Below are 288,358 nucleotides of genomic sequence, written 5' to 3' on the forward strand. Positions count from 1 at the left end.
AGATCAGTGGGTTGGAATTGAGTGGAGTGTGGGGCGATCAGTGGGACCAGAGTTGAGTGGAGTGGAGGGGAGATGAATGGGACAGGAGTTGAGCGGGGTGTGGGGAGATCAGTGGGACAGGAGTTGATTGGAGTTGAGGGAGATCAGTGGATCGGGAGTTTAGTTGAGTACAGGGGAGATCAGTGGGACGGGTGTTGGGTATCTTGGCCGGGGAGATCCGTGGGACAGGAGTTGAGTGCAGTCGGGGGGGGAGATCAGTGGCACTGGAGTTGCGGGGAGATCAGTGGGACGGGAGGTGGGTGGGAGAACAGTGCAGTGGGTGTTGAGCACGGTGGGGGCTAGATCAGTGGGACAGGAGTTGAGTGGGGTTGGGTGTGTTAATGGTAGTGGAGTGGAGTGGGGTGGGGGGAGGAGACGACTGGGACAGGAGTGGTGTGGCAGAGATCAGTGGGACAGGAGTTTAATAGAATTGATGGGGAGATCAATGGGACAGGAGTTGAGTGGGGTTGGGGGGAGATCAGTGGGATGGGGGTTGAGTGGAGCCGGGTAGAGATCAGTGGGATGGGGGGTTGAGTGGAGCTGGGTGGAGATCAGTGGGATGGGGGTTGAGTGGAGCTGGGTGGAGATCAGTGGGATTAGGATTGAGTGGGATGGGGGGAGATTAGTTGGACAGGAGTTGAGTAGATTGGTGAGATCAGTGGGTTGGAATTGAGAGGGGTGCGGGGAGATCGCTGGGACCAGAGTTGAGTGGAGTGGAGTGGGAGATGAATGGGACAGGAGTTGAGTTGGGTGCGGGGAGATCAGTGGGTCGGGAATTTAGTTGAGTACGGGGTGAGATCAGTGGGACGGGTGTTGGGTACCTTGGCCGGGGAGATCCGTGGGACAGGAGTTGAGTGGAGTTGGGGGGAGATCAGTGGGACGGGGTTGAGTGGGGTCGGGGGGAGGTCAGTGGGACTGGAGTTGGGGGGAGATCAGTGGGACAGGAGTTGTGTGAGGTGGGTGGGAGAACCATGGGGCGGGTGTTGAGCATGGTGGGGGATCAATGGGACAGGAGTTGAGTGGAGTTGGGGGTGATCACTGGGACTGGAGTTGAGAGTGATGGAGGGGAGATCAGTAGGGTAGGAGTTGAGTGGAATGGAGGGGGAGATAAATGGGGCAGGAGTTGAGGCATTCCAGACTGTCACCACCCTCTGGGTAAAAACGTTTTTCCTCACATCCCCCCTAAACCTCCTGCCCCTCACCTTGAACATGTGCCCCCTTGTGACTGACACTTCAACCAAGGGGAACAGCTACTCCCTATCCACCCTGTCCATGCCCCTCAGAATCTTGTACACCTCAAGCAAGTCGCCCCTCAGTCTTCTCTGCTCTAATGAAAACAACCCAAGCCTATCCAACCTCTCTTCATAACTTAAATGTTTCATCCCAGGCAACATCCAGGTGAATCTCCTCTGCACCCCTCCAGTGCAATCACATCCTTCCTATAATGTGGTGAACAGAACTGCACACATTACTCCAGGAGTTGAGTGGAGTTGGGGAGAGATCAGTGGAACAGCAATTTATTGGAGTTGGAGGGAGATCAGTGGGTTGGGAGTTGAGTGGGGTGGGGAGCAGATCAGCGGTACAGGAATTGAGAGGTGTGGGCGGGAGATCAGTGGGACTCAAGTTGATTGGAGTCGGGGGAGATCAGTAGGACAGGAGCTGAATGGAGTTTGAGTGGGGAGATCAGTGGGATGGGAGTTGAGTGGAGAAAGTGGGTAGATGAGTGGAACAGGATTTGAGTGGGGTAGGAGGGAGATTTGTGGGACAGGAGTTGAGTGGAGATGGGAGGAGAACAGTGGGGAAGGAGTTAAGTGGATTTGCGGGGAGATCAGTGGGACAGGAGTTGAGTGGGATGGAGGGGGAGATCAAGAGTTGAGTGGAGTCGGGGGGAGATCACTGGGGCTGGAGTTGAATGGGGTGGGGGCAAGATCAGTGGGATGGGAGTTGAGTGCACTGGGAGGTAGATCAATGGGACAGGTGTCGAATGAAGTAAGATGGTGATCAGTGGGACAGAAATTGAGTAGGGTGGGGCATTGATCAGTGGGGCAGGAGTTGAGTGGAGTTGGGGGCAGATCATTGGGATGGGTGGGAGTTGGTTGGGTTGGGGATGAATTCAGTGCAATGGGAGTTGAGTGGAGTGGGGGGAGATCAGTGGGATGGAAGATGAGTAGCTTTGTGGGGAGCTCACTGGGACAGGAATGGAGTGGAGCTGGTGGGGTCAGATGAGTGGAACAATGGGAAGGGAGTTGAATGAAGTAAGGTGGAGGTGAGTTGGATGGGAGTTGACTGGGGTTACGGGGAGATCAGTGGGACTGGTGTTGAGCAGGATGGCGGTGGAGATCAGTGGAGCAGGAGCTGAGTGGAGTTGGGGTGAGAGCAGTGGGACAGGAGTTGATTGGATTTGGAGGGGAGATGAGTGGAATGGGAGTTGAGTGGAGTGCAGGGGAGATCAGTGGGACAAGAGTTCATTGGGGTGGGTGGGAGATCAGTGGCACAAAGTTGAATGGAGTTGTTAGGAGTTCAGTGGGATGTGAGTTGAGTGAAGATGGGGAAGATCAATGGGGCAAGAATTGAGTGGTGTAGGGGCAAGATTAGTGGGATGGGAGTTGAGTGGAGTGAGGGCGAGAGATCAATGGGGCAGGTGTTGAGTGAAGTAGGGTGGCGATCAGTGGGGCAGGAGTTGAGTGGGGTGGGGGGGTGCGTGATCAGTGGGGCAGGAATTGAGTGGGGTAGGGAAGATCAATGGGACAGGGATTGACTGGGGTGTGGGGGAGATCGATGGAACAAGAGTTGAATGGTGTTGGAGGGGGAGATGAGTGGATCAGGAGTTGATTCAAGTTAGGGGGAGATCAGTGGGACGGGAGTTGAGTGGGGTCAGGGGGAAGATCAATGAGACAGGAGTTGAGTGGAGTTAGGGGATAGATGAGTGGAACAGTAGTTGATTGCAGTTAGGTGGAGATCAATGGGAAGAGAGTTGAGTGAAGTAAGGTGGAGATGAGTGGGACAGGAGTTGACTGGAATTCAGGGGAAATCAATGGGACAAGAGTTGAGTGGAGTTGGGAGGAGATCAATGGGACAGGAGTGAGTTGAGTGTGAGGAGATCAGTGGGACTGGTGTTGAGTGGAATAGGGGTGGAGATCAGTGGGGCTGGAGCTGAGTGGAGTTGGAATGAGATCAGTGGGACAGGAGATGATTGAAGTGGAGGGAGATCAGTGGGCTGGGAGTTTAGTAGAGTAGGGGGGAGATGAATGGGACACGAGTTTACTGGCGTGGGTGGGAGGTCAGTGGGACAGGAATTGAGTGGAGTCGGGGGCAGATCGGTGTGACAGGAGTTGAGTGGAGTGGCGAGGAGATCAGTTGGACAGGAATTGAGTGGAAATGAGGGGGAGATCAGTGGGACGGGAGTTGATGGGGCTGAGGGGAGATCAGTGGGATAGGAGTTGAATGGTGTTGGGCGAGATCAGTGGGACTGGAGTTGAGGGTAGATCAGTGGGATGGGTTGTGTGGGGTGGGGGTGGATCAGTGGGACAGGAGTTCAGTGGAGTAGGTGGAGTTCAGTGAGTGGGGTGGAGATCAGTGGGTTGGGAGTTTATTGGAGTTTGGGGACATCAATGGGACAGGAGTTGAGTGGGCTGGGGGTGAGATCAGTGGAACGGGCGTTGAGTGGAATAGTGGGGAGATCATGGGATGGGAGTTGAGTGTGGTGCAGAGGAGTTGAGTGGAACGGGAGTTGAATGGAGTGCAGGGGAGATCAGTGGGACCGGTGTTGAGTGGAGTGGCGGCAGTGGATCATTGGGACATGAGTTGAGTGGGGTGGAAGGGAGATCAAAGGGACAAAAGTTGAGTGGAGTTGGGGGAGATTAATGGGACGGAAGTTAAGTGCGTGGGGAGATCAGTTGGGCAGGAGTTGTGTTGAGTGGGATTGGGGGGTGATCAGTCGAACAGGAGATGAGAGGAATAGGAAGGGAGATAAGTGGGACGGGAATTGAGTGGGATGGGGCCGTGATCAGTGGGATGGGTGTTGAGCGGAGCTGGGAGTTGGAAATCTGTGGGACAGGAGTTGACCGGGTTCTGGGGAGATCAGTGGGATTGGAGTTGACTGGGCTGTTGGGGAGTTCAGTGGTCCAGGATTTCAGTGGAGTCGGGGGGAGGTCTGTGGTACAAGGGTTGACTGGGTTGCGGGGGGCGGGAGTTGAGTGGGTTTGTGGGGAGATCAGTGGGACATGAGTTGAATAGAATGGGTGGGTCGATCTGTGAGACAGGAGCTGAGTGGGGTGCGGGGGAGATCAATGGGACAGGAGTTGAGTGAGGCAGGGGTGAGATCACTGGGGCATGAGTTGAGTGAAGTAGGGTCGAGATCAATGGGATGGGAGTTGATTGGTGTGGGTGGGAGATCAGTGGTCTCAAGTTGAGTGGAGTTGCGGGGAGGTCTGTGGGGTGAGAGTTGTGTGGAGTTAGCGGGGAGATCAGTTGGACAGGAGTTGAGTGGGGTCAGGGAGAGATCAGTGGGATGGGAGTTGAGTGCAGTGCTGGATGTGATCATTGGGACAGGAGTTGAATGGGGTGGTGGGGAGATCAATGGGAAGGAGCTGAGTGGGATGGGGGGGAGATCAGTGGGATGGGAGTTGAATGGACTGGTGGTGAGGTTATTGGGACAGGATTTAAGTGGAGTTGGGGGGTGGAGATCAGTAGGACACAGGTTGAGCAGGGTGTGGGGGAGATCAGTGGGATGGGAATTGAGTGGAGTGAGGGGGGATAAATGGGACATATTTTGAGTGTAGTTGGGGGGAGATCACTGGGACAGGAGTTGAGTAGAGTGGGGGGAGGTTAGCGGGACAGGAAATGAGTGGGATGGGGGGAGATGAGTGAGGCAGGAGTTGAGTGGGGTGAGCGGGACATCAATGGGACAGGAGTTGAATGGAGTGGGGAGGAGATAAGTGGGACAGGAGTTGAGTGGATTGGGGGGGAGATTTTTTTAAATTCATTTACGAGATGTGGGCTTCACTGGTTAGGCCAGCATTTTTTGCCCATCCCTACTTTCCCTTGAGAAGGTGGTGGTGAGCTGCCTTCTTGAACTGCTGCTGCCCATGTGATGTAAGTACTTCCACAGTGCTGTTAGGGAGAGAGTTTCAGGATTTTGACCCAGTGACTCTGAAGGAATGGCGATATATTTCCAAGTCAATACAGTGAGTGGCTTGGAGGGGAACTTGCAGGCGGTGGTGTTCCCATCTATCTGCTGCCCTTGCCCTTCTAGATGATGGTGGTCGTGGGTTTGGAGGGTGCTGTCAAAGGAGCCTTGGTGAATTCCTGCAGTGCATCTTGTAGATAGTACACATTGCCGCTATTGTGTGTTGGTGGTGGAGGGAGTGAATATTTGTGGATGTGGTGCCAATCAAGTGGGCTGCTTTGTCCTGGATGGTGTTCAGCCTCTTGTGTGTTGTGGGAGCTGAGTTGCTAGTTGCTGTTTGAAATCTGTCCCATTTAGTGTGGCGGTAGTGCCACACAATATGATGGAGGGTATCCTCAGTCTGAAGGCAGGACGTCATCTCCACAACAACTGAGCAGTGGTAACTCCTACTGATACTGTTACGGACAGATGTATCTGTGGCAGGCAGTTTGGTTAGAATGAGGTCAAGTATGTTTTTCCCTCTTATTGGTTCCCTCACCACCTGCAGCAGCCCCAGTCTAGCAGTTATATCATTTAGGACTTGGCCAGCTTGATCAGTAGTGGTGTTACCGAGCCACTCTTGGTGATGGACATTGAAGTCCCCCATCCAGAGTACATTCTGTGCCCTTGCCACCCTCAGTGCTCCCCCCAAGTGGTGTCTAGCATGGAGGAGCACTGATTCATCAGCTGAGGGAGATTAGTATGTGGTAATTAACATGAGGTTTCCTTGCCCATGTTTGACTTGATGCCATGAGACTTCATGGGGTCTGAAGTCGATGTTGAGGACTCCCAGGGAAACTCCCTCCTGACTGTATACCGCTGTGCTGCCACCTCTGTTGGGACAGGACATACTCAGGGATGGTGATGGTGGTGTCTGGGACATTATCTATAAGAAATTATTCTGTGAGGATGACTATGTCAGGCTGTTGCTTGCCTGATCTGTGAGACAGCTCTCCCAATTTTGACACTAGCCTCCAGATGTTAGTAAGGAGGACTTTTGCAGGGTCGATAGAGCTGAGATTGCTGTTGTCATTTCCTTTGCCTTAGGTAGATGCCTGGTGGTCCATCCAGTTTCATTCCTTTTTTGTGACTTTGTAGTGGTTTGATACAACTGAGTGATTGCCAGGCCATTTCAGAGGGCAATTAAGAGTCAGCCAAATTCCCATGGGTCTGGAGTCACATGTAGGCTGGACCAGGATGGCAGATTTCCTTCCCTGAAGGACATTAGTCAACCAAATGGGTTTTTACAACAATCGACAATGGTTTCATGGTCATGGTCCAGATATTTATTGAATTCAAATTTCACCATTTGCCGTACTGGAATCCAAACCCAGGTCTCCAGAGCATTATCCTGGGTCTCTGGATTACTAGTCCGGAGACAATGTCATTATGTCATCATCTCCCCTGTGGGATAGGAGTTGAGTGGAGTGGGGGTGTTGGATATCAGTGGGACAGGAGGTGAGTGGCGTTGGGGGGAGATCATTGGGACAGCAGTTGATTGGGGTGGGGATGTGGGCGATCAGTGGAACAGAAAGTGAGTGGATTGGGGGGAGACCAGCAGGACAGGAGTTGAGTGGGGTTGCTGGGGTAGATCGGTGGGACAAGAATCCGGTGGGGTGTGGAGGAGATCAGTGGGGCAAGAGTTGGGCCTCAAGGAGAAGATAAGTGCGGAGTGGATATTTGAGTAATTACTGAGTAACGAGTGATTGGGTGGGTGGATGAGATCTGGAGGTCTAAAGTTGGTAATGGCAAAAGTAGCTCGTCGAGGCTGTCAATCTGATAGACAATTCTATGAACTCTTCTCATGTGGTGTTATAGGAGAGCATGGAGTGATTTGGAAAGGTGGGCCATTGGGGCGAACAGGAACTTCAATTGCCCTTGCTTTTCACAGCACTTATGCAGTAATTTGCAATTTGGCAGAGGAGAAGAAGGCATGGTGATATTGATTTACAATGATGACTGGACCACGTACAATAATTATATCATTTATGTAATTGAATTACAGAAAAGCAAACCTTCATAAATCATTGGTTTGGCCTCAGCTGGATAGGCACTGTACTTTAGAAGGATATAAAGATGTGAAGATACTTGTGATGGTGCAGAGAGGATTTACCAGAATGGTTCCAGGGATTGGGGTGGGGTGGGATTTAGTTACATGGTTAGGTTGGAAAGGCTGGGATTGTTCTCCTTGAGCAAAGGAGACTGAGGGAAAATTTTATAGAAGTGTACAAGATTATGATAAGGCTTAGATAAGGGAGACAATGGTAAATCTCTTCCCATTATCAGATGAAAGGACTAGAAGACCAGATTTAAGATTTTGAACAAGAGATGCAGGAGGAATGTGAGGAAGAACATTTTTACAAAGCGAGCGGTAAAGACCTGGAACTCACTGTCACGAGGGTGATGGAACTGGAAACGAACAATGATCTCAAAAGGAAATTGGATGGACACTTAAATGAGATAAACCTGCAGGGATGTGGGGAGAGCATGGGGAGTGGGACTAACTAATGCTTCACAGGGAGCCAGAATAGTCTTGAGGGGCTGAATGTCTGCCTCCTGTGCTGTGAGTGACTGTATAACTTTAAAGCCTTAAAGAGGATGCAGAGGAAATTTACTACTATGGTACCAGCAATGAGGCACTTCAGTTACGTGGAGGGATTGGAGAAGCTGGGATTGTTCTCCTTTGAGCAAAGTAGGTTAAAAGGAAATGTAATAGAAATGTTCAACATCATGAAGGGTCCTGATGGAGTAAGTGAGGAGAAAATGTTTCTAATGGCAAAAGGATCAGTAATCAGAGGACACAGACTTAAAATACAGAAGGGAAATGAGGAGAATATTTATTTTCTATAGTGTGTGGCTGTGATCTAGAATTTGCTGCCTGAAAGGGTGTTGAAAACAAATTCAGTAGTAACTTTCAAAAGGGAATTAGATAAATACTTGGAATGGAAAATTTATAGGCCTATGGGGAAAGAGCAGCAGGAGTGGGATTGATTGGGTAGCTCTTTCAGAGCTGGAAGTTTTGATCTCAAGCCACCATGAACTACAAGAAGGATCTTCTGAAGTTACATTGTTTCATGCCATTGTGAGATTTGAACTCTTGATCTTGGGCTTACAAACCCAGTGCCATAACCACTTGGCTATTTAGGCCAAGCCTTTCAGAGCTGGAACTTGCTTCCTTCTGTGGTGTTGATTAAATAGGGTAATTTTTAGCCTCAAGGCAGGTGGGATGGATTAAAAATTTAGGAGGAAACCTAACCCCAACCCACCATCTAGGTGCCCACTTTCAGATTTAATGGAGGTGGGTTGGGACTCGAGTGACTAATCCACTCTACAAATGCAGATCCTGAATTTATATATTTTAATGACCCTGCCTGCCTCACATTTAGGCTGCTTTAAATTTATTGCTGGCTGGCTGTACTTCCAGGACCTCAGAAAACATGGCAGCTGAAGGGAGGCAAGAGCAGCTGAATGGAACGGTAAGTATGTTTCTAACAATGCTTGTGGGCTAAGAACAGCAGGGCTGCTTCCCTGGCCTAGCAGACTTACATGTATTCTCCATGTGATTGGGCCTGTATGATTATAGCCCTGTGTTTACACTGCCAAATGATCGGACTGTCATCCTCTACCGCCTATATCTACTGCCATACTCATATATAATCCATGGCTGCTATCTGGAGCTACAGGCCTACCTGCTTCACTGATACACTCTGTGAGCTCATTTTCCAGGCTACCTTTGTCAATCTGATTTGCCCAATCTACGTGTAGATTAAAGTTACCCATGATTATTATGATACTTTTTTTACATGCCCCATTTATTTCTTCCTGTATATCTTGTACACCTTATTCCTACCTTATAACTATTTTTAGGAGGGCTATAATCTACTCCCACATGTGACCCCTTACCTGAAGAAATGTCATACGGACGCAAAACATGAACTCTGTTCCTCTCTCCACAGATGCTGCCAACTGCTGAGTTTTTCCAGCATTTTCTGTTTTTATTTCAGATTTCCAGCATCTGCGGTATTTTGCTTTTATCTTGATCTCTTACCTTTCCTATTTCTTATCTCTACCCAAATGATTCTACACCTTTTTCTTTCAAGCTAAGGTCACCTCTCACTACAGTACTAGTGACATCCTTAGTTAACAGAGCTACCCCAACACCTTTTCCTATCTTCCTATGTTTTCAAACTGTCAAATAGCCTTTAATACTCAGGTCACCTTGATCACCTAGCAACTATATCTATGTAATGGCTATCAAGTCATACACATTTATTTCTATCTGTGCTAACAATTGATCCATTTTGTTACGAATGCTGGGTACATTCGGTTACAGAGCCTTTAACTTTGTCTGTTTACCGTTTTTGCAATCTCTGGCACACAAATATACAGTAAGGGGATAGGAAACTATGAATAGATTAACAGTAAAAAGAACCACAACAATGGATATCAGCTCATGTGCTTGTCAGAGCCCAGAAACTCCAAATCCAAAGGGTATTCCCTCACTGAGAAGTTCCAGTTAAGGCAGATTCCTGGCTAAAGGTAGAAGTGAAGGATTATTTTAAAGATGATGGCAATGCAGTGCATTGAGCTTGATATTCGGAAACTTAGGGCAGAATTTTGCCCTTGGCATGCAGGCTGGGCAGGGGCGGTCGGGAAGCCGACTGCCCCCTGCGACCGGGCCCGCAAGGCAATTTCATGTTAGCAGGCCAATTAAGGCACGCTCAGTTTAAAATGTGAGCGGCAGTGCTCAGCGCTGCCTGTGTGGGCGAGGGAGGTGGGCGAGCCAGGCGAGCACGACCTTCGTGCATGTGCGCGAATGTGCGCTACATAATCACCCTGAGGCAGAGAGCTGAAAATATATGAAAAAATATAATTAAAAAAATTAAAATGTTACGAAACATGTCCTCTCATGTGACTCTGTTACATGAGCAGAGACATGTTGTTAATGAGAAAATAAAGGTTTTATTTGATTTTTATTTCCTTTTGGAAACCTCATCCCACCTGTGGATGAGGTTTCCAAAAAAGTGCAAAGGCCACTTGGCCTTTTCGCCTGCCCGTCAACTGTAAGGTTGAACGAGCAGTGAAAATGATCTTTTAATTAACTTTCTAATGGCCTTAATAGGCCTTTTAATTGCCGGTGGGTGCGCTGCCGACTGTGGTGCGTGCCCGCCAACCGAAATATCGCACAAGTGTGTGATGCCGTTGGGATGCACGCCCGACATTATCGCGCATCATTTTATGCTCAGTCGGGTCATACAAGTGCCCGCCCATTGAACTAAAAATTTTACCCTTAGTCTGCTTGGCAGGCATTGGCCAGTGGCTTCCAGCTAAACAGGCTTTGAGGAGGGCTTGTTACTGCTTGGTCAGCCTGGAGTCCTACTGACAGAAGTTTATAGGTTAGAGATAAATCAGCAGGCTAGTCTACAGTTGAGTCCTCAACTGTATATAGAGGTTTCAAAATGGTTACTTGAGTCATGTGACTCCCCTCTGCCACAATGATTTCATAAAGGGATGTTTATCTTGTGCCTGGATTTGGTTACTGTTTTGTAGCTTAAAATGTTGCAGTAATTAGCCTCTGAAAAAGTCATCATCCATATTGATGATCCTGTTCTGGGTAGGTACTGTATTGGTAGACCCTTGGACTCATCTAGAGGGGTAGTCTTATAAAGATGCAAATTACATTAATTTCCTTTCAATAGTTCCTTTTTGAAATGGACCTTGACACCATGTGTGAGATTCCATGAGTAACATGTCAGGGTATGTCTCCAGTGCAATCTATGCCTTAGTAGTCACTTTACAATTCCAGACATCAGGTGACTTGTGGTAGCCATCTTTTGGTTCAGCCAAGTTCATTTTTAAATAAGCAAAAAAGGATTAAGTTTGATTTCCATAGTTTATGATTTCTTTCATGTCTTAGGGACATGTCAAAGGTCATGCCCAGCTTTTCATTAATTCTGCAAAGCATGTGGCAGAAAGGGCCATTAGCAGCGGCAGTGCACTGGGCAAAGGATGATGAAGCTATAAAGAGCCATGCACTGATCCAACACAGTGGGTACCTGCAAGCAGTGAGAATGACCATCCGGTACCAAATCAGAAACATCCATGAGGTGATTGACAAACCAGAAAATGACAATGATGTGCATGACGAGACAGAGCGATGAGCACATGTTTCACACCATGAATCTTATGGAAAACATAGATATCAATGCATCATCCAAAGTGTTTGCCCAGATTCAATTGTCTGCCCTCAAAAAAGTTGGTAACTACTCGTTAGTGGCCAAAATTGACACAGGGCAAGTGCCAGCACATTACCCCTGAAACATCAACATCATCACCAGCAAGTGACAAAACATTGGCAACACCAGAAGCAGCATCTCTATTTATTTATTTTTAACTTATTCATTCAGGGGATGTGGGCTTTGCTGGCCAGGTCAGCATTTATTGTCCACCTCTAATTGCCCTTGATAAATTGCTGGGGAGCTGCCTTCTTGAACTGCTGCAGTCCATGTGGTGTAGGTACACCCACAGTGCTGTTAGGGAGGGAGTTCCAAGATTTTGTCTCAGTGACAGTGAAGAAGCAGTGATATATTTCCAAGTCAGGATGGTGTGTGGCTTGGAGCGGAACTTGCTGATGGTGGTGTTCCTGTGCGTCTGTTGCCCTTGTCCTTTTAGGTGGTAGAGTCGTGGGTTTGGAAGATGCTGTTGAAGGAGCCTTGGTGAGTTGTTGCAGTGATTCTAGATGGTACACACTGCTGCCACTGTGTGCCAGTGGTGGAGGAAGTATATATTTAAGGTGATGGATGGGTTGTCAATCAAGTGGGTTGCTTTGTCCTGAATGGTATCAAGCTTCTTCAGTGTTGTTGGAGCTGCACTCATCCAGGAGAGTATTCCATCACACTCCTGACTTGTGCCTCGTAAATGGTGAGCTTTGGGGAGTCAGGAGCTGATTTACTTGTTGCAGAATTCCCAACCTCTGACCTGCTCTTGTAGCCACAGTATTTATATGGCTGGTCCAGTTCAGTTTCTGGTCAATGGTAATCCCCAGGATGTTGATAGTGGGGGATTCAGTGATGGTAAAGCCATTGAATGTCAAGGGGCAATGGTTAGATTCTCGCTTGTTGGAGATGGTAATTGCCTGGCAAAAATAATACTTGCCACTTGTCAGCCCAAGCCTGAATATTATTCAGGTCTTGCTGCAAATGGATATGGACAGCTCCAATATCTGAGGAGTTGCGAATGGTGCTGAACATTGTGCACTCATCAGTGAACATCTCTACTTCCAACCTTATGATGGAAGGAAGATCATTGATGAAGCAGCTGAAGATGGTTGGGCCTATCACACTACCCTGAGGAACTCCTGCAGCAATGTTCTGGGTCTAAGATAATTGACCTCCAGCCACCACAACCATCTTCCTTTGTGCTAGATATGACTCCAACCAGTGGAGAATTTTTTCCTCTGATTCCAATTGACTGCAGTTTTGCTCGGGCTCCCTGATGCCACAGTCAGTCAAACACTGCCTTGATGTGAAGGGCAGTTGTTTCACCTCACCTTGGGAGTTCAGCTCTTATGTCTGTGTTTGCTAGGCTGTAAAGAGGTCAGGAGCTGAGTGGCACTGGTGGAAGCCAAACTAACTGTCAGTGAGCAGGTTATTGCTTATTAAGTGCCGCTTGATAGCACTGTTGGCGTCACTTTCTATCACTTTGCTGATGATCGAGAGTAGACAGATGGGGTGTTAATTGGCCGGGTTGGATTTGTCCTGCTGTTTATGGACAGTACATACTTAGGCAATTTTCCACATTGCTGGGTAGATGCCAATGTTGTAGCTGAACTGGAACTGCTTGACTAGGGGCACAGCTAGTTATGGAGCATAAGTCTTCAGTTCTATTGTTGGAATGTTGTCAGGGCCCATTGCCTTGTAAGTACCCAGTGCCTTCAACAGTTCCTTAATATCACATAGATGGAATCAAATTGGATGAAGACTGACATCTGTAATACTAGGGCCCTCAGGAGGAGGTTGAGATTCATCATGCGCCTGGCGCTTCTGGCTGAAGATGGTTTGAAATGCTTCAGACTCGTCTTTTGCACTGATCTTCTGGGCTCTCCCACCATTGAGGAAGGGGATATTTATGGAGTCTCCTTCTCCTGTTAGTTGTTTAATTGTCAGCCACCTGGACATGGCAGGATCGCAGAGCTTAGATCTGATCGATTGGTTTTGGGATTGCTCAGCTTTGTCTATCGCATGCTGCTTCTGCTACTTGGCATGCATGTAGTTCTATGTTGTAGCTTCACCAGATACACCTCATTTTTAGGTATGCCTGGTGCTGCTCCTGGCATGCCCTTCTGCGCTCTTCATTGAACCAGGGTTGATCCCTTGGTTTGATGATAATGGTAGAATGGGGAATATGCTGGGCCATGAGGTAACAGATTATTGTTATATACAATTCTGCTGTTGTTGATGGCCCACAGTGCCTCATGGATTGCCTGTTTTGAGTTGCTGGATCTGTTTGAAATCTATCTCATTTAGCACGGTGGAAGTGCCACAGAACACGATGGAGGGCATCCTCAATGTGAAGGCTAATGGCTAGCTGTGCCCCTAGAAGGCTTTTCCACAAGGGTTGTTGTAGTCGTTATTCCTACCAATTCTGTCATGGACAGATGTATCTGCAACAGTAGATTGGTATGGATGAAGTCAAGGAGGTTTTTCCCTCTTGTTGGTTCCCTCAGCATCTGCTGCAGACCCAGTCTATCAGCTATGACCTTTAGGAGTCAGCCAGTTTGATCATTTGTGGTCCACTCTTGGTGATGGACATTGAAGACCTCCACCCAGAGTACATTCTGTGCCTTTGCCACCTTCAATGCTCTTTCCGAATAGTGCACAAAATGGGGGAGTACTGATTCATCAGCTGCGGGGGAACAGTTGGTGGTAAATCAACATGAGGTTTCTTTGTGCATGATGGCATGAGACCTCCTGGGGTCCGGAGTCATTGCTGAGGACTCCCAGGGCAACTCTCTCCTGACTGGGCCACTGTGCCGCCACCTCTGGTGAGTCTTTCCTGCCAGTGAGATAGGACATACCCAGGGATGGTGATGGTGTATCTATAAAGTATGATTCCAAGATTATGAGCATATCAGGCTGTTGCTTGACTAGTCTGTGAGACAGCTCTCCCAATTTTGGCACAAGCTCCAAGATGTTAGTAAGCAGGGTTTTACTGGGTCGACTTGGTTTGTGGTTGTCGTTTCACTGCCTAGGTTGATGCTGGGTTGTCCATCCAGTTTCATTCCTTTTCGACAGCCGATTTCCTTCCCTCAAGGGCATTAGGGAGCCAGATTTGTTTTTAAACATTTTGATGGGCTTTTTAATTCCAGATTTGTTAATTGAAGTTAAATTCCACTAGTTGCCATTGTGAGATTTGTATCCATGCCCCCAGAGCATTAGCCTGGGCTTCTGGATTACTAGACCAGTGACATTACCACTACACCACTGTCACCTGCATAACATGCACAACATCGCCTGTACAGTGTGCTAACTCACCACTGAGAGCGATGAATGCCAAAGATGGAGGCAGAACATCAACTACCTAAGCGATACTGTGAATATTGTTTCTCTGAGAAAAGATAACAAGGTTCAGTTTACTTATAAAAGTTCATTGTTAATCTTCTTTAGTTTACAGAAAAAAGTTAATGATTAGAACAATTATATTGATATAGAGGCATTATATATACTTTTCAAAGAAAGAGAACGTTATTTTGTTACATTATTCATAAAGATAGGAATTAAATGTTATTGTCCCTCCACCACTGACACACAGTGGCAGCATTGTGTACCATCTACAAGATGCACTGCAGGAACTTACCAAGCCTCCTTAGACAGCATTTTCCAAATCCACAACCATCTGGAAGGACAAGGGCAGCAGACAGATAGGAACACCACCACCTGCAAGTTCCCTTCCAAGCCATTCATCATCCTGACGTGAAAATATATTGCCATTCCTTCACTGTTGCTGAGTAAAAATCCTGGAACTGCCTCCCTAACAGCACTGTGGGTATACCTACAGCACTGTGGGTATACCTACACCATGGACTGCAGTGGTTTGAGAAGGCAGCTCACCATCACCTTCTCAAGGGCAATTAGGGATGAGCAATAAATGCTGGCCCAGCCAGCAACGATCCCATGAATGAATAAAATAAATTATGTAAATAGATGTTCTGGGTACCATATTCCACTGTCGCACTGCAGTCATGTGCTGAGCAACAATAGCCAGAATCTTCCGGTCCCTTTGGTGGCGGATGGAGGGACTACAATTCCACAGGTGGGGCAGAAATTGGTTTCATGGTAAAAGGAGAGTGGGATCATCTGATGGAGTTTGCTGCGAATCCCTCTGGAGGCTGGTGAGAACCTGATTTGCATCCTGGTAATGGGATTCAAAGTAAGGCCCGACCAGAATTGTCCTCCCACGCCAGAGTTACTGTTACACCGATTGAAAACAAGCCAGCCCACAACACGTCTGGATAAGTGAGACATGCAGAAGTTGGGACTTACCGTTAGGGCCTTGCTCAGATCGTGGACATCCAAGGAGAAGAAGATGCTGGAGCCCTACAGCTATCAGACCCTAGAGGAACATGTGCTTCGCATGCTGGGTGAATTCTCATGGACATGTCTCTGCCGCGGAGCAACTCATGAAGGTGGGAGGTCTCCACTGATGCTTTGGGTCTGCTTCGGAACATCACCATCTTGGCCATGGGCTGCTCAGATGATCAGTGGTGGAGGGTGGGGTGGAGGGGCGTAGAGGAAGGTCTAGCTGTAAGTAGGAGAGGAAGGAGTATCGGGGCGGTGGGAGAGGGAGGTCTAGGTGTGACTGGGAGAGGAAGGTGTACCAGGGGAATGATGTTGGGAGTTGGGGGGGAAACAAAAGTGTTGGGGGGTGCAAGGTTAAATGTGGGGAAAGTATTGGGGCAGGGCGAGGTTGAGTGTGGGGAGGAGGGAGTATGGGAGGAGGAGGGTTCAATGGGGAGAATGCATCAAGTAGGGAGGTAGGTGTAAGGGGTCAGGAAGGCGTAAGGGAGGGAGTTTGGAGGGGGGATGGAGTTAGGCAGGGAGAAGGTACCCTGGGGGAGGAGGGAGTTTGGAGGGGGGAAGGTGTCCCTTGGGAGGAAAGTGTTGGGGGGTAGGAAAGTGTCTGGGGGGAGGAACATGTCCAGTTGGAGGAGGGACTAAGGGTGGAGGAAGATAAGGGTGGAGGGGGGAGTGAGAGTGGGGGATTTCCAGGTGAACCTGCAAGGATGGGGTCTGTGGAGTCAATGACTGGCTCCTGGGGAGTGAACTGAGGGTGGACATGGTAGGAGGGAATGGTGAGTATGAGAGGGGGAGAGGGAGTCGGAAGGATGGGATGATGTGGATGCAACGGTAGCGGTAGAAGGGACGGCGAGGGTGGTTGGTGGGGACTTAGAGACAAACAGGGCTGTGAGGGTGGGAAGGAGGAGGTTGGGGAGGTCAATATGAATGGGGGTGGGATTCTCTGGAAGGTAGGAAATGTGCACGTTCACCTGGACATCCTGGAATGATAAGGGTTTGCATTGGTAGGTGACGGTGGAGAGCTGGAAGGTGATGCCAGGAGGTTCGATAGTGATAGGGGAAAGGACGAGGAAGCTAACAGTATACTTCACATGGTTGTCAAAATTCAAAGTGAGCGGAGCCTTGTGTTGGACGGGCACATGTGCTGCATGGGAGTGCAATCAGTGGGTGGATGGAGATGCAGGTCGGCTCAGATGGAGGCTGAAATAGACCCCCAGTAGGCAGCATTGAAAACACACGGGTCATTGAGATGAGTGTGATGGATGAAGGCTCTGAGTCCACGGGAGAGTGCTTGCATGAGGCTCCCAAAGGATCTGCTACACACACAAATCTCCTTCCAGAGTCACACGTAGTCTGACTGTGTGCAGCTGAACTGCTAGTGGGTGGTGATGCTGTAGGAGGGCTCGTGAAGGCTGTCAATAAAGCTGAAAGACAACATTACGCACTATTTAGTGAAAGTGAGTATTTTTTCAGATTATAAAGCAAATTTTTTATCTTTTCTAGGCCTACCCCTTCTTCTAGGTGCTGCCCTGACATCCGTAGCAATGGTTGTCCCTGTTGCCTCTGATGACTTCAGTGTGCACCCTCTGGAGAGCTGAGGCCTTGAGGCTTGCTTTGGCTGTCCTCCTGTGGGCCAGCTGCTCCCTCCGTGATGACAGAGGATGAGATTGAGGGGGTCACAGGCAAAGGGGACTTGGAGGGAGAGGACAGTCTCTGAGATTCCTGAGTGGATGACCCAGGAGTGTCCAGTTGCCGCTCTTCGTCCCTTCGGGTGCCTGGGGGCCCTGGCCTTACTCCTTGAGGGGAAGGAGCACCTGGAGGGATGTTGGGGTGCCCTGTTTCCCTCTTGCAATGCCATTGCAGGAGCTCACCCATGGCTCCTGCAATGGAGTGCAGGTCTACACGCATCTCCGCATTCTGCTGGACCAGGGTCTCCATGGTGTCCGCCATCGTTCCCATGGAGACCTCCATGCACACACATGTGGGCACCACTTCATCAGAGAGCAGGCAAATACACTCATCTGACTCACGTGCCACTCTGTTGAAAGCTTCCAACAGCTCTGCGTGATGTTCCCCTTCCTTCTGCTGACTCTCCATGATGAGTTGGAAGGCTGAATCCAGAGGCTCATCATCTGAACTCGGACTTCACAGATGCCTCTTCCCCAGCAGCCCTCGAAGTGCCGGGGATCTCAGCTGAGCCTGCATCTTCCTGCTGCGGACACATGTTTGTGCGGTGACCACCAGATTGTGAACCAAGCCTGCTCTAGACATAGGTCCCACTGATGTGTGTGTTTCTGTGCTGGTGGAGGGTATGGGTAAGCACTGACTTGGATCTTCCAGGCTGCTTATTTCCAGTTCTTCAATGGAGGAGGTGAGTTCCTGGATGGAGCTGAGGGACTGGCTGGCTGAGGGCATCAATCATTTGGCAGAGCTCCCTGTGAACCAAAGTAGAGATAATTAATGCATGGCAGCAGTGTCAAAAGCAGGAGAGGGAGCACTCACTGAGGGGTGATGTGGTGCAGGATCCTCACATGGCATGTCCTCATCAGTCAGCACGGTGGCATGCTCTTCAAAGTGAGTGAGGGGCCTAATACGGGCCACTCTACACCTGGTCCGGAACCTCTCCCTGCTGATGTGAGACAGCTTCTCCTGCATGAAAACAGATGGAGAGAGTGTGAGCAGGACACATGGCACTGTGTGGAATGTTTGTGTGGTGAGTGGAGCCATGAACAGGATGAGGATACCAGCTGCAGAGAATATGAGCCTCATGGAGCTGTGAGGGTGTGTGTGAGAGTTTGTGGTTTTGTCCCTAGAGGTGTGAGATCCCTGTGGATGTGTGATGGGTTTGTGAGTGTGTGAGTTGAGAGCGATGAGGTGGCTGAGTTACTCTGGCAGAATAGATGAGAGCATCTATCCTCTTCCTGCACTGAATGGCTGACCTCCTTTGTGCTCTGGTGGCACTGGCCACCACTGCCACCACCTCCCAGGCCAGATTGCTGACTCTGGTGGACTTGTTGCAACCAGAGTGGGGTACAGGACATTGCGGTGGCCTTCCACTGCATTCAGCAGGTGCCCCAGAGAGGCGTTACTAAATTTGAGGGCTGCCGTCTCCTTTGCTTTCAGGGCCACCTGTCACCTGGAGCAGTCCTTGTCTAAAGACATGAAGTAGGCATGCACTCTGGTGCACTTTAAATATGGCACATGGAGCAAGGAAGCGCTGATGTCACAGTGAGATGGGCAAACCTAAGCCTGCCCGCCAGTGATCCGGAGTGTTTCCTGTGAATATATTATTAATAAGGCATTGTTATGACACAGCAGTTGGTCAAGGCTGAGTTGTTTAAATCCCAGAAGAAAACTTGAACATCTGTCATAATCTATATTTTCAATTGATATATTTGAGATGCAGCTCTTAATTCAGGAATAAAACCACCAAGTCTCAAGAGGTTTTTTATATAAAATTAAATTAAACATTTATTAATTTAACAACACATACACATGTCTACAAATTACTACCATAATAACTTTTAAACAAATCCCCAAATTAATCACTCCCAGGTAAATCTTCACCAAGGCAACAATAACCCATAGACTTTAAACAGATACCAGACAAAGCACACTTGACCTTACAATTCAAAATGAGGTTCCTTGCAATTTGTTTCCTTTGCAGAGACAGTTGTAGGCTTACAGGCTGGTTAGATCTTAAATGCCTCTCACTCACACACAAACTCCTTTCTGTTTAAACACATTGCTTGGCATCTTCTAGCTAGGTGCAAGATTTTACCCATTCTTTTGAATGCTTTATTCAAGAAATGCAAATATACCATTTGGCACCTTCTATTCTCCTTACGTTTATCTAATTAACATCTCAAAGCTACTAAACATCAAAACACCCAGACTAGCTGGCTTTAATCCAATTAAGGCACACATAGACACATACACATACACAGACCCTATTACAAGTCCATTTTAAAAATAATTTCCAATAACATTATAGACATTAATACCTCTTCATGACATCCCCCTCCCTATCGAAAAATGAACCATCATAATTTCAAGAGACAGCATCATTTTTTTAAATAACCCATCTCACACTATCTCCTATACTTATTACACTATTACATTACCAGATGCATGCATTAACATAATATATATATATATATATATATACACACAAGTCCTAGGCATCAATAGAAATCACTCTAATCCAGTGTGCAGGTTTTTTAAAATGCCCAAATTTCCCTTTAAGCTTCAAACTCTTAATTAAGCATTTGCAAACAGATTTTCTCTACCAGCAACATGGATAATCCATAGATTAAGTGGTTGAAATGATAGACTCCACCTGAAAAGTCTTGCACTTTTCTCTTAAAATTTGTCCAAAAATGTCAAAGGATTGTGGTCTGTATAAACAACTGTTTCTGATGATTTGTTTGCAACATAAACTTCAAAATGCTGCAATACGAACAGTAAACCCAAAGTCTCTTTTTCGATCGTTGAATCTGTTGTACATTCAGTTTCTATGAAAAATACCCTATCAGTTTTTCAATTCCAGTATCATCCTCTTGTGATAGTACAGCCCCAATGCTTATATCACTCACAGCAACAGCCAACTTAACTTGCTTGGCATAATTGGGTACTGTCAAAACTGGTGCCATAGTTAATATGGTTTTCAAACTATCAGATGCTTTCTGACACTCCGTTGTCCATTGAAACTTCTTGTTCTTTTTTAATAGCTCAGTCAGTGGAACAACCACACTGCTACAATTTGGTACAAATTTCCAGTAAAACCCACTCATGCCCAGAAATCTCAAAACTTCTCATTTGTTGTAGGCACCGAGAAATCCACACTAGCCTTGACTTCCACATCTCTTGGAGCCACCTTACCATATCCAATGCTTTGGCTTAGATACGTAACTTGCACTTTTGCAAATTCACTTTTAGCTAAGTTCATCACCAAATTAGTTTCTTACAACCTAGAGAATAATTTTTCCAGATGCTGTAAATGTTCCTCCCACGTCTGACTGAGAACTCTCAGATCATCAATATAAACAGCACAATTGCTTAGACCTGCAATTGCTTTGTCAGTCTTTGAAATGTTGCAGGTGCATTCTTCATATCAAATGGCATGATTTTAAACTGATGTAGACCAGTTGGTGTCACAAAAGCTGATATCTCCTTTACTCTCTCCGACAGGTAGTGTGTGTCTGGAATTCGCTGCCCAAGTTGGTGGTTGAGGCAGAAACTCTAAACTCTTTTAAAAAGTACCTGGATCTGCACCTTAAGTGCAGGGTTATGGGCCGGGTGCAGGAAGGGGGGATTAGAAAGGGCACCTGGCTGTCCTCGGGCTGGCATGGACAAGATGGGCCAAATGGCCTCCTCTGTGCTGTAACTTTTCTTTGGTTTTATGGTACCTGCCAATATCCTTTTAGCAAGTCAATCTTTGTGATAAATTTCAATTGTCCAACTTTCTTAATACAATTCTCCAACCGTGGTATAGGAAATGAATCCGCTTCTGTCATTGCATTCACTTTTCAATAGTCCACACACACTCTTTGTGTTCCATCCAGTTTCACTACCAGCACAATAGGCGAACTCCGGTAACTGCAACTAGACTCAGTGATATCAATTTGAAGCATGAAGTCAGTTTCTTTTTGCACTTGTGATAACTTTGCCGGATTTAATCTATAAGGACGTTGCCTTCTTGAATATGAAACTGTACAGACCCATCACGTATAGCAAAATCTGTCTTCCCCAACTTATTCCCACAAATAGGTTTGTGTGACTGCAATAGCTTTTCCAAATCACTTTGACACTTGTTTTGAAGGTAACTCAATATTTCATTTAAATTTTCAAGCACCCCCTCATTATCCAATTTGATTAGGGGAAAATCAATTTCAGAGTCCTCTTTCTCATCATCCACCATCACTAATACCTGCTTTTGTTTCTCTTCCTTGTCAAAGTACTTTTAAAGCATATTTACATGACACACCGTCTGCTTCTTTCTTCTATATGGAGTATTTATTAAATAATTTACTTCACTCAATTTCTTTTCAATCCTGTAAGGCCCACTAAATCTTGCGTTTAATGAATCACCTAGTACTGGTAACAAAACTTGCACATTTTCCCAATAACAAAATTGCGAGCTGTCACTTTCTTGTCTGTCTTCATTTTCGTTACTTGCTGTGACATCTTTAAATGTTCCCTAGCCAACTCACATGCTCTGTTCAATCTTTCCCTGGAATTTGCTATTTAATCCAGGAGAATTGTTCCTAAATTTTGACCCACCAATTTCTCATGAATCAATTTCAGTGGTCCCCTTACTTCATGACCATAAACTAGTTCAAAAGGACTAAATTGAGTCGATGCATTAGGAACGTCCCTAATAGCAAATAACAAGAAGGGAATTCCTGTATCCCAATCCTGTGGATAATCCTGACAGTATGCTCTTATCATAGTTTTTAAAGTTTGATGCCACCTTTCCAAAGTCCCTTGTGACTCCGGATGATAAACGGTTGACTTAAATTGTTTTATCCCCAAACTGTTCATTATTTCCTTAAACAGCTGTGTCATAAAATTTGAACCCTGATCTGATTGTATTTCCTTAGGTAAACCATATCTCAAAAAAAAAATTTAGTTAACTCTGTGGTGGCCTAGACAACTATAGGGAGCCCACTCAGTACTGAAAGGGTTAATGGAGAAATTGAATTAAATGCTTAGGCCTAAGAGAAAAACACTGCAACCTTGAAGAACAATAGCATCTTGTCTGACCAATATAGCAGGATGGGCCTTGAGACATTCCATGTGTCTCTCTCTTGGGCCGAATGTAATCAAAGTTGTGATAGTCAAATTATAAACAACTGCACTTGTGGTGTAGGAATGGAAATTTACTGGAACATGGATTGGTCAGTAAACTTATGCAAATAAGTGGATTGAGATGTACAAAATTTACTGACTGGTTATAAAATGCTTTTTAGCAAGTTTTTGTGTATTCTGCTTAGAGGCGGTACAATAGCTCTCGCTTTATTGTTCTCCCTTGTACACAAGTAATAAATGGGTTTCTACTTACAAAATGATGCCTCAGTGTGATTAATCTCCAACAACTCTTCCACAATCATCTTAGTTGTAATATTTTTTAAAGATATTGCTTCAGGAAATCTAGTAGGCACATCATTATTGTCAGTAAATAGTGTTTTCCACTTTTTGTCTTAGGGAGGGGTCTACACAATCAATCATGACCCTACTAAAAGGTTCTTCAAATGCTGGTATTGGTATTAAAGGCGCCGGCTTAATCACTGCTTGTGGCATGTGACATGTTCTACAGAATTTGACTATATCCCCATGCAATCCTGGCCAAAAAATGCCCCTGTATCTTTTTCTGTGTTTTCCTAATTCCTAAATGTTCCCCCATTGGAATTTCATGAGAAGTCCTCAGCATCTCAGTTCTATACCCTAATGGGATAACAACCTGACGTACCTCCATCCAGCTTTCATTTGCTGAAACATGACCCAGCCTCTATTTTCTCATTAAAATATCACTCAAGGTAAAAACATTCTGGTATACATTTTGCTTCTGTTTCTGAGTAAGCTTTCTGATATAATTGTTTTAATTGCAAATCCTTTTAATGTAACTCTACTAACCTCCTTGAGTTAAACACCTCAGCTGAATTGTGCTGTAGTCTTTCCTCCTGAACAATGTTATCAAACACAGTGTCAGCTAATTGGATTTTGACACCTTCTTCTTGATTTTAAACAGCCTGCCTGTCTTGTTTCTCTCATTTCAACCTATGTGCCTGTGATCTCATTACCACACAACCTGGAAACAGTCCAGGAAGCTCCTTCTATTGAACACATCTGTTGAAACCACTTCTACAAGCTGCTCAAATACCATAGGTATCACCCACATTTGTGATCCAGCTATGTATTTACCCAGAATAAATTGAACCCCTGCAATGGACAATTTTGCACCACCCCAAACAATAACTTCATTTGTGTTCCATTTAATCTTTAAATTTATCTTCCACAATGGAATATGTTTAGCATCTCCTTGAATCCCACCTATTATCACCTGCTCCTGCAATACTCCCTTTGAACAACAAATATCACTATCCCACAACATTAAGGGTTGACTAGCCCCTGTGCCTCTTAAAATTTTAACATCTTTACCTACTCCACCCTGTACATGTGGAAAGACTTTCCCTTCACACATAAAGTCTTTAAATATTTCTGCAACCTGCTCCTCAGAATTCTCCTGGGTAAATTGTGAACACATTCCTACATCTGTGCCTATCACTGATTCTCCCTGTTTTACTTGTACATAAACCACTGGTTTCTCCTGTACTTGAACCTCAGAACCTACAGTACTTTTACTTCTAGAATTTTTCTGCACCCTAATAATTCCAACAGATTTTCCCTGCAATTTCCAACACACTGACTTTGTGTGCCCCACTTTATTACAATGAAAACACTCAACTTTCGAATGTCACTTCTACCCTCAACACCTTCCTTTTTATTCTGAGAAAAAACTTCCTGGCAATTTCCAGCTACTTCTTCTGTTTGCTGGCTACCTATCTTACTTTTACCTTCCCACTTTCTATCCTTTTCTGATTTGAAAGGGTGACAAAAAAATGTTTAGCTCTATGAACTAACTCATAATCATCAGTTATCGCTGATGCTTGTCTTACCATTTGAACCCTGTGTTCCTCAACATGAGTTCTCACTACTAAAGGGATTGAATCTTTAAATTCTTCCAAAAGAATTACCTTTCTAAAAGCTGCATATAATGTCTCTATTTTTAACATCCATATCCACCAGCCAAAATTGTTTTGTTTTACTCTCTCAAATTCAATAAAAGTTTGCCCAGGCTGTTTTCTCATATTCCTAAATTTCTGCCTGTATATCTCAGGAACCAACTCATATGCAATCAAAATAGCCTTTTTCACCACATCATAATTCATTGATACTTCTTGAGACAGTGAAGCATATACCTCATGTGTTCTACCCACCAACTTAGGCTAACAATCATGTCCAGTTTTCCTCTGGCCATTTCATCTGTTTAACTATCTCCTCAAATGGAATACCTTTTTTCTCAAACTTTGGAAGAGCTTGTACAAACCTAAAAATCACCCCACTGGGTTCTACTCTGGAGACAAGTCCTTCAATACCTCCTGGCATCTCTTTTTTAACTGCCAACATTTTCAGTTGAAATTATCATTCACCCTCTTTTTCTCCTTCCTCCTTTTCTATCTTCACAATTTCTAACTCCCTTTGAAATGTCCTTTCTCTTTCCATTGCTTCTAATTCAAGTTTTTTCAGTCCTTTTGATTATTCAAGTTCAAGGGTCTTCATTTTTATCTGAACTCTCACTACCTCCAGCTGTGATTCATTAGTGTCAGGTATCACTTCCAGCTGTAGATGCTCTGCTATACCTTTAATTATATCTGATTTCCTAGCCCCCACAGGTAACCATGATTGTAATTTATCTGCCAACTCTATTAACTTACTCTTGGTTATTTTTTGTAACCCAATCAGAGTTAAATCTTCTACTCCCAGACAAGTCTTAGCAATTGTCAAAGCCATCTTGCAGTCTCACCACCTTAAAGAAACCTCACCAACTCCTGAATTCAAAGTGCATCTCATACTTGTAACCTTAAGATTCACCAATTCCAAACCAATTGAGGAATTAGAAATATTTTTATCCTGGCAAGAGCCTCCAAATGTTATGACACAGCAGTTGGTAAAGGCTGAGTTGTTTAACTCCCAGAGGGAAACTTAAACAACTGTCATAAGCTACATTTTCAATTGGTTTGTTTGAGATACAGCTCTGTATTCAGGAATAAAACTATCAAACCTCAAGAGGTTTTTTTATATAAAACTAAATTAAACATTTATTAATTTAACAACACATACACATGTCTACAAATTACTACCATAATAACTTTTAAACAAATCCCCAAATTAATTACTTCCAGGTAAATCTTCACCAAGGTTACAATAACTCATAGACTTTAAACAGACACCAGGCAAAGCACATTTGACCTTACAATTCAAAATGAGGTTCCTTGCAATTTGTTTCCTTTACAGGCACAGTTGTAGGCTTAGAGGCTAGTTAGATATTAAATGTCTCTGAATTACACACAAATTCCTTTCAGGTTATATCTAGCTTCCCCATTGAATGTAAATTTTCTATTGTACTATTAGGTTTTTTAAAGTTTTACCTCTCCTAACTATAATCCTTTCATTCCATCAATGTTATTAGTAATACAAATACAATGCATGGCGTCTCCTAGCTAGATACAAGATTTTACTCATTCTTTTGAATGCTTTATTCAACAAATGCAAATATACCCCCTTGACACCTTCTATCCTCCTTACGTTTATCTAATTAACATCTCAAAACTACTATAGATCAAAGCACCACACTAGCTGGCTTTAATCTAATTAAGACGCACACAGACACACACATAGACGCAGACTCTACTAAAAGTCCAATTTAAAAATAATTTCCAATTACATTATAGACATTAATATCTTTTTATGAAAGGTGGGATGTACCAGGAATGAGACGATACGATGCGAAATCCATCGTTGAGGCCAGCGGGTCAAACAACTTTTTTTTATACCTGCTACTGCACTTAGGTTGGAATCATCCAGGATTTACACCATGTATCAGGCTATCACTCCACCAGCCACATGGAGAGCAGCAAGAAATACCCTGGATGAAGCTCCAGCATTTTGAGTCGAAAGTGAGAATATTTCTAACTTTTGTAATATTTCTAACAGAAGACATAACAGGCTGCCATGCCAGATATGACTCCTGAGCCACACCAGAGAACGTTTAAACCAGAGTTGACTACCAAGGCACAAACTATTGTCTCACGAGTTGGAAGGCTGCCGAAAGAAAAGTAGTTTATAAACAGAAAAGGTTCACCCAAAAATGTGACAAAGCATAACAGGAGGACAAGTTCTGCAGAGAGGAAAAGCATGGCCAGAGTTTTTAATAAATTGAGTGTCATTCCAAATGATTTATTCAACTCCCATCAAACCCTTCTTCCAATTTCTCTCTCGATCACTCAAAGCCTCAATGAGTGATATTATTAGAAGTTTTCCCATCTAATCCCCTTTTCATTTCCTTTTCCCCCCAAACCATCACACACTCACATGAACTGGAAGCTCAGGGCTGAGTTAACCCGGGACTGGGAGTATATTGCCGGTGTAAAACAACAGCAGCTTGCGGGGCCGAGTCTTACAGCCCGGATTCAAGCTGCTGAACTGGTCGGTCATGATGCCCTGGAACCCAGATCACTTCAAAGCCCCGACACAGCTTCCCATTCACAGCCAGTGATTGACCCAGAGTCTGGATCCATCTTGTGACTAACACTCTTACCTGGAAAGTGCAACTAGAACAGCAGTAGAATGTGATTGGGAAGCTAATCAACAGATGCTGGTGAGTGTGGAAATTTGTGCAACTAGCTAGTATGTGTGGAAATTATTGTAATAGCAGTGAATGAGTGGAAGAATTAATGGTTTTTAAAAATTAATTTATGGAATGTGGGCGCCGCTGGCTAGGCCCGCATTTATTGTCCATTCCTAATTGCCTTTGAGAAGGTGGTGGTGAGTTGTCTCCTAAAACTGCTGCAGTCGCTGTGGTGTGGGTACACTCCCTGTTCGGGAGGGAGTTCCAGGATTTTGACCCAGCAACAGTGATATATTTCCAAGTTAGGATGGTGAGTGGCTTGGCGGGGTACTTGCAGCTGGTGGTGTTCCCATGTATCTGCTGCCCTTGTCCTAGATGGTAGCAGTTGTGGGTCTGGAAGGTGCTGCCTAAGAGCCTATAATTAGCAAGTGAGAATTAGTGTAACTGTAGGCAGTGAATGAGGATTGGTGTGATTGTAGAGTTGTGAGTGGAAGGATATGTGTGACTGTGACCCAGAAGTAACCAGCATCTTTCATTCTGTTAAAAAATATAGATAAAAACAAAAAAATGTGGATGCTGGAAATCCAAAACAAAAACAGAATTACCTGGAAAAACTCAGCAGGTCTGGCAGCTTCGGCAGAGAAGAAAAGAGTTGATGTTTTGAGTCCTCATGACCCTTCAACAGAACTAGATGAATCCAAGGAAGGGGTGAAATATAAGCTGGTTTAACATGTGTGTTTTGGAGGGGGGGTGGTGCGGAGGGAAGTGGAGGGGGGGTGTGGTTGTAGGGACAAGCAAGCAGTAATAGAAGCAGATCATCAAAAGATGTCACAGACAACAGAACAAAAGAACAAAAGTTTGCTCCAACAACTCATCGACACCAACACCCATCTAGGACCCTCCACCCCTGCCTGTCCCTCCGTCCGCACTCCATCTTCCAATCCCAGCCCCAGCCGTGTATTCACTATACCCCCTGACCTTCCCCTCTCCGATGCTGAATGTTCAGTGCTCAGCAAAGGACTTAGTTTCATACCCCTACGCCCTCACCTTAATGAATTTCAGGCTCGGCATGATGCTGAACTCTTCTTCCGCCGTCTTCGTCTCCGGGCTCACTTCTTTGGGCAGGAGTCCTCTCCCCGTTCAATGGATCCTTTCACCCACCTCCAATATTCTCCCTCCACCTGGACCCCTCCCTCTGGATTCTTACCTTCTCTTGATCTTTTCATTGAGAATTGTCGGCGCGACATTAGTCGTCTCAATTTCTCTGCTCCTCTCACCCATTCTAATCTCTCTCTCTCTGAACTTACTGCACTCCATTCTCTCAGGTCCAACCCTGACATCAAACCCGCTGACAAGGGTAGTGCTGTTGTTGTCTGGCGCACTGACCTCTACCTCGCGGAGGCTGAGCGTCAACTCGCAGACACTTCCTCCTACCTCTCCCTGGACCATGACCCCACCACTGAACATCAAGCCATTGTTTCCAGGACTGTCACTGACCTCATCTCCTCTGGGGATCTTCCTCCCACAGCTTCCATCCTGATAGTCGCCCAACCTCGGACGGCCCGCTTCAACCTCCTACCCAAGATCCACAAACAGAACTGTCCCGGTAGACCGATCGTGTCAGCTTGCTCCTGCCCCACAGAATTCATTTCTCATTATCTTGACTCCCTTCTCTCTCCCCTTGTCCAGTCCCTTCCCACCTACATCCATGATTCCTCTGACACCTTACGTCACATCAACAATTTCCAGTTCCCTGGCCCCAACCGCTTCCTCTTCACCATGGACGTCCAATCCCTCTACACCTCCATCCCCCACCAGGAAGATCTGAGGGCTCTTAGCTTCTTCCTCGAACAAAGGCCCGAACAATCCCCATCCACCACTACTCTCCTCCTTCTGGCTGAACTTGTTCTCACACTGAACAATTTCTCCTTCAACTCCTCTCACTTCCTCCAAATAAAAGGTGTGGCTATGGGTACCCGCATGGGCCCCAGCTATGCCTGTCTCTTTATGGAGTATGCGGAACATTCCTTGTTCCAGTCCTACTCCGGCCCCCTTCCACAACTCTTTCTCCGGTACATCGATGATTACTTTGGTGCTGCTTCATGCTCTTGTCGGGACTTGGAAAAATTTATTAATTTTGCTTCCAATCTCCACCCCTCCATCATTTTTATGTGGTCCATCTCTGACACTTCCCTTCCCTTCCTTGACCTCGCTGTCTCAATCTCTGGTGATAGACTGTCTACCAATATCCATTACAAGCCTACCGACTCCCACAGCTACCTTGACTACAGCTCCTCACACCCCGCTTCCTGTAAGGACTCCATCCCATTCTCTCAGTTCCTTCGCCTCCGTTTCATCTGTTCCGATGATGCTACCTTCAAAAACAGTTCCTCTGACATTTCCTCCTTCTTCCTTAACCGAGGTTTTCCACCCACGGTCGTTGACAGGGCCCTCAACCGTGTCCGGCCCATCTCCCGCGCATCCGCCCTCACGCCTTCTCCTCCCTCCCAGAAACATGATAGGGACCCCCTTGTCTGCACTTATCACCCTACCAGCCTCCGCATTCAAAGGATCATCCTCCGCCATTTCCGCCAACTCCAGCATGATGCCACTACCAAACACATCTTCCTTTCACCCCCCCTGTCGGCATTCCGTAGGGATCGTTCCCTCCGGGACACCCTGGTCCACTCCTCCATCACCCCCTACTCCTCAACCCCCACCCATGCCCACGCAAAAGATGTAACACCTGCCCTTTCACTTCCTCTCTCCTCACCGTCCAAGGGCCCAAACACTCCTTTCAAGTGAAGCAACATTTCCCTTGCATTTCCCCCAAATTAGTCTACTGCATCCGTTGCTCCCAATGTGGTCTCCTCTACATTGGAGAGACCAAACGTAAACTGGGCGACCGCTTTGCAGAACACCTGCGGTCTGTCCGCAAGAATGACCCAAACCTCCCTGTCGCTTGCCATTTCAACACTCCACCCTGCTCTCTTGCCCACATGTCTGTCCTTGGCTTGCTGCATTGTTCCAGTGAAGCCCAATGCAAACTGGAGGAACAACACCTCATCTTCCGACTAGGCACTTTACAGCCTTCCGGACTGAATATTGAATTCAACAACTTTAGGTCCTGAACTCCCTCCTCCATCCCCACCCCCTTTCTGTTTCTTCCCCATTCCTTTTGTTTTTTTCCAATAAATTATATAGATTTTTCTTTTTCCCACCTATTTCCATTATTTTTAAATATTTTTAAATCTTTTATGCTCCCTCCACTCCTACTAGAGCTATACCTTGAGTGCCCTACCATCCATTCTTAATTAGCACATTCGTTTAGATATATATCACCAACTTCAACACCTATGTGTTCTTTTGTTCTGTTGTCTGTGACATCTTTTGATGATCTGCTTCTATCACTGCATGCTTGTCCCTACAACCACACCCCCCCCTCCACTTCCCCCCCTCACCCCAACCCACCCGCACCCCCCCACCACACACACACACCTTAAACCAGCTTATATTTCACCCCTTTCCAATTTCTACTTAGTTTTGTCGAAGGGTCATGAGGACGCGAAACGTCAACTCTTTTCTTCTCCGCCGATGCTGCCAGACCTGCTGAGTTTTTCCAGGTAATTCTGTTTTTGTTTTGGATTTCCAGCATCCGCAGTTGTTTGTTTTTATTTTTAGAACAAAAGAACACATAGGTGTTGAAGTTGGTGATAGATATCTAAACAAATGTGCTAATTTAGAATGGATGGTTGGGGAATTAAGGTATAGCTTTAGTGGGGGTGGGGGAGCATAAAAGATTTAAAAATATTTAAAAATAATGGAAATAGGTGGGAAAAGAAAAATCTATATAATTTATTGGAAAAAACAAAAGAAAGGGGGAAGAAACAGAAAGGGGGTGGGGATGGAGGAAGGAGTTCAGGACCTAAAGTTGTTGAATTCAATAATCAGTCCGGAAGGCTGTAAAGTGCCTAGTCGGAAGATGAGGTGTTGTTCCTCCAGTTTGCGTTGGGCTTCACTGGAACAATGCAGCAAGCCAAGGACAGACATGTGGGCAAGAGAGCAGTGTGGAGTATTAAAATGGCAAGCGACAGGGAGGTTTGGGTCATTCTTGCGGACAGACCGCAGGTGTTCTGCAAAGTGGTCGCCCAGTTTACGTTTGGTCTCTCCAATGTAGAGGAGACCACATTGGGAGAACGAATACAGTAGACTAAGTTGGGGGAAATGCAAGTGAAATGCTGCTTCTCTTGAAAGGAGTGTTTGGGCCCTTGGACGGTGAGGAGAGAGGAAGTGAAGGGGCAGGTGTTACATCTTTTGCGGGGGCATGGGGTGGTGCCATAGGTGGGGGTTGAGGAGAAGGGGGTGATGGAGGAGTGGACCAGGGTGTCCCGGAGGGAACGATCCCTATGGAATGCCGACAGGGAGGGTGAAGGGAAGATGTGTTTGTTGGTGGCATCATGCTGGAGTTGGCGGAAATGGCGGAGGATGATCCTTTGAATGCGGAGGCTGGTGGGGTGATAAGTGAGGACAAGGGGGAGGAGAAGGCGTGAGGGTGGATGCGCGGGAGATGGGCCGGACACGGTCGAGGGCCCTGTCAACGACCATGGGTGGAAAACCTCGGTTAAGTTCTTCCCAGAAACATGATGGGGTCCCCCTTGTCCTCACTTATCACCCCACCAGCCTCCGCATTCAAAGAATCATCCTCCGCCATTTCTGCCAACTCCAGCAAGATGCCACCACCAAACACATCTTCCCTTCACCCCCCCTATCGGCATTCCTTAGGGATCGTTCCCTCCGGGGCACCCTGGTCCACTCCTCCATCACCCCCTACTCCTCAACTCTCACCTATGGCACCACCCCATGCCCACGCAAAAGATGTAACACCTGCCCCTTCACTTCCTCTCTCCTCACCGTCCAAGGGCCCAAACATTCCTTTCAAGTGAAGCAGCATTTCACTTGCATTTCCCCCAACTTAGTCTACTGTATTCGTTCTCCCAATGTGGTCTCCTCTACATTGGAGAGACCAAACATAAACTGGGCGACCGCTTTGCAGAACACCTGCGATCTGTCCGCAAGAATGACCCAAACCTCCCTATTGCTTGCCATTTTAACACCACCCTGCTCTCTTGCCCACATGTCTGTCCTTGGCTTGCTGCATTGTTCCAGTGAAGCCCAACGCAAACTGGAGGAACAACACCTCATCTTCCGACTAGGCACTTTACAGCCTTCCGGACTGAATATTGAATTCAACAACTTTAGGTCCTGAACTCCCTCCTCCATCCCCACCCCCTTTCTGTTTCTTCCCCTTTCCTTTTGTTTTTTTCCAATAAATTATATAGATTTTTCTTTTTCCCACCTATTTCCATTATTTTTAAATATTTTTAAATCTTTTATGCTCCCTCCACTCCTACTAGAGCTATACCTTGAGTGCCCTACCATCCATTCTTAATTAGCACATTCGTTTAGATATATATCACCAACTTCAACACCTATGTGTTCTTTTGTTCTGTTGTCTGTGACATCTTTTGATGATCTGCTTCTATCACTGCATGCTTGTCCCTACAACCACACCCCCCCCTCCACTTCCCCCCTCACCCCAACCCACCCGCACCCCCCCACCACACACACACACCTTAAACCAGCTTATATTTCACCCCTTTCCAATTTCTACTTAGTTTTGTCGAAGGGTCATGAGGACGCGAAACGTCAACTCTTTTCTTCTCCGCCGATGTTGCCAGACCTGCTGAGTTTTTCCAGGTAATTCTGTTTTTGTTTTGGATTTCCAGCATCCGCAGTTGTTTGTTTTTATTTTTAGAACAAAAGAACACATAGGTGTTGAAGTTGGTGATAGATATCTAAACAAATGTGCTAATTTAGAATGGATGGTTGGGGAATTAAGGTATAGCTTTAGTGGGGGTGGGGGAGCATAAAAGATTTAAAAATATTTAAAAATAATGGAAATAGGTGGGAAAAGAAAAATCTATATAATTTATTGGAAAAAACAAAAGAAAGGGGGAAGAAACAGAAAGGGGGTGGGGATGGAGGAAGGAGTTCAGGACCTAAAGTTGTTGAATTCAATAATCAGTCCGGAAGGCTGTAAAGTGCCTAGTCGGAAGATGAGGTGTTGTTCCTCCAGTTTGCGTTGGGCTTCACTGGAACAATGCAGCAAGCCAAGGACAGACATGTGGGCAAGAGAGCAGTGTGGAGTATTAAAATGGCAAGCGACAGGGAGGTTTGGGTCATTCTTGCGGACAGACCGCAGGTGTTCTGCAAAGTGGTCGCCCAGTTTACGTTTGGTCTCTCCAATGTAGAGGAGACCACATTGGGAGAACGAATACAGTAGACTAAGTTGGGGGAAATGCAAGTGAAATGCTGCTTCTCTTGAAAGGAGTGTTTGGGCCCTTGGACGGTGAGGAGAGAGGAAGTGAAGGGGCAGGTGTTACATCTTTTGCGGGGGCATGGGGTGGTGCCATAGGTGGGGGTTGAGGAGAAGGGGGTGATGGAGGAGTGGACCAGGGTGTCCCGGAGGGAACGATCCCTATGGAATGCCGACAGGGAGGGTGAAGGGAAGATGTGTTTGTTGGTGGCATCATGCTGGAGTTGGCGGAAATGGCGGAGGATGATCCTTTGAATGCGGAGGCTGGTGGGGTGATAAGTGAGGACAAGGGGGAGGAGAAGGCGTGAGGGTGGATGCGCGGGAGATGGGCCGGACACGGTCGAGGGCCCTGTCAACGACCATGGGTGGAAAACCTCGGTTAAGTTCTTCCCAGAAACATGATGGGGTCCCCCTTGTCCTCACTTATCACCCCACCAGCCTCCGCATTCAAAGAATCATCCTCCGCCATTTCTGCCAACTCCAGCATGATGCCACCACCAAACACATCTTCCCTTCACCCCCCCTATCGGCATTCCTTAGGGATCGTTCCCTCCGGGGCACCCTGGTCCACTCCTCCATCACCCCCTACTCCTCAACTCTCACCTATGGCACCACCCCATGCCCACGCAAAAGATGTAACACCTGCCCCTTCACTTCCTCTCTCCTCACCGTCCAAGGGCCCAAACATTCCTTTCAAGTGAAGCAGCATTTCACTTGCATTTCCCCCAACTTAGTCTACTGTATTCGTTCTCCCAATGTGGTCTCCTCTACATTGGAGAGACCAAACATAAACTGGGCGACCGCTTTGCAGAACACCTGCGATCTGTCCGCAAGAATGACCCAAACCTCCCTATTGCTTGCCATTTTAACACCACCCTGCTCTCTTGCCCACATGTCTGTCCTTGGCTTGCTGCATTGTTCCAGTGAAGCCCAACGCAAACTGGAGGAACAACACCTCATCTTCCGACTAGGCACTTTACAGCCTTCCGGACTGAATATTGAATTCAACAACTTTAGGTCCTGAACTCCCTCCTCCATCCCCACCCCCTTTCTGTTTCTTCCCCTTTCCTTTTGTTTTTTCCAATAAATTATATAGATTTTTCTTTTCCCACCTATTTCCATTATTTTTAAATATTTTTAAATCTTTTATGCTCCCCCAACCCCCACTAGAGCTATACCTTAATTCCCCAACCATCCATTCTTAATTAGCACATTCGTTTAGATATATATCACTAACTTCAACCCCTATGTGTTCTTTTGTTCTGTTGTCTGTGACATCTTTTGATGATCTGCTTCTATTACTGCTTGCTTGTCCCTACAACCACACCCCCCCTCCACTTCTCTCCGCGCCCCCCCCGAAACACACACCTTAAACCAGCTTATATTTCACCCCTTCCTTGGATTCACCTAGTTCTGTTGAAGGATCATGAGGACTCGAAACGTCAACTCTTTTCTTCTCCGCCGATGCTGCCAGACCTGCTGAGTTTTTCCAGGTAATTCTATCTTTCATTCTGTGCTGTCCCTGAGGCTTTTTCTTCAACGTTGCTTAACATGGTTTCTAGCTAAGAGCAATATATTGGCCTTTGTTTGATTAACTTAGCATCGAAGAAGTACCACTCCTAAGTGGTGGATGACTCATGTTGTACAGCTTGTTGCAGCCAGCAACAGGAAGTTGCCCGTACAAGTTGCGGCTGATTGAGAGCCATTTCATACAATCCACATATGGGAGGAGCTTGCAGCCTGAGCAGGGACAGAAAATGCCAGAAATCTGAAGTACAGGTGGAAATTGCAGAGGCACAAGACCTTCCAATCCTATTTTAATACTTGAGTAGTACCAGATGACTGGAGAATCCCTTGTTCAAACCAAAGAACTACAGGCCTGTCAGTTTAACCTGCGCGGTGTGAAAGCTTTTAGAATAGATAATCCAGTGAATTAACAGTAATTTGTACAAATGTGGATTAATTAAGGAAAGCCAACACAGATTGGTTCAAGGCAAATTGTGTTTCAGTAATTTCATTGAGTTTTTCGATGAAGTAACAGAGAGACTTAATGAGCGTACATGGAATTCCAAAAGATGTTTGATAAAATGACACATTAAGGATGTAGGTGAGAATATTGCATATCTCTTAAATATAATCTTTCAAAGTTCTCTTGATTCAGGAACCATTCTTTTAGATTGAAAAATTGTGCATGTTGTAATATAAGGAGTTGATATTTATGGTAATGGTTAGTGATGTGTATCATGATGTAACAGTGACATCAGTAGTCATGTGGTGGAGACTCTGTCGAGCAGAAAGAACAGTCTGTAGTCAAGAAAGGTGTACCTACCTGTGTATAGTGTTATGGACTGAGATAGGAGGAGTGTGCAGTTAATACTAGCCACACTTCTCCACAATTCACAACAATAGTTTAAATGTTCAATTCGCTACAAAACTGGCCAATTGTTTACCTTTGATACTTTTATTCCCAGCATAAAAAGACTCTAACCAGGCTTCTTTCAGTAAACACAAAAAATATTGATTTATTATGAAATAAATTACTTTTTAAGAAGCAAGTTAACATACTGGTTAACATACAAGTTGTAGTTTAGAAGTGTAATGATTTTCTGCTTTTAAAAAAGAAACAGATATTTGAACCCGCATACATTCATACACAAACTCGAAACAGGACAAAACAAACACAGTCCCCTGCAGAGGCTGGAGTATGGGAATGTTTCTTTTAAAAGGAAAAAGTTCAAAAAGATTTTGATGCTGTTGATCAAACAGAATTCTGGTCACAATGGGCGGAATTTTCAATTTATGAGACTAAGTATGGTGTCGGGTGGTTTTGGCAGCGCCCAACCCGCCGACCGGAATGGTAGGAACTTGCCCAGTTCCATGCTTGGAGGGTCATTAATTATGCACAGGCGAGTATCAGCCCGAATCACCTGGCGGGACAGGAGCTGATTCGACTGCCCGCCGTCAGCTGGCGGGGTCGAAGGTCTGAGCACCATATTGATAGACCAGTCCAACACATAATCTCACTGTCTCTAGACCATCTGTCTTGCAGACACGTGCCGAGATGTCTTGCAGCCAGAAGAAGGCAACTGAGAGCCTCAAGCAGAAGGCAGCACCCCACTTCACCCATCAGGCCCTCCAGGCCTTGATCTGAGGAGTGCAGGCGCACTTGCCAGTCCTGTATCCATCTTATAGGTCGTCACCTGCTTTTTCCAGAACACCCAGTTGTAAACAGACATCTCCATTCATTAAAGTTATTGTAGACAACAGAGGGTCTCAAAAATCTGTTGCCCCCTTGTATCAAAGGGTGGTGATTAGCCGACCTTATACTGCAAGATTTGTGCCCCCTAGACCTTGCAGTTTAATATTTGATGCATAAAGAGGTATTATTTTAAATCATTTCAGATGATCAGCTACTATTGTAATGTCAATGTTAAAGCCTTTAACTTCCATGGTAACTGAAAAATAGTCCTGATCATGACCATTTACTTCTCCTAGCTACTCTAATTTTGTGTCTGTTTTTGTGTTTATTTCCAATTTCTTGAATAGCTTGCATTTCGTAAATATTTTCCTGTCTACTTCTCTGAAATTATTAGACTTACAGAAGCGCTTGAAGTGTCCCATCCACCCCAATTGGAAAGACTCTGCAGCCCCTACTGGGCAAACTGGCGCCTGTGCTGCTTCTTTGCACCACAGTGTAATTACCTCAAGATGGCCGCTGTAGGGTTTCCCACCCTTTTGTCCATTTTAGCAGGCTCTTGAGTGGGTGGGGCTGCCGTCTTTGGGCCTACCCAGCTAACGGAGACATCTAAAGCCTTGGAATCACGTCAGATTTTCACCCAATTTAGCTCTGAGTTCAGCCTCCCTAGCGTACTGAACCACTTGATAGAGTGTGAGGTCATCTTTTGTCTGTATGAGGTCTGATGGCTTTTCATCACAGATTCAGATGACAATGTGGTCATGAAATAAATTCATCTTTCAATGCACCATACCCAGGAACTAGCTAGATAAAAACAAAAAAACTGCGGATGCTGGAAATCCAAAACAAAAACAGAATTACCTGGAAAAACTCAGCAGGTCTGGCAGCATCGGCGGAGAAGAAAAGAGTTGACGTTTCGAGTCCTCATGACCCTTCGACAGAACTCAAGTTCTGTCGAAGGGTCATGAGGACTCGAAACGTCAACTCTTTTCTTCTCCGCCGATGCTGCCAGACCTGCTGAGTTTTTACTAGCTAGATAATGTAGGTTAGTAAGAAATAATTTAACGGATTGCCCTTGTCTTTGGGATTTCTTTTCAATCACGAGGTTTCATTTCAGACTGAAATATGTGTCAAATACTTTTAGGACAGTCTCAAAGTCTGCGAAGGTCTCTTCGACTGTTTGTCTCAAGAGGACATTATCAGTGACAGGTCTTCTAGCATAAAGGAATGACCTAACCTGGTGCTTCTGCCCTTAGGCATGCAAACCTAATGCTGCTCGATTCCTTAAGGAGTGTTTCTTCCACAACTCCCAATGTGGGCCTCTCCGCGGGTCCTCGAGATTTTCAAATGGTTGTGGAAGTGGCTGTGACTGTTAGGCTGGTGCTGACAACTCTATTGACTCTCAGTGTGCCTCCCTCATAGGTACGTTTTCAGATTCTTGCTATAAACAGGCCTCCTTCCACTTCCTCTCCGTGGGTGTTCTGTTGATGAGACCAAATCGTTGTTAGATTGGCGTCACCATGTTTAATGTGTTGGTCTCGTGGCCTAATCTATACTGGAGTGGTTTCCCTCTTATCATGAGTAACTCAGATCTGACTAAGATAGATTGCTTCAAAACAACTTTATTAAACACTATACAAGATAGGCCATGTATACTATTGTGAGGAACCTGTTTTTGGAAAATTTGAAGGACATTGAATTTTGGACATTCTTCCTCCCAAGTTATTTTTGAAAGTTTGCAATATTAGTGTGGAGCTGTGACTATGCCATTCTTTAAGAAACCACGGGTCAAAATAGAGGTCCAGTGGGGAACACCTGGAGAGGGAAGAAATATTTTGTATATTTAAGCTGACAAAGAACTGTTGTTAAAAGCAAAAAACTGCGGAAGCTGGAAATCTGAAACAAAAACAGAAAAACTCAGCAGGTCTAACAGCATCTGTGGAAAGAAAGACAGAGTTAATGTTTTGAGAGACAAAGAGGTGGAGGGGGGGGTGGGGGTGTGTGGTTGTAGGGACAAACAAGCAGTGATAGAAGCAGATCATCAAAAGATGTCAACGACAATAGTACAATAGAACACATAGGTGTTAAAATTAAAGTTGGTGATATTATCTAAATGAATGTGCTAATTAAGAATGGATGGTAGGGCACTCAAGGTATAGCTCTAGTGGGTTTTTTTTTATATATGATGGAAATAGGTGGGAAAAGGAAAATCTTTATAATTTATTGGAAAAAAAAGGGAAGGGGGAAACAGAAAGGGGGTGGGGATGGGGGAGGGAGCTTACGACTTAAAGCTGTTGGATTCAATATTCAGTCCAGAAGGCTGTAAAGTCCCTAGTCGGAAGATGAGGTGTTGTTCCTCCAGTTTGCGTTGGGCTTCACTGGAATGATGCAGCAAGCCAAGGACAGACATGTGGGCAAGAGAGCAGGGTGGAGTGTTGAAATGGCAAGCGACAGGGAGGTTTGGGTCATTCTTGCGGACAGACCGCAGGTGTTCTGCAAAGCGGTCGCCAAGTTTACGTTTGGTCTCTCCGATGTAGAGGAGACCACATTGGGAGCAACGGATGCAGTAGACTAAGTTGGGGGAAATGCAAGTGAAATGCTGCTTCACTTGAAAGGAGTGTTTGGGTCCTTGGACGGTGAGGAGAGAGGAAGTGAAGGGGCAGGTGTTGCATCTTTTGCGTGGGCATGGGGTGGTGCCATAGGAGGGGGTTGAGGAGTAGGGGGTGATGGAGGAGTGGACCAGGGTGTCCCGGAGGGAGCGATCCCTACGGAATGCCGATAAGGGGGGTGAAGGGAAGATGTGTTTGGTGGTGGCATCATGCTGGAGTTGGCGGAAATGGCGGAGGATGATCCTTTGAATGCGGAGGCTGGTGGGGTGATAAGTGAGGACAAGGGGGACCCTATCATGTTTCTGGGAGGGAGGAGAAGGCGTGAGGGCGGATGCGCGGGAGATGGGCCGGACACGGTTGAGGGCCCTGTCAACGACCGTGGGTGGAAAACCTCGGTTAAGGAAGAAGGAGGACATGTCAGAGGAACTGTTTTTGAATGTAGCATCATCGGAACAGATGCGACGGAGGCGAAGGAATTGAGAGAATGGGATGGAGTCCTTACAGGAAGCAGGGTGTGAGGAGCTGTAGTCGAGATAGCTGTGGGAGTCGGTGGGTTTGTAATGGATATTGGTGGACAGTCTATCACCAGAGATTGAGACAGAGAGGTCAAGGAAGGGAAGGGAAGTGTCAGAGATGGACCACGTGAAAATGATGGAGGGGTGGAGATTGGAAGCAAAATTAATAAATTTTTCCAAGTCCTGACGAGAGCATGAAGCGGCACCGAAGTAATCATCGATGTACCGGAGAAAGAGTTGTGGAAGGGGGCCGGAGTAGGACTGCAACAAGGAATGTTCCACATATCCCATAAAGAGACAGGCATAGCTGGGGCCCATGCGGGTACCCATAGCCACACCTTTTATTTGGAGGAAGTGAGAGGAGTTGAAGGAGAAATTGTTCAGTGTGAGAACAAGTTCAGCCAGACGGAGGAGAGTAGTGGTGGATGGGGATTGTTCGGGCCTCTGTTTGAGGAAGAAGCTAAGGGCCCTCAGACCATCCTGGTGGGGGATGGAGGTGTAGAGGGATTGGACGTCCATGGTGAAGAGTAAGCGGTTGGGGCCAGGGAACTGGAAATTGTTGATGTGACGTAAGGTGTCAGAGGAATCACGGATGTAGGTGGGAAGGGACTGGACAAGGGGAGAGAGAAGGGAGTCAAGATAACGAGAAATGAGTTCTGTGGGCTTCTCTCGATCTTTTCATTGAGAACTGTCGGCGCGACATTAGTCGTCTCAATTTCTCTGCTCCTCTCACCCATTCTAACCTGTCTCTCTCTGAACTTACTGCACTCCATTCTCTCAGGTCCAACCCTGACATTGTCATCAAACCCGCTGACAAGGGTGGTGCTGTTGTTGTCTGGCGCACTGACCTCTACCTCGCGGAGGCTGAGCGTCAACTCGCAGACACTTCCTCCTACCTCTCCCTGGACCATGACCCCACCACTGAACATCAAGCCATTGTTTCCAGGACTGTCACTGACCTCATCTCCTCTGGGGATCTCCCTCCCACAGCTTCCAACCTGATAGTCGCCCAACCTCAGACGGCCCGCTTCTATCTCCTACCCAAAATCCACAAACAGAACTGCCCCGGTAGACCGATCGTCTCAGCTTGCTCCTGCCCCACAGAACTCATTTCTCGTTATCTTGACTCCCTTCTCTCTCCCCTTGTCCAGTCCCTTCCCACCTACATCCGTGATTCCTCTGACACCTTACGTCACATCAACAATTTCCAGTTCCCTGGCCCCAACCGCTTCCTCTTCACCATGGACGTCCAATCCCTCTACACCTCCATCCCCCACCAGGATGGTCTGAGGGCCCTTAGCTTCTTCCTTGAACAGAGGCCCGAACAATCCCCATCCACCACTACTCTCCTCCTTCTGGCTGAACTTGTTCTCACACTGAACAATTTCTCCTTCAACTCCTCTCACTTCCTCCAAATAAAAGGTGTGGCTATGGGTACCCGCATGGGCCCCAGCTATGCCTGTCTCTTTATGGGGTATGTGGAACATTCCTTGTTGCAGTCCTACTCCGGCCCCCTTCCACAACTCTTTCTCCGGTACATCGATGATTACTTCGGTGCCGCTTCATGCTCTCGTCAGGACTTGGAAAAATTTATTAATTTTGCTTCCAATCTCCACCCCTCCATCATTTTCACGTGGTCCATCTCTGACACTTCCCTTCCCTTCCTTGACCTCTCTGTCTCAATCTCTGGTGATAGACTGTCCACCAATATCCATTACAAACCCACCGACTCCCACAGCTATCTCGACTACAGCTCCTCACACCCTGCTTCTTGTAAGGACTCCATCCCATTCTCTCAATTCCTTCGCCTCCGTCGCATCTGTTCCGATGATGCTACATTCAAAAACAGTTCCTCTGACATGTCCTCCTTCTTCCTTAACCGAGGTTTTCCACCCACGGTCGTTGACAGGGCCCTCAACCGTGTCCGGCCCATCTCCCGCGCATCCGCCCTCACGCCTTCTCCTCCCTCCCAGAAACATGATAGGGTCCCCCTTGTCCTCACTTATCACCCCACCAGCCTCCGCATTCAAAGGATCATCCTCCGCCATTTCCGCCAACTCCAGCATGATGCCACCACCAAACACATCTTCCCTTCACCCCCCTTATTGGCATTCCATAGGGATCGCTCCCTCCGGGACACCCTGGTCCACTCCTCCATCACCCCCTACTCCTCAACCCCCTCCTATGGCACCACCCCATGCCCACGCAAAAGATGCAACACCTGCCCCTTCACTTCCTCTCTCCTCACCGTCCAAGGACCCAAACACTCCTTTCAAGTGAAGCAGCATTTCACTTGCATTTCCCCCAACTTAGTCTACTGCATCCGTTGCTCCCAATGTGGTCTCCTCTACATTGGAGAGACCAAACGTAAACTGGGCGACCGCTTTGCAGAACACCTGCGGTCTGTCCGCAAGAATGACCCAAACCTCCCTGTCGCTTGCCATTTCAACACTCCACCCTGCTCTCTTGCCCACATGTCTGTCCTTGGCTTGCTGCATTGTTCCAGTGAAGCCCAACGCAAACTGGAGGAACAACACCTCATCTTCCGACTAGGGACTTTACAGCCTTCTGGACTGAATATTGAATTCAACAACTTTAAGTCGTAAGCTCCCTCCCCCATCCCCACCCCCTTTCTGTTTCCCCCTTCCCTTTTTTTTCCAATAAATTATAAAGATTTTCCTTTTCCCACCTATTTCCATCATATATAAAAAAAAACCCACTAGAGCTATACCTTGAGTGCCCTACCATCCATTCTTAATTAGCACATTCATTTAGATAATATCACCAACTTTAATTTTAACACCTATGTGTTCTATTGTACTCTTGTCGTTGACATCTTTTGATGATCTGCTTCTATCACTGCTTGTTTGTCCCTACAACCACACACCCCCACCCTCCCCTCCACCTCTTTGTCTCTCTATCTCCCCGCCCCCCACACACACACCTTGAACCAGCTTATATTTCAACTCTTTCTTGGACTCGAACGCAAGTTCTGTCGAAGGGTCATGAGGACTCGAAACGTCAACTCTTTTCTTCTCCGCCGATGCTGCCAGACCTGCTGAGTTTTTCCAGGTAATTCTGTTTTTGTTTTGGATTTCCAGCATCCGCAGTTTTTTTGTTTTTATCTTAATGTTTTGAGTCCACATGACTCTTCTTCAGAGCCCAAAGAACTGCTGTTGCCTGGTTAAAGACTCTTGCTGATTGATTAAAAAATACCTGGTCTAAGAGAAATATTTTTTGAACATCTTAATCTTTAAAACTCTCAGTCAGAGTAAGTGGGGGTGCCTTAGAAGCAAGCTGCAAGGAAAATACTCTCTCTCCCTCTGCCCTACCTTTGTGTTACATGCGATCGATAGTGGTTAAACCTTCCTCAAAAACATCTCATCAGAATAAATCGCCTCTTTTCTTTTGAAAGTGTGCAAAGTTGTGAAAAGTAAGAGTCATCAAGGAGAGTTTCACCAACAGATCCATCTGAAAGAACTTCCAGACCTATTGAGCGGAATTTTCCCATCTTGCCCACAGTGGGTTTCATGGCATACAAAAGTGGAGAATCCAGTGGCAGGCAAAAATCAGAAAACCGTTGGTGTAAAAACAGCTTGTAACTCTCTCAATGGTGGGTAAGTTATCCTGCCGACTAGTGGCATGAATTTCATTTACATTCATTAACATCTCAAGCATGCTCATTAAAACAGCTGCTTACCGAAATCTTGTCACGCCTTCCAATTGTACCAGCAGGAAGTTACGTCAGCCTCAAAACCATTTGAAAAGGTTAAGTCAGATCTCAGCTCACTGGTAATTTTGAGGTGAGTGCAACATACTTAGTCTACCTGCCAAAGTGCTATGCTGGTCTTGTTGTGATGAAGGCCACTCTGCTGGGGCTGTAGGGTTGGTCTGCTCCTGCTCTTTGCCTACATTGTCCCAAAGAACACCATTGTGCTGTGGTACTCATGCAGGCCTCCACTTTCAGAAACTAGCATTCAGAAACTAGCATTTCAACTGGGGATGGGCTATGAGATTGATGAGCATGAGGGGGGCAATGGAGAGGGAAAGCTTTGGAATGGCAGTGAGGGGGAAGGGCAACCATGAGGGGACAATGGGGAGCAAAGGCTTTGGAATGGCAAGGGCAAACATGAGGGGGCCTTTCTGTGGTCACTCTCTTACCTCTTGTTGCCACAGGTGTGAACAGGAGCCTGCTTAGAAAGAAGGGAGGAAGACCTCCTTGCGGTGAAAGCCACTGAAAGCCAATGGCTTTATTAGCACTGTTAGAGGGTACTCAGAGCTCAGTAGCTTCACACCACAGTTGCTGAATCTCAAGAGTAATGTATAGGAATTTAGAATTTGGGAATGCAGGCAATAGTGAATATATGGCATTCCATCAATGAAGACCTGTCACATGTTCACCAGATTTGACACTCCTAACGTGCCAAAGGGCATCCACTTACAGCAGACACATGGGAACACCACCACCTCGAAGTTCCCCTCCAAGCCACTCACCACCCTGACTTGGAAACAGATCTCCATTTCTCTACTGTTGCTGAGCCAAAATCCTGGAACTCCCTCCCTAACAGCACTGTGGGTGCACTTACACCACATGGACTGCAGCGGTTCAAGAAGGCAGCTCACTACCACCTTCTCAAAGGCAACTAGGGATGGACAATAACTGCTGGCCTAGCCAATGACACCCACATCCTGTAAATGAATTTAACAAAAAGTTTGTTTAATATGCCACATCAAAGATTGGAGCACAGAGCTAGGTTGGGTCACTTATCTCAATTAAACTTTAGCATCCCATGCAGGGTTCAAGATGTTTCATATCTTGATGCCATCTTGGTTACCTTGATGTATATGCTCACGTCTCAGGGACAAGGCAGCAGCAGCCACCATGCAAGTAGGGCAGGAAAATCTATAGACCCTCACAGTTTCCATATGTTTCATCTTCTAAGCTTCACTTTCTTGACCCTTGAATCATTTATATCTTCAATGTTTCCTTTCAGAGAGAAAGAAAAAGCACAGATGGATCTAAGGCTCAATGTTGCTTTTGTCAGGGTCCTAATGTAATCAAGGAGGCAAAGGAGGGAGAGGCGACTCCGCGTACAGCTTCTGCAGGAGGGAAATGGTCAAGCGGAGCTACAGCATGAACAGGAAGGTCAGGAGGAGAGACCCAGACAACGGGATGACTTGCCAGATCTAAGGTTTATTGTAGAAGAATCTCCTATTTACAAATAAGCAAGACAATGCCGTGCACGTCTGCGCTTGTCCTGAGCTCTAGTGCATCACATATGCCACATTCTTCGTGAAGACCTGACACCACGTGGAGTTGGAGGGTATCTCCTACCAGTGGCTTTAAAGGTGACCACAGCGCTAAATTTCTTTGCCTCTGGTTCTTTCCAAGGATCAGCAGGTGACCTGTGCAGCATCTCTCAGTCCGCAATAGATCAATACATAAAGGAGGTCACAGATGTCCTTTACAGTTTTGCTCTGGGTGACGATAGCCAGGCTGCGAAATTCACCAGCTTCGCCACCATCTCAGGCTTCCCAAGAGTGCAGGGTGCAACAGGCTCCATAGAAAAGTTACAGCACAGAAGGAGGCCATTTGGCCCATCTTGTCCATGCCAGCCCGAGGACACCCAGGTGCCCTTTCTAATCCCACCTTCATGCACCCTGCCCATAGCCCTGCAGCTTACAGCACTTTAGGTGCAGATCCAGGTACTTTTTTAAAGAGTTTAAAGTTTCTGCCTCTACAACCAACTTGTTGTATTCACTGGAATTACTACCCTCTGCGTAAAAATGTTCTTCCTCATGTCCCCCCTACACCTTCTGCCACTTATCTTGAATCTGTGTCCCCTGGTTCTAGAATTCTCCATGAAGGGAAACAATTTTATCCTGTCCACTCTATCCATTCCCCTCATAATTTTGTATACCTCAATAAAGTCACCTCTCAGCCTTCTTTGTTCCATGGAAAATAACCCCAACCTATCCAATTTCTCCTCGTAGCTACACCTTTCTAACCCTGACAACATTCTTGTAAACCTCCTCTGTACTCTCTCCAGAGCTATTACGTCATTCCTGTAATGTGGTGACTAGAACTGCACACAATAATCCAGTTGTGGCCTCACCAGTGTTTTATACAATTGCAACATTATATCCTTACTTTTATATTCTATACCTCTGCCAATGAAGGAGAGCATTCCATATGCCTTCTTTATAACCTTATCTACTTGAACTGCTGCCTTTAGGGACCTGTGTACTTGTACGCCAAGATCTCTCACTTCATCTAGCTCTCTTAGTATATTCCTATTTATTGTGTAATCCTGTAACTGTTTGACCTCCCTAAATGTCTGACCTTACGCTTCTCTATGTTAAAATCCATCTGCCACTTTACCGCCCACTCGACCAACCATCTATATCGTCTTGGAGATTATGGCTACCCTCTACACAATCCACTACTCGGTCAATCTTTGTGTCATCTGCAAATTTCCCAATCATGCCCCCCATGTTCACGTCCAAATCATTAATATATAACACAAACAACAAAGGTCCCAACACTGAGCCCTGTGTAACACCACTTGAGACAACTTCCCATTCGCAAGGGCATCCATCGACCATAACCGTTTGTTTCCTGTTACAAAGCCAACCTTTTATCCAGTTTGCCACATTACCCTGAATCCCATGGGCTTTTTACTTTCCTGACTGATCTGCCACGTGGGACCTTGTCAAATACCTTGCTAAAATCCATGTACACAACATCCACTGCACTACCTTCATCAACTCTTCTTGTCACTTCCTCAAAGAATTCAATCAAATTTGTGAGGCAAGACCTTCCTTTAATAAATCCATGCTGACCATCCCTGACTAGTCCATGCCTTTCCACATGACAGTTAATCCTATCTCTCAGAATTGATTCTACTAATTTGCTCACCACCGATATAAGACTAACTGGCCTATAATTGTTTGGCATTACCTTTGATCCCTTTTTAAACAATGGAACTACGTTTGCATTTCTCCAGTCCTCCGGTAAGTCCCCTGTATCTAGTGAAGATTGGAAAATCATCCTCAGAGCATCTGCTATCTCCTCCCTGATAGGTCCCACTTTTTCCTTAACTAACCTTTTAGCATTAATGTATTGGTAAAACATCTTTGGATTATCATTAACTTTCCTTGCTAATCTTTTTTCATGCTCTCTCTTTGATTTCCTTATTTACTTTTTTACTCTGCCCCTGCACTTCCTATATTCGTCTAGGCTATCTGCAGTGCTTAGTTCTTTGTGCCCATCGTACACTTTCTTTTTCTGTTTGATCTTCCCCTGTATTCCTCTAGGCAACCAGTGGGGTCTAGATTTGGCAGTACCACTCTTATTTTTGTAGAGGACATGTATACTTTGTACAATTAGGATCTCGCTTTTTAGTGCTTCCCACTGGTTTTCCACTGTTTTATCCTCCAGCAGTGCTGTCCAGTCCACCTCAGCCAAGTCCCTTCTCATTTCTGCGAAATTTGCCTTCCCCCAGTTCAAGACTTTTACTTCTGCCTTATCTCTGTCCTTTTCCATGGTAATGCTAAACGTAACTGAATTGTGATCACTGTCCCCGATATGGTCGCCAACTGTCACTTCACCCACTTGCCCTTCTTCGTTCCCCAAGACTAGGTCTAGAATTGCATCTCCACTCGTTGGGTTTGTGATTAATTGGTTGAAAAAAAATTCCTGGACACACTGCATGAATTTTTCTCCCTCAATGCCCATTATATTGTTTGAATCCCAGTTCATATTAGGATAGTTGAAGTCTCCTACTATTATTGCCCTCTTGTTCTTTCAAGCAGAAATTTGCCTACATGGCCTCTCCCCACTCCTGAGTGGGAGGGAGGAGCTCTGCTCTGACAGTGGGAGGGGAGAGATCATAACCAGATCATTCTAGATCATAACACTCATTGCATAAAAGATTTCCTCCACATTTTCCCTCGCTCCTTCTTGTAAATTATTTTAAATGCGTCCTCCTGCCACTAGAAACAATTTCTGCATATTTCCTTTATCAAAACCCTTCATCCCTCATGATGTTGAAGGCATCTGTTAAGTCTCCTTCTCTCTTCTCCCTGCTCTGAGGAAAATAATTCCATCTTCTCCAACATCTCTACATAATTGAAATGCCTCATCCCCTGTCGCATTCTAGTAAATCTCTTTACTATCCCCTCCAAAGCCTTGACATCCTTCCTAAAGTCCAGAATTGGACTCAACACTCTAGCTGAAGCCTAACAAGTTTGATAAAGGTTTAATATAATATGGCAGAGAAGGAAAGTCACAGCTTTGAGAGCCACAGACAGATAAACAAGATACCGACAGAGACTTGCAGCAAAACAAGAGATTAGAGAGCCAGAGATAGAAAATCGTGTGTATAGAGATTGAAGAGAAACAATTTGATTACAGGGACAGGTTAAAATGAGACAGATGGATTTGAGAGTGAGGCTGAGGCTAGAGAAATTCAGACTGAGAGGGGCCAGAAAGAAATAAGAGACAGGTCATAGAAAAAGATTAGGATAAGAAATACAGAGAATTAGATTAGAGAAAGAACCTGACATTTGATAACCACAGACAGACAAAGTTATGAGAGTGGCAGATAACCAGGTGACATACAGATGAAAACAAATAAAGCACACATTCCTGCAGGTAACCCCGCTAAGACCAAGTTCTGTGAAGCCGTGTTCCCGGCAGGGTATGTCTTTAGGAGACAGGGATCCAACATGCTAGCTTTGATTCCCTAAGCCCTTACTCTCTACTTTGTGGCTGCCACTAAGATTGTTTGAAATCCCTGCGTAGTTTAGTGAATGCTAAACTGCCCAAATGCATTTTTATCATATTTCAAAATAAGAATAGGACAACAGTGAAGTTAAGTTTGGAAACTCATCCAGTTCCCTTAACTGACCATAACTTAGTTAAGGACTCACATTTTCCTCAGATAAAATTTTTTTATCCACTTTTGGGGATATCTTGATAAATGTTCATTTTTATCAAATGATCATAGTTCTTCTCTGGTCCATAATCTCCATAAATAGTTTTTAGTTTATTCTTTGTCATCTTGACTTCCTTATTATCTTCTTCATCATCATCACTATCGTCGTCCTTCTCACACAGCTCAACCAGAGCTTTTAGTTCTTCATGGCAACAGGCCCTAATGTTTATAAACTGGAAGGACTACCATTCCATCAATGTGCAACTGGTATGTGGCCACCGAAAGCACATACTGCACGTTTGTTCACCATACCCAGGGAGCTGCCATGACTCCTTTATCCTGAATCACTCCCAGGTGCTTGAGATTTCAAGGGACCATTACATCTGGAGGGATGGCTGCTTGGGGATAAGGTGTACCCACTGAAACGCTAGCTGATGACACCCATGCGTTGTCCTCAGATTCCCTCCAAGGAGATGTACAACACTGCTCATAGCTCCACACACTCCTTTATAAAGCAGACCATAGGGCTTCTGAAGATGCGCTTCAGATACTTGGTCTGCTCAGGTGGCTCACTACAATACACTTCCAACAGGGTTTCCCGCATCGTTGCAGTGTGTTGTGCCCTTCACAATCTGGCAATGCAACGAGGTGAATCCCTACTAGAGAATGAACTGGAGGAGGATGAAAGCTCATCGGAGGATGAAGATCCAGAGGCCCAGGAACCTCAGGAGGCTGCTGAGGGTCAGTATGAGTGCAATCACGCCATGGAGGAAGGAAGTTGGGGGGAGCCATGCCCATGATACGTTAATTGCTGACAGGTTCCAGGAAGAGTAAAGTTAGTGAGGGAATATGGCCACATCTCTCCTAGCCCTCAATGCCATTTACTGTAATCTCAGGGGATGTCCACCCACTTGCAGTGAGAATGAGCCCTGCATTCACACTTGCATGTTCTGGCCTCATGAATCACCAGGCCATGATCTTTGATTTAGTCTGTAGGACCCTGTGAGTGAGCTCTCTCTGGGAACTGAGAATCCACTTAGGAACAAGTGTGATACAAGAAAAGACTTGAAGCTTTCGCCGCCATCTAATGATGCAAACACTGCTGCAACTGAGATGTGAACATGCCTAGGGATCTCCTCCTCCCGTGCATGTCTTTTCTTCTGCCACTACCACTGAGGAGACAGAAATGCCGCTAGAATGTCAATGCTGTTGAGGTGTTCCTTGAGGAAGAAGGGTTAGAAACGCTTACATCACTTACTTCAAATAAACATTTAAACACATCTCCCTGACAGCGCACAAGGGTGCAGAGACTAATTCAACTGAGGTTGACATTACTGGAATGTGAATCTCACAGTGGGACACTATCACTGAGTGGAAGGATGGCTAAATCTTGAAATAAGAGGATTCCAAAGAACAAAATCACAATGCCTTCAGTTGCCCAAAACATTCACATAAACATCAAATGTATTCACAAAAGTACAATTTTTTTTACAACCGTAGCATACCCGTGACCCAAAAATGGCATCAATTTTTCTTAACTTTCCTAACTCTAACACCACGCCTAGCTGCAGCCCCGACATCCGCAACAGAGGTGGGGGAAACCTGCTGACTGCTACATCCTGATGTGTGTGATTGGCAGACATCCTCAGGTGGCCCAAGGCCTGGAAGGCCCTGGCTTGATAAGGGTCACCTAATCAGGGCAGAAGCGCCCTTGGTGGCCTGAGAAACTGGAATAGATGGGATTACAGGTAGGGGAGACTGCAAGCGGCTGCGCAACCTTGGAGTGTTCCAAGAGGGAGCTCCCGGGGTGTCCGGCTGACACTCGTCCTCCCTGCGGGTGTCTGAGGGCCCCACCCTGAATTCTGCAGGAGATGGTGCACCTGGAGGGAGGTCAAGGTGCTTCGTCCCCATGTTGCCTACATCTTGATGATGCCCACCAGGGTGTGTGACCATGGAGTGCAAATCCAGCAAGACCTGCTGGACCAAGGTCTCCATGGTGGTCGCCAGGTGACCTCAAGGTGCTCACATGTTGGAGCCATGATACCAAACAGAATGCAGATGGACTCCACCATCGTTCGCTCTAGTCTGCTGAGTGACTGTCGAATCTCTGCCTGATGTTCCACTGCCTGTGGTTGCATGCCCAGCATTGAGTTGGCGGCCATTTCCAGAGGCTCATCATCTGACTCAGACTGAGAGAGTGGATAATCTTCAGCAGCCCTCTAAGTGCCGGAGACCTGGGCTGTCCCTGCCTCCGACTACCGCAGAATGATGTCAGTGAGGTGTTCTCCAGAAAGTGAGCACGAGCCTAATCTACAGCTGTGCCCCACTGATGTGTGTGTCTCTGAGCTGGTGGAGGGTGCGTGTCAGTGCCATGACAATTCTTCTAGAGCTTCCTTCTTGGACGTGGTCTCAGCGCTTGCACTGGTGCTTGACTGGCTTGGGGGCCTCGATCTGCTGGAGCCTAGAAAATAGAGTTAATGAGCATAAGCTATATAAGACTGCATGTGACTCACTGTGATTATCAGGATTTGATATGTTTTGGAGCTATGATCCATACTAGGTTGCTGGAAGAGGTCACGCTCTACTTCCCCACAGGAGTGTTCCCTGTCCTTCCCAGCCAGCTTGGCTGCAGCCTCCTCAAACTTACTGAGGGCATAGATGCCAGTGGTCCCTCCCCCAGTCTGTGATCTCTCGTGGCTGTTGTGAGCCAGCTGGCCTGTATGAAGAAGAAAGAAAGGCATGTGATGAGACAGAATAGAGCAGAGGTTGGGTGAGATACATGTCCCCTGTGTGTGGTGAGCCAGAAGGGCCAGAGGGTGGACTGTGAGCAACAGGATGGATAGGGTGGTGGTGATGTGAAAGTCTCCATGAGAGAATGAGTCCCCTATTAATGGTTGTGAGAGATCCCTGAAGAGAGTAGTTCATGATGCGAATTTGGTATTGGAGGGAGTTGAAGGATGACTTACCCTGGGCGAAGCAGATGAGATCATTCATCCTCTTCCTGCACTGGATGGCATTTCAGCCATCTGTGCTGACTTGCTCTATGACAGCCTCCCAGGCTGGAGAGATGAGGCTGCTATGCTTCCTGTGGAAGCCAAACTGAGTGTCAGTGAGCAGGTTATTGCTGCGCAAGTGCTGCTTGATAGCACTGTTGATGACCTCTTCCGTCACTTTACTGATTATGGAGAGTAGACTGATGGGGCGGTAATTGTCCAGGTCGGGCTTGTCCTGCTTTTTGTGTACATGACATACCTGCGCAATTTTCCACATTGCCGGGTAGATGCCAGTGTTGTAGCTGCACTGGAGCAGCTTGGCTAGGGGCACGGCAAGTTCTGGAGCACAAGTCTCCAAGACTCTTGCTAGAATATTGTCAAGACCCATAGCCTTTGCAGTATCCAGTGCCTTCAGCCATTTCTTGATATTGCATGGAGTGAATCTTCTTGCAATAAATGCCAGTATTCCATTTTCTTTCCTTGTGCCCTCCATCAAACCAGTGACACATTTGATCTAAGAGTGCCTTATGATGACAGTGGGAGCCAACGTGTAAGCTAAAAGTTATAAATTTAAATGAGATGTACTGCACATGCTCAGACTGCCCCAATAAAACTTGCAGTACCGGCTGAAAATATAAATGCCAAACACTGGAATTTAGGAAAAACTAAAGCCTTTGAGTAAAAACTTAAACAAATGCACTAAGAGTCAATCCTATGGATGAGTCCCACCATGTTGTTGTGAAATACATGTCCCGTCCAGAAGACAGGAAGGAAATTATATATCTATGTCAACCTGGTTACTTTAAAATTATTATTTTATTTTAAAATGGTCAAAGGCTTTACCTTGAATTGCCTGACTCACCATGACTCATACCAGAGGAATTTCTAACTTTCAGAAACCAGCAGGGCCCTTGTTATGTTTGTAGAAATGCTAATGCTTCTATAACTGCTGAAAATTAAATTCCAAAGAATTGGACCAACACCCTTTTACATTTCTAAGGCAGAGCTGTGGCCAACAGAGACACTATGTCTGCAAGGACAAAAGGGACCCCGACTCTATTAAACTTCAAGATTCCAGATCTGGAAAAATAAATCCTTCACCCAAAACCCAGGAGAAGTGGTGGGAGGTATGTCACATGACCACACCCCCCCTCCCCCCCCCCCCCCCCCCCCACCCCCCCCAAGCTGCTAGAACCTGTAATATTGCAGTGTGGAACTGAACCCAGGGAATCTACCATTTTACCACCTAACAGATACTAGCAGAAAGAGCTTTGTCCAGGTACATTGCCTGACCCTCACCTACACTGTACTATTGGAACATCAGAACTCCTGTATCTCTGCTTATAAGACTCATTCATCTCTACATGCCTTCTTCCATTGTGGAAGTCCTCACTTCTGGAAAGTCAGGTCACCATGCAACCATTTCAGCCTACTAACCTCTGAAGGAATACCCCACTGGACTTTTGATTCTGGCCTCACGTGAAACCATAAGTCTTATTTTTATCGTGGTCTTGCCCTGTACCCCTATTTTCCCTTATTGTATGAATGCAAAAAGGGGCAGATGTTGTAAAACCCCTTTTCCGCATTTTGTGTGTGTGTGTAAAATAACCCAACCCTCTTACTTTACCTTATCTCAAGTTTGTAGTGGGGTTATTAAAAGAGGATTGGATCACTCGAAACTGAGGGTTCCCCTCCCCCCCAACTTATAAAAGCGGGAAATCAGGAATCAAAAACACCTTTCTGTTTACTGATGCATAGTAAGTAGAGAAATCAGGGCTGTTTAAATTAATCCCCCTCCTGCCCGTAACATACAGAATGCTTAAATTCCATTTGGTTAAATCCTTCTTCCATTTATCAGTGATTACAGCTTCTGAGACAGAAATGGCAGATGAAAAAATATCAAAGTATTTTGAGCAACTTGTAGGAATTGGGTGACTAGATGTCCAATGAAAGTTAGGAGTATGTACCGGGGAAGCCTATTCCAAAGATAAAAGCAAAATACTGCGGATGCTGGAAATCTAAGACAAAAACAGAAAATGCTGGAAAAACTCAGCAGGTCTGACAGCATCTGTGGAGAGAGACACAGAGTTAACTTTTCGCGCCTGTACGGACTCGAAATGTTAACTATATTTTTTCTCTCCACAGATGCTGTTAAGGCTATTCCAAACGTGGACAAAGTTCGCCCAAAAATGTGACAACACCTAACAGGAGGAAAAGGTATGTGGAGAGGAAATGCATGGTCGGAGTTTTTAACAACTTGAGTGTCATTCCAAATGATTTATTCAACTCCCATCAAACACCATTCATTTTTTAAACACCCTTCTTCCAATTTCTCTCTCGATCACTCAAAGCCTCAATGAGTGATATTATTAAAAGTCTTTCCATCTTTTTCATTTCCTTTTCCCCCAAACCATCACACATTCGCATGAACTGGGAGCTCAGGGCTGTGTTAACACGGGATTGGGAGTATATTGCCGGTATAAAACAGCAGCAGTTTGCGGGGCCGAGTCTCACAGCCCAGATTCAAGCTGCTGAACGGGTGGCTCACGATGCACCTTCTCATTCACAGCCAGTGATTGGCCCAGAGTCTGGATTCACCACGTGGCACACGCTCATCTGGAAAGTGAAACTAGAACATCAGGAACATGAAACTAGAACATCTGTAGAAAGTGATTGGGAAGCCGATGGACAGATGCTCGTATCTCTAATCTGGTGAGTGTGGAAATTACTGTAATAGCAGTTATGAGTGGAAGAATTAGTGTACTTATAGTTAGCATTTAGTGGGAATTTGTGCAACTGTAGTCAGTGAATGAGGGATTAGTGTGATTGTACCAATAGTGAGATTGTACCGTTGCGAGTTGGAGGACACATGTGACTGCCCCAGGAGTAACCAGCATCTTTCACTCGGTGCCTATCCGTGAGGCTTTTCAATGTTGTTTAACATGGTTTCTAACTAAGATCGACATATTGGTCTGTGTTTGATTAACTCAAAATTGAAGGAGTGCCACTCCTTGTGGCACTGATTCTTGCAGCCAGCAACAGGACTTGCCCGCGCAAGTTGCCGCGGATCGACAGCCATTTTATGCAGTAAAGTGCGGAAGAAGCTAACTTTTGGGTTTTTGGATGGATTCCAGTTGGATTCAACCCAATTCACCGGTAATTCATTTTAATCCTCGGGTTCAGATTCAAACTTTAAACCCACAATGTAAGGTGAGACTCTTCAGAAAGCGAATTCAGAGAAGTTTTATTTTAAAATATATAAATTAGTGCAGAGTTGTATTGTAGAATTATAATGTAGAATTAGTTAAATAAAAATACATAAGAATCATACATCCGTACAGTTAAACCTTCTCATAAGTATCATTCTCTGAGATCCTTCTACACTGAACTAATTTCAAATACATCATTCCACATGGCAGATTGGTCAGAAAAGTAGAAGCCCATGGGATTCAGGGTAATGTGGCAAACTGGATAAAAGGTTGGCTTTGTAACAGGAAACACAGGGTAATGGTCGATGGATGCCCTTGCGAATGGAAAGTTGTCTCAAGTGGTGTTACACAGGGCTCAGTGTTGGGACCCTTGCTGTTTGTGTTATATATTAACGATTTGGACGTGAACGTGAGGGGCACAATTGGAAAATTTGCAGATGACACAAAGATTGGCCGAGTAGTGGATAGTGTAGAGGATAACCATAATCTCCAAATTGATATAGATGGGTTAGTAGAGTGGGCGGTAAAGTGACAGATGGATTTTAACATAGAGAAGTATGAGGTCTTACATTTAGGGAGGTCAAACAGTTACAGGGATTACACAATAAATGGGAATATACTAAGAGAAGTAGATGAAATGAGAGATCTGGGCATACAAGTACACAGGTCCCTGAAGGCAGCAGTTCAAGTAGACAAGGTTGTAAAGAAGGCATATGGAATGCACTCCTTCATTGGCAGAGGTATAGAATATAAAAGTAAGGATATAATGTTGGAATTGTATAAAACACTGGTGAGGCCACAGAGTTCTGGTCACCACATTACAGGAAGGACGTAATAGCTCTGGAGAGAGTGCAGAGGAGGTTTACAAGAATGTTGCCAGGGTTAGAAAGGTGTAGCTACAAGGAGAGATTGGATATGTTGGGGTTATTTTCCTTAGAACAAAGAAGGCTGAGAGGTGAATTGATTGAGATGTACAAAATTATGAGGGGAATGGATAGAATGGACAAGATAAAATTGTTTTCCTTCGTGGAAAATTCTAGAACCGGGGACATAGATTCAAGTTAAATGGCAGAAGGTGTAGGGGGCACAAGAGGAAGAACTTTTTTACGCAGAGGGTAGTGGGTGTCTGGAATTCGCTGCCCAAGTTGGTGGTAGAGGCAGAACCTCTAAATTCTTTTAAAAAGTACCTGGATCTGCACCTAAAGTGCTGTAAGCTGCAGGGCTATGGGTTCGGTGCAGGAAGGTGGGATTAGAAAGGGCACCTGGGTGCCCTTGGGCTGGCATGGACAAGATGGGCCGAATGGCCTCCTTCTGTGCCTTAACTTTTCTATGGTTCTAAGAACTCATAAGCATACTCATCTCTGACTTTCGATGGGTGCTTAGTTCCATGAAAGTGGGCAACTTCTTCCTTTTGGATAAGTATCTTCAGTCAGAATATGGGTAGTATCTTCTCTTCAGTCTGAATGCAGCTTCTAACAGTGTCTCTGGAGATGGGATTTTTAACCCATAGAGAAGGTTCAAGACCTCCCTCTCCACATATTAATGGAGTCTTGTCACCCATTGATTGGTTTCTTTAATTTCTTTAATTTATTTTAATTGGTCTTGGCCTTTGCGCGCAATTAACCTTGATAAGAGAACAATGAACTTGTTCAACGTGTTCGTTCAATCTTATTTCAAACATGAAACTTTATATTTTGATTTCTAAGCTTTCTTTTATTTAAATAGAGTCTTTTGTAGTCATTTTGTGCCTACATTTTAACTTAAGTTTTAGGAGAAGACTTTATATCAAACATAAATTCTCTTTCAGAGCATTCGTATTATTAACCCGTGTAAGTGAAAAAAACAATCTTATGATAAAATTACCAATTAATTAATAGTTATTTAATCATAGCTGAGACTCAATCTTGTTATTCAATCAAAACTGAGACTCGGTCTTAGTTTGTGGGTTGAGATCCAACCATCCATATGAGTTGGTCTCCTCCAGTGTTCCTTATCTGTTGTTTCCATAGCTATGTACATTCTAATAATGCAGATTGTCTTAAACTAAGAAAATAATTCTAGCGAGTTAATTTAAATGTAAAGACAAAAGTGACAGAACACAGCTAAGGCTACATACCTATAAAAAGTGAACTAATAATGCCAGTTCTCTTAATGATCCAGAGTTAAATCTTTGATTGTTATTAAAAGACAAACTGCTTACAATTTTGATATTACTGGCTCATGTTTCTATATGTTTTAATATATTGTATCACTGTAGAGTACAAAAGTTTTCAATTTTGCAATGTCATGTATTTTGTTAAAAGACTTCTTTTAAGAAGTTCTTAATATGATGAAGCCTTTTAAAAATAACAATTGATTCTTTCAAATGTTCTTCAAAATTAAGGTTATCTTAAAATCGTCAGTTGCCGGCTTGTCTAATTCATTGTCAGCATAACAATCTATAAAGTCAAGGAATCACATGTTACTTCTAAGATGGCTTCCTTTGGCCCTGTTAGTTATTCAGTGAGTTTAGTCAGAGAATGATTGATTTTTAATAAAAATCACAATCTAAGTTTACTTACATAACAGTCTGAGCAAGGGTAGAGAATGCCAGAAATCTGAAATTAAAACAGGAAACGTAAGACTCTACGTGGAAAGACCTTCGAGCCTTGGAACCCATGAGAAGTCCATTTGGCTGATCATATCGCTGCTGATCCTTTGCGAGAGCAATCCTAACCTAATCCTGGCTGCTGTCTAAGCAAGTCCTGTATCAATCACAAATGATTGCCAGTGCAGTGACCTCAAGTCCCAGTGTTATGGGGAAAGCCTGGAGAGACTTGAGCTTTTCAGGCTGGAAAGGAGACATCTTAGAGGTGATCTTTGAGAGGGATCCAAGATTGATAATGGGACAGGGAAACAGCTTATATGAGTAAAGTTCAAGACTAATATCAAGAAATTGATGAAACTGCAATTGGATTTTAGCTGACTAGAAACCCTTAAACAATAATTAGATGATGCAATGTTGGGGCAGTTGGATGTTTCTGGATAGGTGAATTAAGATGGTTCAAATGGCCTTGCTCATTTGTAATATTTTGTGATGAGTTGCGCTCAACTGCAATGGAACTTTGAGTGCACAAGCTCTAGATATCAATCTTTACGTGCTGGTTTATTGCTGATTGTCTATTGACCCTCTTTGGTCCATCTTCCCTTTTTTAACAGCTTGAACATGAACGTAGGCTGAGGAATATTTTTCAGTCAATGATCTTGAAAATTTAAATATTCACATCTTAAAATCAACGAGAGCTACCAATGAATTGTATCAACAAAGAAAACCCAATGAGATTCTTGTGTTTAAATTGATTGGTTGACAATTTAAAATCATAACCTCTGCTGACAATTTTTGGACAGCAGCTGTTGGTAATGATTCTGCTGTTGTCACTTAGACCCCCTTTAGACCTATCTTTTATTTCTTTACTTATCCCACTACCATTTCCTTTTGCCGTGCACCCATTTAATTTCTCCTGCCTTGCACCCAGACTTTTCCTTTTGTTCTTTCTTTCTGTCCCTGTTACAACCCCAGCTGAAGTTACCCTTGACCAAACCTGATCCCAGGGTGGAACCCCGCTTGACAGACTTTTCCTTTTGTTCTTTCCTTCTGTCCCTGTTACAACCCAGCTGAAGTTACCCTTGACCAAACCTGATCCCAGGGTGGAACCCCGCTTGATAGATCCTAACTTTTATTTGTTTGTTTAGGTAGGTGGAGAGTAGCTACAGAACAGAGGTACAGGGGTCAGCTGATGAACTTTTAACAAAAGAATAAAACATTTATTTAACAAGAAACGATGAACTATATTACAATACTCCTTCACCCACAGCTATACCTTTACAGATGTACACAGATTCGTAAGGATAACACAAGTTACAAAAGCTATCTTATACTCTAATATCCACAGTAAGTACACAGTCCATGTAAACCTATGACATCCTGTGTTCAGACAGACCATACTCGTAAACCAAATGACAGATGCCACCCCAACCAGATGCTATGGATCTCTCCTCAACTCCCCCCAGATGCTTGTCACACTGTGAGCCAACCAGTCTCACTCAATTCCGTCCTTCACACAAGGGTTTTCAATCTCCACTGTCCAAGACCATGCCTTGGAATCTTCTCCCAAACCAAAGCTTTTTCTCAGACGCCTTTTGCAAAGGTTCACCTCGAAGGTTTCGAACTCTCTTTCCGATGTTTCTCTTCCCTGGGTCACCAGATGCATTCAAGCTGTCTTCCACATACGCTCTCTCACCAACTCAGGTGTCAACAATGCACCACTACTTCACATGTTCATAGCAAAGAGTTACAAACCTTCAGTTGCCTCTTTGGACCTTCTTGCTCTTGCAAGCTGTTCTCACTTTAACTCTGCTTTCTGCAGTTTTTGTCTCTTTTAAATCTGAAGCATGGAGCCTTTCTCTCTGCCCCTCACTCTTAACTTCACTTAACAGGACCTTTTCCCAGGTTCCTGTCCTTCCTGTGGCTAGAAAGTCATCTTTGCACTTTCACCTTTTTCACTCTCTGGATTTCAGGGCTTTTTCTTCAGCTTGGGATTGGCTATCTGTCCCCTTTGCTCCAGTCTCTCCTGGCAGCAACTTTCAGAACCAACTGCATTCAAACAGCTTCCAGAACAACTGCTGTTTCTCTTGTGTGTGTGGATCTGTGGGAGGGAGCTCCCTCTCTGGCCCCCTGTTGCTAGCCAACGTTCCAATCCTTCTACACTTGTAAGTTTACCTTTCCTTTATAGGCATCGTAAAACTCCTCATTAGAAATGCCAAATGATTTTTTAAAGTGAAACTAAAACTTCATTTGGCCCTTCTTAACTTATAGATACAGAAATACAAATCAAACTTAAACTTTAAAGCTAAAAGTCATTCCTAACACCCACAAATACCAATATAACGTACTTAAACTATCTCTATTTTCTAACACTCCCTTTCCCTGCGTCTGTACAATAAGCTCCCATTTAACAATTTAACATTGTTTCGCTTTAACGTTGGTAAGTTAATGTGGCCAGTAATCTTGTTTAGCATTGCACCATTCGTTTTAATGTTGTTTTCTGCGTGACCTGATTGGCACCATTTTGGAGTCGTCTCACTCACTCACTCTCTGATCCTCTGAAATACGGCGTCTATTGGTTCTTGACCCTTTCGCTGAACTTCCCATTCGAGATTCAGCAAGAGAGTGGTTCAAGAAGGGGGAGAGGCTGCAGATTGAAGGTTTCAGGGAGGGGGGAGGCAGCAGGTCGGAGGTTTCAGAGAGGGGGTGAGGCTGCAGGCTGGAGGTTTCAGGGAAGGGGAGAGGCTGCAGGTCAGAGGTTTCAGTGAAGGGGAGAGGCTGCAGGTTAGAGGTTTCAGGGAGGGGGAGTGGCTGCAAGTCGGAGGTTTCAGGGAGGGAGAGAGGCTGTAGGTCAGAGGTTTCAGGGAGGTGGGGAGGCTGCAGGTCGGAGGTTTCAGGGAAGGGGAGAGGCTGCAGGTTGGTGGTTTCATGGAGGGGGTGAGGCTGAAGATCCGAGGTTTTAGGGAGGGGGAGAGGCTGCAGGTCAGAGGTTTCAGGGAGGGGATGAGGCTGCAGGTCGGAGGTTTCAGGGAGGGGGAGAGGCTGAAGGTCCGAGGTTTTAGGGAGGGGGAGAGGCTGCAGGTCGGAGGTTTCAGGGAGGGGGAGAGGGTGCAGGTCGGAGGGTGAGGGAGGAGAAGGATCTGCAGCAACCAAAGGATCAGGGAGAGGGAGGATCAGGAAACAGGATCAGTGCTGAGCAGGAGGTACTGTAAGTAGAATATTACATTTTTCTTTTATAGTTTTAAATTTACTTTATTTTAAATGTTATTTCATTTACCAATGTAGGAATTTAACAATGTAAAGTATTTCAACTTACAGGCTATAATGTAGTAATTTTTTTTCTGATAAGGAAGGTTCTACAGAACCTAACTCCAGTATTAACCTAACTCCAGTTTTAACATTGATTCCTGTGGGAATGTATGTTTCACTTAAAGTTGTTACACTTATAGTCACAATTTTTGGGAATGTAACCACAACTTTAAGTGAGGACTCACTGTGCTTTAAAACCTGTAACGTCTCTAATATTTCCAGTTGTCGTGAAAGGCCATTGACCTGAAGTGTTAACTCTGTTTTTCTACACCCATGTCTAGCCTGCTTGAGTATTTCAAGCATTTTCAGGTTTCTAGTATCTGCAGTATTTTGCTTCCCACAATTGTAATGATGTCAGCCTACAACATGAGGGTTTATTGAAAAGTATAGCCCCCACTAATTTCTAGAGGTTTTGGACTGATTGAAGAACTGAGAAAAGTTCATGTAATAGAAAGAAGATGAATTGCTCCAAGAGTCTACAATCAGGTTTGCTCAGGTGCTGTTAAATCTACAGTCATCTTCATGCTGAACTACACTATTGCCTAATAATAGAAATGCTTTTCTTTCAGATCAGATTTCAGATCGAAACAATGGAGTTGGCTGATTCAGAGAGAGCCACCAGCAATTCCCCAGGTACAGCTCACTGTGTTACAATATTGAGCTTTTTACTTTTTGATGCAGAAAATGATTGGGTCCTAGGTTCATTCAAGAAAGACCACCCTCTGCACTGCCCAGGGGAGCTAAGTGCCAAATACTACTGGAGAGGCTGACGAAAGTGTGAGATCACAGTGGTGGCATGGTCCATTTATCATAGCTTCAGTTTTGTACCGAACTTATATCCATCCAGCATAGAAAACTGCTCCTGGCTGTATCCAGAACCTGCCTCTGACTCCTGGGCTCAGTATAGCTCAATCCTGGGAGGTTAGACTCATTGTCTCTGATGGGCCTGGCACTTGGCATGAGCCAGATTCAACATACAGTAAGTTCTTAAAATAAAAATAAATGAAGATACAGTATTTACTTTTGTACTTATTGGTACATATCAATTGGTGCTTATTTATGTTTAGACTTTAATTTCTGTTGCTACTGATCTCTGATACCTGGTACCTCTTCGATTGAGCCATAGCATCAATATTTGGAGCAAATAACTGTCTTAGATAAAACACGAAAACACATGTCACAAGAACTGTGCTCCAATTACTAACCCTGGAAGTGCATCCTATAGCCTCATCACTATCTGTGTGAAGAGATTTCTCCTACTCTGTAGTGTAAATATCTTAAATTCTTATATTTCATCTTGTTTCTGTGGGTCCGTTTTTCATTCCTTCATGGGATGTCAGTGTCACAGGCAAGGCCAGCATTTGTTGCCGATCCCTAATTGCCGTTGAACTGAGTGGCTTACGAGACCATGTCAGAGGGCAGTTAAGAGTCAACCACATTGTTGTGGGTCTGGAATCATATGTAGGCCATACCAGGTAGGGGCAGCAGATTTCCTTCGCTAAAGGACATTAGTGAACCAGATAGGTTTTCACAACAATCAATGACAGTTTCACGGTCACCATTACTGAGACTAGCTGTAGATTTCAGGTTCATTAATTGAATTTAAATTCCACCAGCTGAACCCATGTCCCCAGAGCATTAGCCTGGGCCTCTGGATTACTATCCAGTGACATTGCCATTGTCCACTCCTCATCACCATTGACTCTTCATCAACTGGAAGCTGTCTGCTTTTATCTACACCATCCCAGCTTTCATAATTTTAGACATTTCAATCATGCCACACCGGAATATGTGTTGAAAATGAGAAGAATAAGAGAGTGAACACAGGATCAGAATGGGCCTGAGACTGAGCCACCTACTATTCTGGTCAGGAATGCTCCCTTTCAGCTTGACCTTGTTTACTCCTGATGTGTTATGAAAACATAACTGGCTGTTTCAGTAATAATTATCTATAAGCTGCAGGTACATAACACTCCCTGCTACACACATCTTCATCTATGCAAGGCCTTTCATCCTCACTAGAACTGTTTTCAGCACCAGGATCATTCCCCAGGTTCTCTGATTCCTGTTTTATAGCCTAAAATGTAAGTGAGTTGGTTTTGCAATGTAAGTGGTTTGAGGATTTAGTCTCAGAGTGGAAACTCATTGTCCTTTGCCCAATCAACTTCACTCACTAGCTTTGGGTCTACTTTTGAACTCTCTCTTTGCAGCCTTAGTATTTTGCCCATTTTAATGTTGGGGAATGTTAGATCTCTCCCCTTTGAGCCACTTCTGCTGCTCCATTTCCTAGATCCACTTTTATGGCCTGACTTTATAATTTGAAAGGGTGTTTTCCTGCAGAGCAGAGGAGCTGAGGCTACAGGTTAATGTGTGAAGGTGACTGAAGGACATACACGAGCTGTGATTCAAACACAACGAGTGGATGGAATGAGAGTGAGAGAAAGTCAAGCTGTGATTGGAGGATCTACAGCACCACTGTGGCGGAGAGAGGGAGGCACTAGGGCTCAGAAAACTGCTTCAAATCCTGGAAAACTGTTCCTATCTGGGGTACTGTGTATATTTTGGTCACTGCACTGCAGGAAAGATGTGAATGCATTAGAGAAGGTACAGAGTAGATTTATGAGGATGTTGCCTGACTGCAGAGTTTTAATTATGAAGAAAGATGGGATATGTTGGGTTCTTTTCTTAGGAACAGAGCAGGCTGAGTGGAGATTTAATTGAAGTGTTTAAAATTGTGAGGTGTTTAGGTAGAGTGAATAGGAAGGTCCTATTTTCCCTGGTCAAGGGCTCCAAACTAAGGGTGTGGGATTTTGGGTAAGAGGCACAAGGTTTAGAGGGGATTCAAGCAGAAATTTTTCATCCGGAGTATGGTGGAGATCTGGAACTCATTGCCTGAAAGGGAGGTAGAGACAAAAACCCTCACTGTATTTAAAAAACATTTGGATATGCGCTTCAAGTATTGTAAGCTCTAATGCAACCGGCCAAGAGCTGGTAAATGGAATAAGGTAGATTGCTCCTTCCTTTCTATTTATTTACTTCCATGAGATCACTGCCAGCCCCAGGAGATCACTGCCAGCCCCGGGAGATCACTGCCAGCCCCGGGAGATCACTGCCAGCCCCGGGAGATCACTGCCAGCCCCGGGAGATCACTGCCATCCCCGGGAGATCACTGCTAGCCATGGGTGATCAATGCCATCCCCAGGAGATCACCCCTGGAATCCTTGGACAGACTGTCTTTAGAAACTCCAGGACTCCAAATTCAGCTGTTAAGGTTTTGTTGGGGGCAAGTTGGTAGCGCTTGGGAAACCAGTTGGCCTCTGAGCAGAGATTTGTGGGCTGGATAAAAATGCGCAACAAGCCAGATCCGATTTGACATAACCCTCCCCTCACCCAAGCATACGGCATAGTCCTGCTGCCACGTGATGTGTTTGGCTGAGTTGCTCGGATTATACTGAGCTCCAAGCGGACATTAACATACATTACAATGCAAGGAGTTATTTGCTTCTGTTTACCTGGAGAAGGATGAACATCACACCATAATCGGTTTCTATGACACTGGTTATTTTCAGGTTACCAGTGAAATATCTAGCCTTGTTTTCATCTGGTAACAGATGACATACAGGGAGCATTGCAAGCACTTGTAGTGGACCCCTCACTTTTCTGAGTAGAAATTTCTGAGTTGCAGATGGTGCCATGTATTGTAAGTTCCCAATTAATGCTCCTTTTAACCACAGTGAAGGGTCGCTTGTACTGTTAGTAATTGAGTTAGTGCAGTTGGAGGTTGAACAGCAGATATAATTATTACAATTTATAATTTAAAAGGGTGTATTCCTGCAGAGCAGAAGAGCTGAGGGTACAGGTTAATTGTGAAGGTGACTGAAGGAAGTACACGAGCTGTGATTCAAACCGAAGAGCAGACGGAATGAGATTGGGAGAAAGTGAAGCTGTGATTGGAGGATCAGTGTGCAGGAGAGAGGGAGGGACTGGGGCTTAGGAAACTGCTCTAAGCCCTGGGAACTTTCTTCCAGTTGCTGCAGTCTCAGGATCCACTGAGACTCTCGGAAGAATAGGGACCGAGGCTGGGCTGTTCTCTTGCCAGCTCTTGTCAGTTCCTTGAACATGCTGCAGTCCTGGTGTGAGAGATGACACTGAAAGGACATTAATCAGCTTGCAAAATGGAGAGATAATTGGCAAATGATGTTCAACACAGATAAATGTGAGGTAGTGCATTTTGGTGGGAAGAATAGGAAGGTCACATTACTTGAAGGTGCAAGTCCATGTGAGGTAGAGGAACAAAGGGATCTTGGAGTACAAATGCATCAATCACTAAACATGCCCCGTGGGTTAACAAGGCCCTTCGAGAAAAAAAACCAAGCCTAGGTTTGATTTCTAGAGGATAGAATTGAAAAGTAGGGAAGTTATACTAAACCTGAACTGAACCTTGGTTAGACCACACTGAGGGCACTGTGTGCAGTTCTGGTCCCCATATTATAAAAAGGATATAGAGGCACTGGAGAGGGTGCAGAGAAAACTTACAAGGATGGTACCAGAAATGTTTGGGTATACGTATCAGGAATGGATTGACAGGCTGGGTCTCTTAAGGGTGACTAAATGGAGGTATGCAAAATTCTGAAAGGTTTTGATAGAGTTGTTACAGAGAGAATGTTTCATCTTGTGGGGAAGAGCAGAACTAGAGGCCATCAACATGAGATAGTCACCAAGAAATCCAATAGGGAATTCAGAAGAAACTTCTTTACCCAGAGAGTGGTGAGGATGTGGAACTTTCTACCACAGGGTGTGGTTGAAGTGAATAGTGGGAGAAGGGAATAGAAGGTTTTGATGATGCAAGATGGGAGGAGGCTTGAGTAAAGCATAAACATCAGCATGGACTGGTTGGGCTGAATGGCCTGTTTCTGTGCCATTTATCCTATGTAATCCTGTGTACATAAGAGTCAATTATATTGCTGTAGGTCTGGCATCACTTATGGGCCAGGCCAGAAAAGGACAGTATATTTTCTAACCTAAGGGACTTTAGCGAACCAAATCAGTTTTTACACCATCCAGCAGTCCCTTCACAGCTACTCTGTACATTATTGGGCTGTGTTTTAATCACTCTCTACATTATCAGTTTATGTATTTAAAAGATTGGTAGTGCTCAAAGTTGAAAAGTCCCCGATCCAGATGGAGTGCATCCTAGGTTGCTGAGGAACGTAGAAGTGTAAATTTCAGTGGCTTGGCCACAATCTTCAGTCTTCCATATATATGAAGGTGCTGCGAGAGGATTGGAGGATTGCAAGTGTTTACAAAAGACGAGAAGACGAGAGACAAAAGAAAAACCCAGCATTGCCAGGCCAGTCAGCCTTCAGAATTGGCTGAGGGAGAGAAAGCAGAGAGTAGTGGTGAATAGTTGTTTATCAGACTAGAAGGCAGTGTCTCCCAGGGATTAGTACTAAGACCACTACTCTTTTTGATACATGGAAGTAACCCAAATTTGATTGTTGTCTTGTCCCAGTATATTATGAACTCTCAGTTAATACTTTGAAAAAACTGGACACAAACAGACTATTAAAATGGCCATTGCAAATCATGTGACCTTTGGCATTTGAGGTTCGGACAGTCTCAAGTCTCAAGCGAATACCTAATTAAATATGGACATTCACAGGCATCTGGGGAATTCACACATTCCTTTTTTTAAGGATGGGTGAACACAAAATAACCATAGAACTCCAGCTGGTCTGTCTCACTCTTTCACCCTGGACAAATGTGTGTAAGACGGATGTGAATGGATCCTATCAACCTTTCATTGTATGGTGATGGTTTTCCTGATCCAAACCAAACTGAGTGAGTCTCAAGTTGTCAACTAACAATACGGGATGATTGGGATCAACATACACACCACTTTTTGTTTGGGAAAAGGACTTTGAACTTGTGGAAGTCACCTGATGAGGGAACCATTTTGTCTGCTTTAAAATCAGCAAGAAGCTGCTTGCATACATAAGTTCAACCAAAAGCCATTGAACTAGTTGCAAGCCATCAAGCAGCCAAGGTAATCGAGCAATACCTCATAAGTGGGAAATCCCAAGAGAAGGACTCCCCCAACCGTTACCAACTTCGAGTTCATCTGAAAACCAACTTCCTAGAAATTCAATTACAAGAAACCTCATGTCACGCTGAGAATCCTTCGTTTTACAAGACCATCACTTCAATTTTAAAGCTGTGTGTGTGTGTGTGTGTGTGTGTGTGTGTGTGTGTGTGTGTGTGTGTGTGTGTGTGTGTGTGTGTGTGTGTGTGTGTGTGTGTGTGTGTGTGTGTGTGTGTGTGTGTGTGTGTGTAACATTGTTTATTTTTTGGGATAAGTGGGTAAGAATAAATAGCTTTTATTTAAAACTCTCAAAATGTTTGCTGCTGGAATTATTTAATTGGGACACTCACTCTGAGGGTAAACACACCCCTCTTACATACAAACACACTGATCAAGTAGAGTAAAAACACAAATTCTTTCCGTAATATTATAAAGGACATAATTTCAGAGTTTGCAAATGACACAAAACTTGGAAATGTGGTAAGCATTGAGAAGAATAGTAACAGTCTTCATGTGGATATAGATAGACTGATGAAATGGGCAGACACGTGGCAGATGAAATTGAATGCAGAGAAATGTGAAATGATAAATTTTGGTAGGAAGAATGAGGAGAGACAATGTAAACTAAATGGTGCAATTTTAGAAGGGGGTGAAGGAATGCTGAATCCTGGGATCGTTTTTACATAAATCTTTGAAAGTGGCAGAAGTTAAGCATAAGACTATTAAAGCATGTGGGATCCTTGGCTTTATGATTTGAGGCATAGAGATAAAGCAAGGAAGGTATACTAAACCTTTCTAAATCCCCAGTTAGGTCTCAGTACTGTGTTCTGTTCTGGGCACTACACTTTGGGAACAATGTCACAGCCTTAGAGAGGGTGCAGAAGAGATCTACCAGAATGGTACCATGGATAAGGGCCTTCAGTTATGTGTCAAGGTGGAAGAATCTGGGGTTATTCTTGAAAGAGAGAAGGCTAAGGGGAGATTTGATAGAGGTTTTCAAAATCATGAAGGGTTTTAATAGGGTAAATAAAGAGAAACTGTTGCCTGTGGCAGAATGCCTGTGGTAACTAGAGGCCATAAGTTCAAAATGATTGGCGAAAAGAATCAGAAGCAACATGAGGAAAACTAAAATTTATGCAGCAGATTATTCTAATCTGCAATGCTCTTTCTGAAAAGATGGTGAACGCTGATTCAGTAATAACTTTCAAAAGGAAATAGGATAAATACTCAAAGAGGAAAACTTGCAAGGCTATGGAGAAACAGCAGGGGAGTGGGATAACGCTATCAAAGAGCCAGCACAGGCCTGATAGGCTGAAAGGCCTGCTGTCCTGTATCATTCTGTGATTAATAGATGATGGTATTGGATGATGACAACAAAGGTTGGTGGAATAGTAAATTTTTAAATATTAATCTTCAAAGGTGCCAAGAGAAAGATGACACCTGAACCATCAGGGAGAAAGAGGTACAGAGGACGCTACATCAACAACCCTTCTATCACAACAGAAGATCAGCAACTGTGGGAAAACTGTGAGTCTACAAATTTGGGCATTTTAGCTGACACATGGGAGAAGGAACTGGGATAGTTATCTTTTCATTGTTATGAGGTGGGGAGTTCTAGTTATTAATGAAACTGTCTAATCATAATATTGGATGTAAGAACATAATAAATAGGAGCAGGAGTGGGCAATAGTGCCCCTCGAACTTGCTCTGCCATCCAGTAAGACCAGGGCTGATCTTCAACCACGACTCTACATTCCTGCTTAATCCCCACATAACCTGATTCCCTGAGAATCCAAAAATTATGTTAAACTTTGCACTGAAAATTCTCAATGATTGAAGATCCACAGCCCTCTGAAATAGATTATGAATGAAAAAAAATTCTCCTCACCTCTGCCCTAAATCCCTTATCCTAAGGCTATGCCCCTTAGTTCTAGACTACCTAGCCAGGAGAAACAGCCTCTTAGCATTTATCTTATCAAGCTCTCTCAAAATCTTATGTTTCGATGAGATGACCTAATTGTTCTAACCCCTAGAGAATGTAGGAAAGTAGAGGCCTGGTGTACCCAATTGCTCATCATAGGACAACACCCCTCAGCCTAAGAATCAATCTAGTGAACTGTCGTCGCACCCCTCTCAGGCAAGAATTTCCTTCCTTGGATAAGGAGACCAAAACTGTACCTGGTGCTCCAGGTGGTCACAGCAAAGCCCTATACAACTGCAACAAAACGTCCTTATTCTTGTACTCGAATCCCCTAAATAAAAGCAAAATACTGCGGATGCTGGAAATCTGAAACAGAAACAAAAAATGCTGGAAAAAAACTCAGCAGGTCTGACAGCATCTGTGGAGAGAAATCCACAGATTTCTGTCTCTCTCCACAGATGCTGTCAGACCTGCTGAGTTTTTCCAGCTATTTTTGTTTTTGCCCCTTGTAATAAAGGCCGACATTCCATTTGCTTTGCATTTACATAACAAAAATAGTAGGCTAATGAGAGAATAATTAAGTATCATTAATATCATTAGAGGAAAAACACTAAGGAAACTAATGGGATTAAAAGCAAATAAACCCCTAAATCTGAGGTTTCTAAAAGAGGTGGTTACAGAGATAGTGCATGTCTTGGTTGTGATGTTCCAAATTTCTCTAACTTTTAGAATGGCGCTGGTGGCTTGGAAGCTGACAAATTAACATCACTATTCAAGAAAGGAGGGAGAGAAAAAAGGGAGAGCCATAGACCAGTTAGCCTAACATCAGTTGTTGGGGAAAATGCTGGAATCCATTATTAAGGAGGTGTGGTAACATACCTTTAAGAAGAATGTTATAATAGAACATCACATGATCTTATCCAGTGACAGGATAGCGTGGGCTACTTTAGTAGTCTGTAGCCTGTAGTTAGTAGTGAGTAGCTTGGAGTAAGAGTCTGTAGTGTAGAGATAAGGGTTTAGTTGTAAGTACACAAGTGTAGCTGCTAAGTTCCTTAGTAAATAAATAGAATGTGTTCTACATAAGAACTGTCTGCTGACCTGCTATGTCTATGGTACCAACTTGGTCATCCCGAAACAAGTGTGCAACCCGGATCCATTATTCCAACTAAACTAGTGACAAGGATCCAACAGGAGGTATATGAATAGTTGCTTGGTAGTACAGAAATAAGAGACATGCTGTTGAAGTTTTTCATCTTGCACTCATCAGGACAAATGCAAGAATGCCAAATTTGAAAGGGAACAACAAATTATACAGTGTGGGAAAAGGGTGTTAATTGGTTGGCAAGTGGACTCTAATTAGTAGAGGCATTGCCATGGAGAATGCAGCAGAGAACTGTTATCCCACAAACTTTTACTTAAATTCAAAAGAGCAAGTTGACTCTGTTGAGGCATTGCCATGGGGAGTGCACCAGCGAACAGTTCTCCCCCATGCTTTTATTTAATTAAAAAAGACACAATTCCTTCTGCTTGCAGAGGACAAGGCCCTGGGTTTGAACATATGTAGCTTCTGGCACGTGTAAGCGAGCACACCGTGGGCTCAATTGATCATTTTAAATTGGCTGTTGGTGTAATTCTTAGCAAACTCGAGATTGTTCAGTCATCATATCTAATGTTGGACACTGTATTCTGAATTTTGCAAGCATGGGCTGGTTGAGTACAATCAATTTTCTACCTGTTGCGAACAGCCAAAGGGACATGATGTTTGATATGATCCACCAGTTATCGAGACATATGGCCTATATACCTGGCATCACACCAACACTGAAATTCATACACCACATTACTCATTTGTGTGGTAGGCACAACGTCTTTTTGGCTTGACAGCAGAATCCTGTTTGTGGAGAATGCCACTCGTGTTGCTACTGCATAGGAGCAGCGTGAAACAGTACCTGTTGGTCAGGTTTTGAGACATCTCATACTTCCAGTGTAATTTGAGGTAAACTGGGCACTTTTCAGGACTGAAAGTGGTGGCCCTATGCCCATTCCCGAGTTTGCACAATATATAATGAGCAGTGATTCAATCAGGGTGGCAATTATCCTGCAGGCTAGCTTTGAAGCACCCTATTTCGGCATCAAGTTTGCATGGTGAGCAAATGCTTTGGGCCCAATTTATGAGGTTGTAGATCAGGCCAGTCATATAGCGCATGGAGCTGTAGGAATCCCAATGAGTATATTGACCAGTGAAGGTAGGCTTGTGGTAGACAGTAGTAGAGATCCCATTAGTGAATTTCTCAACTAGCACATCGAGGAAAGGGAGCTCTTAGGCTGCCCCATTTCAAAGGTGAATTTGAGCATGGGATGGAGCCCATTAAGGTGTGTAAGAAAATTCTTTCATGCAGCTGCAGATTCAAAAATAGCAAATGTATCATCTAAGTATCGTAAAAATGCAAGGGGTACAGAGTTAGGAGTCATTCATCGAAAGCATGTTTCTTGTGGAAACTGATGAAGGTGTCAGTGAGAGCTGGACCTAGAGGAGCTCCCATGGCAACACTATCTATTTGGATATACATGGTGTTGTTAAAGCTGAACTCCACTACATGAGTTGCTGAGTTCATAAGTTCAATGAATACAGATTCAGACACTAGTGGAGCATCTAGATTGCAAATGATATACAGACATGGCGCAAATGTCTACTGCCTTCCATTGGGCTAGCAATGTTGAAAGAGCACATGGACATAGCATTGCTATATGTAGACCATGTATTGCGCTTTTCTCAATTTAAAAAAAAAGCTTGGGATAACTGTTCCCTGGTGTATTCCCCATGGCAGTGCCTCTACCAATCAGAGTCCGCTGGCTGAACACTCAGCACCTCTTTCTTCATACAATATAAATTGCTGTTACTTTTGAAATTTTGTATTCTTGTGTCTGTCCTGATGAATGCAGGATGAAAAGCTTCAACAGCATGTCTCTTTTCTCAGCAATATTATGGAGGTGTTAACTGGGTTCTTTGAAAATCATTGGACGGAGTTTTCTGTGCCCGCTGACAGCGGGTGTGATAGGTGGCATGAGTGGACAATATGGCACGATTGGTTTCACGACAGCAGGAAGGCAGATCATGATTGTTCACTCGGCCCACCAACAGCGGGGCCACGTTTCCCACCATCGGTCATCGGGAACCTCATTTTGATACATCAGCACATCATTATCAGGCCATCCTGCCAGGCTCTTGTACCCCGGCTGGATCATCCATCCATGTCGGTGGGAAAGCACGCTGACGTGTTTCACAACAGAGGTGATGTGCGCTTGGCAGCTTCACTTTGGGGGAACTGGAGGTGACTGAACAGCAACATCCTGCAGAGCTCGCCAGGGTCACCTGTTGCTTTGCAGGTGCCGAGGGGTCAGGGTTCAGTGCCGCCCTGCCTCGGAGGTGACTTTTGAGGGTGATGGGGAGCAGGGGGTAGGTGCAGCCTTGCTGTTGAAGTGTTTTGTGGCGGCGGGGGTGGGGGGGCAAGGCCAGCCCTGCCGTTGAATATAGCGCACAAGCTTTCAGGGTTGGGGGTGGGGTGGTTGGGGGTAGGGTGGGTGAGGGAAGTGGCCACGCATTCGGGAAATCTGTAGAAAGTGACCATTCCTCTCCAACTGAGACAGTTCAGGCACAGCCACAGTGATGTGAATGGGGTCGGGCTCCCAGCTTATCTGCCCCCTCAAGCAATGCAGAGATATCAAAGCGCCACAATGCTCTCTTGAACTTCCCTGCACCCCACACCCCCCTCCCCGGCACAGACTGCAAATTCATGAGCACTTTAGTGGACTGTGGAGCAGCTGGACTGCACGTGCTGTACAATCTCTTCGCTAAAGCTAGCCATGTAGCAGTCACTGCTGGAGGTGCTCACAGCCCCTTGCAATCTTTTTATTCCTGGTTTGGACCAGTCTCCCCCATCGCTCAAACTAACAGGGCTGTCATGCAGCGCACTAGTCCCTGGCCATCCAAGTGTTGGTCAGCACTCTCCAGGAAGCGTTAAGGGGCTATCACACTTAACCAGGAGAGGTTCTTAGTAAACCCAAGCCAACCCACATGTCTCTCTCTTTCATCCTGCAGGAGGAGTACATCAGGATCAGGGAGCCTGGTGAACTAGCTGTAAGCCTGATGGCCTACAGAGCACGAAGAAGATGGAGGAGAGAGTGACTGAGGCTCCTGGCTGTGCAGAGGCAGGATCAGCAACCTCAGGAAGAAGGAGCGGCTGGGGCTTCCGCACACACCACCCAAGAGCCACAGTGAGCTGTTGCAGGCTGACTTCTAGCTAGACCCAGGGTCTATCGAAGCCGCCTTTCATTCCTGCAGATGACCAAGAACCAGTGTCTCCAAGGACTGTGAATGTCTAGGGAACTGGTTGCTCACATCATCCAGTTACTGCAGGACTTGGTGCCAAGGGGACATGGAGGACATCCACTGCCTGTGGCTGTAAAAGTGGCCACGGCGCTCAATTTTTATGCCAGTGGCTTCTTTCAGGGCTCCACAGGTGACCTCTGTGGGGTCTCTCGAGCCTCCACCCACAAATGCATCCATGAGGTCACGGATGCCAATCTTTGTGAGGGTCAACTTTGTGTATTTTGCCCGGGACTAGGAGAGCCAGGATGCAACAGTGACTGGATTCACCTAGATCTCAGGTTTCTCACAGGTGCAGAGTGCCATCAACTGCACTAGTGTGGCGCTCAGATCTCCATCGCAACACACGATGAACTACATCAACCACAAGGCCTTCCATTCGCTGAATGCAGCTGGTGTGCGACCACCAGAAACGCATCCTGCAAGTCTCAACTACTTTCTGTGGTAACGAATTCCACAGGCTCACCACTCTTTGGGTGAAGAAACTTCTCCTCATCTCAGTCCTAAATGGTCTACCCCATATCCTCAGACTGTGACCCCTGGTTCTGGACTCCCCCATCATCGGGAACATCCTTCCCGCATCTACCCTGTCTAGTCTTGTTAGAATTTTATAGGTTTCTATGAGATCCCCCCCTCATTCTTATGAACTCCAGCGAATTTCTCCTCATATGTCAGTCCCACCATCCCAGGAATCAGTCGAGTAAACCTTCGCTGCACTCCCTGTATAGCAAGTACATCCTTCCTCAGGTAAGGAGATCAAAACTGCACACAATATTCCAGGTGTGGTCTCACCAAGGCCCTGTACAATTGCAGCAAGACTCCTGTACTCAAATCCTCTGGCTATGAAGGCCAACATACCATTTGCCTTCTTTACCGCCTGCTGCACCTGCATGCTTACCTTCAGCGACTGGTGTACAAGGGCAAGCAGGTCTCATTGCACATTCCCCTCTCTCAATTTATAGCCATTCAGATAATAATCTGCCTTCCTGTTTTTGCTACCAGAATGGATAACCTCACATTTATCCACATTATACTGCATCTGCCATGAATTTGCCCACTCACTCAGCTTGTCCAAATCACACTGAAGCATCTCTGCATCCTCCTCACAGCTCACCCTCCCACCCAGCTTTGTGTCATCTGTAAATTTGGAGATATTACATTTAATTCCCTCATCTAAATCATTAATATATATTGTGAATAACTGGAATAACTAGTCACTGCGTGCCATTCGGACAAAGACCCGTTTATTCCTACTCTTTGTTTCCTGTCTGCCAACCAGTTTTCTATCCATCTCAATATATTACCCCCAATCCCATGCGCTTTAATTTTACATGCCAATCTCTTATGTGGGACTTTATCGAAAGCCTTCTGAAAGTCCACATCCATTGGCTCCCCTTCATCAACTCTACTAGTTACATCCTCGAAAAATTCCAGTAGATTTGAGATTTGTCAAGCATGATTTCCCTTTTGTAAATCCATGCTGACTCTGTCCGATTTTGCCACTGTTTTCCACGTGCTCAGTTGTTAAATATTTTTTAATGGACTCTAGAATTTTCCCCACTACTGACGTCAGGCTGACTGGTCTATAATTCCCTGTTTTCTCTCTGCCTCCCTTTTTAAATAGTGGGGTTACATTAGCTACCCTCCAATCTGTAGGAACTGTTCCAGAGTCTATAGAATCCCGGAAGATGACCACCATTGCATCCACTATTTCTAGAGCAACTTCCTTAAGTACTCTGGGATGTAGATTATCAGGCCCTGGGGAAATGGTGTTGGGGAAATTGATGGGATTGAAGGCCGGCAAATCAGGCCCTAGGGATTTGTCGGCCTTCAATCCCAACAATTTCCCCAACACCATTTCCCTACTAATACTGATTTCTTTCAGTTCCTCCCTCTCACTAAACCCTGCGTTCAATAACATTTCTTGTATGTTATTAGTGTCCTCCTTTGTGAAGACAGAACTAAAGTATATATTTAGTTGGTCAGCCATTTCTTTGTTCCCCATTATAAATTCCCCTGTTTCTGACTGTAAGGGACCTACATTTGTCTTCACCAATCTTTTTCTCTTCACATACCTATGGAAACTTTCACAGTCAGTTTTTATGTTCCCTGCAAGCCTACTCTCGTACTCTATTTTCCTCTTCTTAATCAACCCCTTGGTCCTCCTTTGCTGAATTCTAAATTGCTCCCAATCCTCAGGTCTGTTGTTTTTTCTGGCCAATTTGTATGCCTCTTCCTTGCATCTAATACTATCTCTAATTTCCATGGTAAACCATGGTTTGGCCACCTTTCCTGTTTTACTTTTGCGTCAGACAGGAATAAACAATTGTTGCAGTTCACCCATGTGCTCTTTGAATGTTTGCCATTGCCTATCCACCATCATCCCTTTAAGTAATGTTTCCCAATCCATTATAGCCAACTCACGCCTCATACCATTGTAGTTTCCTTTATTAAGATTCAGGACCCAAGTCTCTGAATCAACTATGTCACTCCCCATCTTGCTGAAGAATTCTATCTTCTTATGGTCGCTCATCCCCAAGGGGCCTCGCACAACTAGATTGCCAATTATTCCTTTCTCATTATACAATACCCAGTCGAGGATGGCCTGTTCTCTAGTTGGTTCCTCAATGTATTGTTCCAGAAAAACATCCCGTATACACTCCAGGAATTCCTCCTCTCCGGTATTGTTACTAATTTGATTTGCCCAATCTATATGCATATTAAAGTCACCCATAATTACAGATGTTCCTTTATCACATGTGTCTCTAATTTCCTGTTTAATGTCATATCACAGACTCGCAGCCATTAAACTTTAGAAGCAGCTGATCTTTATCTGCCTTCAGCACCTGAGCCCTTCGGGAACTGGAGCACAGCATCAGTGGTCACTGATGCAGGTGTGATGGGAGCCAGCCCCACCTTCAAGGTGCTGGGAGCACACTGGGGGAATAAGACAACTCTGTGGCGCCTGCCCACTACATTCTGGCAGCAATGACCAGCACTGCCGAGGTGCAGGCATCAGTAATGTTTCCAGGGAGTGTAAGGCCAGACCATCACTTTGGTTTGAAGGTTGCAGAGAGCACAGGGAAGAGGCCCTGGACTGAGGCACCTGCCTTTATCTTGTGCAAAAAGGCTTCACATCTGAGTGACACAAACACTGCTCATCAGAACAAGCAGCCAAAGGCAGGGAGACATTCTTCGGAGTTTATTGACAATTGTGAACATTTTGTACAAGTGATTAACACACGTGCCCCGGCTGTGCAACTAATTCTCCCGAACTCCTTAACTTAAGGGGCTGTGCTTATTTTATCCCTCATTTTGTTACTTTAGTTTAATTGGTTGACTCCAAAAGAGTTAATTCTGCTTAACTGTCCTAACTCTGCTGCTACGTCTTGGTGCTCCCTGGACATCCACAGTGGAGGTGGAGGCAGCCTGCTGACTGCGACGGTCTGTCTGTGATGACTTTGGCGGGCGTCCTTTGGAGAGCTGAGACTTAGAGGGCCCAGGCCTGCTCTCAGGGTCCTGCTGTGTGTCAGTGGCACCCTCCTCGGCCTGTGGAGCTAGTGCTGCTGAGGTCACAGGAAGAGGGGAGTCGGATGGGCCGGACACTCTTGGAGTCACCTGGATAGATGGACCTGGAGTGTGCACCTGCGGATCTCCTCCTATGGGTGCCTGAGGGTCCCAGGCTGACTAGCTGAGTAACAGGGGTATCTGGAGTGAGATCATGCTTCCCCACACTCCTCTCGCATACACACTGTTGGAGACCAACAATGGCATCAGCGATGGAGTTCAGCCTGTGCAGCAGTGCAGGAGTGACATCCTGGACCAAGGCCTCCATGGTGGTTGCGGACTCCTCCATCGTGCCTTGCAACCTGAGGAGTGCGGTGGCCATCCCTTCCTGAATCTCCCAAGCTTGCCTTTGCACCTCCAGCAACTGTGACATGGCCAGGTTCAGAGACTCATCATCCGACTTGGACTCAGCAAATTTCTTGCCTCCAGCAGTCCTCCGGGTGCCGGACACCTAGGAAGTCACTGCCACCGCCTGCTGTGGATCAGAAAGTGCGATGTGCTCACCATATTGTGATCCTGGGGCTACTCTAAAGGTAGGTCCCACCGAGGTGTGTGTCTCTGCGCTGGTGGAGGGTGTGGGTGAGCGCTGTGACAGGACTTCAGGGAGGGTGCCTCTAGATTCCCCTTCAGAGGTTTCTTCGGGGCTTGTTTGGAAGCCCTGTGTCATGGACTCTGTCGGCTGTTTGGCAGATGTGCCTGTGAAAACAAGGGGAGATAATTAGTGTATGGCAGTGGCCTGTGAAACAGGACACATCACGCACAACATGGTTGTTTGATGGATGTTGCACTAACGGATCCTCACTTGGTAGAGCAGCACCGACCTCACTGTCAGCCCAGGACCGGTCCAGATCTTCGCTGGCCAGCTGGATGGCTCTGTTTCACGGTCCTTGATTTCGGGCATTCCGCCACCGAACTGCAACCTCTCTCCCTTGTGTGCCAGCTTGTCCTGCATGGATCGAGATGGAGTAAGTGTAAACAGGACCCCTGCTGGGTCATATGATAAGTATGCCTGGCCTGTGCAGGTAGTGAGTGGCCCCATGGACGGGATGAGGACAGTGACAGTGACGGTGACAGAGTGAATGGTGATGTCTCTTACACTGGCAGTGAGTGAGGGCCCTGTGGATGTGTGATGGGTTTGTGAGTGTGTGCGTTGAGCGATGAGAAGAGTGACTTACCCTGGCGGAATGGAGGAGATCATTCATCCTCTTGTGGCACTGGGTTGCTGTCCTCTTCTGAAGGGCGTTGGCACTGACCACCACTGCCACCGCCTCCCAAGCTGGATTGGTCACGTCACTGCCCATCCTGCAGCCTGAGTGGGGGTATAGAACATCCCAGCAGGCCTCCACAGCATCCAGCAGTCGCTCGAGGGACCTGTCATTAAACCAGTGGGTTGCCTTTGAGGGCCATGTCTCCCGGGCAGCCGTGAGGAACTGGACACAATGAGCACTGCGCTTGTGGCTGGCCTTTAAACCTGGCGGCCAGTTGATGCAGTGGTGGGGCGATGGTGGGTGGGTGAATGACGAGCTCACCCACCATGGAAATGGTATGTTTCCTGGGAGTGCATAAGTAATGAGGCAGGTTCGGGATGATACAGCGTGAAAACCCACCATCAATGTCAGCGGGTAAATGTAGTTTTACCCGCTCGCTACCACAATTAGCAAAAATCTGGGAAAATTCTGCCCATTATATGATTAGGCAGAGTCAGCTTAGTTTATGAAAGGGAAGTCATGTCTGTTTTTCTATTCTTTCAACCAACGTGAATAACCTCACACTTCTCCATATTACACTCCACCTGCCACCTTCTTGCCCTCTCACTTAACCTGTCTGTATACCTTTATCTTGCCCTCACAGCTTGCATTCCCACCTAACTCATTAATATAGATTATAAATAAATGAAGCCTCAGCACTGATCCTTGCAGCATCCATTAGTAAAGTCTGCCAATTGACAATGGTGCATATATCCCTACTTTCGGTTTTCTGTTTTATTTTATGTTCTCCATCCATCCTGATATATTATCCTGAAACCCTTTATCTTGTGGAACAACCTTTTGTGCAGCACCTTACTGAACATGGTTTAAAATGTCCAGCCAAGGGAAACAATGTCTCAGTGTCTACTCTGTCAAGCCCCTTCATGACATTGAATGTTTCAATGAGACCACCTCTCATTCCTTTAAACTCCAGAGAATATAGACCCAATTTGCTCAGCCTCTCATTATATGACAACCAATTTAGTAAACCTTCGCCGTATTGCCTCCAATGCAATTATATTCATCCTTAAGTATGGAGACTAAAATTGCAAACAGATTCCAAGTGTGGTCTCACCAAAACCCTGTAAAATGATTGCAAGACTTCTTTATTTTTGTATTCCAACCCTCTTGCAATAAAAGCCAACATGCCATTTGCCTTCCTAAGTACTTGCTGTACTAGAATGATAACTTTTTGTGTTCCCCGTGCGAGTACACGAAGTCTCTGAACATCAACATTTATAAGTTTCAAGCCTTTTTAAAATGGTAGTTTGGGACAAAATGAATAGTCACTTGGACAAATGCAGATTAATCAAGGAAAGCCACCATGGATTTGTTAAGGGCAAATTGTGCTTAACTAAACTGCTAGAGTTTTGTGATGAGGAAACAGCAAGGGTTGATGAGGGTAAAGCTGTTGATGTGTTTACATGGACTTTCAAAGATATTTCATAAAATGCTGCACAATAGACTTGTGAGCAATGTTATTGCTTAAGGAATAAAAGGGACAGTTATAATTGCAGAATCACATCTGACATTAGACAGCACCAGTGTGATGCCAGGTATGTAGGCCGTGCATCCCAGTGATGGGGTGATCGGATCAAACAGCATGTTCCTTTGGTTATTCATAATGGGCAAAATACAGATCACGCTCAACCAGCCAGCATTTTTAAAACCCAAAACAAAACATCTATTGTTAGACATGATTCTGTGATTGGGCAGCACCTGCTGAATAATTCTGAGTGCACTAATAGCTACACTAACAGCCAATTAAAAATAATCAGTCAAGTTTGTAATGCATGGTAGAAGTGACATACGTTCATATGCAGGGACCTGTTCACTGCAAACAAAAGGAATATGTTGAATCCTTGTGGCTTTTTTTAAATTATCCTGGAGCTTGGAGAGGTTGTAGTGCCTTGTTGCTTTCCCCATGGCAACACCTTGGTTCAACTTGCCAACAAATTATCATCCTTTTCTCTTGTAGTATAAATTGTTGTGATCATTTGAAATTTGCCATTCTTGCCTTTGTCCTTATGAGTGCAAAATGAAAGCCTTCGGCAACATATCATTTTTCAGTAATATAAAAGCAAGAAAGTTATGTTAAACCTGTGTAAAAAAACTGGTTTGCCCTCAATTGGAGTTTTGCATTCAGTTCTGGGCACCACACTTTAGGAAGGATGTGAAGGCATTAGAGAGAGTGCGGAAAAGATTCACGAGAGTGGTTCCAGGGACAAGGAACTTAAGCTAGGTAAATAGGTTGGAGAAGTTGGAACTATTTTCCTTGGAGAAGAAAATGTTCAGAGGAGCATTGATAGATGTATTCAAGATCATAAGGATTCTGGACAGAGTAGATAGGGAGAAACTGTTCCTGTTGGTGGAAGGATTGAGAACCAGAGGGCACAGATTAAAGGTAATTGGCAAAAGGAGCAATGGTGACATGAGAAAGTTTTTCATGCAGCGAGTGGTTAGATTCTGGAATGCACTTCTTGAGTGTGTGGCAGAGGCAGGTTCAGTTGAGGCTGGATCATTATCTGAAAAAGAAAAAAAATTTAGTGCTATAGGGAAAAGGTAGAGGAGTTGGCACTCAGTGAATTACTCCTACATTTGCTCCTGTTCTGTGTCTGTTTTCGCTGTAGAAGACTTTGAAAATTTCCCAAAGATACTTGAAAATCAATAGGTGAATGAGAGGGAATAACTTAGAACAATCATCATCATTAGGGAAAAGGTATTGGGAAAATTATTAGACCTAAAAAGCTGACTAGTCCTCTGAACCAGTATTCTAGGGTCTTAAAAGAAGTGGCTGCAGATATGGTAGATGCATTGGTTATAATCTTCCAAAATGCCTTAGATTGGAAAAGTTCCGACAGATTGGAAAATAGCAAACGTAACACCTTTATTCAAGAAAGGATGGAGACAAAAAGCAGGAAACTATAGGCCAGTTAGCGTAACATCTGTCATAGAGAAATTGCTAGAATCCAATATTAAGGAGGTTATAGCAGGATACTTAGAAAATCACAATGTGATCAGGCAGACACAATATGGGTTTGTGAAAGGGAAATTGTGTTTAACTAATTTATTAGAGTTTTTTGAGGAAGTCACAAGCAAGATGATAAAGATGAACTTGTAGATGTGGTGTGCTTGGACTTTCAAAAGACATTTGATAAGGTGCCACATCAAGATAAGAGCATGTGGTTTAGGGAGTAACATATTAGCATGGATAAAGGATTGGTTAGTTAACAGGAAGCAAAACATAAGCATAAATGGGTCTTTTCAGGTTGGCAAGCTGTAACCAGTAGAATGCCACATGATCAATGCTGTGGATTCAACTATTTATAATCTACATCAATAACTTGGATGAAGGGACCAAATATATGGTAGCTAAATTTGCTGATAACACCAGGATAGATAGGAAAGTAAGTTGTCAAGAGGAGGTAAAGAATCTGCAAAGAGATTGAAATAGGCTGAGTGAGTGGGCAAAAATTTGGTAGATGGAGTATAATGTGGGAATATGTGGCCTTGTTCATTTTGGCAGGAAGAATAGAAAAGCACATCGGAGTTTAGCAGAATTGAACATATATCAGAACCTGAGGGGACTTGGTAGGGTGGATACCAGGAAGATGTTTTCTATTGTGGGGAGACTAAAACTAAGAATATGAGATCTCCCATTTAAAAGGGAGATGAGGAGAATTTTTTTCTCTCAGAGGATCATTAGTCTGTGGAAGTCCCTTCCTTAGAAAGCAGTGAGGCTGGGTCACTGAATTTATTCAACATGGAGTTAGGTGAGATGGTGGTGTAGTGGCAATGTCACAATGCTAATAATCTGGATGCCTAGGTTAATTCTCTAGGGGTATAGGTTCAAATCCCCCACCCCCTCCCCCCGCCGTGGCAACTGGTGGCATTCAAATTCAATTAATGTATTCTGGAATTAAAAGCTAGTCTCAGTAATAGGGTCCATGAAATTGTTGCAAAAATCCATCTGTTTCACTCATGCACTTTAGGAAAGGAAATCTGCCATCCTTACCTGATCTGGCCTACATGTGACTCCAGACCCATAGTAGTGTAGCTGACTCATCATTGCCCTCTGAAATGGCCTAGTGAGCCACTCAGTTCAAGGATGACTAGCGATGGACAACAAATGCTGGCCTTGGCAGTGACACCGTATCCTATGATTGAATAAATAAAAAATGTTGGATAGATTTTTGATAGTCAAGGGTTTGGGGGCAGACAGGAAAATGGACTTGAGACCACAATCAGATCAGCCATGATCTTATTGAATGGTAGAGCAGGCTCAAAAGGCTGAATGGTCTCGTCCTGCTCCTAAGTCCCAGGTTCCTACATTCCTACAGAAGGCCAGCACAGACATGACAGGCCGAATAGCCTCCTCCTGCGCTGTAACCATTCTATGATTCTACGAAAGCATTATACATACTCATCTTCTGGTCCTCCTTTGCCAATTTGATTGATCCAGTCCATATAAGGTTTAAAGACCCCCATAATTATTGGATCGCCTTTGTTAAAATCTCCAATAATTTATTGTTTAATGTTTTGTCCATGTACATATTTTGTTTCTGTCTTCACAGTGGATGACATAAAAAGTAGTATGTCATAAATGATCAGCTGTCCTTCTTTACTAACATGCAGCTTGATATTCATTCTTGATCATGCACAACTTAGAATTATCAGAAAGCAAAGCATGATTTTTAGAGGCAAAAGTGAGGGAGGAACTTACAGCAATCACTATCACTAGAGAAAAGCAATTGGACCTAAGGCTGACAAATTCTCCAAACCTGATGGCCTGCATACTGGGCCTTAAAAGGCTGCAGAGATAGCAGATGCATCAGTTGTAATCTTCCAAAATTCGCTAGATTCTGGAAGGGTCCCAGCAGATTGGAAAACTGCAAACGTAACACCTCTATTTCAGAAAGAAGGAGGAATAAAGCCGGAAACTACAGGCCAGTTGGCCTAACATCTTTCATTGGGAAAATGTTGGAATCCTTTATTAAGGAAGTAGGAGCATGACATTTAGAAAATCATAAATAGTAACAGAATCAGTATACTATCAAATATAAAATCAATGTTCAATCAAGCAGAGTCAATACAATTAGGCAGAGTTAACATGGTTTTGTGAAAGGGATATCGTGTTTGACAAATTTGTTCGAGTTCTTTGAGGATGTAACAAGCAGGGTGGATAAAGGGGTTCCTGTCGATGTATTTGGATTTCCAAAAGGCATTCAATAAGTAACCGCATAAAAGTTTACTACACAAGATACGAATTGATGGTATTTGAGGTAATATATTAGCACAGATAGAGGATTGGCTAATTAACGAGAAACAGAAAGATGGGATAAAAGAGTCCTTTTCAGGTTGGCAAACTCTAACTAGTGGAGCGCCGCAAGGATCAATCCTGGGGTCAATACCTCAGCTATTTACAATGTATATTAAAGGCTTGGATGAAGGAACTGAGCGAATTGTTGCCAAATTTGCTGACTGTACAAAAATAGGAAAGCAAATTGTGCGAAGGAGACATCGAGTCTACAAAGGGGTATAGATCGTTTAAGTAAGTGGGCAAAAAACTTGGCAAATGGAGTATAATGTGGGAAAATATGAGGTTGTCCACTTTGGCGGGAAGAATAGAAAGGCAGAATGTTATTTAAATGGAGAGAGACTGCTGAATGCTGCAGTACAAAGGGTGTCTTTGTACATGAATCAAACAAGTTAGCATGCAGGTACAGCAAGTGATTACGATACAATATCTTGAAAATTTTAATTAAATCCCACCTCCACCCTTACCCTTTTAAATTCCAGGGAATACAGCCCTGATTTGTGTAATCTGTCTTCGTAATTCAACGCTTGGAGTCCAGGTATCATTCTGGTAAATCTACGCTGCACCCCCTCCAAGGTCATTCTATCCTTCCTAAGATGTGGTGCCCAGAGCTGCTCCCAGTAACTCCAGATGTGGTTTAGCCAGGGCTTTGTACAGTGAAGCATGACTTCACTTGTGGTGCCATAGCCTCCAGGGCCAAGCACTGGAAAATAGGATTAGTGTAGTCAGATCTTTGTTGATCAGCACAGGCACGATGGGCCGAATGGCCTCCTGTGCTGTAAACGTCTGAGTTCTCCCCCTTGTATTCCAGTCCTTGAGATATAAAGGCCACCATTCCATTAGCCTTTCTGATTATTTTCTGTACTCATTCATGACATTTTAATGATCTGTATACCTGGAGCCCATATTTATTTGCACTTTCACTTTTAAAAAAGATTCATTTATGTGATGAGGACGTCGTTGGCTAGGCCAGCATTTATTGTTCATCCATAAGTGGCAGTGCGAAGGTGATGGTCAGCTGGCATCTTCAACTGCTGCAGTCCATGTGGTTTATGTACACCCACAGTGCTGTAAGGGAGGGAGTCCCACGATTTTGACCCAGTAACAGTGAAGAAACAGCAATATATTTCCAAGTCAGGATGGTGAGTGACTTGGAGGGGAACTTCCACGTGGTGGTGTTCTCAAGTGCCTGCTGCCCTTATCCTTCTAGATAGTAGTGGTTGTGGATTTGGAAGGTGCTATCTAAGGAGCCTTGGTGAGTTCCTGCAGTGCATCACGTAGATGGTACACACTGCTGCCACTGTGCATTGATTGTGGAGGGAGTGAATGTTCGTGGAAGGGGTGCCAATCAAGTGGGCTGCTTTGTCCTGGACGGTGTCAAGCTTCTTGAGTGTTATGGGAGCTGCACTCATCCAGGCAAATAGAGAGTATTTCATCACACTCCTGACTTGTGCCTTGTGGACAGGCTTTGGGGAGCCAGGAGGTGAGTTGGTCACAGGATTCCTAGCCTCTGACCTATGGACTATGGCTAGTGCAGCTCAGTTTCTGGTCAATGGTAACTTCCCCAGGATGTTGATGGTAAGGGATTCAGCAATAGTAATGAATTGAATGTCGAGGGGTGCTGGTTGGATTCTCTCTTGTTGGAGATGGTCATGGCCTGGCACTTGAGTGGCACAAATGTTACTTCCCAATTGTCAGCCCAAACCTGGATATTGTCCAGGTCTTGCTGCATTTGGACATGGACTGCTTCAGTATTTGAGGATTCACGAATGGTGCAGAACATTGTGCAATGATCAGCGAACATCCCCACTTCTGACCTCATGATGGAAGGAAGGTCATTGATGAAGCAGCTGAAGATGGTTGGGCCTAGGACACTACCCTGAGGAACCCCTGGAACTGAGATGATTGACCTCCAACATCATCAATCATCCTCCTTTGTGCTCAGTATGACTCCAACCAGCGGGGAGTTTTCCCCCTGATTCCCATTGACTTCTGTTTTTCTAGGGTGCCTTGACACAGGAGAGAGGTTCACAGGTGAGGGGCTGAGTTTGCAGGCGACACTACCCATGTAACAGGATTTACAGGCAGAAGTTCAGCTTTCTTGACCTCTTGGAACAGTGTTTCCTAAGGCTGAGATTGTTGATTCAGGTGGTCACAGAGTTCTGCAGCCTCCTAGATCAAGAGCTGATCCCTGCTGAACCCAGTGGCCATGCGTTACCCGTGGCTGTGGAAGTCACTACTGACCTCAACCTCTGGTTCTTTCCATGGTGCTACCAGAAAGGCATTGAGGGCCATGAAGTCAGCTACATCTAAATGCATAAGGCAGGTAATGAATGGATTGTTGGTCAGGTCTAGGACTGGAAGTTTTGTGAATTTCTTCTGTGATAATATGCAAAACAAGCAGCCACATGCAGTCGCCTCTCTGGTCGGCTTTCCACTGGTACAGCATGCTATTGATTTGCACATGAGATAATCCAAGCACCAGCACATTAACCAGGAGCTTTTAGATACCACAGGGACATTGATGGAATAACGTGCAGCTGGTGTGCAACCACTAAAGGTGTGAGCCATGGGAGCGGTCATGATGCTTTCACACTGCAGCAGTCCAACATTCCAAACCTTTTTGTTCCAGGAAACAGACTTAAGAGCTGGTTTGTAGGAAACGAAGGATACCCCCATCTTCCTTGCCTCATGTACCTGTGAGGAACCGAGGTGCAAGAGCATGAGAGCTACATGACCACTAGGTATATCATAGAGCAAGCTAATAGAATATTAAAGATGCTGTTTAGGTGCTGAGTTGCACCTGGATGTGTCGTTCAGTACTCACCAGTCAGGGTGTCCAGAATAATAATGGACAGAGAGTCGGAGGATGAGGAGTCTCATCACTCATCCTCGGGTGGGGAGAACATAGAGGAAGTGAAGGAAGATGAAGATGGGGCACCCATCGCCGACCAGCTGCTTATATTGCTGCCCAGGATGACAGGGATGTCCTAATAGCCCAAAGGTTCAGTGGGTGGTTCACACAGGAAGACTTGGAAAATTAAATGCTGCTGTCTGCTACCAAACCCCTCCCCACCCACTCTCTTTGCACTAAATAGTCCTTTAACTACACACCCATTCATCTGTCTAATGGGTCTTGTCTTATATTGACAGTCATTATACAATAAGCAAAGGGGTGAAATAAAAATAGAATATGCTGGAAATAATCAGCAGGTCAGGCAGCGTCTGTGGAGAGGAAAGCAGAGTTAATGTTTCACATTGAAAGGTTCATGTTCAAGTCCCTTTGAAGTGAAAGAGGGAGTTAGTCCTCCAATCCAGAAATGGGCAAGAGGTGGAAGTGGTGCTAATCAGTAAATTTTATTGGCAAAAGGAAACCTAATAACATAACATTTTGTCAAATACACATGTCCATTCCATTGCTGAATTACAATTTTTTTAAACTTATTCTGTTGAGGTCCCTGCACTGACTGCTGAGATGCTCTTAGCCACAACCTCTGGATTATGGAGTACCTGAGGATCTTGCTAAGACTGCTCCACCTGCAGGTGTGTAGGGACAGATTTGGCCATTTGCTAACATATTGGGTACTGACTGAGGGGCACAACCATTAGTTGAGAAGTGTGAACACTTTAAGTGAGCTCCCACTTCCAAGTCAGTTTCGCCATAATCCCACAGCTGGCCAGCACCACATCACTCCTACCTCTCATGAATATGGTATCTGTCATCTTGTGTGAAGTGGCAGACATGTTGGTATCCAGTGTCAGCATGGTCATGGTCATGGCCTGCATGGATTCATTTGTGAACCATGTTTGAAACTCCTCAGAGGCAATACTCTCTTCATGGCAGATATTCACATAACTCCCTAACCGCCAATCCACTACTGTTCACTGTCTTGGAGAGTATGTGTGGCATCTCTGTCAGTATCTTGCTAAGTTGCTGATGCACCTGTAGCTTTCTCCTTCTCCATGATAGCCACAGTGGTTTCAGCATCTGTGCCTAGCTGAGCAGAGCTCAGAGAGGATTGTGCTGCCTGACATGGACTCTCCACAGATATCCCTGCTAACAGTATCTCCCCCCTCTTCACTTGTGAATTGTGAATCGTAAGATGAAAACCCAACTAACTGTCTGCCTGGACCCAGCAAAATGGGAGTACCTGCGCTGATACACGGTTGTACTTCCCATGAATCTGTATCCTCAGGAGGAATGAGGTCCACTGAGGAATTGTCCTCATGCATGTCCTGTAATACTTCCTGTAGGTGTAAAGATCCTGGAAGACACAAAATGGAAATGATTTGTCATGACAAAGCAACATTCTTGACAGTCACCATACTCAGTCTTCTCAAAGTTCAGTCATTGATGAAATAAAGTCAGTATGTGTGTCAGAGAGATTTTATTTCATGTCACCAGCTATCTGTGAGTTTCAGTCTTTCCATCACCAACTGAGAGGGACATGGATGTGGCACTTAATCCCACAGCTGCCTCTCCTGTATCTGAACTAGACAATTTGTCACAGGCCAACTCCTGTCTCTTCCCCCTCCCCTGCATTTCATGCTCTCTTCCCCTCCAAGGGGAGAGAAAACAGACGTGAGAGTGAGTGAAGATAAATACTCAATGGATGCAGTGAGGATGAGTGAGACAGACATCACATTGTATAAGATAAAAGCAAAATATGACAGATGCTGGAAATCTGAAACAAAAGCAAAAATTATTGGAACAACTCAGCAGGTCTGACAGCATCTGTGGAGAGGAAGACAGAGTTAACGCTTCGAGTCTGTATGACTCTTCTTCACACCCCCGGCGGCATTCCGCAGGGATCGTTCCCTCCAGGACACCCTGGTCCACTCTTCCATCACGCCCTACACCTCAACCCCCTCCCACGGCACCTTCCCATGCAACTGTAGAAGGTGCAACACCTGCTCCTTTACTTCCCCTCTCCTCACCGTCCAAGGGCCCAAACATTCCTTTCAAGTGAAGCAGCATTTCACTTGCATTTCCCCCAACTTAGTCTACTGCATTTGCTGCTCCAAATTCGGTTTCCTCTACATTGGAGAGACCAAAGGCAGACTGGGTGACCGCTTTGCGGTCTGTCCGCAAGCATGACCCAGACCTCCCTGTCGCTTGCCATTTCAACACACCACCCTGCTCTCATGCCCACATGTCCGTCCTTGGCCTGCTGCAATGTTCCAGTGAAGCTTAATGCAAACTGAAGGAACAGCACCTCATCTTCTGACTAGGCACTTTACAGCCTTCTGAACTTAACATTGAGTTCAACATCTTCAGACCATGAACTCTCTACTCCATCCTCACCCTTTTTTGATGACCTTTTTTAAAATATTTATTTTTAAATTTTTATATATAGATTTTTTTCCCACCTATTTCTATTATTATTTTTCAAATTTATTTCCATTCATTGTTTTATCCCCCCTTTTAGCCTATTTTGGTCTTTTCTCCCTTTTCTTCTTTAGCCAGTATCACCACCATCAACACCCTTTCGATCTTTTGTTTATGACACCTTTTGCAATCTCTCCTTTGCCTCCACCTATCACTGGCCTTCTCTCCAGCTTCATTTGTCCCACCCACCTTAAACAATATATATTTCATCACATTTCTACTTCTCTTTAGTTCTGAAGAAGAGTCATCTGGACTCGAAATGTTAACTCTGTCTTTCTGTCCACAGATGCTGTCAGACCTGCTGAGTTTTTCCAGCAATTTTTGTTTTTGTTTCACATTGTATAAGGATTGGCTAAGTGAGGAGGTAAGGAATTGTACAGAAAGTGAAGGCTGAGTGCTGCTGAAAGCTGAGTGAGTGTGGGGGGTAATGTGATGATTACACTTGGCAAGACAGGGTGAAAGAGTTGGAGCCTAAAACAAAGGATGTAGATGGATCAGGAAATGTACTCACTTTTCCTGACCCGGTTTCTGTACTGTATCCAAGACTGGGGCGCAATGCTCCACCCACTCACCTCCTCAGCTACCTGTAACCACAGCTCATGGGTACGGACCACATTCGATGCACAGCTTGGAAATCCAAAATTCGGAATCAAAATGTATTCAATTCAGCTGCTGTTGCACATTCCACATTTTAGCTTTCACCCAACATTGACCCCCCCCATCCCCCAGCCCACACCCCACCCCTACACCCCCACACCTACACCTCCAGCTCACCCCTACACCCCTAGCCACTGCTCCGAAGTCAACTTTAGATTAATATTGGTGCCATTGATTGGTGAGATGTTAATAAGTGATCTTGCACCAACCATCTGAACTGCCCATCAACCAGCTCTCAAACATAGAAAGATAGAAAATGTAATACACAGAAAGAGACCATTTGCCCCATTGCGCCAGCTGGGAAACATTTATCCAGCCTAATCCCATTTCCAGCTCTTGACCTATAGGCCTGTAGTTACAGCATGTTAAGTGTATATCCAAATATTTTTAAAATGTGTTGAAGGTTTCTGCCTCTACTATCTTTTCAGGCAGTGAGTTCCAGAGCCCACCACACTCTGGATGAAAACATTTCTTCTAAACTCCCCTCTAATCCTTCCACCAATTACTTTAAATCTGTGATCCCTAATATTGATCTCCCTGCTAACAGAAATAGATCTCTTGTATCCCTTCTATATAGGCCCTTCCTGATTTAATACACCTCAACTAAATGTCCCCTCAGCCTCCTCCGTTCCAAAGAAAACAACCCCAACCTATCTAATCTTTCCTCATAAGCAAAATTCTCCATTCCTGGCAACATCCTCTTAAGTGTTCTCTCTATTTTCTCTAGTATGATCAAATCTTAACTGTAATGCGGTGAGCCCAGAACTGTACACAGTACTCTAGCTGTGGCCTAACTATTGTTTTATACAGTTGTTTTATTCATTATGGGAGGTGAGCATTGCTGCCTAGGCCAGCACTTATTGCCCATCCCTAGCTGCCCTTGAGAAGGTGGTGGTGATGAGCTGCCTTCTTGAACCGCTGTAGTCTATGTGGTGTAGGTACATCCATAGTGCTGTTAGGCAGGGAGTTCCAACATTTTGACCCAGCGATAGTGAAGGAAAGGAGATATATTTCCAAGCCAGGATGGTGAGTGGCTTGGAGGGGATCTTCCAGCTATACATCTTCTGCCCTTGTCCTTCTAGATGGCAGCAATTGTAGGTTTGGAAGGTGCTGCCTTAGGGGCCTTAGTGAGTTTCTGCAGTGCGTCTTTGTAGATGGTACACACTGCTGCCACCGTGCATCGGTGGTGGAGGGAGTGAATGTTTGTGGAAGGAGTGCCAATCAAGCGGGCTGCATCAGTGTTGTTGGAGCTGCACTCATCCAGGCAAGTGGAGAGTATTCCATCACACTCCTGACTTGTGCCTTGTAGATGGTGGACAGGTTTTGGGGAGTCAGGAGGTAAGTTACTCATCACAGGATTCCTAGCCTCTGACCTGCTCTTGTAGCTATAGTGTTTATATGGCTAGTCCAGTTCAGTTTCTGGACAATGGTAATCCCCAGGATATTGATAATGGAAGATTGAACGATGATAATGCCATTGAATGTCAAGGGACGAAGGTTAGATTCTCTCTTGTTGGGTGGTAATTGCCTGGCACTTGTGTGACGCGAATGTTACTTGCCACTTGTTAGCCCAAGCCTGGATATTGTCAAGGTTTTGCTTCATTCGGACATGGACTGCTTCAGTATCTTAAAAGTCACGGATGGTGCTGAGTATTGTCAATCATTAGCAAACATTCCCACTTCTGAACTTATAATGGAAGGAAAGTCATTGATGACCAGCATAATCTTCCAGCTCCTATACTCGAGACCTCAGTCAATAAAGGCAAGTATCTGTGTGCCTTCTTAACCACCTATCTACCTTAGTGGTTCTGTGGACATTCAAAGAACAAAGAAAAGTACAGCACAGGAACAGGCCCTTTGGCCCTCCAAGCCTGCACCAATCATATTGCCTGTCAAACTAAAACATTTTGTACTTGCGGGGTCCGTATTCCTCTATTCCCATCCTATTCATGTATTTGTCAAGCTGCCTCTTAAACACCACTATTGTACCTGCTTCCACCACCTCCTCTGGCAGTGAATTCCAGACACTTACTACCCTCTGCATAAAAAACTTGCCCCGCACATCTCCTCTAAAGTTTTCTCCTCACCTTAAATTTATGTCCCCTAGTAATTGACTCTTCCACCCTGGGAAAAAGCTTCTGACTCTGTCTATGCCACTCATAATTTTGTAAACTTCTGTCAAGTCGCCCCTCAATCTCCGTCGCTCTAGTGAGAACAATCTGAGTTTCTCCAACCTCTCCTCATAGCTAATAACCTCCAAGTCCTTCATTCCAAGTCCCGATGAGCCTTGGGAGTTTCGCACATGCGTGTGCTGGGAGCAGGCGGTTCATACGCAATCTGGCGGTTCAAGAGCTCGGCCACCCTGACAGCGATGCGCCTACGTAAAAATAAAAAAGAAGAAATGACACAAAAATTGGGTCACGTGGCCGGGAGCGGAGTGCCATAACCAGAGAGAGTCCCAGGCAGGGGACGGGGAGAGGGAACAGGGAGAGGTCTCATTTAAGAAGAAAGAGAAACCCAGAAAGAAGCTCCGAGCAGCAAAAGGGCTGCAGTTGGCAGAAGAAGCCGTGGCAAAGAAGACTCAGGAGAAGCCTCAACGATCTAAGGAGGCAGCAGAAGGTTGATGATTTCATGCTGTGGGCCGTTGGGGTAGAGCTATCCCTTTAGAGCAGTAGTGTTCTGCTTGCATGGATGAAGAACTGAGGTTGTGCTTGTGAGTTGTTGCTTGAGTGCATACTTGGGAATCCAAGGAGGGGGCTCTTGGGAGATGAGATTGAAACTCTGTGAGGTGGGCCATTGTTGATGCCATCCGAGTTGGAGCAAATTCCATGTTGGAGAGGATTCCCAGGTTAGATCTTCAAAGATGAAGACTGGAATCCCTTGTGAGAGAGAGAGTTTCAACAAGATTGATTCACAGTGTTTAGTAACATCTGGGTGGTTTGTTGAGAAATCTACCCGATCTATCTTGGTCACATTTGCTAATTCATGTGCAGTGTAGTGTGTTTGACCACAGTTTGCCTGTTAATTCACATGTGCCTCCAACATTCAGGGTTAATATGAGTACAAGGTATTGTAAGTTATCTTTCTGACCTTGTAAAGTTTACTTTGTTATTTTTCAAAACAGTTTTTTCCTTCACTATCAACCACATGGCTAATTCTTGGATTAGCTTCAAACTTCTTAATCATGCCCCTGCATTTAAATCTATATACAATGAAAAGCAGGGGACTTAGTACTGAGCCAAGTGGAATCCCACTGGAAACAACCATTAATTCATAAAAACATCCATTGATCATAAGCTTTTGCTTCTTGCCATAGAACCAATTTTGGATCTAACTTGTCACTTGCCCCTGGATACCATGGGCTTTTATTTTTTTAATCAGTCTGCCATGTGGGACCTTGCCAAAAGCTTGTGAAGACAGATGTAAAGTTAGAACTATATCCACATCCTCCTCCTCCACACCTAGATTACCTTTTTGGTCTCTAACTGTCCCTGCTCTTTCCCCTGTTATTGTCTTGTTCTTAATGTATTTATACAACACCTTGAGTTTTCACTGATTTTACTTGCCATTATTTTTTCTTGGCACTCGTTGCTTTCCTAACTTCCCTCTTAATTGCACCCCTGTGCTTTCTATATACTGCTCAGCTTTCTGTACCTTTGAGCTCTTGGAATCTGACAAAACCTCCCTTTTTTGTCTTATCCTACTGTAAGCTTTTTGACACCCAAAGGATGTTATATTCCAGAAAGCCAGTTGGTGACAGATGGAACTTAGCCAATCTTTACACCCTTTTATATTTATTTACAGAGTTACACTTTACAGGCATCCCAACAGTCACAGTTTTAGCTTGTATCAGTTTATAGGGGGTTTAAGTGAATCCCCAGTTAATACCCATCACTTGCATACAATTAACCATAATTTATATACAATATGAGCGGGTGGGGTGGGGGTGTGTCTACATTTCAATGTTCCACCCTTTTTCTTTGTCAGAGCATGTTTCTTTGAATCCTGTCTATCTCCTCCTTGAGTAGCTCCCACTGCTTAGACACTGGTTTACCCTTATGTGGCTGCTTCCAGTCCACTATTGCTAAAATTTCTCTCAGCTTAGTGAAATTGACCTTTTCTCATTTCAAACTTCTGCACTTTGCCTATCTTTGTCCTTTTCCATAACTATGCTAAATCATCAAAATTCTCTCCCCTTTCCACCTAACCAGCTTCATTCTCCAAAACTAAGTCTAGAACTGCCCTTTTCTTACTAGGTTTGTGTTAGAAAATAGAGATAGTTTAAGTAAGTTATATTGGTATTTGTAGGTTAGGAATGAATTTTAGCTTTAAAGTTTAAGTTTGATTTGTATTTCTGTATCTGTGTGGCAAGAAAGATCAAACTGAGTTTTAGTTTCACTTTAAAAAGCTGCCTGCATTTCTATTGAGGTGTTTTGTGACTGTAAGCTAAAGGTAAAAAAAACAAGGGTTGAAGAATTGAGCAGTTGCCTAACAACAGGGGTCCGAGAGGTAGATCCCTCCCATAGACACACACAGGAATACTAAAGAAACAGCAGTTTTAAGTTCAGTTTGAAGCCAAGACCCCAGAGAGGCTGGGCACTGGGAGAGGGAGCTGCAGATTTCCCAAAAGAACCAAAAGTTCCCAAGGCCAAAGGAGTGAGACAGAAACAGGAGAAAACCCCAAGAAGACCTTCTAGTCAAAAGGAAGGACAGGAACTTGGGAAAAGACCTTACTAAGTGAAGTTAAGAGTGAAGGGCAGAGAGAAAGGCTCCAAGCTTCAGATTTAAAAAGACAAAAGTTGCATAAAGTAAATTTAAAGTGAGAGCAGCTTGTAAGAGGCAGGAAGGTCCAAAGAGATGGCTGAAGGTCTCTAACTCTTTGCTATAAGCATGTGAGGCAGTGTATACTGTTGCTGGTTGACTTGGTGAGAAAGAGTGCATGGAAGGCAGCTTGAATGCATGTGGTGACCCAGGGGAGAGGAACATCAGCAGGAGAGTTCAAAGTGCTGGAGGTGGACCCTTGCAGAAGGTGTCTGTGACAAAGTGTTGGTATGAGAGAAAATTCCAAGGTGAGGTCTTGGAGAGTGGAGACTGGAAACCCTCTCATGAAAGGCAGAGCGCAATGAGACCGGTTGGCTCACAGTGTGACAAGCTTCTGGCGGGGAGTTGAGGAGAGATCCATAGCATTTGGTTGAGGTGACATCTGTCACTTGATTTCAGAGCGTAGTGTGTCTGACCACACAGTGACTATTGATAAATGGACTGTGTACTTATTGTGGACATTAGAGTATAAGATAGCTTTTGTAACTTGTATTATCTTTACAAATCTATATCTGTAAAGGTATAGTTGTGGGTGAAGGAGTATTGTAATATTGTTCATCTTTTCTTGTTTAATAAATGTTTTATTCCTTTGTTAAAAGTTCATTAGCTGACTCTGGTGACTCTGTTCAGTGGCTTCTCTCCACATACCTAAACAAACAACTTAAAAATTAGGATCTATCAAGCTGTGCTCCATTCTGGGATCAGGTTTGTCCAGGGGTAACCTCAGCGGGGATCATAACAGTTTGCTACATATTGACTAAACTATTTCTCCCAAAAGCATTTTAAGGATTTTGTGCTCCCCATACCTTTTACACTGATTTTATCCCAGTTAATATTAGGGTAGTTGAACTTGCCTTATTAATTATGCACTTCCCGGTAATTTTCTTGCATATTTGTTCTTCGATCTTTTGACTGTTGTGAGATATATAGTATACTCTCAGTAGTGTGATTGCTTTTTGTTCCTCAGTTCATCCCATATGGCCTTATTTAATGCTGCTTCAAGAGCACCATCCTTCCTCACAGCAGTAACTGTTTATTGGTTACTATGACCCAAGCCCCTCCACTTTCTATCCCCCTCTCGATCCTGTTTGTAAACCCTGCAACTAGGAATGTTGAGCTGCCATTCCTGCCATTTTTTAAGGCATGTTTCAGTAATAGCAATGATATCATACTTCCAGGAACCTGTTTATGCTCTCTGCTCATCTACTTAATTCAGTAGACTCCTTGGGGTATTGAAGTATATAACGCTAATCACGGAACAACTCCTTTGTCTATGTTCTTTCCTCTGTTTCCTCAATCTTAAATTCTTGCTTACTAATTTCCTGCCTTCTATTTTCATGTTTGCTTCTCTTCCTTCTGAATCTATCCTCAGATTCCCATTCCCCAGCCAAACTATTTTAAACCTTCTTCAACAGCACTAGCAAACCTCCTCAGCAAGATATTGATCCCGACACTGTTGAGGTGCAACCTGTCCAGTTTGTACATATCACACCACCCCATAAACCGGTCCGAGTACTCCAGGAATCTAAAGCCCTCCACCCTGCACCATATTTCTAGCCACACATCCTCTAAGTTCTGCACTCACTAGCACATGGTGCCAGGAATAATGTAAATATTACTACCTTTGAGCTCCTTTTCTTTCCTAGCTACTGAAAATCTTCCTGAAGGACCTTGTCCCCTTTTCTACCCATGCCATTGTTACCAATATGGACCACAACCACCTTCCCTTGGAAAGCTCTGCAGCCACTCAGTAACATCCTGGATCCCTCCACCAGGGAAGCAGTATACCATCTCGGATTCACATTGGCAGCCACAGCAATCCTGAATGATTGAATCACTTATCATTATTGCTTTCCTGACCTTCATCTCCTCCCTGTGTAGCTAAGACACCTGTGGCGTCACAGACTTGGCTCTGACTGCATTCCCCAGAGGCATTATGACTCTAACAATATTCAGAATACTAGTTAGAAAGTGAGATGTCCTGAACCATCTGCCAGACCCTCCATGTCTGTCCGGTAGTCACTCAGTCCACTCTTATGCTTTGGAGTGACAACCTCCTGAAACATGCTAGCAGCCTCAAAGACGTAGCACAATGATATCAGCTGCTTCTCAAGCTCCGAAACCTGGGATCCCAATCTGGTCCGGCTAATAACACTTTCTGTGCATATGGTTATCTAGGAGTTCCCACATGGAACAGGAAGTGCATCCAAAGGAACATAGGAAATAGGAGCAGGAGTAGCTCATTTGGCGCCTTGAGCCTGCTCTGCCAGTCAATAAGGTCATGCTCTTCTACCTAAATGCTATGTTCCTCCACTATCCCCATATCCCTTGATATTAATAACATCTAGAATTCCATGAAACTGAAGTGCCCTACCATATCTCTATTTTTTAGATTTTTACTTAATTGTATCATGAATAAAACTTAAGATTTACTTCTTAGAGGCATACCTCTGAAAGACCTTTGGTCACCAATTCAGACCATCCGCAGCAATGATGTCACTGTTGACTTTCTCAGTGTTTTGCGTTCAGTTTGTGCTCTGAGCCTGACCTGTTTTATCTGTTGGTCTTATGTCCTGTTTCTCCTCAGGCTCACTCCCTTCTGTTTTTACCTCACACCAAGCATCACCCACTAATCAGCTCAAATCTCACACCACCCAGTGACTGACCTAATTTTCTGACAAAGGAAGAATGTTAGAGGGAGCAAAATATTACAAAATAGAGGGAGAGAGACTAGGACTGCAGAGGGTGTAATTACAGTGTGACAAGTTTACATATGCAGTTTCTTTATACCATTGAAACATAGAAAAATTATGGTGCAGGAAGAACCCATCGTGTCTGCACCAGCCAAAAAGAGAAAAAAGAAACTAGCCGCTCATTTTAATTTCACTTTCCAGCACCTTGTCCGTAGCCTTGCAGGGTATAGCACTTCAGATGCAGATCCAGGTACCTTTTAAATGAGTTGACCATTTCAGCCTCAACCACCAACTTAGTGAATTCCAGACGCTCATCACCCTCTGGGTGACAAAGGTTTTCCTCACGTCCCTTCTAATCTTCAACCAATCATCTTAAATCTATGCCCATGGTAATTGACCCCTCAACTAGGGGAAACAAGTCTTTCCTGTCTGGCTCCTCATAATTCTGTACAGCTCAATTAGGTCAATTAGCCTCCTCTGTTCTAAGGAAATCAATCCAATCTCTCCTCGTAGCTGCAATTTTCAAGGCCTAGCAATATTCTTGTAAATCTCCTTTGTACTCTTGCCAGAGCTATTATGTCCTTCCTTTAATGTGGTGGCCAGAACTATACACAAAATTCCATCTGTGGCCTAGCCAGCATTTTATACAGTTCCATCGTTATATCTTTGCTTTTGTATTCAGTAGTTCACCCATTAAAGGAAAACATTCCATATGTTTTCTTGACCACCTTGTCCACCTGTTGTGCCACCTTCAAGGACCTGTGGACATGCAGTCCAAGGTCTCTCACTTCCCTAACACCTCTGTTGACATTGGAATTTATGCTGGGAAATGTTGAGGGAAAGTGTGTATGGAAATAAGATTTCTATCTATATGTATAGCTCAATTGGAAAAGCAATTGACCATCACTTCAAACCCTTTCCTGTCTTGTCAAAATTTCAATTCCTCCTTTACAAAAACACCCCATCTCCGCTCCTTTTGAGCCCTTGCCCCACCCTACACAACCATGAGCAACATCAAGAGAGATCCACCATCGAAAACCATTATCTTCTTAAAGGAAGATTCCTAGCCTAATGATACTGCACTGAGAGATTTTTTATGTCAATTTTTCACCTTCTATTAGAAGATTGCTTCTCATGTCAGTTGCAGTTATTTAGGTTGTCAAATTCTTTATCTTTTCAGGTAATAAATGGGAAGGAGAAACAAAGAAAGTTGTTGAAGCAGTGCTAGAAAAATTGGAGCAGGTCAGCCCCAATGGCTCTGATGAAGAGGAACTGCTCTTTGCCCTCAAGTGAGTATGTAACAAAACAACGTGGCAACAGATAGAATGCATTATTCAGACGGAACACAGTATTCAGACGGAATACAGTATTCAGAACTTCTCAACCTGGTTTTATACGAATAAATCAATTATTTTAATATCCTATCTTTTTACTCAATCAGGTTTGATTTGGTTGATCCAGTTAGGTTCAACATTGGAGTACCCTTGCTGCCTGCCCACTCCTTCCTTTAGGCATTTGTTCAGTCTGTTTTCCTGAGTGTCTGCAGTCAGCATACACCTCCCCTATTAGAGGTGCAGGCTAACTTTAATTAGCATTATGGAATCGCGATATTGCTACCCACCCCAGTCAGCATGTAACCATCATGAATATGGTGTACAGCCTTCATTAATCTTACCATGTGCAGGCAGCAATGTTCCCTCTAAGCTGCATGCCTGCGCAGCCATGCAGCAGCCCATCAAGTGCCACACACTTAGTTATTACAGCTGCACACAGCCTGATATTGAAATAAGGTTTACTGCTATTCTTTCCTGTAGGCAAAGAAATGGTAGACTCCCCCATGACAGTAAATTAACGGATGAGAGCCAAAGCTGATATGATTAATCAGATGGAATTAACACCCGAAATTCACACCTGTCAGCTCCTGGAGCCTGAAGCTATCACTCAGTCTGACTGACGTGCAGCAGCTGATTTCCTGAAATCAAACAGCAAGCAGAAGCCCTCCCAAGGTCTTCAGCTCTCACTCCAGACATTTAGTTGGACTGATCTCGATGCAGAATGCAGTATTCAGACAGAACACACTTTTCAGACAGAACACAGCATTCAGAATGAACGCGGTACTCAGACAACGCAGAATTCACACAAAACGTGATATTCAGACAAAACATGGTATTGATACAGGACCCACTATTCAGACAGAACGCAGTATTCAGATCAAATGCAGTATTCAAACAACGTGAGGTATTCAGACAGAACGCAGTATTCACACAGAACGTGCTATTCAGACCGACACAGAATTCAGACAGAACACGGTATTCAAACAGAACGCAGTATTCACACAGAACATGCTATTCAGACCAACACAGAATTCATACAGAACGCGGTATGCAGACAGAACGCGGTATGCAGACAGAACGCGGTATGCAGACAGAACGCGGTATGCAGACAGAACGCGGTATGCAGACAGAACGCGGTATGCAGACAGAACGCGGTATGCAGACAGAACGCGGTATGCAGACAATATGCTGTATTCGGACTGAATGTGGTTTTGAGACAGAACATGGTATTCAGGCTGAAATGGAAATTCATATCTCACAAAGTATTCAAACAGAACACTGTATTCAGACTGAACATGGTTCTCAGACAGCACGCAGTATTCAGACAGCACGTGGTATTCAGACGGACGCAGTATTCAGACAGCACGTGGTATTCAGACGGACGCAGTATTCAGATGGAACACGGTATGCAGAATGAACGCAGTATTCATTCAGAACGTGGCATTCAGACAGGACACAGTATTCACTCAGAACGTGGCATTCAGACAGGACACAGTATTTAGACAGAACAGGGTATTCAGAAAGAACACGGTATTCAGAAGAACACGCCATTGCGTCCGACACAGTGTTCAGGCAGAACGTGGTATTTGGACAAAATGCGGTACTCAGGCAGAATGCGGTGCTCAGGCAGAATGCGGTGCTCAGGCAGAACGCGGTACTCAGGCAGAACGCGGTACTCAGGCAGAATGCAGTATTCGCACGGAACCCAGTATTCAGACACAATACAGTATTCGGACAGAACACAGTGTTCAGACAGAACATGGTGTTCAGAAAGAATGTGCTATTGAGACAGAACACGGTATTTAGACAGAATGTTGTATGCAGACAGATCAGACAGAATGCGGTATTCAGACAGAATCTGGTATCCAGACAGAACATTGTATTCATACAGAATGCACTATTCAGACAGACAGAAAGAACTCATTGGGCAGAATTTTGATCTCATCGGGCGGGTATACGCCCGACTCGAACGTGCGTAAAATGGCATGCGATGATGTCGGATGAGCGTCCTGACATCATCACGCACTGGCGTGCATGCGCATACATTCACATTTGCATTTGCCCTCCTCCCCTGCCCCCCACCTTGGCAGCAGTGAGCGCTGCAGCACATGATTCGTGCTGGCTGGCCATTAATTAGCCAGCCAGTGTTAAATTGCGGTCAGGCAGTGGTCAGCTTCCCGACTGCTCCAGGGCCCGCCTGCCGAGCCCAACCAATGACCAGAAAATCCTGGCCACTATTCAGACAGACCATAGTGTTCAGACAGAACGCAGTATTCAAATGGAATCCAACATTCAGACTGAACGCAGTATTCAGACGGAATCCAATATTCAGACGGAACGCAATATTCAGACGGAACGCAATATTCAGACGGAACGCAATATTCAGACGGAACGCAATATTCAGACGGAACGCAATATTCAGACGGAATCCAATATTCAGACGGAATCCAATATTCAGGCGGAATCCAATATGCAGGCGGAATCCAATATGCAGGCGGAATCCAATATGCAGGCGGAATCCAATATGCAGGCGGAATCCAATATGCAGGCGGAACGCGGTATGCAGGCGGAACGCGGTATGCAGGCGGAACGCGGTATGCAGGCGGAACGTGGTATGCAGATCTAACCGAGTATTCTGACAGAACACAGAATTCAAACAGAACGTGATGCTCAGACAGGACGCAGTATTTAAACAGAACGTGGTGCTCAGACAGGATGCAGTATTCAAACAGAACGTGGTGCTCAGACAGGACGCAGTATTCAAACAGAACGTGGTGCTCAGACAGGACGCAGTATTCAAACAGAACGTGGTGCTCAGACAGGACGCAGTATTCAAACAGAACGTGGTGCTCAGACAGGACGCAGTATTCAAACAGAACGTGGTGCTCAGACAGGACGCAGTATTCAAACAGAACGTGGTGCTCAGACAGGACGCAGTATTCAAACAGAACGCAGTCTTCAGACAGAATTCAGTATTCAGACAGAACATGGTATTCAAACAGAACGCTCTATACAGACAGAACACAGTACTCAAAAAGAACTCATTGGGTAAAATTTTGATCTCATCAGGCGGGTATACACCCGACTCGAACTTGCGTAAAATGGCATGTGATGATGTCGGGTGAGCGTCCTCACATCATCGTGCACTCGCGCAATATTTTGGTCTGCGGGTGCGCAGGAGATGGCAGCGTGCCCGCTGACAGTTAAGCGGCCTATTAAGGCCCTTAATCAATTAATTGTCTAGATTTTGTCGCTGCCCGTCCAACTGTACATTTGGCGGGCGGGCGAAAAGGCCAAGTGGCCTTTGCATTTTTAGCGAAACCTCATCAATGGGTGGGATGAGGTTTCAGCCAGTGAGTTTAAAAAAAACCTTTTAACACTCCTTGAACATGTCCCTGCTCATGTAATAGAGTCACACAAGGGTCATGTTTTCATTATTTTTAATATCTTTATTTTTTTATTTTAAAAGCCTTCAGCTCCCTGTGGTAGCTCTGTGCCAAAGGGAACTTTTTTTTGCGCGCACTTGCCTGCATGCACGTACTTTTGCACTTGCCCTTGCCGTCCTCTCCCCCCCCCCACCACCCTGGCAGCAGTGAGTGCTGCAGCACGCCGTTAGTTAGCCAGCCAGCGTTAAATCGCGGTCAGGCAGTGGTCGGCTTCCCGACCACTCCAGGGCCCGCCTGCCGAGCCTACCCGACGACCAGGTAATCCTGGCCATTATTCAGACAGACCACAGTGTTCAGACAGTATGCAGTATTCAGATGGAATCCAATATTCAGACAGAATGCAGTACTTAGACCGAATGCAGTGTTCAGACAGAATGCGGTGTTCAGACAGAATGTAGTATTCAGACAGAAAGCTGTAATCAGATGAAACGCAGTATTCAGATCTAACCGAGTATTTAGACAGAACACGGTGTTCAGAAAGAACAAAGTATTCAGACAGAGTGTGGCATTCAAACAGAGCTTGGTTTTCAGACAGAATGCAGTATTCAGACAGAAGGCGGTATTGTCACGACTCACTGGGGATAGTGCACTGTAGTACCACTGCTCCACAAGCCGTGACAAATGTGGGAAGTTTAATCAGACCACCAATTTGCCCCAATTCTACCTAACTGTTTAATTTAGGTTAAAAGAATACAAGCACCAGGTTTGTAAACTTAACAAGTAAATAACTGTTTAGTAAACAAATTCTCAGAAAGAAATATGAACTGCTAGCTTTTAACTCTTTAACAACACACACACGCACACGGGACATACACACACACACACACACACACACACACACACATAAGACACACAAAACATGGACTTTAAGGGTGAGATAAACAGCTCGATAGCACCAATCCAGAGTTTAGGATTAGATGGGTTGACTTCGATTGCTTACTTCCAAATTCCGTGCAGGTTGTTGTGTTCTCCCAGCACTTGCAGTCTGTGGTTTTCTGGTTGAAACTTGCTTTTAATGTCTCTACTGGTGATTTTTCCCCTTTTCCTTCTAACAGGGGTTTCTTAAAAGAAGCAGGATACAGCGATCTGAGGAATAGCCAGCTAGCTACTATGGCAGGATTACTGGAGTCTTACAAAACACAGGAGAGAGAGAGGTTTCAAGTCTTTCCTCTTCTCAGGCTAGGAGCTGATCTACTGCACTATCCTCACACAGAACCTGGCCACTTGGTCAGGAACCAAGCAAAATGCTGTCACTGGGCAGTTCCCTCTTAAACCAAGTCTCCTTTCCAGCACCATTCTGTTCAACTTGGCACACTGTTCCAGGAGATAGCAACATTGTAGATTTTCTTATTCCTGCTCTAGCAAATATCTCTTTTAAACATATGAAATAGGAACAGGAGTAGACCATTCGGCCCCTCAAGCCTGCTCCGCCATTCAATAAGATCGTGGCAGATCTTCTTGTGTTTCGATTTCCACATTCCCATCTAACCCCAATAACCTTTGATTCCCTTGCCTAACAAGAATCTACCTCTGCCTTAAAAGTCTTCAATGACCTCATCAACACCATCTTCTGAGGCAGAGAATTCCAAAGTCACATAGCCCTCTGAGAGAAAAAAATTCTCCTCATCTCTGTCCTAAAAGGCGACCCCTAATTTTAAAACAGTGTCCCCTAGTTCTGACTCACCCACAAGAGGAAACATCCTTTCGATGTCCACCTTGTCAAGGCTGTTCAGGATCTTGTATACTTCAATCAAATCACCCCTCACTCTTCCAAACTCTAGTGGAAACAATCCCAGCCTATACTCCTAAGACAACCCACTCATTCCTGGTATCAATCTAGTAAACCTCCTTTGAACCGCCCGCAATGCATTTACATCCTTCCTTAAATAAGGAGACCAACACTGCACACAGTATTCGAGATGCTGTCTCACCAATGCCCTGTATAATTGAAGCATAACATCCTTACTTTTATGTTCAATCCCTCTCGTAATAAAGAATAGCATTCCATTAGCCTTCTTAATTACTTGCTTTACCTGCATACTAACTTTTTGTGACTCATGTACTAGAACACCTAGATCCCTCTGCACCTCAGAATTATGCAGCTGTTCTCCATTTAAGTAATACTCTGCTTTTTTTGTTCTTCCTGCCAAAGTGAACAAATTCACATTTTCCCACATTAAACTCCATTTGCCAGATCTTTGCCCACTCACTCAATCTATCTATATTCATCTGCAACCTCCTCATGTCCTCTTCACAACATACTTTCCTACCTATCTTTGTGTCATTTGCAAATTTATCTACCAGGTCTTCCACTCCCCTCATCTAAGTTATAGATGTAAACCGTAAAAAGTTGAGGCCCCAGTACAGACTCCTGCGGGACACCACTCATCACATCCTGCCAATCAGAAAAAGACCCTTTTATGCATACTCTCTGCTCTTTGCCAGCCAACCAATCTTCTATCCAAAACATAAACAGAATTACCGTGAAAAACTCAGCAGGTCTGGCAGCATTGGCGGAGAAGAAAAGAATTGACGTTTCGAGTCCTCATGACCCTTCAACAGAAAGTTCTGTTGAAGGGTCATGAGGACTCGAAACGTCAACTCTTCTCCGCCGATGCTGCCAGACCTGCTGAGTTTTTCCAGGTAATTCTGTTGTTGTTTTGGATTTCCAGCATCCGCAGTTTTTTGTTTTTAATCTTCTATCCATGTTAATATGTTACCCACTTCGCCATGCACTTTTATTTTCTGTAATAACCCTTGGTGTGACACCTTATCAAATGCTTTCTGGAAATGCAAGTACAGTACATCTACAGGCTCCCCTTTATCCACTGCGCATGTTACTCCTTCAAAAAACTCCAATAAATTGGTTAAAGATGATTTTCCTTTCACAAAACCATGCCAACTCTTCCCAATTGCCTTGAACTCTTCTAAGTGTCCAGCTATAATCTCCTTAATGATTGATTCTAATAACTTCCCCACAACAGACGTCAAGCTAACTGGCCTATAGTTTCCTGTTTTCTGCCTCCCTTCTTTCTCAAATAGAGGGGTTATATTTGCTACTTTCCAATCTGACGGAACCGTTCCAGAATCAAGTGAATTTTGGAAAATTAACGTCAGTGCATCGACTACCTCAATAGCCACCTCTTTTAAGACCCTAGGGTGAAGTCCATCGGGACCAGACTTGTCAGCCTGCTGCTCCATCAATTTACTCAGTACCGTTTCCCTAGTGATTTCAAGTTCACCAAGTTCCTTTCTCCCGTTCACCTCCTGATTTACAGCTATTATTTGAATGTTTTTTGTATCCTCAATAGTGAATACAGAAGCAAAATATTTGTTCATTTCTTCCGCCATTTCCTTATTATCTACTATTAACTCCCCACTGTCACTCTCTAGAGGACCAACACTCACTTTACTTACTCTTTTCCTTTTTAAATACCTGTAGAAACTCTTCCTATTCGTTTTTACATTTCTAGCTAGCTTCCTCTCATACCCTAATTTCTTTCTCCTGATTAACCTTTTAGTCTGCCATTCTTTATATTCTGTCCAATCACCTGTCCTGCCACTCATCTTTGCAGAGTTTTATATTTTTTCCTTAAGTTTGACGCTTTCCTTAACATTTCTAGTTAACCATGAGGATGGTGGGTCCTCCCCTTAGAATTTTTCTTTATAGTAGGAATGTACTTATTCTGAATACTCTGAAATATCTCCTTAAATGTCTGCCACTGCTTCTGTATTGATCTGTCCTCTAGCCCAGTTTCCCAGTTCACTTCAGCTAGCTCAGCTTTCAGCCCACATAGTTTGCCCTTATTTAATTTTAAGATACTCGTCTTAGACCCACTTTTCTCCCTTTCAAACTGGATGTAAAATTTAATCATATTGTGGTCACTGCTACCTAGGGGTGCCTTTACTCTGAGGTTATTAATTAATCCTGTCACATTACACAATACCAAGTGCTGCTCTAAGAAACTATATCGAAAGCATTCTAAGAACTTCTTATCCAGGCTACTACTGCCAATCTGATTTTTATAGTTTGTGTAGATTAAAATCATCCATGATTATTGTCATCCCTTGATCACAAGCACACAATATTTTCTGTTGACTACTTTGTCCTCCACTGTGGCTACTGTTAGGGGGCCTGTAGACCACTCCCACTAATGACTTTTTTCCCCTACAATTTCCCCTAAAATTTCCTCATCTCCACCTAAACCGATTCTACATCCTGATCTCCTGAACCAAGGTCATCTCTAACTATTGCACCAGTGCCCCCTTTGATTAATAGTGCTACCCCTCCACCTTTACCTAGCTTCCTATTCTTATTGAATATCATGCACCCCTCAATATTAAGGACTCAATCTTTAACATCCTGCAGCCACGTCTCCGTAATTGCTGTCAGATCATATTTATTTACTTCAATGTGGGCCATCAATTCATTTACCTTGCTATGAATGCTATGTGCATTCAGATAGAGAGCCTTCAGTTTTGTCTTTTTGTTACCTTTGTAACATCTAGTCTTGACTGTTGATGTATTCTTAGGATTTTTACCCTCTGTCCCTCCCTGCCATTCTCAGACCCTCATTTCTCATATTATTATTTTGCTCTCCTCTCTTGACTCTACACCTTGAATTGCTACCACTACCCAAATTTGACCCCTCACCTCTTGTTTAGTTTAAAGCCCTCTGTACATCCCTAGTTATACGTTTTGTGAGGACACTCATCCTAGCATGGTTCAGGTGTACACCGTCCCAACGGTACAGCCCCCGCTTTCCCCATTACTGATGCCAGTGCCCCATAAACCGGAACTCACTTCTCCCACACCAGTCTTTGAGCAACGCATTTGTCTTTCTAATCTTATTTGCCCTATGCTAATTTGCACGTGGCTCAGGTAATAATCCAGAGATTATTACCTTTGTGGTCCTGCTTCTTAATTTGGTACCTTACTCCTCATACTGACTTTGCAGAACTTCTTTCCTAGTTCTACTTATGTCATTGGTGCCTACATGGGCTACAACAACTGGATCCTCCCCCTCCCACTGCAAGTTCCTCTCTAGCCCTGAGCAGATGCCCCAAACCCTGGCATTGGGCAGGCAGCACAGCTGTCTGGACTCTCGTTCTTTGCTGCAGAGAACAGTGTTAATCCCCCTCACTATACTATCCTGTACTACCACTACATTCCTTTTTGATCCCACGGCTTGAACGGCTTCCTGTACCACAGTGCCATGGCCAGCCAGCTCATCCACCTTGCAGACTTCGCTTTCATCCACACAGGTTGTGAGCACCTCAAACCTGTTGACAATTGCAAAGCCAGAGGCTCCTCTACTACTGTCTGCTTGGTTCCATTACCTGCTTCACTGACAGTCACATCCTCCTGTCCCTCACTGCTGACCAAAACAGATGACCCTCTTCTTGGAGGTGTGACTGTCTTCTGGAACAATGTATCCAAACTGCAGCCATGGTAGTTTTTAAAGCCACTGTCCAATCTTAAAGCCACATTCCAGGAAAAAATAAGAGTATGTTCTTTACAAGCCTCCACCCTTAAAAAGATGAAACACCATTTAAAAAGTGCATTTCATCACAGGTTATGTAATACATAGACAACAAACACAAGACTTACACTCATTCATCCACCCTGCCCCCTCATACAATCTTAAGTATTAACTGATTTCAGTAATTTACACCCAGGACAATGCATCTGCAATCACATTATCTTTATTGGCAATGTGAACCATCTTTACATTGAATGGTTGAAACAATAGACTCCATCTAAACAGTCTCGTATTTTGAGTTTTAAACTTCTCAATGAATGCCAGCAGATTATGGTCAGTGTAGATTAATGTTTCCTTGTTATCGTCCTTTTTTTTCTGTTCTTTATCTGTGTTCCTTTGACCTTCTTTGCTCTTACTTCTATCCCTTTCCTTGCTTTTGCTCTTGTTTTCTTGATCTTTACTCTTGCCCTGTTCCGCATCATTACTACCGGATTTAAGCCAGCTTTCCTTGTGTTTTTGTTCCCTGCTTCTGCTTCTTGAGTTCTCATGCTTTTCCCTTTCTTTACTTTTTCTTTTACCCTATCTTTACTTCTAGATTTGTCCCTTTTCCCTCTATCTTTGTCTTTACTCTATTCTCTATCGCGGCTTCTAGATTATGATTTGGCCATTTTTTCTCGCTCTCTGCTTTTACTTCAATTTCAACTTTTAGATTTCGATTTGGCCCATTTTGCTCTCTCTTTGCTTTTACTCTCTTTACGATCTCTACTTCTGGATTTCACCTCTTTACTGTTGCTGGATTCTGACTTGACTTCTTTCTCCAACTCTTTTCCATTAGCCTGCTCTCATGCTTCTTTACATGCTCCTGTTTTCGTTTTGGGCAAATGGCCCTACACAATCTACTAATACCTGACTAAATGGTGCTTCAAAGACTGCTTTGGGCATTAAAGGTGCTGGTTTGTCTTGCCATGGGAACCTTGTGTGCTAATCAAAATGTTTCCTACAATATTTGGGCGGCACCACTATCTGATGAACAACTGTCCATTCCATCTGCAGGTCTGTGAAGGTGTCTCCACTTCACTCATCGAACTCTGTTTTTAAGGTAATAGCACTCCGGGACTCCTTCAGCCTCAACTTCGGTGTGAGCTGACTGTGCTAACTTGTTTAACCCTGGATCTGCTTTCCGACCCTCAATTAAAGAACACATGCCAAATGCTTCCTTTGAATTATCCTCATCCTTAAAGAAAGCTTTGGCTACTCTAACATCTGCTCGTAGTATTACTTTGACCTCTAGTCATGGACATTGTTTAGCCATTGCTCTGGTTACCACACACAATGGAAAAATACCAGGGTACCCGTTCTTGTAACTACTTTGTCTCTTTAGCCTCTTTCAGGCATTCTGTGATTATGGGTGAAGCTATAACCTTCACGCTTGCCAAATAATTCCCCAAGAATAGATCCACTCCTTCCACCAGTAATTTCTTGACCACTTCCACAACCACCGATCCAGACAACAAATCACATTCCAATTGCATTTTGTACAATGGAACTGAGATATTCTCTCCACTTATCCTGTTTACCAATACTACAGCTTTCATTGAACTCTATGGAGGTAAAACGAGGTCCTTCTCCAGCAAAAGAGTCTGAGTAGTTGCTGTGTCCCTTAATATAGTTATGGGTTTAGTTGCATTATTTGATGAAAAAGGGGTTGGGTATCTTCCCTTTAGACAAAAACCCTTTATATCTCTCAACTACCTTATTCACTTCACCTGCATTCACAGCAGTGTTTACCTCTAGACCCCTGTTTGTAGTTCACAGAATCACACAGTGTAGAAGAGGCCCTGCGGCCCATCGAGTCTGCACCGACACATGAGAAACACCTGACCCACCTATCTAACCCCATTGACCAGCACATGGCCCATAGCCTTGAATGTTATGACGTGCCAAGTGCTTATCCAGGTACTTTTTAAAGGATGTGAGGCAACCCGCCTCCACCACCCTCCCAGGCAGCGCATTCCAGACTGTCACCACCCTCTGGGTAAAAAAGTTTTTCCTCACATCTCCCCTAAACCTCCTGCCTCTCATCTTGAACTTATCCCTTGTGAACCCTCGTGACTGACCCTTCAGCTAAGGGGAACAGCTGCTCCCTATTCACCCTGTCCATGCCCCTCATAATCTTGTACACCTCAATCAGGTCGCCCTCAGTCTTCTCTGCTCCAACGAAAACAACCCAAGTCTATCCAACCTCTCTTCATAACTTAAATGTTTCATCCCAGGCAACATCCTGGTGAATCTCCTCTGCATCCCCTCCAGTGCAATCACATCCTTCCTATAATGTGGCAACCAGAACTGCACACAGTACTCCAGCTGTGGCCTCACCAAGGTTCTATACAACTCCAACATGACCTCCCTACTTTTGTAATCTATGCCTCATTTGATAAAAGGCAAGTGTCTCAAAAGCCTTTTTCACCACCCTGCTAACATGCCCCTCCGCCTTCAGAGATCTATGCACACACACGCCAATGTCCCTTTATTCCTCAGAACTTCCTAGTGCCATGCCGTTCATTGAATACTTCCTTGTCAAATTACTCCTTCCAAAGTGTATCACCTCACACTTTTCAGGGTTAAATTCCATCTGCCACTTATCTGCCCATCCCATCTATATCTTCCTGTAGCCCAAGACACTCAACCTCACTGTTAACCACCCGGCCAATCTTTGTGTCATCCGCAAACTTACTAATCCTACCCCCCACATAGTCATCTACGTCGTTTATGTAAATGACAAATAATAGGGGACCCAGCACAGATCCCTGTGGTACGCCACTGGACATTGGCTTCCAATCATTAAAGCATCCTTCTGTCATCACCCTCTGTCTCCCACAACTAAGCCAATTTTGAATCCACCATATCAAATTACTCTGTATCCCATGTGCATTTGCCTTCTTTATAAGTCCCCCATGTGGGACCTTGTCAAAGGCTTTGCTGAAATCCATATAAACTACATCAACTGCACTACCCTCATCTACACACCTGGTCACCTCCTCAAAAAATTCAATCAAATTTGTTAGGCATGACCTGCCTCTGACAAAGCCATGCTGACTATCCCTGATCAAACCTTGTCTCTCCAAGTGGAGATAGATTCTCTCCTTCAGAATTTTCTCCAATAGTTTCCCTACCACTGACATGCGACTCATGGCCTGTAGTTCCCTGGCTTATCTCTACAACCTTTCTTAAATAGCGGAACCACATTTGATGTTCTCCAGTCCTCTGGCACCTCCCCCGTGGCCAGAGAGGAATTAAAAATTTGGGTCAGAGCCCCTGCGATCTCCTACCTTGCTTCCCTCAGCAGTTTGGGACACAAATCATTCGGACCTGGAGATTTGTCCACTTTTCAGCCTGCCAACACCCCCAATACCTCGTCACACCCTATATCAATTTGCTCAAGAACCTTGTAGTCTCTGTCCCCGAGTTCAATACCTTCATCCTCATTCTTTTGGGTGAAGACAGATGTGAAGTATTCATTCAACACTCTAGCGATGTCCTTTGGCTCCACCCATAGATTCCCCCCTTGGTCCCTAATGGGCCCTACTCTTTCCCGGGTTATCCTCTTCCCATTGATATACTTATAGAATATCTTTGGATTTTCCCTACTTTTTCCAGCCACAGCTTTCTCATATCCCCTCTTTGCTCTCCTAATTGCTTTCTTAAGCTCCAACCTGTACCTTCTGTACTCCACTAATGCCTCCGCTGATTTGCTTCCCTTTTGCCTGCTAAAAGCCTCTCGTTTCCTTATCATCGTATCCTGAATATCTCTGGTCATCCATGGTTCTCTGGGCTTGTTATTCCTTCCTATCACCCTGGAGGGAACATGTTGAGCCTGTACCCTCCCCATTTCCTTTTTGAATGCCCCCCACTGGTCCTCTGTAGATTTCCCCACAAGTAGCTGTTACCAGTCTACCTTGGCCAGATCCTGCCTTATTTTACTAAAGTTCACTTTCCCCCAATCCAAAACATTTTTTTGCAACTTGTCTATTTCTTTGTCCATAACAAGCTTAAACTGTACCTTGTTGTGGTCGCTATCGCTAAAATGCTCCCCCAACACCACCTCATCCACCTGTCCAGCTTCATTCCCCAAAATTGGGTACAGCACTGCACTGTCCCTTGTTGGACCCTCTACATGTTGACCTAAAAAGTTCTCTTGTACATATTTCCAGAAATCCACTCCATCCAAACACTATGTCTATCCCAATTAATGCTGGGTAAGTTGAAATCACCTAATATAAATATCCTAATGTTATTGCTTTTACACACCTCCACAAACTGTGCACATATTTGCTCCTCAATTTCCTGCTGACTATCTGGGGGTCTATAATAAACACCTAACAATGTGGCTGTCCCTTTTTTATTCCTAAGCTCTACCCACAAAGCTTCGTTCGATGCTGCCTCCGAGATATCCTCTCTCCTTACTGCAGTAACTGACTCCTTAACTAATAATGCAATGCTCCCCCACCCTTTTACCTCCTCCTATGTCTCGCCTGAAGATTCCATATCCCGGAATGTTGAGCTGCCAACCCTGCCCTTCCCTCAACCACGTCTCAGTGATGGCTATTATATCACAATTCCACGTGTCAATCCTCACCCTTAACTCATCCGTTTTACCTGTAATACTCCTGGCATTAAAGTAGAGGCCATTCAGCCTTGCCTTACTCCCTTGAAGCTTATTGCAGCTGTACTCCCTCTGACTTGATTGTTTTACTGTATTATGATGTGTCCCTATTCTGCTAACATTCTGTGTCCCCTCTCCCTGCCGAATTAGTTTAAACTCCTCCCAACATCACTGGCAAACTCGTCCGCAAGGATGTTAGTCCTGCTCTGGTTCAAATGCAGACCGTCCCGCTTGTACAGGTCCTGCGTTCCCCAGAAACGGTCCCAGTGATCCAGGAATCTAAAATCCTCCCTCCTGCACCAACTCTTAAGTCACGTATTCACCTGTGCTATTCTCCTATTTCTGAGCTCGCTAACATGTGGCACTGGGAGTAATCCAGAGATTACATCCCGAGAGGTCTTGATTTTTAGTCTACTGCCTAACTCCCTGAATTCTTGATGCAAGACCTCATCCCTCTTTCTACCTATGTCATTGGTACCAACATGTACCATGACCTCTGCCTTATCACCCTCCCCCTTCAGGATGCCCTGCAGCCGTTCAGTGACATCCTGGCCCCTGGCACCAGGGAGGCAACACACCATCCTGGAGTCACGTTGATGGCCACCGTAGCACCTTTCTGTCCCCGACTGTAGAATCCCTTATTACTATTGCTTTTCCTCACTTCCACCCCTCCTGTACAGACAGGCTGCTTGTGGTGTCAGAAGCTTGGCTCTGTCTGCACTCCCTTGAGGAATCAGCAGCCTCACCCTCCAAAATACTGATTTGCGAGTGGGCCACCAGGGGACTCCTGAACTACCTGCCTGTTTCTCTTGGACTGCCTGGTAGTCACCCATTCCCTTCCTTCCTCAAGTCACTTCAGCTATGGTGTAACCACCTCTCTCAATGTGCTACCCACGATGTTCTCAGACCCGCGGATGCTCTACAGTGTCCCCAGCTGCCGTTCCAGCTCTGAAACCCGAACTTCCAGGAGCTGCAGCTGGACACACTTCCTGCACACATGCTGGTCCCGGGCACTGAAAATGTCCCGGTATCCCACATGGAGCACACCACGGCTTTGAGCTCTCCTGCCATGGCTTATCCCTTTAAATTAAACCTTTTAAATCAATTACTCTAGGGCCCTTCTTTCCTGATTCTCGTTACTACAGAATATATAAACTATAAACCACAAGAGACCTTAAATATAAGTGATTAAAGTAGTAAATACTTTCCCAATCTTACCCACTACTTACCAGTCATTCCTTTCCCTTGTAGCCTTTACTGCTGCAGCAGGGCAAGACCACTCTCTGAAGATTTAAGAAGTTGGATAGCAAAGAAAAAATGAAAAGAGCACCTCTTCCCCTATACACTGAATTCCCACTGTGCACCAAATTTCCAATACCCACACTCACTCTGGCTGTGTCTCACTCAGGATGAGGTCTCTCCCCTGCTCATGTGCAAGCAGAGTGTAGTATGCTTCTAAATAGTCCCTTTCTTAAATAGAGCTGAGGTGAGCTGAGATGCTCACACTAGTTAAGCTTCCATTCGTAATCAACACCTATTCAGGCCCTAATCAGGCTTCAGGTGATTGATAGTTAACTGTCACACAGTCAGCTGAGTCAGCTACCTTACCAACCTTTTAACTAGACTACTGAACTTACAAAAATTAAAGAGAAAGAGAAGGACTTACTAGTTCAATTCCCACTGTGCACCAAATTGCCAATACCCACACTCACTCTGGCTGTGTCCCACTCAGGATGAGCTCTCTCCCCTGTTTGTATGCAAGCAGACTGTGGTTAAAGCTACAATTGTGCCCGTGGCATTTTCATTTTGAGTCCCCCTTTCAGACTCACTCTTACGAACTCCAACAAGTCCCACTGGCTTCCCTCGCAGCTTCCAGCATTCTGAACGAATGTATCCCGCATCATTAAAGTGGTAACATTTTGACATTCAAGTTTCACCCCCTTCCTTATTACCTTTCCTCCTGATCTGGGGAGGAGATCTCAAAGTATTCCCAGATATCCATTTCTTATCCTGGCTCCTTGCCTGCCTTTCACTCTCCCACTTTCTATCCTTTTCAAATTGCTGGGGGTGATGGAAAAAGGTTTGGTTTTATGGATCAGCTTCTATTTGTCAGCCATTATTGCTGTCAGCCTGGCAGTTGCAACCCTTTGGTCTTCCGCATGGGTTCTTTTTACAGAAGGTAGGGAGTTTTTAAATTTTTCCAAGAGAATGGTCTCTCTGAGGACTTCATAGGTAGGTTCAACTCCTAATGCTTTTATCCACCTGTCAAAACTGCTTTGTTTAAGCCTCTCAAATTCAGTGTAAGTTTTCCCAGGCTGTTGTCTTAAAATTCGAAACTTTTGGCTGTAAGCTTCAGGGATCAACTCATATGCACTCATAATGGCCTTTTTCACCACATCATAATCCCTGGAAACCTCCTCTGACAGCGAGGGTTAAATTTCCTGTGCTCTACCTGTCAATTTACTTTGCATGGGCAATGCCCAGTTTTCTTTTTTGCCAATTCATCTGTTTAGCTATCTTCTCAAATTAAATAAAGAATGCTTCGATATCCCTTTCCTAACATTTGGGAAGAACTGGGTTCTGATCTGGAGATAGATCATGCCTCACTTACTGTTGTTTCTTTTTTAACTGCCAGCATTTTAAGCTGGAATCCTCTGCCTCTTTCTTTGTCTCTATCCTTCTTTATCCTGGTTTTTCCTTGTCTTTATCCTTCTTTTATCCTTTTTGTCCTTTTATCCTTCTTTCCTTGTCTTTATCCTTCTCTCTTGCCTGGTATTGTCATTCTCTTTCTGCCTGTTCTCTTTAGAAATCAAGTTTTTGCATTTCCATTTCTTTTGCTTCCAATTCAAGCTTCTTCATTTCTAACTGAAATCTCACTACCTCCAGGTGTGACTTACTCCCTGGAGAACATGGTCTCTCTAGTATTCCTTCCAGTTTTAAATACTAGTTAATCTAACTCCCAGTTACGCTTTCGTTAAGACAACAGTGAGACACGTAGATTTTAAAAGACCCAGGGTAAGAACCGTGCTATCTTGAACAATCAAAGTGAGTTTTCTTAACTTCAGTTCTTTGTAGACAGCAGCTTGAGGTAGATGCTGGAAGCTTTTTCACACTACTTTTAAATCTTAGAATGCCTGCCCTCACACACAACCTTCACTCCTTTATACCTATTTTCCCCTTTGAATGCAAATTCCCATTGTTTCACTATGGGCAGAAATTTACAGCCCCGTTTCGGGCTGGCGGGGCTGTAAAATGCAGCGAGACATTCTAAACCTCATTGGCGTTGGCGGGAACATAAAATCCTGCTGCTTTAAAATTTCGCCCTATGTCTTTGGACTTTTACTTCTCTAGTAATAAAATTTATCGTAGTACCAATTTTACCAGTAACCTTTGAGAAAAATAAACACACTGGGCAGGATTTTCCCCTCCGTTGGGTGGGCGCAGTGGGTGGGCCCAGGAGCGGCCGCGAAATCAACCACAGCCTGCGATCAGGCCCCAACCGTGTTTTCATGCTGGGCGAGCCAATTAAGGCCTGCCCAGCATGAAAGGTGGCTCTGCACTGGCCGAAAGGGCTGAGTGGAGGCAGGGATCTGTTGGCTGCCGGGTCCAATGGCGACCCGGCGGCCGGTTTAAAAACGGTCCAGGCAGCCTCAGAAAGGCTGCCAGGGAAGGACTTCTGTCTGCCATTCTAACATGGACTCGAGTGCGGCTGCAAATGCCAGGCAGGAGGGCAGGTCGGGTGGGCACTCTGCCTCCCGCTTTTGTGATGAGTGCCTCTCTGCCTTTGAGGAGGAGGCTGTTTCCAGAAGGGACACCCTTGTCCTGAGAGATGGGAGGACGAGGCCACTGCACCTCACCAAGAGGGCATGGGAGGAGGTGGAAGCCCAGGTGAGCAGCCATGATGTAGTGTGGCGCACCTGGGTGCAGTGCCAGAAGCGCTTAAGTGACCTGCTGCTCTCAGGAAGAATGAGTACCGTGTTGGCATGGGTCAGTGTGCAGAAGTGTTGAGGTCTGGCGAGCCGCCGAGGATCTCAGGGGTGTTAGAGTCTGAGTGCCAACTATCAGTGATGCCGGAGCTGGCCAAGGGGCTGAGCACTGGCTGCTTGGACTGAGTGCCCTGCAGCTTGAACCCACAGTCTCCATTGATCATTGGAAGACGGCGGCACAGTGATGCTGATTTCCATTGTCCCACCAGGGTACCTGGCATGCATGGTGACAGTGTGATGACTTTAACTAATGACATGTCCTTGTTCTCCCCTTTAGGTTCGCCAGCAGGCGTCCGATCTGCATACCTTGAAGGGCCACCCCTTACACCGGAGGATCACTGGGTGTCATTTTCACTTGCGTCACACCCACTCTGAAGCAGGCGCCAGGGCAGAAACTAGAACCTTGGTGGGCATTAGAGCGGCGGCTAGTACCTTAGGCACTTCACAGTTGCTTGAGGGGCAGGCGATGGCAGAGATTGCCCAGAGCGATGGCAGCCGGAAGACAGCTGGAGACCAGGAAGATGCTGAATTGAAGGCTGATGATGAGCCTCTTGAGGCGTCCATTAGGTGCAGATGCTGGATGTCCAGTGAGATGTGCAGGAGGATCTGGCAGAGATCTATGAGGGTGTGCGTGCCATGGCTTCGGTGATGGAGGAGTCCATGTGGAGCATGAGCACTGCATTGACCATCATGGGGAAGCACACTGCCTCCTCCATTGAGAGAATGGCGACTCTCATGGAGAGGCAGATCCAGGGACAGAATCAGGGGTTCCTGCAAGCCCTCACACAGGCAATGACTTCAGGTGGTCAGTGTCAGTGTGGAAGATGGATGAGGCACCCAGCAGGGAGGTCCAGAGTGACCTCACATTGGCGCACGAGTTGCCTGTCGCCTCTGCGGGCTCCTCAGGGCATTCTGGATGTCAGCAGCAGCTCCCCAGCACCTCTGCCAGTGACCGTTGCATCCGATGAGGCTGCGTGACTGGGGAGATGCCAGCTGTGGCACTGGCCGCTCCCTCCCAGGTGGGGCCAGCACAGCCTCCGCTGGCCAGAGGACGACCACCAAGGTCATCAAGGCCAACACGACAGCACAGTCAGCAGGCTGTCTCCAATGCTGGTGCCAGTGAGGGGAAGCACCTAGATGTAGCACTCGCAAATGTAAGTTAAAGGCACCATGAGCACAAGAGGGACAGTTCACGGGTAATTTTAAGTTTATTTCTGTTTACTATACTGCCCTGGGTTTGAAGACCAGAAACGTTTCTGTAAATAGTTTGGAAGTGTACGAGATAAATTTTGTTTTGTCGTCATGACCTGTGTATGCTTCACCTTTTTATTTTATTGGTGCAGGGAGCGCCAGTATGTAATGCTGGACTGAAGTAGGTCCGAACTTTATTGCACAGGCAATAAAGACAAGTGTTCTTTGTGTTCAAATGAAAGGGTCCTTTCAGACATCCAGGATGGTGGAGGCAGCCCTGGCATGCGTTTGAAGCTAAACTTTGGCAGCCTAGCTGAAGGAGCATTGGATAAATGTGTCGCTGTCTTCCTGCCTCCCTGGAAGTTACCAAGGTCTGGCTCCATACCCTAAGTGTTCTCCTCACCTTCCTCATCTTCTGACTCACTACTGGACTCATCATCTGGGGCCTGTGCAGCGGCATCACGATCCCCTTCCTCCAGTGGGTCACCCTTGCCAGTCTGTTCTTGGGTGGTGGAGAGGCACCATGAGCCACCTTTTCAAGGGGATAGCCCTAATCACCCAGCAGCCATTCATCCACTCGGGCTGGAGCACTGAAAAGCCTCAGCACCTGGGAGTGTCTCAGGATCTATGCGTCATGGGAGTTGCTAGGGTATCTTGCACAGACTTGCAGAATCTACATCCTGTGGTCATTCATGTGCACATTCATGGGGTGGAATCCCTTCCCATTGATGAAGGTACTCGGCTCACCCGCTGGTGCCTTGATGGCCATATGGGTGCAGTCTATAGCACCCTGGAGACAGGGGAACCAGCAATCGCTACAAAGCCTCTGCCTCACTCAGCCTGGCTGACCTCGTCCATACGGTAATGAATAAAGGTCAGTATCCACCTGAACAGAGCTTCTGTCATCAGCTTGATGCAACTGTGGACAGCTGATTGGGAGACTACACAAAGATCCCCCACTCAGCCCTGGAAAGAGCCAGAGGCATAGAGGTTGAGGGCCATTGTGACCTTCAGAACCACTGGCACGGGGTGTCCACCCACACAGTTGGAGCTGATCTCAGGCCCAATCATATGGCAAGTGGAAGTCATGGTCTCACTTGAGAGGCGGAGCCTCCTTTGGCATTGCACCTCGAACATATTGAGGTAGCTGTAAACCCTGGCAGCAGGATAGTGGTGTCTTCTGTGGCAAGTTGGGAACCTTGGACTACCTGCAAGCCCTCTGCCCTTTGTGCCTGTGCCTCTCCTCACACAGGTCCTTCCTCTGGAAGCTGCATTGGGACACCTGGCCTCCTCTCCCTTCTCCCGCTCTCTTCCTCCTCAGAGGAGGTGCCACCAGCAGAGACCACAATCCCCATTACCAGGGTAAGGGAAGGCTGCCTGATACCTGGGAGGGTCCATACGGTCTGAATCCCCAAGGGGCCTGGCAGACAGCAATGAGGCCTGGAAATGCTAAGAATGAAGTCCTGAACAGAGATGAAGCTGCCAAGTACCAATAAGCACAAGCTGAAAACTATCTCCAAAACTTCTCACTAATCACACTGGCAATGCTGCTGACCCCCTTTTATCCCGCCCTTGGATGAGGATTGTGGATTGTGAAAATGTTGGCTGGCCGCCTGCATGTTTTGCCCATGCAACGAGCAGAAAATCGCATGGGCAAGGAAAAATTGCAGTCAGTTGGACTGTTAAGGGCCTTAAGTGGCCCGTGAATTAATAGGGGGGGGGGGGCACCCCTCCAGCACCTGTACATATCCGCCAAGTGAAATATTATGCGAGTCCGCGATGATGTCGGGACGTCATGGTGTGCTGTTTTACTCTTGACCAGGTCAGGCCCGCACCTGCCTGCAGGATGAAAAATTCTGCCCACTGTTCCTTCACTTCTCCTGGCTAGGTGTAATATTTCACTTCCTCTTTTGAATTCAATCTGGTCTGGTTTATTTAGAAATGCAATTGTTCCCTTTATACCTTACATCCTAAAACTTCCCTCATGTTTACCTACTTAACATTTCAAACCTAGCTTATCTTCTGCTATGTCAAACCCTTCAGGCCTTTAATTCAAATTAAGCTCCCCCCTATACACACTCACACACACACAACATTATTATATTTTCCTGACAATAGTTTTTTATTTCTATTGATGGCTCACATTTGCACACTAGATATTGGTGAATGGAACAAAGTTCATTCCACACATGGATGGAAAATATTAGTGGGGACGTTGGTGGGCGGTGCCTTATTTTGGGCATGATCCAATTTCCAGGCCTCTTTCTCTGAATATATTTACATCCCTTGCATTTTTCTTGTATATTCCCTTTTTGTACTTATCATTGTTTCCTTTTGATCCCTTTGTTGATTTTTATGGTTTTCACAGTCTACTGGATTTCTACTTTTCCTTCCATTGGTATAAATTTTTTCTTTTATCTTGGCACTTTTTCTTTACCTCGTTGTTTATCAGGATTGTTTAAGTATACAAGTGGAGCTTTTGCCTTTAGTAGTTTGTACATATTTTGAGTTGCACCAAATATTTCCTTCCTTAAATTTAGATCTTGGTGTGTGACTCTCTTTTCCTCTCAAAACCAATCTCAAATCATACACCAGTCAATATTCACAAGAAGTTCCCTTTGTTTCAGATTGTGAATGAATTCTGCTCTGTTACCCATCACAATATCTAATATGACCTTTCCCTTGTTGGTTCTCTAACATTGTTCCAGAAAACTGTCCTAAAAACAATGTATTGCCATAATTACTTGGCTGTACTGCTCTCCAGCACGTGTGAAAATTAGAATTTCCCATTAGAATCACTGGGCCTTTTTGAGGCAGGAATCGGGACTCGGGCCATTTCCCAACACTGTGACTCTGACTCCTGAGTAGCCATGCCTGCCACTGTATTTCCTCCCATCAGAGTCAGGGACGGACTGGATTCGGGGCCATCGCCTCCCAGTGAAGGAAGGTTGCATGAACGGAGGTGGGCAGATACCAAGGTGGGCAGGCTAGGAGGCCCGCCTTTGTTCACTGGGGCATCAGCCCAGTTTTGTCAATGAGTGAGGCCCACCAACACTCACCCCCTACCTCTCACGCCCATGCCCCTCCATATCCGCTCCATAACCCCCTTTGCCTCTTTGTCCCCCATGCTGACTCACCCATTCCCATATGCTCTCACTCCCCAATGCCGACTTACCCGTCCCTATACCCACTCACCCTCCCCAATGCTGACTCACCCACCTGCATACCCCTCATTCTCCCCACCCATTCACCCAGCTTCCACTACGTACAGAACCTTTGAGCCCTATAATATAAAGTCCTTGATGTGTTCATGAAACTGTCAAAATAAACAAAACTCATTCATAAACTGCTTCAAAAAAACATAATCCTCTTAAGTGGTCATAAACGGTCAAGCTAAATAACTCATACTACCCTTGACAGCTGTGTCAACAACTTCTGCTGAGCTGAATCCATTAGTAGGGTTTAGATCTCAGCCAAGCTGATGGGATTCCGTTGCACAGTTGTGTAAACAGCCTCCAGAGCTGAATGCATTAAGATCTCAGTCATCTGTTGAAACTTAGAAGCAGAGTAGCAAATGTCTGAGCTGTCATTCAATTAAAAGATTAAATCACAGGCAACTGACACAGTCAAATCTAAATATCAATATTGTTCAATGCAGAAGAGCACTTTATCCCTTGGATAATGTACTCTAATGCATTTGAATACTTTTCCACTTTCACAATGCTTTACAATTTAATGGTTACTTACCTTTTAAGGACAAAGCCTAGCAATCACTGTATTAAAACATTTTTAGCTTATCATACGCTAGTACATTATGTCATGTGAAGTTGTCACACTTTTTAAGTATACCTGTCAAAAGGCTGCCGACTCCAGACTAGGGTTCCCCCTTAGTTCACGACACCTCTGAGCTATTGTGAACCACATTGCAATCAGAAGCCGGCCTGACTCTATGAAAATTGCGAAGGACCCAAAACGTCCACCCCCGCAATGGAGTTGGCCAAGGCAGGAGTGCTCCAAGATGGCTCAAGGCTCACCCCCTTTCCTGTGCCAATCAAAATAGCCAGCAACAGGAATAAGGACAAGATGTCCGCATGTGGTACCTGCACACCTCCACTTCCGCCTGCCCAATGTGGGTTTGCCCCTTGTCGGATCAGGAAAATATAGCCCACTTTGTTTCTCTTACATTCTATTTCTTAAGCTGTGTGTATTTGTGCACAGAATTTTTATTTGGGTGATTATTCCCATTCTGTACATCTTTTTCTCATTCTGTTTGACTTGCGCTATGCATTTTCGCATCCTCGTTATGTTAACTAGTTTCAGTCTTTCCCTCATGCCCTATTTACCCTTCCCCACATCTGGAAGGACATGAGTTCTTTTTCTAACCCCAAAAATGAGTAAAGGAAGGAGAGCCAGCATGATTTGGTTCTCTGGGATTTGAAGGGAATGGTTGAAAAATTGTGCTCTGCGGCACTAATAGTTTTGGAGCTACAGGTGCCATTTTGGTGTGTATTTCCAGCATTTCAGGTTTTCAACATCTGCACTATTCTGCTTTTTAATGACTCCTAATTAGATGTACTTCTCATTTTTCGCTCCCATTCAGCTTTTTCAGCTTTCTAGTGTCTGACCTTGGTTTCTCTTGGTTTATCATTATATTCACTGGAGTTCAGAAGAATGAGGGGGGATCTCATAGAAACCTATAAAATTCAAACAGGACTAGACAGGGTAGATGCAGGAAGGATGTTCCCGATGGTGCGGGAATCCAGAACCAGGAGTCACAGTCTGAGGATATGGAGTTGACCATTTAGGACTGAGATGAGAAATTTCTTCACCCAGAGAGTGGTGAGCCTGTGGAATTTGTTACCACAGAAAGTAGTTGAGACCAAAACATTGTATGTTTTCAAGACAGAGTTAGATATAGCTCTTGGGATGAAAAGGATCAAAGGTTATGGGGAGAAAGTGGGAGCAGGCTATTGAGTTGGATGATCAACCATGATCATAATGAATGGCGGAGCAGGCTCGAAGGGCCTATGTTTCTATGATTCTAGCAGCCCTACCTAGCAGACTGTCTGCACAATGTCTCCAAGTGCCTTATTCAGAGTATAATTATTATGTATTAGATATGTCTGGTCTTTGTATAGATGCCTTCAAATTGACCAAACATTCCTCCTTTGTGATTTCTGTATAATGCTAAAGATAATCTTTTTTCAGAAAAAAGACCCAACAGTTAAAGGAGAAATGTCTCCTGGAGAACATTTACATCGGGGTGTTTGGACAGACAGGGGCTGGGAAAAGTTCACTGGTAAACGCAGTTTTAGAGGAGGAGTCTTTGCTGCCCACATCATCGACAGGAGCCTGCACATCAGCCATAACAAAAGTGCAATCTGGCAGAGGTCGCAAGTTTAAAGCAGAGATTGAATTCCTCAAAGAGAAGGTAATGAACATCAGAGACAGCAGGATCCACAGGGACATACTCCTGCTGATTTCTGTTCAGCCTCTATTTCATTTCAGACTACAGTACAATAATCACCATCGAGTTATTTCCCCTCTCCAATGCATTGAGTGGGGTCGGACTGACTGGGGTTGGATGAGAAAGGGCTTGGATACAAAGTAGTGTTGGTAACGTTCATGCCACACAAATGCCAGGCAATGACCATCTCCAACAAGAGAGAATCCAACCATTTCCCCATGACATTCAAAGGCATCCCCGATTATCAATATCATGGGGGCAGCGGGGTGGGGGGGGTTACCATTGACTTGAAGCGGAACTGGATCCGCCTTATAAATACCGTGGCTACAAGAGCAGATCAGAAGCTGGGAATTCTGTGGTGAGTTACTTACCTCCTGACTCCCCAAAGATTGCCCACCATCTACTAGGTGCAAGTTAGGAGTGTGCTGGAATACTCTTCACTCTCCTGGATGAGTGCAGCTCCAGCAACACTCAAGAAGCTCCAAACCATCCAGGACAAAGCAGTCAGCCTGATCAGTATCCCATCCACCAGCTCCAACATCCACTCCATCCACCAATGACGCACAGTAGCAGCAGTGTGTACCATCTGCAGGAACTCACCAAGACCTAAAAGGACAAGGGCAGCAGATGTATGGGAACACCACCTGCAAGTTCCCCTCCAAGCCACACACCATCCTGACCTCCAAGTTTCCTGACATAGAAACATTAATTTACTGTCGCTGGGTCAAAATCCTGGAACTCCCTCCCTAACAGCACTGCTACCTGCATCCTAAGGACTTCAGCAGTTGAAGTAGGCGGCGCACCATCACTTTCTCAATTGTAATTAGGAATGGACAATAATTGCTGGCCTAACCAGTGATGCTCACATCCCATTAATGAATTTTTAGAAAAAGAGTGGAATTGGACTGAGAACAGTGTTGTAGATACTTAGTGAGGTTGTACTGTGTTAAAATGTGAATTTAGGCCACAGTCCTGCTTTTGTCTCAAAAATAAGTTTACTAGACAGTCACAGACGTGTTATTCATTGTGAAATGAACAGACATCAAGTTTATATAAAATGTGGTTGCAGTAAAACAGGTTACAGCCTTACCATGCTGGGGGTGAGATTAGGGACAGGGGGTATGGGGGATCAGGAGTGATTGGGGGCTGGGAGGGAGCTCAGGAGTCAGGGAGAGATTGGGAGTTAGGCGAATGATTGTGGGTTGTGAGTTCAGGTCAGGATTGGGGATCGGGTAGGTGACTTTGTGGGTCAGGGGAAGATTTGGGTTGGGTGGTATAGTTGGTGGAAAGTGCGGTAGGAGGAGTGTTAATTATGGCTCATTAGCTGGGAAGATCACTTCTGTTCCTTTTGCTGGAAGGCACTTACCAGCACTTACCTGCTGCTGCTGGGTTTCCCAAGACCTGAGAAGTCAGGCTCACAGCCGTTAAAGATGTAATACTAGTAAATGTAAGGCACACAACCTCGGTAATATCTTTAACATATTTAAATGACTGGCATGGCTCTAGAGAGCAGATTGATTTTTTAAAGTTAATTTTATTTTGTTAGTCTCCACCCCCAACCTGACTCTGTTAAATAGTACATTGGAGGCTGTTTGGGTTTGGGCACCTGGGTTTTGAAATGTTAGCCCCACCTTCGCCATACCCTTCTCCCACTCATTTTGGGGGCAAAATTCCCACCACTATTTCAGTGCAAAGGCATGAAAAGAGAATGGAGTCTCTAGCTTTGGCGTGAGGTTGCGGGGGGTGGGGGGTAAAGTTAATTTAAAGGAAAACATGGGTCAGCTGGTCTTAGAGAATGCTGTACAGACAATATCACCCTTTATTGCAGTCTTTTAATTCTAAATTTTAACTACAAACCTTAAAATAAATTAAATCTGTAACAATTGTGTGATTGGGTAGGATGGGGTTGGACAGAGCTTGGTTAGATACTACTGTTTGATAATACTGTGAAGTTGCAGGCATTCTTTTGGCGCCAATTACCAGGTTTATGGTCCTGCCTCAAAGGACATTGATTAGAAACATTTTGTATATGAAGGTCAATTGAAATTTGACATCGAAATCTCTCTGAACTGTTTTTATTATAGGAATGGAACGAAGAACTAAAAGTTCTGGTTGAGCTGTGTGAGAAGGACGACGATAGTGACGATGATGATGAAGATAATAAGGAGGTCGAGATGGCAAAGAATAAACTAAAAACTATTTATGGAGATTATGGACCAGAGAAGAACTATGAGGATTTGATAAAAATGAACATTTATCAAGATATCCCCAAAAGTGGAAAAAAAATTTTATCTGAGGAAAATGTGAGTCCTTAACTAAGTTATGGTCAGTTAAGGAAACCGGTTGAGTTTCCAAACTTAACTTCACTGCTGTCCTATTCTTATTTTGAAATATGATAAAAATGCATTTGGGCAGTTTAGCATTCACTAAACTACGCAGGGATTTCAAACAATCTTAGTGGCAGCCACAAAGTAGAGAGTAAGGGCTTAGGGAATCAAAGCTAGCATGTTGGATCCCTGTCTCCTAAAGACATTCCCTGCCGGGAACATAGCTTCACAGAACTTGGCCCTAACAGGGTTACCTGCAGGAATGTGTGCCTTGTTTGTTTTCATCTGTATGTCACCTGGTTATCTGCCACTCTCATAACTTTGTCTGTCTGTGGTTATCAAGTGTCAGGTTCTTTCTCTAATCTAATTCTCTGTATTTCTTATCCTAATCTTTTTCTATGACCTGTCTCTTATTTCTTTCTGATCCCTCTCAGTCTGAATTTCTCTAGCCTCAGCCTCACTCTCTAATCCATCTGTCTCATTTTAACATGTCCCTATAGTCAAATTGTTTCTCTCTAATCTCTTGTTTTGCTGCAAGTCTCTGTCGGTATCTTGTTTATCTGTCTGTGACTCTCTAAGCTGTGACTTTCCTTCTGTGCCATATTATATTAAACCTTTATCAAACTTGTTAGGCTTCAGCTAGAGTGTTGAGTCCAATTCTATACTTTAGGAAGGATGTCAAGGCTTTGGAGGGGATAGTAAAGAGATTTACTAGAATGCGACAGGGGATGAGGCATTTCAATTATGTAGAGATGTTGGAGAAGATGGAATTATTTTCCTCAGAGCAGGGAGAAGAGAGAAGGAGACTTAACAGATGCCTTCAACATCATGAGGGATGAAGGGTTTTGATAAAGGAAATATGCAGAAATTGTTTCTAGTGGCAGGAGGACGCATTTAAAATAATTTACAAGAAGGAGCGAGGGAAAATGTGGAGGAAATCTTTTATGCAATGAGTGTTATGATCTAGATCTGGTTATGATCTCTCCCCTCTCACTGTCAGAGCAGAGCTCCTCCCTCCCACTCAGGAGTGGGGAGAGGCCATGTAGGCAAATTTCTGCTTGTAAGAACAAGAGGGCAATAATAATAGGAGACTTCAACTATCCTAATATGAACTGGGATTCAAACAATATAATGGGCATTGAGGGAGAAAAATTCATGCAGTGTGTCCAGGAATTTTTTTTCAACCAATTAATGACAAACCCAACGAGTGGAGATGCAATTCTAGACCTAGTCTTGGGGAATGAAGAAGGGCAAGTGGGTGAAGTGACAGTTGGCAACCGTATCGGGGACAGTGATCACAATTCAGTTAGATTTAGCATTACCATGGAAAAGGACAGAGATAAGACAGAAGTAAAAGTCTTGAACTGGGGGAAGGCAAATTTTTCAGAAATGAGAAGGGACTTGGCTGAGGTGGACTGGACAGCACTGCTGGAGGATAAAACAGTGGAAAACCAGTGGGAAGTGCAGGGGCAGAGTAAAAAAGGAAATAAGGAAATCAAAGAGAGGGCATGAAAAAAGATTAGCAAGGAAAGTTAATGATAACCCAAAGATGTTTTACCAATACATTAATGCTAAAAGGTTAGTTAAGGAAAAAGTGGGACCTATCAGGGAGGAGATAGCAGATGCTCTGAGGATGATTTTTCAATCTTCACTAGACACAGGGGAGGTACCGGAGGACTGGTGAAATGCAAACGTAGTTCCATTGTTTAAAAAGGGATCAAAGGTAATGCCAAACAATTATAGGCCAGTTAGTCTTACATCGGTGGTGACCAAATTAGTAGAACCAATCCTGAGAGATAGGATTAACTGTCATGTGGAAAGGCATGGACTAGTCAGGGATGGTCAGCATGGATTTATTAAAGGAAGGTCTTGCCTCACAAATTTGATTGAATTCTTTGAGGAAGTGACAAGAAGGGTTGATAAAGGTAGTGTAGTGGATGTACATGGATTTTAGCAAGGTATTTGACAAGGTCCCACGTGGCAGATCAGTCAGGAAAGTAAAAAGCCCATGGGATTCAGGGTAATGTAGCAAACTGGATAAAAGGTTGGCTTTGTAACAGGAAACAAAGGGTAATGGTCGATGGATGCCCTTCCGAATGGAAAGTTGTCTCAAGTGGTGTTCCACAGGGCTCGGTGTTGGGACCCTTGCTGTTTGTGTTATATATTAATGATTTGGACGTGAACATGGGGTGCATAATTGGGAAATTTGCAGCAGACACAAAGATTGGCCGAGTAGTGGATAGCCATAATCTCCAAAATGATATCGATAGGTTGGTGGAGTGGGTGGTAAAGTGACAGATGGATTTTAACATAGAGAAGTGTAAGGTCAGACATTTAGGGAGGTCAAACAGTTACAGGGATTACACAATAAGAGAGCTAGATGAAGTGAGAGATCTTGGCGTACAAGTACACAGGTCCATGAAAGTAGCAGTTCAAGTAGACTAGGTGGTAAAGAAGGCATATGGAATGCTCTCCTTCATTGGCAGAGGTATAGAATATAAAAGTAAAGATATAATGTTGGAATTGTATAAAACACTGGTGAGGCCACAACTGGAGTATTGTGTGCAGTTCTGGTCACCACATTACAGGAAGGACATAATATCTCTGGAGAGAGTGCAGAGGAGGTTTACAAGAATGTTGCCAGGGTTAGAAAAGTGTAGCTACGAGGAGAGATTGGATAGATTTGGGTTATTTTCCCTTGAACAAAGAAGGCTGAGAGGTAACTTGATTGAGGGGAATAGATAGAGTGGACAGGATAAAATTGTTTCCCTTGATGGAGAATTATAGAACCAGGGGACATAGATTCAAGTTAAGTGGCGGAAGGTGTAGGGGGGAGATGAGGAAGAACTTTTTTACGCAGAGGGCAGTGGGTGTCTGAAATTCGCTGCCCAAGTTTGTGGTAAAGGCAGAAACTTTAAACTCTTTTAAAAAGTACCTGGATCTGCACCTAAAGTGCTGTAAGCTGCAGGGCTATGGGCCGGGTGCAGGAAGGTGAGGTTAGAAAGGGCACCTGGGTGTCCTTGGGCTGGCATGGATAAGATGGGCCGAATGGCCTCCTTCTGTGCTGTAACTTTTCTATGGTTCTATGGATTGGGGAAGTTGAATAGGTGAGGGGAGGATGGGAACCAGGTGAGGGGGGATGACTGGGATTGGGCTGGGGGGAGAATGAGGATCGAGGCTGGGGAAAGGATGGGATCAGGAATGTTCTAGGGGTGGGGAGAGGAGGAATATAAGAAATGGGAGCTGGAATAGGCCAGTTGGTCCTTCGAGCCAGCTTCAATATCCAATAAGATCAAGGCTGATCTTGAACCTCAACTCCGCTTTCCCACACTATCTCCATATCCCTTAATTCCCTTAGCACCCAAAAATCTATTTTTTTAAAATTCATTCATGGGATGTGGGCATCACTGGCTAGGCCAGAATTTATTGTCCATCCCGAATTGCCCTTGCGAAGGTGTTGTTGAGCTGCCTTCTTGAACTGCTGCAGTCATGATCTCTGTCTTGAATATACTCAATGACTGAATATCCATGGTTTTCTGAGGTGAACAATTCCAAAGGTCCACAAGTCTTTGAGTGAAGAAATTCTCCTCATCTCAGTCCTAAATTAAGACTCCTTATTCTGAGATTGTGACCTCAGCCAGGGGAAACATTCTCTCAGCATCTATGCTGTCAAGAATTTTATATGTTTCAATGAGATCATCTCTGATTCTTCTAAACTCTGGAGAGCATAGACAATTAGATAGGGTGTAGAAAAGATTCACGTGAATGATTCCTGGGATGAGGAAATTCAGTTATGTGGATAGATTGGAGAAGATGGAACAGTCCTCCTTGGAGAAGAGTGGTTGAGAGGAGATTTGATAGAGGTGTTCAAAATCATGAGGGGCCTGGATAGGTTAGATTGGGACTGTTCCCATTGGGGGATGGGTCGAGAATGGGAGGGCACAGATTTAAGGTAATTGTTAAAAGAAGCCATGACTACATGAGGAAAAACCTTTTGTACAATAAGTGATTAGGGTCTAGAGTGCTCTGCCAGAGAGTGTGATGGAAACAGGATCAATCAAGGCATCTAAGAGGGAATGGGATTATTATCTGAAAATGAAGAATGTGCAGGACTATGGGGAGAAGGCGGGGGAGTGGCACTAGTAAATTGCTCTTTTGGAAAGTTAGACATGACAGGATGATTGCTCTTCTGCTCTGCTGTAACTAGTCTGTGATTCTGCGAAGCCAAATCTCACGCCTCCAGCAGTCACAGCCCTTTCATTTAAGCTGTAACCCCACCACTGCTCTGAACTCTACAGTACATTAGGTTTCTCTCCCGAAATCTGTATATCACCCGATTGTCTGCCATGTTAAATATGCCTGTAACACACACGCCTGTAGTGCATGTTCTACTGCACTTTCACTGTTACCCCTTGTCTTCATGGGTCATTAGCTTAATATTCACAACTGTTTTTGAGCTGTCAGCTTTTGTTAGCTGGGACTACCACCCCATTCTCTGATCCCTGATTGTTGTAGGTTCCCACTGGGAAGGAGCTAGCTAAATCCGCACAGTCACCAGCACAGAATGCTGGTACACCTCTCAGTTCAACTGGGAACTGGCTGGCAGGGATTCTATAGCCAGGTGAGAGAATCTCTACTCACTTGGCTAAAGAATTTTCTTTGGTTCCACCAGTGGGTCCAGCCAGCTGGTAACTCATCATGCCTGGCTCAGATATTGAATCAATTCACTTCTATTCTTAAACTGCCAGACATTGTTAATCATATCCAAAGAAACCCCATTTACACTTCTACCTCCTAGGAGGGTGGTCAGTATTTGGTTATTTCACAGCTAATAGATATGGATTTCAGATCTCAGTGAACAAATGTAAATACAAAGCTGTGAAATGTGTGAGTGCAGTATCCTCATTGACCTGACTGCAATGTGAACATTCGCATTATCCCAGGGAATACTATTCCAGTGCAAGGTTTCAGCAGCAACTGCTTAGAATCATAGAATAGAACCCCAGCCGCCACCTTCAGGAGCGGGGTGGGGTGGGGGTGTTGTGGGGGAGGGTGTAAAATCGGGTGAGATGGAGTGGACACTGTGGCTGATGCCTACTAGCCTCTGCTGGGATTTTACCAGCTGGCAAGACTGCCAGTTGTACCCCAATGGAAGACTCCCCCCCAGGTGAAGGGGTTGCAGTCAGATGGTCACCACCCCCCCACCCCCCCACTCACTGTGTCAAGAAGTTATTCCACATGTCACCTTTGGCTCTTTTGCCAGTTACTTTAAATCTGTGCCTATCAAGATTTGATAATTCATACAATGTATACTTATATAATACATACAAATGATTAGTATATGTTTGCCTATCGAGAGAAGATAGAACCCTGGATATATAAGCTTCTGCTGACATGTCCAGCCTTCAGTGAACACCTTTCTAATCTTGTCCTCACAATGCTCAGAGCTACCTTGTCTGTTTCTCTTGGTTTCTCTTGTTAGGAAAGGTTCAAAATAACCATAATACAGCCTGAAAAGTTCCATTCAACACATTCGGAACACTGGCTGGTTGCATTAGGTGTGAAGGATACTTGTGTACCAGTACAGGAGGCTCTCCATCTCTCTTCATTCCTGTAATAATCATAGAATTCCCATCCATTATTAAACATAACTGCTCACTGAATAGCTAATCAAGAAACTAGCAATTTTTAATATGTGGATGGATGTGTGATTATCCTGTAATTGAGAAATGTTGGGGTGAATTTTAACCCCAAACTATGGGCAACTTTGTATCAGGTGGGGTGGTTAAAGTGTTAAAAGTCTGAACCTGACCCCAACTCTCTTTCAATCTACTCACTTCTAGTTTGAAAGGAGATTTGGGGCATGTGACCAACCCACTCTAAGGAGCCAGATTGACACTTTCAATATTCTAAGAGGTTCCATGCCTTATTTGTATTTATCTTTTGAGATTTACTCTGATTGGTTAGGTTTCCTGAGCCTCGGGTAATTTGCAAACTAAACTGAGGCAGCAGACTACCTCAGGACATAAATATATTTCAACCTATCTGCTGCATTTAGCATGCCGACCTGGTTAACGTTACAAGGCCTCAGCCCTTCCCATTACCTCTGGACACCAGGAATGGCCACACCAACACCTTCCCAATCCCTGGAGTGCACTGCAACCTCACATACCGTGGGATATGGCACAGAGCCACTGGTCCTGTGGTCACCACCCTGCATGGAACAAAGTTGTCAGTCAAGCTGGGATCTGGTGACACCACATCTATGCTGTGGACCTAAAATCCTAACTTTTAGATTCCCCATGCTGGACTTGCCCATCCCTGCCCACTCCCAGCAGTTGAATAAACTAAAATCCCAAGAGCCTGTTGTTTCATTCTATGAGTATTTCTTTGGTTCTTTGTCAGGCAGAAGAGCTGTCCAAGAAGTTGGACCCTTATATTCGGAGCAAGGCCAATCAAACAAACAAAATTTACTGGCCATTTGTGAAATCAGTCTCAGTTTACATCCCCAACTCTCAAATACTACCAGAAGGAATAGCTCTTATCGACTTTCCGGGATCAGGAGACAGCAACAAAGCAAGGGATGAAATGTGGAGAGAGGTAAGCAAACATTACATTTAGCATCACAAACTGTGTAAATGACAAAAATAAATGCAGCTCAATGAAATTAACAAATCCATACTTCACTAGTTGTTGTTCACAGTGATACATTAATGTGAGATTGTTCAGTGATACAGTTAGTGTGAGATCGTTCAGTGATAAGTTACTGTGAGATTGTTCAGTGATACAGTTACTGTGTGAATGTTCACAGCAATACAGTTACTGTGAGATTGTTCAGTGATACAGTTACTGTGTGACTGTTCACAGTGATACAGTTACTGTGAGATTGTTCAGTGATACAGTTACTGTGTGACTGTTCACAGTGATACAGTTACTGTGAGATTGTTCAGTGATACACTTAATGTGTGATTGTTCACGGTGATACAGTTACTATGTGATTGTTCACAGCGATACAGTTAGTATGTGATTGTTCTTTGTGTTATAGTTACTGTAATTGTTCACAGTGATACAGTTACTATGTGACTGTTCACAGCAATACTGTTACTGTGTGACTGTTCACAGTGATACAGATATTGTGTGATTGTTCATGGTGTTACAGTTACTGTAATTGTTCACAGTGATACAGTTACTATGTGTGTGACTGTTCACAGTAATGCAGTTATTGTGAATGTTACAGTGATACAGTTACTGTGTGAATGTTCACAAGGATACAGATACTATGTGATTGTTCACAGCGATACAGTTACTGTGTGACTGTTCACAGTGATACAGATATTGTGTGACTGTTCGCTGTGATACAGATATTGTGTGATTGTTCACAGCAATACAGTTACTGTAATTGTTCACAGTGATACAGATACAGTGTGACTGTTCACATTCTTACCTACTGTGTGATTTTTCATGATGATACAGTTATGGTGTGATTGCTCATGGTGATACAATTACAGTGACTTTTCATACTAATATAATTAGTATATGACTTTTCACATTGATATACTTACTGTGTGTTTGTTCACAGTGATACAGTCACTATGTGATTGTTCCCAGTGAAACAGCTACTGGGTGACTGTTCACATTGATACAGGTACTGTGTGATTGTTCACAGGGATACAGTTACTATGTGATTGTTCACAGTGACACAGTTACTGTGTGATTGCTCATGGTGATACAGTTACAGTGACATTTCATATTAATATAATTACTGTGTGACTGTTCACATTGATACAGTTACTGTGTGATTGTTCACATTGATACAGTTACTGTGTGATTGTTCACGGTGACACAGTTAGTGTGGCCGGAATTTTCCAGCCCCATTAGCATCGCTGGGCATCATTGCGGGCAGGGGGGGCGAGGTACAAATATAGCGAGAAGCCCAAAAATCAGTTTCACGCCTTTGTGGCACCAGTTTGTTGACGTCCACTCCACCCATCAATGGCAGGCTGCGTTTCCCACCGCCTCATGATGGGAACCTAATTTCAGTCCTTTAGCATCTCATTATAAGTCCTGCTCGCTGAAATCATTCATCTGTTTTATGCACTGGATGGCTGATCTCTTGTGTGCAGCATTCGCTCTGACTACTTCTACCATTGCCTCCCAAGGCCAAGTGGTGAGACTGATGGGCATCCTGCGGCCAGTGCTCGGGTAGAGGACATCGCGGCAGGACTGCACAGTGTTCAGGATTGCATCAACGAATTGGAGGGCTGCAATCCTGTTGGCTTTTGTGGCCATGTCTTCACTGGTGCCCTCCTGGGCTGCAAGCATTGAGTAGTGTGCATGCACCTGCAGTTTAAATATGGCTCCCTGCGTGAGGAAGTGGTGGGGTAACAGCGTGCCGGGCATTTCGAGGGCTGCCTGCTAGCAAGACAGCGTGTTTCCTCTGGCTACATAATTAACGAAGTGGGAATGGACAATACAGTGCGAAAACATATCATTGCCCACTAGCGCACTTTTTGCAAATCTGTGAAGATTCCACTCTGTGATTTTTCATGGTGATACAGTTACTGTGTGATTGTTCAGAGTGAAATAGATACAAGGTGCTTGTTCACAGTGATACAGTTACTGTGTGTTTGTTGATGGTGATACAATTACTGTGTTAGTGTTCATGGTGATGCAGTTATTGTGTGGCGGTTCACAGTGATACAGTTGCTGTGTGATTTTTCGTGGTGATAGCATTACCATATGAATGTTTACAGTGATGCAGTTACTGTGTGATTGTTCATGGTGATACAGTTACTGTGTGATTGTTCACAGTGATACAGTTACTGTATGATTGTTCATGATGATACAGCCACTGTGATTGTTCTCAGTGATACAGTTACTGGGTGACTTCACAGTGATGCAGTTAGAGTGTGATTGTTCACAGGGTTACAGATACTGTGTGATTGTTCATGGAAATACAGTTAATGTGTGGTTGTTCAGAGTGATACAGATACCATGTGATTGTACGCTGTGATACAGTTTCTTTGTGACTTTTCGCAGTGACACTGTTACTGTGTGATTGTTCACAAGGATACAGTTACTGTGTGATTGTTCACAGTGATACAGTTATTGCAACAAAATCACAGAATTGTTATGGCACAGAAAGAGGCCATTCAGTCCCTCATGTCTGCACCGGCTCTCCAAATGAGCATTATAACTTAGTGCCTTTCTTCTGCCTTTTCCTCATAACCCTGCACATTGTTTCTATTCAAATAATCATCCAATGCGGTCTTGAATGCCTCAATTGAACCTGCCTCCACCACACTTCCAGGCTGAGCATCCCAGGCTCGAACCACTCGCTGTGTGAAAAAGATTTTTCTCACATCACATTTGCTTCTTTTGCAAATCACTTTAAATCTGTGCCCCCTCATTCTCAAACCTTTTACAAGCAGAAAGTTTCCCCCTCATGATTTTGAACACCTCAATCAAAGCTTGTCTTAGTCTTCTCCTCTCCAAGGAGAGCAGTCCCAACTTCTCCAACCTATCCTCATAGCTGCAGTTTCTCATCGCTGGAACTATTCTTGTAAACCTTTTCTACACTCTCTCCAGTGTGTTCACATCCTTCCTATATTATGGCACCCAAAACTGTACACAATACTCCAGCTGAGGTCTAAATGGTGCCTTATATAAGCTCAGCATAACCTCCTTGCTCTTGTACTCCATGCCCCTATTAATAAAGCCCAGGGTACAGTATTCTTTATTAATTGCTCTGTCCACTTGTCGTGCCACCTTCAATGATCTATGAACATATACACCCAGATCCCTCTGCTCCTGTACACCATTAAGAATTGTACCCCATATTTTATATTTTCTCTCCATGTTCTTACCAAAATGCATCACCTCACACTTCTCCAAATTAAACTTCACTTGCCACCTATCTGCCCACTCCACCAACTTGTCTATGTTCTTTTGAAGTTCTACACCGTCTTCCTCGCAGTTCACAACACTCCCAAGCTTCGTATCACCTGCAAACTTTGAAATTGTCCCCTGCACACCAAGACCTTTTATATATATCAGGAAAAGCAAGGGTCCAAATACTGACCCCTGGGGCACTCCGCTACAAACCTTCCTCTGCCCGAAAAATATCCATTGACCATTACCCCGTGATTCCTATTATTCAGCCAATTTTGTATCCATGTTGATACTATCCCTTTTATTACATGAGCTGTAAATTTTTCCACAAGTCTGTTGTGTGGCACTGTATTGAGTGCCTTTGGAAGTCCATGTACACCACACCAACAGCATTACTCTTATCAACCCTCTCTGTTACCTCTTCGAAAAACTCTGGTAAGTTAGTTAAACACGATTTCCTCTTTAGAAATCCACGCTGCCTCTTCCTTATCATTTCATATTTTTCCATTTGACTACTCATTCTAACCCAATTAATTGTTTCTTGAAGCTTCCCCACCACTGAAGTTAAACTGACTGGTCTGTAATTGCTGGGCTTCCCCTTGCAACCTATTTTGAACAAGGGTGTAATGTTTGCAATTCTCCAGTCCTCTGGCACCTCCCCTGAGTCTAGGGCAGACTGAAAGATTATGGCCGGTGCCCCTGCAATTTCCACTCAAACTCCCTTCAAAATCCTTGGATACACCTCATCCGGTCCTAGTGACTTGTCAACCTTTAGCACCAACAATTTATACAACACTCCCTCCTTATCAATTTTGAACCATTCTAGTGACAGAGTATCCTCCCCTGTCACTGTGGCCTGGGTAGCTGTGGTTTCCTTGGTAAAGACAGATGTAAAGTGTTCATTTAACACCTCAGACATGCTGCCTGCCTCCACATGAAAATTGGTTTTTGGTCCCTTTGGGTGATTGTTCATAGTAATACAGTTACCGTGTGATTGTTCATACTGATATAGTTACTGTGCGATTGTTCACAGTGATACAGTTACTTTTTGACTGTTCATATTGATACAATTATTGTGTGACTGTTCACAGAGATACAATTAATTTGTGACTTTGCATGATACAGTTACGATGTCATTGTCCACAGTGATTTACAGCTGCTGTGAGATTGCCCAAAGTAATACAGTTACTGTGTAATTGTTCACAGTGATACTGATACCAAGGGCAGAATTTTTCTCGCCTGACCCGAATGAATCTAAAATGATGCGCAATGTCGTCTGGCCATCGTGCACTCGTGCGATATTTTGCTCGGAGGGCACATGCAGGAGTTGGAGCCGGCCCACCATTAACTAAGAGGCCAGTTAAGGCCCTTGACAAATCAATTGACAATGATCTAACATTGCCTGTGTGTTTCTTCACTCATTGCATGGGCAAAGCGGGCAGGCAGGCAGCCCAGAATTTGCAAAGCTTCATCCATGGGCGGGATAAGAAGGGTCAGCAGCATTGTCAATGTGAGTAGTGAGGAGCTTTGGAGATAACTTGCTGCTGGTGGCTTATTGGTACTTGTCAGCTTATTCTCTGATCAGGGCTTCATTCTTAGCATTGCCACATATTGTTGTCTTCCAGGCCCCTGAAGGATTCAGCCCATGTGGACCCTTTCAGGCATCAGACAGCCTTTCCTTACCCTAGTAATGGGGATTGTGGTCTCTGCTGGAGGAACTTTCTCTGAGGAAAAAGAGAGGGGCAGAATGGGGAGGAGGCCAGGTGTCCCTGTGCTCCTTCCAGGGGAGGGATCTGTGGGAGGAGAGGCCCAGGCACAAGGGGTGCAGGGACAGCAAGTAGCCCAAGGTGGAAGGGGCTACAGAAGATGCCACTATCCTGCTGCCAATGTTTACAGGCGGTGATGCAGCCACCTCAATATGTTCAACGTGCAATGCCAAAGGTGGCTCTGTCTCTCCAGGAAAATCGTGACCTCCTTTTGTCAGATGATTGGGCCTGAGATCAGCTCTGACTGTGTGGGTGGACACCCCATGCCAGTGGCTCTGAAAGTCATAGTATCACTCAACATCTATGCCTCCGGCTCTTTCCAGGCCTCAGTGGGGCATCTTTGGAGTCTCCCAACCAGCTCTCCACAGTTACGAAAAGCTGGTGACAGAAGCACTGTTCAGGTGGCTATTGACTTTTCTTCATTTCAGGCGATTGCTGGCTTCCACCACATCCAGGGTGCCATCGACTCCACACATGTGGTCATCAAGGTGTTAGCTGGGTGCCTTCATTAATGGGAAGGGGTTCCACCCCTGATCGTGCGGATGTGTGACCACAGGATGCAGATTCTGCAAGTCTGTGCAAGGTGTCCTGGCAGCTCCCATGACTCGTACATCCTGCGACACTGCCAGGTGCCGAGGCTCTTCAGTGCTCCTGCTTGACTGGATGGATGGCTGCTGGGTGACAAGGGCTATCCCTTGAAAATATGGCTGATGATGCCTCTCCACCACCCAAGAACAGAGGCAAAGCAGCGATATAACAGGACCTACAAGGGCAGTGGTAGAGAGAACCATAGATCTTCTCAAGATGCGCTTCTGATGCCTGGACCATTCAGGGGGAGCACTACAATACCCCCCAGAGCAGGTGTCACTGTTAGTAGTTACATGCTGTGCTCTGCACAATCTGGCATTGGCAAGAGGGGACTGGAGGAAGAGGATGTTGGCACAGCTGCACAGGCCACAGATGGTGAATCCAGTGGTGAGTCAGAAGAGGAGCACGGTAAGGAGATCGCTGAGGGCGTGGAGGCAGACCTCGGTAACCTCCAGGGAGGCGGGGACACCTTGATCCAACACTCCTTCAGCTAGGCTGCCAATTAAAAACTACCACCTCATGCCAGGGCTGCCATCTCCATTCTGGATCACAGAAATGACGCTTTCCTTTGCCCCCAAGATACACTCAGTGCCTGTGTAATAAAGTTTTGAGCTACCCAGGTCCAGCATTACATGCTGGCCTACCCGGCACCTACAAAACAAATGAAGCATACTCAGGCCAGTAACACAAAAGCAAATCTGTTTTAATGTTTGAACTTACATAGTATTGAAATGAACAATATTCGGTGTTGATAGTCACACCATTTAAAAAAAGAAAAACAAAATGGGGGAACAAAAGATCACCTGTGACCAGTCTCTCATGTGCTTAAGGTACTTTAAACTTACGTTTGAGAATGCTCTGTCTAGGTGCTTCCCTCTTGCTGGCACCGGCATTGGAGGCAGCTGTTCACCCTGCTGCCTTGTTGGCCTTGATGAGCTTGATGGTCGTCCTCTCGCCAGTGGAGCTTGTGCTGGCCCTGCCTGGGAGGGAACAGCCAGTCCCACGGCTGGCATCTCCCAAGTCACTACAGCCTCATCAGATGCAACGGTCACTAGCAGAGGGGCAGAGGAGCTGCTACCATCATTACATGCCCTGGTGATGCAGTCACTCTGTGATTGTTCACAATGTTACAGTTACTTTGTAATTGCTCATGGTGATACAGTTATGTTGAATGTTCATGGTGATACAGTTACATATTCCTTCATTTATAGCATGTGGGTGTTTCTGGCTGGGCTAGCATTGCCCATCCCTAATTGCCCTTGAGAAAGTGGTGGTGAGCTGCTTTCTTGAACTGTTGCAGTCCATGTGGTGTAGTTACACCAAAGTGTTGTTTGAGAGGGAGTTACAGGATTTTGACCTAGCAACAGTGAAGGAATGGTAATATATTTCCAAGTCATAGAAACTAGGAGCAGGAGTAGGCCATTCAGCCCTTCAAGCCTGCTCCACCATTCATTATGATCATGGCTGATCATCCAACTCAATAGCCTGCTCCCACTTTCTCCCCATACCCTTTGATCCCTTTCGCCCCAAGAGCTATATCTAACTCCTTCTTGAAAAAATACAATGTTTTGGTCTCAACTACTTTCTGTGGTAACGAATTCCACAGGCTCACCACTCTCTGGGTGAAGAAATTTCTCCTCATCTCAGTCCTAAATGGTCTACCCCATATCCTCAGACTGTGACCCTGGTTCTGGACTCCCCCACCATCGGGAACATCTTTCCTGCATCTACCCTGTCTAGTCCTGTTAGAATTTTATAGGTTTCTATGAGATCACCCCTCATTCTTCTGAACTCCAGTGAATATAATCCTAATCGACTCAATCCCTCCTCATATGTCAGTCCCGCCATTCCAGGAATCAGTCAGGTAAACCTTCACTGCACTCCCTCTATAGCAAGAAGATCCTTCCTCAGATAAGGAGACCAAAACTGCACACAATATTCCAGGTGTGGTCTCACCAAGACCCTGTACAATTGCAGCAAGACGTCACTGTTCCTGTACTCGAATGCTCTGGCTATGAAGGCCAACATACCATTTGCCTTCTTTACCACCTGCTGCACCTGCATGCTTACCTTCAGCGACTGGTGTACAAGGACACCCAGATCTTATTGCATATTCCCCTCTCTCAATTTATAGCCATTCAGATAATAATCTGCCTTCCTGTTTTTGTAACCAAAATGGATAACCTTATATTTATCCACATTATACTGCATCGACTATGCATTTGCCCACTCACTCTGCTGAATCACACTGAAGCATCTCTGCATCCTCCTCACAGCTCACCCTCCCACCCAGCTTTGTGTCATCTGCAAATTTGGAGATATTACATTTAATTCCTTCATCTAAATCATTAATATATATTGTGAATAACTGGGGTCTCAGCACCGATCCCTGCGGTGCCCCGCTAGTCACTGCCTGCCATTCGGAAAAAGACCCGTTTATTCCTACTGTTTGTTTCCTTTCTGCCAACCAGTTTTCTATCCATCTCAATACACTATCCCCAATCCCATGCATTTTAATTTTACACGCTAATCTCTTATGTGGGACTTTGTCAAAAGCCTTCTGAAAGTCCAAATAAACCACATCCACTGGCTCCCCCACATCAACTCTACTGGTTACATCCTCGAAAAATTCCAGTAGATTTGTCAAGCATGATTTCCCTTTTGTAAATCCATGCTGACTCTGTCCGATTTTGCGACTGTTTTCCATGTGCTCAGCTATTAAATCTTTTATAATGGACTCCAGAATTTTCCCCACTACCAACGTCAGGCTGACTGGTCTATAATTCCCTGTTTTCTCTCTGCCTCCTTTTTTAAATAGTTACATTAGCTATCCTCCAATCTGTAGGAACTGTTCCAGAGTCTATAGAATCTCGGAAGATGACCACCAATGCATCCACTATTTCTAAGTATTCTAGGATGTCGATTATCAGGCCCTGGGAATTTATCAGCCTTCAATCCCATCAATTTCCCCAACACCATTTCCCTACTAATACTGATTTCTTTCAGTTCCTCCCTCTCACTAAACCCTGTGTTCCTCAACAAGTCAGGATGGTGAGTGGCTTGGAGAGGGACTTCCAGGTGGTGGTGTTCCCTTGTACCTGCTGCCCTTGTCCTTCTAAATGGCAGTGATCATACGTTTGGAAGGTGCTGTCTAAAGAGCCTTGGTGGGTTCCTGCTGTGCATCTTGTACATTTTATGTACTGCTGCCACTGTGCTTTGATGGTGGAGGGAGTCAATATTTGTAGATGGGGTGCCAATAAAGCTGGCTGCTTTGTCTTGGATTGTGTGAAGCTTCGTGAGTGTTGTGGGAGCTGCACTCATCTAGGCAAGTGGAGAATATTTCAACACACTCCTGACTTGTGCCTTGGACAGGCTTTGGAGAATCAGGAGGTGAGTTATGTGTCACAGGATTCTTGTCACTGTTACAGTTACTGTGTGAATGTTCACTATGATACAGTTACTGTGTAATTGTTCACAGTGATACAGTTACTGTGTGATTGTTCACAGTGGTACAGTTGCTGTGTGATTGTTGACAGTGGTACAGTTACTGTGTGATTGTTCACAGTGATACCGTTTGTGTGTGGTTGTTTACAGTGATACAGTTTCTGTGTGATTGTTCACAGTGATACAATTTCTGTTTGATTGTTCACAGTGATACAGTTACTGTGTGAGTTCTCACAGTGATACAGATACCGAGGGATTGTTCATAGTGATACAGGTATGGTGGGATTATTCACAATGATAAAGTTACAGTGTGACTGTTCACATTCTTTCTTACTGTGTGGTTTTTCACAGTGATACAGTTATTGTGTGACTGTTCTCAATGATACAATTACTATGATTGTTCACAGAGATACAGTTACTGTGAGATTGTTCATGGTGATATAGTTATATGTGAATGTTCATGGTGATACATTTTCCTTCATTTATGGGATGTGGGCATTGCTGGCCAGGCCAGCATTTATTGCCCATCCCTAATTGCCCTTGAGAAGGTGGTGGGGAGCTGCCTTCTTGAACTGCTGAATCTATGTGGTGTAGGTACACCCACAGTGCTGTTAGGAAGGGAGTTCCAGGATTTTGACCCAGCGACAGTGAAGGAATGGCGATAAATTTCCAAATCAGGATAGTGAGTGGCTTGGAGGGGAACTTGCAGGCAGTGGTGTTCCCATGTGCCTGCTGCCCTTGTCTTTCTAGATGGTAGTAGTCGTGGATTTGGATGGTGCTATATTAAGAGTCTTGGTGGGTTCCTGCAGTGCTTCATGTAGATTGTATGCTCTGCTACCACTGTGCGTTGGTGGTGGAGGGAGTGAATGTTTGTGGATGGGGTGCCAATCAAGCAGGCTGCTTTGTCCTGGATGGTGTCTAGCTTCTTGAGTGTGGTTGGAGCTCCTCCAGGCAAGTGGGGAGTATTCCATCACACTCCTGACTTGTGCCTTGTAGATGGTGGACAGGCTTTGGGGAGTCCGGAGGTGAGTTACGCGCTATACGATTCCTGTCACTGCTAAAGTTACTGTGTGATTGTTCACAGTGATACGGTTTCTGTGTGATTTTTCACAATGATACAGATACTGTGTGACTGTTCATATTGTTAGTTACTGTGTGATTTTTCACAATGATACAGATACCGTGTGCTTGTGACTGTTCTCAGTGATACTATTACTATGATTGCTCACAGGGATACAGTTACCATGTGACTTGCATGTGTGAGAGTTACTGTGTGCTTGTTCACAATGAAATGGTTACTATGTGACTGTTCAGTGTTACAGTTACTGTGTGCCTGTTCACAGTGTTACAGTTACTGTGCTATCGTTCACAGTGATACAGTTACTGTGCCATTGTTCACTGTGACACAGTTACTGTGGCCGGAATTTTCCGGCTCCCTTGGTGTTGGCTAACATGGCCGGTGGGGGTGACGATGTGGCAAGAAGGCCAAAAATCGGTTTCACACCATCATGAAACCAGTTTGCTATTGTACACTCCATCAGCCAATGTTGGGCCACGTTTCCCAACACCATATGTCGGGATAAAAACAAAAAAACTGCGGATGCTGGAAATCCAAAACAAAAACAGAATTACCTGGAAAAACTCAGCAGGTCTGGCAGCATCGGCGGAGAAGAAAAGAGTTGACGTTTCGAGTCCTCATGACCCTTCGACAGAACTTGAGTTCGAGTCCAGGAAAGAGCTGAAATATAAGCTGGTTTAAGGTGTGTGTGTGGGGGGCGGAGAGATAGAGAGACAGAGAGGTGGAGGGGGTTGGTGTGGTTGTAGCGACAAACAAGCAGTGATAGAAGCAGATCATCAAAAGATGTCAACAACAATAGTACAATAGAACACATAGGTGTTAAAGTTAAAGTTGGTGATATTATCTAAACGAATGTGCTAATTAAGAATGGATGGTAGGGCACTCAAGGTATAGCTCTAGTGGGTTTTTTTTTTTATATAATGGAAATAGGTGGGAAAAGGAAAATCTCTATAATTTATTGGGAAAAAAAAGAAGGGGGAAACAGAAAGGGGGTGGGGATGGGGGAGGGGACTCACGACCTAAAGTTGTTGAATTCAATATTCAGTCCGGAAGGCTGTAAAGTCCCTAGTCGGAAGATGAGGTGTTGTTCCTCCAGTTTGCGTTGGGCTTCACTGGAACAATGCAGCAAGCCAAGGACAGACATGTGGGCAAGAGAGCAGGGTGGAGTGTTAAAATGGCAAGCAACAGGGAGGTTTGGGTCATTCTTGCGGACAGACCGCAGGTGTTCTGCAAAGCGGTCGCCCAGTTTACGTTTGGTCTCTCCAATGTAGAGGAGACCACATTGGGAGCAACGAATGCAGTAGACTAAGTTGGGGGAAATGCAAGTGAAATGCTGCTTCACTTGAAAGGAGTGTTTGGGTCCTTGGACGGTGAGGAGAGAGGAAGTGAAGGGGCAGGTGTTGCATCTTTTGCGTGGGCAAGGGGTTGTGCCATAGGAGGGGGTTGAGGAGTAGGGGGTGATGGAGGAGTGGACCAGGGTGTCCCGGAGTCGGGAACCTAATTTCAATCCTTTAGCATCTCAATATAAGCCCTGCTCACCTAAATCATCCTCCCCCCACCCCCGCACTGGGGGCTCACTGGCAAGTCTCTACCTGCCAGACCAGCCATTAGATGGGGTGGCTTTTTAATGGCTGCAGGGCAAGGGCTTATTTGGGGAAGGAGGAGAAGTGGTCTCAGACAAGGGAAGAGGCTGCAGGATGATGGCAGGGCTGGACAGACTGGATGCAGGGATGATGTTTCCTCTGGCTGGGGGATCTAGAACAAGGGGTTACAGTCTCAGGATATGGGGTCAGCCAGTTAGGACTGAGATGAGGAGAAATTTCTTCACTCAGAGGGTGGTGAACCTGTGGAATTCTATACTACAGAGGGCTGTGGAGACCAAGTCACTGAATATATTTAAGAAGGAAATAGATAGATTTCTCAACTCTAAAGGCATCAAGGGGTATAGGGAGACAGCGGGAGCCTGGCGTTGAGATAGAGGTTCAGCCATGATCATATTGAATGGCAGAGCAGGCTCGAAGGGCTGAAAGACCTGCCCCTGCTGCTATTTTTCTATCTTTCTATGTTCCCCTCTGCTCATCCAGGCACCTCAGTCACTCTCTTCTCTGTCATCTTCGCTCACTTTACGCCATGAGACATACAGCTAGTTCACCAGGCACCATGACCCTGACGTACTCCTCCTGCAGGATGAAAGGGAGAGATGCTTGGGTGTATTAAGAACCTCTCTTGGTTAAATCTGAAGGCCCCCCTTAATGCATTACAGAGAGTGCTGGCCACCACTTGGATGACCAGACTTCAGTCTGCTGCATGGCTGCATGGAACCCCATCCACCTCTGCCCCACTTCACCTGACTGATTGGCAGCAGCTTCGCCCATTGGACTGCATTCTCCTAACATTCTGCTAACCCACACTGCAAGGCTGCTCTGTTAGCTTGAACAATGGGGGAGTCTGGTCCAAACCAGGGTGATGACATTGCAAGGGGCTGTGAGCGCCTCCAGCAGTGATTGCTCCATGGCCAGCTTTAGCGAGGAGATTGTACAACATGCACAGTTGTCCAACTGTTCTACAGGCCACTAAAACGCTCTTTAGTTTGCAGTCTGTGCCTGAGGGGTGAAAAGTTCTGGAGCACTTGGTGGTAATTTCATGCCTCTGTGTTGCTTGAGTGGCAGATAAGCTCAAGACCTGACTCCACTCATATCAATGTGGCTGCATCTGAACTGTCTCAGCAGAGGAATGATCACTTTATACAAGGTTTCCCTAATGCATGGCCGCTTTCCCCACCGTCACCCTGCACGTGCTTCAGCTACAGGGCAGCCCTTGCCCCCCATCCCCCCGTCACCTAAACCTTGATGTCCAACAGGTATCCCTCGTGAGCATTCCACAATATTACTGTGTACTCACTTCCAAGTTCCCTTCAAAGTGGAGCCTGCCAAGTGTGCACTTTTTATGTGTTTTAAACACCTTCGTGTGCAATCACAGCAACGTGGGCGGACGATCCAGCATGGGAGCTGATTCTGGCGGTCTGGCCTTATAACGATATACAGATGGATTGCAGTGAGGTTCCCGATGTTCGATGGTGAGAAAGGCAGCTTACCATCAACGGGCTGAGCGGATGATCGCAAACTGGTTCACACCGTCGTGAAACCAGTTTCTGCCCTTCTCGCCATGTTGTCTGCCCTCACTGCCAAGCATGTCTGATGCCAGCGGGCACAGAAAATTCCACCCACTGTGTCAGTGTTCAGAGACAAAAACTGTTCATCATGGTAGAGATACTGTGAGATTGTTCATAGTGACAAAGGTACTATGTGAAATGCTCCCCACGATACCCTGTGACCATTCACAATGATACTGTGTTACTGTTCACAGTGATACATGTGCTCTGATATATCCTTCTAACCTATTACTGTCGATATTGACACCGTTTATTTTGACATTTCTGCTTCTTTCACCCAATTCTTGCGTGTATTTTTCAGAATCTGATAAACTGCTCATCCGTCTGGATTGTGTCGGCCATTTCCAGGGCTCTTGATGAAAAACTTGCAGATGAAATTTTTGGTACATCAATAAAGTCCGCCACAAATGGGGGAAGATGTCATGACATTGCTTTTATCTGCACAAAGACAGATGATATCCAATGGAAAGAATATGCAAGGTCTGTGCATATTTAGTGAAAGTACATGGATGTTACTGTTACAAACCTTACATTAGAGGACCTCACCCTCTCAGTGCAGCATATAGTGTTTCACACGACTTAATCTTTACTAAAGTTAAAAACTGATTTTGATTTTAATTGCCATGTCAGAGGGGTTTAAAATTTCCTTCTGACACACAGAAATCAAATCATTGACAGGCCCCTGAAAAAAGCAGGTCTTACTAACATTGAAGACTTGCAAACTGATGACATCATAGATGCCTTGGCTTAACTTTAACTTGAAGCGATGGGACGTCTAAGTTGTTGCTTCCCAGCAGCTAATCCGAGGAGGGAACTGCTGTCATCCCAGACCCCAATCCCAATCCTGACTTCAGCCATCCCTCGCCAAGACCCCAATGCCCACTGACACTTCCCTTCCCTTCCTTGACCCCTCTGTCTCAATTTCTGGTGATAGACTGTCCACCAATATTCATTACAAGCCTACCGACTCCCACAGCTACCTCGACTGCAGCTCCTCATACCCCGCTTCCTGTAAGGACTCCATCCCATTCTCTCAGTTCCTTCGACTCCGTCGCATCTGTTCTGATGATACCACTTTCCAAAACACTTTCCTCTGACATGTCTTCCTTCTTCCTTAACCGAGGTTTCCCATCCACTGTGGTTGATAAGGACCCCCTTGTCCTCACTTTTCATCCCACCAGTCTCCGCATTCAAAGGATCATCCTCTGCCATTTCCGCCAACTCCAGCATGATGCCGCCACCAAACACATCTTTCCCTCAGCCCCCTGTGGCATTCCGCAGGGATCGTTCCCTCCGGGACACCCTGGTCCACTCCTCCATCACCCTCTACATCTCAGCCCCCTCCCATGACACCTTCCCATGCAACCGCAGAAGGTGCAACACCTGCCCCTTTACTACCCCCCTCCTCACCGTCCAAAGGACCAAAAACACTCCTTTCAAGTGAAGCAGCGCTTCACTTGCACCTCCTTCAATTTGGTCTACTGAATTCGCTGCTCCCAGTGTGGTCTCCTCTACATTGGAGAGTCCAAACGCAGACTGGATGACCGCTTTGCGGAACACCTTCTGTCTGTCCGCAAGCATGACCCAGACCTGCTTGTCACTTGCCATTTCAACACACCACTCTGCTCTCATGCCCACATGTCCGTCCTTGGCCTGCTGCAATGTTCCAGTGAAGCTCAACGCAAACTGGAGGAACAGCACCTCATCTTCCGATTAGGCACTTTACAGCCTTCTGGACTTAACAATGAGTTCAACAACTTCAGACCATGAACTCTTCCCTCCATCCCCAGCCTTTTTGATCCCCTTTTTTCAAATATTTATTTTTTAATTTAAGTTTTTATATATACATTTTTTCCCTACCCATTTCAACTATTATTTTGTAAATTTATTTCCATTCATTGTTTTATCCCCACTTTTTAGCCTATTTTGACCTTTTCTCCCACACCGTCCCCTCCCCCTAGGGCCATCTGTCACTTGCCCATCCTGCTTTCTACTCTTAATGTCACCATTAGCACCACCTTTATCCAGTATCACCACCATCAACACCCCTTTGACCTTTTGTTTATGACATCTTTTGCAATCGCTCCCTTGCCTCCAGCTATCACTGGCCTTCTATCCGGCTTCACCTGTCTCACCCCCCTTAAACAGTATATATTTCTATTTCTCTTTAGTTCTGAAGAAGAGTCACCTGGACTCGAAATGTTAACTCTGTCCTTACCCCCACAGATGCTGAGTTTTTCCACCAATTTTTGTTTTTGCCCCAATGCCCCACCTTGTGTCCCACGCTCTGATTCCCTCCAGCTCTGATTCCCCATGACTCTGACCCTGATATTCCTTTTGTCTCTAAACCCCAGCCTACCTATCGCTCCCCTACTCTGATATTCAGCCTCCAATCTTACCGTCGGCTTCCAGCTCCTGCCAATTGCCAACCCCTCCCTCTCCCCCTTTCTACCCCTCCTATGTGTTCTCAATCTCTTTCCTGATGTAATTTGGCCTCCATTTCCTCTTTTCATCCCCTACACTTCCCCCTCACCACGGGATTTGAGACCTGAGTCAGGCTGGAGGGAGGTGGTCTTTCTCTTTGTAAATAATTAAAGACTTTGAGGGAATATGCAAATGAGTAATTATCCAGGATGTAAAATCAGCCCATGACCAGCAGCTAGTTGTGTCCAGATCATTAATATATCAAAAAGTGCAGTGTCTTAGTAGTGAGCCCCAGGGAATACCACAGTATACTTCTCACCAATCTGAAATATAACCGTTCACCACTACTTTGCACTTTCTATCCTTTAGCTAGTTTTCTATTCATGCTGCCACTAGCCCTTTAATCTCAGGGATTTCAAATCCTGGTAACCAGATTATTATGTGGTACTTTAATTAACACCTTTTTTTAAGCATGATATTCCTTTAACAAGTCCAGGCTGACATGTAGATAAAAGCAAAAAACTGCAGATGCTGGAAATCCAAAACAAAAAAAATTTTTTTTTATTTTTGTTCCAGGCTGACATGTCATTGATTGCCTGTACAAGTTTCTACACCACTCACATTGGGCTAACCAGACTGTAGTTGCTGCATTTCTCTCTTTTTTTCCAATTTGCAATCCTCCAGTCCTGTGCCACTGATTCCATATCTAAGGAGACTTGGAAGAAAAAAAAAGAGATTTGAATTTCCATACAGCCTTTCACAAGAACACACAAGAAATAGGAGCAGGAGTAGGCCACACAGCCCATCAAGCCTGCTCACCATTCAATACAATCATGACTGATCTTGGGCTTCAATTCCATTTTTACACCCCCCTTCCCATATCCCTTGATTCCCTAAGAGACAAAAATCTGTCTGCCCCAGCCTTAAATATGTTCACGATGAAGCATCCACAAACCTCTGGGGGTAGAAAATTCCAAAGATTCACAATCCTTTAAGTGAAGTAGTTTCTCCTCATCCTAAATGATCAGCCTGAGACTGTGTCCCTGTGTTTTAGATTCTCCGACCGGCAGAAACAATCTCTCAGCGTCCACCCTATCAAACCGCTTCAGAATTTGTAATGTTTCAATGAAACTGCCTCTCATTCTAAGCTCCAGAGAAAATGGGCCCAATTTACTCAGCCTCTCATCAGAGGACAACCCCCTCATCCCAGGGATCAACCTAGTGAACCTTCACTGTACCGCCTCTAATGCAAGTATATCTTTCTTTAAATGCGGAGACCAAAACTTCACACAGTACTCTAGATGTGGTCTCACCAAAACTCTGTACAACTATACCAAGAATTCTTTATCCTTGTCCTCCAATCCCCTTGCAATAAAGGACAACATGCAATTTGCCTTCCTAATTGTTTGTTGCACCTGCATATTAGCTTTCTGCATTCCTTGTATGAGACACCCAGTCTCTTTGAACATCAACACTTACAAGTTTCTCAGCTTTTAAAAAATATTCTGCCTTTCTATTCTTCTAACAAGAGTGAATAACTTCACACTTCCCTATCTTCTGTTCCATTTGCCATTGTGTTGCCCACTCCCTTAACTTGTCTATATTTCTTCGCAGCCTCTCTGTGTCCTCCCCACAGCTTACTTGCTACCTAGCTTAATATCATCAGCAAACTTAGATACGTTACTCTCTGTCTCTTCATCTAAGTCATTAAAATAGATTGTAAATAGCTGAGGCCCCAGCACTGAATCTTGTGACACTCCACTATTCACTGCCTATCAACTTAAACATATCACACCTATGCCCACTCCCTGCTTCCTGTCCATTCAACAATCCACTATCCAAGCTAATGCATTACCCCCCACTCCATGAGCCCTTATTTTGCCTGTTAACCTTCTGAGTAGCACCTTATCGAATGCCTTTTGGAAATCCAGGTATACTACATATACTGGTTCCTCTTGATCTACCCTACTAGTTACATCCTCAAAAAAACTCAAATACATTTAGAACCACTGCAGCCCATGTGGTGTAGGTACACCCACAGTGCTCTTAGGAAAGGAATTCCAGGATTTAGATCCAGCAGCAGTGAAGGAACGGCGATATAAGTCAGGATGATGTGTGACTTGGAGCGGAACTTCCCTAGTGGTAGTGTTCCCATGCATCTGCTACCCTTGTCCTTCCAGGTCTTATAGGTTGCATGTTTGGAAGGTGCTGTTGTAGGAGCTTTGGTGAGTCCCTACAGTGTATCTTGTAGATGGTACATATTGCTGCTACTGTGCATTGATGGTGGAGGGAGTGAATGTTAAAGGTGATGGATGGGTGGCCAATCAAGCAGGCTGCTTTGTCCTGGATGATGTTGAGCGTCTTGAGTATTGTTAGAGTTGCACTCATCCAGGCAAGGGGAGAGTGTTCCATTACACCCCTGACTTGTGCCTTCTACGTGGTGAACAGACTTTGGGGAGGCAGGAGGTGAGTTACTCACTGCAGGATTCCCAGCCTCTGAGCTGCTCTTGTAGCCACGTATTTAAATAGCTGGTCTAGTTCAGTTTCTGGTCAATGGTAACCTCCAGGATGTAGATAGTTGGGGATTCAGTGATGGTAATAACATTGAATGTCGATTTGAGATGATTAGATTCTCTCTTGCTGGAGATGGTCATGGCCTGGCACTTGTGTGGCTCGAATGTGACTTTCCACTTATCAGCCCAAGCCTGGACATTGTCCAGGTCTTGCTGCAGAGCTTACGGACTGCTTCAGTATCTGAGGAGTCACGAATGGTGCTGAACATTGTGCAATCAACAACGAACATCCCTGCTTCTGACATTATGATGGAAGGAAGGTCATTGATGAAGCAGCTGAAGATGCTTGGGCCGAGGAACTCCTGCATTGATGTCCTGGAGATGAGAAGACTGACCTCCAACAACCACAACCATCTTCCTTTGTGCTGGGTATGGCTCTAACCAGCGGAGAGTATTCCCCCTGATTCCCATTGACTCCAGTTTTGCTAGGGCTTCTTGATGCCACACTAGGTCAAATGCGGCCTTGATGTCAAGGGCAGTCACTCTCACCTCACTTACCTGAATTGAAATTCCCTAGTTAAGATGAATAGGAGAAATAAGGAATACTCACGAGCCAATCACCTACCTGCTCCCTTGTGATTTTTGCTTCTCAACACTGCTCTAACAGGCTCCTGGAGCTTGCAGGGCTACCTACTTCACCTCCTGGACCCTCCCTGGTTTGAGTGTCACGCTCTCTCCCACTGTCTCACCTCCCAACAACCTTAGATTCTCCTAAAACAATTCCAGCAAATTAAGTTCTTTTGAAGAGTAGTCACAATCGTAATGTAGGAAATGTGACAGTAAATTTGTGCACAGCAAGCTCCCACAGTTAGCACTGAGGTAATGACAATATAATGGCCCGTAGATTCAGGTGGGTTGGCAATTGAGTTGGATTGCCACTCCGCTCATAGTTACTTACCTGGAGATCCAGCCGATCTTATCTCGCCCAGCCTTCTGACTCAGGTCGGGTGTGATCTGGGTAGCACAGCAGGTTCCTAAGGCCTACAGTCGAGGGCAGGTAAACCACGTCCCTTTTTTGCGACATTAGCTGCAGGGCCTGGGAGTCAGGGGTCTGATCAGGTTGGGTCTAGGGGTGGGAATCTGGTCAGCTTGGGTTGGGCCTGGTGTGGGCTTTTGGGGGGTGGGGGTGGTGCTGTTGGGTTGTGGCAGGGGCTGTGTTGGGCCTGGGGTGGGGGAGTGGATGTCTGGACAAGCTGGGTTGTTGGGGGGAGGGGTCGGGTCAGGTCAGGCCTGGGGAGTGGGTGGTGAGAAAGGGACAGGTCACGTCGGGCCGGGTGGGTGGGGTGTCAGGTCTGGTCGGATTGGGTTGGGTTGGTTCAGGGGTGGGAGGGTAGTAGGGGTGGGGTGGAGGGAGTCCCATGGGGTTCCAGGGGGTAGTTGGGGTGGGGGGAGTCTCATGGGGGGTAGTGAGGGGTTGGAGGAGCTCCCATGAGGTTCAGCGGGGTATTAGGCATGGCAGTGCCCCATGGAGGGTCGGGAAGGGACAGTACAATAGTTATCCGGAAATTCAAAGTAGTTTTAATTCTTCTATCCTTTCCTGGGTAACTATTACTACAAGATAGTAGTGCACTGAACTATCAGGCTAGATATGTTGCTTAATTTTCTGGAGTGGGATTTGGATCCACAACCTCTTGACTCAGGTGAGAGTGTCTCCCACTTAACTACAGTTAACATGTCAGACACATTGTTAATGTCCTGATATTGATATATTTTGATTTACTATTTCAGGGAGCATGCATTCACTGAAGAAGAAATGAACGTACCTGTAAGTAGATATTAGAAAGATGTTTAAAATTATGCACATTCTGAGCATGGAAAGTAGAATTAAATGCTTTTGCTTTCAAATATTGATTCCTTCAAACAGATGAAGGGCCACATAATAGAACCCAGTGAAAAAAAGAAACAATTTTGCATGCTGCATCGAAATGACACTGTAAAGGCGAAAATGATGAAACAGTGTGAAGTGAAGTGGAAGAGACTGATGGTATGTTATAAGATTTCAGGGTTTCAAGGTATAAAAGCCTTCTAATTAAAATCTCTAAGTTCCAAATTCTTAATTTCTAACACTAGGGTCCTCAGTTGTGCTTGACCTAAAAAGATATGAATAACTAGTTTGATGAATCAAGTAACATTTATTAAGCAAGATTTTACATACACGTAACAAGAAACAGTGAAGACAACATAGAAGTTCTTTATCCCTCAAGTTCCTAGAATTCCTTGAGCGTTGCCAGTACCTCAGAAGCCATGGGAACACTGTGCCACAAAAACTCCGATTTTCCAACTTTTAACCCAGTTTCTCATTATCCCGGAATCCCTTATTTGGAAATAGCAATTGGCTTAGGCTGCTAGTCATCTCGTTTCATGTAGACTAAAGACAAATGTTCATTCCTTGTTTCCCTGGGCCCCCAGAGTTTACATTTCGTTGTGAACAAATATCACATTTCCTTTAGATACAGAGCAGTCACTTCCTCTTGTCAATAATATACCTATCATAAACATTCATATGATCATACCGTAACCCATTCCTACAAACATTAAACCATTAAGAACAAATGTTAAAAACATTCCCTATCAGAATGTCAAAAAGAAATAAATGTTTTCCTCCAATACAGATATTCTACCCTACAAATATAGTTAATCAGTTAAATCAACACATGGGTTTTGTTTCAAGATAAAGTCATACAAAGTTCAAATTGCTTTTTAACTATTCCTTCAAAGTTGATTTCAAAACTCTTAATTACAACATTGAACTGCTGAATCCACACTCAAGCAACTTAAAATCGTAAAACAGTTAGGTGTAATTTCTCACAAACAACTGGCTCCTGTTCCCCAACTGTCTTGTCTGCTCATTGTCTCACTAACAGAAATTCAAACAGAACTGTTTAATTAAAAAAGTGGTTAACAATAAAATCCATAGATGTTACATCAGACCAACAACAAACTGTAAAAATTAGCAGAATTATCAAAATCTTACCATGTACAGTCCCTATGACATTTCCAGCCAGTGCTCTCCCTGCTGACCTGGTACAGCTCAGGACCCAAGGAAACAAATTCCAAACAAAACAACAGAGAAGACAGACATGGCAGTGCTCCTGCTGAACACTGCTCAGTTGCAATTAACTTCGCAGCGTTATAGACAAATGCATGAGCAGTGCATGAGCACTGAATATATTGAGCAGAATGTGACACCCTGGGTAGAATTTAATACACTCCTCTGTGGTGAGTGTGGTCTTGGGGAATATTTAATCAGGTGGGAGAGTGGGTGGTGGGTTTAAGTCCGTGGTGGTAAGACCTCTGGATGACCTTCCCTCCCCGCTGCCAATTGAGGCCCTTAAGTGGGCAATTAATGTCACAGCCACTGGTATGAAGCCAGCGGCAGGTGAGGAACTCACCCTGCAACCCCCCTCCTACCATCACCCACCTGTGCCTGGGTCTGTGGCAATCCTAGGCCTCAAGTGGGTGCAGTGCCAGCTGCTACATTATTCATAAAGAGCTAGGAACTAATTGTTATGTACCTCTAGGGCACCACTGAAGTCTGCGACTGAAGTCAGGTGCTGAACAACAATGTATCAGTCCACCAGATACATGGGCCAGAATATTTTGCTGAGCGGGCGGGCTCATGCCCGACCTGTTCCAGCATAAAATAGTGCGTGATGATGTCCGGCGAGCGTCCCGAAGTCATCGCGCACTCGTGTGATATTTCAGTCAGCGGGCACACACTAAACTTGGAAACATGCCCGCCGACAATTAAGAGGGTTATTAAGTCCATTAATGGCGCAATTTACTGGGATTTTTCGCTTCTTATCCAACATTATGGTTGGTGGGTGGGTGAATCAGCCAGGCAGCCTTTGCATTTTTTCAGAAAACCTCATCCAAGGGCGGGAATGGGGTTTCCGTTATTAAATTAAAGAAATAAAAATCTACACTGAGGTGATCGCTTGTGTTGTGTGAACATTTTTTTCTGGATTTAAAAATCTTTATTTGATACTTTTGAAGCCTTCAGCCTCCTGGGGCAGTTCTTTGCCTTCAGGGAGCTTTCTGTGAGCGTTCCCCTGCGCCTGCCCGCGCTGACTTCAGCGCTCGTCCTCGGCCCCCAATCTAAGCAGCGCTGATCTTATCAGAACAAGCGCTTCATGCTGGCTGGCTGTTAATTGGCCAGCCAGCATAAAATTGCGGTCGGGGGCTGATCGTGGGCGGCAGACCATTCCCTGACCACACCCTGACCCACCGATCGCGCCGACATGCCGACCTAAAAACCCTGCCCAATGAGTGTAAGAAATACACTCAATGAACCTCCAGCATTTTGAGTCCAAAAGTGTGATTATTTTAAACTTCTGAGAACTAGAAGACAAAACATAATGACAATGGGTGTCTCTGAGTAAGACTCAAATACTTTAAATGGATTTAATATTGAATTACATTGAGAAAAATCAGTCCAAATTAGCACCAGAGAGAAGAAAATGGAGCGGATGATGGGAAAATGAAATGGCACCTCTGGAGCAGAGAGCACACAGGATGAATTGGGAGGCTGATGATGTTGAAGAGACACTTGAGAATATTTAACAAAAGTGCTGACCTCAGTAGCTTTCTAAGAGGCACCAGTGAAGGGGAAAGGATCAGATACATCCTTTTGTGAGCAAGAGAGAAAGGGTTAAATTTGTTAAATTTGGGAGCTGAGTGAGGACAACAGTACAAACCCAGACGAAATTTTTGAAAAATTCAGTAGGCACCTCCAGCCAAAGTGAAGTTATCAGATCTACTGCTATGAATTTCACAGCCAGTGTCAGGAACCAGGTGAGTCTGTTGACAATTTCTTAAAAAGATTAAAAAATGCAGCAAGAAAAAGTAAGTTCAAGGGACCAGATGGAAGACTGATAGATCCCAAAATACGAAACCATTTGATTGGAAAGGGCAAACTCACAAGATCGCGGGCTGTTGACAATTCCAGAGCACAATTAGACAGATGAAGACACTAATGGCCCAAATGATAGCATTTAGTTAAGTCAAGAGAAGGGTAGCAGGGTTGATGCAGTGAAACAGTAACAAAAGAATGCAGACAGAGAGAAGAACTGCAAGAACTGTAGGCAACCATATGAGTTCACAGACAGAAGGAAATGTCCAACATACAGATCAAGCTGCAGAGCTTGTGGAAAGCCCAATCACTGGGAAAAGATGCACAGAATAAAGAAGATGGGAAGGAATTATCAGACATGGAGTAATAGGCCGAATGAAAAGGAAAATAAACTAAAACACCCATACCCTGGAAGATAACGATGAGCTTGAAGACACAATAGACATAGGAACCATACAGCTGTATGAAATGGCTGGATGTGAGTTCCCAGAGAAAAGAAATTCACACAACCTTTCAGATCAGGAGGAGGGTGAGAAATAAGCCCATAACCATAAATCTGAAGCTTGATACCAGGGCACAGAGGAACATTTTCCTGCTCAGACTATACCAGGAGATTCTTCCTGAAAATTTAAAAGAAAATGAATACCCAAGGAATGATGCTCAAAAACCAAGCAACGGCATGGCAACAACTGAGATTCAACAACTAGGGACTACACAAATCAGAGGGACACACAAAGGAAAAGATACTAACTGTATGTTCTATGTCACTGAAACAGATGGTCCTGCTAGCCTGGAACTGAGCAGTTGTGAAGAGCTGCTGCTTACCTTGATAAAGCATGAGATGAATGAGGCTTGTTTGAGTGTTGAAGGTGGTACATCGATTGAAAAACACCTCCGATTAGAAGCAAGAAAGATCCGGTACAAATGTATCCACAGTGTTTTGATGAGACTGTTGGATATTTTGAAGATTTTAAACATATCAACATATGAATTAGGAGCAGGAGTAAGCCACTCAGCCCCTTGAGCCTGCTCTGTCATTCAATAAGATCATGGCTGATCTGACTGTAACCTCAACTCCATATTCCCACCTACCCCCTATAATCTTTCAACCCATTGCTTATCAAGAATCTATATACCTCTGCCTTCCACCGCCTTTTGAGGAAGAGGATTCCAAAGACTCATGACCCTCAGAGAAAAAATTTCTCCTCATCTCTGTATTAAATGGGCAACTCCTTATTTTTAAACAGTAACCCACGTCACTATTAATCTAGCAAGAAACCAGTGATTCAGCCCCCACATAAAGTATCAATAGAGCTAAAAGGAAAGCTTGAAAGAGAGCTGCAAGAGATGGAAGAAAAGGAGGTATTCACCAGATTCACAGAGGCTACAGATTGGATAAATGCCATCGTGGTGAGAGAGAAGTCAAATGGACAGCTAAGAATTTGTCTGGATCCCAAAGATCTTAATCAAGCAAAAAAGCGGAATCACTACCCTACCCCTGGGAAAGATCACACTGGCAGGGGCAAAAGTTTTCAGCCAGCTTGATGACAGAAATAGCTTATGGAACATGAACCTTGATGAGGAATCTTCACTGCTGACAACATTCAACACACCCCTTGAGGGATACAAATTCCTGCATCTACCATTTTACCTTAAAGTGAGCCAAGATGTGTTCCTAGAGAAAATAGACAAGACATACAGAGGATGTAAAGCAGCTGGAAATAGGCAAGATGTTAAGAGGATGTAAAGCAGCAGTTGCCACAGTTGATGTGTCTACACCATAAATCTGGATACCAAGAAAGATCATGACTATCATTACATGAAGTCATGGAAAGAACCTGGAAAGCTGGGATCAAGCTAAATGCAGACAAATGCATTGTGAAGGTAAGAGAATGCAAGTTCTTCAGAATGATGTACACACCTGGTAGAGTTAAGCTGTGTGCTGAAAAAAATCACAGCTATCTCTGAGATGAAAGCTCCAAAAGACAAAAAGAGTTGAGACATTTTCTTGGCTTGATCCAGTACATGAGTTCTTCTGTACATCATATGTCAGAACATACATCAAACCTACAAGAGCTGATGAGAGAAGTTGTTGAGTACATAGCGGTTAGAGCCACACGAGAGGAGTTCCAACAAACTCAAAGAAGGAGTAGTAAGGAGACAAGTCTGTTAGACTACCTGTCACTCTGCAGGTGGATGCTTCTACAAAAGGACTGGGAGCAGCCCTGATACAAGAGGGAAAGCCAATAACATTTGCATCTAATACTCTAACCTAAACTGAGACCAGGTATGCCAACCTAGAAAGAGCTTTTGGCAGTTGTATGTGGATGTGAGAAATTCCATATATATCTCTATGGGTGAAAGTGCATAGTGGAGAGTGATCATCATCCACTGGCCAGATTACAAGAAAAATCTGTGTAGACCTCCAGCAAGACTGCAGAGTTTATTCTTATGGCTACAGAATTACAATTTCACTTTGAAATACAAGCCAGGTAGAGAAATTATGCTAGCAGATGCCTTATCTCAGTTGTCACCACAGGAGAAACATGAGATAAAAGATCTAGGTATAAAGAACCATCACCTAGTAACTGTAACACTGGCAAATTTGAGTCAAATTAGGGATGATACCAGTAAAGACAGAATTACAGATGTTCTTTCAGCTGGTGATTAAGGGATGGCCTGATAAGACACAGTAAGCACAGCCAGCAATACGGCAAATCTATCCAATGCATTCAAATCTATCCAATTCACTCAAAGCTATCCAATACATTCAAATCTATCCAATTCACTCAAAGCTATCCAATGGACTCAAAGTTGGCAAATGCACTCAACAAACCTGCATTGAAAAGGAAATTAATTATTTAAATAAGACCTGCATTTATTCAGTTTTTTTTTCATTTAGGCCAAAAAATCTTTCCACTATACATGCTTAAGAGCACAATCAGATCCTCATCAATTCTTAACTCATTTTAATCTCAGGGTCTATACTTTCCACCCATCTCACCCCCCTGACCCCGACCTCCCTCCCACGCCCCAGTCTCAGGGTCTAAAGACTCTCCCCAGCTTCCAGCAGTCTGAGTCTCCACCCACCAACTCCCACTTCCCACTTCCCAGTCTCAGGGTCTAAACTCTCTCTTGCTCTTTCTCTCTCCCTCTCTCTCCCCCCACCGATCCCAATATCCCACCTCCCCAGTCTCAGGGTCTAAACTGTTTCTCCTCCCATTCTCAGAATCTAAATACTCCCTCCATCCCTCCCTCCAGACACCGGGGCTTGGGCCCCCCTATTGCCAGTGAACTGCTTGTTGCAGCTGAACTGCCCTCCCACTGACAACTCTCTCTCCCAGTGCCCCCCCTTGCCAATCGCTTCCCAATTTCCCTGACTTCCCTAACTCAATGCCCACCTCATTCCCGGCGCCATCACTGCCCCTACGGTGGCTGGAAACTGCAGTAGGGCTGGCTGCCCCATTACTTCTGGTTCCAGGAAGGAAGGGGAAGAGAGAGGGTGGGGGAGAGAGAGTGAGGGGAGGGGGAGAGAGGGGGGAAGAGAATGGGGGAGGGGAAGATGAGGGGTTGGTTGAAGTAGAGAGGGGGGTAGAGAGAGAGAAAGAGAAAGTGGGAGTGGGTGGGGGGAGGGGGAGAGAGTGGGGAAAGAGACAGGTTGAGAAAGAGGGGAGGGGAAGGGGAGAAAGGGGTGAGAGTGGAGAGAGGTGGAGGAGGAAGGGGGAGAGAAAAGGGAAGTGGGAGGGATGGGAGAAATTTGGGAGAGAGACATGGGGAGAAAGGGGAAGAGGACTGCTGCCAAATGGGGGGAGGGGAAGCAGGGGTGCGGGGCAGGGGGGAAAATTGTTCCTGGGGCGGTGGGGAGGAAAATTGCTGTGGTTGTGTTCATAACTTCAGCTTTAGGATGTTTGAAGCTATCAGATTCAGAAATATGGAAAATAAACTTTGATCATTTTTGGTATCTGAATGCTTAAGTTGTTATGTTGCTAATCGCAAATGTTTGAGAACTGTGGTTTGAGCAATTAATGACATTGATGTCAGTTAGACTATTTGCGATGTTAAATGATAGCTAAATGATTGCTTTTGAGTGCAAATGATGGCTAAGTGATTGCTCATCAGCATATTTGATGTCAAATGAGTGCAAATGAACACTGTTGAATATGAACGATGTCAAATGATGTTAGAATTTTAGGGTGGTTGGGGGTGGGGGTGTTCAACATCATCACATCACCCAAGGGGACACAGCTTTATAGAAAGTTAGTCAAGAAAATCCTTATAAAACCCTGAGAGATAAAGGAAGACCCAAACCTTGCCTTCATTTCACTCTGATCTACGCATCTCAAGGCTGACATGAAATCGCCTGCAGAGCTGTTGAATGGAAGAAAGTATAAGACAACTCTGCTAAGCAAGATGCTTCTTCCAAGTGGTGACTGCAGAATGCGGGAGCTTGTGGATCCCAGTGTGATCCAAGGTAATCATATCTGCACCGTGTCTGCGGATTGTGGAGCTTCGGTTCAGAGTGATTGAAATGAGAGGCTGAGCTGTGGACACTGATACATCAGGGAGGGGGAAAGTTACCAGGACACTTTGTTCCAGGAGGCAGTCACACCACTTAGGCTAGGGTCATCTGGTTTGGTCAGTGGTCAGGAGCAGGAAGGTGTGACTGTGTGTGAGGCAGGTATGGGGACCCAGAAGGTGGAAGTAGAGGAGCCTCAGTCTTTGCAATTGCCCAACAGGTGTCAAATTCTTGCAGCTTGTCTGAATGAGAGCAGGGGCTGCAGTGTGGGTGAGCGAATTGACCATGGCACCATGATACAGGAAGCCATTCAAGTGGGAGGGATTAAATAGGAATATAGTGGTAGTAGGTGACAGTAGAATATAGTCAGGGGGATAGACACAGTTCTCTATTTCCAAGAGCAAGATTCCAGATGGCAATATTGCCTCCCAGTGCCAGGGTTCAGGACATCTGCTCAGGGCTGGAGAAAAACTTGCAGTGGAAAGGGGAGGATCTAGTTGTTGTACTCCAAGTAGGTAACAACGACATTATTGGGCTAGGAAAGAGGTTCTGCGTGGGGAGTATGAGCAGCTAAGAGCTAAATTAAAAACCAGAACCTCAAAGGTAATAATCCCTGGATTATTACCTGAGCCACGAGAAAATTGGCATAGGGTAAATAAGATTAGACAGATGAATGCATGGCTCAAAGATTGGTGTGAGATAAATGGGTTTTGATTCATGGGGCACTAACACCAGTGCAGGGGAAAGTGGGAACTGTACCGTTGGGATGGTCTTCACCTGAACTGTGCTGGGACCAGTGATCTGGTGAGTTGTATAACCAGGGCAGTAGAGGGGCCTTTAAAATAAATAGTGGGGCTGAGGGATCACGAGAGGGAAAATGTGGTAAATTAAAGGAAAAGGAAAAGGCAAAACAGCAAGGTAGCAATAAGGGTAATGACATTCAGAGCTTGGCTGAGAGCAACAGAACATTCAAACCCTGTGCATCCGCAGATAAGACAGAGGTCACAAAAATAGTAGAAGGACAGAACTAAAGGCTCTCCCTGAATACATGTAGCATTCATAACAAAACGGATGAATTGTCAGCTCATATAGAAATAAATATGTCTTTACAGAGATGTGTTAGGACCAGAATATTCAACAGTATTTGACATTCCGGAATGACAGGAAGTTGGAAAAAGGTGATGGGGTTGCGCTGTTAATTAAGGATGACATTAGTACAATTATGAGAGATGACCTTAGTTCTAAAGATCAAGATGTAGATTCAGTTTGAGTGGAGGTACAAATAAGCAAAGTGAAGAAGTTAATTGTGAAGGCCTGCTAACAGTAACCACACTGTAGGACAGGGTAGACTAGAAGAAATAAGGGGGCTTGTGAGAAAGGTATGCAATTATCATGGGTGATTTTAATCTATATATTTTTGGATGAATATCAGAGTGGTATTCCCCACTAACAGGATGCTGCAGTCAAGCCAAAAAGACATTCTGCCTATCTCACAAATGAGTAATGTGGTATGAATTTCAGTGCCAATGTGATGCTAGGTATGCAGGCCGTAGGTCCCAAATATTGGCGGGTTGTATCAAACAGCATGTGCCTTCTGCTGTTTGCAATGGGCAAGCTACAGACCGTACCCAACCAGCTTGTACTTACAAAACTCAAAACACAGTGTCCAACATTTTATGTGATTCCACGATTGGACAGCATTTGCTAAATAATCCTCAGTGCACTAAAAATTACGCTGACAACCAATTCAGGATTGCCAGTTGGGCTTGCAGTGTGGCGCATTTACATGTACTGGAAGCTACATATATTAATACACAGGGCCCTGTTCTTTGCAGACTGAAAGAACCTGTACACACATTGCACCTGCTTCAGCTAAACAAAATAAGTGATAGCCATTCGCTTGTTCATTCCTCAGGGCAATGCCTTGACCAATCAGAGTCAAGCTGCTTGGTTGAAATTTCAAACAATGCTTGGCAGTTAACTGTCATCATTAACTGATGCATTCTCCATGGCAACACCTCTACCAATCAGACTCTACTTGCCAACCAATCAGCACCATCTTCTCATACAGTATAAAGTTGTTGCTTCCCCTGACATTGGTATTCTTGCGATTGTTCTGATGAGGCAAGACAAAAAGCTTTGACAAAATATCTTTTTTCAGCAATGCTCAGGTTCTGTACTACCAAATAACTATTAATATACAATTAACAGATTCCCTTCTCTCTCTTTAAATAAAAATTAGGATTTATCTGTACGACCACAATTTCAAAACAAATTAAACTGAAGACTTCAGAATTCTGTGAAAGTATTACATTGCAAGAAACCCCTCCTCTGGAACCTCTAACAATTTCTTTGTATATGCATTTCTTTTTCTCTGACAAGCTGACAGTTGATCATCACATTCGCCCATTTAATTTTTGAGATTTCCTTTCTCGCCTGAACTTGTTTCAACCAACAAGGTAACATTTTCTCACTCATGATTTTTGTACAGCATACATTATCTCACAATGAACAACTACGTACACAGCATTCAATAGTATATTAACTTTAATATGCCCATTGTACAAGATACAGTTCCATAGCACACGGGCCAGTGTTTCAGCAGGCAGAGTAATTTGGGCAAGCCTTTTTATTTTCTTAGCTTCTCAAGTGAAAGGACAACTTTTCCCATTGTCATCCATAAGAAACATTCTGGTACACACTTTTGTAAGCATTTATTTACATTACAAACAAGCCCACCTTACCCAGCAACCAAAGTCTTTGTACAGGCACAAATGAGTGCTTAGTTAATGCTCACCATCTCCTTAGAATTAATATACAATTAACTGCTTCTCTTCTCTTTAAATAAAAAATAGAATTTCTTTGTACTTGCATTTCTTTTTGTCTGATAGTTGACAGTTGATGATTGAATTTATTTCAAGCCAACAAGATGAATCCATAACATTTTTTCACTCATGGCTTTGTAAAGTGCATTATTCCACTTGAATACCCATCAGGAAGATTAGCAATCTTCACTAAAAATTACTAGCTTCATGTTCTTTGAGTCACCTATGCGTTTTTTTTACTTATTCACAGGATGTGGGCGTCATTGGCTAGGCCAGCCTTTATTGCCCTTCCCTAATTGCCCTTGTTCAGGGGGCATTTTAAGAGTCAACCACATTATTATGGGGCTGGAGTCACATATAGGCCAGCCCAGGTAAGGGCTGCAGATTTCATTCCCTAAAGGGCATTAGTGAACCAGATGGGTTTTTACAACAATCATTTCATGGTCATCATTAGATTTGATTCCAGATTTTTATTGAATTCAAATTTCACTATCTGTCATGGTGGGATTCAAATCCAGGTCCCCAGAGCATCATGCTGGGTCTCTGGATTGCCAGTCCAGTGACAATACCACTTTGCCACTGCCTGCCCCATGCATGGGAACCTAAGTATGCATTTCTCAAAATTCTGCTTTTTAAATGCTTTATTTGCCTATGGATGAGGTTTCCAAAAATGCAAAGGCGCTTCCCTTTTTGCCTGCCCACCAACTGTTAGATTGGACGGGCAGTGAAAACTTTACGCTAATTGATAACTTAATGGCCTTAACGGCCTTTTAATTGTTGGCGGGCACGCTGCCAGCTGCAGCGTCCACCCGCCGACCGAACTATCGCGTGACTGCGTATTGATGCCGGCACCTCGGCCAATGTCAATGCACGTCATTTCACGCTCAAGCGCCTGCCCGCCAAGTGAAAATTTCTGCCCTAAGAGAATTTATCTTCTCTCTGATCCTTATCACATGATGGCAGTAATCTATGCCTAAAACTGATGAAAAGCATCAGGTTTTCTTAAAGAGATACAATAATGCCCTGACTGGTGTTGTGTTTCTATGTCTGCTTTACACAAACTCACCAATCTCGCACCAGGACTGGTAAACTTTACATAGGCTTGGTTTATTTGAAAATACATTACAGGATGGGTCTGTAGACAGATCTACTTTAGAGATTCAGCAACCATTGCTCACAAGTACAGGACAGCTGCAATTCCTACAAACACACTGCTAGCTGCTGGTCACATGCTGCTTTATATCCTGGTAACTTGTCAGTTTACATATTCTCTTCAAATGATTTCACAACAATTAGATGAACTCAGATCAACTGATTTTCCAAAAACTATTACCTTATCATGCTCCAAACCAGCTTCATTTTTTTGCTTTGTGCTTTTTCCCAAAGACATTTTACTCAACAGCATAGGTATCGCACTAGAGAATACATCAGTACTTATAGCTATTTTACATGGAATAAAGAACAGTTTTTAGTTACCTCACTATGTTGTCATCACTAAACCTAAAGTGAGTAATACTTCTATATTGCTTTAAATCCTCTATACTTAGGGAATCAGGATAACATTTCAACCAGTTTGGTCCATATACTCTTGATGTACAAGCACTATCCAGCACTCCTTGTGACCAGAATAATTTGTTCAAAGTCGTAATTATATTCACTTCTTCCTCAAAATTCTGTACAATGTGTTTCATTTCAGGGACCCTGCCTCACTGCTTTGGGCGGTTCATCAGTAATGATACTTTGATTCACACCTGAAGCCCCTATTTATTGTTCCTTAAATACTGTTGGGATTAATTTGCTCTTATTGCTGTTCCAATAGTATCCTCTGCAGTAATAGCCAGACCTGCTAAAGGTGCTTCCATTCTCATTCCACCTGTCTTTAATCCTTCCACATTAATGATAGTCTCTAGTATCTGGACTATTTTGAAATCTGGTAATCATTGACTCCTCAATTTTTGTGTCACCACAGAATGTCTCATTTGTTACATGAGCCTGTCTCCTGGCAGATACCTGATCCAAAAGGGCCTCCTGCTCCTAGAACAGAGCACCAGCTAGAACCAGTAACCCACCCATATGAGACAACTTAGCATAATCCAGTACTTCAAATATTAGTACTGATTCAGGGATCCCCAATTTGAATGTTGTCAATCTTTTATACAATCTGGTATAGTTCATGACATATTCCTTCATGGAATAACCATCTGTTTTCTGAAATCTGTCAAATTCTGACATGCATTGGCATTTAACAGGTCATTTTTCATTTCATTTCATCCAAGACTCTAAAAGAAGATCCAAACCTTCATCACTATCCGTCAACTCACCAAATGTTCACTTCTGGTTTTACTTTTTCTAAGAAGTGACAACACTAAGGCCATACATTATTTTCTCCTTGGTAGGAAAGTCACATATGTCCACATATCTACTTCATTCTTCTACTGGTCATATGGTTCAAGCTCTGAGAATGGAAAATAATCATACCCCAACAATTTACACTTATAGTCATTTGGTGGTATAGAACTTGTGTATTGCTGAAAAAAAGACACATTGTCAAAGTTTTCATCTTGCACTTATCAGAACAATTCACAAGAATACCAAATGCAAAGGGAACAACAATTTATACTGCATGAAAAGAGAGAACTGATTGGTTAGCAAGTGGACTCTGATTGGTAGAGGCATTGTAATGGAGTGAAGATGAACTGATGACTTACAGTTAACTACCAAGCTTTGTTTAAATTCAAACGAAGCAGGTTGACACTGATGGTCGAGGCATTGCCCTGGGGAATGAATCAGAGAATGGCTGTCACCTATCAGTTGGGCTCACATTGTGACTCAGTTACGCGTACTAGAAACTATATATATTAATAAACAGGGCCATGTCCTTTGCAGACAGAAAGAACATGTATATGCATTGCACCTTTTTCAGCTAAACAAAATAGGTGATAGCCATTCTCTGGTTCATCCCGAGGGCAATGTCTTGACCAATCAGAGTCAACCTGCCTGGTTTGAATTTAAACAAAACTGTCAGTCATCAGTTAATTCCCCATGGCAATGCCTCTACCAATCAGAATCTACTTGTCAACCAATCAGCACTCTTTCCTTATGCAATATAAATTGTTGTTCCCTTTACATTTTCATACAAATTGTCTTGATGAGTGCAAAACGAAAGGCCTCACAACATCTTTCAGCAATATTCAATTGACACTTGCTTTTGCCATTTTCCACAATGACTGCTAGGATTTTATCTTTCTGTCTGAATTGTTTTTCTTACTTTTCAATGCTACCTTTAGACAAGCATTATTTGCTACCATGTTCTACTCAGAAAGTTAACTGGTGAAGGATAGCATTACACATTACAAACATGCATCTCCTGTTATGGCACAGCTGATAGTAAATGCTGAGCTGCTCAAATCCCAAACGGAAACTTTAAACAACTGCAACAATTATTTTGCGATTTGTATAACTTTCAAGACATGTGCCTTGAATTCAGTAGTAATAAGACCAACGAGTCTTATAGGCTTCTTACAAAACTAAATTGAACCTTTATTAATAGAAGAAATAATTTTAAGTACAGACATAGATCTACAAATCACTATTGTGATAACTTCTAAATCCCCTAGTTAATCTAACTCCCAGTTACACTTTTGTTAAAGCAACAGTAAGACACATAGATCTTAAAAGACCCAGGCAAAAAAACACGATACGCTGAAGTGAGTTTTCTTAACTTCGGTTCTTTGTAGACAATAGCTGGAGGTATAGATGCTGGAGGCTTTTTCACACTTGTTTTAAATCTTAGAATTCGTGCCCTTACACAAAACCTACACTCCTTTAAATATTTTCCCCTTTGAATGCAAATTCGCATTGTTTCACTATGTCTTTGGACTTTACCTCTCCATTAATAAAAAATCTCTCACGGTATCAATTTTACCAGTAATCTCTGAGAGAAATAAACACACTGGGCAGGATTTTTATCTCATTGAGCAGGTGTGGCGGGCTGGCCCGGGAGTGGTTGTGAAATTGCCTGCTGTCCGCAATCAGCCCCTGATCGTGATTTGGTGCGTCTGGAGCCTAAGTGCTGTCTGGCTGGAGTGGGGGGGAAAGAGGGCAAGCTTGGGCATTTGCGCATGCGCTTGGGTGTGTGCACTGAAAGCTCCCTAAAGGCACAGAACTGCCTCGGGGAGCTGAAGCTTTTAAAAACATAAATAAAGACTTTAAAAATGTTAAAAACATGTTCCCTCATGTAACTCTGCCACATGAGCAGGGACATGTTATAAATGAGATTTTTATTTTACTTTTAATTCATGTTGGAAACCTCATCCCAGCTGTGGATGAGGTTTCATAAAATTTTCAAAAATCCAAAGCCTTTTCGCCCACCTGCCAACCGAATAGTTAGACCGGTAGCGAAATATCAGATTTAATTAATTGATTAAGGGCGTTAATAGGCCACTTAATTGTCAGTGGGCATGCTGCTGCCCCTGGTACGTGTCCGCCGAGCAAAATGTCACGAGAGTGCGCGATGGCGTTGGGACACTCACCCAACGTTATCACGCACTATTCTCGCTCAGGTTGGGCGCATGCCCGCCCGATGAGAGAAAAAGTCTGCCCACTGTTTCTTAACTTCTCCTGGCAAGGTGAAACATTTAACCGCTCCTTTGAAATCAACCCAGTTTGGTTTATTTAAAAATGCAAATGTCCCCTTCACACCTATGTTTACCTTCTTAACATTTCAAACCCAGCTTACCTTCTGTTACATCAAAACCTTCAGACAGCTGCCTTTAATTCAATTAAGTCACACAGCCGCACATACACCCACACACACAGACCCCACTATTACTTTACAATAAATTCCAATAACATTATGAAAATTATTGTATCTTCATGACATTCCTCACCCAACAATCAGAGTTTCTGTCTGTTCCTTTTCACAAGAATGTGAGCGAATCCCCAGTTAATGTCCACCAACTGCATTCAAGTAAATATAATGAATTGACAACTAACACCCTGAGTGTGAACATCAGGGCAGAGGGTGAAAGTCTGAGTGTGCTGGAAGGAGGCTGCTCAGTCCGAGTAGGAAACCTATTGTGATTCCAGCAGTTATGTCAGAAGCATTGCCACTCTACTGATGACCTTACTGAAGTCTGTGGGCTACAGGGATGAGCTTCCAAGGTTTGAGTCCAATGCTCTGAGGCAGCACTTGCAGTGCCCTCTGCCAAGGACTCCAAAAAACTGGGTCAAAGATAGGCAGACCATTGCAGCGCCTGATCTCCTCCTCATGTGGCAGATTGTGGATCCAGTGGACTGGTATGCCAGCTAGTAGACCACTTTGAAAAATATTTAAATGATGTTTCTTTCTCAATCTTCTGAGGTCCATTCCCTGGCCCCTGCTGTGACTCCTTCCTTTGCCGGGGCTCCTGGTGGCCGTTAAGCAATTAAATCCCTGTATCTCACTAGAAATACCAACCTCTAAACTTATACTACATCCCACTGAAATCGAGGAAACAGAGGCTTTGACTGTAGGAAGCCCCCACCACCACTGCCCCCTCCCCACCACCCGCGCCTACCCCTCCCCCTCCGCCCCTGTTCTATGTTAGTGTCTGTGGGGCTGCAAAAGCCCCAATGCCAGGTCCAAATCTCCAGCATGCACAAACTCCAGTACAGGTTGCAACTGTGAATGTGGAATCTTACAGAAGTTATGGTGGGAATATGCAGGCACAGCCAAGCAACCTGAGGGCTACCCTGCTTAAATTGGAAGAAAATTAATTAAGTTTCATTCCAGCTGAAAGAAGATAAGAGATTCTTGACCACTGTGCCTGTCCCTAAATATTGACCTTGGGAGCAGATTAAATTGAAACCATGTTTCCCATTTCAAAATTTTTATTTTTCAGAAAAACAAGTCTGCCCAATTGGAGTTTTCAAAAGATGATCTGTCTGTCTACACAGTGAGCTCCAGGAAATATTGGGATTCAGTTGATGGGGAATCGAGCGGCGTTGTTTCAGAGACAGGTTTGCCTGGCCTTCCTGTACAGATTAATTAAGATTGGGGCAGGTAGGTAAGGTGGTTAAGAAGGCATATGGGATACTTGCCTTTATTAGCCGAGGCACAGAATATTAGAGTAGGCAGGCTGTGCTGGAACCGTATAAAACACTGGTTAGGCCACAGCTAGAGTATTGCGTACAGTTCTGAAATCCGCATTATAGGAAGGATGTAATTGCACTAGAGATAGTGCAGGGGAGATTTACCAGGATGTTGCCTGGACTGGAGAATTTTAGTTATGAGGAGAGATTGGATAGACTGGGGTTATTTTCCCTGGAGCAGAGGAGATTGAGGGGGGACATGATTGAGGTGTATAAACTTATGAGGGGCATAGATAGGGTAGACAGGAAGGAACTTTTCCCCTTGGTGGAGGGATCATTAACCAGGAGGGCATAGATTTAAGGTAAGGGGCAGGAGGTTTAGAGGGGATGTGAGGAACAATTTTTTCATCCAGAGGGTGGTGGGAATCTGGAACTCACTGCCTGAAAGGGTGGTAGAGGCAGATACCGTCATAACATTTAAGAAGTATTTGGATGTGCACTTGCGATGCCATGGCTACAAGGCTATGGGCCTAGTGCTGGAAAATGGGATTAGAATAGTTAGGCACTTGTTTGACCGGCACAGCCTCGATGGGCCGAAGGGTCTTTTTCTGTGCTGTTGACCTCTATGTTTCTATGAGATTGTTTCAGGTTTTGGAGAAACATGTTTGTTGGAAACTTATGGCAATAAATATGTTCCTAGAAAGAAAAATGGTGGGACTCCCAAATTTAGGATATTGGATGTCAAAGCAAAGACAGGTTAGAATAAGACAAAGAGAGACCAAGACTGCAGAAAGCCTAGAGAAGTCTAGAAAGTGCAGTAATTAATTAAAAAGGAAATTAAGAAAGCAAAGAAAGAGCGTGGAAAAAAAATTAGAGAGTAAAATGAAGGAAAATGCAGAGATGTTTTGTAAATACCTAAAGAACAGAAATGATAACTAAAGATAGAGTAGGGCCATTGAGAGACCAAAATGTAACCTGTATGCGGAGGCAGAAGATACTGATATGGCTCCTAATGAATACCCTGTGTGTGTCTTTACAAAAGACGGGAACAAAGCAGACACTATAGCTCAGGGGAAGCAGTGTGAAATATTGGGTGGGATAAACACAGTGAAAGAAGAGATATGAAGGGGTTTAATATCTCTGGGAGTAGATAAATCACCGGGGAAGGTCTTACAGTGCAGTGGGTGGTCTCTGGACCAGAAGTGCTGGGTTTGAGTCCCACTCCAGGACTTGATGGCCAAGGAAAGTGCATTCATAACATGACCAAAACTTGTAAATCCTTGTGATACACGCCAACAGCAGGTGGTAAGTGTGGGAAGGATTCCAGATCAGCCATGTGTTGGAAAGAACATTGGTACCTCCACCATCGCTATCCATAGCTCCAGGCTACAACATGCATGTAAAAGTGTATGTTGCCACAGCAGCTTGGACTCCTTAGGGTTGGGGGGGTGTGAGGGAGCGGGGCGGGGGGCAGGTTGCTTGGCTGAGTTGGCTGGAAGGTCAGAATGGACCTTATTGATGCCAACAGCACAGAGTTTGACCTCTGTTCTGGCTGGGGTGGACTCGAAACCTGCCTCCTTGCCCTCCCCATGATGGAGGTCATGACGCTGTGGGTTGGAATTGCCATCAGGCAGAGAACTCAGGAAGAAGCAGAAATCTCCAGACCTGGATGAGATCTATCTCATGCTACTGAGAGAAGCAAGGAGGAAGTAGCAAAGGCTCTGACCATCATTTTCCAATTCTCACTGGTGACAGTTTGGAGCTGGAGGATTGAGGAATGGTTTACATTATTACTATTGTTTAAAAAGTGAGGAAGGGATAGACTGAGTAATTATAAGCCAGTCATGCTAACCTTGGTAATGGGCAAATTATTGGAAAAATTTTGAGGGACAAATCATTATTTATAAAGGCACAATTAAGTGCAGTCAACGTGGATTTGTTAAGGAAAGGTCATTTCCAACTAATTTTATTGAACTCTTTGAAGAGTCACAAGGAGGGTCGATGAGGGTAGTGTATGTAATGTAGACTACATGAATTTTAACAAGGCTTTAAATACCACATGGCAGACTGGTCAGAAAATTAAAAGCTCATGGGATCCAAGGGACTTTGTAATCTGATAGCTGAAGGCTGTAATGTTATGTGCTTTAAGCTAATTTATTTCATCAGATAAGACAGAAACTCTTGCCTTATATCTACTTAAATGTTGTGGGATGTCCAACTACTTCAAGTTTAGTACTCCAGTATTTATTTTCCATTTCATTTACTTCCCTGGGAAAGTTATTGCCTTTCTCTGCAGGTCTTCTTCTTTATGTGGTTTGGCTTCAATATTTTTCCCTTCTTTTTGAAGGCTGTGTTTTAGATTGGCAGACAATTTTAAAATGTCCTTAGTTCCCACAGTAATGGCATCCTGCTCCCCCAGATATGAATCCTTATCACTTGTGTAGGTTTTTCCCACCACACCGAGAGCATTTCAAGATGGTGGTTGGTGACTTTCCCCCAGTTTCGCGGTCTTCTGCTTTGGTGCACTTTTCTTCTTGTGGTCTACATACTGAACGGCCTCACTCATTCTTTTCCATGGGACCTCGCCCTCTCCACGAACAAGTGCTCTATTTTGTTTTCTGAGCTCAGTTTGTCTCACAATTTGTACTGCCTTGACTGGAGCTAAATCCTCTATTGTCTGCAAGAGATCTGATAGAGCTTCATCTAGGACCCCAAATACTATTTGATCACAAGTCAATTCATCCCTCAATATTCTGTAGTCACAATGTTCTACCAGCCTGTATAGATCGTTGATGAACAAACCCATGCTCTCGCCTGGTCTTTGCTTTCACTTCTTAAGCTCTTTCTTCTCTACAATTTTTGTGAACACTGAATATGAATTAAACTTCCTCGTTGAAGCCTCATTAACTCCCTGCTTTGCTATTATGTCATCAGCAGTAGCTCCAACTGCAGAAAAAAAAGTACCTACCTGATACTTTTGTTCTTTCTTGTGCAAATTAGAAGTGGTTCTATATCTGGAAAATTCTTACCCCAGTGTCCCAGTGCTGAGCCCATGCTGAATCTTCAGCACTCTGGAATGATTCTGGGAGTGGTAGTGTGGCTCCCATGGTAGTACCAAGTCCTGGAATAGTTACTGCTGCACTGGTGTTGCTTGTTGATTCTGGTCTGTGTTCATTGGTGCCCAGACTCCAGGGCCAGAATTTTACGTCTCGTGAGCGGGCAAGCGCCCCACATGAATGGACATGAAATAGCGCGAGATGATGTCAGGCAAATGATCCGACGTCACTCCACATACAAGCAATCTTCAGGTTGGTGGGTGTGCACAGGTATCAGAGCCACATGCATCAACAATTAAAGGGCCACTTAACGCCATTAAAAAGGCAGCCCACTTTTAACAAAACCTCATCCAAGGGTGGGATTAAAGGGTCTGCAGCATTGCCATTGTGAGTAGCAAAGAGTTCAGGAGATTGCTGCTGGTTGCTTATTTTGAACTTGACAGATTCATCTCTGTTCGGAACTTCAGTCTTGGCATTTCTAGGCTTCATTTCAGGACTCATTGGTGTCTCCAAGGCCCCCGTAGGATTTTGACCACGTGGACCTTTCCAGCTATCAGACAGCCTTCTGTTACTCTGGTAATGAGGATTGTGGTCTCTGCTGGTGGCACCTCCTTTGAGGAGGAAGAGAGAGGCAGAAGGGAGAGGAGGCCAGGTGTCCCTATGCAGCTTCTAGGGGAGCAACCTGTGGGAGGAGAAGCGCAGGCACAAGGGGCACAGGTAGCCCAAGGTGGAAGGGGCCGCTGAAGACACCACTATCCTGCTGCCAGGGTTTACAGGTAGCGATGCAGCTACCTCAACATGTCCGAGGTGCAATGCCGAAGGAGGCACTGCCTATCCAGGGAGAGCGTGACCTCCATTTGTCAGATCTTTGGGCCTGAGATCACGTCCAACTGTGTGGGTGGATACCCCAAGCCAGTGGCTCTGAAGGGGTCACAGTGTCCTTCAACTTCTATGCCTTCGGCTCTTTCCAGGGGTTTGTGGAGTGTCCGAATTAGCTGTCCTCAGTTGCGTCAAGCTGGTGACAGAAGCTCTGTTCAGGTGGGTAATGACATTTATTCATTTCCGTATGGATGAAACCAGGGGGTTTGCAATGATTGCTGGGTTCCATCGCATCGACTGCACATGTGTGGCCATCAAGGCACCAGTGGATCAGCTGGGTGCCTTTGTCAACAGGAAGGGATTCATTTTGATGAGCGTCCAGACAGTTTGTGACTGTAAGGCGTAGATTCTGCAAGCCTGTGCAAGGTAACGTGCCATCTCCCATGACACTTACATCCTCAGACACTCACAGGTTCCAAGGCTCTTCACTGCTCCAGCTCAACAGGGTGGATGGCTGCTGGGTGACAAGGACTATCCATTGAAAAGATGGCTTATGACGCCTCTCCCCCATCCAAAAACAGAGGCAGAGAAGCACTGTAATAGCAGTCATACCTCCACAAGGGCAGCGATAAAGAGGACCATAGGTCTTCTGAAGATGCGCTTCCAAATGCCTGGACCGTTCAGGGGGAGCACCACAATACCCTCCAGAGTGGGTGTCACTGATCATGGTTGCATGCTGCACTCTCCACAATCTGGCACTGGCAAGAGGGGACCTACTGGAGGAAGAGGATCTTGAGACAGCTTCACAGGCCACCGAGGCTGAATCCAGTAGTGAGTCTGAAGAGGAGCCTGGTGAGGAGAATGCTGAGGGCATGGAGCCAGACTTCTGTATCCTTCAGGGAGGCAGGGACACCAGGGATGCCTTGATTCAACGGTCCTTCAGCTAGGCTGCCAAATAATTGCTACCAGCTCATGCCAGGGCTGTCGTCTCCAACCTGGATGTCCGAAATGACCCTTTGAACCCAAAGTCCACTCAATGCCAGTGCAATAAAGTTTAGAGCCACTCACGTCCAGCATGAGATACTGGTGTACCGTGCAGCTACAAAACAAGTGAACCATACTCAGGCCATTAAGACAAAAGCAAAAGTTATATCATGTTGGCATTCACATCAAATGAACATCATAACAAATGGTGTTAATGGTCACACCAGTAAACATATTAACAGAACATGGCAGAACAGAAGATCGTCTGCTCATGGTGCCTTAAACTTACGTTTGTGAGTGCTGCCTCTTGTTCCTCCCCTCCCCCCGCTCGCTGGCAGTGGCATTGGAGACAGCCTGCTGACTCTGCTGTCCTGTTGGCCTTGTTGACTTTGGCATTCGTGCTCTGGCCAGCAGAGCCTGTGCTGGCCCCACCCGGGAGGGAGCAGCCGGTCCCATGGCTGGCATCTCCCCAGTCACCGCAGCCTCATCAGATGCTATGGTAACTGGCTGAGGGGCGGAGGAGCTGTTGCCATCATCCAGGGCACTTTGAGAGGAGCCTGCAGAGATGACAAGCAGGCCGTTCCCAACGTGAGGTCGCCATTGATGGACGGGCATCTAACTGAGATACTGGGTACCTCATCCATCTCCCACACTGGACTGACCTCCTGAGGCCATTGCCTGTGTGAGGGCTTGCAGGTCCAAGCACAACCCCAGGAACGCCTGATTCTGCCCCTGGAGTTGCCTTTCCACGAGAGTCGCCACCCTCTGTGGAGGAGGCAGTGCACTTGCCAATGAGGGTCAACGTAGTGCTCATGCTTGGCATGGACTCTTCCACAACAGAGACCATGGCACGCAGACCCTCATGGATCTCCGCCAAATCCTCCCGCACATCCCGCTGGACATCCTGCATCTGCCGCCTAATGGACGTCTCCAAAGGCTCATCATCTGCCGTCGACTCAACATCATCTTGATCTCCAACAGCCCTCTGATTGCCGGTGCCCTGGGCACTCTTTGCCTCTGCCTGCACCTGAAGAGGGAGAAATGCCCTCGCTGCTATGCACCGACCTTCTAGCTGATGATCTAATGCCCACCGAGGTGCTGGTATCTGCACTGGCACCTGGTTCAGAGAGGGGGTGTGATGCAGGTGCATCTAAAGCCCAGTGGCCCTCTGGCATCAGGCGTGGCTTTTCAGGGTCCAGCATTCGAGGGTGAGCTGGTGATACTAGGGGAGAACAACGACATGTCATTAGTTTAAGTCACCACACTGTCACTGTGCATGCCAGGCACCCTGGTGAGACAATGGAGATCTACGTCATGGCTCCATCATTTTTAAATGATCAATGGGGACTCCAGGTTTGAGGCTCCCATTAATGATGAGACTAGACAAGAATGTTTGCACAATCTGACACAACTCTGTGCGCTGCACTCTTACCTTCATCACGACCGGCTGACCGAGGTGGGTAGCGGCACTTGACCTTGTCCAACAGGTACGAGGTACTTGCTCCCTGTGTGGATGAGGAACAGGGCTGTAGGGAGGATGAGCCAGCTGACCATGGCACCGTGGCACAGGAGGCCATTCAAGAGGGGGGAGCAAAAAGACAAGTAGTAGTTGTAGGGGATTCTATAATTAGGGGAATTGACAGCATCCTTTGTAAGCAGGATCGAGAGTCCCGCATGGTATGTTGCCTGCCCGGTGCTAGGGTGAGGGACATCTCTGACCGGCTTGAAAGGATATTGGAGAGGGAGGGGGAAGATCCAGTTGTTGTGGTCCACATCGGGACAAATAACATAGGTAAGACTAGGAAAGAGGACCTGTTTATCAGGAACTAGGAACAAAAAGAACAGGTCCTCAAGCGTTATAATCTCTGGATTACTACCCGAGCCACGTGCAAATTGGCATAGGGACACGAGAATAAGGGAAGTAAACGCGTGGCTAAAGGAGTGGTGTGGGAAAGAGGGATTCCATTTCACGGGGCACTAGCATCAGTATTGGAACAGGAGGGATCTGTAACTTTGGGACGGTCTCCACCTGAACCGATCTGGGACCAATGATCTAGCAAAAAGGGTAAATAGGGTGGTCAACAGGACTTGAAACTAGAAAGTGGGGGTGGAGGGAAGGATAAAGCTCCAAGAAGTATGACTAATGGGAAACAAAGCAGCAGGTTAGTGTGTGGGAGGTGGATTCAACTTCATGGAAAATTATGAAAAAACTGAAAAGAAAGGAGAGCCTAGGAGAGACTATTAAAGTCTCCAGAACACAAAATAGGACAGAGTGTTTGGAAAGGGCTAGGAATCTAACTTCAAGCACATCAGAAAGGCACGACAATGAGAAAAGGGATGGGAAATACAGGACTGAAGGTATTGTATCTGAATGCACGCAGTATACAGAATAAGGTAAATGAGCTTGTGGCGCAGATTGAAATTGGCACGTATGATGTGGTGGGCATCACGGAGACATGGCTGCAAGGGGATCAGGACTGGGAGCTAAATATCCAAGGATATACATCCTATCGAAAAGATAGGCAGGTTTGCAGAGGGGGTGGGGTTGCTTTGTTGGTAAGAATTGAAATTAACTCGATAGCAAGAAACGACATAGGGTCAGATGATGTAGAATCTATGTGGGTAGTTGAGGAACCGCAAAGGTAGAAAAACCATAATGGGAGTTATGTACAGGCCTCCGAACAGTAGTCAGGATGTGAGGCACAAGATACACCAGGAGATAGAAAAGGCGTGTAAGAAAAGCAAGGTTACGGTGACCATGGGAGATTTCAATATGCAGGTAGACTGGGAAAATCAGGTTGGTACTGGATCCCAAGAAAAGGAATTTGTGGAATGTCTACAAGATGGCTTTTTGGAGCAGCTTGTGGTGGAGCCCACTAGGGAACAGGCAATTCTAGATTTAGTGATGTGTAATGAGGCAGATTTGATAAGGGAGCTTAAGGTGAAGGAACCCTTAGGAGGAAGTGACCATAATATGATAGAATTTACCCTGCAATTTGAGAGGAAAAAGCTGGAATCAGATGTAACAGTATTACAGTTGAATAAGGGCAACTACAGAGGCATGAGGGAGGAGCTGGCCAGAATTGACTGGGAGATGAGCCTAGCAGGAAAGACAGTGGAACAGCAATGGCAGGAGTTTCTGGGAGTAATTTGGGAGACACAGCAAAAATTCATCCCTAGGAAGAAGAAGCATACTAAAGGGAGGACGAGGCAACCATGGCTGACAAGAGAAGTCAGGGACAGCATAAAAGCTAAAGAGAAAGCATACAATGCAGCGAAGAGCAGTGGGAAACCAGGGGATTGGGAAGCCTACAAAGACCAACAGAGGACAACTAAAAAAGAAATAAGGAGGGAGAAGATTATATATGAGGGTAAACTAGCCAGTAATATAAAAGAAGATTGCAAGAGTTTTTTTAGATATATAAAGGGTAAGAGAGAGGCAAAAATGGACATTGGGCCACTGGAAAATGACGCTGGAGAAGTAGTAGTGGGGAACAAAGAAATGGTGGAGGAACTGAATAGGTACTTTGCGTCAGTCTTCACGGTGGAAGACACGAGTAACATCCCCAAAGTTCAAGAGAGTCAGGGGAGGCAGAGGTGAGTATGGTGGCCATTACCAAGGAGAAGGTGCTAGGAAAACTGAAAGGTCTGAAGGTGGATAAATCACCTGGACCAGGTGGATTACACCCCAGAGTTCTGAAGGAGATAGCTGAAGAGATAGTGGAGGCGTTAGTGGTGATCTTTCAGGAATCACTGGAGTCAGGGAGGGTCCCAGAGGACTGGAAAATTGCTAATGTAACCCCCCTGTTTAAGAAGGGAGTGATCCAAAAGACGAGAAATTACAGGCCGATTAGCCTGACCTTGGTCTTTGGTAAGATTTTGGAGTCCATTATTAAGAATGAGATTTCAGAATACTTGGAAGTGCGTGGTAAAATCGGGCAAAGTCAGCATGGTTTCATCAAGGGGAGGTCATGCCTGACAAATCTGCTTGAATTCTTTGAGGAGGTAACGAGTGGGTTAGACAAAGGAGAGCCAATGGATGTTATCTACTTGGACTTCCAGAAAGCCTTTGACAAGGTGCCGCACCGAAGGCTGCTCAGGAAGATAATAGCCCATGGTGTTAGAGGCAAGGTACTAGCATGGATAGAAGATTGGCTGTTTGTCAGGAGGCAAAGGGGGTCCTGCTCAGGATGGCGTCCCTTGACTAGTGGAGTTCCGCAGGGGTCAGTGTTGGGACCACAACTTTTCACTTTATACATTAATGATCCAGATGAAGGAACTGAGGGCATCTTGGCTAAGTTTGCAGATGATACAAATATAGGTGGAGGGACAGATAGTATTGAGGAGGCGGGGAGGCTGCAGAAGGATTTGGACAGGTTAGGAGAATGGGCAAAGAAGTGGCAGATGGAATACAACGTGGGCAAGTGTAAGGTCATGCACTTTGGTAGGAAGAATAGAGGCATAGACTTTTCTAAATGGAGAGAGAATTCAGAAATCTGGAGTGCAAAGGTTGGGAGTCCTAGTTCAGGAGTCTCTTAAGGTTAACTTGCAGGTTGAGTCGGTAGTTAGGGAGGCAAATGTTGGCATTTATTTCGAGAGAATTAGAATATAAAAGCTGCTGAGGCTTTATAAGTCAGACCACATTTAGAATATTGTGAGCAATTTTGAGCCCCGTATCTCAGGAAGGATGTTCTGGCCCTGGAGAGGGTCCAGAGGAGGTTCACGAGAACGATCCCAGCAATGAAGGGCTTAACATATGAGGAACATTTGAGGACTCTGGGTCTATACTCGATGGAGTTTAGAAGGATGAGGGGGGATCTGATTGAAACTTACAGAATACTGAAAGGCCTGGATAGAGTGGACATGGGGAGGATGTTTCCGTTAGTAAGAGAGAATTAGGACCCGAGGGCACAGCCTCAGAGTAAAGGGAAGTCCCTTTAGAACAAAGATGAGGAGAAACTTCTTTAGCCAGAGAGTGGTGAATCTATGGAATTCATTGCCACAGAAGGCTGTGGAGGCCAGGTCATTGAGTGGATTTAAGACCGAGATAGATGGGTTCTTCATTGGTAAAGGGATCAAAGGTTACGGGGAGAAGGCGGGAGAATGGGGTTGAGAAACTTATCAGCCATGATTGAATGGCGGAGCAGAGTCGATGGGCCGAATGGCCTAATCTCTGCTCCTATGTCTTATGGTCTTATGGTCACTCCAGCTCTAAGGCATCCATCTCGTACCTCGTCAGAGTGAGGAGATTTGGGGGAGGCCTCCCCCTGTCTTAGTTCTTTCGTTGGTGTTATGGCTTCTCTTGTGAAATGACAGAGGAGCATTGATTTGTCCACTCTCTACATGCAGCGCCATTGCAACCTGGCTAATCTCAGAGCACAATGGTGAGGGCACTTCACACTTGCTGGAGGTGCAGGCGGAGGCAGAGGGTGCCCAGGGCGCCGGCAGTCGGAGACTGCTGAGGACCAGGAACATGCTCAGTCGGTGGCTGATGATCTGCCTCTGGAGTTGCCCCTGAGGTAGCAGATGCTGGAAGTCCAGCAGGGTGTGTGGGAGAATCTGGCAGAGATCGATGAGGGAATGTGTGCCATGGTGTCCATGCGGAGCATGAGCAATGCAGTGACCCTCATGGCCAAGCGCACTGCCTCCTGCATGGAGAGGGTGGTGGCTCTCGTGGAGAGGCTCCTCCAGGAGCTGAATCAGTGATTCCTGGGGATGAAGTTGGACATGCAAGCCCTCACACTGGCAATGGCCTCAGGTGGTCCCTGTTGGTGTGGGAGATGGATTGGGCAGTAATCCAGCTGGGTGCCCATCCATCAATGATGAGCAGGGAGGTCCAAAGCGACCTGGCACCCGAGCTGCTTGTTGTCCCTGCGAGCTCCTCTCAGAACACTCTGGATGAGTGCAGCAGCTCCTCCGCCCCTCTGTCAGTGACCGTGGCACCTGATGAGGCTGCGGAGACTGGGGAGATGCCAGCCGTTGCCCTGACCACTCCCTCCCAGGCGGGACCAGTTCAGGCTTCATGGGCCAGAGGATGTCCGCCAAGATCATCAAGGCCAACAAGACAGCAGAGTGAGCAGCTGTCTCCAATGCTGGTGCCAACGAGGGGGGAGCACCTAGACGTAGCACCGTCAAGCGAAAACTTAAAGCACCTTAAGCACAACACGGGCTTATCACTGGTGATATTCTTTTCCCCCATTATTATTAGGTGTGTTGGAGAACACCTTTCCACTTAATTTGTTTTATGTATGCCAGGCACCACACCATTAAATGTTTTTGTGTTTAACAAGTCTCTGAGTGCTTCATTAGTTCTGCAGGTGCAGGGTAACCCATGATGTTATGACTGACTTATTTGTCATTGAACTTTATTGAAATGGCACATAGTGCATGTTGTTCACCAAGCAAATATTCCTGTCAGGTGTAGAGTATGGAGCCTGGCATGTGATGGTGGTTCTTTGGTAGGCTAGCTGAATGAGCGTTGGATCAAAGCCTCCCAGGTGTCCCTGCCTCCCTGGAGGTTGTCCAGGTCAGCATCTAACCCCTCAGCGTTCTCCTGACTGTGATCGTCCTCGGACTCACTACTGGACTCATCGTGTGCAGCCAGAGCAGCTGCGTCAACGTCTTCCTCCACTGCGTTCCCCCTTTCCAGTGCCAGAATGTGGAGAGCGCAGCTTGCAGCCACTATCAGTGACACACGATCTGGTGGTATTGTAGTCCATCCCCTGAATGGCCCAGGCATCAGAAGCGCATCTTGAGAAGACCGATGGTTCTCTCTACCACAGCCCTTGTGGAGGCATGACTTCTGTTGTACCACTGCTCGGCCTCTGTTCTTGGATGGCAGAGAGGCATCATGAGCTGCCTTTTGAGGGGATAGCCCTTGTCACCCAGCAGCCATCCATCCAGTCGGGCTGGAGCACTGATGAGCCTTGGTACCTGGGAGTGTCTCAGGATCTAAGCGTCATGGGAGCTGCCAGGTACCTTGCACAGACTTTCGGAATCAGCATCCTGTGATCATACACTATCTGCACGTTCATGGAGTGGAAGCCCTTCCTGTTGACGAAGGCACCGGGCTCACCTGCTGGCGCCTTGATGGCCACATGTGTGCAGTCCATAGCATCCTGGACACGGGGGAAACCAGCAATGGTCGCGAAACCTCTGGCACTGCCTTGCTGGCCTCGGCCGTGCGATAGTGAATGAAACTCAATGCACGTCTGAACAGAACGTCTGTCACCAGCTTGACACAACTGTGGACAGCTGTTTGGGAGACTCCACAAAGAACACCCGCCGACCTCTGGAAAGAGCCGGAGGCATAGAAGTTCAGGGCCATTGTGACCTTCAGCGCCACTGGCATGGGGTGTCCACCCACACTGCTGGGCCTGATCATCTGACAGATGGAAGCCACAGTCTCCCATGAGAGGCGGAGCCTCCTTCGGCATTGCACCTCAGACATATTGAGGTAGCTGCATCGCCGCCTGTAAACGCTGGCAACAGGATAGTGGCATCTTCTGCGGCTCCTTCTGCCTTAGACTTCCTGTTAGCCCTGCGCCCCTTGTGCCTGCGCCTATCCACCCACAGGTGGCTCCCCTGGAGGCTGAATAGGGGCAAACGACCTCCTCGCCTTCTGGCCCTCTCTTCCTCCTCAGAGGAAGCGCCTCCAGCAGAGACCACAATCCAGGGTAAGGGAAGGCTGTCTGATACCTGGAAGGCCCCATGAGGTATGACTCCCCTGGAGTCCTGAACTAAAGCCTCTTATCTCTCTGTCAAAAGCAGCTGTGAAGCGAAATGAAATTGTCCTGTTCACACAAGCAAGCAGCAGCAAGTTATAAACTAAAGTACAAACAAGTCGCAAAAGCAAGCCCACTCACCCCTCTTGCCCATGGCTGAGGTTTTTGAAAATGTGGCCTACTTGCCTGCCCTTTGCACCCGTGTGATGCCCTGAAAATCGCACAGGCTATGTAAAATCACAGACACTTGGTGCCTCAAGGGCCTTAACTGGCCCGTTAATTAATGGCGGGTGCACCTCCATCCTCATAGCACACTCGCCTAGCGAAATATCACAATGGTGCTTGATGACGCCGGGACGCACGCCCGACATCATCGCATGTCATTTTATCTTCTGGCGTGTCGTGCGTGCGCCTGCATGCCGAATGTAAAATTCTGCCCCACGAGCTTTTATTTTCCACAATAACCTTTGATGTGGCACTTTATCAAGTGCCTTTTGAAAATCTAAGTACATCACATTCACTGGTTCCCCTTTGTTCACAGCACATGTTACTTCTACAAAGAATCCAATAAGTTGGTTGAACATGATTCCCTTTCACAAAACCAGGTTGACTCTGCCTGATTACCTTGAATTTATCGAATGCCCTGTTATAACATCTTTAATAATAACATTTTCCTTATGATAGTTGTTAAGCTAACTGACCTATAGTTTCTTGATTTCTTTCTCCTTCCTTTTTTGAATAAAGGAGTTACATTTGCTATTTTCCAATCTAATGAAACCTTCCCTGAATTTAGGGGATTTTGGAAAATTAAAACCAACGCATTAACTATCTTAAAAATAAAATACTGCGGATGTTGGAAATCTGAAACAAAAACAAAAATAGCTGGAAAAACTCAGCAGGTCTGACAGCATCTGCGGAGAGGAATATTGTTAACGTTTCGAGTCCTTATGACTCTTCATCAGTACTAATGAATATTAGAAATGAAGTGAAATATAAGCTGGTTGGGGGTGGGACGGGTAGAGCTGGATAGAGGGCCAGTGATGGGTGGAGGCGAAGAAGAGATTGCCAAAGATGTTGTAGACAGAAGGACAAAGCGGTGTTGATGGTGGTGATATTAGCTAAGGAATGTGCTAATAGGTGACATTAAGGGTAGAAAGCAGGACGAGCAAGTGACAGATAGCCTTAGTGGGGGTGGGGTGAATGGATCGAAATAGGCTAAAAGGTGGAGATACAACAATCTTATCAGCATTAACTATCTTCTTTTAAGACACTAGGATGAAGTCCATCTGGACTCGGGGACATGTCAGTCCGCAGCCCCAATATGCTCAGTACTACTTCTTTGGTGATTGTAATTTTCTTGATTTCCTCCCTTCCAATTCCTGATTTATAGCTATTTCTGGGATGTTACTTGTATCCTCTATAGGGAAAACCAATGCAAAATACCTGTTAATTCATCTGCTATCTCCTTATTTTCCATTATTAATTCCTCAGACTCACTTTCTAAAGGACCAATGCTCACTTTGTTAACTCTTTTCCTTTTTAAATATCTGTAGAAACTCTTACTATCTGTCTTTCTATTTCTAGTTAGCTTTCTCACGTACTCTAATTTTTCTCTTTGAGTCATTTTTTTGCTGTTTTTGTATTCTATCCAACCTTCTGACCTGCCACCCATCTTTGTAAAATTATATACTTTTTCTTTTAGTTTGTTACTACCTTTTACTTTTTTAGTTAACCACAGATGGTGGGTTCTGCCCTCAGAATTTTTCATTCTCATTGGAATGTGTATTCCAATTCTGCGTATTCTGAAATATCCCCTTAAATATCTGGCACTGCATCTCTATTGACCTATTCCTTAACCTACATTGCCAGTTCATTTTCGCTAGCTATGCTTTCATGCCCTCATAATTGCCCTTATTTAAGCTTAAAATATTAGTCTTAGATCCATTCTTTTCTCCCTCAAATGAAATGTTAAATTAAATTATACTATGATCGCTGCTACCTAGGGGTGCCTTCACTATGAGGTCATTAATTAACCCTATCTCATTGCACAATACCAGGTCTAGTGTAGCCTGCTCTCTGGTTGGCTCCAGAGCATGCTGTTCTAAGAAACTATTCTGAAAACATTCTATGAGCTCCTCGTCTACGCTACTTTTGCCCCTCTCATTTTTCCAGTCATATGTAGATTAAAATCTTCCATGATTATCGCCGTACCTTTCTGACAAGCTGCCCATGATTTCTTCCATTATACCCCATCCTACCATGTGGTTACTGTTAGGGGGCCTATACACAACTCCCACAAGTGACTTCTTGCCTTCATTGTTTCTCATCTTTACCCAAACCACTCCCACATCCTGGTTTTCTGAACTTAGGTCATCCTTCTTTATTGTTCTAATACCATCACTAATTAACAGAGACACCACTCCACCTTTTCCTAGCTTCTTGTGCTTCCTAAATGACATTTGCCCTTCAATATTCAGGCCCCAATCTATGTCATTCTGCAGCCATGTCTCTGTAATGGCTTTTAGATCGTACTTGATTATCTTAATTTGCACTATCAGTTCATCTGTTTTGTTTTGAGTGTTACGTGCATTCAGATACATAACCTTAAATTTTGTCCTTTTATTATTTTTGAAACTGCTAGCCTTATCTGCAGATTTACTTTTAGCTTTATATGGCTGGTCCAATTCAGTTTCTGGTCAATGGTAACCCCCAGGATGATGAGAGTTAGGCCACAGCTAGAGTAATGCCTGCAGTACTGGTCACCACATTAGATCTGATCACAATAGAGAGGGTGCTATGGCCATGCATGAGGAAATTGCCAGGACTGGAGAATTTTTAGTTATAAAGACAGAATGGATGGGCTGCTGTTGTTTTCTTTGCAATAGGCGAGGCTAAGGGGATTGAAATAGAGTGTTTAGGAAGGACCTTAGCAAGGAGGGCAATAATTGGGGGCTTAAATTTAAAGTAATTGTGATGCGTTGACATCCATCTGTCTCAGGAGATGATGGACTGAGCCCAGGATGCATGTCACTTCTGGACTGAACATCATCTGTTGTGGCTTTGAGGCCGATTCCTGAGTGGCAGTCCCATCCGCGACTGACACAGAAGATTAGCATTGGCCCGAGGTCGACTGATGTTTTTCCTTCTGGCGGGCTCTCTTTTCCACCATCTGGTCATTTCTTTTACACTCTAGTTTTCTCATGCCCCTTCCTGGCTGTTTGACTCCAGGCACTCCAGTCAGCAACGAGGGCTTCCCACCCATCGACTCCGATCCCAGTCAACTTGAGGTCTTGCTTACAGATGTCCTTGTATCGCAGACGTGGACAACTTGTTGGTCTTGTGCCAATAGAAAGCTTGCCATTAAACATGTCTTTGGGGATGCGGCTATCATCCATTCAGTTCACATGACCCAGCCAACGGAGTCACCACTGACTCAAGGGAGCAAAACATGCTGGGAATCCCTGCATGCTGGTTTACTTCCATACTCGGCACTGTCTCAGCGGGAGATGACCAATATTTGTCTGCAGCAGCAAAAGAGGAAGCTGTTCAGCTGCTTTTCTTGGCTTGCATAAGTTGTCCATGCCTCGCTACTGTAAAGTAGGGTGCTGAGAACACAAGCGTGGTACACACGGACCTTTGTATTTTTAGTTAGTTTGCTGTTGATCCACACTCAACCTCTCAACTTTGGCATGACAGCTGTGGCCTTGGCAATCCTTTTTTTTAAATTAATTCATGTAATGTGGGTATTGCTGGCTGGGCCAGTATTTATTGCCCATCCCTAATTTCCCTTGAGAAGGTGGTGGTGAGCTGCCTTCTTGAACCGCTGCAGTCCATGTGATGTAGGTACACCCACAGTGCTCTTAGGGAGGGAGCTCTAGGATTTTGACCCAGCGGCAGTGAAGGAATGGTGATGTATTTACAAGTCAAGATGGTGTGTGGCTTGGAGGGAAATTCCAGGTGGTGGTGTTCCCATCCACCTGTTGCACTTGTCTTTCTAGGTGGTAGTGGTTGTGGGTTTGAAAGGTGCTTTCGAAGGAGCCTTGGTGAGGTCCTGCAGTGTTATCTTGTAGATGGTACACACTGATACTACTGTACATCAGTGGTGGAGGGAGTGAATGTTTGTGGATAGGGTGCCAATCAAGTGGGCTGCTTTGTCCTGGACCGTGTCGCTACTTGAGTGTTGCTGGAGCTGCACTCATCCAGGCAAGTGGGGAGTATTCCATCACACTCCTGGCTTGTGCTTTGAAGATGGTGGACAGGCTTTGGAGAGTCAGGTAGCTGATGCATTAAGGGGCAGGTTGCTGGCAATTGTTGATCCAACATATGTGAAGCTGTTAACAACCTTCAGAGCCAGGTTGTCAGTGTTGATGGAAGGTGGAGTCTCTATATCTTGGCCGATAACTTTGGTCATCAATGCAATATTTCCAGCCAAAGCTCCTTGCAGGCCTGGGAGAACTGATCTACAAGCTGTTGCAAGTGAACATCAGATTGGGATAGACTGGGACACTTTGGTCTTGATGTGTAGATTTGCCAAGTTGAACAGCTTGCCATCTGTTGCAGGAATTGCTGGAAAGCTGCCCGACAGATGACAGGTTACCTTCTACAGGACTCCACTGCGGATATTGTGTCAGGGTTTACTCCCTGAGCCTTCTTCTCTTTGAAATGCCAACAAGGCAGTGGGGCTATTTACCCATAGCTGGGGGTCTGGCTCCTGGGCACCAAGGCATAACCACACACCAGTGGGCCTGTATACCACACATCTGGGGCCCAGGCCTCTTTTGAGTCCCCTGTAGTTTAGCCTGGGTCTGCAAGGTACCCAGTTTACGTATGTCGCCACAGAGAGGCACCACAAGGGGCTTACTGATGAAGGGGCTATGCAGGAGAGGCTTATGCACTCGGCTCTCTTTTCACAATATTTATACTGCTAGCCAGCAGCGAGAGCTGAAAGCAAGAGGTGACAAGCAGACTGGCCACAATGCACCATCCACTGTGGAAACACACTTGATACATTGCATCAACCGGAGACTGAATGAAAATAAAGTAATTGGCAGATTACAATAGAATTGAGGGGCAGTATTTTCATCAAGGTGGTAGTGTGGGTTTGGAACTCACTGAAAAGGTGACAGAAATCCTCATCACATTAAAAAATACTTGGTTATGCACCTGAAGTGCAGTCAACTATGGGGCTACAAACCAAGAACTGGAAAGTGGGATGAGCCTTGATAGCGTCTCCTGCCAGCACAGATACAGTGGGCTGAATAGTCTCCTTTGTGCCATTAATTTTATATCTTTCTGACAGAGTGTTCTTTTAAAAGTCCTAGATGACCATCCACTGAACCTCCATTTTTACAGAGACTAGATGCTGCAGATAATATGGACAGCAGTGTTTCCTTAGTGCAATGAAACACATGTTATTTGTGTGACTGTGGCATTGGCATCACCCTTTCTAATGTAACCAATAGTGAGGAGCTGAAAACCTTCTTTGCAATAGCCTAATTCAGTTCTCAAATTATCCCAATCCATTTCTGTTGATCTATTTTTAATGAGGTGAAGAAAGCCCTTGCCAGTTCAGCCCCATCCAAAACCTGACATAAGTGAAGAACTGAAGCAGCAATTGAAATCCATGGTTTTCGAGTCCTCATCTCCATATTTGTCAATGTGTCATCAGCAAAAATGAGTATAATTTCAACTACAAGGCACTTTGCAGGTTTCTCTCTGTGTGTCTTCACTGAGGAAGATACAAGAAATCTCCCAGAATTAAAGATCCAAGGAACCAGGGGGAATGAGGAATTGAATGAAATTAGTATTAGTAAGAAGGTTATATTGGAGAAATTAATGGAACTGAAAATTGATAAGTCCCCGGGACCTGATGACCTACATCCCAGAGTGTTGAAAGAGGTAGCTATGGAGATGGTGGATGCATTGGTGATTATCTCCCAAAATTCTATAGATTCTGGAATGGCTCCTGCAGATTGGAAGGTAGTAAATGCCACTCCACTATTTAAGAAGGGAGGGAGAGAGAAAACAGGGAACTACAAACCTGTTAGTCTTACATCTGTAGCAGGGGAAATGCTAGAATCTATTCCAAAGGATCTGGCTAAGTGGACATGTTTAAAAATTTGTAAATGGGCCAGCGTTTATTGCCTATCCATGGTTGCCCTTGAGAAGGTGGTGGTGAGCTGTCTTCTTGAACAGCTGCAGTCCCTGTGGTGTAGGTACACCCACAGTGCTGTTAGGAAGGGAGTTCCAGGATTTTGACCCAGCAACAGTGAAGGTACGGCGATATATTTCCAAGTCAGGCTTGTGAGTGACTTGGAAGGGAACTTCCAGGTGGTGGTATTCCCATCTACCTGCAGTCCTTGTCCTAGAAGGTAATGGTTGTGGGTTTGGAAGGAGTCTAAGGAGCCTTGGTGAATTCCTGCAATGCATCTTGTAGACGGTACACACTGCTACTGCTGTACATCGATGGTTGAGGTTGTGAATATAGGTAGATGGGGTGCCAATCAAGTGGGCTACTTTGTCCTGGATGGTGTTAAGCTTCTTGAGTGTTGCTGGAGCTGCACTCATCCAGGCAAGTAGGCAGTATGCCGTCACACTCCTGACTTGTGCTTTGGGGAGTTAGGAGGTGAGGTACTCATCACAGGATTCCTAGTCTGTTCTTGTAGCCACAGTATTTATATGGCTGGTCCAGTTCAGTTTCTGGTCAATGGTAACCCCTCAGGATGTTGGTAGTGGGGTAGTGGTAATGCCATTGAGCATCAGGGGGCGATGGTTAGATTTTCTCTTGTTGGAGATGGTCATTGCCTGGCACTTGTGTGGCGCAAATGTCACTTGCCACTTGTGAGCCAAGCCTGGATATTGTCCAGGTCTTGCTGCATTTGGACATGGACTGCTCCATTATCTGAGGAGTCACGAACGGTGCTGAACATTGTGCAATCAACAGCAAACATCCCCACATCTGACCTTATGATGGAAGGAAGATCATTGATGAAGCAGCTGAAGATGGTTGGGTCAAGGACACTACCCTGAGGAACTCCTGCAGTAATGTCCTGGATTTGAGATGAGTGACCTCCAACAACCACAACCATCTTCCTTTGTGTTATGTATGTCTCCAAGCATTGGAGAGATTTCCCCCTGATTCCCATTGACTCCATTTTTGCTCGGGCTCCTTGATGCCACACTTGGTCAAATGCAGCCTTGATGTCAAGGGCAGTCACTCTCACCCTATAGAAGGAGTGTAATGAAGGTTCACTAGACTTGTTCCCCGGATGGCAGAACTGTCTAATGAAGAGAGATTGGGGAAACTGGGCCTGTATTCTCTAGAGTTTCGAAGAAAGAGTGGTGATCTCATTGAAACCTACAAAATACTTAAAGGAATAGACAGGGGAATTGCAGGTAAGATGTTTCCCCTGGTTGGAGAGTCTAGAACCAGGGGACACAATTTCAAAATAAGGGGGAAGCCACTTAGGACCGAGTTCAGGAGAAATGTTTTTACTCAGAGGGTTGTGAATCTTTGAAATTCTCTACCCCAGAGGGCTGTGGAAGCTCAGTCACTGAGTATGTTTAATGCAGAGATTGACAGATTTTTAAATACCAATGGCATAAAGGGATATGGGGATAGCGTGGGAAAAAGGCATTGAAGTGGATGATCAGCCATGATCGTATTGAATGGAGGAGCAGACTTGATGGACCGAATGAACTATCCCTGCTCCTATGTTCCAAGCTCTCACATGATCTCTCACTGCAGAATCTCTCTTGTGTCATTTTTAGAAATACCAAGTCTGAAAAAACATATCATCAACATGTATTTGAAAGAAAGAAAGAAAGTGGTGAACGATTATGTGTCTGAGGTGTGGGGAATGCTGCACCTTCTTGGATCGCTCAACAGCAACCAGAATAAACAGGTATTTATAATTATTCCTCAGCAAACAAAAAACCCCAACCATTCCAAATACTCAACCTAGCCCCAAACTTTCTAAACGCCCGACCCTGCTCTGAACTTTCCAAACACACGAACCAGCTCCAAACTTTCCAAACACTCCCTCATCTCCGAACCTTCCAATCACTCACTCTGCTCCAAACTTTCCAAACACTCAATTTGCTCCGAACTTTCCAAACACTCACTCTGCTCCAAAATTTCCAAACACTCCCTTTGCTTCGAATCTAGCAAACACTCACTCCCCCATCCCCACCCCTTTTCCGATCCCCCTTTTTCTAATAATTTATAATTTTTTTTACACTATATTTTTTACTTTTCCTTCCTATTTCAAATTTATTGGACCTATTGTTTCATCTCCACCTTTTAGCCCATTTCGATCCCTTCCCCCCACCCCACCCGCACTAGGGCCATCTGCCACTAGCTTGCTTCCCTTAATGTCCCCATTAGCACGTCCTTTAGATAATATCACCACCATCAACACCCCTTTGCCTTTTATCTGTGACATCTTTGGCAGTCTCTTCTCAGCCTCCACCTATCACTGGCCCCCTATCGAGCTCTCCTGTCCCACCCACTTCTACCAGCTTATATTTGATCTCATTTCTATGTGTCTTATTTCTGATGAAGGGTTATATGGACTCGAAACGTCATCCGTGTCCCTCTCCGCAGATGCTGCCAGACCTGCTGAGTTTTTCCAGGTATTTTTGTTTTTGTTCCAATCATACGACCCTGATCTGAACTTCCCAAACACCCGACCCTGTCCAGAACTTTCCAAACACTCACTTGCTCCGGACATTTCGAGCATTCGACCTTGTCCCAAATTTTCCAAAAAGCTCACTTGGCTCTGAACTTTCTAAACACTGTACCCTGTCCGGAACTTTCCAAACACACCCCTGCTCCAAAATTTCCAATCCCTGGACTCTGTCTGGAATTTTCCAATCACTCGACCCTTTCTCTGAATTTCCTAAAAACTCAACCCTGCCTCGAACTTTCCAAGCACCCAACTCTGCTCCGAACTTTCCAAACAATCAAACCTGCCCGGAACTTTCTAAATGCTCACTCTCCTCAGAGCTTTCCAATCACTGGACCCTGCCTGATACCTTCCAAACATTCACTCTGCTCCGAACATTCCAAACACTTGACCCTTCCACGACCTTTCCAAACACTCAACCCCATCCGGAACTTTCCAAATACTCACTCTGCTCTGAACTTTCCAAACACTGGACCCTTTCTCCAAATGTTCCGAACACTCGACCTTCTCCCGAATTTTTGAAACACTGGACTCTGTCTGGAACTTTTCAAAAACTCGGCCCTTCCCCGCACTTTCCGAAGCCTGAACCCTTTCTCCAAATTTTCCAAACACTTGACCCTGCTCTGGAACTTTCTAAATCCATGACCTAGCCCCAAAGTTTCCAAATACTCACCCTGCTCTGGACTTTCCAAACACTCACTCTGCTCTGAACTTTCCAATTAAGCAACCCTGGTCCGAACTTTCCAAACACACACCCCTGCTCCGAAATTTCCAAACACTCGCCCCTGCTCCAAATTTTCCAAACTCTCGACCCTGCTCCGAACTTACCAATCAAGCGACCATGCTCCGAAATTTCCAAACTCTCGATCCTGCTCCGAAATTTCCAAACGCTCGATCCTGCTCCGAAATTTCCAAATACTCACTCTGCTCCTAAGTTTCAAAAAACTCGACTCTGCTCCGGAACTTTCCAAACACTCAGACCTTGTCCCAAACTTTCTCAATGCTCACTCTGCTCCTAACGTTCCAAACTCACACCACTGCTCTGAAATTTCCAGTCACTGGACTCTGTCTGGAACTTTCCAAACACTCAACCCTTTCTCTGAATTTTCTAAAAACTCAACCCTGCCTCAAACTTTCCAAACACTCGAATCTGCTCCGAACTTTCCGAACAACCAAACCTGTCCAGAACTTTTCAAATGCTCACTCTCCTCAGAGCTTTCAAATCACTGGACCCTGCCTGATACTTTCCAAACACTCACTCTGCTCCGAATTTGAGGAGAGTATGAGAGGAGGACCCTGGGACAAGCAGTCAGCAGCACCTAGAGAATCTAGTCTATCTAGAGGATCTAGCACCTAGTCTATACTCAAGTAGGAGTAATGGTAAAATAAAAGCAAGGAACCCTATTCTATTTAGGTAAGGTATGCCTGGGGAGCTCTGTCCTGTGATTTGCATATCCTGCGCTATGTGGGAAATCCTAGACCATCTTGGCGGTCTGGATGACAATGTATGCAGGAGGTGCCTCTGACTGGGGCAACTTGAGCTCTGGGCTTTGGAGCTTGAGCAGCATCTGGGGGCACTACGGTGCATTTACGAGGCTGAGAGGTTCGTGGATAGCACGTTTCAGGATGTGGTCACCCCGTAGCTTAAAGGAAGTGCAAGCAGAGAGGGAATATGTGACCGCCAGGCAGAAAAGGGGACCAGACAGGTAGTGAGTGAATCCCCCGTGTGCATCTCACTCGCAAACTGTTTTTCGGCCTTGGAAAATGGTGAGAGTGACGGTTCCTCTGTGGAGGCCAAACAGAGCAAAGGCCATGGCACTGTGGGTGGCCCAGCTGCTCAGGGCGGGAAGAAGAAGTGTGGAAGGGCAATAGTGTTAGGGGATTCATTAGTGAGGGATGTAGACAGGTGCGCCTGCAGCTGTATACGTGACTCCAGGATGGTATGTTGCCTCCCGGGCGCCAGGGTCAAGGATGTTACAGAATGGCTGCAGGACATTCTGAAGGGGGAGGGTGAACAGCCAGAGGTCTTGGTCGATGTTGGGACCAATGATATAGGAAGAAAGAGAAATGAGCTCCTGCAAGTAGACTTTAGGGAGTTTGGTAGGAACTTGAAAAGCAGGACTTCAAAGGTAGTAATCTCCGGATTACCCCCAGTGCCACGCAGTAGTGAGTATAGGGACAGAAGGATAGAGCAGATGAATGCATTGCAGGAGAGATGGTGCAGGAGGGAGGGCTTTAGATTCCTGGGGCTTTGGGACCATTTCTGGGGGAGGTGGGACCTGTACAAGTTGGATGCGTTACATCTGAACAGGAACGGGACCAACATCCTCGCGGGGAGGGTTGCTAATGCTGTTGGGGTGGATTTAAACTAAATTGGGAGGGGGAGTGGGTTTATGAAAAGTAGTTCAGAGGAGAGAGAATCTGAGATAGAATTAGAAGTTAAAATGTGAGTAAGTGAGTCTGGAAGGCAGAGGAACATAGGCTAGATACGAAAGAAGGAAGAATTTAGCAAGGTTAAATGGAATATATTTTAATGCAAGGACCCCGAGGAATAAGACAGATGAGCTGAGGGCACAGCTAGGCATGTGGGAGTATGATATCATAGGTATGGCCGAGACTTGGCTAAAAGAAGGGCAGGATTGACAGCTCAGCATTCCGAGTTATAGGGTATACAGAGGAGATGGAGAGGGGAATAGAAGAGGAGGGGGGGTTGCAGTATTGATCAAAGAATCAATTACAGCAGTGAGGAGGGACGATATCTTGGAAGGATCATTAAATGAGGCCATATGGGTAGAAGTAAAAAACAAAAAAGAAGCAAACATGCTGTTGGGAGTGTACTATAGGCTCCAAACAGTCAGAGAGATAGAGGATCAAATATGTAATCAAATTTCAGAGAAGTGTAGGAATAATAAGGCAGTAATAGCAGGGGATTTTAACTACCCAAATATTAACTGGGATAGTTTTACTGTGCAGGTAGGGAGGGAGCAATATTTTTTAAGTTGCATCCAGGAGAACTTTTTTAGCCAGTACATAGAAAGCCCAACAAGGGAGAGGGCAGTTTTGGACCAAATATTCGGAAATTAGCCTGGGCAGGTGGAAGGCGTATCAGTAGGGGAGCATTTTGGAGATAGTGACCATAACTCAGGTAGATTTAGGTTAGTTATGGAAAAGGATCAGGTTGGTCTGGGAATAAAAGTTCTAAATTGGGGAAAGGCTAATTTTACTATGATGAGATGCAATTTGGCCCAAGTGGACTGGGAGCAGCTACTTGCAGATAAAACTGTGTCAGAGCAGTGGGAGGCATTAAAGGAGGAAATAGCGAGAGTACAGGGCAAATATGTTCCAGTAAAGACAAAGGGGGGACCAAATCCAGAGAACCCTGAATGTCAAGGGGCATAAAAGTTAGGATTAAGAATAAAAGAGAAACTTATGGCAGATACCAAGGGCTCAATATGACAGAGTCCTTAGAGGAGAAAATAAAGTGCAAAGGGGAACTTTAAAAGGAAATTAGGAAAGCTAAGAGAGTGCATGAGAAAGCATTGGTGAGTAGAATAAAGGAAAACCCAAAGGGGGTTTTTAAATATATAAAGAGCAAGAGAATAACTAGGGAAAGAGTAGGGCCAATTAGGGACCATAGAGGTAATCTCTGTGTGGACCTGGAAGACATGCGTACAGTCCTTAATGAATACTTTGCATCGGTCTTCACAATGGAAAAGGACGACACGGGTATAGACATCAGGGTGGAGGACTGTGAAATATTAGAGAAAATTAACATAGAGTGAGAGGAAGTACTAGTGGGTTTAACAGCCTTAAAAGTGGATAAATTCACAGGCCTGGATGAGATGTATCCCAGGCTGTTGAGGGAGGCATGGGAAGAGATATCAGAGGCCCTGGCAGTAATTTTCAAATCTTCTCTGGCCACAGGTGAGTTGCCAGAGGACTGGAGGACTGCTAACTTTGTCCCTTTATTAAAAAAGGGAGGAAGGGATAGACCAGGAAATTACAGATCAGTCAGTCTAACCTTGGTGGTGGGGAAGTTACTAGAAAGGATTCTGAGGGACAGAATATATCTGCACTTGGAGGGACACGGGTTAGTCAGGGATAGTCAGCATGGATTTGTTAAGGGGAGGTTGTGTTTGACAAATTTGATCGAATTTTTTAAGGAGGTAACCAGGAGTGTTGATGAGGGTAATGCATCTGATGTGGTCTACACGCACTTTAGCAAGGCTTTTGATAAAGTCCCTCATGGCAGACTGGTGAAGAAAGTAAAAGCCCATGGGATCCAAGACAAAGTGGCACGTTGCATCCAAAATTGGCTGAGAGGCAGGAAGCAGAGGGTGATGGTAGAAGAATGTTTCTGTGACTGGAACTCTGTTTCCAGTGGAGTTCCACAGGGCTCAGTGCTGGGGCACTTGCTGCTTGTGGTGTACATAAATGATTTGGACTTAAATATAGGGGGTATGATCAAGAAGTTCGCAGAGGAAACGAAAATTGGTACGGTAGTAAAAAGTGAGGAGGATAGCTGTAAACTGCAGGAGGATATCAATGGGCTGGTCAGGTGGGCAGAGTAGTGACAAATGGAATTCAACCCAGAAAAGTGTGAGGTAATGCGCTTGGGGAGGGCTAACAAGGCAAGGGATTACACAATGAATAGCAGGACCCTGGAAAATACTGAAGATCAGAAGGACCTTGGTGCATATATCCACAGATTCCTGAAGGTAGCAGGGCAGGTAGATAAGGTGGTTAAGAAGGCATATGGGATAATCTTTATTAGCCGAGGCATAGAATACAAGAGCGGGGGGTTATGTTGGAACTGCATGAAATGCTGGTTAGGCTACAACGGGAGTATCATGTGCAGTTCTGGTCACCACATTATAGGAAGGATGCGATTGCACTGGAGAGGGTGCAGAGAAATTTACTAGGATGCTGCCTGGGCTGGAGAGTTTTAGTGATGAGGAGAGATTGGCTAGGCTGGCGATGTTTTCCTTGGAGCAGCGAAGGTTGAGAGGGCACCTGATGGAGGTGTATAAAATTATAAAGGACATAGGGTGGATAGGAAGGCATTTTTTGCCATTAGTAGCGGGGTCAATAACCAGGGGGCACAGAATTAAGGTAAGAGGTAGAAAGCTAAGAGGGGAGCTGAGAAGAAATTTTTTCACCCACAGGCTGGTTGGAGTCTGAAACTCACTGCCTGAAGGGTGGCTGAGTCAGAAACCATCGTAACATTTAAGAAGCATTTGGAAATTCACTTGCTTTGCCATAACCTCCAGGGTTATGGGCCAAGTGCTGGAAAATGGGACTGATGTAGTCAGATCTTTGTTGATTGGCACAGACATGATGGGCCGAATGGCCTCCTTCTGAGCTGTAGACGTCAATGAGTCTTTCCAAACACTTGACCCTGCTCCGAACTTTCCAAACACTTGACCCTGCTACGCACTTTCCAAACACTTGACCCTGGTCCAAACACTCAATTCTGCTCCGAACTTTCCAAACACTGGACCTTGTCTGGAACTTTCCAAACTCTCGACTTTGCTCCAAACTTTCCAAACACTCGAGTCTGCTCCGAAATTTCCAAACACTTGAACCTGCCCAGAACATTCCAAACTACCAATCCTGCTCCAAACTTTTCAAATACTCGACTCTGCTCCGACCTTTCCAACCACTCGACCCTGCCCCATACCGTCCTGGACAAACTCTTGCCCATACCCCACTCAGATTGCCTATTGTTGCAAAACACATTTTAAGCCAATTTTTGTGAATTATTTTTGTGCAAACATTACAATACTTGACTTGTTTTTAAAAGCACTGTAAATATTTGCAGAATATTATCCTCAGCAGCAGATTTGACACCATGTCTAAGGATTTGAAGAAAGGATTGGAAGCTTTTGCTGAACACCTGGAGTGTTGTGGGAGAGATCTCCAGGGTCATCTGAAATCAGGAGTTGAGGAAGCAGAGAAAAGGTGCATGAAAGTCATTAAACAGCATGCAGAGCTGGTAGGTACAATGAGTGAGGTGCATGTCATAACATTCAAGGCTATAGGCCAAGTGCTGGTAAATGGGCAGGTAGGTAGGTCAGGTGTTTCTCACACGTCGGTGCAGACTCAATGGGCCAAAGGGCCTCTTCTGTACTGTGTGATTCTGTGAAGTGGAGAATGACAGCAGTGTTTGTGACTTACAAGGATGATTTCAACACCCTTTTTCCCATTGATGGTGCTGGCATTAATTCCCAAACCTGGAATAAATTGTTAAAGTTTTCTAACCTGAAAATGACCCATATACTCTCCTTTTGGCAGTTAGTTAGGCAGTACTCTATCCATGCTAATATCTTGCCCCAACATCTTGTTTAATAGCATCGGCAGAGAAGAAAAGAGTTGACGTTTTGAGTCCTCATGATCCTTCCACAGAATTGTTTTGTGGAAGGGTCATGAGGACTCGAAACGTCAACTATTCTCCGCCGATGCTGCCAGACCTGCTGAGTTTTTCCAGGTAATTCTGTTTTTGTTTTGGATTTCCAGCATCCGCAGTTTTTTGTTTTTATCTTGTTTAATAACCTTTTATGTGGCCTCTTATCAAAAGTCTTTTGGAAATCCAAATACACTACATCTGCTGGTTCAGGTAAAAGCAATATACTGTGGTGCTGGAGTTCCAAAATAGAAACAGAAAGTGCTGGAAAAACTCAGCCCGCCTGGCAGCATCTGTGGAGTAAGAAAAAGTTTCATGTCCAATATGACTCTTCTTCGGAATTGAAGGGAGGTAGGAATGTGATGGGTTTTTTGCAGTTGAAAAAGGCAGGAAAGCAGGTGGAGCAAAAGAGAAGGTCAGGGATGGGTTGGAGGGTGGGTGAGATGAAGTGACAAACATGTCATGGAACACAAGGCAAAGGGAGTGGTAATGATAGTATTAAAGAAACAAAAGAGTAGTCCAGAATAGGTGTGAATAGCAGAGGTCAGCACTGTCTGAAACTTAAAAAAAAGAACAAGATACAGACTGGCACTTGGGAGGAGAAAAAGAATCAAAATGGAGGACAGAGTTCATGGTCTGAAGTTGTTAAACTCAGTGTTGAATCCAGAAATCTGTAAAGCGCCTAATTGGAAGATGAGGTGCTGTTTCTTCAGCTTACATTGCACTTCGCTGGAACATTGTAGCAGGCTGAGGACAGAAATGTGAGCATGAGAGCAAGGTGGTGAGTTAAAATGACAGGTGACCGGGATGTTGGGGGTCATGCCTGTGGGCTGAGTGAAGGTGTTCTGCAAAGAGGTCACCCTGCCTGCATTTAGTCCAGTGTAGGGGGGACCACATTGTGAGCAGTGAATACAGTAGACTAAATTGGAAGAATTGCAAATGAATCACAGCTTCAACTGGAAGGGTTGGTTGGGGTCTTGGACTGTGAGGAGAGAGGAGGTAAAGGGGCAGGCGTTATACTTCCTGCAATAGCATGGGAAGGTGCTGTGGGAAGGGGATGGGGTGTTGGAGTGATAGAGGAGTGGACCAGGGTGTCATGGAGGGAACAGCCCCCACAGAATGCTGATGGGGCTGGTGAGGGGAAGATGTGTTTGGTGATGGCATCATGCTGGAGTTGGTGGAAATGGCGGAAGATGATCCTTTGAATACAGAGGCTGATGAGGTGGAAAGTGAGGACAAGGGGGACCCTATGATGGTTCTGGGAAGGAAGGAAGGGACGAAGGCAGAAGTGCGGGAGATTTGTCGGACACAGTTGAGGCCGCTGTCAACCACAGTAGGGGTGAAACCTCGGTTGAAGAAAAAGGAAGACATGTCAGAAGCGCCATTCTGGAAGGGAATATCATCAGAACAGATGCGATGGAGAAGGAGAAACCAGAAGAATGGAATGAAACCCATACAGGAAGCAGGGTGTGGGAGGGTAGCTGTGGGAGTCAATGGATTTGTTATGAATATTAGTAAACAGTCTATCCCCAGAAATGGAGACAAAAAGTCAAGAAAGGGAAGGGAAGTGTCAGGGATGGACCATGTGAAGTTGAGAGAGGCGTGGAAATTGACCTCAAATTTGATTAATTTTTCCAGTTCTGGGTGAGAGCAGGAAGCCCTACCAATATAGTCATTGATGTACCAGATAAAGAGTTCTGGGAGGTGGTCTGAGTAGGACTGGAACAAGGAATGTTCCACATACCCCACCAAAAGACAGGCATAACTAAGGCCCATGCCCTAAAGACAAGTTAAAAGAGAAATTATTTAATGAGAGAACAAGCTGAGCCAGATGGAGGAGAGTAGTGATGGATGGGGATTGTTCAGGCCTCCGTTCAAGGAAGAAATGGAGAGCCCTCAGACTATTATGGTTGGGGATCGAGGTGTAGAGGGATTGGGTGTCCATGGTAAAGAGGAGGCAGTTAGAGCCAGGAAACTGGAAATTGTTGAAATGATGTAGGGCGTTAGAAGAACAACAAATGTAAAAAGGAAGAGACTGGACAAGAGGAGAGAGAATAGAGTCAAGGTAGGAAGAAATGAGTTCAGTGGAACAGGCTGAAATGATGGGTCTACTAAGACAGTCTTGTTTGTGGATTTTTGGAAGGAGGTCGAAGTGGGCTACATGGAGTTAAAGGACTATGAGGCTGGAGGCTGTGAAGGGAAGATCTCCAGAGAAGATGAGGTCAGTGACACTTCTGGAAACAATGGCTTAATGTTTACAGGGTGATAAGAAGAAGTGTCTGAGAGATGACGCTCAGCCTCTGCAAAGTAGAGGTCTGTGCGCCTGACAACAACAGCACCACCCTTGTTGGCAGGCTTGATAACAAAGTCAGGGTTGGACCTGAGAGAACAGAGTGCGCCAAGTTCAGAAGGAGACAAGTTGAAGTGGGTGACAGGAGCAGAGTAATTAAGTTGGCCAATATGGGGGAGGCAAAAGGAGGGCCTGGAGAAGTCAACAGTGCCTAGAAGAATGGGTGAAAAGAGGACCAGGTGTGGTCAGCAGCACATAGAAGAAGGGTGAAAGGAGGATCTGGAGGCCGTCAGCTACACTGGAGTAGCTGGTAAGTCTTATTTTTTATTCTTAAGTGAGGTTTATTACCACTTGTAAGGGGTAGCAAGTATTGGTAGGGTAGAGGTTATCAATATTATTAAGGTTTATTAATAGTAGCAAACTTTATTACAATTGCTAAAGTTTTATTAATATTGGTAAGGTTTATTACCAGATGTAAGGTTTAGTTGCAGTAACAAGGTATTAATTAATAAATACAGAAATGGCAGGGCTGCTCCAACCTCCAGAGTGCACATCCTGCGCTATGTGGGGACTCCAGAACGCTTCCCATGTCCTGGCTAACCATTTGTGCAGCAAGTGTCGTCAGTTACAGCAGTTTGAATTGTGGAACTTGAGCAGCAGATGTCACTGCGGAGCATTCATGAGGTTGATAGTTACATGCATAGTGCATTAATTGGTGTGGTCACCTCGCAGCTAAGAATATGCAGGGAGAGAGGGAAGGAGTGATGACTAGACAGTCAAAAAGGAACAGGCAGGTAGAGCAGGAGCCCCAGAGTGCGTCCCACTGTCCAACCAGCATTCAGTTCTGAATGCCAGTGAGAGTGATGTTTCATCTGGGGAGTGTAGCCAGAGCCAAGTCCATGGCACCAATGATGGCTCAGTGCTCAGTTGTACAGGGGGATACAAGGAAGTTTGGAAGAGGAATACTGTAGGTGATTCAATAGCTAGGGGAATAGATAGGTGTTTCTGTGGCTGCAGATGCAAATCTGAAATGCTGTGTTGCCTCCCTGGTGCCAGGGTCAAGGATGTCACTGGGCAGCTGTAGAGCACCCAGACTGGGGGTGGGGTAGGGTGGTACATCAGTACCAATGACATAGGTAGAAAGAGGGATGTGGCCCTGCAGTCAGAATTTAGGAGCTAGGTAGAAAATTAGCAAGCAGGGCCTCAAAAGCAGTAATCCCCAAATTACTCCCAGTGCCACGTGCAACTGAGTATAGAAATATGAGGATAAGACAGTTGAATGTGTGGCTGGAAAGATGGTGCAAGAGCAAGTGTTCTAGATTCTTGGGACATGGGGACTGGCTCTGGGGGAGAGGGTACCTGTACAGGCTGGACGGGTTGCACCTGGACAGGGCTGGGATTGAGTTCCTTGTAGGTGTTTTGCTAGTGCCGTTGAGAAGGACTTAAACTAACATGGTAGGGGTGTGGTAACCAGGAGAGAATATTAGAGAGGAATACCTTGGGCACAGATTACTGGGAAGCACAGGCAGCACTAGAATAGAGAATAGTAAGTTAATAGGTGGGGTCAGAGTAAGGGAGAAAGTAACAAAACCTAAATCACAATTACTGTGCATGTGTGTGAATGCATGGAGTGTGGTAAATAAGATTGGTGAGTCGCAAGCACAGATTGCCATGTGGAAATGTGATGTTATGGCTATAACAGAGACCTGGCTTAAAGAACGCCTGGACTGGGTGTAAAATATCCCTGGATATGAGGTGTTCAGGAAAGATAGGAAAGGTAAAAAAAGGGGGAGGGCTGGCAATATTGATTAAGGAGAACATTGCAGTGCTGGAGAAAGAGGATGTCCCAGAGGGATCAAGGATAGAATCCATTTGGCTAGAGCTAAGGAACAAAAAAGGGGCAATTACATCATTCGATGTAGTCTGTGGACCGCCAACTAGTGGGAAAGGTGCAGAGGAACAAATTTGTTAGGGAATTGCAGAGGTGCAAAAGTTATAGCGTACTTATAATTGGGGCTTTAGTTATCGAAATACAGATTGGGGTAGCATTAGCGTAAAGGGCAGAGAACAGCAAGAGTAGGAAGAATGTGTTCAGGAAAATTTTCTTCAGCAGTATGTTTCCAGTCCAATGTGAAAGGAGGCACTGCTGGACTTTATTTTTAGGGACCAAGTAGAATGGGTCAGTAGGAGAACATTTGGAGGACAGTGATCATTGTATCATAAGGTTTAGGCTGGCAATGAAAAAGGGCAAAGAACAATCAGAGTAAGAATAATTAATTGGGGAAAGCAAACTTCATTGGGGTAAGAACGGATCTGAGCCAATAAAATTGAAATCAAAGGTTGGCAGAAGAAACGAGCTGAACAATGGGCTGCCTTAAATGAAGAGATAGTTCAAGCATAGTCAAGGTATGTTCCCTCAAAAGGGAGAGGTAGGGCAAACAAATCCAGAGCTCCCTGGATGATAAAGGAATTAGAAATTAAGGTAAAGAAGGAAAAGTATACTTATAACAGGTAAAAGCAAAATACTGCCGATGCTAGAAATCTGAAACAAAAACAAAAATATCTTGAAAAACTCAGCAGGTCTGACAGCATCTGTGGAAAGGAATACAGTTGATGTTTCGAGTCCGTATGACTTCATCAGAATTAAGGAAATGGAGAAATGAGGTGAAATATAACCTGGTAAAGGAGGTGGGACAGGTAGAGCTGGATAGGGGGCCAGTGATAGGTGGAGGCAAAGAAGAGATGTCATAGACAAAAGAACAAAAGGGTGTTGATGGTGATGATATTATCTAAGGGGGACATTAAGGGTTGCAAGCAGGACAAGCTAGTGACAGATGGCCCTAGTGGTGTTGGGGTGGGGGGAAGGGATTGAAATGGGCTAAAAGGTGGAGATAAAACAATAGATCGAAATAAATTTAAAAAATGGGTAGGAAAAGAAAGATTATAAATAAGTTATAAATTATTGGAAAAAGAGGGGATCGGAAAGGGGGTGGGAATGGAGGAGAGAGTTCATGATCTGAAATTGTTGAACTCAATATTAAGTCCGGAAGGCTGTAAAGTGCCTAGTCAGAAGATGAGGTGCTGTTCCTCCAGTTTGCGTTGGGCTTCACTGGAACATTGCAGCAGGCCAAGGATGGACATGTGGGCATGAGAGCAGGGTAGTGTGTTGAAATGGTGTGTTGAAATGGTTATGACAGGTGTTAGTTAGAAAATACAGTTGAACACCAAGCTAAATATAGGAGGTTCAGAGGGGAGGTGAAGAACCAAATAAGAGAAACAAAGAGGGAGTATGAAAAGAGACCGACAGCTAAAATAAAAGGGAATCCCAAAGTCTACTATCAGCATATAAATAGTAAAAGTGGGGGAAAAGGAGGAGGGAGGCAATTCGGGACCAAAAAGCCACATGAGAACAGGGGACATAACTGGGTATTAAGTGAATACTTTGCATCTATCTTTACCAAGGAAGAAGATGTTATCCAGGCCCTGGTAACAGATTAGGTAATTCAGACACTAGAAGGGTTTAAAATTGAAAAGGTGGAAGTATCTGTACCTAAAGGTGACAGGACTGGATGAGACGCATCCAAGGATACAGAGGGAAGTGAGAGTGGAAATTGCAGAGACATTGACCATAATTTTTCAGTCTCTCGTAGACTCAGTGTAGGGACAGAGGACTGGAGAGAATTGCAAGCCTTACACCCTTGTTCAAAAAGAGAGTGTAAAAATAAGCCCACCAATTACAGGCCAACTAATTTAACTTTGGTCATGGGGAAGTTTCTAGAAACAATAATTTGGGACAAAATTAATAGTCACATGGACAAATGTGGGTTAAGTAAGGAAAGCAGCATGGATTTCTTAAGGGAAAATCATGCTTAACTAATTTGCTTGAGTTTTTTGAACAGGTAACAGAGAGGGTTGATGAGAGCAATGCTGTTGATGTGGTGTACATGGACTTCCAGAAGGCATTTGATACAGCACTACACAACAGATTTGTGAGCAAAATTATAGCTCATGGAATAGTAGCAACATGGATATGAGTTGGCTGAGTGACAGGGAACAGAGAATAATGGTTAATAGATGTTTTTCGTGCTGGAGGAAGGATTGTAATAGAGTTCCCCAGGGATCAGTGTTGGGATCCTTGCTTTTCCTGATATATATTAATGACATCAACCTTGGTGTACAGGGCACAATTTCAAAGTTTGCGGATGATGCAAGACTTGGAAGCATTGTGAACCGTGAGGAGGATAGTATAGAACTGCAAAGGGACAAAGACAATGGTGAAATGGGTGGACAGATGGCAGATGAAGTTCAATGTGGAGAAATATGAAGTGATTCATTTTGGCAGAAGAACATAGAGCGATAGTATAAAATAAAGGGTATAATTCTAAAGAGGGTACAGGAGCAAAGCGACCTGGGTGTACATGTGCATACGTCATTGAAGTTGGCAGGGCTGGTTTTGAGAGAAGCTAATAAAGCATTCAGCATGCTAAGCTTTATTGATAGTGGCATAGAGCTCAAAAGCAAAGAGGTTATGTTGAATTTGTATATGGCACGAGTTCGGCCTCAGCTGGAGCAGTGCATCCTGTTCTGGGCACTATACTATAGGAAGGATGTGACAGCATTGGAGAGAGTGCAGAAAAAATTCACAAGGATAGTTCCAGGAATGAATAACTTCAGTTATGAAGATAGATTGGAGAAGTTAGTACTGCTTTCCTTCAAGAAAAAAAGGTTGAGTGGAGATCAACATCACGTCAAGTCTGAAATTCATTGTGGTGAGGGCATAACGGGATAAAACTGAGTCCTTCGCTGAACACAGATCATTCAGCATCAGAGAGGGGAAGGTCAGAGTGTATAGTGAATACACGGCAAGAGCTGGGATTGGAAGAAGGGTTGGGGTCAGGAACGGGAAGGGGTGGAGTGTGTTCCTTAACACCTGAAAGGAAGAGAAAAAGTTTCTTGTTTAGGCATCAGATGAGTCGAAAAATGAAGTGATACTGGGGTCCAGTACAGCTTTGAGATAGGTTGAGTTGGTGGTGCTGGAGAGAGAGGTCAAGTGTCTCCATGTGGCGGTGCGTGGCACTGACTGGGGACCTCAGGGTGCGGCGAGAGCATCAGATCCGAGGAACGTTGTATATCTCAGAGTTACCCGTAATCCTGGATGGATTCAAAACATAGGTGTGGAATTTCAGCTGGAATCCACGTGGGGTAAGTAGGAGCCTAAGACAGTCACTGAGGAAGGAGATGTGGCTGTGAAAGCGAGTTTTGGTAAACTTGCTTTGGAACCATCTCCTGGTTCCCCTTGACCTAGCCTGTTTGTTACATCCTAAAAGAACCCTAATAAATTTGTCTGTAAAATTCAATAAGATCACAGCTAACCTCACCTACATCCTCCCCTGTTATCCCCACAGCCCAAAATTCTTTTAGTACCCAAAAAATGATTGACCTATCTTGTACTTCTACATACCCCATCGGGACTTGATTAGCCCCAATCTCTTATTGTGCAATTTTCACTTACAGTTGGAATGGATGTAGGCTTTGGAACCATTCCTGACATAATTTAGTACCCATTAAATAAGATAATCATTGGTTTAAGTAGTAAACAAATTAATGTGCATATTGGCACCCTTGTTTTTGTAGCCAGGTGCAAAATCTTACCAAGGTTACCACAAGACACTGAAGGCGATATGTAGAAACGATGGGGTTTACAACTCAGCCAGGTTTGGTCCCATCAACGTCAACTTTGATCTGTCAAAGTCTCTCTACCGGGAAATTGATACTTTTTCTGAAAATAACCTTCAGTAAGTATTCTACTAATCTGTACAACACTTACAAACTAATCAATGAGGTGGGGTGTGACCAACCAGGAATCATTAACCATCAGACAAAGTTGAGATTCACGTTTTAGTAAATGCAGTTAGAAGTCCAATTCATTGATGATACTTCGAATACGGTTTATTTTCACTAATGCAGAGATATTTTGTGTTGCGCTGTTGCTGATTGCCTGCTCTTGAGCAGGAAGCTGTGTCACATTACCATTCAAATAATATATTTCTAAAACAAAAACAGAATTACCTGGAAAAACTCAGCAGGTCTGACAACATCGGCGGAGAAGAAAAGAGTTGACGTTTCGAGTCCTCATGACCCTTCGACAGAACTTGAGTTCAAGTCCAAGAAAGAGTTGAAATATAAGCTGGTTTAAGGTGTGTGTGTGGGGGGCGGAGAGATAGAGAGAGAGGTGGGGGGGGTGGTGTGGTTGTATGGACAAACAAGCAGTGATAGAAGCAGATCATCAAAAGATGTCAAAAGATGATTTGATGATCTGCTTCTATCACTGCTTGTTTGTCCATACAACCACACCCCCGCCCTCCACCTCTCTCTATCTCTCCGCCCCCCCCACACACACACCTTAAACCAGCTTATATTTCAACTCTTTCTTGGACTCGAACTCAAGTTCTGTCGAAGGGTCATGAGGACTCGAAACGTCAACTCTTTTCTTCTCCGCCGATGCTGCCAGACCTGCTGAGTTTTTCCAGGTAATTCTGTTTTTGTTTTGGATTTCCAGCATCCACAGTTTTTTTGTTAATATATTTCTAAACCTTCCTTTATGACTGATTCCCTGCTTCCTGAGAAGCTATGACATAGTATTCCCCTTACATTGTGAGGCCTGTACCCTTAAGCACAACTAAAGTTAAACTAACCAGTCTGTAGTTGCTAGGAATGTCCTTACATCCTTTCTTGAATAAGGGTGTCACCTTTGTCACTCTCCAATCCTCTGGCAATTTCTTCCGCTATCACTATCCCCACTCTCTTTTGTAATGTGGGAAGCCAACTGGACCAGGTGACTTACGCACTCTAAGCATAGCCAGCCTTTCCAGTATCTCTGCCTCTCGATTTTGACCCCCACCCATCACCATCTCCACTTCTACTAACATTTTCTCAGATTCCTCTTCCTAGTAAGGACCAATATGAAGTACTTATTAAGTATTCTAGACTTGCCCGGCACCTCTAACCATATAATCACCCTCTGTTCCTGATAAAATCCACTCCACCTCTTACTGCCCAATTACTTCTTACATGCTGGTAGATTTTTGGGTTCCTTTTATGTTAACTGCCATTCTATTCTCATATTCTTTTCTTGCCAGTCTTATTTTAATTAGAATTCTAATTCTGTTTCCCTCTTCACTCCTCTCTGAATCTATTATATTTGACCTGGCTTGCACTTACAGAATTCACCTGACACATACTTTTTTGTTTCGGCATTTGCTCCATCTCCCTCATTATGCAAGAAACCCTTGTTTTGCTTCCCCTCCTTTTCACCATTGTTGGAATGTACCTAGTCTGTACCTGAAATATCTCCTCCTTATAGATCATCCATTGTTCTGTTACAGTTTTTCCTGTCAGTCTTTGATCCCATTTTAACCCGGCTAGACCCCTTCTCATCCCATTGAAATTAGATCTCTTCCAATCTAGAAGTTCTACTTTAGATTGTTCCTTGCACTTCTCTATTACTAGTCGAAACCTTATGACACAATGATTACTCTTACCCGAGTGTTCCTGCACGGACTCTTGGTTCATTTGGCCCACTTCATTCTCTAGCACCAGATCCAGCACAGCAATCACCTGCAATGCCTTCATTTTCCATCCTCAGACTGTAGTTCTGGAATCCCCCAAAGATTTATCCTAGAGCCCCTCTCATTTCTCATTTATATGCTGCCCCTCGGTGACATCATCTGAAAAAGCAATGCCAGTTTCCACATGTATGCTGACAGCACCCACCTATGGCCATGCAGAAATCATCTCCAATTAAATGTTGGAAAGACTGAGCCATTATCTTTGCACCACCAACCGCACCCCCACCCCCACCTAGCCGCCATGGTTTACAAATACCTTCTCCATCCCTCTCCCTGGTCACTGTCTGAGGTTGAACCTGACTGTTCTGAACCTTGACATCCTATTTCAAACTGAGATGAACTTTCAACCACATATCCGTTCCACAACAAGATCAGTTTCTTCTACCTCCGTAAAGTTGCTCTTCTCAGTCCCTGCCTCAACCCGCCTGCTACTAAAACTCTCATCCACATTTTCTTACCTCCAGACTTGCCAATGTCAATGAACTCATGGCCGGCCTCCCACCTCACATTCTCTGTAAATTTCAGCTCATTAAAGATCCTGTTGCCCATATCTGAGTCACACCTTCAACCTAGGAACATTTAACACCCAGTCCTGCCCTTCTTTGAGCCAGGTCTCTGTTATAGCCACAATATCATATTTCCACATGGCAATCTGTACCTGTAACTCACCAATCTTATTTACCAACCTCCGTGCATTCACATATATGGTAACCTGGATTTAGACTTTCCCTCTTATGCTGAACCCGCCCAATACTTTAATGTTTCCTACTCTAGTGCTATCTGTTTCACCCAGTATCTGCTAGTGCTAGTTGGGAGAATTTAAACTAATTTGCTTCCTAAGTTCCGACTACAGGACCACATCCCTCTTTCTACCTATGTCATTGGTACCAACATGGACCACAGCCACTGGCTGCTCACCCTCCCCACTCAGGGTGCTCGGCCACTTAGTTACATCCTGCCCTGGCACCAGGGCCATCCTAGATTGACATCTGAAGCCACAGAAATGCATGACTGTTCTGTTAACTAGTGAATCTCCTTTCACTATTGCTCTTCCAGTGTTCTGCATGTCCCCTCTACAGCTGAGCCAGCCAAGGTGCCATGGATTTGGCTCTGGCTGCATCCCCAGTACATTGAGTCCAGTTCTGGGCACCGCAATTTCATACAGATGGACATACAGGGATCATGCTACACATGCCTATGTTCAGATATGTTGCAGATTTCAGGATGACCTTCTCATTAGAATGAGACCCGAGCCTGCTGCTGGCCTTTCGTAAGGAAATTATGAAATACTCAAGGCCACAGGTAACTTGCTTTGCTCAAAGCTGATTTGTGTTAGTCTGCCATGCTGACGACCTCAGGCTAATAGCTGCAAATGGGTACCCTGTCTCATCTCTCCATCTCTCTCTCTGTCCCCACCCCTCCCCTCCTCTCCCCTCTTCACAAATAAGATTAGTTCAAATGGCCGAGGTGTTTCTAATCTGTCTGTGTGAAGGTGCAAAGAGTGAGAAAATTACAAATGCTAAATTTGGTGTAGACCTGAGGATTAGACTTTCTGACGATTTGATGTATCCTATTTGGTTCAATAGGCTTAACAGAGGTAGAAGGGCTTCGATGAAAGGACAATTGAATCGTATTAACTTAACACTGACAAATGTTATAGATCAGCCTCTTCCCACCAAATCTACAGATGATGCAAGGGTTTGGGAATGCCGACAGAATTTCATGAAAACTGAGGTAAGTGGAGTAGGAAGGCTTCAAGAGAGCACAGACAGGCTGGTGGAATGGGCAGATGCAAAGAGGTGCAAGTGAAACATTGTCTTAGGAAGAATAAGTAGAGGTAATAGAAAATAAGAGGCACAATTCTAAATGGGGTGCAGGGGCAGAGGGACCTGGGTGTATACGTGCACAAATTATGGAAGGTTGCAGGATGAGAAAGTGGCTAAATAGGCCGATGGGACCTCAGGCTTTAGAAACTGAGGCATACAGTACAAGCACAAGGAAGTTACAAAATGCTGGTTCTGCCTCAACTGGTGTATTATGTACAGTTTGGGGCATCACACCCTAGGAAGGAGCTGAAGACTTTAGAACAGAGATTTCCAAATTATGGGTTGCAACTCCTGACAGGGTCACAGAGCTCCCCTCTCCCAGAAGGTGGTGGGAATCTGGAACTCACTGCCTGAAAGGATGGTAGAGGCAGAAACCCTCATAACATTTAAGAAGCATTTGGATGTGCACTTGTGATGCCATGGCATACAAGGCTATGGGCCTCGTGGTGGAAAATGTGATTAGAATAGTTAGGTACTTGTTTAACTGGCACAGACTCGATGGGCTGAAAGACCTTTATCGGTGCTGTAGACCTCTAGGACTCACATGAGGTGACTTTGGGGAGGAGGCAACCCAGTCTGGAGGCTCTGATGCGACAGCCTTGACCAACTGGATTGATGCTGTCAAAATGTACAGGGTGGATAGTGAGCCAAAGCCCACTTTTACATCACAAACCACTTTTAGCAATGAATTTGAGTGGTCCCATGGTGTATGTGTGCAGCTGGAAGCTGGCAAGTAACTCAGTCTCTAACGGAGTGCAGGAAAAACCAGCTGTGTTTTTGCCCATCATCTGTTGCCCAAGCTTCTTACTCCAAGATCATGACTCCACCTCGCAGATGCTGGCAACTCAACCAAAAGGAGGAAAGGGGAGAGGGGCTGTTGAGTGTAGCAGCATAAGGAGCAAGTGAAAGACAGAACTCAGCAATCCCACAACTAATGGATCAGATCTAAGCTCTGCAGTCTTGCCACTTCCAGTCATGAATGGTGGTGGATAATTAAACAACTCATTGGAGGAGCAGGCTCCACAAATATCTCCATCCTCAATCTGGAGGAGCCCAGCATGGCAGTGCAAAAGATAAGGCTGAATCATTCACAACAATCTTCAGGCAGAAGTGCAGAGTGGATAGTCCATCTTGGCCTCCTCCGGAGGTCCCCAGCATCACAGATGCCAGTCTTCAGCCAATTCGATTCACTCCAGGTGACATCAAGAAACAGCTGAAGACACTGGATACGGCAAAGGCTATGGGCCCTGGCAATATTCCGGCAATAGTACTGAAGACCTGTGCTCCAGAACTTGCCGTGCCCCTAGCTAAGCTATTCCAGAACAGCTACAACGCTTTCATCTACCCGGCTATGTGGAAAATTGCCCAGGTTAGTCCTGTCCACAAAAAGCTGGACAAATCCAACCCAGCCAATTACCACCCGAGCAGCCTACTCTCGATCATCAGTAAAGTAATGGAAGGGGTCATCAACAGTGTTATCAAGCGACACTTGCTAAGCAATAACCTGCTCACTGACACCCAGTTTGGGTTCTGCCAGGGTCACTCAGTTCCTGAGCTCTTTACAACCTTGGTTCAAATATGATTAAAAAGATCTGAACTCCTGAGGTGACGTGAGAGTGACTGCCCTTGACACCAAGGCAGCATTTGACCGAGTGTGGCATCAAGGAGCCCTAGCAAAACTGAGTCTGGTTGGAGTTATACCTAGCACAAAGGAAGATGGTTATGGTTGTTGGAGGTTTGTCATCTCAGCTCCAGGACATCACTGCAGAATTTCCTCAAGGTAGTGACCCAGGCCCAACCATCTTCAGCTACTTTGTCTATGACCTGCCTTCCATCAAAAAGTTAGAAGTGGGGATGTTCGCTAATGATTGCACAATGTTCAGCACCATTTGCGACTCCTCAGATACTGAAGCAATCCATGTCCAAATGCAGCAAGACCTGAACAATATGCAGGCTTGCGCTGACAAGTGGCAAGTAACATTCGCACCACACAAGTGTCAGGTAATGACCAGCTCCAGCAAGAGAGAATCAAACCATGCCCCTTGATATTTGATGGCATTACCATGACTGACACCCCTACTACCAACTTCCTGGGGATTACCATTGACTAGAAATTGAAATGGACTAGCCATATAAATACTGTGGCTGCCAGAGCAGGTTAAGGGCTAGGAATAGTGTGACGAGTAACTCACCTCCTGACTCCCCAAAGCTTGTCCACCATCTACAAGGCGCAAGTCAGGAGTGTGATGGAATACTCCCCACTTGCCTGGATGAGTGCAGCTCCCAAACACTCAAGAATCTTGATAATATTCAGGACAAAGCAGCCCACTTGATTGGCATCACATCCTCAAACATTCACTCCCTCCACCACCGACACACAATAGCAGTAGTGTGTACCATTGACAAGATGCAGTACAGAAATTCACCAAGGCTCCTTCGACAGCACCTTCCAAACCCACGACCATTACCACCTAGAAGGACAAGGGCAGCAGATAAATGGGAACACCACCACCTGAAAGTTCCCCTTCAAGCCAATCACAATCCTGAAATGTATCGCCATTCCATCACTGTTGCTGGGTCAAAATTCTAGAACTCTCTCCCTAACAGCACTGTGGGTGTACCTACACCACATGGGCTGCAGCGGTTCAAGAAGGCAGCTCATCACCACTTTCTCAAGGGAAAGTAAGGATAGTCAGTGACACCCGCATCCTGTGAATGAATAAAAAACAAGTGTGTGGGTGTGTGGTAAGGGGAGGGTGGTGTTGGCAAGAGGGGTTGATGAGTGAATGAATGTGGGGACAGGAGGTTTAGGAGTGTGTGCGTGGATGCGTGGCTGATTACGATCAGGCATGCATTACAACGTCACCGCGCGTCATTTAGATTTTCAGTTCAGTGGGTGTGCAGCCAATACGGCTGCGTGCTCGCTGAACTGTCAAAGGCCTATTAAGGCCATTTAAAAAGCCAATAAAGCAATAGCTGAAACAAAAGCAAAAATACCTGGAAAAACTCAGCAGGTCTGACAGCATCTGCGGAGAGGGATACAGTTAACATTTTGAGTCCATATGACTCTTCAACAGAACTAAGGAATTATAGAAATAAAGTGAAATATAAGCTGCTTGAGGGGGTGGGACAGGTAGAGCTGGATAGAAGGCCAGTAATAGGTGGAGATTGCCAAAGATGTCATAGACAAAAGGACAAAGGGGTGTTGACGGTGGTGATATTATCTAAGGAATGTGCTAATGGTGACATTAAGGGTAGAAAGCAGGACGAGCAAGGTACAGATGGCCCTAGTGGGGGTGGGGGGATGGGATCGAAATAGGCTAAAAGATAGAGATAAAACAATAGATGGAAATGAATTTAAAAATAATAGAAATAGATGGGAAAAGAAAAATATATTTTAAAAATGATAAATTATTGGAAAAAGGTGGATTGGAAAGGACGATGGAGGAGAGAATTCATGAACTGAAGTTGTTGAACTCTATGTTAAGTCCGGAAGGCTGTAAAGTACCTAGTCGGAAGGTGAGGTGCTATTCCTTCAGTTTGCATTGAGCTTCACTGGAACATTGCAGCAGGCCAAGGACGGACATGTGGGCATGAGAGCAGGGTGGAGTGTTGAAATGGCAAGAGACAGGGAGGTCTGGGTCATGCTTGCGGACAGACTGAAGGTGCTCCACAAAGTGGTCACCCAGTCTGCGTTTGGTCTCTCCAATGTAGAGGAAACCGCATTGGGAGCAGCGAATGCAGTGGACTAAATTGAGGGAAGTGCAAGTGAAGTGCTGCTTCACTTGAAAGGAATGTTTGGGCCTTTGGATGGTGAGGAGAGGGGAACTAAAGGGGCAGGTGTTGCACCTTCTGCGGTTGCATGGGAAGGTACCATGGGAGGGGGGGGTTGAGGTGTAAGGGGTGATGGAGGATTGGACCAGGGTATCCCAGAGGGAACGAGCCCTGCAGAATGCCGCCGGGGATATGAAGGGAAAATGTGTTTGGTGGTGGCATCATGCTGGAGTTGGCGGAAATGGCGGAGGATGATCCTTTGAATGCGGAGGCTGGTGGGGTGATAAGTGAGGACCCTGTCATGGTTCTGGGAGGGAGAGGAAGGGGTGAGGGCGGATGTGCGGGAGATGGGCCAGACACGATTGAGGGCCCTGTCAACCACCGTGGGTGGAAAACCTCGGTTAAGGAAGAAGGAAGACATGTCAGAGGAACTGTTTTGGAAAGTGGCAACATTGGAACAGATGCGACGGAGGCAAAGGAACTGAGAGAATGGGATGAAGTCCTTACAGGAAACGGGGTGTGAGGAGCTGTAGTCGAGGTAGCTGCGCGAGTCGGTAGGCTTGTAATGAATATTGGTGGACATTCTATCACCAGAAATTGAGACAGGTGAAGGAAGGGAAGGGAAGTGTCAGTAATGGACCATGTGAAAATGATGGAGGGGTGGAAATTGGAAGCAAAATTAATACATTTTTCCAGATCCAGATGAGAGCATGAAGCGGCACTGAAGCAGTTATCGATGTACCGGAGAAAGAGTTGTGGAAGGGGGCCTGAGTCAGACTGGAACAAGGAACGTTCCACCTGCCTCATAAAGAGACAGGCATAACTGGGACCTATGCGGGTACCCATAGCCACATCTTTTATTTGGAGGAAGTGAGGCGAGTTTAAGGAGAAATTGTTCAGTGAGAGAACAAGTTCAGCCAGATGGAGGAGAGTAGTGGTGGATGAGGAAGGCAATAGCTGAGCTGCCCGTCCAACCATAAGTTGACAGGCTGGTGAAGAGCCCAGGTGGCCTTCGCATTTTTCATGGAACCTCATCCACAGATTTCTGCACTCTTTCGCGCACATGTGACTCAAACAACCCCCTCGCCCGCACAGTGCTTCTGGGCGCACCTCACGCTGGGTGGGTCTTAATTCACCCGCCCTTGTAAACTGGCGGTGCTCACCCGCAAAATCCCCATGACGGTGAGAAAATTGACTCCAGTGTTTCACTTGCACCTTTCTGCATTTGCCTATTCCACCAGCCTGTCTGTGTCCTCTTGAAGTCCATCACTATCCTCCTCACAGATCACTATACTTCCAAGTTTTGTGTCACCTGTAAATTTTGAAATTGTATCCGCAAAATCCTGGGGCAGAAGGCTGGTACTGTCACACCCAGATCATTAAGATTGTATGCATAGTTCTTCTCAGTTTATTAATATTAACATTTGCACAGACACAGGCCTGTAGAAACATCCTCGTGGAGTCTCTTGGAATCCCTGATGGGATAGGGCTCCGCCCTCTCTCTGCAGCAATGGCAATTGCCCAGCAAGATTACAATGGCAGAATGACACAGAAATTGGCAGGGACTAGAAAAATATCTTTGGTGAGAGGGGGCTGTAGCTTCAAAAATGAAAAGGCGGGGAACAAAAGTTGACAGGCTAGACGAATCAGGCTACAGTGCATTGGAAGCTTGATTTAAATTTAACACTTCCATTGCTAAAAAAACCTGCCTGTGAATTGTGTTAAGAAGGGATTTTGTGATCAACAACTCCCAATCCCAAATAATTCCGATCCCAGGCTTTATCCCTTTTTCCTGATTGCCAGGTTTTGTGCCCAGTGGCCTCCTACTGTTAGTTCCCTGCTCCACGGTGAGAAATGGAAGAGAAAAATGCTTATCTTAATGTTCTGCTATGAATAATGGCAGGACCTTGAAGGGTTTCCCACTCAATACCAAACACCTGCACACCCACCCCCCACCAATATCACAGAGTTTTAATGCAACGTCAAGAAAATAATGCCAACTTCACATTGAATGGAACGCTTGTTATTGCTGACAAAATGAAACAGGAGCTCTGCACATTTACAAATTTACTGCAGTGTCTTACACCTTGCAAGATATACAATGTGATTTTAATGACTTTTAACTCTTGTTACAGCTCAATGGATTATTAAACGATCTTGAGAGGCAGATAATTGAAAGGAAGCAGCACATTTATAAAGCAGCTATTTTGTCTGTTCAAAGTTCAATGAAACCAGCATACGAAGGTACTGTCCGTTTTAGATAACTGCCCATGCCAAAACACATGCAGTATGGGAGTATGATGTGTTACAGGTAGCTAGGAATTAAACACTGGTACAGGGGCACAGTGTGTTACAGAGTCAATGACTATCTCCAATAAAAAAATCTAACCAACTCCTCTTGATACTCAATGACATTACCATTGCTGAATCTCCCACTGTCAAGGGGTTATCATTGACCAGAAACTGAACTGAACCAGCCATATTAATACTGCAGCTACAAGAGCAAGTCAGAGGCTGGGAATTCTGAGGTGAGTAACTCACCTCCTGACTCCTCAAAGCTTGTCCACCATCTACAAGGTACAAAACAGGATTGAGATGGAATACTCTCCACTTGCCTGGATGAGTGCAGGTCCAAGGAGCTTGACACCATCCAGGACAAAGCAGCCACTTGATTGGTACCACATCCACAAACATTCACTCCATCCAGCACTGATGCACAGTAGCAGCAGTGTGTACCATCTATAAAAAATGTCTCATAGCCCTTGGAAGCCATCTTAACGTTCAGTCATTTTAAAATATAGCTTTTTTTAAAAAATATGGTTCTTAAAGATTCACAATATTGTTATGCTACCACTGATGTGACATCCATCTGCCTCCTACAGAGAAAAAAAATTCTATTACATTTTTCATATAATTTTTCTCTTGCAAAGCAAAATATAAGATACCCACACACATACACATTTCGATATACAGTTATCTGATATTGCTGAAATTTTCTCTGTTGTATTCCTTTTCTCTTAAAATTCCTCAGTTACATTTTATCTGGTGAGAATTTATTAATATTGGCATACAAAATTTCACAAATGTTGATTTTACTAGACACAGGCAGTTCAGTGCATTTAGCATTTAAGATCTAAATTTCATATGGGCTTCTAAGGCAGGGTCGGATTTCACCAGGTTGAGCTCTATGTGAAGTTTTTTAGTATGTAAGTTGTTCTGACTTTTTGGCTATGAGAGCCGCAAAGTTCTTAACCCTTTCTTAGCTGATTGCACAATCCATGATCCTGTTAATTTAGGTTCTAGTCCACTGACGTTTCATATTTCTGAGGTAATTGTGTGGGGTTTATTTTTTAGACCCTGTGAGGTGTTTGGGTTCTCCCCTTGCATCCAATTTTCAGTGGTCTTGAAATTTGAACCACTGGCTTTGGGAGGATTTAAGTTTTTAACCTGATCTTTTGAGGGACCTGTGCTTAGTTCTGTGTCTGCTGCACTTAAACTTTCATTGTGGCTATCACAAATGCAGCTTAACTTCAGGTTTATGACTTCCCCATTTATGTTACCTTAGGGATGGATTGGTCCACAATCTGTCCCATGACCTTTGGGACACTACTGCTCGCAGGTCGTTGGCCAGCTTCTGCTGCACTGCTCTGTGGCTCTTTAACTGTTTGAAACATCTCCCTCGCTGCTTGTCTGCTGGTTTGAGAATTTCCTCTGTCCATATTTAAATACATTAAGAAGATTTCTTCTAGCCACGCTTGGGGCTCATTCCCTTCAACCTATGTGGCTCCTATTTTAGTATTTTTGCTTTCCCTTGGCCCTGTCTTGGCCATCTTGAATTTAACAGGCTGTACTCTGGCCTTTTCTAGCACAGCAAGCTCTAACCTGGCCCCCTTTAATTCTGTTGGCTTTTCTTTAGGCTCTTAAACTCTTACAAGCTCTATCAACTCCTCCAAGATCTAGTCATTTCCTAACAAAAGGTTCATTCCTTGCATGGACAAGTTTGGGATCACACCCACCATTATTAGCCCTGTAGCTGGCTTGCTCTGCAAATACACTTTCATTAAAGCATCTCTGTGCACTGTCCAGTGAGTCATTTGACCAGCACACTGGTATTTACTCAACTCTTGGGCAGAAACTCAGCAGTTTTTGCCACCAGCAGAACCTGCAAATAACCACTATGTTGGAGAATGCTGATTTCCTTTTCCAGATCTTTTGAACTATGAACCAGTACCGCAGCAAGGAGTGAGAGCAGTGGAGCTTCAAAAGGCTTTATGTCTAACCGTTTTCCCGACACCTTTTCCCTGTAGAAAACTTAGAAAATTTCCCAAAGATACTTGAACATCAAAGTGAAGACAGACACAAAAATACCTGTTCAATGCCTCCACCATTTCCTTGTTTTCCGTTATCAGTTTCACAGACTGACTCTCTAGAGAACAACATTCACTTTAATTACTCTTTTTCTATTTAAATCCTAGTGTGACTACTGTTAAGGGACCCATACACTACTCCCACAAGTGATCTCTTCCCTTTCCTATGTCTTATCCCTACCCAAGCTGATTCTACATCTTTCTCTTTCGAGCTAAGGTCATTCCTTACTACTGTATTAATGTCATCCTTAACTAAGAGAACTACCCCACCACTCTTTCGTAGCTTCCTGTCGTTCCAAAATACCAAATACCCTTCAATATTCAGGTCCCAACTTTGGTCACTTCTCAACCAGTCTCTGCAATGGCTATCATCAGTCTCTAGTCTTTGGTCACTGTAATGGCTATCAGGTCATACATCCCATTGGTAGAGCTCCCACTTTCCCCAGCACTGGTGCCAGTCCCCCATGAACCAAAGTCTTTGAGCCACAGATTCATCTCTCTAATTTTATTTAACCTGCACCAATTCACTCGTGGCTCAGGTAATAATCTAGTGATTATTACCTTTGAGGTTTAGTTTTTTAATTTAGCTCCTAGCTACTCATTCTCGCTAAGCAGAACTTCTTTCCTAGTTCCATCTATGTCCTTGGTACCAACGTGGACCACGACAACTGGATTCTCCCCATCCCGCTGCATGTTTCTCTCCAAGCCTGGTACCAGGCAGGCAACACACCCTTTTGGACTTTTGCTTTCAGCTGCAGAGAACTGTGTCTAACCCTCTGATTTTACTGTCCCTTACTACATCCCTATTGACTCCCCCCACTTGAATGGCTTCCTGTACACAGTCAGTTTGCTTATCCTCCCTGCAGCCCCCACTCTCATCCCAACAAGCTGAGAGAACCTCACACCTCTTGGGCAATTGCAAAGGCTGAGGCTCCTGCACTTCTGCCTTCTTTATCTCCTTACCTGCCTCACTTGCAGTCCCATCCTCCTGTCCCTGACCTTTGACCAAATCAGAAGCCTAAGGGATGTGACTGCCTCCTGAAAGAAAGTGTCCAGTTTCAAAAAGGCAGCTCATCATCACCTTCTCAAGGACATTTGGGTCATAAATGCTGGCCTAGCCAGTGATGTCTGGAAGACAATAACGGATAACAAACATTTTTTATATTTCAGAAGCTTGCCAGAAGAAAGGTGTAGGAGTGGTGCCTTCCATGCAGAGAATATTAACTGAGCGGTTAGAAAAGCAAAACGATCTTTTCAAAGATGCAGCAGCCTCTGTGATGGAGAAATTCAATGAAATGAAGGTGTCTTTCAGATTAATACTATTTTCTAGATGGAAGTTCTGAAATACTGACTGTGTTCCATATCCGGTAACGTACACATACTGAAATACTGACTGTGTTCCATATCCGGTAATGTACACATACTGAAATACACACTGCGTTCCATATCCGGTAATGTATACATGCTGAAATACACACTGTGTTCCATATCCGGTAACGTACACATACTGAAATACTGACCGTGTTCCATATCCGGTAACGTACACATACTGAAATACTGACTGTATTCCATATCCGGTAATGTACACATGCTGAAATACACACTGTGTTCCATATCAAGTAATGTACACATGCTGAAATACACACTGTGTTCCATATTGAGTAATTACACATACTGAAATAAACACTGGCCGGAATCTTCTGTGCCTGCTGGCATCTGGCATGTTTGGTGGTGTGAGCGGACAGTATGGCGAGAAAGCCAGAAATTGCTTTCACAATGTTGTGAAACCAGTTTGCAATCGTCTGCTCTGCCCGTCAATGGTGGGCCTAGTTTCCCACTGTCGGATATCAGGAACCTTATTGTAATGTATCTGCAAATCATTATAAGCCCAGCTCACCAGAATCATCCCCCCATGCTGCATCACCTGAGCACGTCGGCATGATTGTTTCACAACAGCAGATATAAGGCATGCACCTGGCAGATTGCACTTCAAGGGGAAATCAAAGGTGAGTACACACTAACATTTTGCTGCGCTCACCACGGTCGCCTGTTGAACTTCAAGGTTTCAGGCAAGGGCACAGGCAAGCCACTTTTTCCCAGCTGGCTGACAGTGCACTGCTGGGGGCTGCCTTGCAGTTCAGGCAACTTGGGGGATGCAAGGGCTGCACTGTGTTTGAGGCAACTTGGAAGATGGGGCAAGGCCTGCTCTGTGGTTGAAGATAGTGCACAAGCACATGTGGAGTGATGGGGAAGGAAGCAACCAAGCATTAGGGAAACCTTGTATAAAGTGATCATTCCTCTGCAACTGAGACAGTTCAGATGCAGCCACATTGATATGATTGGAGTCGGGCCTCTAGTTTCTCTGCCCACTCAAGGAACATAGAGGCATGAAAGTGCCAGCAAATACTCCTGAACCTTTCACCCTTCGGGCACAGACTGCAAACTAATGAGCGTTTTAGTGGACTGCAGAACAATTGGACGACTGCGCACTTTGTACAATCTCCTCATTAAAGCTGGCCATGGAGCAGTCACTGCTGGAGGCGCTCACAGCCCCTTGCAATGTCATCACCCTGGTTTGGACCAGTCTCCCCCATGGTTCAAGCTAACAGTGCAGCCTTGCAGCACGGGTTAGGAGAATGCCTGTGCCTGAGCTGAGAGCACAGCATGCAGTCCAGTGGGCAAAGCTGCCACCAATTGGTCAGGTGGAGTGGGATGGAGGTGGGTGGGGTTTCAGCCAGCCATGCAGTGCACTAAACTCTGGCCATCCAAGTGGTGGCCAACATTCTCCGGGATGCGTTCAGGGGCCTTCAGACTTAACCAAGAGAGGTTCATAGTACACCCAGGTCAACCCATGTGTCTCTCTCTTTCATCCTGCAGGAGGAGTATACCAGGATCATGGAGCTTGGTGAACTAGCTGTATGCCTTATGGTGTAGAGAGAGAGGAGATGAAGGAGAAGAGAGTGGCGGAGGCGCCTGGCTGCGTAGAGGGAGGAGTAGCACTCTCTGAAAGAAGGGGCGGATGGGGCTCCAGCACATGCCGTTGAAGAGCCACAGTGAGCTGTTGCTGTTCAGAACCTAGCTAGACCCAGGGTCTATAGACGCTGCCTTTTATTCCTGCAGATGACCAAGAATCAGTGTTGCTGAAGACTGTGAATGTCTAGGGAACTGGTCGCTCACATCTGCCACCTGCTGCAGGACTTGGCACCACAGGGACATGGAGGGCATCCACTGCCAGTGGCTGTGTAAGTGACTGCGGCTCCTTTCAGGTCTCCACAGGTGACCTCTGTGGGGTCTCTCAAGCCTCCGCCCACAACTGCATCCATGAGGTCATGGACGTCATCTTCGCAAAGGCACAAACTTTGTGCATTTAGCCCAGGACCTGGAAAGCCAGGATGGAAAAGCGCTGGGATTTGCACAGATCTCAGGTTTCCCACAGGTGCAGGGTGCGATCAACTGCACTCACATGGTGCTCAGATCTCCATCACAACAAGCAGCCAATTATGTCAACCGCAAGGGCTTGCACTCGCTGAATGCGCAGCTGGTGTGCGATCACCACAAATGCATCCTTCAAGTGTGCCCGGTTCTCAGGGAGTGTCCACAATTCCTACATCCTCAGTCAGTCTCAGAACCCTGATGTCTTCCAGGGTTCAAAGAAGCTGCAGGTTTGGTTCCTACGTTCCAAGGCCGTGGCTGATGACACCCGTGCGGCAGCCTCAGACTGCAGCAGAGCGACGCTATAATGAGGCTCAGGCTGCAACTCACAACTTGGTGGAGCAGACCATCGGGATGCTGAAAATAAGGTTCCGGTGCCTGGATCGGTCTGATGGAGCCCTGCAATACAGTCCGCAGAGAGTGTCACATATTGTCGTCGCCTGCTGCACCCTTTACAACCTGGTGCTACAAGAGGGAGAGGAGCTGGCTGAGGAAGAGATGTCAGAAGGACTTGGTTGGGATGAGGGTGAGGAGGTCCTCGAAGGCGATGATGGTAGTGAGGCCCTCGCATTGGCCAGATGAGGCATGTGCGCTCGGGAGGCCACTATATCTGCTAGATTTGTGGAGGATGATGATGACGTGCAGTGAGGAGACACCATAGATCCTCACATTGCATCTGTGAACGTTTGACTCCAGTCTGGCTGATGGCAGTGCACATACCCACTGTGATAAGGCTCCTGTCATGGAGACGCATGAAAGGCCCTAATAGTCATTAGATTCCAGGAGAATGATGATGACATGTAGTGAGGACGCTCCACAGATCTTCACACAGCCTCTGTGAATGTCTGACCCCTGTCTGGCCGAGGGCAGCTCGCTTGCACTCTGTGATCAGGGTCATATCATAGAGACTCAGTCATGAAACTTTAAATGCACCTGATCTTTTGTCAGCCTTCAGCACCTGAGCCCTTCAGGAGCACAGCATCACCTGCTGCAGATGTTGACAAAATGGGGCCAGCCCCACCTCAAAGCACACGGAGAGAATGATGGAACTCGGTGATTCCTGCCCATGACATTCTGGCAGCGATGAGAAGCACCATCGAGGTGCAGGCATCAGTAATGTGTCCAGGGAGTGTGAGGCTGGATCATCACTTTGCTCTGAAGGCTGTACAGAGCACAGGGAAGAGGCCCTGGACTTTATCTTGTGCAGAAAGGTTTCACATCTGAATGACATGAACACTGCTCATCAGAACAAGGAGTCATAGGCAGGGAGACATCCTTGGGAGTTTATTTACAATAGTGAACAGTATGTACAAGTGCTTAACACCCGTGCCCAGGCTGTGTATCTACATCCTGTTAACTGCACTCCCTTTTTAGTTATTTGAAAAACCTTTTATTAATGTTTTGTTTGCACTTCAGCCCCACATTCCTGATCTATGGGCACCCGGTGCGGACAGGGGTCGGGAAGGAGGAGGACCTCCTCGTGAACCTGCACCTGGGCCTGGCCAAGTTGGCTGTTAACAGGTCCAGGCAGTGGACGATCGACGGGGGAGTCCCGCCCGATTGTTTGTCCCTCTTCTGCGGCTACATTCGCGACCGAATGTCCCTGGAGAGGGAGCACGCGGTGTCTGCTGACACGCTCGAGGCCTTCGGGGCTCGGTGGGCACCGCGGGGACTGGGTGTTTTGTTGACCCCTTTAATCACATTTTGATTTAAAGTTTGTAAGTTTCCTTTAAACTTTATTCTTGGTTTTACAGCTGACCTGAATTAGGGGCTGTGCCTGATTTATCCCAATTTTGTTAATTTAGTTTAATTGTTTTGACTCAGAAAGAGTTACATCCTGTTAACCTTCCTAACCCTGCTGCTGCACCTTGGTGCTCCCCGGACATCCACAGCAGAGGTGGAGGCAGCCTGCTGACTGTGTCGCCCTGTCTGTGATAACCTAGACATGCGCCCTCAGGAAGGCTGAGACCTGGAGGGCCCCGGACTGCTTTTGGCGTCCTGCTGTGTGCCAGTGGCACCCTCCTTGGCCTGTGGAGCTGGAGCTGCTGAGGTCGCAGGAAGAGGGGATTTGGATGGGCCTGCGGATCCTCCTTTCTATGGGTGCCCGAGAGCCCCTGGTTGAGTCCGTGAGCAGAAGGGGTAGCTGGAGTGAGATCAAGCTGCGCCACACCCCTCTTGCATACGCACTGTTGGAGGCCAAATATGGCATCAGTGATGGAGTTCAATCCGTGCAGCAGTGCAGGAGCAACATCCTTGACCAAGGTCTCCATGATGGCCGCCTGCCTGTGTTGACCTTGGTGCATTGGCATGCCGGTGCTATCACCTCAACCTGAAGACGGATGGACTCCTCTAACGTGCCTTGCAATCTGAGGAATGCAGCAGGGAGGGCGTGGAGCAGGTGAAGCTGGATAGAAGGCCAGTGAGAGGTGGAGGCAAAGGAGAGATTGCCAGAGATGTCATGGACAAAAGGACAAAGGGGTGTTAATGATAGTGGTGCTGGCTAAAGGAGGTGCTGATGGTGGCATTAAGGTCAGAAAGCAGAATGTGGTAATAGCAGGACAAGGGCAAGCACTCTGGAAAGAACAACATGAACAACTGTCAGATGGTCCTTGTGGGGGTGGGGTGGGGGGAGGGGGCAGTGGTGGGAAAAAAGATCGAAAATAGGACAAAAGGTGGGGATAAAACAATGAATAAAAATGAAACTAAATAAAAAATAAAAATAAGTGGATAAAAAACGAAAATGAAAAAAATTAAATTAAAATAAATGAAAATGAATATTGAAAAAAGGGTGTTAAGAAGGGCTGAGGATAGAGGAGAGAGTTCATGGTCTGAAATTGTTGAACTCAATGTTAAGTCTGGAAGGCTGTAAAGTGCTTAGTCGGAAAATGAGGTGCTATTCCTCCAGTTGGCGTTGAGCTTCACTGGAACATTGCAGCAGGCCAGAGACGGACATGTGGGCATGAGAACAGGATAGAGTGTTGAAATGGCAAGCGACAGGGAGGTCTGGGTCATGCTTGCGGACAGACCGAAGGTGTTCTGCAAAGCAGTCACCCAGTCTGCATGTGGTCTCTCCAATGTAGAGAAGACCGCATTGGAAGCAGCGAATGCAGTAGACCAAATTGAAGGAGGTGCAAGTGAAGTGCTGCTTCACCTGAAAGGAGTGTTTGGGCCTTTGGATAGTGAGGAGGGAATGGGGCAGTTGTTGCACCTTCTGCAAATGCAAGGGAAGGTGCCGTGGGAATGTAAAAAACTGAAATAGACACTGTGTTCCATATCGAGCAATGTACACACACTAAAATACACGTGTTCCATACACACACTGAAATATACAGTTTTTTATCAGGTGTGAAGCAGATCCTATGTTGCAGAGTAGAGAACAGAAACCACAGCTCACTATTTTTTTCATTTCAAGGATCATTTGAAGGAGGAAATGAAGAACAGAATGACCATCACCTTGAAGTTGGGTTTCTCCCAGTGGCCCGGATGTAATCCTTTACCAGGTATCTGAATACAGGTTGCTCTTCGTGCACAAGTTCGTGGTACCTATGTTTAGAACTAATGCTTTTTAAATTTTATTTATTGCAGATTTTGAAAATGACTTGAACCAGATAAATCCCATCTGGAATGAAGTGAAGAAGAATTGATCAGAAGTAAATAGTTGGCTTGGATCTGTTTTGTTTGTTGAGATTAATGTGTATAACAACACCCTTCTAGTAATTGTATTAACTAAGGTAAATGATGATGTAAGGCATTATCGTGTGGGATAAATTACTGTTCAAGGGGTTATTTGTAGTTACTTCAGTGATTTTTACTTGGGGATATGCTAATGTGCTTTATAAATTGCTTTCCTCTTTTTTATTGCTTTAACCTGGGTATGGCAGCATAGTGGTTATGTTACTGCACTGTAATCTAGAGGCCTGGACTAATGATTCAGGGACAAAAACAGAATTACCTGGAAAAACTCAGCAGGTCTGGCAGCATCGGCGGAGAAGAAAAGAGTTGACGTTTCGAGTCCTCATGACCCTTCGACAGAACTTGAGTTCGAGTCTCGAACTCAAGTTCTGTCGAAGGGTCATGAGGACTCGAAACGTCAACTCTTTTCTTCTCCGCCGATGCTGCCAGACCTGCTGAGTTTTTCCAGGTAATTCTGTTTTTGTTTTGGATTTCCAGCATCCGCAGTTTTTTTGTTTTTATCTAATGATTCAGGGATATGAGTTCAAATTCCACCATGGTAGCTGAAGAATTTGAATTCAGTTAATTAACTCATCTGGAATAAAAAGATCGTTTCAGTAATGGTGACCATGAAGCTACTGGATTGTCTTTACTCAACTAGTTTGCTCATGTCCTTTAGGGGGAAAATCTGCCACCTTTACCCGCTCTGGCCTACATGTGACTCCAGACCCACAGAACTGCCCTTTGAAATGGCTGAGCATGTCACTCAGTTGTCGAGAAGTTGGTCACCACCTGTGTGGGCAGTCACAGATTGGAAATAAATGTGGCCTTGCCAGCGACACCCAGATGGCAAGAGTGAATTTAAAAAGTCCATGAGCCACAACATACAAAATGCCTGTAAAATCTACAGTCATCAACAGTGCACTGTGTGAATATAACACCTTCTTCATTGACCCCCTGACTACTATAGCTGGTGGAATTTAAATTCAGTCAATAAAACTGGAATATAAAAGCTCGCCTTAGTAACGGCAACCATGAACCTGTCATCGATTGTTTTAGAAACTCATCTGGGTCATTAACGTCCTTTAGGGAAGGAAGTCTACCATCCTTACATGGTCTGTGATTTCAGACTTATAGCAATGTGGGTGACTCTTAACTGTGCCCTGAAAAGCAATTAGGGGTGGGCAACAAATGCCTGCCTTGCCAGCAACACCAAGATTCAAGAACAACGAAAAGTACAGCACACGATCAGGCCTTTCGGCCCCCCAGCTTGCGTTGATCATATTGCCCGTCAACTAAAACATTTTGCACTTCCGCATTCCATATCCCTCTATTCCCATCCTATTCATGTATTTGTCAAGCTGCCTCTTAAACACCACTATCGTACCTGCTTCCACCACCTCCTCTGGCAGCAAATTCCAGACACTTACTACCCTCTGCATAAAAAACTTGCCCCGCACATCTCCTCTATAGTTTTCTCCTCTCACCTTAAATCTATGTCCCCTAGTAATTGACTCTTCCACCCTGGGAAAAAGCTTCTGACTATCTACTCTGTCCATGCCATTCATAATTTTGTAAACTTCTATCAAGTCACCCCTCAATCTCCGTTGCTCTAGTGAGAACAATCCAAGTTTCTCCAACCTCTCCTCATAGCTAATAACTTCCATACCAGGCAGCATCCTGGTAAACCTCCTCTGCACCCTCTCCAACGCCTCCATACCCTTCTGGTAATGTGGCGACCAGAATTGCACACAATATTCCAAGTGTGGCCTAACCAAGGTTCTATACAGCTGCAGCATGACTTCCCAGCTTTTATATTGAATACCCCTGCCGATGAAAGCAAGCATGCCATATGTCTTCCTGACTACTTTATCCACCTGCTTTGCCACTTTCAGTGACCTGTGGACCTGTACACCCAGATCCCTCTGCCCGTTGATGCACTTAAGGGTTCTGCCATTTACTGTATAATTCCTGCCTGTATTAGACCTTCCAAAATGCATTACCTTGCATTTGTCTGGATTAAACTCCATCTGCCATTTCTCCGCCCAAGTCTCCAACTGATCTATATCCCATTGTATCCTTTGACAATCCTCTTCACTATCTGCAACTCCTCCAACCTTAGTGTCGTCTGCATGAAAGAATAAAGAAAAAAAACTCATCTTGCATCACCTACTCACCTACTTCTCCCACACCTGTTGCGACTTTGAAACACCAACCAAGGGCCAGGCTGACAGGAGCTGGATGGCTCCTCATACTGAGCGATTCTAGGACCAAGGTTGCCATCAGCTCCTGACAGTGAACTACTGCTGGCTGTCTCACTTAGAGGGAGGGAGAGAGGAAGCTCCTGGGCACCCTGGTCTTGCCTTCCACCCTCCTGACTAGTGTCATCTGAGGATGAAGACTAGGGTCTTGCCATGTGCTGTCTTCCTGAGAGATAGATGGAATCAGGACTTCAGCCGTTGCCATCTCACTGGACTTGCAGACCCACAGATTGGTGGGATGGCTGGCCTCATGGTAATGATCAGATCTGTCCAGCTCTGAGATGGAGCAGTTGCTTCAGGCTGGAAACTGCCATCAATGCTGTCCCTAATTTGGTGTCGGAGCTGTGGACTCTGTTTCTACAGGGGTTGAGAGCCTGACCACTGGCTTCCTTTTACTTGTGACATTGTTGCAGCCGACATTGCAGTTGCCACTTGGTGCCTGCAGGGAAAGTAAGCCTTCTGAGCAAACGGGATTTTTAGGATGATGGGGTTTCCTTTCCCACCATCCAAAGAGTTGACAACAAATGCATCCTCACTGAAAGCAGCTGTCCCGCAGCTATTTAATGCTCCAACAAGCGTTAATTGGAGATGGGACTTCTGTCCCTCACCTGGGAGGAAGTCCCACCTCAGAGAGCTGCTGGCTAATCAGAAGACCCAGCAGTGCCAGAAGCTGCAGTGGACAGGACTGTGACTGCAAGCAGTCCCCAGAGTCGAAGTCCCCGGAGCCCAAGACCAGGTAATTCTGGGGTTCTGGGTATGGTGGGGGAGGTGAGGCCCAGGAGGGTGGACAGAGGGAGTGGTGGTGTTGGTGTAGAGGCCGGGGGTGGTGGAGGTAGCACCTGCAGGAGCCATACCCTTTGGAGGGGCGTCCAGTGTTGAAAGGAGGCTGTTGTTGGAGGTGCCCCCCACCTTCTAGCCTAAGTGATCAGGGTCACTTTCTGGGCTTTGCTGCACCCCTGAACTAACCCCTCCAGCCTGAAAATTGAGTGGGAAACTGCCCTTAGGTGGTCATTAATTGGCAACTTAATTGGGGCAAGGGCGGGTGGGCCAACTTATACGAACAGATTCAACTGTCACAATATGCCTCAGATCCTGGGAGGTTGGCCTCAGACCTGCACATACCAACAATATTCATCATACAACCCTTTACTCAGCATGAGCCCATGAGTCCTTGTTCCTATGACTGATATAGTCAGTAGCCTCTGATAGGCAGAGGACATATTTTCACCCAACTCAAAGATGAGGTGAACCAAAGAAATGGATGAGAAGTGAGAGTTAGGTGGAAGATACTCCTGCAGGTACTTTTTAAAAGCTACAGCTGCATATATTGATGGTGTAGTTTAGAGGCAGAGGAGCCAATTCGTGGAATGTCATAGCTCATATTGATGTGACAACAGTCAAATGTCACACCCTGCCCAGGAGAGTAATTTTAAATATAGCAGGGGATACCTTTTTTTTAAGCCTATATCCCACAGGGAAGGAGAGGAAGTCATTGTCCCAGTAGTTGGCAGGTAAATCACTGATCGGGGAATGAATCAGCATGGATCTTACACAGAGAAATACTAAGGGAGGAGAGACATGGGGTAGTCAGCAGGTAAGTAGGCCTGGGGAAGGAGGTGAACCATTGAAGAGAAACTTGCTTATCTCGGGTACTTGCAAAATAAGCAGTTTTTGTAGCTAATCTGATATATTCCCTGTTAAACGGTTAAACAAGGCCAGCAATTATTGCTCATGCTTCATTGTAAACGAAAGTCCAAGTCATGAATAAAATCAATATTAATATACACCAATGACTGTTCAGAATGAAATTGCTTAGCATTATCATATCACTTTGGTCTCAGTGTGTTTTATAACAGTCTCTAATTCTGGACTCTCAGGTCAGGATTTAATACCCTACCTGAGCCGAGTTTGGTGGTGGTGAGTTATTTAATCAGGTGGGCAGTTGGCGGGTGAGGATGTGCCTTCCTGCCTCAGCCTCGATTAAGTCCGTGGTGGGAAGGCAGGTGGATGTCTTCTTGCCTGCAATTGCAGCTCTTGAGGGCAATTAATGCCCCCACTTAAAGGCCTCATCTTGCCGATGTCAATACCAGTGGGTGAGGGACTTGTCATGCAAGAAGCCCGAAAACCTGTTGGGTAGCTTGTAGGCTTCCAGTGGGGTCCCTTGGTCAAAGGCACTCAGTGCCTGATCAAAGGTGCTGGACTCAGGCAGGGTGGAGCTTGCTGAGAACCACACTGCTCTACCATTGTTGCCGGACCTCCTTTCCCACAACCCCCACCTTAAAATCCTCCTCCAAACTCACATTTGGCCTGAGACCCTTGGTGATCCTGGACCTTGGGTGAGTCCATTACCAGCGGTAGTCACTGCTTCCCCTGTGGCTCTGCTGAGTAAGCAATGCTGCCAGCCTCTGATTGAAGGCAGCTCTTTGGGGGTGGGATTTCAACCTCTAGGGTCCATCATCCCAGGGAAGGCCTGCCACTGCCCAGCTAAGTGCCCATTGGCCCAATGTGCTGGGCCTTCCCAAAAGTAGGTGACATGATGCTCCTGCCAGTTGAAGAGCTGGGGGCCTGACCCCCATCACCTACATTAAATTCCACCCTTAGTCTCTTATTCTGAATGGATCATGAGTGTGAAAGCAGTTCACAGCAGCACCAACATCAATACCACATTTGTAGTTTGGGCACGGCATTCAGCATCGAACTGTATGAGGGGATTGAGAGGGATTGGTTTTGGGTGGAAAAATGGAGTAAACAGTTTCCGCCTCATTTTCCTGCCACAAAATGTTACTCCTCCTAATTGTAAACTGAAAACTGCAAAGGAAATTCTTTCAAAGCTCAGGTTTTAGAGACAGTTCTGAGACTTTTCTGTATAAAGAGTAAGAAATCTGCTCAAATACACAGACAAGTTTATAATAAGCACATCACATTTTTGTTTATGTTTTTAACATTTTATTTATGCACAGCATAGAGACAAAGACATTTTCAACAAGTGCTTGTGAATCATTGGTTGTTTGTTCTTCTTTCATTGGATGTTTCTTTTAATTACTTGTTCAGGATTGACTGTTTTCATGAATCCTCTACATATTCGTAATAATAACACTTAAACTGTGCTCATCATATTTGATTGGTGAGTCCTTTATCTGTGCCGTACCAGTCGTCTGCTTCCAGCCAATCATATGTAAAGCGTAACTGTCAGACAGGAAGTAACTGTTATAGAACAGTGAGTGCGTGCAGACTCCTACGTTTTCTAAATCTATAGATGGATAGTAATAGTTTAACTAGTTTGAGAGCAGTTTACCTCATGCACTACAGTATTTCCCACATTCATGATAACAATTTTTATGACTGGTTGAATGGAAAAGATCTGCAGCAAGTTTATCAGACAGGGGTGATAGACGGAGGAGGGAGGGCTGGTTCAGTCTGATTATTGCTGGGAACAGTGTTCCTTATCCACGTGCTGGCTGGTTGAAGACTCTATGGAACTCTGTTTCTCACAAGGTGCGCTGTTCAGGTCCAGTGCATGGGTGTTTGAACTACAACGCATCTTCCTCACATAAATGTCCCTGATGTTGACGCATGGTAGACCTGCAGCCAGCTTTCTCAGCTCTTGGTTTCGAATCACGACATCGATGGCTTGTTCCCGTTGATAATATTTTGAAAAACGGTTAAATATGACAGTAACTGGCAAAGCGACCATCAACAGGCCGAATATGATGCAGGTGCTGCCGATGAGCTTACCCTGTATGGTGACTGGGTAAGTGTCACCATAACCAACAGTGGTCATGCTAATGGTTGCCCACCACCAGCTAATAGGGATGCTATGCAGTCCAGTTTCTTTCTCATCTTTCTCAGATGAGTAGATGAGGGCTGAGAAGATGGCAATGCCTACAGTCAAAAACACAACCAAGAGTCCTACCTCTTCATAGCTATGTCTAAAGGTTGCTCCGAGCGACCTCAATCCAATGGAGTGACGAGCCAACTTCAGAACCCGAAAGATGCGCATCAACCGAAGAACCTGTACCACACGGCCAATGTTCACCAGCTCTGAGCTATCATCATCTATACGTTCTACTACCAGGGTAATATAGAATGGTAGAAATGATAAAAAGTCTATGATATTCAGTGGATTTTGGAGGAACTTGCAGAGGCATGGGGTGACTATCAACCTTGCTATATACTCAATGCTGAACCACACAATACAGGTGAATTCAACAGTCAGGAAGCCAGGGTCTTCAGATCGCCCATGAAATTCAGGCAGACTGTGAACACACATAGCCACAATGGAAAGCAACACTATGACCAGTGAGGATATGGTGAAAACCTTGGCTGGAAAGGAATATTCTGGATTCTCTAAAATGAGCCACAACTTTTCTCTATGTTTACCATACCACATATGTTTAAACCTCTCCATTTGTAGGGGGATGGTGCTGGCATCTTCAGAAGTTAAGCTCAGGTCATCACTCTGTGAGTCAAACTCCCTCTCAACAGCATTCTGTTTGCGTTCATGGTATTTGAACCTGCAGCAGTGGTGGATACAAATCTCTCCAATGCCCCAGTATTCTATTTCTTGGTGGAACGAGAATACACAAATCCCCTCCATCACATGGAGCTTGCCCGTGGAATAGAAATTCAACACATAATGAAAGAAACTTGGATTTCTGTCAAAGTAATATTCATCAGCATACACATCGTAATCATCACACAACTCAAGGGTGTCCTCTCTTGAGGAACATGCCAGTAACTTTCCCAATCTGGTCTCTGGAAATTTTAACAATGCCCTTTGCTCAACCTTTCGTTTCAGGCCCCCAACATTGATGTTGATCATCTCCAGGTAATGTCTGTCTCTGTGGTAGAACTGTCCATAAACCATGATCACCCCACTGATAAATTGAAGCTAGGGATCCTCATCAAAAGCTGGAGTGAGTTCAGAATTCTGTCCTTGCTAATTTCAGTAAAATGAATTGTTAAAGCGGTTTCTTCCCAGTGTCTGCTGGGAGCAGCTTCCAGTGTCTTCTAACCCAGGAAATTCTGTTAAAGCATCAACAACAATACATTTCAGGAGCCAATAATGAAATGACATGAAAGAATAAATGGGTGGGTAATACAGAGTGGGGACGTGATGGCGTAGTGGTATTGTTGCTGGACTAATAATCCAGAGACCTAGTGTAATGCTTTGGGGACCTGGGTTCGAATCCTGCCACGGCAGATAATGCCAATAAAAAAAAAATTTGGATTTAAAATGACCGTTGCCCATGAATGGAAGGAAGTCCATCACCCTTACCTGGAATGACCTCCATGTGACTCCAGCAATGTGGTTGACTCTCACATGCCCAAGCAAGCCACTCAGTTGTAACCAACCACTACAAAGTCACATAAAAGAAATGAAACCGGATGGACCACCTGGTAATCACAGTCCTGTCGATCCTGCAAGGTCCTCCTTACTAACATCTGGGGGCTGTCTCACTGGACGAGTCAAGCAACAGCCTGACATAGTCATCCTCATGAATCACACCTTGCAGATGATGTCCCAGGCACTACCTGTCCCACTGGCAGGACAGATCCAGCAGAGGTGGCGACACAGTGGCATACAGTCGAGAGGGAGTTGCCCTGCAAGTCCTCGACATCAACTCATGGCATCAGGTCAAACGTGGGTAAGGAAACCTCCTGCTGATTACCACGTACTGCCCTCCCTCATCTGCTGAATCAGTACTCCTCCATGTTGAACATCACTTGGAGGAAGCACTAAGGGTGGCAAGGTGCAGAATGCACTCTGGGTGGAGAGACTTCAATGTCTATCACCAAGACTGGCTTGGTAGCACCACTACTGGCCAAGTCCAAAATGACATAGCCGCTAGACTAGGTCTGCGGCAGGTGGTGACCGGAGAAACATACTTGACCTTATACTAACCAACCTGCCTGCTGCAGATGCATCTGCCCATGAGAGTATTGGTAGGAGTGACCACCACAGAGTCATTGTGGAGATGTGGTCCTGCCTTCACATTGAGGATACCTTCTATCGTGTTGTCTGGCAGTATCACGGTGAAAAATGGGATTGATTTTGAACAGATCTAGCAACTCAAGACTGGGCATCCATGAGGCGCTGTGGGCCATCAGCAGCAGCAGAATTGTACTCAAACACAATCTGTAACCTCATGGCCCAACATATCCCCAACTCTACCATTACCATCAAGCCAAAAGGTCAACGCCGGTTCAATGAAGAGTGCAGGAGGGCATGCAAGGAGGAGCACCAAGCATACCTAAAAATGAGGTGTCAGCCTGGTGAAGCTATAACACAGGACTTGTGTACCAATCAGCATAAGCAGCAAGTGATAAACAGAGCTAAGCGATCCCTCAAATAACAGATCAGATCTAAGCTCTGCAGTCCTGCCACATCCAATCGTGAATGCTGGTGGACGATTAAACAACTCACTAGAGGAGGAGGCTCCACAAATATCCCCATCCTCAATGATGGAGGAGCCCAAAATTCTACTGCACATATTCTAATTTACACCAAGTATCGACTCATCCAACACTGCTCTTAAATGTCATTCATTGCCTCCAGATTTGCAAAGATCTGATCTTAAAATTCTTATCTACACCACACTTCTAATTGCCCATGACATCTTGCTACTCTACAAGTGTAAATCCAAGTTGGACAGCCAAGTCACAGCACCGTGTGTGTGTGTGTGTGTGTGTGTGTATATGTGTGTGTGTGAGTGTATGTGTGTGTGTTTGTGTCTGAGTGTTTGTGTGTGTGCATGTCTGTGTGTGTTTGTATATGTGTTCGTGTCTGTGTGTGCATGCGCACGCTTGTGTGTGGGTGTATGTATATGTGTGTGTGTATGTCTGCATGTATGTGTCTGTGTGTCTCTGTGGGCACATGTGTGTGTGTGTTTGTGTGTATATCATTGTGCATGCATGTCCGTAGCTGTGTGTCTGTCTGTGTTTGTGTGTATGTGTGATGTATGTGTTTGAGTTTGTGTGTGTGTGAGTTTGTGTATGAGTATGTGTGTTTGTGTATGACTGTGTATGTCTGTCTGTGTGTGTGAGAATATATGGGTGTGAGTGTGTGTGTGTGTGTGTGTGTGTGTATGTGTGGGTGTATGTGTTGGGGGGGTGAGGTTGTGGATGTGTGTATGTCTGAGTGGTTGTGTGTGTTTGTTGGGGTGTGCATTTGGGTGTGTGTGCATGTGTCTGCATGTGTGTGCATATGCCTCAGTGTGCTAATGTTTGTCAGTGTTGTATGTTTGTGCATTTGTATGTGTGTGTGCACGCTTGGATGTGTGTGTGTGTGTCGATGCATGTGCATGTGTGTGGGTGTGTGTGTGTCTGCGCGTTTGTATGTGTGTCTGGGGGATATGTGTGTGCATTTGTATGTATGTGTGCGCATTTGTGTGGGTAAGTGTGTGTAGGTGTGCATATGTGTTTGGGTGGGTGTGTGTATGTGTGTGGGTGTGTGTGTCTGGGTGTGTGTTTGTTGGGGTATGTGTTTGTGTCTGCTTGTGTGTATGAAGGGTGTGTTTCTGTTTGTGTGTGTCTGAGTTTGTGGGTGTGTGTGTAGGTGGGTGTATATGTGTGTGCACACGTGTGTGGGTATGTGCATGGTTGTATGTGTCTCTGTGTGACGGTGGGTGTGTGGGCATGTGTGTAGATGTGTGTGTATCTGTGTGTTTGTGTCTATATGTGTGCGTGTGTGTCTGTGCACGTGTGTGGGTGTGTGTGTGCATGGTTGTGTGAGTGTGTGTGCGTATTTGTGTGTGGGTGTGTATGTGTATGCATATGTCTCAGTATGCATTTGTGTGTGGGTATGTGTGTGAGTATTTGCAAGCGTGTTTGTATATGGGTGTGTGCGTGTGCTTGTGTGTACATGTGCATATGTCTTAGTGTGTATGTGTGTGTATTTGTATGTATGTGTTTGTGTGTATAAGTGTGTGTGTATGTGTGTGGCTGTGGATGTGTTTGTGTGTGTGTCTAAGTGTGTTTGTTGGGGTGTGCATTGGTGTGTGAGTGGGTGTGTCTGCATGTGTGCATATGCCTCAGTGTGCGTTTGTTTGTATGACTGTATGTGTGTGCGTTTGTGTGTGTGTGTTTGCGTCAATGTATACATGTGTGTGTCTGGGTATGTGTGTGTCTGGCTGTATGTGTGTGTGGAAATGTGCATACATATGCACGTGTATGGGTGTGTGTGTGTGTGTGTGTATATGTCTGTGTATATATGTGTGTATTGCATATGTCTCAATGTGTGTATATGTGTGTACTTGTATGCGTGTGTGGGTGTGCATGTGTGTGTATCTGGTTGGGTGTGTGTCTGTGCATGTGTGTCTGGGTGTGTGTGTGTGTCTGCTTGTGCGTGGGGGGTTTGTTTCTGTGTTTATGTGTCTGAGTGTGTGGGTGTGTCTGTGTATGTGCATGTGCGCACGTGTTTATGTCTGTGCATGGTTGCCTGAGTGTGTTTGTGTGTGTGTATGTGGATGTTTGGGCGCATTTGTGTCTGTGTGTGTCTGCTTGTGTGTGGGCTGGTGGGTGTTTCCGTGTGTGTGTTTTGTGTGTGTGAGTGTGTGGGGGTGTGTGTAGGTGGGTGTGTGTGTGTGTGTCAGTGTATATGTGTGTGTGCATGGTTGTCATTGTGTTAGTGTGTGTGACTGTGGGTGTCTGGGCATATGTGTAGGTGTGTGTGTCTGTGCATGGGTGTGTGTCTGCTTGTGTGTGTGGGGAGGGTGTGTTTCTGTGTGTGTGTGTTTGTATGTGTATCTGTGAGTGTATGTGTAGGTGGGTGTGTGTGTATGTCTGTGTGTATATGTATGCATGTGTCTCAGTGTGTATTTGTATGTGTCCGCATTTGTGTGTGTAAGTGTGGGCGTGTCATGTTTGTTTGTGTGTCTAGTTAATGTGGGTGTGTGTGTGCGTATACATGTGTATGTGTGTGTATGTCTATGTGTGCGTATATGTGTGCGTGTGCATATGTCTCAGTGTGTGTATGTCTATGTGTGCGTATATGTGTGCGTGTGCATATGTCTCAGTGTGTGTATGTCTATGTGTGCTTGTGTGTGTATTTGTATGTATGTATATGCATTTGTGTGTGTATAAGTGTGTGTGTGTGTGTCTGTGTTCATGGGTGTGTGTATGTGGGTATTGTGTGTCTGTGTGAGTCTGTGTTTGGATATGTGCATGTGTGTCTGTGTACGTGTTTGTGTGTGGGTGTGTGTCCATGTGTTTGCATGTCTGGGCGTGTGTGTGGCGGGGTGTGATTCTGTGTGTATATTTGCGTGTATGTGTTTATGTGCATGTGTGTGTGTATGTGTGTGTGTAGTTGTGTTTGTGTATCTGTGTGTATGTGCATGGTTATTTGTGTGTGTGTGTTTGTGGGTGTGTGTGTAGGTCTGTGTGTGTGGGTGTGTGTGTGGCTGGGCAAGGGGATATGTGTGTGTGGGTATGTGTGGGCATGTGTGTACATATTCATGTGTATGTGTGGGTGTGTGTGTCTGTGTGTTTGTGTGCGTATGTCTGTGTATTTGTATGTATGTGTGCACGTTTGTGTTTGTAAGTCTATGTGGGTATGTGTGTGTGTTTGTGTATGTGGGTGTGCGTGTGCATGTATGTGTCTGGGTGGGTGTGTGTCTGTGTCTGTGCATGTGTGTCTGTGTGTTTGTGTGTGTGGGTCTGTGTATGTTTGCTTGTGTGTGGGGGTATGTTTCTGTGTGTGTGTGTGTGTGTGTGTTTCTGTGTCTGTGAGTGTGTTCATGTGCCTGTATGTGTGTGGGTGCATATGTGTGTGTGTGCATGGTTGTCTGAGTGTGTGTTTGTGTGTGTGTAGGTGTTTGGGTGCATTTGTGTCTGTGTGTCAGCTTGTGTGTGTGGGGGGGGGGCGGTGTTTCTGTGTGTGTGTGTTTGTGTGTGTGCCTGTGAGTGTGTGTGTGTGTATGCATGGTTGTCGTTCTGTGCGTGTGTCTGTGTGACTGTGGGTGTCTGGGCATGTGTGTGTATGTGCATGTGTGTGTGTGCACACGTGTGTATGTGTCTGTGTGAGTGTGTGCACATTTGTCTGTGCATATGTGTGTATATATGTGTGTATGCATATGTCTCAGTATGTGTTTGTGTGTGGGTATGTGTGTGGGTGTGGGTGTGCATGTGTACCTGGGTATATATGTTAGGGTGTGTGTTTGTGCGTGTATGTGGAGTGTGTGTGTGGATGGTTGTGTGTGTGTGCATGTGGGTGTTCGTGTGTGAGTATACTGGGGTGTGTGTGTATTCTGCGTGTGTGTGTGTTTTTATGCGTGTGCGCATATGCCTCAGTGTGCATATGTTTGTGTGTGTGTGTATGAGTGTATGTGTGTGTGTATTTATATGTGTGTGTGCGTTTGTGTGTGTATGTGTGTGTGTTTCTTTTATTCATTTACGGGATGTGGGTATCGCTGGCTAGGCCAGCATTTATTGCTCATCCCTAGTTGCCCTTGAGAAGGTGATGGTGGTGTCGTTGCATGTGTGTGGGTTGTGTGTCTGGGTCAGGTTCTGAGTGTGTGTGCATGTGCATGTATGTGTTTGTGTGTGCACATATGTCTCAGTGTGTAGTCGGAGCTGTGCTTGCCATTAATTAAGAGGTGTTAATTAATTAATTTATTATGATACACATCTTATATTTCACCCCTCTCCTAAAATTTACTCAGTTCTGTTGAAGGGTCATGAGGACTTGAAACGTCAACTCTGGCAGCCGATGCTGCCAGACCTGCTGAGTTTCTCCAGGTAATTCTGTTTTTGTTAAGGCTCTTGACAATTCAATTGACAATGATTTAACATTGCCCATGCAATTTTTCATTCATCTCATGGGCAAAATGGGCAGGCAGGCAGCCCACAGTTTGCAAAACCCTATCCACGGGTGGGATAAGAAGGGTCAGCAGCATTGTCAATGTGAGTAGTGAGGAGTTTTGGAGATAACTTGCTGCTGTTGGCTTATTGGTACTTCTCAGTTTATTCTCTGATCGAGGCTTCATTCTTAACATTTTCAGGCTTCATTTCTGGGTTCATTGGTGTCTTCCAAGCCCCCTGAGGATTCGGACCATGTGGACCCTTCCAGGTATCAGGCAGCCTTCCCTTACCCTGGTAATGGAGATTGTGGTCCCTGCTGGTGGCCCCTACTCTGAGGAGGAAGAGAGGGACAAAATGGAAAGGAGGCCAGGTGTCCCAGTGCAGCTTCCAGAGGTGGGACCTGTGGGATGAGAGGCGCAGGGCCAGCAAGAAGTCCAAGGCAGAAGGGGCCACAGAAGATGCCGCTATCCTGCTGCCAGGGTTTACAGGTGGCGATGCAGCTACCTCAATATGTCTGAGGTGCAATGCCAAAGGAAGCTCCGCCTCTCAAGGGAGACCGTAACCTCCATTTGTCAGATGATCGGCCCTGAGATCAGCTCCGACTGTGTGGGTGGACACCCCATGCCAGTGGCTCTGAAAGTCACAGTGACCCTCAACTTCTATGCCTCCAGCTCTTTCCAGGGCTCAGTGGGGGATCTGTGTAGAATCTCCCAATCAGCTGTCCACAGTTTTGAAAAGCTGGTGATAGAAGCTCTGTTCAGTTGGCTATTGACTTTCCTTCATTTCTATACAGACGAGGTCAACTAGGATCCTCCGCGTCCAGGGTGCAATAGACTGCACACATGTGGCCATCAAGGCGCCAGTGGGTGAGCCCAATGCCTTCGTCAACAGGAAGGGCTTCCATTCCATGAACGTGCAGATAGTGTGTGATCACAGGCTGCAGGTTCTGCAAGTCTGGTACCCAGGCAGCTCCCATGACTCTTACATCCTCAGACATTCCCAGGTGTTGGGGCTCTTCAGTGCTCCAGCTTGGCTGGATGGATGGCTGCTGGGTAACAAGGGCTATCCACTCAAAAGGTGGGCATGATACCTCTCTGCCATCCAAGAACAGAGGCCGAGCAGCGGTACAGCAGGAGTCACGCCTCCACAAGGACGGTGTTAGAGAGAACCATAGGTCTTCTCAAGATGTGCTTCCGATGTCTGGACCGTTCAGGCGGTGCACTACAATCCCTCCCCCCCAGAGGGCGTGTCACTGATAGTGGTTGTATGTTGTGCTCTCCACAATCTGGCGCTGGAAAGGGGGGACCCAATGGAGGAAAAGGATGTTGGCACAGCTCCATAGGCCATAGGTGATGAATCCAGCAGCAAGTCAGAAGAGGAGCACGGTGAGAACGCTGAGGGTGTGGAGGCAGGGACACCCTGATCGAATGCTCCTTCAGCTGGGCTGCCACATAAGCGCTACCTCCCTCATGCTAGAGCTGCCACCTGCATCCCGGATCACAGAAATGACCCTTTCCTCGGCCCCCAAGATACACTCAGTGTCTGCACAATAAAGTTTCAAGCCACCCACATCCAGCATTAAATACTGGCCTACCCTACACCTACAAAACAAATGAAGCATACTCAGGACAATAACACAAAAGCAAATGTAGCTTAATGTTGGTACCATGACCAGTCCCTCTTGTGCTTAGGCACTTTAAACCTACATTAATGGGTGCTACATCTAGGTTCTGCCCCCTCGCTGGCAGCAGCATTGGAGACAGCCTGCTGACTGTGGTGTCTTGTTGACCTTGGCCAGCATCCTCTGGCCAGTAGAGCCTGTGCTGGCCCTGATCGGGAGGGAGCGGCCAGTGCCGCAGCTGGCATCTCCCCAGTCATCGCAGCCTCATCAAACGCGACAGTCACTGGCTGAGGGGCAGAGGAGCTGCTGCCATGATCCAGAGTGCCCTGAGAGGAGCCTGCAGAGATGACAACATGAGGTCGCTGTGGACCCTCCCTGCTCACCATTGATGGACGGGCACAAAGTTGGGATTATGGGTGCCTCATCCATCTCCCACACGGACACTGACCAGCTGCGGTCAGTGCCTGTGTGAGGGCTTACAGGTCCATGTGCAATCCCAGGTACCCCTGATTTTGTCCTTGGAGCTGTGTCTCCGCTGCACATGACCATGAGGGTCAACGCAGTGCTGATGCTTTGCAAGGACTCCTCCACAACGGAGACCATGGCACACAGACCCTCTTTGATCTCCACCAGATCCTCCTGCACATTCCACTGGACGTCCAGCGTCTGCTGCCTAATGGACAACTCCAGAGGCCCATCATCAGCCTTTGACTGATCATCGTTCTGGTCTCCAGCAATCCTCTGACTGCCGGCGCCCATGGCACTCTCTGCCTCTGCCTGCATGTCAAGCAAGTGTGAAGTGCCCTCACCAATTTGCAAAGATCTAGCCACCGATCTAATGCCCACCGAGGTGCTGGTGTCTGCGCTGATGCCTGGTTCAGAGAGTGGGTGTGACGCAGGTACTTCTGGAGCATGGTGGTCCTCCGGGATCAGGGGTAGCCCCTGGAGGTCCTGCACTTGGCTGCTTGGTGGCAGATCTAAGGGAGAAGAAGGACATCACATTGTCACTGTGCATGCCAGGCACCCTGGTGAGACAATGGAGATCTGCATCATGATGCCATCGTCTTCCAATGATCAATGAGGAATCCAGTCTGGAGGCTTCCATCAATGATGAGACTGCACAAGTGTGTCTGAACCATCTGAACTTCTTACCTCTGTGCACTGCACTCTTATCTTCGTCTGACACCCCAGCCTCTCCGCGGCTGGTTGACTGAGGTTCATGGTGCCTCTCGAGCTCCAAGGCCTCCTGCTCGTACCGAGAGAGGATGAGGAGGTGTGGGGTCCTCTGCCAGTCTACGACCTCTCCAAGTTGTTATGGCTCATATTCTCCTGAAAGGACAGAGGGGCATTGATTAGTCCACTCTCTACCTGCAGCACTATTGCTGCAACCCCACCTGAGGAACACCTCGCAGGGCACATCCGAGTCGTGGCCCTCGAGCTGCAAGGTACTCAGTCCAAGCAGCCAGGGCTCACCCCACTGGCCAGCTCTGGCATCATTGACAGTTGGCACTCAGACTCTAGCACCCCTGAGGTCCATTGGGGGACGGCCAGCCTGTAACACATCTTCACACTGACCCATGCCAACATGGTGCTCACTCTTCCTGAGTGCAGCAGGTCATTGAAGCGCTTCCGGCAGTGCACCCAGGTGCACCACACCACATTGTGGCTGCTCACCCAGGCTGCCACCTCCTCCCATGCCCTCTTTGTGAGGGGTGGTGGCTTCTTCCTCCCATGTCTGGGGACAAGAATGTCCCTCCTGGCAGCCACCTCCTCCAGAAGGGTGGCGAGGGACTTGCTGGAGAAAAGCGGGGCTGAGTGCCCAGCTGACCTCCCCTTCCACCTGGCCTCTGCATCCTCGTTTGCAGCCATGTTGCTGCTGCAGTTCTGATATGGGCAGCCTCCCTGGAGCTGCCTGCGCTGTTTTCAAACTGGCCGCCGGGTCACCACTGGATGAGGCAGACAACAGGCCCCCCCGCTCCCGCCTGCTGCTTCTCAGAGGTTCTCCAGCCAGCGTACACACTGGCTGGGCCTTTGTTGGCCCACGAGCATGAAACCATGGTTCGACCCCGATCAAGGGCAGCAGTCGGCTTCCCAACCATTCCCACCAAGCCCGCCTGGCGAGTGCAAAATTCTGCCCTGTGTGTGTTGGTGAATAGAGTGATCCAGGTGACCACATTCATATCCTGGACTGTCCTTGATGTTACCTTTATGGAGGAGGTATGGAGAGTGCAGATTCTGTTGAGTCTAGACCACTGTTTTCAATGGGGTGGTGAGGGTGGTGGGGGGGGAACCTGGAGGTTCTGCTGTTGGATTACTCACCACATTTTTGCTGGCAATTTTGGTATCAGCCCAGAGATCGTGTCATTTGCCCTTTTTGCCAAAACCTATGTCACTCAAAGCATTCACGGAACATCCAAAAAGGTTTGTGTAATTTGAATTACATATTTGGTAGGTTCTGAAGGACTTCATGGATTGGCAGTTCTGGGTTGGCTTCAATGCGATCAAATTCTTCAGCGTTTTGCTCTCCAGCTCGTGTCAGAAGATGGGATATGAGACAGGATGGGAAGCCATTGTACAGCTGTTGATTTCACTGGTTATCCACATTGATGTGTTGAGGACAGTGTCCAAGGGTGTTATGCGGCTGCTCTGTGCCCACATAGGGGAGCAGTATTCTGATGAAGAGTACATGAGAGCAAGGTTGCATTGGAGTACAGTGCATGCACGGGATCCTCAGTTCCTGCCTGCTCATTCCCAGATGATGTTTACCCTCTTCTTGCTCTTTTCTTTGACTCTTTACAGTGTTCAGAGAACATGAGTGCAGAATGACTCCAGATCTCTCTAGCCACTTGTGCATTCATTCATATGATAAATTCTAAATGTTTACACACTATCGATGTTGAGTTGATTGGCCTCCAGTTACCTGGTTCAGGCCTTTCTCCATTTTTGATGTTATGTTGACAACCCTCCAGGGTCCAGCAAAATTCCCATATCTAAGAATGTTTGAAAGATCACCTGTTGTTCCCTTTCTGACTCCCCTCAGTATTTCAGGATGCATCCATCATGGCCTAGTGCTTTATTCAAGACTTTTTAAAATTCATTTACCGGTCGTGAACATTGCTGGCTGGGCCAGCATTTATTGTCCATCCCCAGTTGCCCTTGAGAATGTGGTGGTGAGCTGGCTTCTTGAACCAATGCAGTCTGTGTGATGGAAGTACTCTCACAGTGCTGTTAGGGAGGGAGTTCCAGGATTTTGACCCAACGACAGTGAAAGAATGGCGATATATTTCCAAGTCAGGATGGTGAGTGACTTGGAGGGAACTTACAGGTGGTGGTGTTCCCATGCACGTGCTGCCCTTGTTTTTCCAGGCGGTAGAGGTCGGGTGCCATACAGGAAGCTTGGCAAGTTGCTGCTTAACATCTAGATGATACACACTGCTGCCACTGTGTATTGATGGTGGAGGGAGTGGATGTTTAAGTTGGCAAATGGGATGTTGTTGAAATGTGTGCTTTGTCCTGGATGGTCTCACACTTTTTCAGAGTTGTTGGAGCTGCACTCATCCAATCAATAAAGTATTCTACCACACATATAGGAACTTTCCAATATAGAAACAGGAAAAGGCCATTTAGCCCGTTCAGCCTGCTCCACCATTCAATGGGATCATGGCTGATCTGTCACACCATATAGGCCTTTTCCCCATATCCCTTAATACTTTTAGATAAACTCATCCATCTCAGATTTAAAATGAGCAATTTGCCCATCTTAATATACTGAAAACTTCGGTCAAATCACCCTTAACCATCCAACCTGCAGGAATACATGCTAGTTTGTGTAATCTCTCCTTATAATTTAACCCTTAGAGTCCAGGTATCATTGTGATGAATCTACGCTGCACTCCCTCCAAGGTCAGTCTATCCTTCCTAAAGTGTGGTGCCCAGGGCTGCTCCCAGTAACTCCAGGTGTGGTCTAACCAGGGCTTTGTGTAGTGAAGCATGAATACTACCCCTTCTAATCCAGTCCTTGAGACATAAAGGCCAGCGCTCTTTTAACTTTTTTGTTTATTTTTTGCACCTGTTCATGACACTTTACTTACCTGTTGTACCTGAATCTTTATGGATCCCCACTGTTTCTAGCTTTGCACCTTTTAAAAAGTCCCTGTTCTATCCGTTTTCTTAAGCCCAAAGTCAATGACCTTACATTTGCGTAAATTGAAATCCAATTGCCATGGTTTTGCCCAAACACTTAATCTATCTATATCTCTGTGATCTTATGTATCTACTATGCTTACAGGGCCACCTACTTTTGTGCCATCAGCAAACTTGGATTTCCATGCAATCATCTAAGTGTAAAGTCCCCTTGCCTGGGACTGTATTCTGTTTCTAGTCTTACTCTGGGTGTACAACAGCGCAGAACAAACTTGTGGCTTAATCAAGCTTTTCTTTATTGAGTAGTACAAATCACTACAAGTATACTCACAAAACTGGCTATTGGCCTTCCCATGTGCAAGGGTCCATCCCCCTATTGTCAATCCGCTGGGTGAGTCCTCTTCATGTCTTTTATGACTGACCAGGTCACATTTTCCTGATGATCATGCTGACCTTCTCAAGCTCCTGATGTTTATAGTGTGAAGTATGTCATTGGTGCCAGTGCTCACGACCCCTTCCAGATGTCAGACAACGGTGGCACATATATTTGTCCAATTCCCTCTCATCTGGGGTTGTTGCCAGGCAGTTGTATTGTGGGCAGATCCCCTTTTCTCCTGCCATTCACTTTTGCCCACTCTCACATACAGCTAAGTCCATCTTGTGAGTTTTGCCCACCTTAAGTCAGTTTCAACCGGTTGAGCTACAAGTTCATAAAAGTTCAACCTTGAGCCAGATAAACAACTTCATGTTTCTTAACTTCCTTGTCTTAAAGGTAAACAATCTCAGTACTTATCTTGTCAGGCACAGACATTGAGAAAAAACAAGTTACACAATTGTCAGGTGGTTTGCAGATAGGCGATTTTGTCCTTTAAGCAAAAAGTAGAAAAACATATTTTAACTTCTGTCCCGTAGTCAGTCACATAGGCACTGTTTCTCCATTTCTTCAGTCAAGCTTCAGTCTTCTATTCTACCACGTTTTGTCTAGCTCTGCACATGAGACTGCCAAGTGTTGTTTACAAGTATGAGTACCGTGTCTGAAGCAACATCATCTACAAGCATTAGTGAAAAACTAGATTAAAAGAAAACATGGATTAAAAAATGGGATTTAAAATTTTTTTCAAGAAGATGAGTTGAGCATAAGCCTTAGATAAGTGTGGTGAATGGTTGAGGCCAATTTTCATACATGTTCCTTAACCCAACTGTCTGTCTCATGCTGCTCAGCCCATTTCTTAACCAGGTCAATAACTTGCTGTCAATTGAGCTTCAACTTTAGCTAACAATCTCTTATGAAGGAGATTGTCAAAGTTTGTCAAAGTTTTTATCTTTGGGGAGATGGTAGCATAGTGGTAATGTCACTGTGCTAGTAATCCAGTAGGCCCAAGCTAATGCTCTGGGGACACAGATTCAAATCTTGCTAAATTAGCAGCTGGTGAAATTTGAATTCAATTAATATATTTGGATATAAAGCAGTACTGGTGACCATGACAACTATCATTGATTGTTATAAAAATCCATCTGGTTCACTAATATTCTTTTGGGAAGGAAATCTGCCGTCCTTACCTGGCCTGGCCTACATGTAACTGCAGGCCCACAGCAATGTGGTTGACACTTAACTGCTCTCTCAGATGTTCAGTTCAAGGATAATTAGGGATGGGCAACAAATGCTGGCTTTGCCATTGGTACCCACATCCCATGTCAGAATAAATTTTTTAAAATGCCTTCTGGAAGTCTGTAAAAGCCTGTTCAGAGACATTCCATCATCTGTTGCTTACTTCACATCTTCGCGTAGCTGGACCTACCCTTTACAAATCCATGCCAGCTCTGATCTGCTTAAAATTTTCAAGGTGTTCATTCAATCACTGCTGAGGTATTGATATAATAATTTCCTGACAACAGATGTCAGATCTATAATGCCCTGGTTTCCCTCTCTCACCTTTCTTAACGAATGGGGCACCAAGTGCAATTTTCCAATCTAAAGAAACACCAGATTTGTGCTTTGTATGGGGTGGACAGGCTTTAGGGAGTTACTTGCCACAGGATTCCCAGCCTCTGACCTGCTTTTGCAGCCACAGTTCAGTTCTTGGTCAATGGCAACCTTCAGGATGTTGATGATGGGCAATTCTGTGATGTTAATGCCATTGAATGTCAAAGTGGGATGATTGAATTCTCTCTTATTGAAGATGATTATTTTCAGCATTTCTAAGGCACAAGTGTTACTTGCCATTTATTGTTGTCCAGGTCTTGCTGCATTTGGACATGGACTGCTTCAGTATCTGAGGAGTCGCAAATGGTGCTGAACGTTGTGCAATCTTCAGCAAACATCCCCACTTCTGACCTTATGATGGAAGGAAGGTAATTGATGAAGCAGCTGAAGATGGTTGGGCCAAGGACACTATCCTGAGGAACCCCTGCAGTGATGTCCTGGAACTGAGATGACTGATTTCCAACAACCACAACAATCTTCCTTTGTGCTGGATATACCTCCAACCAGCGCAGAGTTTTCCCCCTGATTCCCATTGACGCCAGTTTTGCTTGGGCTCCTTGTTGCCACATTTGATCTTGATGTCAAGGATAGTCACTTCCACCTCATCTCAGGAGTTCAGCTCTTTTGTCCATGTTTGAGCCAAGGCTGTAATGAGATCAGGAGCTGAGTGGCCCTGGCAGAACCCAAACTGGGCGTCAGTGAGGAGGTTTTTGTTGAGTAAGTGTCACTTGATAGCACTGTTGATGATCCCTTCATCACTTTGCTGATGATAGAGAGTACACTCACTGGGTTGAGTAATTGGCTGGGTTGGGTTTGTCCTGCTTTTTGTGTACAGGACATATCTGGGCAATTTTCCACATTGCTGGGTAGATGCTAGTGCTGTAGCTGTACCAGAACAGCTGGGTTGTGGTGTGGCTAATTCTGGAGCACAAGTCTTCAGTACTATTGCTGAAATGTTGTCAGGACCCATAGCCTTTGCAGTATCATCTTGATAGTGATTCAAATTGGCTGAAGAATACCATCTATGATGCTGGGGTCCTTAGGAGGAGGCCAAGATGGATCATCTGCTTGGCAGCTCTGGCTGAAGGTGGCTGCAAATGCTTCAGCCTTATCTTTTGCTTATCTTTTGATCTGCTGGGCTACCCCTTTTTTGAGGATGGGGATATTTGTGGAGCCTCCTCCTCCAATGAGTTGTTTCATTGCCCACCGCCATTCACAACTGGATGTGGCAGGTCTACAGAGCTTAGATCTGCTCCATTGGTTGTGGAATCACTTAGTTCTGTCTATCACATGCTGTTTCTACTTTAGTATGCAAGTAGTCCTGTGTTGTAGCCTCACCAGATTGACAGCTCATTTTTAGGTATGCCTGGTGCTGCTCCTGGCATGCCCTCCTGCACTCTTCATTGAACCAGGGTTGATCCCCTGGTTTGGTGGTAATGTTAGAGTGGGGATATGCTCGGCCATGATATTAGAGATTGTGTTTCTATACAGTTCTGTTGCTGCTGATGGCCCACAGCGTCTCACGACTACCCAATCTTGAGTTGCTAGGTCGGTTCGAAATCTATCCCATTTAGCACGGTGGTAGTGCCACACAACGTGATGAAGGGTATACTCAATGCAAAACCAGGACTTAGTCTCCAAAAGGACTGTGCGGTAGTCACTCTACCTGATACTGTCATGGACAGATGCATCTGCAGCAAGCAGATTGGTGAGGATGAGTTCAAGTATGTTTTCCCCTCTTGTTGGTTCCCTCATTACCTGCCTTAGACCCAGTCTAGCAGTTATGTCTTTAGAGCTTAGCCAGTAGTGTTGCTACTGAGCTACTGTTGGTGATGGACATTGAAGTTCCCACCCAGAATACAAAATGTGCCCTTGCCACCATCAGTGCTTCCTCCAAGTGGTGTTCAATATGGAAGAACATTGATTCATCAGCTGAGGGAAGGCGGTACGTGGTAATCAGCAGGAGGTTTCCTTGCCCATGTTTGACCTGATGCTATGAGATTTCATGGGATCCAGAGTCAATGTTGAGGACTCCCAGGGCATTTCCTCCTGACTCTATGCTACTGTGCCACCACCTCTGCTGGGTATGTCTTGTCACACTGGAGAGATTGTGATGAGGTGCCAGCAACATTGTCCGTAAGGTATAGTTCTGTGAGTATGACTATGTCAGGCTGTTGCTTGACTTGTCTATGACAGCTTGGCACAAGCCCCCAGTTGTTATTAAAGAGGACTTTGCAGGGTTGACATTGTATGCCATTTTCATTTCCAGCGTATAGGTCAGTGCCGGATGGTCTATCTAGTTTCGTTATTCCTTTTAGACTGCATAGCAGTTTGATATAATGGAGTGCCTTGCTAGGCTATTGCAGAGGGCATTTAAAAGTGTGGGCCTGGAATCACATATAAGCCTGACTGGGTAAGGATAGCAGATTTCCTTCCCTAAAGGCCATTAGTGAACCAGATGGGTCTTTAAGCAACAATCGACAATGGTTTTGTTGTCAACGTTAGTCTAGCTTTTAATTCCAGGTTTATTATTATTATCCAGCCTAGTCCAGCAACATTATCATTACACCACTACCTCCCCATTGCCTTCTTTAAATTTAAACATTAGTTTGTGACTCTTTTAGCCTCTCAAAACAAAAATTAAATTCAACCATACACTTGGCAATATTCACAAGAATGTTCCCTTTGTGTCAGATTGTTAATTAATTTTGCCCTGTTGCCTGTTCTGTTATCACTTTAAGGAACTTTAACACCAATATGCAAATAAGCAAGTAGCCAGCTTTATAGCAGCATGTGACCTCCAGCAGCAAGGAGTGTGTGTGGTGAGTGCAGTGTTGTTCTTGTGAGAATTATTTGCTGAATCCATAAAGTAAATCTGTTTGTTGAGCCAGCCTGTACTGTCTTCAAATAAACTGAATCTACTTTACCAGTCCTGGCGTGAGATTGGTGAGTTTGTGTAAAGCAAACATAGAAACACAACATGGTAGCAGTGATGTCAATTGGAAGACCACATGATGTGCCACAGACAAGGTTTGGTTCAATACAAAGGTTGTGAGTACATTGAAACCGTGGGAGGCAGAAACAACAAAAAAGTATGTGCCGCATACTTGCAGTAACAACAGGCACTGGGCTAGAGACCCAAATAAGCGTAAGCACATGCACAAAGTTAGCGGCCAGGCAGACCAGGGTAAAGATTCAGAAAGGAAAAATCTTCAACTGGCAAGTGAACAGGCTTTCCAAGTTGTGAATGTGACACAATGTATGGATGAAATCGAAGAGTTAGAAGCTTTCGCTACTTTCAGCATCATATTCCCAAAGAAAAGATGCAAACCACATGCTCACAGCCAAAGTTGATAGAGGAGTGGCATGAACATCTTACCAGTCAACATCATGAAGTATATGAACCTGGACTGTTGGAAGTCAATGATATAACCTACAACAGACAAATTAATTGCATGTAATAGGTTACCCATTCATTGCACAGGTATGTTGACGTTGAAATGCAGCTAAGGCAAGTCTGCATGGAAACCACAAGCATTCTATCTGGTGGACATGAGTGGACCAGTAGAAGCAGGTTTACTGGTGTATACGGAATTCAACATTATGACCATACACAAGATCACCAGCATACCAATTGTGGCAGAAGAGGCCAAGAATAATTGCCTTGAGTCAGTCCATGACCTACAACAGACATACCCAGACAGGTTCAACACTATAGGAAACTTCAAAGGTGATGTTGTACTACACCTCAGAGAAGATGCAATTCTGCTGATCAACTCTCTTAGAAAGTACTGTGTGTACATACAGAAGCTAAAGGGTGAGTTGGATGACATGAAGTGTAACGATATTGTGCGTCAGCACACTGACTGGTGTAGTCCCATCATATGTGTGCTGAAAAAAGACGGCACAATCTGGGCATGCTTAGACCCAAGATGTCTAAATCTTGCTCTGAATAGTTGACCACACAAGATTTCAATATTAGAGGAATTGAATCCCAAATTTACAGGAGCAAGGCTTTTCTCCAAGTTGGACGCCAAACACGGATATTGCTCTGCTCAGTTGCAGAGGGATCTCAACAAGAAATCACAACTTTCAGGACACCATTCAGGAGATACTGTTTCCAGAGATTACCCTTTGGTTTATCATCAGTCAGGATCTGTTCCAGCAGGTGATGGGCAAAACCAAAAAAGAGCATGACCGAAATCTACACTCAATGATGTCAGCAGCTCCTTGTGAAGGACTCATCTTCAACAATAAGACATGTAAGGTGAATGTGGGTCAGATTAACTTTGTCGGCTCTTTTTATCTGAGTTCCGGGATCTGTCCTGACCCAGGCAAACTTGAAGATGTATGGCACATACCTACTTCCCTGGACAGAGCACTTGCAGAAATACCTCAGATTTTTCAACTTCCTAGCATAATACATACCCAACTTTGCCGATAAAGCATTATCATTCGGAGAGCTCTTAAGGAGGGAAGTTCCATATGTTTGGCAGGAGGACCATCAACATGTGTTTGAGTCAATTATACAGGCATTTTCAGAAGAGACATGTGCCCTACAATACTATGACCCAAGAAAAGAAATGGTCTTAGAGGTCGACGCATCTTAAAAAGGGTTAGGAACGTGCATTATGCAAGATGGTAAACTAATTGCATTTGGCTCCAAAATGGGGCATAAACCACGTGTCAACTTTGCCTCACAATCCCAGATCCAACAGTCTTGCCGAGCAAATGGTTCACACAATTAAGGCATTAATCGCGAAATGCAGGGAGACAAAACAAGATCTCTGCATACATAACACTTGAAAGCAACTCCTTTAGATGTTGGATTACCATCGCCAGTGCAAATCATATTCGGGAGGCAGGAAAAGATTTGGCACAAGCCCTGGATAAGTCCGCCACCCATGCTATAATGACTTCTAATAAAACTACAGGGATACAACTTCAACGTCTCTTACAAACCAGTTAGCAAAATGGCTACTTCAGACCCATTGAGCAGATTACCAAATCTGACAAAGACTGCGGATGTTTTGCTAGACCTACAAATAGGTGATGGAAACATTGAACTAGAAGATGTACTCCATGTCGATCTGATGAGTTTGGGTCAACTCAAACACAACCAACTTCAGGAGGAAACATCAAATGATTCACGACTTCAGGTATTACAGAGATTTATTGTTGAAGGTTGACCTGATATGATACAAGAAGAGCCATGCACCCTCAGATGTTTATAACTAGGGAAAACAGTTGCTTGTACCTGAAGCTATTCGCCAGTACATATTGTCACAGTTACACAAGATACACAGGGGCATGTGGACATAGAGCAGTCTTGTCCAACCTTTTTGCATGGGGGGTGGGGGGGAGCCACATTTCCATTTTTTCCTCACTTAAAGGGCCAATGAGCAAATTTTGGAAAGATAAGGTTTGGCACAACATTAAACGTGAATTTCAAAAGCAAAATGGAACTGTGAACAAAAGAAACAACTTGCTGAGCAAAAATAAAGCAACGTCAAAGCAATAAATTGATAATTAAAAGGAGTAATTAATAAAGATGTAATAAACTTGGAGTACCGATAGGGCTCCTTGTAAGAAACAGTAAACTTTATTTACAGAGCTCTTGATGAAGCAACATGCTTATACCAAAACCAAGGCTAGAAAGCTCTACCCCTAAGATTACCCACGCTTAGGGCTAATTCATCTGTACAGTGACATGATCCCTATAACAGTATGAAAGGTAATGTTCTGGGGTCCTGGGTTCAAAGCTCACCATGGCAGATGGTGGAATTTGAATTCAATAAAAAAATCTGAAATTAAAAGTCTGATCTTCTTATCGTGTCCATGGACAGTCTATACATGGCCCAGCTAGAACTGGACACATTTTTGTGCCTTGTTGAATTCGGCAAGATCTGCAACAGTGCAGGGTTCCTCTAGCGATCGGCTTTGCAGGAGATGTTGCATAATCTGTGGCTCAGTTCCACATTCATAAGTTGTCGGGCTGGTTGTATATCCCCATTTGCTTAGTGACACCTTTGAACGACCTACACCAGTCCTAAGTTAAGGCAATTAACAAAAGTCTGATGATGACCATGAAGCCATTGCCGATTGTGGTTAAAAACTCATCCAATTCACTAATGTCCTTTAAGGAAGGAAATCTGAAGTCCTTACCTGGTCCGGCCTACATGTGACTTCAGAACCACAACAATGTGGTTGATTCTCAATTGCCCTCTGAACAAGGGCAATTAAGGATAGGCAATAAATGCTGGCCTAGCCAGTGACCAACACATCCCATGAATGAATTTTTAAAAAATCCTCCCCATTTAATTTTCTTTTATCTCTTATTTACAAAAATGTCCCATTTCATATGCTCTTCATGCAATTATAGATTTAGTCTTTGAGGTGGTTTTCTGATTCATATAGCACAACACAACTCCACAACTTGAGGTTATTCCATTGGATCGACTTGATCAGGATCTGCAACATCAGGGACATTCTTAGACAATGGAAGTTCAAAATTATTTACTTCAACAGAGACATCAGGTACATCTACTGTTTGTCAATCTGGCACCTCAGGGATCAAAAGTTTGACTTCAATTTCAGGTGGATTAATTGGTTATTGGAGGGTTTCTCTACTTCTGAGATGATCCATGTGTTTCCTAACAATCCTGTGAAAAGAAATCTTATTTCTAACATTCCTTTGGCTATTTTCTTCATGCCTATTTTAAAGGTTTGTACTGTTCTTTCTGCTAACCCTTTGGATGAGGGATGATATGGTGCTATTTTAATATGTTTAATCCCATTTAGGTTCATGAATCTCTGGAATCCCGTACTAGGTGAAAGCAATACCATTACCTGACACAATAACTTCTGGTAGGCCATGTACACTAAAACATTGGTGAAGCTTTTCAATAGTTGCCATGATGTAGGTGATCTCACTTCATACACATCCATCTGCTTTGAATGTGTGTTGATGGTCACAAGAAACATGGTACCTAAAAATGGACCTTCGTAGTCTATATGTAGTCGAACCCAGGGTCAACCAGGCCACTCCCATGGATGCGGTGGAGCTGAACCCCCGGGGAACTTCTGCTGTTGCTGACACTGGAGACAGTGCTTAACCATTTTTTCTATATCACTTCTATACCTGACCACCAGATATAACTTCATGGGAGCATCTTGATTTTCAAAATACCAGGATGTGCACTATGAAGCCCTGTCAATAGAGGTTCTCTTCCTTGCAAAGGGATGATGACTCTGGCTCCCCATAACAAGATACTATCTTGACAACTCAGTTCAGATTTATAGGCATAGAATGATTTTAATTCTTCTGAGACTTGTGCATTTGACCATCCTTGCAATACTGGTTTACAGACTCTTGATAAAATTGGATCCTAATTTGTCCAACTCTTTATCTGATTCACACAGACTGCTTGAAGAGTCCAAAAAATTCAACACAAGTACAACCACTTGAGGCACTGGTGCATGTGTTATGGTATCTGGCAAGGGAAGATGACTGAGGGCATCTGCATTTGTTATATGCACACACGGACCGTGCATAAAAGTTTACTCAAAATCAAAGCCCATCGTTGAATTCTAGTGGAAGCTATCAGTGGGATTGCCTTCCCTTCACTAAACAAACCCAACAGTGGCTTGTGATATGACACTATGGTGAAGTGTCAAGCATGCAAATATTGGAACTTCTTTACTCCAAATATGACAGATAAGCTTTCTTTTTCAATTTGTGAGTAACCCTTCTCAGCTGCAGAGCAGGTTCTGGAGACATGTACTTTTGGCCTTTCAGATGAATCCTCCATCTTGTGTGACAATACCGCTCCCACTCCTTAGGGAGATGCATCACAAGTGAGCATTAATTCCTTAGACAGGTCATAGTGCACTAGCAAACATGACAAGTGTAAAAGCTTCTTGACTTTTATGAAGGCTTCCTCTTGCTGTGCCTTCCAAGACCACTATGGTTCTTCTTCAATAATAAATGTAAAGGGGCTAACACTGTGGTTATGTTGGGCAAGAAGTGACCGTAATAATATATTATGTTCAACAAAGACTTGAGTTCAGTGACACTGGTAGGAGATGGCACCTCCTTGATTGCCCTGACTTTCTGCTCTACTGGATGCAACCCTTGGGCATCCACTCGATGATCAAAAGTCATTTGGAAAGTACTCTTCTCTTTTTTCAATTGTACACCAGCCTCCAAAAATCTCCTTACACCTCTTCTAAGTTGGATAAATTTTCGGCTTCCATCGGTCCTGTGACCAGGACGTTATCCAGGTGCACAACAGCTCGGGGAAGTCCATGTAGTAGGCTTTCCATGGTTCTTTGGAAAATCACACAGGCAGATGATACACCAAAGGGTAGGCATGTATATTGGTACAGGGCCTTGTGTTTGCTGATGATTACATACCCATTGCATGTCCATCTCTAACTGTTGATATGTATGGTTCATGTCCAGTTTGGTGTAGGATTTTCCTCCAGCAAGCTTAGCATACAGATCTTCAATTCTTGGGATTGGATATTTATCTAATTTAGCAGTTTAGTGCGCAGTTAATTTGTAATCTAGGCAAATGCAAATGGTTTGGTCTGGTTTCATCACAGGGACTATGGGCACTGCCCATTCTGAAAACTGGACTGGCTGGATTATTCCCAACTTCTCTAAGTGACACAATTCTGCATCCTCCTTCTCCCTTAGGGTGTAAGGCACAGGGCTGGCACTAAAGAACCAGGGTGTTGCCTCCGAATCTACGTACATTTTTGCTTGTAGTACTTTTATCTTTCCCAACTCATCATGGAATACTGTCATACTTTTTTAACGGCTCAGGAATCCCTCCTGCTCTAATTTGAAAAATTTCTGGCCAGTTGAGCTTAATTTATTTTAGTCAATCGTGGCCCAGAAGACTAAGTCCTTCACCTGTTACAACAATCACTGGAAGCTGGGCTGTCTGTTGCCTGTAGGATACTGTTGCTTTTCACCTGCATTGCCTCTCCAGTGCACATCTTCAGCTGAGCTGTGGTTTGCTCCAGATTCAGTAGCTGGGTACCTTCACTTAGGTATTTAAAGATGTGATCTCCCACCACTGTGGTCAATGCCCTTGTGTCAACCTCCATGACTAGAGGCTTCCCATTTACTTGAAGGGTGATGGTAATTAGTTCAGTTTTCATGTCTTGAGATTGTATAAGTAATAGATAGCAGTATCAACAGCTTCTGGTTCACTTATATTGTGCACTTCAATCATCTTGGTTTTCTGTCTGATCGGCTGTCTTGATCTTGCCCTGCATTGCTTTAATAACAGGCTCTTTTCTGTGACAGTAGTTGCATTCTGCCTCTTTAATTCTGCAGATTTCCAATACATGGTTACCCCTGCATCGGTAACAAATTAATGTCTGAATTGCTGGCAAGATACATCCAGTGTTTATTTTTGGGTTTTTTTTGAGCGGTTGTCTCTCTGGTTTTCACACCATGTCCAGCGGCAGATTCCTGCCCCAACTGAAGGACGCTGCCATGTTGCACACTCTGCAAAGCCTGCGAGGTCCCGCTCAGTGCTCTCCATTGCTAGCGCTATTTCCATGGTTCACTTCAGATCAATATTAACTTCTGCAAGTAAACGGCACTGAATGGCATCATCGTATACACCTTAAACCAAACGATCATGTCATTGAGAGTACCTCCGAAGTCGCAATGTTCAGTCAACTGTTTTAACTGCACGATACACATTGCAATTGACTCCCCCAGGGCCCCTACTCTAAAGTTGAACTTGAATCTTTGCATAATCACCAATGGCTTAGGCTGAACATGTGTCTTCATGAGGCCTACTAGCTTGCTGAAGGATCTGGAATTTGGCGCATTCAGACAATGGATCACTCAGCCACCCTCACTCACTTACCCACCTTCACTCTCACCCACCCTCACCCACCAACTCTCATCACCCACCCACTGTCACTCACCCACCCTCACCCACTCACTATCACTCACCCACCATCACTCACCCATCCACCCTCACTCAACTATTTTCAGTCACTCACCCACCCACCCACCCTCATCCACCCACTCTCACTCACCTACCCACTGTCACTCACCCACTCACTCTCACTCACCCATCACTCAACTGTCCACCCTCACTCAACCATCTTCAGTCACTCACCCACCCTCACTCACTCACCCACTCTCACTCATATCACCCTCATACACCCACATACCCTCACCCACTGACCCTCACTCACTCACGCACAGATGTACCAACTCAAGACTAGGCATCCAAGAGGTCTTGTGGGCTATCAGCAGCAACAGGATTGCACTCAACCGCAATCTGTAACCTCATGGTCTGGCATATACCCCACTCTCTCACTACCATCATTCCAGGGGATAACCCTGGTTCAATGAAGAGTGCAGGAGGGCATGCCAGGAGCAGCACCAGGTAAACCTAAAAATGAGGTATCAAACTGATGAAGCAACAACACAGGATTACTTGCATGCCAAACAGCATAAGCAGCAAGTGATAAACAGGGCTGGCGATCCCATAACCAATGGATCAGATCTTAGTTCTACAGTCCTGCCACATGCAGTCGTGATTGCTGGTGGACATTGAACAACTCACTAGAGAAAGAGGCTCCACAAATATCCCCATCCTCAATGAAGGGGGAGCCCAGCATAGCAGTGCAAAAGACGAGGCTGAAGTATTCGCAACAATATTAAGCCAGAAGTACGGACTGGATGATCCATCTCAGCCTCCTCTGGAGGTACCCAGCAGACAGATGCCAGTCTTCAGCCAATTCAATTCACTCCACGTGATATTAAGAAATGGCTGAAGGCACTGTATACAGCAAAGGCTATCGACCCTGAGAACATTCCTGCAATAGCACTGAACTGAAGACTTATGCTCCAGAACTTGCCACACCCCTAGCCAAGCTGTTCCAGTACAGCTAAAACACTGTCATCTACCCAGCTATGTGGAAGATTGCCCAGGTATATCCTGTACAAAAAATGCAGGACAAATGTAACCCGTCCAATTACTGCCCCATCAGTCTACTTGCAATCATCAGTAAATGATGGGTGGGGTCATCAACAGTGATATCAAGCGACACTTGTTTAACAATAACCTGCTTACTGACACTCAGTTTGGGTTCCACCAGGGCCATTCAGCTCCTGACCTCATTACAGCCTTGGATCAAACATGAGCAAAAGAGCTGAACTCCCGAGGTGAGGTGAAAGTGACTGCCTTTGACATCAAGGCAGCATTTGACCAAGTGTGGCATCAAGGAGCCCTAGCAAAAATGGAGTTCATGGGAATCAAGGGGGAACTCTCCACAGGTTGGAGTCATACCTAGCACAAAGGAAGATCGTTATGGTTGTTGGAGGTCAATCATCTCAGCTCCAGGACATCACTACAGGAATAAAAACAAAAAAACTGCAGATGCTGGAAATCCAAAACAAGAACAGAATTACCTGGAAAAACTCAGCAGGTCTGGCAGCAAGGGCGAAGAAGAAAAGAGTTGACGTTTCGAGTCCTCATGACCCTTCAACAGAACTGAGTGAATATTAGGAGAGGGGTGAAATATAAGCTGGTTTAAGGTGGGGGGGGTGGGGGGGGGGTGGTGGAGAGAAGTGGGGGGGGGCGTGGTTGTAGGGACAAGCAAGCAGTGATAGGAGTAGATAATCAAAAGATGTCACAGACAGAAGAACAAAGAGGTGTTGAAGGTGGTGATATTATTTAAATGAATGTGCTAATTAAGAATGGATGGCAGGACACTCAAGGTACTGCTCTAGTGGGGGTGGGATGGAAAGGCTAACAGGGCATAAAAGATATAGATTTAAAAATAATGGAAATAGGTGGGAAAAGAAAAATCTATATAAATTATTGGAAAAAACAAAAGGAAGGGGGAAGAAATGGAAAGGGGGTGGGGATGGAGGAGGGAGTTCAAGATCTAAAGTTGTTGAATTCAATATTCAGTCCGGAAGGCTGTTAAGTGCCTAGTCAGAAGATGAGGTGCTGTTCCTCCAGTTTGCGTTGGGCTTCACTGGAACAATGCAGCAAGCCAAGGACAGACATGTGGGCAAGGGAGCAGGGTGGAGTGTTAAAATGGCAAGTGACAGGGAGGTTTGGGTCTTTCTTGCAGACAGACCGCAGGTGTTCTGCAAAGCAGTCGCCCAGTTTACATTTGGTCTCTCCAATGTAGAGGAGACCGCATTGGGAGCAACGAATGCAGTAGACTAAGTTAGGGGAAATGCAAGTGAAATGCTGCTTCACTTGAAAGGAAGTGGGCCCTTGGACGGTGAGGAGAGAGGAAGTGAAGGGGCAGGTGTTGCATCTTTTGCGTGGGGAGGTGCCATAGGTGGGTGTTGAGGAGTAGCGGGTGATGGAGGAGTGGACCTGTGTGTCCCGGAGGGAATAATCCCTATGGAATGCCTCCGGGGGGTGAAGGGAAGATGTGTTTGTTGGTGGCATCATGCTGGAGTTGGCGGAAATGGCGGAGGATGATCCTTTGAATGCGGAGGCTGGTGGGGTGATAAGTGAGGACAAGGGGAACCCTTTCATGTTTCTTTGAGGGGGGAGAAGGCGTGAGGGCGGATCCGCGGGACATGGGCCAGTTGAGGGCCCTGTCAACGACCGTGGGTGGAAAACCTCGGTTAAAGAAGAAGGTGGACATGTCAGAGGAACTGTTTTTGAAGGTAGCATCATCAGAACAGATGCGACAAAGGCGAAAGAACTGAGAGAATGGGATGGAGTCCCACAGGAAGTGGGGTGTGAGGAGCTGTAGTCGAGGTAGCTATGGGAGTCAGTAATGGATATTGGTGGACAGTCTATCACCAGAAATTGAGACAGAGAGGTCAGACGTTCCTCAGGGTAGTGTCCTAGGCCTAACCATCTTCAGCTGCTTCACCAATGACCTTCCTTCCATCATAAGGTCCGAAGTGGGGATGTTCACTGATGATTGCACAATGCTCAGCACCATTTCCAACTCCTCAGATACTGAAGCAGTCCATGTCCAAATGCACCAAGACCTGGACAATAACTTGGATTGAGCTGACAAATGCTAGTAACATTCGCATCACACAGGTGCTAGGCAATGACCATTGTTACGAACATATCTTTTTATTTCTGTTGGACTGTTGTAAAGAGTATATCTTTTTATTTTCTTGGGCTATGGATTCAAATTACAATGGCTGCAGGTTGAAGGACATGTCCACTGGAACAGGATGAGAGATATATACAACGTTGCAGCCCTGGAACAGAGTGTGCCATGAAAGACAGGATGGTGCTGGAAAGGAGTCCTAGACCAAGGGAGCTGCCTGGCAACAATGCTTTAATTGGCTTCTGACCAGGTAACCAGGTTTTGTGTGAGAAGCAGTGCAGCAGAATAGCTCCTAGCCTGAAAGGAACAAGATCTTAAACCCCTTGCTTCTGTGTGTGGAATATTCCTGTAACTCCAAAATAAAAGCTAGCTTGCTTTTTCTCCTTATATCTCTATAACCTGCTTTCTCTCTGAGAACCCCTGTCAAGAGGCAAAGAGGAAAATCACTGTTAGAGATATTGAAAGGCAAGTGCTCAACCAGTGAACTGAATACTGAAAGTGCTGGAAGACCACCTCATGTCATCAACAAGAACTGAAAGAAATTTGGAAGACATTGATCAAAATCAACCCGTCAAATCCTGTACTTGAGATTGGTGCTATTGAACTGTTTTATCCCACCTTTAAAATCCGAGTTTTTGTGTGTGACTTAAGAAGGGGTAGAGTTTAGGTTATAGAATTAGAAACTAGCAGTTCATATTTCTTTCTTTCTTTCTTTCTTTTGCCACTGGTTACCGACAGTTTGTTCAATAAACAGTTACTTGCTTCATAAGTTTACAAATCTGGTGCTCGTGTTCTGTTAATCTAAATTAAACGGTTAGAATTGGGGCAATCTGGTGGTTTCATCAAACTTTTTCACATTTGTCATGGCTTAGGGAATAGTGAGGCTTGATATCACAGAGTACTATTCCCAGTGAGTCGTGACACCATCTCCAAAAAGAGAATCTAACCATCACCTCTTGACATTCAATGGTATTACCATGACTATCAACATCCTGGGGGTTACCATTGACCAGAGACTGAACTAGATTAGCTATATAAATGCTGTGGCTACAAGGGCAGGTCAGAGGCTGTGAATTGTGCGATGAATAACTCACCTCCTGACTCCCCAAAGCCTGTCCACCATCTACAAGGCACAAGTCATGAGTGTGATGGAATACTCTCCACTTGCCTGGATAAGTGCAGCTCCCACAACACTCAAGAAACCTGACACCAGCCAGGACAAAGCAGCCCACTTGATTGACACCCCATCCACAAACATTCACTCCCTCTGCCACAGCACCTTCCAAACCCACAACCACTACGATCTAGAAGGACAAGGACAGCAGATTCGTGGGAACACCACCACCCGGAAGTTCCCCTCCAAGCCACGTACCATCCTGACTTGGAAATATATCACCGTTCCTTCACTGTCGCTAGTTCAAAATCCTGGAACTCCCTACCTAACAGCACTGTGGGTGTACCTACACAACATGGACTGCCGCGGTTCAAGAAGGCAGCTCACCACCATCTTCTCAAGGGCTATTCTTGATGGGCAATAAATGCTGGCCCAGCCAATGACACCCACAATCCATAAATGAATTTAAAAAATGCAGTCTCACTCTCACAGACAGTCTCTCTCACACAGTCTCTTTCAGGCACAGACTCTCTCACACACAGACTGTCTCCCTCACACACACACACACATACTCTCTCCCACATGCATTCAGTCATCCGCCCTCATTCACTCACTCACTCATGCTCCCTCACTCACTCACCCCCTGTCACACCCTCACTCACTGGCCCTCAACTTCATTTGCCCTCACCCGCCCACCCTCACGCACCCACCCAGCCTCCCTCACACACCCTCAGTCACTCACTTCCTCACCCACCCACCCTCACTGACCAACTCATCCACTAAATCAGAGAGAGGGGTGGCTATGATGCGAGGTGACCAGAGACCTGGAGTGAGGCCTGCAGCCTAGCAGTGCCTTACATGGGTACATGCCAAGGGAAGCATCCAGAGCTGGTGGGGATCAGGGAGACTGGGGAGTGCTGGAGGGAGTGGGGGAAGTGGACAGAGCTGGAGCAGGGGGAAGCAGAGGGAGCTGGGGGTGAGGAAAGTGGAGAGAGCCAGGTGGCAAGGTGTGTTGGGAGAAGTAGGGAGGGCCTGGGGGGAGGCAAGGAGAAGTGGAGAGAGCCAAGGCCCCACTGTCTCTCACTTGCTCTGTCTCCCCCCTCCTGAAATCCTCTCCTTTTCATTCTACATACTTGCAGCTGCCAATGTTCGCTACTCCTCCAATTACAGCCTGTTCCTCTCCCTCTCACTAGGTGAGCCGATCAACAAATGCAGGAGAGGAATGGCTTGTGTTTGGGGGAGCAGTCCCCTGCAGAAATCTTCAACTTCACTTACCTGTCTTACCAGTATTTTGAACAGTGGCTCTGGGGGCCACATGGAGAGGCTTCATGGTCCACAATCTGGCCCGAATTGGGTTGGACAAACCTGGCATAGAGCGATCAAGGCACCTGGCAATGGAAACTGCGTATTGGTCAGGGATCAGCAATGATATCAAGAAGACAGTGAAGATGAATGAAGCATGTGAGAGCACCAGCCACATCAACACAAAGAACCTTTACACCCTCACTAGATTCCATTGTACCTTTGGTCTAAAATCACAACAGATTTATTCACAATCCATGGAGATGACTTTCACTGACTACTCTTCCAAGTTTCCAATCGTCAGACAACTGAAGGATAACAAGAATGGAATCCCTTGATCTTAGCCCAGTGGGTAGTCTTGACTATAATCTCTCATTATGGTTTTTAAAGTTTGATGCCATTTTGCTAAAGCACCTTTGATTCAGGGTGAAAAGCTGTTTTATGCCCAGGCTGTTCATTACTTCATTAAACAGCTGTGACATGAAATTCAAACTCTGATTGACTGTATTTCTTTTGGTATCCCATAACTTGTAAAGAATTTGGTCAACTCCTCTACAAGAGAGTTTGAGAGGAGGACACTGGGACAGGCAGTCAGCAACAGCTAGAGGAGAGAGTGAGAGGAGGATCCTGGGATAGGCAGTCAGCAGCAGCTAGAGGAGAGAGTGAGAGGAGGACCCTGGGACAGGCAACCAGCAGCACCTAGAGAAGAGTGCGGAGGAGGATCCTGGGATAGGCAGTCAGCAGCAGCTAGAGGAGAGAGCGAGGATGGGACCCTGGGACAGGCAGTCAGCAGCAGCTAGAGGAGAGTGCAAGGGGAGGACCCTGGGACAGGCAGTCAGCAGCAGCTAGAGGAGAGAGCGAGGATGGGACCCTGGGACAGGCAGTCAGCAGCAGCTAGAGGAGAGTGCAAGGGGAGGACCCTGGGACAGGCAGTCAGCAGCAGCTAGAGGAGAGAGCAAGAGGAGGACCCTGGGAAAGGCGGCCAGCAGCAGCTAGAGGAGAGAGCGAGAAGAGGATCCTGGGAAAGGCGGCCAGCAGCACCGAGAGGAGAGAGTGAGAGGTGGACCCTGGGACAGGCAGCCAGCAGCACCTAGAAGAGTTGGCAAGGGGAAGACCCTGGGACAGGCAGTCAGCAGCAGCTAGAGGAGGGAGCGAGGGGAGGACCCTGGGACAGGCAGTCAGCAGCAGCTAGAGGAGAGAGCGAGGGGAGGAACCTGGGACAGGCAGTCAGCAGCAGCTAGAGGAGTTGGCAAGGGGAGGACCCTGGGAAAGGCAGTCAGCAGCAGCTAGAGGAGAGAGCGAGAAGAGGATCCTGGGAAAGGCAGCCAGCAGCACCGAGAGGAGAGAGTGAGAGATGGACCCTGGGAAAGGCAGTCAGCAGCAGCTAGAGGAGAGAGCGAGAAGAGGATCCTGGGAAAGGCAGCCAGCAGCACCGAGAGGAGAGAGTGAGAGGTGGACCCTGGGACAGGCAGTCAGCAGCAGCTAGAGGAGAGAGCGAGAGGAGGACCCTGGGACAGGCAGTCAGCAGCAGCTAGAGGAGTTGGCAAGGGGAGGACCCTGGGACAGGCAGTCAGCAGCAGCTAGAGGAGAGAGCGAGAAGAGGATCCTGGGAAAGGCAGCCAGCAGCACCGAGAGGAGAGAGTGAGAGGTGGACCCTGGGACAGGCAATCAGCAGCAGCTAGAGGAGAGAGCGAGAGGAGGACCGAGGGACAGGCAGCCAGCAGCACCTAGAAGAGTTGGCAAGGGGAGGACCCTGGGACAGGCAGTCAGCAGCAGCTAGAGGAGAGAGTGAGGATGGGACCCTGGGACAGGCAGTCAGCAGCAGCTAGAGGAGAGAGCAAGAGGAGGACCCTGGGAAAGGCGGCCAGCAGCACCGAGAGGAGAGAGTGAGAGGTGGACCCTGGGATAGGCAGCCAGCAGCACCTAGAAGAGTTGGCAAGGGGAAGACCCTGGGACAGGCAGTCAGCAGCAGCTAGAGGAGAGAGCGAGAAGAGGACCCTGGGAAAGGCAGCCAGCAGCACCGAGAGGAGAGAGCGAGAGGTGGACCCTGGGACAGGCAGTCAACAGCAGCTAGAGGAGAGAGTGAGAGGAGGACCGAGGGACAGGCAGTCAGCAGCACCTAGAAGAGTTGGCAAGGGGAAGACCCTGGGACAGGCAGTCAGCAGCAGCTAGAGGAGAGTGTGAGAGGAGGACACTGGGACAGGCAGCCAGCAGCAGCTAGAGGAGAGAGCAAGGAGAGGACCCTGGGACAGGCAGTCAGCAGCAGCTAGAGGAGAGAGCGAGAAGAGGATCCTGGGAAAGGCAGCCAGCAGCACCGAGAGGAGAGAGTGAGAGGTGGACCCTGGGACAGGCAGTCAGCAGCACCTAGAGGAGTTGGCAAGGGGAAGACCCTGGGACAGGCAGTCAGCAGCAGCTAGAGGAGAGAGCGAGGGGAGGACACTGGGACAGGCAGTCAGCAGCAGCTAGAGGAGAGAGCGAGAGGAGGACCGAGGGACAGGCAGCCAGCAGCACCTAGAAGAGTTGGCAAGGGGAGGACCCTGGGACAGGCAGTCAGCAGCAGCTAGAGGAGAGAGCGAGAGGTGGACCCTGGGACAGGCAGTCAGCAGCAGCTAGAGGAGAGAGTGAGAGGAGGACCGAGGGACAGGCAGCCAGCAGCACCTAGAAGAGTTGGCAAGGGGAGGACCCTGGGACAGGCAGTCAGCAGCAGCTAGAGGAGTTGGCAAGGGGAGGACCCTGGGACAGGCAGTCAGCAGCAGCTAGAGGAGAGAGCGAGGGGAGGACCCTGGGACAGGCAGTCAGCAGCAGCTAGAGGAGAGAGCGAGGGGAGGACCCTGGGACAGGCAGCAAGCAGCACCGAGAGGAGAGAGCGAGAGGTGGACCCTGGGACAGGCAGTCAGCAGCAGCTAGAGGAGTTGGCAAGGGGAAGACCCTGGGACAGGCAGTCAGCAGCAGCTAGAGGAGAGAGCGAGAGGAGGACCCTGGGACAGGCAGTCAGCAGCAGCTAGAGGAGTTGGCAAGGGGAGGACCGAGGGACAGGCAGTCAGCAGCAGCTAGAGGAGAGAGCGAGAAGAGGATCCTGGGAAAGGCAGCCAGCAGCATCGAGAGGAGAGAGTGAGAGGTGGACCCTGGGACAGGCAGTCAGCAGCAGCTAGAGGAGAGAGCGAGAGGAGGACCGAGGGACAGGCAGCCAGCAGCACCTAGAAGAGTTGGCAAGGAGAGGACCCTGGGACAGGCAGTCAGCAGCAGCTAGAGGAGAGAGCGAGAAGAGGATCCTGGGAAAGGCAGCCAGCAGCACCGAGAGGAGAGAGTGAGAGGTGGACCCTGGGACAGGCAGTCAGCAGCAGCTAGAGGAGAGAGTGAGGATGGGACCCTGGGACAGGCAGTCAGCAGCAGCTAGAGGAGAGAGCAAGAGGAGGACCCTGGGAAAGGCGGCCAGCAGCACCGAGAGGAGAGAGTGAGAGGTGGACCCTGGGATAGGCAGCCAGCAGCACCTAGAAGAGTTGGCAAGGGGAAGACCCTGGGACAGGCAGTCAGCAGCAGCTAGAGGAGAGAGCGAGAAGAGGACCCTGGGAAAGGCAGCCAGCAGCACCGAGAGGAGAGAGCGAGAGGTGGACCCTGGGACAGGCAGTCAACAGCAGCTAGAGGAGAGAGTGAGAGGAGGACCGAGGGACAGGCAGTCAGCAGCACCTAGAAGAGTTGGCAAGGGGAAGACCCTGGGACAGGCAGTCAGCAGCAGCTAGAGGAGAGTGTGAGAGGAGGACACTGGGACAGGCAGCCAGCAGCAGCTAGAGGAGAGAGCAAGGAGAGGACCCTGGGACAGGCAGTCAGCAGCAGCTAGAGGAGAGAGCGAGAAGAGGATCCTGGGAAAGGCAGCCAGCAGCACCGAGAGGAGAGAGTGAGAGGTGGACCCTGGGACAGGCAGTCAGCAGCACCTAGAGGAGTTGGCAAGGGGAAGACCCTGGGACAGGCAGTCAGCAGCAGCTAGAGGAGAGAGCGAGGGGAGGACACTGGGACAGGCAGTCAGCAGCAGCTAGAGGAGAGAGCGAGAGGAGGACCCTGGGACAGGCAGTCAGCAGCAGCTAGAGGAGTTGGCAAGGGGAGGACCCTGGGACAGGCAGTCAGCAGCAGCTAGAGGAGAGAGCGAGAGGTGGACCCTGGGACAGGCAGTCAGCAGCAGCTAGAGGAGAGAGTGAGAGGAGGACCGAGGGACAGGCAGCCAGCAGCACCTAGAAGAGTTGGCAAGGGGAGGACCCTGGGACAAGCAGTCAGCAGCAGCTAGAGGAGTTGGCAAGGGGAGGACCCTGGGACAGGCAGTCAGCAGCAGCTAGAGGAGAGAGCGAGGGGAGGACCCTGGGACAGGCAGTCAGCAGCAGCTAGAGGAGAGAGCGAGGGGAGGACCCTGGGACAGGCAGCCAGCAGCACCGAGAGGAGAGAGCGAGAGGTGCACCCTGGGACAGGCAGTCAGCAGCAGCTAGAGGAGTTGGCAAGGGGAGGACCGAGGGACAGGCAGTCAGCAGCAGCTAGAGGAGAGAGCGAGAAGAGGATCCTGGGAAAGGCAGCCAGCAGCACCGAGAGGAGAGAGTGAGAGGTGGACCCTGGGACAGGCAGTCTGCAGCAGCTAGAGGAGAGAGCGAGAGGAGGACCGAGGGACAGGCAGCCAGCAGCACCTAGAAGAGTTGGCAAGGGGAGGACCCTGGGACAGGCAGTCAGCAGCAGCTAGAGGAGAGAGTGAGGATGGGACCCTGGGACAGGCAGTCAGCAGCAGCTAGAGGAGAGAGCAAGAGGAGGACCCTGGGAAAGGCAGCCAGCAGCACCGAGAGGAGAGAGTGAGAGGTGGACCCTGGGACAGGCAGCCAGCAGCACCTAGAAGAGTTGGCAAGGGGAAGACCCTGGGACAGGCAGTCAGCAGCAGCTAGAGGAGAGAGCGAGGAGAGGACCCTGGGAAAGGCAGCCAGCAGCAGCTAGAGGAGAGAGCGAGGGGAGGACCCTGGGACAGGCAGTCAGCAGCAGCTAGAGGAGAGAGCGAGGGGAGGACCCTGGGACAGGCAGTCAGCAGCACCTAGAAGAGTTGGCAAGGGGAAGACCCTGGGACAGGCTGTCAGCAGCAGCTAGAGGAGAGAGCGAGGGGAGGACCCTGGGACAGGCAGTCAGCAGCAGCTAGAGGAGAGAGCGAGGGGAGGAACCTGGGACAGGCAGACAGCAGCAGCTAGAGGAGAGAGCGAGAAGAGGATCCTGGGAAAGGCAGCCAGCAGCACCGAGAGGAGAGAGCGAGAGGTGGACCCTGGGACAGGCAGTCAACAGCAGCTAGAGGAGAGAGTGAGAGGAGGACCGAGGGACAGGCAGTCAGCAGCACCTAGAAGAGTTTGCAAGGGGAAGACCCTGGGACAGGCAGTCAGCAGCAGCTAGAGGAGAGAGCGAGGGGAGGACCCTGGGACAGGCAGTCAGCAGCAGCTAGAGGAGAGTATGAGCGGAGGACACTGGGACAGGCAGTCAGCAGCAGCTAGAGGAGTTGGCAAGGGGAGGACCCTGGGACAGGCAGTCAGCAGCAGCTAGAGGAGAGAGCGAGAAGAGGATCCTGGGAAAGGCAGCCAGCAGCACTGAGAGGAGAGAGTGAGAGGTGGACCCTGGGACAGGCAGTCAGCAGCAGCTAGAGGAGAGAGCGAGAGGAGGACCGAGGGACAGGCAGCCAGCAGCACCTAGAAGAGTTGGCAAGGGGAGGACCCTGGGACAGGCAGTCGCAGCAGCTAGAGGAGAGAGTGAGAGGTGGACCCTGGGACAGGCAGTCAGCAGCAGCTAGAGGAGAGAGCGAGAAGAGGATCCTGGGAAAGGCAGCCAGCAGCACCGAGAGGAGAGAGTGAGAGGTGGACCCTGGGACAGGCAGTCAGCAGCACCTAGAGGAGTTGGCAAGGGGAAGACCCTGGGACAGGCAGTCAGCAGCAGCTAGAGGAGAGAGCGAGGGGAGGACACTGGGACAGGCAGTCAGCAGCAGCTAGAGGAGAGAGCGAGAGGAGGACCCTGGGACAGGCAGTCAGCAGCAGCTAGAGGAGAGAGCGAGAGGAGGACCGAGGGACAGGCAGCCAGCAGCACCTAGAAGTGTTGGCAAGGAGAGGACCCTGGGACAGGCAGTCAGCAGCAGCTAGAGGAGAGAGCGATAGGTGGACCCTGGGACAGGCAGTCAGCAGCAGCTAGAGGAGAGAGTGAGAGGAGGACCGAGGGACAGGCAGCCAGCAGCACCTAGAAGAGTTGGCAAGGGGAGGACCCTGGGACAAGCAGTCAGCAGCAGCTAGAGGAGTTGGCAAGGGGAGGACCCTGGGACAGGCAGTCAGCAGCAGCTAGAGGAGAGAGCGAGGGGAGGACCCTGGGACAGGCAGTCAGCAGCAGCTAGAGGAGAGAGCGAGGGGAGGACCCTGGGACAGGCAGCCAGCAGCACCGAGAGGAGAGAGCGAGAGGTGGACCCTGGGACAGGCAGTCAGCAGCAGCTAGAGGAGTTGGCAAGGGGAAGACCCTGGGACAGGCAGTCAGCAGCAGCTAGAGGAGAGAGCGAGAGGAGGACCCTGGGACAGGCAGTCAGCAGCAGCTAGAGGAGTTGGCAAGGGGAGGACCCTGGGACAGGCAGTCAGCAGCAGCTAGAGGAGAGAGCGAGAAGAGGATCCTGGGAAAGGCAGCCAGCAGCACCGAGAGGAGAGAGTGAGAGGTGGACCCTGGGACAGGCAGTCAGCAGCAGCTAGAGGAGAGAGCGAGAGGAGGACCGAGGGACAGGCAGCCAGCAGCACCTAGAAGAGTTGGCAAGGGGAGGACCCTGGGACAGGCAGTCAGCAGCAGCTAGAGGAGAGAGTGAGGATGGGACCCTGGGACAGGCAGTCAGCAGCAGCTAGAGGAGAGAGCAAGAGGAGGACCCTGGGAAAGGCGGCCAGCAGCACCGAGAGGAGAGAGTGAGAGGTGGACCCTGGGACAGGCAGCCAGCAGCACCTAGAAGAGTTGGCAAGGGGAAGACCCTGGGACAGGCAGTCAGCAGCAGCTAGAGGAGAGAGCGAGGGGAGGACCCTGGGAAAGGCAGCCAGCAGCAGCTAGAGGAGAGAGCGAGGGGAGGACCCTGGGACAGGCAGTCAGCAGCAGCTAGAGGAGAGAGCGAGGGGAAGACCCTGGGACAGGCAGTCAGCAGCACCTAGAAGAGTTGGCAAGGGGAAGACCCTGGGACAGGCAGTCAGCAGCAGCTAGAGGAGAGAGTGAGGGGAGGACCCTGGGACAGGCAGTCAGCAGCAGCTAGAGGAGAGAGCGAGGGGAGGACCCTGGGACAGGCAGACAGCAGCAGCTAGAGGAGAGAGCGAGAAGAGGATCCTGGGAAAGGCAGCCAGCAGCACCGAGAGGAGAGAGCGAGAGGTGGACCCTGGGACAGGCAGTCAACAGCAGCTAGAGCAGAGAGTGAGAGGAGGACCGAGGGACAGGCAGTCAGCAGCACCTAGAAGAGTTTGCAAGGGGAAGACCCTGGGACAGGCAGTCAGCAGCAGCTAGAGGAGAGAGCGAGGGGAGGACCCTGGGACAGGCAGTCAGCAGCAGCTAGAGGAGAGTATGAGAGGAGGACACTGGGACAGGCAGCCAGCAGCAGCTAGAGGAGAGAGCAAGGAGAGGACCCTGGGACAGGCAGTCAGCAGCAGCTAGAGGAGAGAGCGAGAAGAGGATCCTGGGAAAGGCAGCCAGCAGCACCGAGAGGAGAGAGTGAGAGGTGGACCCTGGGACAGGCAGTCAGCAGCACCTAGAGGAGTTGGCAAGGGGAAGACCCTGGGACAGGCAGTCAGCAGCAGCTAGAGGAGAGAGCGAGAGGAGGACCCTGGGACAGGCAGTCAGCAGCAGCTAGAGGAGTTGGCAAGGGGAGGACCCTGGGACAGGCAGTCAGCAGCAGCTAGAGGAGAGAGCGAGAAGAGGATCCTGGGAAAGGCAGCCAGCAGCACCGAGAGGAGAGAGTGAGAGGTGGACCCTGGGACAGGCAGTCAGCAGCAGCTAGAGGAGAGAGCGAGAGGAGGACCGAGGGACAGGCAGCCAGCAGCACCTAGAAGAGTTGGCAAGGGGAGGACCCTGGGACAGGCAGTCAGCAGCAGCTAGAGGAGAGAGTGAGAGGTGGACCCTGGGACAGGCAGTCAGCAGCAGCTAGAGGAGAGAGCGAGAAGAGGATCCTGGGAAAGGCAGCCAGCAGCACCGAGAGGAGAGAGTGAGAGGTGGACCCTGGGACAGACAGTCAGCAGCAGCTAGAGGAGTTGGCAAGGGGAAGACCCTGGGACAGGCAGTCAGCAGCAGCTAGAGGAGAGAGCGAGAAGAGGATCCTGGGAAAGGCAGCCAGCAGCACCGAGAGGAGAGAGTGAGAGGTGGACCCTGGGACAGGCAGTCAGCAGCAGCTAGAGGAGAGAGTGAGAGGAGGACACTGGGACAGGCAGTCAGCAGCAGCTAGAGGAGAGAGCGAGAGGAGGACCAAGGGACAGGCAGCCAGCAGCACCTAGAAGAGTTGGCAAGGGGAGGACCCTGGGACAGGCAGTCAGCAGCAGCTAGAGGAGTTGGCAAGGGGAGGACACTGGGACAGGCAGTCAGCAGCAGCTAGAGGAGAGAGTGAGAGGAGGACACTGGGACAGGCAGTCAGCAGCACCTAGAGGAGAGAGTGAGAGGAGGACCCTGGGACAGGCAGTCAGCAGCAGCTAGAGGAGAGAGCGAGAGGTGGACCCTGGGACAGGCAGTCAGCAGCAGCTAGAGGAGAGAGTGAGAGGTGGACCCTTGGACAGGCAGCCAGCAGCAGCTAGAGGAGTTGGCAAGGGGAGGACCCTGGGACAGGCAGTCAGCAGCAGCTAGAGGAGAGAGCGAGAAGAGGATCCTGGGAAAGGCAGCCAGCAGCACCGAGAGGAGAGAGTGAGAGGTGGACCCTGGGACAGGCAGTCAGCAGCAGCTAGAGGAGAGAGTGAGAGGAGGACCGAGGGACAGGCAGTCAGCAGCAGCTAGAGGAGAGAGTGAGAGGAGGACCGAGGGACAGGCAGCCAGCAGCACCTAGAAGAGTTGGCAAGGGGAGGACCCTGGGACAGGCAGTCAGCAGCAGCTAGAGGAGTTGGCAAGGGGAAGACCCTGGGACAGGCAGTCAGCAGCACCGAGAGGAGAGAGTGAGAGCAGGACACTGGGACAGGCAGTCAACAGCAGCTAGAGGAGAGAGCGAGAGGTGGACCCTGGGACAGGCAGTCAGCAGCAGCTAGAGGATTTGGCAAGGGGAGGACCCTGGGACAGGCAGTCAGCAGCAGCTAGAGGAGAGAGCGAGAGGTGGACCCTGGGACAGGCAGTCAACAGCAGCTAGAGGAGTTGGCAAGGGGAAGACCCTGGGACAGGCAGTCAGCAGCACCGAGAGGAGAGAGTGAGAGGAGGACCCAGGGACAGGCAGTCAGCAGCAGCTAGAGGAGAGAGCGAGAGGTGGACCCTGGGACAGGCAGTCAGCAGCAGCTAGAGGAGAGAGCGAGGGGAGGACCGAGGGACAGGCAGCCAGCAGCTCCTAGAGGAGAGAGTGAGAGCAGGACACTGGGACAGGCAGTCAGCAGCAGCTAGAGGAGAGAGCAAGAGGAGGACCCTGGGAAAGGCAGTCAGCCACAGCTAGAGGAGAGAGCGAGAGCAGGACACTGGGACAGGCAGTCAGCAGCAGCTAGAGGAGAGACTGAGGGGAGTGTCCTCTGCAGTTGCCATCGCCGTGTGAAAACCAAAAGTGACATCACAGGAAAACCGTAAGTTCATTGGTTGGTAAGCATCTGCTAGTTTGAACTACCTATTCTAAGTTGATATCAGATTAAGGGTGACTACTGGGGCCAGGATCAGAGGTCTAACACTTCAGCTTTAACTCGGCAGAGAGAGCTCGTTCCAGTTGATTTTAAAAAGTGTATTTTGAATCTCAATTCTAACTTGCTTTCAGATTAATGGTAAATAGGAGAAATGTTTTCCAGATTGATAAACTAAAGACCAGTAGGAAATTTAAAAACTAATTAAATAAAATAGAGATGTAGAGCCAGGCGATGTGTTGTAGCTGCATGATGTGGGACCCCATTGTGGTTCCTAATGACTACATCTGTAGCAAATGCTGGTTGCTCGAGGAACTCTGGCTCAGAGTTGATGAGCTGGAGTCTGAGCTTTGGACACATCAGGGAGGGGCTGGGTTACCTGGACACTGTGTTTCAGGAGGCCGTTACACCCCTTAGATTAACTACCTTAAATTTGGCCAGTGGTCAGGGACAGGAGGGTGTGATTATGAATGAGGCAGATAGAGGGATCCAGGATGTAGCACTGCAGGAGCCTCAGCCCTTGCCCTTATCCAACAGGTTTGAGATTCTTGCTCCCTGTGTGGAAGAGAGCGGGGACTGTAAGGAGGATGAGCAAACTGACCATAGCACCGTGGTACAGGGAGCCATTCAAGTGGGGGGAGAAAACAGAAATGTAGTTGTAATCGGGGTAGTATAGTTAGAGGAATAGATACTGTTCTCTGTAGTCAGGGTCGAGAGTCCTGAAGGCTGTGTTGCCTACCTGGTGCCAGGGTTAAGGATATCGCATCCGGGCTGCAGAGGAACTTGGAGTTGGAGGGGAAAGATCCAGTTGTCGTGGTCCACGTAGATACCAACGATATAGGTAGAACAAGGGAGGAGGTTCTGCTGAGGGAATATGAGCAGCTAGGGGCTAAATTAAAAAACAGAACCAAAAAGGTAATCATCTCTGGATTACTACCTGAGCCACAAGCTAATTGGCACAGGGTCAATAAGATTAAAGAGGTAAATGCATGGCTCAAAGATTGGTGTGGGAGAAGTGGGTTCGAATTCATGGAACATTGGCACCAGTACTGGGGAAAGAGGGAGCTATTCCGTTCGGATGGGTTCCACTTGAATCAGGCTGGGACCAGTATCCTGGCGAATCGCATAACTATGGTTGTAGATAGGGCTTAAACTAAATAGTGGGGGGAGGGTTCAGTTGCATGGAGAGGGTAAGAGTGCAGGTTAGTGACGAGGCTGATTGCTATCAAAAGAGTGTGTGAATGCCATATTGCACCAAAGAATCATATAAGAGTAAGGAAAATTGACAATAGGGTAAGCTTAAAGGCTTTGTACCTGAATGCATGTAGCATTCGGAATAAAACTAATGAGTTAACAGCGCAAATAGAGATAAAGAGGTATGTTTTGGAGGCGATTACTGAGATGTGGTTACAGGGAGAACAGGTTTGGGAGTTGAGGGTACTCAGTGTTTTGGAAGGATTGGCAGGAAAGAAAAGGAGATGTTGTAGCTTTGTTAGGAAAGGAAGAGATCAGTGCTACAGTGAGGAAAGATATAGGCACCGGAGAACAAGACGTAGAGTCAGTCCGGGTAGAAATAAGAAATAGCAAGGGAAAGAAGTCCTTGGTGGGAGTAATCTATGGGTCCCCAAACAGTAGTTTAGCAGTAGGGCACAGTATAAACCAGGAAATACTGGGAGCATGTAAGAAAGGCACGGCAATAATCATGGGTGATTTTAATATGCATACAGACTGGACTAAACACATTGGCAAGGGTAGCCTCGAGGGAGAGTTAATAGTGTATTAGAGATTGTTTCTTGGAGCAAAATGTTGTGGAACCAACCAGGGAGCAGGCGATTCTTGATATGATCAATGAGATGGGATTAATTAATGATCTCATAGAAAAGGATCCTGTAGGGAAGAGTGATCATAGCATAACAGAATTTTAAGTTCAGTTTGAGAGTGAGAAATTTGAGTCCCACACTAGTGTTCTGGAGTTAAATAAAGGTAACTACATAGGTATGAGGGCAGATTTGGCCCTAGTGAACTGGGCAGGAAGACTATAAGGTAGGACAATTGATGAACAGTGGCAGATATTTAAGGAGACATTCAATTCCTCCCAAGTAAAATATATCCCAATGAGGAAGAAAGACGGTAAGAGGGGGAAAAAGCACCCATGGTTAAGCAAGGAAGTTAAAGATAACATAGAGGCAAAAACTAAGGCATACCAAATTGCAAAGGTCAGTGGCAGGCTGGAAGATTGGGAAACTTTTAAAGATCAACAAAGGGTTACTAAAAAAGTAATAAAAAGACCAAAGGTAAGTTATGAAAGAAAACTACCGCAAAATGTAAAAACTGATAGCAAAATCTTCTACAAGTATATAAAAGGAAAGAGAGTAGCTAAAGTGAATGTTGGTCCCTTAGAGGGCGAACTGGGGAGTTAATAGTGGGGCACACAGAAGTGGCAGAGATACTTAATCAATACTTTGCCTCAGTTTTCACATGAGTACCACCCCAATAGTAACAGGTAGAGCAGAGGATATAGAGAAGGAGGAACTTAGAACAATCAATATCACTAGAGAAAAAGTACTGAACAAACTATTGGCATTAAAGGTGACAAGTCCCCAGGACCTGATGGCCTATATCCCAGGGTCTTAAAGGTTCCAGTGGATTGTAAAAATGCTAATATAATGCCTTTATTCAAAAAGTGGGGGAGGCAGAAAGTAGGAAACTATAGACCAGTTAGTTTAACGCCTGTCGTTGGGAACTTATTGGAATCCATTGTTAAGGAAGTAGTAATGGGGCATTTGAAAAGTCAAAATGCAATCCATCAGAGTCAGCATGGCTTTATGAAGAGTAAATGGTGTTTGACTAATTTGCTAGAGTTCTTTGAAGATGTGACAAGCAAAGTGTATAATGGGGATCCTGTAGATGTCGTATATCTGGACTTCCAGAAGACCTTTGATAAGGTGCCGCACAAAAGATTAATACACAAAATAAGATCACACGGAGTTAGGAGTAATATATTAGCTTGTATAGAGGATTGGCTAACCAACAGAAAGCAGAGAGTTGGAATAAATGGGTCTTTTTCTGGATGGCAAGCTGTAACTATTGGGGTGCCACAGGGTTTGGTCCTTGGGCCCCAACTATTTACAATGCATATTAATGACTTGGATTCAGGGATAGAAGATAATATAGCTAAATTTGCAGATGATACCAAAATAGGTGGGAAAGTAAGTTGCAATGAAGAAATAAGAAATTTACAAATGGATATGGACAGGTTAGGTGAATGGGCCAAAATTTGGCAGATGGGGTTTAACGTGAGTAAGTGTGAGGTTATCCATTTTGGTTGGAAGAATAAAAAGGTCGACTTATTTAAATGGAGAGAAACTTCAGAATGCTTCAGTGCAGAGGCCTCATGCATGAATCACTGAAAGCTAGTGTGCAGGTACAGCAGGTAATAAGGATGGCAAATGGAATTTTGGCACTTATTGCTAAAGGAATAGAGTATAAAAATAGGGAAGTGTTGTTGCAACTGTGCAAGGCATTGGTGAGACCGCACCTGGAGTGCTGTGCACAGTTTTGGTCCCCTTATTTGAGGAAGGATGTAGTTGCATTGGAGGCAGTTCATAGGAGGTTCACTAGATTGATTCCAGAGATGCGGGGCTTGTCTTATGAGGAGAGATTGAGCAGTTTAGGCCTATACTTGATAGAGTTTAGAAGGATGAGAGGAGATCTAATATAAGGTGCTAAAGAGGATAGACAAAGTAGACATGGAGCGGATGTTTCCCCTTGTGGGGCAATCTAGAATGCGAGGCCATAGTTTTAGGCTAAGGGGTGGTAGATTTAAATCAGAGATGAGGAGGAATTACTTTTCTCAAAGGATTGTGATTCTGTGGAATTCACTACATCAGAGTGCATTGGTTGCCGGGACGCTGAATAAATTCAAGGAGGTGATAGACAGATTTTTAATTAGTAACGGGTTGAAAGGTTATGGGGAGAGAGCGGGAAATTGGAATTGAGGCTGAAATGAGATCAGCCATGATCATAATGAATGGCGGGGCAGTCTCAAGTGGCTGAATTGCCTACTCCTGCTCTTAGTTCTAATGTTCTTATGTAATCCTCTTTGCTGTAATATTTTGTAAAGGTGTCACTTCCATAAATCTAGTGGACACATCCATGATTGTCAGCAAATACTGATTTCCACTTTTAGTCTTAGGGAGTGGTCCTTCACAATCAATCAGGACCCTAGTAAAAGGCTCTTCAAATGCTGGAATCAGAATTAAAGGTGCAGGTTTAATCACTGCTTGAGGTTTTCAGGTCACCTGACGTGTGTGACATGGCCTACAGATTTTGACGACATCTTTATGCAATCCAGGCCAATAAAAATATTTTGGTATTTTTGACTGAGTTTTCCTAATTCCTAAATGTCCAATGATTGGCATTTTATGAGCTACTCTCAATATTTCATTTCCATATCTAGATGGGTTTATTTGATGTGCTACCACCCACTTCTCGTCTGCTGGAATATGAGACGGCCTTCATTTCCTCATTAACACATTATCTTTGGGGTAATATAATTCTGGAATACATTCTGCCTCTGTTTCCGAATAATCGGTCTGGTATAATTGCTTGATTCATGAATCTATCTGCTGTACTTCTGCCAATTTCACTGAGCTAAACACTTCAACTTCATTCTCTCCAACCTTCTCTTTCTGACCAAGACAGATCCAGCTAACTGGATGGCAGGATCCTTCCCCTGTCTGTTAGATTCTTCCTCTTCCTGTTTCAACCTGTGAATTTATGATCTCTTTACGATGTAATCTGGAAACAATCCAAGATGCTCTTTCTGCAACATCTCTGTTGATTGCATCTCCACAGGCTGCTTGACTACGATAGGCATCACCAACATCTGTGTTCCAGCTATATCATTACCTAGGATAAATTGACCCGCTGCAGTGGGCAATTTTTCTACGACCCCAACAATCACCTCTCCTGTTTTCAACTTACTCTTTAAATTTACCTTCCAAAATGGAATAGGTTTAGCATATCCATGAATTCCATTTATTACCACTCTTTCCTGTAATACCCCCTCTGGACAACAAACAGCACTATCCCATAACATTAAGGACTGACTAGCCTCCGTGTCTCTTAAAATTTTAATAACTTTGCCTCATCCACCCTGTACACATGGAAAGATTTTCCCTTCATGTGCAAAATCTTTAAACATTTCTGTAACCTGCCCTTGAGAACTCCCTTGGCTAAATCGTGAACACATTCCCACTTCATTACCTATCACTGATTCTTCCTGCTTCACTTGTACACAAACCATTAGTTTTTCTTGCTCCTGGATCTCCAAACCCACAGTACTTTTATTTTCAAAAGTTTTCTGTCATTCAATTACTGCAATAGGTTTTCCCTGTAACCTCCAACACATTGACTTCATGTGCCCAATCTTATTACAATAGAAAAATTTAAGTTTTCAGGTGTCACTTCTATGCTCTACACCTTCCTTACTGGTCTGAGGAGAAACTTGCTGAGAATTTCCAACAGGTCCTTCTCTTCCTGACTGCCTGACTTCCTTTCACCTTCCCACTTTCTATCATTCACGGATTTAAAAGGGTGATGGAGAAAAGGTTTCAGCCTATGGACTAGCTCATAACCCTCTGTTCTTCCACATGAGTTCTAACTACTGAAGGAAGTGAATCATTAAATTCTTCCAAAAGAATTACTTCTGTAAGAGCTACATATGTTGTCTCTACCTTTAATGTCCGTATCCACTGCTCAAAACTACTTTGTTTCATTCTTTCAAACTCAATATAAGTCTGTCCAGGCTATTTCCTTACATTCTGAAATTTCAGCCTGTACACCTCAAGAACCAACCCATATGCACTCAAAATAACCATTTTTAATGCACCATAATCGACAGATACTTCTTTTGACAGCAATGCATATACCTCATGAGCTCCACCTACCAATCTAGACTGTAAAAGTAAAGTCCAGATCTCTTGTGGCCATTTCATTTGCTTAGCTATCTTCTCAAATGAAATTTGAGAATGACTCTACCTCCCTTTCTTTAAACCTTGGAAGAGCCTGTAGAAAATTAAATATCTCCCCACTACTTTTTGGGTGATTGTTTCTACATCAGAACCTTCCTCAGCATCCAAGGTCTCTTTTTTAAGGTCCAGCCTTTTAAGATGGTATTTTCTTTCCCTTTCCTTTTCTCTTTCCTCCATTGATAACCTTTCCATTTCCAATTCCCTTTCCTTTCTTCTTTCTCTCTCCTGCCTTTCTGCTTGCTTCCTTTGAAATGCTCATTCTGTTTCCATTTCCTCCCTCTCTCTTTTTCTTTCTTTTTCTTTCACCTCTAATTCAAGTTTTTTCACTTGCAACTGAATCTTGGCCAATCCAAGTGACTCACCCTTTGGAGAATGTGGTCCTTGTAGTATCCCTTCCAATTTCAAATGCTGAGCTCTTACTTTGATTATGTCTGCTTTACTCACCCCTGCGGTTAATCCTAACTGCAAGTTATCCACCAATTCCGTTAACTAAACCTTAGTTACTTTTTGCAAATCAGTCATGTTTCCATCTTCTACTCCCAGAAAAGTCTCAGCAATTGCTAAAGCTATTTTTGCAGTCTAACTACTTTAAAATCCCTTAACACCAATTCCTGAGTTCAATGTTCTTCCCGTACTTGTAGCCTTAAGATTCACCAACTCCAAGCAAATCAAGGAATAAAAATCCCTCAAAGAGCACTCAATTTTGTTATACTATGGCAGATGGTATTTGCCAGGCTAACCAAATCCCAAAGGGAAATTTGGCCACGCTATCACAATGGTTTTGCCATTTGTATTTATTATGAGAAGGTTTGTGCACTGAAGTCTGAAGTAATGAGTCCACTACCACCTTTAGAGATTTTAAAGATTAAATTAAAACATTTATTAACAAAAGAAAAGAAAATATAAACACACAAGACTACAGTTATACAGTTACATTTAGTATTATAACAGTACTCACAAGATTTCCACTTAACTATACTCTCAACTAAACACTTCTTTCAGGCAACAGTCCAAATAGATTCTTAGTCTACAAAACATCCAGCAATATTACCACAAGCACCCACTGTTGCTGTAAGGGAGGTATTTCACAGCTTCTTTCTCTGTCTCACTCGACAATGGACTCCAAATGCTTTTAACACAACCATGGTGACTAGAACAACATACTTCTTCAGGGTGGCTAGAGGCTTTTCCCAACAAGTCTGTTTCACACAGTGCACCTTTAAAGATCTCATACGGCCACAAAACACACAGATTTCCATCTTTCTTTAAATATATTTCCTCCCTTTCAATCTGTAAATCCCATTGATTCAATTTTTCTTTGGAAGTTACTTTTCCCAGAATATAAAATCTTTCATGTTGTCATTATGTCCGGCGCTTTAGGGAAAAATAAACTTAATAACTTTGCCTTATTTATCTTGCCAGTTGTAAACATCTGATCGTGTCCCTTTGAAAATTAAACAACCTCTCAACTTATCAAAAAATGCAAATTCCATTCACACTATTTCTTACCCACCTCCATGTCAATTGCCTGTTTTTTTTCACATTAACCCCTTTGATGATTCAAATATTGCTGTCTGACCATCTTTAGTTTAATTAAATTTGTCGTACACACAGAAGATACACCACAGTTCCCAGAAGCCTCTGTTAGTGTCCCACAGTGATGTTAGGGACACAATAAGCGCAATATTCAGTTTGCTAAGGACACCTCAAGAGGTCATATCAGACAACAGGCCACAATATATTGGCAGACCTTATGTGTTCCAAATGGGGCATGAACCATGTGACAGCATTGCCACACTATCCAGATCCAACGGTGTTGCCGAGTAAACATTCACACCATTTGGACACAAATCACAAAGTGCAGGAACCACAAACAAATCTCCACTTGAGAGCAACACCTGAGAAAGGCGGTGGCATTGTGGCTTTGTTGCTTGGCTCGTAATCAAAAGATCCAGGTTAATGGTCTGGGAACCTGGGTTTGAATCCCATCATGGCAAATTGTGAGAATCTGGAATCTAATGACCATGAAACCATTGTTGATTCTTGTAAAAACCCATCTGGTTCACTAATGCTCTTTAGGGATGGAAATATGCTATCCTTACCTGGCCTGGCCTACATGTGACTCCAGACCCACAGCAATGTGGTTGAGCCTAGCAACAAACTACACCGAGACAGAGAAAGAAGCTATGAAATACCTCCCTTACAGCAACAGTGGGTGCTTGTGGTAATATTGCTGGATGTTTTATAGACTAAGAATCTATTTGGACTGGTGCCTGAAAAAGGTGTTTAGTTGGGAGTGTAGTCAATTTGCTAAAAATTACAAAGGAATGAAATTGGATGGACCACGCGGCATTGACCCAGACAACGGAAATGATAACGGTGAACCCAGCCCTATTGATCCTGCAAAGTCCTCCTTACTAACATTTGGGGCTAGTTCCAAAGTTGGAAGAGCTACCCCACAGACTAGTCAAGCAGCAGCCTGACATAGTCATCCTCATGGAATCATACCTTACAGATAATGTCCCAGACACCACCATCACTATTCTGGGTGTATCTTGTCTCACCAGCAGGACAGACCCAGCAGTGGTGGTGGCACAGTGGTATACAGTCAGGAGGGAGTTGCCCTGGGAGTCCTCAACATCAACTCTGGACCCCATGAAGTCTCATAGCATCAAGTCAAACATGGGCAAGGAAGCCTCCTGCTCATTTTCATGTACTACTCTCCTTCAGCTGATGAATCAGTGCTCCTCCATGTTGAACACCACTTGGAGGAAGCACTGAGTTTGGCAAGGACACAGAATGTACTCTGGGTGGGGGTCTTTAATGTCCATCACCAAGAGTGGCTCCATAGCACCACTACAGAGTGAGCTAGCTGAGCCCAAAAGGACATAGCTGCTAGACTGGGTCTGTGGCAGGTGGTGAGGGAACCAACAAGAAAGAAAAACATACTTGACCTCATCCTCACCAACCTGCCTGCCACAGATGTATCTGTCCGTGACAGTATCGGAGGAGTGACCACCACACTGTTCTTGTAGAGACAAAGTCCTGTATTCATATTGAGGATACCCACCATCAAGTGTGGCAAAACCACTGTGCTAAATGGGATAGATTTTGAACAGATCTAGCAACTGAAGACTGGGCACCCATGAGGCGCAGTGGACCATCAGCAGCAGCAGAATTGTACTCAAACACAATCTGTCACCTCATGGCCCGGCATATCCCCCACTCTACCCTTATCACCAAGCCAGGGGATCAACCCTGATTTAATAAAGAGTGCTGGAGGGCATGCCAGGAGCAACATCAGGCATTGCTAAAAGTGAGATGTCCACCTGGTGACACTACAACACAGGACTACTTGTGTACCAAACAGCATGAGCAGCAAGTGATATTCAGAGCTAAGCGATTCCACAACCAATAGATCAGATCTAAACTCTGCAGTCCTGCCACATCCAGTCGTGAATGGTGGTGGACAATTGAACAACTTACTGGAGGAGAAGTCTCCACAAATATCCCCATCCTCAATGATGGGGGAGCTCAGCACATCAGTGCAAAAGATAAGACTGAAGCAATTGCAAGAATCATCAAGGAATGTCTGAAGGCACCAGATACCGCAAAAGCTATGGGTCCTGACAACATTCTGCAATAGTACTAAAGGCTTGCTGTGTCCCTATCCCAGCTGCCCCAGTGCAGCTACAACACTGGCATCTACCTGGCAAAGTGGAAAATTGCCCAGGTATGTCCTGTACACAAAAAGCAGGACAAATCCAACCCAGCCAATTACCACCCCATCAGTTTACTCTCGATCATCAGTAAAGTAATGGAAGGGGTCATCAACAGAGCTACCAACCGAGACTTAGCAATAACCTGCTCACTGATGCTCACTTTGGGTTCCGCCAGGGCCAGTCAACTCCTGACCTCATTACAGCCTTCGTTCAAACATGGACAAAAGAGCTGAACTCCAGAGGTGGGGTGAGAGTGACTGCCCTTGACATCAAGGCAGCACTTGGCCAAGTGTGGCACCAAGGAGCCCTAGATAAACTGGAGTCAATGGGAATCAGAGGGAAATTTCTCCACAGGCTAGCACAAAGGAAGATGGTTGTGGTTGTTGGAGGTCTCAGTTCCAGGACATCACTGCAGGAGTTCCTCAGGATAGAGTCCTCAGCCCAACCATCATCAGCTGCTTCATCAATGACCTTCCTTCCTTCATAAGATCAGAAGTGAGGATGTTCACTGATAATTATACAATGTTCAACAGTATTCACGACTGCTCAGATACTGAAGCAGCCCATGTCCAAATGCAGCAAGGCCTGGACAATATCCAGAATTGGGCTGACATGTGGCAAGTAACATTTGTGTCACACAAGTGCCATGTTCAACAAGAGAGAGTTTAACCATCGACTCTTGATGTTCAATGGCATTACCGTTGCTGAATCTCTCACTAGCAACACCGGGGGACCAGAAACTGAACTGGACTAGCCATATAAATACTGTGGCTACAAGAGCAGGTCAGAGACTAGGAATTGTGCAACGAGTAACTCACCTCTTGATTCCCCAAAGCCTGTCCATCATCTACAAGGAACAAGTCAGGAGTGTGATGGAATACTCTCCACTTGCCTGGATGAGTGCAGCTCCTACAACACTGTCCAGGACAAAGCAGCTCACTTGATTGGCACCACATTCACCACCTTCAACTTTCACTCCCTCCACCACTTTCTCAAGGGCAATTAGGGATGAGCAATAAATGCAGGCCTAGACAGTGATGCCCACTTCCCGTGAATGAATAAAAAAAACTAAACCTAATGTCACCTGTTCCCCTGTTGGTTCTCTAATGCATTGTTCCAGAAAACTGTCCTTAAAACATTGTAGAATTTTTTTGCCTTTAATGCTTGAGTTGTTCTGATTCTCCAATCTGTGTGAAAATGAGAATTTCCCATCAGAATCACTTTATTTTCTCCTGCATGCTTCCTCAATCTCCATATTTATAAATCTCTTCACTATATGATCAGGAGGTCTGTGGACCACTCCAGCAAGAGTCCTGTATTCTTTGCTGTTCCATTGTTCCACCCAGACTGTTTCTACTGTCTAGCCCCTCTTCCTGAAACCATTCTGTTCCACTTTTAGAATTCTGCCTTCATCAGTATCATCAGAGGGGGAAAGAAAGAGAGAGAGAAATAGAGAGAGACAGGGAGGCAAAGAGAAGAGAGATGGGGAGATAAAGAGAGAGAGAAATAGAGAGAGAGATGGAGATGGAGAGGACGAGAAAGGGAGAGATACAGGTAAAGAGGACAGACAGACAGAGAGTGAGAGAAAGAGAGAGAGACAGAGGGTTAGAGAGAAACAGAAAAGGAGACAGAAAGAGAGGGAGTGAGAATGGGAAAGAGAAAGAGAAACTGAAAGAGATAAAGACAGAGAGAGGAAGAGAGGGAGAAACAGCTAGGGAAACAGAGAGAAAAATTGAGAGGGAGAAAGGGAGTGAGAGAGAGGGAAAAAAAAACAGTGATAGAGACAGATAGAAAAAGAATGGGAAAGAGAAAGGCAGAGGGAGAAAGAGAGAGAGAGAGGGAGAAAGAGAGAGACCGATAGAGACAGAGAGGAGAAGAGGAAGATGGAGTGAGACAGGTAGTTCACCTGCACACACAGGCAGTAGCAGACTCATGTGTGGACCCAATAAAGCATCACACAGACATTTACCTGCAGAGAAAGTGTGCCGAGACACATACCTGAGGAAGATTTGGAGATGATCCGCTAATGCCAGCCTGTACTATGTTGTGAGGAACATCTTCTAGAATTAATTGAGAACACCACAATCTGCAATGGGAGGGTGACCACAGTGATATGGCAGAGTGCTGCTCTCCTGCAATCAGATCCTTTAATGGACTGACTCAGACACTGACAGAAAGGAATGGGCTGATAACTCTCACCATCTCTAATTACTGTAAATGCAATTGGCACAAGCAACAATCCACCAGACAGTCTGACCCCTGAATCCAGTCTGCCCTCTTCTTCCGCATCCCAAACCAGCAATCAATTGCAGGCAGATTCATAAAACATAAGAATTGACAGTTAATCCATCTGAATGATGGGCAGAGCCCAGGACAGGTCAATAGAGAGGCCAGAGAGTTTGAAACTGTCTTGAGGGGTTGGTGCTGTGCTAAAGTGGGGAGGATACACTTGGGGAACTATAGGTGGGTGCAATACAGCTACTTTTTAATATTTATTCATTCATGGGATTTGGGTATCACTGGCTGGGCCAGCATTTATTGCCCATCCCTAGTTGCTCTTGAGAGGTGGTGGTGAGCTGCATTCTTGAACCACTGCAGTTCAGTTGGTGTAGGTATATCCACAGTGAAGGAAGGGAGTTCCAGGACTTTGACCCAATTGCTTTGGATCTGGAGTCAGGCCAGGTAAGAATGACAGATTCCTTCCCTAAAGGACATTAAAGAACCAGGTGGGCTTTTATAACAACCAATTATAGTTTCATGGTCACCATTACTGATACTTGCTTTCAATTCTTGATTTTATTCATTGAATTTAAATTAAAGTCTGATGCAAAACCTTTTATGTGGCATCTTATTGAATGCCTTCTGGAAATCCAAATACACAATATCTACCAGTTCACCTTTATCAACTTTGCTTGTTATATCCTCAAAAAACTCTAGCAATTTGGTCAAACATGGTTTCCCTTTCACAAAACCATGTTGACTCTGTTTGATTGCGTTAAGCTTTTTTAAATGTCCTGCTATTTTTTCCTTAATAATGGACTCTAGTATTTTCCCAATGGTAGATATTAGGCTGACTGGCCTATAGTTTCCTGCTTTTTGTCTCCTTCCCTTCTTGAACAGGGGCATCACATTAGTGGTTTTCCAATCATCTGGGACCCTCCTGGAATCTAGTGCGTTCTGGAATATTGCTACCAATGCCTCCACTATCTATGCAGCCACTTCCTTTAAAACCCTTGGATGCAGGTCATCAGGTCCTGGTGACTTGTCTGCCTTCAGTCCCATTAGTTTCTCAAATACTTTGTCCCTCGTGTTACAAGATCTTTTCTCCCATTAGCTCCTTGCTTATCTGATATCTTTGGAATGTTTATAGTTTCCTCCACTGTGAAGACCGATGCAAAATATTGGTTTAAATTATCCGCCATTTCCCTGTTCCCCATTATCAATTCTCCAGTCACATCCTCCAAGGACTTTAGTCACTCTCTTTTATTTTATGTACCCATAGATGTTCTTGCTGTTTGTTTTTATATTTCTTGCTAATTTACTTTCATAATCAATTTTCTCCCTCTTTATAAGCTTTTTAATCATCCGCTGCTGGTTCCTAAAAAATTCGCAACCCCCTGTCTTAGCATTAGTTTTGATTGGATACTCTCCTTGACCACTTTTGTTAATCACGGGTTGTTCATCCTTCTCATCGAGTCCTTCTTTTTGATGGGGATAAATTTTTGCTGAGTGTTATGAAATATCTGCTTAAATGTCTGCCTCCGCTCATCCACTGACCTTCCTCTTAGTCTATTTTCCCAGCCCGCTTTAGACAACTCTTTCTTCATACCTCTGTAATTGCCCTTATTTAAGTTGAGGACAATGATTTGATACCGGAGTTGTTCGCCCTCAAACTGAATTTGAAGTTCTACCATGTTGTGATTGTTACCCCTAGAGGATCCCTTAACTAAGATATCTCTTATTAATCCCACCACATTACCTATTACTAGATCTGAAATAGCCTATTCCCAGGTAGGTTGAACCTTTATAAAACACTGGTTCAGTCTCAACTGGGGTATTGTGTCTATTTCTGGGCACCAACCTTTTGGATGGATGTGAAGGATTTAGAAAGAGTTCAGAAAAGATTTATGAGAATTGCTCGGGGATGAGAGATAAAAGCAAAAACTACTGGAAATACTCAGGAGGTCAGGAAGCATCTGTGGAGAAAAACAGTTAACATTCAAGTTGATAACCTTTCATCAGAACTCAGTAAGGGGAAATAGCAGCAGAGTGGGACTAATTAAGTTGCTCTTACAGAGAGCTGCATTGACATGATGGGCCAAGTGGTCTCCTGAGTTGTAACCTTTTTATGATTTTATGATTGTTCTGATGAAAGGTCATCAAACCGAAACATTAATTCTGTTTCTATCCAAATATATTGCCTGACCTGCTCAGTATTTCCAGCATTCTGTTTTTATTTTGGATTTCCATAATCCACAGAATTTTTTTTGTATTCAGGGATGAGGGACTTCAGTTCTGTAGATAGATTGGCAAAGTTGAGGCCGTTCTCACTTGAGAAGGGAAGCTGTGAGCAGGTTTGGTAGAGGTAATCAAAATGATGAGGGATTTGGACAGAGTAGATAGGGAGAAACTGTTCCCATTGGTAGAAAGGTCAAGAAGCAGGGGGCACAGATTTAAGATAAAAACGTAAAAGAAACAGAAACGACATGAGGAACAACTTTTTAGTGCAGTGAGTGGTCAGGATCTGGAACACTGTGCTTGAGAATATAGAGGAGGCAGGTTTATTGTGGCTTTCAAAAGGAAATTGGATAAATATGAAGAAAAAATAATTGGAGGGCTACAGGTAAATGGCAGAGGAGTGGGACTAGGTGAGTGGCTCTTAAGAGAGTCACACAGAGGGAGGCCACTCAGCCCATTGTGTCTGAACTGTAGCCATTTTATGGTTCTAGAATTGTGCTATCTTTGTAGCATCAGTGCATCATCAAGGAATCACCATTTAGACATTATTTAGTCACCAATGAATCACAATTGTGTCACCATTTAATCACCTTTGTGTTCAGACACTAGTCCCCATATAAAAGTGGAAAAGTTTTCCACATTTCTTCCTCTCCAACTATAATATCTGACAGTGAAATGTCCTGTGACAGTTCACCATTATTTGCTACAGACTTTGTAAACCATGGGTTGTCATTTGGTTTGGGACTTGGTGTTAATTCATACAAAAGTGGTTGAATGGAATCTGATCTGAGGAAGAGTGTGGTTGGAACTTTCTGGTCTTTAGAGTGCAGCACAGTGGCATACTGAGCCAGCCAGCCCAGAAAGATTGTAGTACGGTATGCAAACATCACATGTATGGCCCGCTGATGAATAGTGCAGAGTCTCTCCACTGTTGGGGCTCTTTCTATTGCTGTTAACGCTCATACCGTTTTCATCTTTTATTTTACTGCCGAAGCAGTGTTCTGTCTCGTGTCTTTCTGAAGGAAGGTAAAAGAGGAGACAATGCAGTCAGGATTTTTGTCCGAACAGTTCCGATCCTTAATAAAACAAATGTTTCTAATTACCTCACTCTTAATGAACATGAATCATAGAGAAAAAAAATCTATAAACTCAAAATCAATTCTATGCATGTATCTGAGTATTCAATTTCTACCACAGAAATGGTGCCAAATATTATATAGAATTTTATTACTGAATGATTAATGTTTTCAGTTTGAAAGGTGAAATACTTTTAGCCAAAATTCAATCCTAATCCTAACTCTAATTGTAAACTGAACCCTCTAACCTCTAATCACTAATCATAACAAGTATCTAAACCCTATTTTGAGTTTGAACCTGAGCCCTCGATCCTAATTTAAATCTTAACCAACTTAAACCAAAATCAGATAACTAAACCTAATCACGTATATAACTGGAACCTGGGATTTATGGACAATGAAAGCAAAAGAAATTGCACAATCCTACATAGGAAAGGAAAAGAAAGAAAATAGTAGTGTGCTGACCAGAAGTGGACGCAGTACTCTTGCTGTGGCCCAACTGATGTTTTATACTGTTCTAGCATATCTGCTCCACTAAACGAAAGTAACCTTTATTCAAAAACAACGGAAGAGGGGACAGGTCCGAGAGGAAGCAGTTCAGAGAAGGTTTACCAGAATAATACCTGGAATTGGAAAGGTTTGACACACTAGGCTTGTATCTGCTGGAGTTTAGAAGAATAAGAGGCAACTTGATTGAAACGTATTTTTTGATTCATTCATGGGACGTGGGCTTCGCTGGCTGGGCCAGCATTTATTGCCCATCCCTAGTTTACCCTGAGGGGTCTTGATAGGGTGGATGTGGAGAGGATGTTTCCTCTTGTGGGGAAACCTATGAAGGGTTACTGTTTAAAAATAAGGGGTCGCCCATTTAAAACAGATGAAGAGAAATTTTTTCTCTCAGAGAGTTCTTGAGCCTTTGGGCTCTCTTCCTGAAAAGGTGATGAAAGCAGAGAGTTGAATATTTTGATGGCAGAGGTGGATAGATTCTTGGTAAGTAAGGGGGTGATGGGGTGATAGGTTATCGGCAGTAGGTGGATGCAGACTTCAGGTTACTATCAGGTCAGTCATGATCTTATTGAATTGCGGAGCAGGCTCGAGGGGTTAAATGGCCTCCTCCTACTCTTTGCTCATATGAGAGTTCCAAACAGTATGAGAGGGGAGAGGTCAGCTAGCGGGGGCAGGGGTTCATTCTGTGATACTAGCACATTCAGAAAAAAATAAAGTGACATCACAAGGAAACAGTTAAGTTATTGGTTGGTGAGTATTTTGCTATGATGCTCACTTATCCTTGAAAACTCAGATAATTTATTAGCAATTGTAAGCTTTTTCTTTTTATTACTGAAGTTTACTAGCAATATAACCTATTAGGAGTAGTAGAATTCATTAATTATAAGTTAATTAAGTAAAAGAACATTAATTATCACATATAAAGATGGCAGGGCAGGTGATGTGTTGCGACCACAGAATGAGGGAGCCCTGGATACCAATGTGATCCAGGGCAAACACGTCTGCTGGAAGTGTCTGCAGCTGCAGGAACTTCGGATCAGAGTTTATGAGCTGGAGGCTGAACTGCAAATATTGCAACACCTGAGGGAGAGGGAGAGTTAACCTGAACAGTTTGTACCAGGGAGCGGGCACACCCCTTAGGATAGGATCTTCTGATTTGATCCATGGTCAGGGGCAGGAGGGTGTGACTGTGGGTGAGGCAGGTATGGGGCCCAGAATGCACAAGTGGAGGAGCATCAGCCTCTGCAATAGTCCAACATGTTCGAGATTCTTGCCACCTGTATGGATGATAGTGGGGGCTTCAGCATGGATGAGGAAACTAACCATGGCACCATGGTATAGGAAGACTTTGAAGTTGGGGGGAGTTAATAGGAATGTAGTGGTCGTAGGGGCTAGCAGTTCTCTCTGCTGCTGAAAGCGAGAGCCCAGAAGGCTGTGTTGCTGCCCAGTGCCAGGGTTTGGGACATGTGCTCTGGGCTGGAGGGGAACTTGCAGTAGGAGGGGGAAGATCTGGTGGTTGTGGCCCATGTAGGTACCAATGATTTAGGTAGATCTAGGGAAGAGGTTCTACTGAGGGAGTATGAACAGAACCACAAATGGAATAATCTCTGGATTATTACCTGAGCCATGAACAAATTGGCATAGGGCAAATAAGATTAGATAGTTAAACACATGGCTCAAAAATCCATGTGGGAGAAACGGGCTTTGATTTGTGGGTCACCGGCACCAGCCCTGCAGAAAATGCAAGCTGTGCTGTCAGGATGGTCTTCACCTGAACCGTGCTGGGACCAAGCGCTCTAGCGAGTTGTATAAGAAAGGTAGTAGAGAGAGTTTTAATCTAAATAGTGGGGATGAGGGATAAGGATTGGAAAGATGTGCTAAATTAAGTAGAGAAGACAAGGCAAAGAGCAAGGTAGCAATAAGGGAATGGCGATCAGATAGTGGCAGGAAGGGACAGAATGTACAAACCTTAGAGATTTTTTTTATTCATTCATGGGATGTGGGCTTCTCTGGCTAAGGCAGCATTTATTACCCATCCTGAATTGTCCTTAAGAAGGTGATGGTGAGCTGCCTTCCTGAACCGCTGCAGTCCATGTGGTGTTGATGCACCCACAGTGCTGTTAAGAAGGGAGTTGCAGGATTTTGTTTTAGATGATAGCATTTGTGGGTTGGAAGGTGCTGTTTAAGGAGCCCTGGTGAGTTCCTGCAGTGCATCTTGTAGATGGTACACATGATGGAGGGAGTGAATGTTTGTGGATGTGGTGCCAATCAAGTGAGCTGCTTTGTTCTGGATGGTGTCAAGCTTCTTGAGTGTTGCTGGAGCTGCACTCATCCAGGCAAGTGGGGAGTATTCCATCACACTCCTGACTTGTGCCTTGTAGATGGTGGACAGGCCAGGAGGTGAGTTATTCACCACAGGATTCCCAGCCTCTGACCTGCTCTTGTAGCCACAGTATTTATATGTCTAGTCCAGTTCAGTTTCTGGTCAATGGTAACCTCCAGGATGTTGATAGTAGAGGATTCAGCAATGGTAATGCCATTAAACATCAAGGGGCGATGGTTAGATTCTCTTTTGTTGAAGATGGTCATTACCTGGCACTTATGTGGTGCGAATGTTACTTGCCACTTGTCAGCCCAAGCCTGGATATTATCCAGGTCTTGCTGCATTTGGACATGGACTGCTTCAATATCTGAGGAGTCGCGAATGGTGCTGAACATTGTGCAATCATCGGTGAACATCCCCACATCTGAGATTATGACAGAAGGAAAGTCATTGATGAAGCAGCTGAAGATGGTCTAGGACACTATCCTGAGGAACTCGTGCAGTGATGTCCTGGAACTGAGAAAGAACCAAAGAAAAGTTGGAGCGGAAAGAGGCCATTCAGCCCATCATGCCTATGCCAGTCATAAAAGGGAAAAATAATTTTTAACCTCACTTTCCAGCCCCTTGTCATAGCCTTGCAGGTTACAGCACTTCAGATGCATATCCAGGTACCGTTTAAATGAGTTGAACATTTGAGCCTCAACCACCGATTTAGACAGTGAATTCCAGATGCCCAACACCATCTTGATGAAAAAACTTGTCCTGATGCCCCCTAACCCTCTACAAATCACCTTAAATCTATGCCCCTGGTAATTGACCCCTCAGCTATGAGAAGCGGTTCTTTCCTGTCCATCTTATCCAGGGCCCTCATAATCTTGTACACCTCAATCAGTTCACCCTTCATCCTCCTATGCTCTAAGGAAAACAACCCTAACCTATCCAATCTTTCTTTATAGCTGCAATTTTCCAGCCCGGGTAACATTCGTGTAAATCTCCTCTCCAGAACTATTATGTCCTTCCTGTAAAGTGGTGACCAGGACTGTACACAAAATTCCAGCTGTGGCCTAACCAGCATTTATACAGTTCCAGCATTACATCCCTGCTTTTATATTCAATATGCTTTCTTTATCCACCTGCCCTGCTACTTTCAGGGAACTGTGGACATTCACTGTAAGATCTCTCACTTCCTCAACCCCTTTCAATATCCTCCCATTTATTGAGTAATCACTTGCTTTGTTTGCCCTCCCCAAATGCTTTACCTGACTCTTCTCTGGATTGAATTCCATTTGCCACTTTTCCACCCGCTCAACCAAACCATTGATATCACACTAAAGACAACAGCTATCCTTTTCACTATCAACTACGCAGCCAATTTCT

General features: G+C 45.5%; 2 protein-coding genes across 4 annotated transcripts; one reads left to right on the forward strand and one right to left on the reverse strand.

Moving 5' to 3' along the window:
* Positions 1-54,442: 54,442 nt before the first annotated feature.
* LOC121291867 (nuclear GTPase SLIP-GC-like) lies at positions 54,443-222,873 on the forward strand. 3 transcript variants are annotated; one of them, XM_041213488.1, is made up of 20 exons: positions 54,443-54,530; positions 61,490-61,553; positions 68,422-68,529; positions 98,182-98,290; positions 122,313-122,535; positions 124,656-124,874; positions 131,304-131,498; positions 145,139-145,317; positions 151,563-151,599; positions 151,699-151,818; positions 167,910-168,027; positions 188,453-188,586; positions 195,191-195,364; positions 197,916-197,993; positions 203,697-203,857; positions 207,277-207,424; positions 213,426-213,534; positions 216,828-216,958; positions 222,502-222,589; positions 222,675-222,873. In XM_041213488.1, exons 2-20 carry the CDS (start codon positions 61,511-61,513, stop codon positions 222,731-222,733), a joined length of 2,433 nt encoding a protein of 810 aa, XP_041069422.1. In that variant the 5' UTR covers positions 54,443-54,530; positions 61,490-61,510; the 3' UTR covers positions 222,734-222,873. The 3 variants fall into 3 exon arrangements, with proteins under 3 accessions (XP_041069422.1, XP_041069420.1, XP_041069421.1); XM_041213486.1 differs by lacking the exon at positions 54,443-54,530 and adding an exon at positions 54,691-54,974; XM_041213487.1 differs by lacking the exons at positions 54,443-54,530; positions 197,916-197,993 and adding an exon at positions 54,928-55,028.
* Positions 222,874-228,443: 5,570 nt separating this feature from the next.
* LOC121291207 (potassium voltage-gated channel subfamily S member 3-like) lies at positions 228,444-229,889 on the reverse strand. The gene has a single exon (XM_041212292.1). It carries the CDS (start codon positions 229,887-229,889, stop codon positions 228,444-228,446), a length of 1,446 nt encoding a protein of 481 aa, XP_041068226.1.
* Between the last annotated feature and the right edge of the window lie 58,469 nt (positions 229,890-288,358).

Source organism: Carcharodon carcharias, chromosome 19, assembly GCF_017639515.1.
Source record: "Carcharodon carcharias isolate sCarCar2 chromosome 19, sCarCar2.pri, whole genome shotgun sequence".
NCBI lineage: Eukaryota > Metazoa > Chordata > Chondrichthyes > Lamniformes > Lamnidae > Carcharodon > Carcharodon carcharias.

Coding starts and splice junctions, on each gene's coding strand:
- LOC121291867 (XM_041213486.1), top strand. CDS start 54,942: ATGGATTCCAGTTGGATTCAACCCAATTCACCG. Junction 98,291..122,312: donor GAACTGCTCTTTGCCCTCAA/GTGAGTATGTAA, acceptor ATCTTTTTTCAG/AAAAAAGACCCAACAGTTAA. Junction 216,959..222,501: donor AGAAATTCAATGAAATGAAG/GTGTCTTTCAGA, acceptor TTTCATTTCAAG/GATCATTTGAAGGAGGAAAT.
- LOC121291207 (XM_041212292.1), bottom strand. CDS start 229,889: ATGGTTTATGGACAGTTCTACCACAGAGACAGACATTACCTGGAGATG.